General features: G+C 42.3%; 12 protein-coding genes and 1 long non-coding RNA gene across 41 annotated transcripts in view; 8 read left to right on the forward strand and 5 right to left on the reverse strand.

The window, feature by feature from the left end:
- Positions 1–30,526: 30,526 nt before the first annotated feature.
- FRMD5 (FERM domain containing 5) lies at positions 30,527–75,150 on the forward strand. The gene is made up of 13 exons (XM_047864254.1): positions 30,527–30,601; positions 35,183–35,225; positions 35,454–35,532; positions 43,172–43,269; positions 45,728–45,851; positions 48,824–48,911; positions 58,484–58,572; positions 61,612–61,675; positions 62,270–62,361; positions 64,979–65,053; positions 65,620–65,688; positions 66,797–66,903; positions 74,555–75,150. Exons 3-13 carry the CDS (start codon positions 35,471–35,473, stop codon positions 75,130–75,132), a joined length of 1,446 nt encoding a protein of 481 aa, XP_047720210.1. The 5' UTR covers positions 30,527–30,601; positions 35,183–35,225; positions 35,454–35,470; the 3' UTR covers positions 75,133–75,150.
- Positions 75,151–81,538: 6,388 nt separating this feature from the next.
- On the reverse strand, positions 81,539–145,568 carry WDR76 (WD repeat domain 76). 8 transcript variants are annotated; one of them, XM_047861685.1, is made up of 14 exons: positions 145,478–145,568; positions 143,882–143,988; positions 142,511–142,921; positions 134,104–134,196; positions 132,148–132,203; positions 119,031–119,157; positions 117,033–117,134; positions 116,892–116,935; positions 115,687–115,840; positions 101,635–101,793; positions 91,292–91,509; positions 90,578–90,730; positions 88,895–88,948; positions 81,539–83,105 (listed from the first exon to the last, which is right to left on the reverse strand). In XM_047861685.1, exons 2-14 carry the CDS (start codon positions 143,936–143,938, stop codon positions 82,850–82,852), a joined length of 1,884 nt encoding a protein of 627 aa, XP_047717641.1. In that variant the 5' UTR covers positions 143,939–143,988; positions 145,478–145,568; the 3' UTR covers positions 81,539–82,849. The 8 variants fall into 8 exon arrangements, with proteins under 8 accessions (XP_047717641.1, XP_047717637.1, XP_047717644.1 ...); XM_047861681.1 differs by having other exon boundaries at positions 143,559–143,988; XM_047861688.1 differs by having other exon boundaries at positions 142,511–142,700; positions 143,559–143,988; positions 145,478–145,563.
- Positions 145,569–145,652: 84 nt separating this feature from the next.
- On the forward strand, positions 145,653–162,048 carry MFAP1 (microfibril associated protein 1). The gene is made up of 9 exons (XM_047861690.1): positions 145,653–145,886; positions 151,586–151,805; positions 154,030–154,159; positions 154,938–155,125; positions 155,612–155,720; positions 155,823–155,983; positions 157,285–157,444; positions 161,184–161,273; positions 161,372–162,048. Exons 1-9 carry the CDS (start codon positions 145,808–145,810, stop codon positions 161,552–161,554), a joined length of 1,320 nt encoding a protein of 439 aa, XP_047717646.1. The 5' UTR covers positions 145,653–145,807; the 3' UTR covers positions 161,555–162,048.
- Positions 162,049–163,766: 1,718 nt separating this feature from the next.
- HYPK (huntingtin interacting protein K) lies at positions 163,767–165,593 on the reverse strand. Of its 2 annotated transcripts, none has more exons than XM_047861691.1 (4): positions 164,939–165,593; positions 164,561–164,616; positions 164,228–164,295; positions 163,767–163,981 (listed from the first exon to the last, which is right to left on the reverse strand). In XM_047861691.1, exons 1-4 carry the CDS (start codon positions 165,098–165,100, stop codon positions 163,782–163,784), a joined length of 486 nt encoding a protein of 161 aa, XP_047717647.1. In that variant the 5' UTR covers positions 165,101–165,593; the 3' UTR covers positions 163,767–163,781. The 2 variants fall into 2 exon arrangements, with proteins under 2 accessions (XP_047717647.1, XP_047717648.1); XM_047861692.1 differs by lacking the exon at positions 164,228–164,295 and adding an exon at positions 164,133–164,184 and having other exon boundaries at positions 163,816–163,981; positions 164,939–165,381.
- Positions 165,594–165,711: 118 nt separating this feature from the next.
- On the forward strand, positions 165,712–170,205 carry SERINC4 (serine incorporator 4). Its single transcript, XM_047861695.1, has 12 exons — positions 165,712–165,825; positions 166,310–166,486; positions 166,653–166,831; positions 167,298–167,377; positions 167,508–167,601; positions 167,858–168,069; positions 168,249–168,344; positions 168,443–168,569; positions 168,969–169,041; positions 169,478–169,526; positions 169,673–169,826; positions 170,010–170,205. The coding sequence occupies exons 1-12, from the start codon at positions 165,712–165,714 to the stop codon at positions 170,203–170,205; spliced, it is 1,551 nt and encodes a 516-aa protein (XP_047717651.1).
- Positions 170,206–171,144: 939 nt separating this feature from the next.
- SERF2 (small EDRK-rich factor 2) lies at positions 171,145–172,935 on the reverse strand. Of its 2 annotated transcripts, none has more exons than XM_047861694.1 (3): positions 172,824–172,935; positions 172,100–172,208; positions 171,145–171,505 (listed from the first exon to the last, which is right to left on the reverse strand). In XM_047861694.1, exons 1-3 carry the CDS (start codon positions 172,828–172,830, stop codon positions 171,220–171,222), a joined length of 402 nt encoding a protein of 133 aa, XP_047717650.1. In that variant the 5' UTR covers positions 172,831–172,935; the 3' UTR covers positions 171,145–171,219. The 2 variants fall into 2 exon arrangements, with proteins under 2 accessions (XP_047717650.1, XP_047717649.1); XM_047861693.1 differs by having other exon boundaries at positions 171,145–171,482; positions 172,824–172,934.
- Positions 172,936–173,121: 186 nt separating this feature from the next.
- LOC125167245 (uncharacterized) lies at positions 173,122–186,008 on the forward strand. The gene is made up of 3 exons (XR_007152716.1): positions 173,122–173,237; positions 181,801–181,917; positions 185,969–186,008. It is a non-coding gene; the product is annotated as an uncharacterized LOC125167245 (long non-coding RNA).
- A 52-nt stretch (positions 186,009–186,060) lies between these two features.
- On the forward strand, positions 186,061–198,112 carry ELL3 (elongation factor for RNA polymerase II 3). Of its 4 annotated transcripts, none has more exons than XM_047861110.1 (12): positions 193,497–193,734; positions 194,077–194,112; positions 194,468–194,577; positions 194,691–194,892; positions 194,982–195,061; positions 195,199–195,274; positions 195,455–195,635; positions 195,718–195,760; positions 195,885–196,056; positions 196,474–196,518; positions 196,611–196,644; positions 197,663–198,112. In XM_047861110.1, coding segments are annotated over exons 1-12 (1,113 nt in total). In that variant the 5' UTR covers positions 193,497–193,602; the 3' UTR covers positions 197,665–198,112. The 4 variants fall into 4 exon arrangements, with proteins under 4 accessions (XP_047717067.1, XP_047717066.1, XP_047717065.1 ...); XM_047861109.1 differs by lacking the exon at positions 197,663–198,112 and adding an exon at positions 196,893–197,179; XM_047861111.1 differs by lacking the exons at positions 193,497–193,734; positions 197,663–198,112 and adding an exon at positions 186,061–186,090 and having other exon boundaries at positions 196,611–196,792.
- A 351-nt stretch (positions 198,113–198,463) lies between these two features.
- On the reverse strand, positions 198,464–224,200 carry PDIA3 (protein disulfide isomerase family A member 3). Its single transcript, XM_047861107.1, has 13 exons — positions 223,881–224,200; positions 218,050–218,128; positions 216,461–216,578; positions 207,849–207,956; positions 206,539–206,668; positions 203,001–203,117; positions 202,585–202,710; positions 201,793–201,975; positions 200,898–201,006; positions 199,934–200,062; positions 199,318–199,397; positions 198,943–199,000; positions 198,464–198,733 (listed from the first exon to the last, which is right to left on the reverse strand). The coding sequence occupies exons 1-13, from the start codon at positions 224,045–224,047 to the stop codon at positions 198,620–198,622; spliced, it is 1,518 nt and encodes a 505-aa protein (XP_047717063.1). The 5' UTR covers positions 224,048–224,200; the 3' UTR covers positions 198,464–198,619.
- A 179-nt stretch (positions 224,201–224,379) lies between these two features.
- CATSPER2 (cation channel sperm associated 2) lies at positions 224,380–238,849 on the forward strand. Of its 3 annotated transcripts, none has more exons than XM_047861104.1 (13): positions 224,380–224,845; positions 225,045–225,191; positions 225,695–225,868; positions 226,060–226,128; positions 231,248–231,420; positions 231,929–232,084; positions 232,362–232,486; positions 233,730–233,908; positions 234,123–234,222; positions 234,544–234,600; positions 236,798–237,036; positions 237,396–237,563; positions 238,712–238,849. In XM_047861104.1, exons 1-13 carry the CDS (start codon positions 224,599–224,601, stop codon positions 238,741–238,743), a joined length of 1,866 nt encoding a protein of 621 aa, XP_047717060.1. In that variant the 5' UTR covers positions 224,380–224,598; the 3' UTR covers positions 238,744–238,849. The 3 variants fall into 3 exon arrangements, with proteins under 3 accessions (XP_047717060.1, XP_047717061.1, XP_047717062.1); XM_047861106.1 differs by having other exon boundaries at positions 224,383–224,571; XM_047861105.1 differs by lacking the exons at positions 225,695–225,868; positions 226,060–226,128.
- Positions 238,850–256,669: 17,820 nt separating this feature from the next.
- On the forward strand, positions 256,670–272,600 carry STRC (stereocilin). The gene is made up of 29 exons (XM_047863021.1): positions 256,670–256,715; positions 257,009–257,815; positions 257,907–257,931; positions 258,683–259,937; positions 260,914–260,976; positions 261,074–261,184; positions 261,360–261,526; positions 261,714–261,900; positions 262,032–262,147; positions 262,408–262,540; positions 262,899–263,081; positions 263,365–263,403; positions 263,584–263,751; positions 263,921–263,986; positions 264,446–264,571; positions 264,875–264,933; positions 265,705–265,828; positions 265,940–266,052; positions 267,828–267,963; positions 268,378–268,574; positions 268,769–268,859; positions 269,072–269,228; positions 269,861–270,030; positions 270,634–270,789; positions 271,157–271,299; positions 271,490–271,638; positions 271,902–271,999; positions 272,095–272,242; positions 272,437–272,600. The coding sequence occupies exons 1-29, from the start codon at positions 256,670–256,672 to the stop codon at positions 272,523–272,525; spliced, it is 5,322 nt and encodes a 1,773-aa protein (XP_047718977.1). The 3' UTR covers positions 272,526–272,600.
- A 185-nt stretch (positions 272,601–272,785) lies between these two features.
- LOC125167164 (creatine kinase U-type, mitochondrial) lies at positions 272,786–278,867 on the reverse strand. 3 transcript variants are annotated; one of them, XM_047860963.1, is made up of 10 exons: positions 278,734–278,867; positions 277,580–277,864; positions 276,726–276,924; positions 276,427–276,522; positions 275,801–276,022; positions 275,580–275,665; positions 275,337–275,460; positions 273,561–273,695; positions 273,243–273,368; positions 272,786–273,030 (listed from the first exon to the last, which is right to left on the reverse strand). In XM_047860963.1, exons 2-10 carry the CDS (start codon positions 277,726–277,728, stop codon positions 272,914–272,916), a joined length of 1,254 nt encoding a protein of 417 aa, XP_047716919.1. In that variant the 5' UTR covers positions 277,729–277,864; positions 278,734–278,867; the 3' UTR covers positions 272,786–272,913. The 3 variants fall into 3 exon arrangements, with proteins under 3 accessions (XP_047716919.1, XP_047716918.1, XP_047716920.1); XM_047860962.1 differs by having other exon boundaries at positions 278,641–278,816; XM_047860964.1 differs by lacking the exons at positions 276,726–276,924; positions 277,580–277,864 and having other exon boundaries at positions 278,734–278,839.
- A 2,657-nt stretch (positions 278,868–281,524) lies between these two features.
- PPIP5K1 (diphosphoinositol pentakisphosphate kinase 1) overlaps positions 281,525–285,126 on the forward strand; it is a 44,883-nt gene continuing 41,281 nt past the window's right edge. For 12 of the 13 annotated variants that reach the window (XM_047863437.1, XM_047863442.1, XM_047863440.1 and 9 more), the window contains exon 1: positions 281,525–281,575. The gene's annotated coding sequence lies outside the window, so the exon portion shown is untranslated. Of the gene's footprint in view, positions 281,576–281,682; positions 282,840–285,126 lie in introns of those variants that run through there. The other variant, XM_047863438.1, reaches the window with a different exon arrangement.

A 285,126-nucleotide genomic window follows, 5' to 3' on the forward strand; every position in this document is an offset into this window, starting at 1 on the left:
ATGTATTAAGAAGTTGTGTGCTTAGCAAAAACAAACCTTACTCAGGTTTTATGTTTTGCTGATCTACACACAAAAAACAGCCCTTTATGCAAAGGCCTTTCAGCAATTTCTCCATAATGCCATACACACATATATATATGCATACATACATACATACAAAAATACAAATCAGATGTTCCAGTATTCACTGTAGAAACCTCATGGGATCAATAAGAAACCCCTCATAATAACTGGATCTCTACTGGCTTTCTTTTTTTGGTCCAATGCTTAGTATTTTTGGTTTGAGATGATAACTTTATTTTAAGCCTGAGAGAGCATTTGACTTCCCCTTGGCCTAATGATACTGAGCAGCTGCCAAAGCCTGTTTCATATCCACAGGAAAAGACTGTCCCTGGAGAGGGGACACATAACCATGCATGTCCCTTTCAAGATGTCTCTTTGGGTACCATGTCAGGAAATGGTTTTCCAAGAGGAGGGAAAAATCTGTGTTTGGCTTTTTGATCATGCCTCTGTGCTCAAATGAGAGATTATGTTAAAGAGTTGAGACTTTAAGAAAATACTTATTTATTTTGCATTTATGGTACACCTAAAGCTAAGGACAAATTTTGGGTTTATTTTTTAAGTAAAATGTATCAAAGGCAAATAAATGAACTCACAGTAAAATGCCACTTTTTTCTTCTAAGCTTCAGAATCAAAAGGGATGTATAATTTACAGAGGAGGATATAGGAAGGGAAGGTGTGGTCCTTTTAGCTAATAATAACTTTGATTTTCTGATAATTTACCATGCAAAATGCTTAGCGTACTATCTAGCACAAACAAGATACACAGTAAATATCTGTTAAATGAACAAATGCTAGGTATTACATATCATTTATATCATTTATCTCATTTAATCTCAAATGAAGATGCATATGTATCTTCATGATAAGCATAAAGAAACTGAAACTTAGGTTAAATATGTAGCATCACATGGCTAATAAGCATGGCAGCCAGGATTCCATACTAATCTGATTCTAGAGCCTGTACGTAACATATCACATCCACCTACACATACACAGTATCCTTGAGTTCACTATCTTTTCAGATTGTCACTTATTTCAGACTCCTTGTTGCCTGTACTATACCCTCCTTTTGAGATTTACTCAACACTATATTCATTTGATCTCATTTTAAGACACTTCCTGAACCAGACCTTGTTGTACCACCAATGATACTATTATCTTGGAAATGTCCTTCCTGTTCTTCACAGAGTAGCTGAGATTTTATCATCCCCAGCAAACCTTTCCTGAAGATTTGGGCATTTCCCTGGGGCTACAACATACCCATCTCCCTTTTTCTTCATTCATTATTTTAATATCTATTATTCCCCTCCAAATCCACTAATCCCTTATTTGCATTTAGTCAAAATTTAAGAATTATTGTTTCAGGGATGCCTAGGTGGCTCAGGTCATCATCTCACGGCTGTGAGTTCGAGCCCCACGTCGGGCTCTGTGCTGACAGCTCAGAGCCTGGAGCCTGTTTCAGATTCAGTGTCTCTCTCTCACTCTCTGCCCACCCCCATTCACATTTTGTCTCTCTCTTTCAAAAATAAATAAATATTAAAAAAAAAAAAAGAGGGGGCGCCTGGGTGGCGCAGTCGGTTAAGCGTCCGACTTCAGCCAGGTCACGATCTCGCGGTCCGTGAGTTCGAGCCCCGCGTCAGGCTCTGGGCTGATGGCTCGGAGCCTGGAGCCTGTTTCCGATTCTGTGTCTCCCTCTCTCTCTGCCCCTCCCCCGTTCATGCTCTGTCTCTCTCTGTCCCAAAAATAAATAAACGTTGGAAAAAAAAAATTTAAAAAAAAAAAAAAAAAAAAAAAAAGAGGAGCACCTGGGTGTCTCAGTCAGTTGAGTGTCTGACTTCGGCTCAAGTCATGATCTCTGGAGTTGACGAGTTCGAGCTCTGCGTCGAGCTCTGTGCTGACAGCTTGGAGCCTGGAGCCTGCTTCAGATTCTCTGTCTCCGTCTCCCTCTGCCCCTCCTCCGCTCATGCTCTGTCTCTCTCTGTCTCAAAAATAAATAAACATTAAAAATTTTTTAATAAAAGAATTATTGTTTCAGAACTAGAAGGAACCTCAGCAGTCACCTCATCCAAACTCCCAACTTGCCCAACTTTGCTCACACTATGCCCTGAGAAATGAAGGCTGTGCTTCTGCTTAGTTACTTCCATGGAGGTGGGCACTCACTATAGTCAGGAGTGCCTGGAGGAATACCAGAGAGGTGCTGTGACAGGTCCCAGCATAGATGTGGGAGGAAAATAATTCATGTCTGAGAAACAACATTTATAGAGCACTCACTATGGCAAGACATTCTTGCCAGACCTTGGGGTGAGTAAAGAGTGAGTGGAACACAGTCTCTACCCCCAAGGAACATGATCTAATGATTATTCCTTGTGGGGGAATGAGCCTATTATACAAATGTCTTTTAAAAAGACTTGAGTGGGGCACCTGGCTGGCTCAGTAGGTTAAGCATCATCCAACCTTTGGTTTCAGCTCAAGTCACGATCTCACAGTTTATGGGATCAAGCCCCATACTGGGCTCTGAGCTGACCACATGGGGCCTGCTTGAGATTCTCTCTCTCTCTCTCTCTCTCTCTCTCTCTCTCTCTCTCTCTCTCTGCCCCTCCCCCACTTGCTTGCGTGCATGCACATATGCTCTTTCTCAAAATAAATAAACATTTAAAAATAAAATTTAAAAAGACACGAATGTAGAGATGAATGTTTTGAGCCTTTAAAGGAAGGAAATTTCACAGATAAATGGAAGGAATCAGAAAGACTTTATGAAGAAAGGTTAAATGGCACCTTAGGTCTTGCAGGATAGTGTCAACAGTCTTAGTAACGGCCACAGACTGCTCCTTCTCATGTTGTTAGGGCTATTTCATCAAGCCAAGAGAAGGTGGCTGTAGCAAGTGCCAGACTCTGTAGAAAGAGATGCTACAGAAATGCCAAGAAAAATGCCACAGTTGTTGTTCCAGTATTGTAAACCAGAAAGAGACAACTCCCCTTCCCCACACACATTATCACTTATACATTTTGGGATGGCAATGGGGTAAAGAAGCAACCCCATTTATCTTTGTTGAGTCACTCTTAGGCCTGCCTTCTAATATTACTCGTCTTATTTTGGCCCCAAATTCTCACTTTGTTCTCTCACTCAGCCCCTGTATCTGGGGTAGGGAAGCATATAGGGCTAACTGAATAATTGGGGTCTGTAAATATAGCCTTTGAGTCACTGTCTCTCACGGTGCCTCGGTGAGCCTGGGGCAGCGCTGAGCACACCGATGAGCTCCCCCATCTGCTTGGAGCTTCAGCCTCCAGCAGGCCTCCATCTCCTGGGCAAGTGTACAGGCAGAGGCATCTCTGGCCCAGAAGAGCACCCTGGATCGCAGTCTATGCAGTTCTGTGCCGGTCCCCAGTGACAGCATGAGAGCAGGAAAGGGATGAGAAGTGCACAAACTGAATAGCCCTTTTCCTGATGATATTTAATTGAATCTGGGCACTGGCAAGGCTTGGCTGAGTAGCTTTCTTTCCATCATGTGCCGCTCAGCTCTGCCAAATTTCTCCTATAATGATCATTCCACCCAGGTAACACAGAACTTTTTCATAGAATGAGTGCTTGGGTAAGGATCAAGAAACCTGAGAACCGGTTTCAACGGTGCCATAAACTTCAGGAAAGGCACTTAAATCTGTCAATTACATTTTCTTGATTTATAAACTGGGAAGAATACCCATCCTGCTGGTCTCTGTGAATTTTTGTACCTGAGAAGGTAAAACCACATAATAGTTGAGAATACCCTTTGGAGGGTTAAAAATGTGCTGAGTATTATTACTAGAGTCTTACTATTAACACACCTAAGTGCAAATAATACCACCCATGAAATGTACAATGTGGAAACTTGCTAAGGAGCCTTTCTGTTTACACAGGGAGTGTAAATTGTAGCTAAGGTGTGAGTTTATTGTTGCTGTTGTTATTGGCAGGGGAGGTTGGAGATGAAATGTGAGGGAAGTGGGTGTGAAGGGAGGTATGTGAAGAGCAGAGAATAATCTACAAAGCTTAGAGAGCATGGTGGTCTCAGTCTGGAATAAAGTAACCTGCAGTGTAGTATCAGAGATTCTCCACACTGCCTTTTCCTATTGCTGTCTGACCAAGCCTTCTCATTCCTGATCATCTTATGGTTGTGGAGTAGTGACACTTGCTTCCTAATTCTGCTGGCCTTCACCACCACAGATTGAGCCTTGCCTGGGGGTTGTTGCGGGGAGGGGAGTGCAACCAGAGAGAAGCCCAGAGAGGAGTGAGGACTTGGTAATCCAATGGTCCTGTTCCCTCCTCCATACTCCACCTTGGCAGATTCTGAGGAGTTTTGCTTCCCTGGGAACACCCTGAGACTGTTTAGCAGATTCCAAGACCATCCTATGTCCTCTTGATTGAATTCCTTCATTGAACAGGCCTGTGGGCAAGTCCCTGGGCTGTGGGCTTGGATTTCACATTGGCCCTTGGGTCAGCTCTCAGCTTCCCCGTCTCGCAGTCTGAAGCACAACTGCAAGTAGAGAAGAGAGTCATTCTCAGGGCCATAGGACAAAGTCTCAGTGGAACTTTTCATGGTCCAGTCCCTGACTTCTGGGGTTCCCAATAGTAAGGGGCAGAAGCCCATATTCCTAATTTCCAGTAACTTACTAAAACCAGATATCACCTTCTTCTCAGCATCATTTTTTTTTTGTTCTCTTTATTCTGCTTTCTGCTGACCTACAGTTTTCCTCAAAGAAGGAAACAATTGTTTGACTCCACCCCCCATCCTTTCCTGATCACTACTCTACCCTGATGGATTGTCCCAGGGTTCTAGCAAAGTTGTCTTCAACCGACCAGAGGCTGACCATCCCAATTAAAGAGGACACATCTTGGAAGCTGCAGGCTCCCTTTCTTTTTGTAAAACATTTTCTTGGGAAATTGTGGGAAAAAACAGTCCTCTGCCCCTAAAGCTGTTCTGCAGTGCTGAAACCCCACTCACCCAAGCATTCCCTCTGCATGATGGCCGCACTCCCAGACTTTCCAAAATGCAGCAGTGCGCTTAAAGAGACAGTGTGCTGTGGTGTTATTGGTTTGCAATACCCTGATAAGGAGATTTCATCCCCTACTTGCTGGCAGAGTTATATAGAGTAATTACATAAGTACTGCTGTGACACTGGGTGGAATCTCATTAAAAACTGTATAAAGAACAATTGAGTTGTGGTGGAGAATATTCATTTTATTCCAGTTGAATATAATCCATATAATAGAGCATTAGCCTGAGCATAAATGCTGATGTTGCTCTGGCTTCCTGATAAAATGTATTTGGAATATGTATATAGAGTAGCATTTGCTTATGTGGGGCATGATGAAAAGTCAGTATAGGGCAGCTCCAGATTTTCCCACCTGGTGAGGAATTTGCTCTCTGTGCTGAGCAGATTGTTGTTTGATCTTACTCCTCCTGGGAGGACCACTTGGCCAGCTGGGATGGGACACTCTATGGCAGTTTGACCACATGGCAACTCAAAAACAGGCACATACACACAGACAGATGCACATACAGACTCAGCCTCAAAGAATGTGCCGCCTTAGCAGTTTAGTCTACCCCCTCCCCCCAAGATGGGAGAGGGGCTTGGCCAGGATAAAATTTGTCATGGTTTCTTGTTCCTGTATTTTCAGATAGTGGGCAAGCCCTTTTTTAGTAGAGGATGTTTTTGGTTGGTGGCATGTGAGTATCACTCACTACAACAAACAAGAGACATTCTAAATAGTCTGCTGATATAGCAGCCTAATACTCAAAAGCATTGAAAGGCATTAATACCTAATATTTTTATATCACCTTACTGTATGTGAAGTGCTTTCATACACATCATGTTGTCTGGTGTGTAGAGAATTCAGTGATCTATATTTAATTATCCCAAGCACAAACTGTTTCATTTTTGAAGTCTAAGAGCACCATGAATTATTTTGCTTATAAATATTTTTCATTGCTAAAAAATATCATGAATTATTTTACTTATAAATATTTTTCATTATTTAAAAAAGTCACATCATGGAACATTTAGAAACATGAAAAAAGCCCAGAACCTCAGCATCTTAATATACAAGTAGTCCAGTTTCTTTCCTATGCATTTTTGTACATCTAATCATCATACTACACATTTTTAAGTGATTTTCCTCTATAAATCTCTAGGTTATGCCACCTGAATTTTGTCTTTTGGCCTCATGTCATGTTTAAAGGAAAGAAATCAAGATTAATCAACCTCTGTTTATATCTCTCTTGTTCAGAGCCAGTGTCGTTTAGCCTATAATCAAAGTACCAGAAAGATGGTGAGGGGAGCATTCACTCTGTTAAGCACCCAGCTTTCCCTCTCTGGTTATGAAAGTAGCTGTGTGAGGCAGCTGGAGAGAACCATCTGAGAATCTGAAGATTGCTATTGCTGGTAAGGATGCCCCAGCTGTGCTTTGTTGTTCAAGATCTCTTCATCATCTCAGGATGCCAGGTCCCAAGCTGAGCTCACTCTGGGGACTCAGACCCATCAAATGAGAGTGCATGGCCTCTGCCTGCGTCATCTGGGAGCTGTGGGTGAAACTGTGGTTAAGAAGCTCAGTTGATGCCTCTCTTAATGAGATTCTGCCAGGAGAGGAAAGACAGTGTGCGTGTCCAAGTATGCCTGAGACAGTTGAGGGAGAGGTCATGAAACCAGCATCCCAAGGACTTGTCATCAGCTTTCACCCGATAGTAGTTCAAGCATGGGTCTTCATCTGTGCAAATGCATGTTTTGAAGGGTAAACTTCATTTCCTCCCCAGACTAGGACTTGCTCCCCTTTTTCTTGAGGAAAAAGGGAGTAGGTTTAGGATCTCATTAAAGGAAGATGTCTTATTCCCTGGTCACATTCTCCTACCTGCACCCCTCCACCCTCCTTGTTCTGCAGAAGTACGTCTAGCCCACAAGTCTTCTAGACCAGAGAATCGAATGGGTTTCTTCAGAGGGTGCACCAGCTGCTGGTAACTCAATTGGGAGAACTCAGCCCCCTGAGCTGTGGGCCTGTGTTTGTAATCAGAACCTGCCATGTAAAGGCAACCCCCAAGCCTTTCTGCACACCAAGAAGGAAGAAGGGAACATTTAGAGACAGTGAGGCATACTTGTGTTGAGCAGCTCATCCATCATGGTGACCAATACATGTTCCAAAGCCCCAGGCTCCCTGACAAGTGCCCGCCCCCACCAGCCATGGAGTCTCAGTGCAGCATACAAATGTATTCTTTCTTCTTTCATCCTTGTTGTTTTTTGTTTTTTAAGCAGAGCTCCCTGAAGTGCACTTACTCTCCAAATATGCACATGACAGAACGTGAGAGATCACTTCTGTCAGTAACGGATGCCTTGTGTGCAAGGTATTTTCTTGTGTATCATGCTATTCAATTTAGAACTAATGCATGATTAATGTGTGTTTAGACAGTCACTGCCTAATCGTGCTGCTTCACTTTTGGGACACTGGTGAGTACACAGAGCAGACTTATAGAAAATACTATTGGTCTGTGAGCAATAATCTGACACTTCCAGCGATGTACAAGGAGCGAACATTGTGAGGCTCGAGTGGTACCTGTCCAGTCCTGTGGTTTCCACTGAGCTGCATAGGATGTCTCAGTTTTCAGAGATGGATTCTAGAATCATTTGGCTAATTCAGAATCTGTGGAGCATTTGCCAGGCAAGGCTCCCTGAGTTCCAGAAAGGGAAATTGGATGTGGCCCCTACTGAAAGGTACTTAGAGTCTAGGAGGAAGTAGAATGTGTTTAGGAATAGTTCTAGGATTGGGTGGAAAGTTAGGAGTGACTTAAAATTGATTGTGAAGAGGGATGGAAAGTCCATAGTAAAGGGAGCTCACATGGATCATGAGCGTAGATGGCAGTGGATGGGACTGAGGGCAAGGCAGGGGTTAAAGAACTTGTGGTTACTTCTAGGGGTGTCACGGGCCTTGCAAGCCCTCTCTGAGTCATCTACACAGGTACCAAAGTAGTAAGCGTGGGAGTCTGTGGTGCCTCCTGTGGATGGGCCTCACTGACTTCTTTCCCTATAGGTTTTGCCTACCAGCTAGGGAAGTCCGATAGACTATTTGCTGCTGCTTTGGGTCTATATGGCTGTGAAGCAGGACAAGAGCCTCCAAAAGAAGCCCCTGAATTCTAAAATTTTATTTACAAAAATATTATTTGAATCTTATCATCTGTGGCAAATAGGAAAAGATGGCAAATAGGAAAGAGAGACTAACGTGTCTGAGACTCTGAACATTTTGGTCATTTTCATTTCATCCCGTTTGCAACCTATCATGGTCCTTAGAAGATATGCATGTGACTCACCAGGGAGTCTGAACCCTTAAAGTGGGTCATGCCTGAAAAATGGATGAGGACTTTTGCTCTGAGGGATGTTAGTGAAGGGACAGTATCAGGGCTGTCCTTTTCTGAGAATTCTTAGAACTGGTTGCATATAAATAGAGCTTAAAAAATAGGAACTTGGCTTGAAAATATCTTACATAGAGAGTATCAGTACGTTTGTGATTTATACATACTTTGAAAAAAAAATTACACTCTCTTTATGGAAACTGCTTTAGAAGTTAGGCTTATAATTGCTACATGATTCAGCCACCAAATTACTGAAACATTCCCCTCCAGGAGTATTTGACATTTAGTAGAAATTGTAATATAATGAAGTGACTATGTCAAAAATTCAAACATTTTAAATTCTTTAACTTATTCGTATTTGAATTTAGAAGAAAGTATAGCTTCAGGTAGGTTCCCACACACACACACTTACTTAAAAATAATGGTGGGTGACAGAGATGAACACTGAAGAGGGCTGAGGGCTTCTATCACAATATCCTAGAGACTTTCCAGGCAGTAGCCACATGTTAGAGAAGAATACACTTTCAGTCTCTTTTATCCTGTCAACTTGGTTATTTTTAGTTATTCTGGAAAATGCCATATGGCACAGAGATTATGTATTCAGGTTCTGTAGTTAAACTGCTTGGGTTCGATTTGCAACTCAGCCACTTACTATGTGATAATAATCTAATTACTGACCTTCCCTGTGCTTTAGTTTTCCCATCTGTTAAGTGGGCATATCAGTACCCATCTCGTAAGGCTGCTGTGAAGATTAAGAATACACGTGGAGTGTGTCACATGGTGCCTGACACAGAGGTGGCTCTCATTCAGCACTAGCTCTCTTTTCTCCTCCCCTCCCCACCCTTCTCATTTGGCATTTCCATCTATAGGAGAATTAACACAAGGATAACTTCAAAAAACCATCAGCTTGACCACATGTTCACTTTTGCTAACTGCTGGGGTGTAAGTTTTTCTGTACTGGGGGTATTAGAAATGTGGTAAGTTCTGAGTTTTCTCGTAGTTTACATGTGTTCCAGCTGCCCCTGCCTCCATAACATGGAAAATTGAATCTGTAAAAACTGAAAGTTTCCCAGGACTCTGGGCTCTCTCTCTGAAATAAGGCTCAGCCATGCTGTCTCCCTGGCCATGGCATGTCTCCCGCCTTTGCCTTTCTGAATCCCACCTGATTCAGCTTATTCCTCTGTCCCTCCTCTGGCTTCCTTCATCATTTGTTCATTTTGTCTTTCAATGCCTTCCTGTTCCTTCAAGCCTCCTTAAAATCAGGGATCATCAAAACCATCATTTTAAATCAAAATGTTTAATTTCAAATGAATTTTCTTTTGTAAATTGCTTCTTAGAAAACAACACTGAAACTCTAGGGAAGACAGTTTTCACGGTCCGTTTTTGCCTGACTCAGAGTCAGCAGCATGGAATTGAGAGGAGAGCTTCTAAATATATGGAATTTGGAACACAGTATAAATGGAAATTTTTGTGGCCACACATGATTTTTTATAATCTACCAATAGTACATTTCTTAGCTAATATTCTTCACACATCCTCTCAAATCCAAAGTAAATATCCAGCAGCCATCCTTGTGTAATCTTGCTAAAAATGAATTATTTAAGACAGTTATGCCAGGAAATTTAGATTTTAAAGGAAATCATACAATGACATAGAAGTCAGTTAAGTAGCAGTATTCATTAAATTCTGCTCAAGTGATAATTTTAAAAGCAGTCACTTCTACAGATAAGGGAAAGCAAGGGTTTTCCTCGCCTGCCGCCTTTGGACCAGTTCACCCCAAATTGACGAGGTGTTTGGGAACTTAAAAGCTTGTGCTTTTTAGCTTATCAGTGAACCAAGAGAAGTGTTTTACTGTTTGAAATGCTGTCATTCAGTGTTTTAAAGACAGGTTTTCCGTGAGACTTCCAAAGTATCCACTTTAATTAGCTCTAGTAAATAAGTTAACTAAGCCATCATTCAGAGTGTTTCCATCTTTAAAAATGAGCCAGAGGCACCTGGGTGACTCAGTCGGTTGAGCATCCGATTTTGGCTCAAGTCATGATCTTGTGGTTGATGAGTTCAAGCCCCACGTCCGGCTCTGTGCTGACAGCTCAGAGCCTGGAGCCTGCTTCGGATTCTGTGTCTCCCTCTCCTCTGCCCTTCCCCCGCTCGTGCTCTGTCTCTCTCTGTCTCAGAAATAAATAAACATTTTTTAAAAAATGAGCCAGGACCGTTTGAGGAACAGAGGAGGCCATGAGACCACCACATTGGGAACAAGGGGAAAGAAGAAAGCAAGATGAGTATAAGACCCCCTTCTGTTCCTGGTGGCCCCTGCCCCATCTAGCAGGACTCTTTAAACCTTTTCCCTCAACCACCCCTGCCCCCCAGACCTTCCCTCCTGAGCACATGACAATGCATTCTCCCCTCCCCTGCCTCTCCCCCAGGACTCCCAGACATATCTTTCATGCTTTCTATTACATTTTACATTAATACATTAGAGACATCCCAAAGGGGAATGAACAGTAGCTCTGAGCCTGAAGTTCCTCACCTGAAAAATGAAGAGGACTAGAAGTGATGTGTGTAAACAAAGCACCTGGCACATAGTTCAGACTGCCATCCTGAAACACATCCCTTCCCCTCCTTTTGTTTACACATGTATATGAATACGTAACTATGACAGGAGAAAACTATTAAATTACAACGATTTTCAGTCATGCAACACACACACATATATACACACCCCACCACACAATGAGGAAGGGAATCCTGAGGCTGAACCGACCGCTTATTCTGGCTTTGTTGCGAGAATGGAAAACTGGGTAGAGCTGCAGATTTGCAGCAGTCAGACCTTGGTACAGGGCGGGGGCTTTGGGTTGCTGCCAGAGGAAGTGAGACTTTGGAGAAGATGTTTAAAAGACAGTTTGGGGGAGGCTTTTGCTCTCTGTCATGCTGTGTAGCCCCCTCCTCCATATCCCTAAGGAATTTTCACAAAGATTGTGTTACACTCCAGTATGTATGGAGTTGATGTGGTTGTGTGTACATAAAGTTGGGTATGTTTTCTTGTATCCATGACCCCATGGTGGCCACAGAACGGGAGTGTGGCAAGCATAAAAGTCCTCAGGTTCCAGAACCCTCTTCATTCATACTGACATCCTAATTTAACTGGAGAAGATACGTTCATATATTTCTTTCTTTTTTTCTTCCTCCCTCCCTCCCTCCCTCCCTTCCTCCCTTCCTTCCTTCCTTTTTTTAGAGAGAGAGAAAGCACAAGCAGGGGAGAGGGGCAGAGGGAAAGAGAGAGAGAGAGAGAGAGAGAGAGAGAGAGAGAGAGAATGAATGAATGAATGAATGAATGAATGAATCCTAAGCAGGCTCCATGCACAGCACAAAGCCCGACATGGGGCTTGACCTGAGCTGAAATCAAGAGTTGGATGCTCAACCGAGTGAGCCACTCAGGCACCCATTCATATTTTCTTTAATTAAATTGAGACTTCCTAAGTAGTAATTTAAATCAGTACCCCTCTGCTTACAACTGACTATGATTTTGGCTTTTGTAATTTAGTACTCTTTCTAGGTCTTTGGGTTGAGGAAAAATTTCTTGTTAAAAAAAAAAAAGCCCTCAAAATTTTTAGTGAAGGAGCTTTCTGCTTCCTGTTATAGTCAAGCACTTTCTGTTGAACCAACTCTCCACTGACAACTGTAAATGCTAAACAAAGTATTAAAAACAACCACCTCATGCCACTGGAGCATGATTCAAAAGCAGGCAGGAACAGAAGGAGGGTCTGCTCTTGGTGGAAGGAAAGAGCAGTGGGTGTACTTCCCATTCTTTTATGGCTTTTAGCTTGAGGACCTGTCCCATTTGGTGTCCTGTAAGGCCATTTAAAAAGCAAAGAAACCCACAGTTTTTATCATACCCATAGAGATCACAGTTTGGGACGACCACAGGAGCTGAAAAATGAAAAGGAAAATTCCAGAAAGAAGAGAGGCAGACAAGGGAGTCCCAAATTCTATGCATAAATTCTGCCCAAATCTCTGGCTGATGCTTGACTATGCATGCATGGGACAGAGTCCAAGGATCCCAGCTAAGTCTAAAAGAATCAAGACTTCTGAGTAATCTCTTTCAGGTAACATTTCCTTTTTAAAGTGATGAAAATAAATTATTGGTTTATTGAGCATGAACTTTGGGAAAATACTTTTTTCCTAAGTATCTGAGACTTTAGGACTTGTCAACCAAGAGCCCTCAAGAGTGCCAGTCTTGGGACGCCTAGGTGGCTCAGTTGGTTAAGTGTCCAATTTCGACTCAGGTCATGATCTTATGGTTCATGGGTTCAAGCCCGATGTCGGGCTCTGTGCTAACATCTCAGAGCCTGGAGCCTGCTTCAGATCCTATGTCTCCCTCTCTCTCTGCCCCTCCCCTGTTCACGCTCTGTCTCTGTCTCCCAAAAATAAATAAAACATTAAAAAAAAAAGTGCCAGTCTTTGAGGGTATTATTTCAGAACTAGTTTGTTGAATGCCCTTTTGGTGCACAGCTGTGTGCTGGGGCAACTTAAAAATCATTGAAATTTGACTTTGAGACTGTCATTTAAAATATTTGTTGAAATCCCATAGACAGATGAAACCATAACATACATGTATATATGAAAATATAACACAAGGCCACATTCAATGCCAAAAGGACTGCCATACACAAAGTGGCACGTTGGCTCTAAGAGTTAGTTATATTAGTTTCCTAGGGCTCCTTTGACAAATAATCACAAACTTTGTGGCTTTGAAACAATGGTAACTTATTTTCCCAAATGTCTGGAGACTAGAAGTTTGAAATCATAGCACTGACAAGGCCACACTCCCTCTGAAGGCTCTAGGGAAGAATCCTTCCTGCCTCTTCCTAGCTTCTAGTGGTTATTGGCAACCCTTGTCATTTCTTGACCTGTGCCTGCATCCCGCCTGCCTCTGCCTCCATCTTCATGTGGCTTTTCCATCTGTATGTGTCTGTCTCCATGTGCCTTCTTATGAGGACACTACCCATTTGATTTAGGCCCACCCTAATCCAGGGTGGCCTCATCTTAACCAGTTACATCTACAAAAACCTTATTTCCAAGTAAAGTCACATTGTGGCGTTCTAGGCAGACATGAATTGGGCAGGGGGAGGTGGGGGTGGAGTACTATTTTACCCAGGAAACAGGTGAATAAAAAGTATTGTGAAGTATCTACAACTTCAAGTTATGGGCCTAACTAATCCTTAAATATTAAAGTACACTTTATCTTATAGAACACTTATTCATGAAAGTGAATTGTGTGTCATGATAATGGATATCTAATTACTCATGACTCATTTATATTTTCACTTTTGTATATGTTTTCATTGAAAGTAACAAAAAATTTCATTTCATTGTAAACATTTAAAATTAAGACAGCACTATGTAATCCAGTCCCTCTCCTGTCCCTTCCCCCTCCTTCCATTGTTCCAAATGAGTAAGGTTAAATGAATTTGGGGAGAATAGGGTTCTAAAGCCCTTGAAAAAAAATCTGTTTTCTAAAGCAAAGCCATTCCATTAAGCAGACCTAAATTTAGATTGTCAAAGCCCCATAGACTCTGAAAAGCAAGTTGTTAAAACTCATAATGAGTTTCAGAGTTGCTGCATTTGGAAATGTCTACATCTCAGCAGTAGCCCTTGTACCAAATTGCTCTAGAAGATAGAAGCAGTAGATGTGAGGGACTCTTGTCTTTGAGGCCATCACTAAAGATATTAGTTGAAATTCCACATTCTTGACCCTCATAAATTCTTAAATTGTAGGGGCGCCTGGGTGGCGCAGTCAGTTAAGCGTCCGACTTCAGCCAGGTCACGATCTCGCAGTCCGTGAGTTTGAGCCCCGCATCAGGCTCTGGGCTGATGGCTCAGAGCCTGGAGCCTGTTTCCGATTCTGTGTCTCCTTCTCTCTCTGCCCCTCCCCCGTTCATGCTCTGTCTCTCTCTGTCCCAAAAATAAATAAACGTTGAAAAAAAAAAATTTAAAAAAAAAAAATAAAAAAAAATAAATTCTTAAATTGTAAATTCCTAGCAACTATAATTTGTAAAAAGCATATGGACAAATCCCTTAATGACAGATCAGAGATGATTAATTTAAAATATTTCAGTCAACTCAGAAGAACCGAAGATGAGTCATCCCTCACCTCCCAAACACACACCCCTCACCCCTATACCAGAAATCCTGGCTTTTCCTAACAATATTCCTGAGTTAGAGAAAATGCAAATGAAGTATTTGAGAGTCAACTTAAAGGGAAAACATTTTGTGGCTGTCATGTTTAATTGGATGATAAATATGAGTGCCAATAGTTGTCTTAATATATTTCTTGAATACGATTCTTAGAATTGAAAAAATATTGCCTCCAAATCTGCTGATGGACTAAACCTTCAGATGTATTTCCTGTGCCTGACATTGACTCTGCTTGGTGTGAAAGCAATCACCAGTATACAAATCACCAATATATAACAGAAAGTTAGCTCTGAGTCTCAGCTGCTGGGGCAACAACAGCAGCTCCATAGTGTTTTGTGTGCGGAATTAGTTTCATTTCAGCTGGCCAGTCTGGGAAGAGGGCAGCTAGAATGGGATTTGTTAGTAGATCTACTTTACTACTTTTATTTTTCAACGTTCATTTCAGCAAGATTCATCTGTCAAGTGCCCACTATGTTTCAAGGATAAGGCATACCAAAAAATGTAAGACAAGGTCCCTGTCCCTCCCACCCTGCCTCCATGGTCTTGATCTCAGGATCATGAGTTTAAGCCCCATGTTGGGCTCTGTGCAGGGCATGAAGCCTACTTAAAAAAGAGAGAGAGAGAGACACAGAAATCTACAAGCCTCTAATATTTACACACATATGGTTTCTGTGCTTTGATAATTAAATTCAACTGTGGTACTTACAAGAAAGAAATGTATTCTGACAAACATTTTTTTAAAAGACAAGATTTGCCAAAACACTGTGCTCTAAAAATAAATCAATGTAATGACTGATCTAAGAAATCTTAATTATATCCTTAATTAACTCAGTAGTCAGAGCCTTAAAAGAATTAATGACCCATTCACCAAAGTCATCATGATAATGCTCAATTTATAAAGATAGCCTTTCAACCTGCTCTCCCAGCCTCCTTGCTGAATTGAAATTGCGGAAATTGTCATCTGTTTCTCATTCACACTCTTCTTCAAATTGGTCACTTAAACACCATTTATTCTGCTACCTCAAAATGTATTTAATCCATCACATTTTATCCTCCTTGCTGTTATCTTAGTTTGTGTGTCCATCACAGCTCATTTGGATTGCTACAGTGATTTTCCAACTAGTCTCCCTACTTCTGGTCTTAACATCTTCCAGTCCTCCTCTGCCAACATGAAATCTACTCAAGTCTTTTTCCCACTGAAAATCTTGCCACCCCTTGCCATCACTTACAGAATAAAGTCCTTGGAATGACATACACGGCCATTCAGCACCTGGCCCTTGTCTGCCTCTCCATATTGATCTCCTGCAACAGACCTCCTTGTACCAGTACAGTTAGTTGCAATTCCTGAAACACACCCTGCTCTGAACTGTTCCCTCTGTGGTATCCCACTCCTAGGCTGGCAACTTCTATGCATCCTTCAACTTCAATTTGTAAATCATTTCCTTTCTGGTAGTCTCATCCACCAGATCATCCCTGTACTTTGTACATAGCTCTGTGATGGCATATGTTATCCCATTGTAACTTGTCAGAGATGCTCCTCTACCCAAAAATAAGGTTCACCTTTAATTAATGGAAAATTGGGGCATCTGAGTGGCTCACTCGGTTAAGCAGCTGACTTTGGCTCACGGTTTGCGAGTTCAAGCCCCGTGTCCAGCTCTGTGCTGACAGCTCAGAGCCTGGAGCCTGCTTCAGATTCTGTGTCTCCCTCTCTCTCTGCCCCTCCCCCTGCTTACACTCGGTCTCTCTCTCTAAAAAATAAATAAACATTTTTTTTTAAGTTTAAAAAAATTAATGGAAAATTGAGGAAATCATCCTATCACTCTGTCTCTAGAGTCTCCCTGGTCAGGAAGAATAGGTGTAAGATGGCCTTAAAAGAATTCTTACTTCGAATGTAGGGAGGACTTAAATACACTGAGGAGGCTGCTCCAGAGCCCAGTCCATTGACTCTGCCCCTAACACGGTTTGATGTCACACACTTTTCTGAGTAAGCATCTTTGACAGATTGAAAAGAGCGCCCCAGAGAAAATATATAACACACTCTACCTAGAGAGAAAGACCCACGGGGCCAAATAAACTTGCAATGATGCATTGTTTTGCTGAAGCAGCAGCTTTTCTTTTTATGAGCCGATGATTTTCTCTGGCCTGTGTACGTCTTGCTGAAGATTAAGGATATCTGGAATGTACAAAGGAAGAACAGTTGATAATAGCCTTTGGGGTTATAGAAAGAGTGCATATGATCTCTCCTGTTACACCCGAATCCTACCTCAATTCCCCAGTCTATGGGGTTTGGGATGGTTACCAATTTCTAGGATTTAGAAGTGTTTTAATCCAAAAAAAAAATCTAAAAGAAAAAAAAATCTGGCTTTAAATGCAGCTTATTTCTTCTTCATCGTCTTCAAATATTGTTGACTGTGTTACTGTTTTCCAGTTTGTTTTGAGGATTTCCCCTTTTGTGTGCTCTCATGAAGAAGCCCAGCATCTATACTTTTTCCAATAGAAGCGGTTTTCTGATTGAAGTGAGCCAATAGTGCCCAGGTCTAAGAGATTCAAAGAATTCAGAAAAGAATGCAAGTAATGGGCTTAACTACACATTTAGATATATAGTCAGAGGATTATAAATCTAACCCAAAGCTGCATAGAACGGTAGAGTTGTAGGTTGCTTCCACAGGGACCATATTGGAAAATCAAAGGATGAGGGGTTTAGCATAATGGGAAGAGTGTGAACTGTGAGGTAAGGCAGGCCTTGGTCTGAGTCCCACATTCCAGTTGTTTGGCCTTAGATGCATCATGTAACTCTACTCAGACTTAGTTTTCTCTTTTGTAAAATGGTGTTAATAGAAACCTTCCTTAGGGAATTGTTAGCATTAGAGATAATGCTGGTAGAATGCTTTGAACGTGGTAGGCTCTTTGGAAATGGTGGTTATGATTTTGGCTTTGTGTTGAGAGTGATGTGATGGACTCTGATTTCCCACCTGGTCCCCCTAGGAGTGCTACTGACAATGGTCCACATCCAGTAATTCTGACTCAACTTGAAATAATTCTGAAGGACTACTCTAATTCCAGAGCTCCCCATAGTTCAGCCAGGTCGACATGAGGCCTGCATCACAGCTCATCTTCTTCCTCTGCATAATCCAGCCCTCCTCCACTCCTTTCTAGGGACATTGACCCCAATAGCACTTCTTAAAAATGTCCTGCATGCTAAACTTTATTCCAGAGTCTCTACTTCCTAAGGAATCTGACCTGTGACAAGTGATGGGGCAGGTATCCAATCCTGTGTTATTAATTACTCATTGGTCTAAGGTGCTGGAGCCCAAAGAAGATCCTGTGGCACCTTAGCCAGGTGTCAGGAAATATTTTTTTTTTCAACGTTTATTTATTTTTGGGACAGAGAGAGACAGAGCATGAACGGGGGAGGGGCAGAGAGAGAGGGAGACACAGAATCGGAAACAGGCTCCAGGCTCTGAGCCATCAGCCCAGAGCCCGACGCGGGGCTCGAACTCCCGGACCGCGAGATCGTGACCTGGCTGAAGTCGGACGCTTAACCGACTGCGCCACCCATGCACCCCGGAAATATTTTAGAAAGACAGGAAAACATCAGAAAAACTGTAAGGGAATGAGGAAATTCCTAGAGACATGTGGGATTTGCCATAGGAAGGCATTTGATAATTTCCAGAGGTTAAAAACACCTTAAATCTTATTCCACATGAGGCCAGAAGCACGTAAATGTTTTCCAACATCAACTCCCTAAAAAGAACTTGGCTATGACATTCACATCAATATAATTAAGCAGATGTGGTGATTAGTCTTTCCCCAGTCTTGAACTTTTAATTCCCTTCCCTTTTCCCTGGCAAGGACCCAGCTAGAGACCTTCCTGGAAGCAGACCCGTGTTTTCTTTTCTAATGACTGTGTGGAGGTGGCCTAAACAGTTATTTTGGAGCTGGACTGTACTGTAGGCACCTTTCTGGTGCCCAGTGGCATTGAGGTTGGGAGTCCCTTGGCCCACTCAGGTACAGCCCATGGAGTTAGAATCAGAAAACTAGACAGAAGGTAATATCTGGAAGGCCAATCCTGCAGAGAATTTCTAGGGTTAAGTGAGACTCTACTTTGAACAGGGACTCCATCTCCAGGAACAGTCTCACCCCAACATGGTCCTTCTCTGTTCTTTTCTACCCAGATCTCAGCAGGTACTGTGGGTTGACCCAGGAGGGAGGAGCTATCAACCTAGTCGTATCATGTAGTAGTTAACCAACAAACACTTCCTGAGGATCATATGCAAGGCACTGATCTGTGCACCATGAGCACAGATACTGGATCCCACATGTCCATCTCTCCTGGTAATGGAGAGGAATGTGGACCTGAAGATGCGAGGGGCGGTGGTAGGACAGGTCAGTGGTACAGGGAGTGAGTGCCATGAAATTAGAGGAAAGAAGATGGCTTTGTCCAGGTCACCTTTTCATGTCCTTAAACCCCATACCTCTGCAACCCTGGGAATGCTCAAGCAGTGCCTGGCCCAGGGGGAGCCCTCAATAGATATATATTGAACAGAGTGTTTGTCCTGATGGCTTGTCATCCATTGTTTGGCCTTCAAATTACAAATATTCAGCTTGCAGCAGATGTGCAAGATTTTTTCAGTAGTGACATCTCAACCGATGTTGCTGTGCAGCCCTCAGGGGACCCTTTGTCTAAGTATTGGTGGCCTGGCTGTGCAGAGGCACAGAGATGACAGGGAGGTGCCAGAGGCCTTGGAGTTGCTGCTGGGCTCAAGGATCTTGCCTCCCCTGCCCTCAGCCCTACTCTCCAGGCCAAAAAACTGCTGAAGGAGCAGTAACACTTCCAGAAGACCTACCTCCTCTGCTTGTTTTCTCCATCACACTGCAAGGCCTGGACCATGGTTCTACCTGATGCCCTGGGGTCCAGTCATCCCCCAGTGCATGTTAGCAGATACATGTCCAAGCCCAAGAATTACTTATAGACCAAAAGGCACCTGTTGCTGTTCAGCCACTAAAGTATTACATCTGGGAGAACCCTCAGGAAACTAAGTTTATGGACCCAAGGGCACTTGCCTCAAGGTCCACCCTTAGCTTTTACTTAGCCCAGGTTCAGAGGCTCTGCCTCTGAATGAACTTAGGACAGGACAGGATGAGGCTGGAAGGGAACTTTGTCAGCCCATTCCCATCTCTGCCAATCCCGATCCCTTCCTTATTGGACAGTTGAAGAGTTCATCTTACATGCAGGGCTGTGCAAATAAAATAGCCAGATGGTCACCCCTAAGGCCCTGGCATGTAGAAATTCAGGGGCCCCACTGCCACTTTGGTTGTAGTCTAGGAAACAGCAGGCTAGGAGAGGAGAGGGAGGGAGAGTCTCAGGATCCATTCTGAGAAGACTGTGCAACAGCTCTCACTGTGTGAGGCCAGAGCTGTGCACTGGATGATCTAACAGGATTTTCCCATCACTCACAGTGGAAAATAAAATGACCAGACTCATTGCAAGATAATAGTTTCACACAGTGGCCTTCACTGTCTCAGGCCTGCTTGAGGCAGTTTCTGGAATTGAATGAATTCTGTTTAGTTACTCTTTCCATTTACTGAGCAACAGCCTTGAGTTTTTTTAATTAATTAAACTAGTAATAAATGTGTTAAACCTCTACCTTCTAAAGCTATGTGATTAGCCTTTTTTGTGAAACTTTTTTTTATCCTCATTTAAGAGAAGATGGACCTGGAATGTCATTACTCTGGCCAACTGATAACAGAATCAGAGAAGTGGGGCACAATAAGGGGATGTGGGATCATTTACACAGAGGGAAACTAAGGCTCAGAGAGAGAAATGACTTGCCCAAGAATTTGCCTTTCCTTTCTCCCATCACTTCCCCCCTGCCCCAAACTCCCTGATCAATGCTGAACACAGAAGACTTGCCTCCTTGGCATGGAATAGCAACTTCAGGGCACATTTTCTATACCCCCTCATTTCCCCACCCATCATAGAGGGCCAGCTGGATCCTCTCCTGGGAGAGAGGAAGAAGGCTGGTCATGGCAGCCAAGATGCAAGTCTGACTGGGAAACCAGAGGAGCACAGGAACAGAGGGAAGGCAGCAGCATAGGTCTGGGACAGCTCCCAGCCCACCTCATAGAGACCCTAGAGGCCAGGAGGAGAAATGTTCTGAAACAGACTCCCTGCCAATGACAGTAGGAAAGGGGCTTATTCTCTGAATTAGGTTTGAGGATAACTGCCAGCTTTAATTTGCGATGATCTAGTTCATGGCAAAAGTGCAGTGAGTTTTGAGCTACTTAGCCATTGAAAGTACATGGTAATTGGTGACTTGAACTTTGTAGGCAGAATTGGGCAACTGACTGCTGTCATGAAAGGCAGAATTTGAAAACCTGGCAGGAAGGAGCTGAGTTCTGTGTAGCATTTAACTTGTAAGCCTAATGCTCTCAAGTTGCTACTGTTGGTATGTGATGCCATGAGGGCTGAATACAGGTGTGAAATGGGCTGCCAGAGCTGGGCCATGATAGAGTTCAAATATCTCCTTTTCCTCCCTCATTCCTGCAGTCTTTGCTCCCAGAGCTGCTTGGGACCAACAGGTAGGTGCTAGAGAGGGCTTGATCTTGTCCACTGATACCCAACCCACAGCCCCAAGTGGCATCACCTGGGAACATGTTAGAAATGTACATTATCAGGCTGCACTCCAGACCCATGGAACCAGCAGCTCTAGGAGAGCAGCCCAGCATTATGTTTTAACGACCCTCCGTGCAATCCTGATGCAGGCTTAGGTTTGAGAACTGCTAGTTTAGAGCATGGTATGGTTCTGAAATTGTTGTTTATTTAAAAAAAATTTTTTTTAGTATTTTATTTTTGAGAGAGACAGAGTGCGAGTGGGGGAAGGGCAGAGAGAGAGAGGGACACACAGAATCTGAAACAGGCTCCAGGCTCTGAGCTGTCAGCATAGAGACTGACGTGGGGCCTGAGCTTGGGAACGATGAGATCATGACCTAGGCCGAAGTTGGACGCTCAACCGACTGAGCCACCCAGGCGCCCCTGAATTTGTTGTTTATTAAGGAAACTCTAGTTTTACATGAGCTAGCCATCTACTTCCTACTTTGCCCCCTCATCCCCCTCTGCCATGGGGACAGCCACTGTTAGGAGAATTGAGGTTTGTTGTGTTGCTTTCCCAGCCCTCAGCACTTGTACAGTAAACCATCTCTTTGCCATCTATTTGGCCCCTGGCCCCAGCTGTCTCCTCCCCCCGAGATGCCCAGTTGTGTTGTTCCAATGAGGTTGTTTCCACTCGGTGCTGGGAAGGAAGACACTCCTAGATGCGGCTCTGTGCCATCAGTGAGACCACAGACCAAGAGTTAGGCCCTGGAACCCTACCTCAGAGTTCTCACTGCCATGATGAGGGATCTTTCAAGGGAGGCCCTGGCTGTCCTTCTCAGGAGAGGTATGAGCCTGCCCTGTCTGTCCTAGCTGGAAAAGTCAGTGGCTAGGAGTGGCTAAGTGAGCTCTGGGGAACTCGGGACTCCAATCAGAGAGCTATGGGCTCTACCTGTCCAACCCTCCCCCTTTACATGCCCACAGATGGGGCAGTCACATGAGGATTCCAAGGGGAAGAGTCTGACACAGCAGTTAGCTCCCCTAGCTTTAATGCCAGAGAGAACCAGTTAGTTTTTTGAGATAGAGGCTCTGGGTTAATTTAATGAAATATATTTTGCCAAATGTTTTCTCTTTTTGTTCTAATTAATGGCCAGGCATTAAAAGGTACAGTGGCTATTGGAATTATGTCGTATCTTATCCCCTACCTCACTCAGCTCCTCCTTCCCGAGTGTTAGGAACACATCAACAGCATGACCTAAGCTCTGCCTTTGTCTCCATGGCACTGAGTAGAAACTGCCAGGCCCCTGAGGGATTTGGGTTGATAGCATATATTTGATATTTTCTACTCTTCTTCTGACCTAGTCTTGGTAAAAGGGCCTTGGGGTATGGAGAAAATGCAAATCCATGCTTTGAGAGTCCTATGGTACAGATTTCCTAAATGGTGGCCATCCTCATAAGCTAGGGGACACTGCCCAGGTGGATGTATAGCCAGAACCCACCCGAACGTTCTCATCCAGGGAAGGCTGGCTTCTGTTGCATGAGTGCAGTGTATCATTGCTGAGGCTTTGTCACATTCAAGCCCTCTCGGCCTAAAGAAAGGAGAGGTCACAGGAAGCAGAGGAATTTGGTAGGAAAAATACACAGAGTTTTTATGTAAATTATGTCTCTTGTTTTAAGCCTCCCAATAATCCTTTGAGAGATGCAGTATTAACCTTGTTTTATAGATAAAGAAACAAAAGTTTAGACAGATTAGGGGACAGGTCTTGGTAAGGTCACAAGCTGAGAAGTGGCAGAGCAGGGCCTTGACTCCAAGCCTAGTGCTCATCCCCAGAGCCCTTCCCCTCTTTGCTCCCTTTGCCTCCATCTCAACTTCTAAGGAACATGACTGACCCATAGGATAATTGAAAAGGAGACTGCACCAAGATTCAGAAATCCTGGCCTCTTTCATTTATAGACTCCATCCAGCTCAGAATCCATCATGCTTGTTGGTACAGACAAATAAACAGTTTTCTGCTGAGAGGGAAATTGAAGGAATTGCTACAGGGTTAGGAGAATCAGTTAGATTGCTGAGCTTGCCATATTTCTCCTGACCCTGGCCACCCAGGCCACTCCCTACAACCCCAGAGATGCCCAGATTTGCCAAACAGCATGTGCATTTGCCCTTTGCAAAAGAGAGGGAGTGCGGACATAATAAATGAGTTGTTTGTTAAACTGTCTTTAGGGTTGGAAGCAACCCTTTGGGGTCTGTCTGCCCCAAAATGCTGGGCTTTCTTTACAAGTTATCTGAAGCAACGTTTTATGAGAGGCATAGTTGTACGAGGGTGTGTGTGTGTATGTAAGAGAGAAGTACAAAGTACAAAAATACAAAATACTGAGCTTTTTTCTAACAAGCCTGGCTGAGGTTTCAGTAATTCTGCAGCTGTGACATGACTAGTCCACTGAGATATTCAGCACTGGCTGGAAAAATACAACCAAAATTTATTCAATCGATAGCAAGAAACATTGATGCCTCTAAGAGTCACATTACTGTAAGAGTGGTCTCACTGTGGGAAAGGCAGATGAATCGCTTTTCTTCAGGCCCAGCTCAGAGTTTTTTTCCTTTCCAGGAACTTCACTGGGCACAAGGAACCCACAGAGACATGAGGATGCCTTGACTCATGAAGCATCATCATTGATGATGATAAGTCTAGCCCTCTTGTTAGTCCTGCACTTACAAACTGTACAACAGCAGGTTTTGAAGGTTCTGCTCAGAGGGTCTTAATTGATCTTGTTGAGTCTGGTTTGGCCATCTGTGCTGACAGAGTCATTCCCATGACATTTGCTTGCATACAGTGACCTCCATGCTCCAGACTGAATGTGTTTTCCCCACCCCGTGTGTGTGTCCTCTGCTTACCCTACCATGTGGCGATGAGTGAAGCCAGTATTCTGACCCAAGCAAGGACAGCCAACAGGGCTCCCCGAGGCACCATGCCTGGGATCTGAACCTACAGCTATCTGTTGGCATTGTAAAAATCACCCTGACTCCCTCAATTTGCATGTGGAATGTGGGGGAGGTGGTATTGAGGCAGGAAGTTTATTAAGAATGTTTATTAAGAATTAAGTGAGGTCAGTGGCTGCAGGAGTCAGGATGAGCACTTGTTCTCTCCTTTTGAACTCTGATTTCCTCCACTTGGGGTCTGGCCTCTCCCCTAGGAGCCACATGGACACATGGCTCCCCTGGCCACATGGCTCCTGACACTCCAATATGGATGCTTACTGTTTTCATGGGCCCCATCCCTCCTGGCCTAACTCCCGAGTTCTGGAGTCTGTCTCCTCTGAGAATAAGGTGCTGAAAGCATGCCCAAGTGGGGCTCACTGCTGGCTCTGCTGCATTGGGGGCAACCTGCTGCAAAGACGGTATGGCTGCATTTCTCCCTGGAATGAGCTCCTCCATCTTCTTCCAGAGTGAGCTTGGCTGCTTTTCTAGCTGCAGCCTCAGCAGATCCTGGACAGATTTTGTTGGTTTACGACTAAGGAAGAAAAGTGGGCTCCAGAGCCAGGAGCTCAGCAGGGGTTCCTTCCCTTCAAAGAAAATGTAAATTAGAGTGGAAGATGCTGAGGTTAAGAAATCTGGGGCCCTGCTGTTAGCACTTGGACCCCTTATCCTCCCTCCAGCAGAAAGCTGGACTGGGTGTAATGTGTGAACACAAGGGCAGGACTGTACCCCAGTAATTGGTTCACACTTTTTGGCTCAGTTTATTCATGCCGTGGCCCTGAGAAGATGAGCTGATGTGGCTGTTCCTTTGTGACATTAAAGTGCAGTACACATCATCTGCCCCCGAACCTGGCAGACCTTGACACACACATGCCTTCAGAGGACACTGATAAAGAAAGCAGTCTTTCTTTGGCCTACAAGAAATTTAAATATAAAGTTAAGCTAGAACAGAGGCTGCAATGCCATCCAATCCCTGCTGCCTCACCCTTCCCTGTCACTTCCCTAAAGACCAAGTGCAGCTGTTACCCACTCCTCTAGGCACCCCTTTCCTTGGCGTGGCCTCTCGACACCCCTGGGTTCTTGTGGTTTTGGACCGCATGTGCCCACTGCCTACTCCTCTCCATCTCACCTCTGCCTTCTCTACAGGCCCATGAAACCATGGCCAGCTCTTGTTTAATAGCACGTGGTCCAGGGTCTGAGTTATGATCGCTCTTGCTCTCTTCAAGACTCAAGACTCACATAGCTCATACTTAAAATCTCCCTGCCTTACAAGTAGGCCGATTCAATGAGGTGAGGCCTAATGGCGGGGGTGGGGGGTGGGGGGGCATTCTACATGTCAGCTGCTCTGATCAGGGTGCACTATGCCAGAGTCCCTGGGATTGACCACATGATGGGTTAAAATAAAGATGCTCTCAGGGTGTCTGGGTGGCTCAGTCAGTTGAGTGTCTGACTTGATTTTGACTCAGGTCATGGTTCCAGGGTTGTGGTCTCAAGCCCTGCATTGGGCTCCACTCTGAGTGTGAAGCCTGCTTGGCATTCTTTCTTTCTCTCTCTCTCTCTCTCTCTCTCTCTCTCTCTCTGCCTCTCTCTGCCCCCTCCCCTGCTCATGCTTTCTCTCTCAAATAAATTAAAAAATGAAAAAAATTTTAATAAAAAAATAAAGCTGCTCTCCTGTCCAAACTTATGGATTATGAGTCAGAAAAGGCAATTAACCTTGAATAGTTTAGGTCACTGGCCCACTGCATGCTGCCTCAGTCTCTTCCCTAAAGAATAGAGAGTAAAAGCCAGGCACTCCAGGAAAGAGCAAGAATATGAATTCTCCCAACCTCAGAGTTGCAGGATGATTCTAAGGGATTCATCAATCATTCCACACACCATTCAGAGAGCGTAAATGGGTTGCGTGTATATGCGCTATTATTTTCAAGTACTGCTAGTATTATTTTCAAATAGGTACTATTGTGGCTTACAAAATACAAATTTATTTTTTAAATGGATGCTGAGTAAGTTATTTTAACCCAATAATATCTTTGGGAAGAGAATAACCTCAGAGGTTTAGCAGGATTTGGGTGCTCTACCTCAGCTCACATGTCCTGAAGATAAATTTCCTCCGGCTTGGAGCCCTGACTTTGTGACTAAACAGTAATCACCTGTCAACGCAAGTGCCTGTTTCTCCAGCTTAATCAATGGCACAACAGTAAGCACACAATACACAGTTTAGCTTGTAGCGTCAGGGCCACTGCAGGCAAAGGGAAAAGAAGACAGAACTCACTGGACTTTGCCATCTCATCAAAAGAGAAGACTTGGCTGCCACAGAATATTCCAGAAAGCCCCAGACCTAGTGCAGGGTGATCAAAAAGAGAGCATTCTAGGAAACAGCTGGCTGGCATCTGAAAGTACAAGGCCAGAAAGTTTAAAATTCTTAAACTTGCCCCTGCCAATGGCTTATTGTAGGGAGCCCACCATGGTGGTTCAGCTGAATGTGACTCTCTACCCAAAGGCTACATCAGGCCACTCTGCCAGCCACTGGTGTGAGTGCTCCAAGAGAGGGGCAGGTTGCAACCCTTGGTGAAAGATGCCCCAGCAGTGCTCTGAGTTGATTCTGCCTTTGTGTTTCTGCTGGGAATTGAACTTCATGGAATTCTGCCATAACAAGGAACTCTGTTCCATTCCCCTAACCTCCTACCCTCCGGCCTTGGAGAAACAGCAAAGGAAGATGATTTTCTTCATTAGTCGTCATAAGAGCTTTGTAGCTCAAACCCATGCATCTATGACTGGTAAATGGGAACCTGAAAGAATTCTGACTTCATGGCCAGGAGTAGGGGTCTCACCAGATGCTGGAAAATAACAAGAGCAAGATCCTTTTCTCTGGAGATAAGGGAGGTATACTAGGATTTCTTTTTCATAATTATCTGATGAGAAAAGCTATTCTTGCCTTTTTTTTTGTTTTTTTTTCCTGTGAAGTGGAGAACTCTGAGTTTGGATCTATTGAATTTAAAGTTCTTGCCACCTAAGGTCCCTACCAGTGTATTCAAGCTGCCAACTCATAAGAACCAGTTGTTTTCATGGAAGACATGATTCTTGTTAAAAGTTCTTGTGATTTGGGGCGCCTGGGTGGTTCAATTGGTTGAGTGTCTGACTCTTGGTTTTGGCTCAGGTCATGATCCAAGGGTCGTGGGATTGAGCCCTGCATTGGGCTCTGTGCTAAGCATGGAACCCACTGGGATTCTCTCTCTCCCTCTCTCTCTCTCTCTATCTCTCTATCCCTCTGCCCCTTTCCCCCTGCTTGCACATATTCTTTCTCTCTTGTAAATAAATAAATTAATTAATAATAAATACTTTATAAAAAATATTTAAAAGTTCTTTTGATTTCTATCACACAAGCACATTTTCCCCATGGCTGCCCCAGGCCCCTGCTAATATAGTTGCTGTACAGATGGAAGTGAACTCCTTTAGCCACTAAAACTCACCTGAGCTGACCACCAGGAAGTAGCCATTTGGTGCAAAGTAAAATGTGTGGAGAAAAATAATCACAATATACCACTGTTTCTTAATATTCCATTTCAATTGCTCTGAGAGAGATAATAGTACAGGACATGCCACTTGGGATAGAGTTAAACATATTTCCTCTCCTCCCAGAAGAATTTTAGGAAAGAGTTTAAGCTCTCCCCACACTCTGGGGTGTAAATGAGGAAATCATTGGCAGCCCTTGCCCCAAAAGACTGTTGTTGATAGAGTCTTTTGAAAGACCTGGTTTGTAGCGCACCACCCAAAGATCCCAGCATGATTCATAAGTCTGCCTTGAGAGTAGCTCTTTTTGGTGAGAAATCAAAGGGTGTAAGAATCGGGGTGGCTGCCTTGGGACTGTGTTAGGAAGGAGTGCAGGGCCAGCAGAAAAGGTGGGGAGATGCCCACCTGGTACAGCCTTCCTTTGTTGAGATGTGCACTCTCTCTTCCTTCCAATCCTACAAGGATAAGCTTCTTAAGATATTTGCTGAGAGAACTGATCTCCTGCCCTACTTCTCCTGGAAAGTATAGGATGAGCCAGCGGAAGGGGAAGAGGTGAGAAGTAAACATTGCGTGGAGGTCATAAAGGTCTGCCCTTTCTTGGAGCAGTACTGGGCCCTTTGGCCTTTACACAGGTGAGATACTTTGGATCTTATAAGACGACCTTGGTTTTGGATGCAAAATGAGACACGGTCCCACCAGAGGCCACCGTCTGAGCTGAGCTGCAGAGACCCCTGGGGATAGGCCTAGAGACTGCCATCCTGCAGAGCTGCAGATATTCTGACATTTTTCCACAAGTCATTCTGCTCCCAGCTCATCCCGGATACTGAGGCATGTCCCTGAAGGAGAAGTTAAAGGTTTAGAAATGGCCTAATTTCCTCACGTTTTGTGAAAAATTTAGCCAACCCCCTACCTTCTAGTCCTTCAGTCATTAGCTTATTTAGTGAATAATTGTTGAGGACCTCGCCACCAGCTAGGTTCTGGGGGACAGCTCCTGCCTTCATGAAAATGACAGCCTAGAAAGGGAGCAGATAATAAACAAGTAAATCAATAAGATAATTACAGATTGTTGTAAGTCCCATGAAGGGAATAAACAGGATAAATGAGATGGTAACTGAGAGAGGCCCTTCTGTAGGGGAAAGACCTCTCTAGAGAAAGGACATTAGAGCTGAAACCTCAAGGAGGGAAGGAATAACCATTGGAAGAGCTGCAGTCCAGGCAGAGAGCATATGGAGACCCGGGGAAAATCCTTGGAGCATCAGGAAGAAAGGCCGTGGCCAGAGAGCAGTGAGAAGAAGGATTTGGGAGGAGTTCACAGGAGGTAAGAGCTAGGGTGTATAGGGCCTGTGGTCAGAGTTTAGGTTTTATTCTGAGAGCAATGGGAAGCCACTGACTGTGTTAAGCAAGAGTGGCAACCTGATTAAAGATCACTGTGTACTCACTGCCTTGTTGTTTGTAATAGCAGATTAGAAACAAATTCCATTGATATGGGGCCGGGTCAAATACATGTAGGTTCATCCCAGTGGTCTGCAGCAGTTAAAGACTATGAGGCAGGTCTGTATGTACTGCCAGAGAAAGATTCACAGGATACCCTAAGAAGCAAAAAAACAAGAAATAGAATACAGCATAAAATATACTGCCACTATATTTTTGAAAGTGATTTTATATATATATATATATATATATGTATATATATATACATATATATATATATGTGTGTGTGTGTGTATGTGTATATATAGATAGATATGTGTATATATATATATGTGTGTGTGTGTATATATATATATATATATATAGGCTTGCCTGTGTATAAAAGTGTAAAATCCTACATTAAGTATACACAAGGAGAGGCACCTGGGTGGCTCAGTCAGTTGAGTGTCCAACTTTGGCTCAGGTCATGATCTCATGGCTCATGGGGTGACGACCCACATCAGGCTCTGTGCTGATAGCTCACAGCCTGGAGCCTGCTTCACATTCTGTCTCTTCTTCTCTCTCTGCCACTGCTCTGCTTGCACTCTCTTTCTGTCTCTCTCTCTCTCTCTCTCTCTCTCTCTCTCAAAAATATTTTTTAAAAAGGATATACAAGGAGCTGGTAAGGAGCAACACAAGGAGTTGCTTCTGGGGAGGGAAACTGAGACACAGGGTGGACGGGAGGCCTACTCTTCACCGTGTCTCCTTTTGTATGTTTGAATATATTGGTATGCCTTTGTTACATATTCAGCAAAAAAAGGTAGCTTGTCTAAATCACAATCACTGTGCTGTGTGGAGAGAGCACATTGAGAGATGGTGGTGGCTTGACCATGAAGTTGGTAATAGGATGGAGAGAAGTGGGTGGATTCAAGATCTACTTTAGAGGCAGGGCCAGCTGGACTCTGTGTATTCCACACTGACTTTCCCTGCTCCCACTTGTTCAGGAAAGCTTTGTGCATTGAGATTGGAACTGGGCTTCCCTGACTCTCCTCTGACTTCTGTGACACCTTTGTGGAAGGAAGAGCTCTTTGGCTCCTTCTAGGTGCTAAGAGCTTCAGAACTCTAGAGACTATCTAACACATCACAATATGGAGGACATCATTACAGACACATGCCCTTTTCACATCCTCATCCAACTTGTAGATGATTTTTTTAAGTAATCTCTAGGCCCAACATAGGGCTTGAACTCTTGATCCTGAGATCAAAAATCGGATGCTCTACCAACTGAGCCAGCCAGGTGCCCCTAGATGATCTTTAATGACAATCAAAACACAGTTACACTGAAGAAGCACTATCGTTTCTCAATGGAGCTTGCTTTCTTTGCAGAGAGATGCCAAAGGCCAGTACCTGTTTGACCTTCTTTGCCACCACCTGAACCTTCTTGAGAAAGACTATTTTGGGATCCGCTTTGTGGACCCAGATAAGCAGCGGGTAAGTCAATATTCAAAGCACAAATGGAGGAGAGGATTTGTCAGTAGGCTGAGTCCTTGAACTGCCACTCATACTCATGATTTTAGCCTCAAGAGTCAGGGACCAACCGGGCCCTGCAGTTGGGTGTCATCTCTTCAGATCACCGTATTAGATATGGAAGCTCACCTAGTGTGGCCTGTTGTTTCACAGATGCTGAAATGGCAGCCCAGAGGGTTAAAGTGATTTGCCCAGTTGTCCAGTTGGAGGCAGAGCAGCTGGGCTGGGTCATGATCTTGGAGCATAGGTCACAGGCTGAGCCTCTCCTGCGTGCTTTCTAGTAAACGAGCTGAACCACCCTGTTCCAGTTAGGAAGGGTCTCACCTAAAGTGCCACGCCAATCTAGTGGGGGCAGAACAGAAAGATAAGTGAACTGACATGGGCCTTCCAACGCCTTGCAAATGCTGTAGTACTCATTCTGATGCACACAACATATGTGGCTCTATAGACACAGGGCACATTCCAGACAGATAGGAAAGCAAGTCCATTACCCCCAGGCCCCAGCCTCCCTCTCCACCTTCACCTCCCCTGACCTGTTTCCTCCAACACCATCCTCTCTTTATAGAGCCTTCACCTGTACAGTCCCCCTGCCTGGAACTTTTCTTCTCCCTGGCCTCACGCCTCCATACTCCATGCTTTTCTTCTGGCTAATTCCTCACATGTAATGTCTCAGCTTAGACTCTCACTTCTTCTTCACTTCCTCACTTCTTCCCCACTTCTTCCAGGGATTCTTCCCTAATCAACACTCCGAACGAGGGGCCATTCCTGTGTGCCCCCATGTGCCCTGTACTACCCCTGTTGTAGCATCTACACCATGCTGTGGCTGCCTGTTTGAAAACCTGTGTTCCCTGCAAAAATGTAAATCCCATGAGTGTGTGGGCTTGCTCTATATCCCATAGAACTAGCAGAGGGCCTAGAATATTCAGTAAATATTTGCCAAAGGAATGATGAGTGTGTGGGTTAATGGTTTATAATGCCAAAATTTTCCCCTCCACTCGCCCAGATGTTCCACTAGCAGAAACTTGCAGCTCCTCTAACTTCTCTTCATCAGCCCTTTCATTTCTGTGGGCATATAGTCTCCGGCACCCCCTCGAAGTGGGAAAGTATGCAGAAGCATCACCCTTTGCTATGCCCCTGCCCACCCCCTATTCATGAATCCACTGATTTTCTTCACAGTTCCAAACATGGGCTCCATCTCTGTTGTCACAAGGGCCTTGGAACCCCAGAAGACACAGCCCCCCAGCAGTACCCAGGACCTCAGATAACGAATGAATGGATCCGCCCCTCCTCATGCCAGAGTCAAGTGCTGTTTTGTTCTTTGATGCTCTGAGCCACTGTGTCTCCAGGTCACATTTAGAATTTTATACTGGACACATTAGCTTAAGGAAAGAATCCAAAGGACTGTATTCCTTTCCTTCAACAAGTCCTGCCCTCTTGACTGACATATTTTGGTCCTCCTGGCTCTGCAGAATTTTGAGCAGTGTCAAGGTCAGCCCCTCTCCATATAAAGTCTCTACTGTCTTGACCTAAATACTGTCCTTAGCTCTGGGCCATAGTATAAGACCCCAAAAGTGCCATGACACCAGGATGCTACATGTCCTCACATGCTGTACGTGTCCATTCACTATATAATAATGGGCTGTTTTTACAAGGGGTTTTCTTGTTGTTGTTTTGTTTTTGTTCTTGTTTTTGGTTTTTGGTCTGAGCTGTTTCTCCTTAAGAAGGAAAGCCGGTTACCCCAAGTTCTCTTTGTCTCCCAAAGAGAACAGCTTATGAAGAAAAGAGGACAAAGTGTACCATGTTCATTATTTTCTAGTTAGGTCAGAATGTACTTGAGACATATAAGAGAGTATATGGAGGTAAATAAAGATCAAAAGCAGGAGGAGACAGAAATATGAAGAAATGGGGGAGAGGAGAAATTAACATGTATGGAGTGGCAACTGTGTGCAGGGCTCTGCACTAGGTCTTTCAGCCGATGTTACTGGGCACCTAGTTGTATCAGGCACTGAGCTAAGAGCTTCACATATGTTCTTTAATCCTTAACACAGATGAGATGAGTATCCACAATTCAGATATCCATTCTCTGAATGAGTAAATAAAATCTTAGGTTAAGTAACTTGCCCAAAGCAGATGGCAATGCCAGTCTCCATCTCAGAGCTGTCTGATGCCAGAGTCTGTGTGGTTTCTAAGGCTCCATGCTGAATTCATCATACCTGATAGTTTCTGAAGTTGTGTGATGGCTCAGGGGTTAAGGCTTGAGAGAGTGCTTGAGAGTTGTGTGAAAATTATCATTCTAGATCTACTGACTCATGGTAGAGACAGAGCAGGTAAGCTCCCCGCTCTCTCAGGGTGTGAGGTCCTAAAATAAACCTCCTACCCTGGGGCAGCAGAACCCAAGCTCACATTCACCCCATCACTGCTTGCTCTGCATGGGTCCCCATGGGGGTCTGGGGATTCTCCTGGTCCCCCCTGGAGGAGATGCCCTCACTCCCCCTTTTCCCTATTCCTGGCTCAGGCCCAGGGCCCCAGCCTGCTTTCAGCCTCTCCTTTCAAGGTGGAGGTACCCTTTCAAGCCTCCAGAGCCTGCAGATTGTGCCACACTGTCCCAATGACCCAAATACAGATGGAAACTCCCCTCTGAACTTTCTTTTCTCTTCTCCTGACCCTTGCTCCCAGCCTCATGTTATCTATCAGTTTGCCAGTAATTCTGGGACCCAGATTTAGCCAGACTGCTACAGAAGGTAACTGTAACCATCACCATATTTTTGGAACCCTGGTTTTTCTGATTTCTCTATCAGACTGTCAAAAGCTCTTGGACAAGCTGTGAGGGCTTTCCCCTCCCTTCCCACCCCTCTCCTGTCCCCTCCTCCTGCCTCTCCTTTCTGGAGCCCTCACTGCAGTGCTGACCAAAGTCCTCCTCAGCTCTTGCCAAGAGGAATAGACTTTTTGTTATTCAGCTCCACCTGCCTTCTGCTGAGAGTGCATCTCATAGCCTTTCCTTGTAGTTTCTGTCTTCCTTTGTTTCTTTATTTTAATCTCTCAGTCAGGTGCCTGGGGGCATTCTGTTTACTGAGCCCCAGACACTTGCTGTGTTCTTCTTGCCGTACACAATTCTGATGTGCTCCGGTCAGACGGGCCTCCTCTGCCTTCATAGGCTCAGCCTGGAACCCCAGTTGTTTCCATGCAATTTCATCTCTTGCCTTTGCTTCCCTGTGAAGCCGAGCCGCGGTGGGCCTTGTAATGTGAGAAGGACCTCTTAACCACATTGAGTGGCTATAATGAGTTGCCAGCCTCGTGGGAACTCAGATCAGAGGAAGCAAGAGAGCAGAATGTCAGCCCAGATTATCCATGTGGAGCTGACGGAAGAACTGGCTCTTAGTGGGTCCATTAACTGCATGACCCACAGCCCAGCCCAGAAGGTAAGAGCTGGGAATTGCAGGAGGCCAGGATGCTGTCTGCATGGCCCTGGCTGCTTTCCTGCCAGAGGGAGGACTCTGCCAAGATGTTACACTAAATGGAAGTAGCCAGAAGAGAGGAAGATGTGGACGGGCTTCCATCGTCTGTTTGACGGCTATCCATTGAACACTATCCTAGGCATCGGTGGATGACATAGTTTTCTGCCTTCCCAGAGCTTAAGGCTAGTGGTTTTAGTCTACTTCCAGATAATCAAATCCCACTTAACAGCAGTCATAGCTCTCTGCAAACTGTCAAGTTTCCTGATTAGCATAAAAGCAACAAGCATCCATAATGCATTGTGTGAAGCATCTATGTAGAACTGGGAAATAGATACAGAATGGTCTCACTGCTTCCTTCCTGCAAATGTAAGTTCCATGGGAAAAAAATGTATTTCTACTATATCCTTCCTCTATGAAAATCCAAGGGAAATACAGTACTATCCTACACATTGGTTGTGGTTCGTTATCTTATGAGACTGAGACTTTAAACATCCCTGATGCCAAGGAATCCTGAGTATGTACGCTGTAACACAAGGGCTGGCAAGATGTTGCTCAAACAAAGATGGAGTATACACCAGCCATCCCTGCCTTCTCACCATGTATGAAATTCCACCTGTTAATACTTTCTAGAGCCATGACCAGTAGCCTCTGTCCCTACTGCCCACCCACCTCTGCCAAAAAATAGCTGGCACACAACATAAACACACACAACCCACTGAAGTCAGCATTTCCCTGTCCAAGCCAGGTGGGGTTTTGTCCCTATTACACATACGTGCATTCACTTGTGCCTACTGCTGTGCCAGAAATATGGCTCAGAGCTTTGGCACCCTGCTTTGGAAGGCAGCATTGCCGGGGAGGCCCAGAAATGGCATCTGAAGCTGGAACTCTTCCCCCTTCACAGCTGCTTCCATGGGGAACTTACTTCAGAAAACCCTATCACTCTCTACTCTCCAAGCCTACATGTCACAAGCTTTTGTGCTGCTTTCACCCTGGGCTACAATCCATCCAGTCACTGAAATTGGGTAAAACAAGTTATAGTTGACACTGCTTCTCTCATTAGTGTTTTCTTCTTCTGTGTTCTCTGTTTCAGCATTGGTTGGAGTTCACAAAGTCTGTGGTGAAGCAATTGAGATGTAAGTATTCATGAGAAGATGGGAAGCCTCACCCCTGGGGAGGGTGGGACAAAACCTCCCACTGATAGTAAGTCTTGGTGACTATCCACTGTTCTGACTGTGAGCTGGCCCTAAATATGTGAAGATCCTCTTAGGATGGTTCAGAAGGCTGTGCATCCCTGTGGGGAGGGAAGTCCAGTCGTCCTCTGGGGAGGGTGTTTCCTAATGGGCACATCTTTGTCTCTGCAGCGCAGCCTCCGTTCACCATGTGTTTCCGCGTGAAATTTTACCCTGCAGATCCTGCTGCGCTGAAAGAAGAAATAACCAGGTAAGGCTGAACTTCCCTCAGCCACTCAGACCTGTTGGGGAGGATAGGAAAGAGGCACTGAAACCTCTTAGATCCTCTATTTTGGAAGCTTCTAACTCTTATGAACAAGGAATCTTCCTAAATATAACCTTACCTCTTCTGTATTTCATTTCCACATGCTTTCTTTACTCACCCCCCTCAGTAGAACTGGAATGGAGTGAGCTTCTTTTCTTCAACAAGTGTGTATACTTCATTTTAAACTAGTCATCTACAGGGGCGCCTGGGTGGCTCAATCAGTTAAGTATCTGACTCTTGATATCAGCTCGCGTCATGATCTCACAGTTCATGGGATCGAGTCTCGCATCAGGCTCCGCACTGACAGCACAGAAACTTCTTGGGATTCTCTCTCTCCCTCTTTCTCTCTGCCCTTCCCCTGCTTGCTTGCTCTCTCTCTCTCTCTCTCTCAAAATAAATAAAAATAAACTTAAAAAAAAAAAGAAACTAGTCATCAACAAAGGGATCTGGAGTAACTATTTAATCAAAAGCATTTTTTTTCTTTTACCAAGGATGTGGCCCCCATGGATGTTTTTCAAGAGGGCAGGTTGCTTTTTTAGGGGATTGAAATAGACTCCAGTGGCCTAATGTACTTGAGAAATGCCGAAGTAGGACACTGAAAAATAAGCTGGGAAATACTGAAGATTTTAAATCCAAATGGATAAACCCCCAGTGTGCTAATGGATCAGGTCCGTGATAAACTCTTCATTGTGGGGATCATGCTCTGTGGCAGGCAGACAGCTGCATGGAATGAATCCTATCTCATCCAGCACCACTCGAGGATGAGAAAGAACTTTTGTGCCCACATTATCCTACAAGAGGGTCAATGAATAGGAGCTTCAGATCTTCACCAGGGTTTTGTGTATATGAGCCACATTCTCTCTGAAAGTCTTAGATCCAAGATCCAGGAATGCTCTGTAACGAGGATCCTTAACTTTTATATGAGAAATATCTAATTTTGACATTAGCAAAATGTTGATGTTACCTTGTAGAGATTGGGGCCTGAGGTCAAGAGGTGATGCCAGGGAATCCTAGAACTGAGGAGACAGCTCTGCCAACTCTCCCTGCAATTCCCCAAACCTTGGACACCACAGAAATTTGGATGAGGCTGTTGCCAGTTATATAGACTCTGTCCTATAAGGCCTTGCGATCTACTTCCAGATCCTGAACTGCTTGGAGGAATTCCGAAGAAAGGAAAGAGGAGGGAAGAAGGGAGGAAGAAAGAATATGGACCTATGTTCACTTCCTGTTCCGAAGAGCGTGTCCCTAGTTTTGTATCAGATAAAAAGGAGATGAAGTTTCTCTGAGAAGGAAAACGAGGAAAGGGGGAGAGAAGAGGGCAAGAAACAGGACTAAGTAATACAAAGGAAGCACAGAAGTAGGACAGAGAGGAAAAGTGGCTTCTTCACATGGACCCCAGTGGAGGGTGGGGGGAGTCTTGCAGTGGAGTTGGAAGCATGAGGAATGTTGTTTGCTTTGGATGTTTGGGGCAGTGCGTATGCACCAACTTTGAAGCACTGGGGCCAGTGAAATGTGTAGTTAGAACCAAACCTCATACTCCTTACTGGGCACAGAAACTGCAGGTTTGGGGCACCTGGGTGTCTCGGTCAGTTAAGCGTCTGACCTTTGATTTTGGCTCAGGTCATGATCTCATGGTTTGTGAGATCAAGCCCCACATTGGGCTCCGTGTTGAGCATGGAGCCTGCTTGAGATACTCTCTCTTTCCCTCTGCCCCTCTCCCCCACTTACACTCTCTCTCTAAAATAAATTTGAAAGAAAAGAAGAGGAAAGAAGGGAGGAAGGAGGGAGAGATGGAAGGAAGGAAAGGAAGGAAGGAAGGAAGGAAGGAAGGAAGGAAGGAAGGAAGGAAGGAAGGAAGAGCGAGGAAGAAAGAAAGAAAAAAAGGAAGGAGGGAAGGAATGAACGAACTGCAAGTTTTGATTGTCCACGTGGAAGTGGACGTGGCTCTACTTTGCTTCTGAAAACCAAGCTCATCCACATGACAGGAGAAATCTTGTAGTTTTAGGCAGGAGAGTAAGGGTAGAACCCCTATGAATGACAACTTAAACAGAGAGGACTTTTGGCAAAGCACTAGCCTGCCCTGCTCAGGACCCCCAGAGGATTAACCTCACTCTGAGCCTGTCCCAGCCCCTCCCCACTCCCCCTGCTCCCTGCTTTCCTGCCAAAAGAGGTGATGGTGCCAGGGCCGACCCAGAAGTCCACACTCCCGTCCACATGTCTGGACAAATTTAACACGCCTTTCTTGAGAACCCAGCACCTTGCCTCCTAACACCACACATCAGGATCGTCTGGTTTCCACCTCACTAGACCAACAGGGGGGATGACAGGGATTATTCTAACAACTCAGTGAGCTGCCAGTAAGAACACAGCAGACACATGGCTTTCTGATTTGATTAAAGGGCAAAAACACATGGTTATCTTGGCCCTTAGGAGGAGCTCTTAACACAATTTTCTAAGTCAAATGTTATTACATAATACTAATGTACAGACTCTCCTGCCCAAGAAGAAGCATAGACCTGGAAGCTCAGATCCTATTTCTGTCACTTCTTGGCTCTGTGGCCTTGGACATAAGATATTTAATCTGTCTGACCTTCAGACCCCTTATTTACAAAATGAGAAGAGTAACATCTACCACCTAGAATTGTTGGGAGAACTGACCACTACACTGGGATCTTGCACTTGGTAATACACCACCCCACCCCCCGCCCCCGCCAGCAAGGCTTACACTGAGCAGAGACTGCCAGATTGATTACATGGTCCATGCACCCCAAGGGCTCTGCATGGGACACGAGTACAATTAGTTCTGGCTTTTCTCCTTTGTTGATGTGAAAAAGGTACTTTTCTGATAATCCCTACTCCTCCTCTGCCCTTTTCCCCCACCAGCTAGAATCCTAACACTTAAGGAGCTAACTTTTGAGGATTCAGAGAGAAAGCCATCCCTGGTAATCAGTCATCCAAGTCCTCATGGTACAGCATGGGGACCAAGTCCAGGCCTCTCTCCAAGTCAGCCGACTTCAAAGGCACAGACAAAGGCACTGAAGCTCCCCTGCTTCCACATACATCTGTGCTGAGCATCCTTGACTGTTTTCCCCTTGCTCTCCACCTCACCAACCTTCCTTCCCTAGAATACATCTTTCAAGCATTGTTGGGGGTGTGAACCCCAGAATGCCTGGGCCTGATTTAGAGTCTTTGTGCCTCCTCTTCCCCAAGGCATCCTGTGGAGGCCTTGGAATTAGCCGCATCTTTCTCCTCATTCATGTCTCTGCTGATCTTGAGAAAGTGGGTACCTGCCCCAGCCTTACTAATTACCCATAATTCATTCCTGGCTTAAAGTCCTCCATGCCACCTTTCTGCCAAGCCAATTTAGCTGTCAGTGTATTTTTTCCTAGCGATATTGGTCCTAAATTTCAATGCCATCTCAGCTATTCCCATAAAGGCAGACTGAGAGGAGGGGATGAAATAGGAAGTAAAGAACTGTGCTTCAATTTATCTCTTGGACTCTTCCCAGATGATAAATTTAGTTGCCAAATCCTGATTAATCTCTTTTGTCATTTTGTAAAGTAATAAATAGATTTTCTTGTCTGAGCTAGAGACAAGGCAGAGAAAATGAGGATTAGGCACCAGATTTAGCGTTTAACAGGGACCGCAGGTGTATGAACTCTGGAAAGATCAAATAATAGAAAGAAACTGAGTGCAAATGGGGCCCCACCCTCTAAGGAAACAAAGCTGCCTGACATGTGTTTGAGCAGGTGCTCAAAAAAAAAAAAATGTTAATGGAATGAATGAATCTCTTCATGAATGGAGTTTATAGGTCATTTATTCCTTCAATGAATATCACTTGAGCCTAGCTTAGGCTAAGATGGACTGGCAAGCTTTTTCTATAAATAGTAAGTATTTTAGACATTGTGTACCATATGGTCTCTGTCATAACTACTCGGTTCTGTCTTTGCAGTGTGAACACAGCCAGAGACGATACCTAAATGAATGAGTATGGCTGCGTTCCAATAAATTTTTTTTTGTTTTTTAAATTTTTATTTGTTTTTTTTGTTTTTTAAATTTTTATTTATTTTTTGAGGGGGGGAGGGACAGAGAGAAGGGGACAGAGGATCTGAAGCAGGCTCCATGCTGACAGTAGAGAGCCTTGTGCGGGACTCGAACTCATGACCTGAGCTAAAGTCAGATGCTTAACCGACTGAGTCATCCAGGTGCCCCTAAAATTTTGCCTTATTTCATTGGAAACTCTGGTGGCAGGCCATAGTTTGCTGACCCCAGACCAAGGAATCAAAAAGAACTGGGTATAAATTCTAGGTTGTTCTTTAACTAGCTGTGTGACCAAGCAAGCAACAGTCTCTGCAGTCAGTCAGTTTCTTCATCTATGAAGCACAATAAAAACAGTAGTCACCTCAGAGTCACTGTGAGGACTGCATGAGACAGTACGTGTTCAACAGTACAGTGTGGTGGTGCCTGGCTGGCTCAGTTGGTAGAATGTATGACTCCTGATCTCAGGGTTGTAAGTTTGAGGCCCATGTTGGACGTGGAGCCTAGTTAGGACAACAAAATAAAATGAAACAAAAAAATACAGTACAATGTGTGGCTCACAACATGCACTCAGTAAATCATTATTGTTTTGTTATTGTTTTGTATGTGTCTCTCCCCACTGGAATGTAAACTCCATTAAGAGTAGGGACTCAGTTTTGTTCCCTTCTGTATTCCCAGAACCCATGACAGTGCCTGGCACAGTAAGTGCTCAGAACTGGATGGAGGGATGGAGGGATGGAGGGATGGATGGTGGCTGGGAGGGAGGGCAATTAGGTGAGCTAAGTAAAGGATGTACAAGCTCTCTAGAAGAATATTAAAAGTGAATTAAAAAATCATCTCTGACTCCAAGGAGCTTGCAGGCTAGTATGGGGGAAGAAAACATTCTAAACATGGTTAAAGAAAAGGGGTGGTAGAAAATAGAGGAGGCCAGGGAAAGAGTCTGATAAAGGAAAGTTGAGTCCAAAGAAAAAAAATCTTGGGAGAAACTCTTCAGGAGACACCACTGCTTTCCTGAAGTCAGAACTTTTAATTCTGGAAATACCTGTGGATTCGTCTCTACACTTTGATATCAGAAAGCACAGTGCCACAGCCAATACCTTGGAGAGATGTACATGTCACAGAAAGATAATTTTCCTTGGCTGTCTTTTAGGTTTTCACTTGGTCTGCCATCAGACGGTCCCAATTCACACCTCCCTCAATTTAGTACATTGTTGGCATTAAAACAAAAATGGAGGTGAGGCCAGGAAGAGATAAGTAAAGTTTACCCAAAAACGTGTCCTAAGGAACAGGCTTGTCTTAAATCTGGTCTAAAGCTGATTTCTTGTTCGGTTCCGACGAGAATTTCTCCCTGATGACATAGTTCTCTTGCCTGTATTCAGGACCCCTTTCTTGCTAACTGACAACTAACTGAATTACCACGGGGGTAGGAAAAGCACCAGGCCTTGAGTCAGGAGATCTTCCTTGACTCTGATCACTGTGTCACCTCAGAAAAGTCACTCTATATGTATAGCCTCTGTTTCCTCGCCTATGAGAGAATTAGGCTCTACAGCTCCTATTCTGAGGTTCTAAGATTGGGTAACCAAGCCAGCCTGTTCATCAGGAGCTGGGAACGCTACGTGGCCCTGGCAGGCCGATCTCCTGGCTGGAAACAAAGTGGCCCTAGTGGCGGTATCTCAGGCAACAAGAGAGACTTCCTTAGGCCCATGCATGGCAGGGGAGAATGTGCCAGGTTCTCTTGAGAATAGGTCTAAGAATGCTGTGGGTCATGTGGGATATATTTTCATGTCCAGCAACAGTGAGTCATTGGTTACCTCCTTCAGTGAATAAAACATGAAGCTTGATGAAAGCCACTGTAGCAGAAAAGGGAGGGGGGACCCCTAATACAACTCTGTACCCTGAAGCTGTTGGCCGATTCTTTCTTGGACTTAGTGACTTGCTAACAAACAGAATAAAGCAGAAGTGATAGTGTCTGAGATGAGGTCATAAAGAAGTGAATCCTCCTGTCAGGCCTATAGATGTTGGTCTTGAGTTCATTTCTTCTTGTCATCTAAAGAATGTGCTTTGGTTTTTTTTAGGATGTTGACTTGCCCCTCCTTCCCCTACCCCCTCTAATTGCTGCACCATTGTCTAACAATGTTCCTGTGGCCTTACCCTTGACCCCCCTGTAGATGTCCTACCTCCAAAACTCTGAATAAACCCCACCCAGCAGTGGAAAGCCTGTTTCCTTTCCAGCTCACTGGAGGCACCTGCCATGCACCCATTGATAAAGATGCCTGATAAAGATAATGGTTCTCAGGGTGAGGAGGAGCATGTCCCCCCTGGGTGGGAAGGGAGCAAATCAGAAGGCTTCAGCAGGGCTTTTATCAAACCCAGGAGCAAGAAGATACACACAGATTCTGATGTGCTCTCCCCCCACCCCAGGGGATGTTTTCCTCACCACCACATTGAGAATCAGTGCCCAGAGCTTTGTTGTCCGTTTCAGCTATCTCCTTTAGTCCAGTATCCCTGAATTGTAGCACAGAGAGCTGTAGAAGGAATGATATATGAACTCAGGCCCAGGGAATGATCACTGAGTGAAGGACAAAAGATTTGCTTCCATGTCCCACCAAAGGGACAGGGCCATTTAACAGTGACTAAGAGCCAACCTCAGGAGTCTTACAGTCAGTCCTGAATTTGAATCCTGACTCTGCCACTTCCCAGTTGTGTGCCCTTGAGAAAATTACTTAAGCCTCAGTTTCCTTATCTTAAAAAGGGGGGATGATACAACACTGTATGTTAACTATATTGGAATTAAATTTTTTCTAAAAGGGGGGGGGCGTGGATCATAGTACCTATTTCAAAGTATTAAGTGAGAATTAGATGAGCTATGCATGCAAAGTACATAACACCTGGCCTAGCAGATAGGAAGTGCTCAGTACACATCAGCTACTATCAGCTGTTGCTCTTGATGTCCTGCTTCTACTGAGGTGAGAGTTTTCTCTGTTTGAAGAAATGCTAGCCACAGGTTTCTATGCTTCCTTCACTGCTATTGAGCTCAGCCAATAATTGAAGGCTGTTCCACAAATGGACAGATTGGTTTGGCAAGCTGAGGCAGAACTCTTCCTTGGGCTGGTTCCTTCATGCTTCATTCCACTTCTTAAGAAGAAACATCAGCCAGAGTCCTAGGCAGGGAGAAGCCCAACTGGCCCCTCTCTGCTGACACAGGTTTCTTTTTCAGCATCGAATGGGCCAGGGCTGGCTCGTTCCAAAACCCAACACTGGGAGGGAGGACACAGTGCTTTTGCCAGGAAGCACCGTTTCTGTTTAGAGCTACCGAAGGAAACTAACAAGTTGTTTTGAATTGAATCCCAAATCAGTTCAGGGCAAAGTACTTAAAAAAGTCTTCAGGGAAATGGAAAATATGTTTGTTCTGTGGTGCCATTTTAAGTTTTTGTTTTTAAAATTCATTTAAAATTCATTTAAAAATTTCATAGGCTTATATTACATACTTATGTCTTTAAAGAAATCAGAGAAATCCTTTATAGTTCACCCTCTCTTTTCTCTCTAGGTATTTAGTCTTCCTACAGATCAAAAGGGATCTCTACCATGGCCGTCTCCTCTGTAAAACATCAGATGCTGCCTTGTTAGCAGCTTATATCCTTCAAGGTAATGACTTTTGACAGGATGAATGAACTTGCTTTCATGCTAAGTACTGATTATATTATTTCAGTCACCACAGATGACTACTTCTTGGATATAAACAGTATCTAACTTGAAGCAGAGTCTAGGTTGGATAGCTTCTTTGCCTAGCCTCCTTAGTCCCAGAAAGCTCTGACCACTCAACCCTAAACTGTGCGTAAGGTCTTCCTGCGGGCTTCTTTAGGTCATCATGACTCTGGGATTTCCTCCACCCTTGGTTGATAGAGTTACTGGGACTCTGGAGAGTCATCTGAATCAATTTTTCTAAGACTTTACATGCAAATCTCAAAGGTGTGAAGTATCTTGGAATTCTGGTTTCTCAGAGACCTTTCCATTCAGAGTGTTCAAAGTTGAAATGTTTACAAGTAACAGATATATTTCCTAACATGCTAATAATGTAGAGTTGAGTCTGTATCCAGCAGATTCCCAGACTGGCTTTTTTTTTTTTTTTTTTTTTTTGCAAAACATTGGGAAAGGTATGCACTCTTCATCTATGTGATGCCTTCTCCTTCCATGAAGTACAGGGGCTCCTGAGTGCCACTTCTAAGGCTTCCCTTAGTCCTTAGGCCTGAACTGTCCCCAGATTGTTCAGGACTACACTAAAATCATGAAGTTTCCTTCAAAGAATCTGAACTCTTAATTGGAAATCTGTGAACTCCAGGAAGCTACTTTGTAGAGAGAACCTGGAAAATGTTTGCCAAAAAAAAACTTCAGTTCATCTGTTAAGAGAAATATCATAGCTGTGTTAAGAATGTAAAAGTCAGGGGTACCTGGGTGGCTCAGTCAGTTAAGCATCCAACTTCGGTGTAGGTCATGATCTCATGGTTCGTGAGTTCAAGCCCTTTATGGGGGGATGGGTTGCTGGTGCCCAGAGCCTGGAGTCTGCTTTGGATTCTGTGTCTCACTCTCTCTCTGCCCCTCCCCTGTTCGAGCTCTGTCTCTCTCTCAAAAATAAACACACATTAAAAAAAATTGTTTTGAAAAAGAATGTAAAAGTCAACACATAGCAAGTTTGACTTCTGAGAGTCCTGTTTTTAAAAAATCACCTAACCGGCAACTCTAGAAGGTGCCTACCTAAGCTACCCAACTAGAGCTAAGCAACTCTAAATTACCCAAAGAGGCCCCTTTCATTTTTAAAGGAGAAAACCTGGTGTTAAGTGAGATTTTAAACTCTATTATTTCCTTCAGTTTTACCCTGACAACATTGAATTTTTCTTTTTCTTTTTTTCCTTTAAAAAAGTAGTTGATGTCCAATATTGATGTTTTCTACTTGGAGCTTTCTAAATAAAATCATAATAAATGACTTCATGGCTCAAGGTCACTCTGGACTGTAGGTCCAGGGAAGCTTTTAGTCTCTTGCAGAACGATAGAAATTCCCAAGTAATTTGGAAGACACAATGAGTAGCTTTGTGCACAAGTACAACATTCAGCTGTGAGAGGAGGGCACATTTTCCTCTTAATATTTATTCTCCCCTCAAGATTTCGCACAGGCCCTGGTTGTGGTTCTCACTAACGAAGGAGAAAGGACAAATACAAAGCAGCTGGCACTTCTAACATACTTTCTCCTAACATAGGCACGATGTTCCCTGTGGAGCCCTTCCTGTGCAGAGGACTGGGTTCTGATCTGCTTTGTGGAGAGCGTCATGGGCCCACCACACTACCCTATGGAAATCTCACTGATCTGAGATCCTGGCAGCTTTAGGGAAGGACTCTTTGTCTCTCTACATGGGTAGAGGAGAAACAGCACCCCATGCAGGAAGCTAGGAAATCAGCCTTAGGACCTGGTGCTCCAGAACTCAAAGACCAGTTTCAGTCTTCTACTCTTGAGGTTCTCTCAGAGGGGCGTGGCACCTGGTCAGTGGCACCCTCAATGAATATTTACTCAAATATATTCACTTGATTTGATTTGATTTGATTTTGACTGAGAGTGGAGTTCTGAGATTGGGTCATAGCTCATTCATCAATGTGTCCCTGCTAAAATCCTCAAAACTGACACTTTAGACTTCTGATCTGGCTCAGGCCCAAGAGGCTCTCTCTTCCTGATGCAGCTCGGTTTCTTGTGCTGCCACCAAGAGCTATGATCCCAGGACCTTTTCTCAAGCCTGAATAGATAAAGACCGTGATGCAAGCTTCTGCTTTTCTATTGGATGTTTACTTGTGGTGACCACAGAATACAGGCTTGGCTCTGGTATCTCTGCTTAGACTTGATATCACCCCAGGGTGCACATCTGGGAAAACAAAGGTGGGTTATGCTTCTTCCGAGGAGCATGCCCTCCATCTAACCCACAGCCACACTCAAGATCCACTGTTCTTTGGAAATGTGGTGTGTGCTTTGGCTTTTGCTCTGTGTGTTCATCTCTTGTTGCTTTACCAGTGCTGATTTACCTACCTCCACAACTGTTTTACTCTGCTTTCCTTTTGCAAGCGGAGATTGGGGATTATGACCCAGGGAAACACCCTGAAGGCTACAGCTCCAAGTTCCAGTTTTTCCCGAAACATTCAGAGAAGCTGGAAAGGAAAATTGCTGAGATTCACAAGACAGAACTCAGGTATGTGATACTCAGTTGAGGCTCAGGACACTCTGTCCCCCACAGCCTGAGCATACAAGCCCCATGCTGCATCCTGACTCCGGGATGTACCATTTTCAGCATTGCACTGACAGCACAACCCCAAGCCCTATAGAGTAGGCTGAAGCCCAAGGGCAAGAGGGACATTGTATTGTAAGGAAAACAGAGAGAGATTGGCCTCTGAAAAGTATTCACGTTACTAAGATAAATGATGAGACAGAGGAAGAAGCACAGACTGGGGAAAAGGAAAAAAAAAACATAAACAGCAGAAGAGAAAAAAGTGAGAGGAGGCATATGAAACATGGGGAAGCCTCTGCCTTCAGTCTGTGACAGTGTGATAGGTGGCTTCTGGGTCAGGGGATGGGACTGTGCAGAGCTGGCCTAGTTCATGAACACTGGGGGTGCCCTGAGAGCTCTTGGTTCAGGGGCTGTGTCTTCAGCACTGCCTCACTCAACCCCACAGCACTGCACAGAAGGAAAGGGCAGAGAAGAGGCTGGAAGCAGGGGCTTGTCCTCCTCAGATTCTTAGTTTTTTCAGAATATGCCACATTCCATAAAATAGCATTAACGTGTCCTTTCGCCCACGTGAAATAGGATTTTCTACAAAGATTGATTTAAAGAAAAAAAAAAAGGCAACAATAGAGTGTATGGGCTCTACTTTGTGTGGCATTCTGGAGCACATATACCCCAAACTGATAAACTATGAAGAAAAAGGCCATATACACTGTAGCACTGTAAAATAAAACATATTAGTACATTACAATTTTTAGAAATCTTTGTCAATGTTGGTGTAACTACCTTTCTGGGGAAGGATAATGCCGAAGTGGGGGGAAAGACATTTCTAGCGTTAATATTAAGTTTAAACTAGTTCCTACCCTGACTCCCTGAGCTCCCCCACCCCAAAACACAAAATCCTCACTTACACTCAGAATATTCTACCAACAATTATGTCCCTAAAGCCTCCTTAGCCTTTGCAAGCAGACCACCTGCCCAGAGCGTGTGGCAGGGACTGGCTCCCTCCCTCCCAGGGGAATGGAGACACCTAACAGAGGTAGAATCCTAGCAGCTCTCCATCCTTCTCCAGCCCCATCCCTCTCCCAGTACTGGTGTGTCCTTGCCAAACCTGGAGGGCTCCTCCCATCACTGTTAGGGAAACAGCGGCCCCTTGTGGTAAAGGTCAGAACAAACATCGACCTTTGAGAAGGCTCATGGTTTGTTCAAAGGAGACTTCAGGGCAGTCCTGGGACAGCCAAGAGGCGATGCCAGGAGGGTTTTAGGAGGTGTGAGAGCAGTGGGGACAGTCATCCAGAAACTTAGTAGGAGACAGGGATCCCCCAGGAAATGATGCCCACTTTGAGGGCCCCGGAGGTTTGGGCCAACTCCAGGACTGGATGGAGCCCACAAGATCTTCCAGCTTCCAGACAGGGAATGAAGAAGCTCCCTGGAAGGGGCAGTGGTTCTCAGCTGCCCCTGGTGCCCAGCGTTCTGTCTGCCTCACAAAAATTTCCCAGGCACCTTCTCTGCACCTCAGGTGCTCTGGCAGATGTAGGAATCTGCAGTCAACATAATGCCTACTTGCACGGGCTGGCTGCATCACTAGCATGTGGAAATGTGTGTTTCCTTCCTCCAACTCTAACATGAGCTCCTGGAAGGCCCAGATTGTGCAATGTATTTCTTGGTAGATTTTACACAAGCAACATGGAGACTTGCACATAAATGTGCTGATTGACACCCATCCAGAGGGACACTAGGGAGAATCTGGTCTGCACCTCCTTGTCTTCCTGCACTTACCAGTATTACTCAAGACAAATAATGAACTTAGACATGAGCAGCTCAGTCCCACCCACCAGCCATCGGAGTCACTGTTGACTTGACAAATTGCCCACCCCTCCTCACACTGAAACCTACCCAACATCTGCAGGACTGTGTCTGCTCCACCAGGGATCCAGACCCTGAGGGCAGCCAAGGAGACACTGCCACCTGTTCTGTGTGGAGCTCATGAAAGGACCTACTCATGAGGTATCTGGGAAGGGAATGATGCTAGAGACCCCTTCCTCAGATGACTGGGCACCAGAGGTGCTTTCTTCCTTTCACAGTCATCACCCCATGGACAGACAGACCGCTATTGTGGTCTGGGGAGCTCAGCACTGTCTCCTGCTGTGTCTCTTCACCCATTCCCATGTTCCCTGCTGGTAAAGGAAGAGGGTTGGGCAGCACCAGCAAGATATACAGGTCTCTGCTTTGTATTTCAGTCATAAGTCAAGACAAGAAACCCATGGCCTGCAGTCAGCCTACAAGTGTGTTTTGTTTTCCCCCGGAGTATTTAAAATTGAGAAATAGTACACAGAAATCAGTATCTCTGACTGCTCTTTGAAAAGCACATCCAGCGGTGCTCAGCCCTGCATTCCCACAGGACTAGTCTTAGAGCTGAGGAGCAGCTGCCCTCATTAGATGGGGTAGCACTTCCCAGCTTGCCATAGTGACCCCAATCCCACCACTCCCTACTGTACACCCCATGTCATTTATTATGTAGCTGGCCTCAGTCTGAGGACATCTGAGTTTCTGACCCCAGACAGGAGTCTCTGAAACTGGTACTAGAATAGGGCAGGGAGCACACACTCTATGGGAAAATTGGACTGTAAGGCTTACCCTGAGCACTTTTTTTTTTTTAATTTATTTATTTTTGAGAGGCAGAGACAGCGTGAGCAGGGGAGGGGCAGAGAGAGAGGGAGACACAGAATCAGAAGCAGGCTCCAGGCTCCAAGCTGTCAGCACAGAACCCGATGCGGGGCTCGAACCCACAAACTGTGAGATCATGACCTGAGCCGAAGTCGGACGCTTAACCGACTGAGCCACCTAGGCACCCCACCCTGAGCGCTTCTTAATGGAAAGTTTACCTCAGGAATCTAAGAGAACAGGAAACCCTGAAATCATCTCATTTCCTTTTATTCCAGTGGTCAAACACCAGCAACATCAGAGCTGAACTTTTTAAGAAAAGCACAGACATTGGAGACGTATGGAGTAGACCCTCACCCATGTAAGGTAAGACCCCTGTGGTCTGAGACCACTGACTTTGCCTCCTCCCAAGGGCAACAGGCAGGGAAGAAGCACATGCCTGCACCATCCACCTTCAGGATCTGGTTGATTGGCTCTTTTAGTGACAGATACCAGAAAAAAAAAAAAATGTATCTCCTCTTGGAAACTCCCCTGGCTTCCATGCTGCATAATTTTGTGGTGCCACATCAATGTCGGAGGGTCCCAGGCAAAGTCAATCTAAATAACAAATCCAAAGCTGAGGCCCCACTTTGGCTGCAGTGGGTAATTTGGTGGAAATGAAGAGAGAGGATGTGGAAGTCCCCCCACAGGGAATGATCAGAGGCCACTCAGCGGACTGCCCACCCTTCCCTGACCTGTAATCTAGTTTCTTTCCAAGAGCGGATTTTATTGACTGCAATAGCGTAAGTCACTGCTCGGAACTGCAGTGGAGTAGCATTTAATTCCATTATGCGCCTGGGAGGGTGAGACAGGAACCAGCCAGGGAGGCTCTGCCCAGAGGAAACCTCTGTAATTGCTCACATGTGTCTGGCATTCTGGAGAAGAGCTTAAGCAGCCACAGTCACTGTGGAGAGCAGCGGAGACACATGGCCTCTTCCTCTCTCTCTGGCTGTGTCTCCCCACTTCATCTCCACATCCCAATTGGTTTGACACTCCCGGTCTTTGCCTCAGTGTCCCCAGATTTTTGCCTCTCTTTCTAGTACTGGAGAGGCACCAGTACCACCAGATTCTGAAACTGATCTGAAGGAGCCAGTATCCCATGGGAGCAGGTGGGCATTGACCATTTCTTCCTAATAGGTGAGGGAACACTAGAAGTTTCCAAAAAAATTAAAAGAGCAGAATAGAAAGCAAGGAATCCAGTGATGTAGGGGCAGAATTGCATATCCCTTACCCTCTTGCTAAGGTGATGGTGACTTGTACTTACATAGGATTTTATGCTGAAACTTCAAATAGGAACTTTTAGAACATTCTGGCAACTTAGAAACCCTGGTCACCTTTCCCACCCCACAGAGTTCCCTATTCACCAGCACAGCCTACTACCAGATAACCCCTGTGTTCTTGAGGAGGGCCAGCACTGTCAGAAAACACATTTATGCCTGTTCGTACCAAAAAAAAAAAGAAAGAAAGAAAGATGATGCATAGTTATTTACAAATGATTTAGCAAAGCTTCCTAAATACTGCCCTTGCATGACAGATATAGTTTAACCTCCGTTAATTGCTCAGATACCATCGGTAGGGGGCCTGCATAGGACTGAAGAGGGCTTCATAGTCAGCTGACCTTGGCTCCAGCACTGATCTCTTGCTTTCTGAGGCCCTCACAGGCTTCTCTGAGCCTTGCTTTCCTCACCTGTGTGAAAGTACACAGCAGGTACTCAGTGACTGTGCTCCACGAACTGCTGAGTCACTTCAGGACCTTAAAAGCCATAGCTGCCTAGAGACAGCTATCTTTATCATAAGGTGCCAGGTCACCTCCAAACCTGCCTGGGCCCCTTTAGGCCACACAGGGCACCCACCTTTTCAGAGATGTGTCCCTGGGTGAGGCTGACATCTGACAGCAGAGTGGGCAGATAGATGGTAGACAGTGAACCTGAGTACAACTGAGCAGAGGTGGGTGGGATTCTCCACCTATGTGCCTAAGTGGGTCTGTAAGCTACAGTGGCAGCCAGCCTGGTGTCCAGCCCAAGTCCATGTGCACCCTAGGACTGTGGGGCTCCTGGCTCAGCCCCATCTGTGATGAGTTTGCCCATTATTGGACACAGAGGCTGAAGAGGCTGCAGGAAGAAACCCCTATTAATGCCAGGCACTGTGTGAGGCCCAGTCCCTCACATCATTCCATCCCCACGGCATCAACTCAAAGAAGGAAGGAGGGAACAAACATTTGTGGCATACCTTCCATGGCAGACCCCCTGGAATCCTTTCACGTTATTTTCTCATTTAATCCTGTCAGCCCTGGGAGGTGGACCTTACTCTTCCTGGCTTATAAGTAAGAAGACAAAAGCTCCAGGAGACAATTTACAAGGCCCTGAGCAGTAGAACAAGAATTTGAACTCAAGTCACTTCCCCGTTGTTATATATCTAGGAGGAACAGAAGCCCCCAGGAGACTCCCCCTGGAGAGATGGTGGGCACGATCATTGCACTGGGCTTCCAATCCCTGGTTTCCAGGCCCTATACTTCTTGCTCACCCAGAGCCAGGACCCTGCTGCAGACCCCACACAGGGTCCCTCAGCTTGTCTCTACTGAACTGCAGCTCATGCTTTCCTTAGGCCTGCTGAGCAAGGACGGTTCAGGAGCCTTTACTCTTGTCATTAAGTAGGGTTACTTTGGTGATATGCTACTAGGCACTCCCCTTAATGTTGCTACAAGGAGAGCTGAAATAAGCTGGAGCACTCAGTGTAATAAATACCGATGATTTCTATTAACAGAGAGGCAATTACTGGGCCCAGGGAATCTGGGACACACAGCCCTAGGGAGGATAGAAGAAGAGGAATCGTTTTGATAATTAAATGAGAGTAGAACAAGGCTTCAGCTGGGCTCTATTCTCCTGGACTGATTAAGAAGCTGCTGTTCTTCCTGTCCACACTGATGGTTTCTTTCTGCCCAAAGTGTCCTTGTCTGGCCCTGGGACCGGGAAGACAAGATCCCTACCGACTCTGGGTGGGACAGGCAGAGGGCTCCAGCAGCGGGCTGGCTTACAGTAATACCCAGGCTCTGAACTTGCACACGCTGTCCTGAGCTCTCTGCATCTCCCCTCAGACCCCATCTCCTCCTGACAGGAGCCCCCAGAAGACCAAGCCTGCAGCCTAGAGCAGGAGACTGGAGCAAACCCCTGGCAGCCCAGTGCTGCATTTGTTCCAGCTCTGATACCTCTCCAACCTCAGGAGCTACCATCTTGTTCCTTCCTGGAGCCCCTGGGACTGGTTGTTTGCCCTGGATCTCCTGTAGGCCCAGACTGTGGCTTCTTACCCTGTTGAGGTTTATATAGTAGCCAGACCCATCAGACACCCAGCCTGTACCCAGCCTTATCATGAGTCATGAAGGTGCCATCTACTGAGAGCCTGCAGATGCCAGGCCCTTACATATACGATCTCATTTCATCTTTATAACGATACTGCCAAGAAGATGTTCTTGTCCTCAAGATAAGAACACTGAGACTCTGAGGGACCAACTAACATGTCCAGAGTTACTGGTAAGGGCAGTACTCAGACTCGAACCCAGGGCTGTCTGAACACCTCAGTGCTGTGCTTTTTCAGTTACCATTCCTGGTCTTCCTTCTGGGGAGATGGCATTTATTTAGGAACAAAGCAGGACTCACTACCAACTCTGGTAGAAGACCTACAACACTACTGAAATCACCGTAGAAAAATTTAACGTAAGTTCACCAAGTGACTTTATGTCTGTCCTGTACAGACCAGGAGAAAATTGATTTCAGCAGGATCTAGGTTAGAGCAACCATACAAATAAAATTACAGCTTCATTCCTCTGACCTTAAATAGGATCATTAATTTCATAATCAGCCACCTAGGCTCCTCTCTAAATAAACTCCCTTCCCCATCTTGACAAGTTGCCTCTGACCTCAGAGAAACAGACGAAAGAAGGATTGGTGATGACTAACCCTCATCCCCCAGTGGGCCCCTCTTGGTTGCACTGTACAGAGAATGGTGGGCTTACTGCTGAGATGAAGAACTTGACTAAAGCCACTTACATGGCAAGTATATGCCAAGATTTCCATTTCTGATCTTTCATGGGGTGATGCCAAGGCTCTTAAAGGGCTGCCTAATTTCCATTCTATGTAGTTTCTTGGGACCATGTTTAAGTATACTAAAACTGGGTGATTTTCATGACTGATTTAACGTAAGGTTCCTAGCTATAAGCTTTCAGGGATGGGTGTAAGTGTGTGGAAGACCATGTGGAATCTTCTTCCCTGAGGTTTTTAAAATAGAGGTTTAATCTACCCATATCGAATTAGTTTAAGTCATACTCCAGAGAGGGGATTGGATGATCTCGAAAGAATGCCCTGGTTCTGACTCTGGCATACCCAGGATGTCCTCCAGGGCAGCAGTAGACAGAAGGCTGCTTCGTTGTATCCCGAGGTGGAACCCATGGGGACTGGGCAAAGGTGGCCAGATGTCCCTACTTCCCAGAACCAGTTAGTTGCTGTGATTTCCAAAAATCCTTTTCTGGGCAGAGCTATCATCTTAGGGTGAGCCTTTGATGACATCGAACTGATGCATGTCGAGTTTCATGGTGGTTTCTACTTGAACATGTGAAAGGACTCTGCAAATCCAGCCCCTCCAAGAAAAACCACTGTTGGCCATGTCTTGGCAATAAGTTATTTAGGCCATCACCCTAAAATCAGAAAGAAGCAGTATTTCTTAAAGTATGTATTATGGCCCTCGTTTGAGAAATGAGGAAATTGAGTCTCAGAGAAGTTAAGTCACAGAGTAAATAAGAAGCTAGGCTAAATTCCTAAGCCAAGAATGAAGCTCTTTCTACAAGGATGAAAAACTGAAAATGAATTTCGTACCTCACAACTGTAGAAGTGAACCAAATACTTTAGACCATTATCTGATGTACAATGGGGCTGGCAATATCTGCTGTGTGGCTGTCAAGACACAAATTTTTATTCCACCTTTCGGATCCATTAATGTTCAGTCCTGTGGGTCCTGATCTCATTGGGATGGGAAGGGAACAAAGAGGAAAGATAGCCTCCAACTTGATAACACGGAAGATCTGAGGAACAGGTTACCACTTTCTGTGTCACATCTCTCCTCGTCCTCATTTCCTTCTCTTCTTGTCATATAACTTGTCCTTTGCACACAAATCCCATGAGAATAACATGTTAGTGGAAGAAACTGGGAAGGCTCTGGAGAAGGTGTCTACGTGGCTGCCTGTTTGTGTTTTTGTGCTGGTACAGATGTGAGGCTTTTCTCTGTAATTCCAGGGCCTGCTCCTCACATGCCACAGATAAGAAGCAAACCTTCCAGCTGCCCTGGCCCCTGTAGACACACAGGTGCCCAGCTTTGCAGCAGCCCTCATCCACAACATTGCATTGGAAGCAGTTTGAAAAACTGATCTCTCCATGTGAGAGACTGGATTGGGATTGCTCAAGGTGCTATTATTACTTAACGGAATGATGTGGCATCTGATTGGGGTTTATTCTGTTTGCTCCCTGTTCTGAATCAGTCTGGTCAGGAGAGGCTTTTCCCCCTTTAATTCCAACACCTGCCTTCACCCAGAGGCCAGCCCTGAGGTGTCTGGACGGTGCAGATGGACAGTGCCAACAGACAGCCTGGCCAGTTCTTCCCAGCTTGTGGGAGGACCCTCTGTGCTATGGCCAGACAGGCCTGTCACTGGGACGACCCTCAGGAATCTGTCACAGCTTGTCTCCTTCCTCTTCTGCCCGCTTCACTTTTACCCCAAATCCCAAATGGATCACCCAAATCCCCCTTCTCCATGGACCCCCAACATTGAGTGACTTCTCTCTTTCTACCTCAACTTCCCACACCCTCATTTCCTAACTAGCAAAAATTAAATCCATCAGTGTCAGGAAAAATAGTAAAATACTACATTAAAAAAAAAAAAAGATTTTGTATTAAGTGTAACAAACTCGTATTAACAACACGACCCCTAGCATGTACTGAGTGCCTACTAAGCACAACCTAAGACGTAGATAGTGTTCTCAACCCTAATTTTACAATGAGGAATGTGAAACATGGAGAAATGAAGGGACAGGCAGTGAGGGGCCGAGCCAGAGCCTGGGTCTGCGTGGCCTGACACAGGACCCATGACGCTATGGTCACGGCACAGGTGCTCCTCTGCCCTGTTACCCACGTGGGTCAGGAGTGCAAGAAGCAGGTGGAGCCCTTCCCCTCCCTATTCCTTACCCAGTATTTCTAGCCACCCACAGTCCTCTGCTGACCTGACCCTTTCTTTCCATCCTTCCACCCATTCTTTCTAGGCCTTTCCTAGACACTGTAAGACACTGTAAATTGCCCTCCCTACCTCCACTGCACCTGTGCCTTCCTCTCCTGTTTTTGCTCACATGTGTACTCCCCTACCCCCAGCCCCTCTGGCCCACCTCCTTGTCTTACACATTCATCTGATAAATATTTCCTGGAGCCTGTCCTGTGATTATGAATAAGGCAAGGCTTCCACCCTCTCAAGTCTCTGTCTTTTTTCCTGGACTTCATTGGGTCCTGACTGCACAGTGGGCAGATGTATCCAACATAGGCAAACCTGCTGGGTTAGCATGGGTGCCCTGGCCAGGGACCATGTTTTTGTGCAGTGCTGGCACTCAGGTATTAATAACCACCACCAAGGACTGTTGACAGGCAGGAGGAAAACCAGCCCTGTGGCTTCACAGTATCTCCATTCAGGTTATTTTTAAACAGCTTTTTGCTGTTGCCCCTGGGTTGAAGGACATTGTGCTTGCAGCCAAGTGTCGGGGTCACAATAGACCCTGAGGAAAGGACAATACTAACAATACATTAAGTGGAAATGTTTGCAAAACATATACTTAATTTATTCCCTGGGCCCAGATGTTCATACCCGGAACCTGACTCTAAAGAGGTTTAAGACAAAACTGCATTTCTTCTTTGGGTCAAGGCTCATGGGGCCCTGCCCAGGCCTGCTTTTTATTCTTAGACCTGATCAGACTGAGTATGTATGCCAAGAAGCCAAAACTTGAAAGTGGGAAAAACTAGGAAAGCCTGACAGCCATAGCCCCCACTTGGATGCCTCATACTAGGTGCCTGACCCTATTGCACCATATGAGCTATGGCTCACACAAATGTCCTACATGCACGTTTGACCAACATCCTGGCATAATTTTCTGGCCACTTGAGCACATTCACACGCTGACAGAGCAGTTTCTCCCCTCAGGTCCCTATTGCAAAAAAAGTTCCTCAGAGAGAGCACAATCCATCAACCTGCTTTCTGTGCCCCATGCCAGCCTGGCCCTCATGGCACTCATTTCCTTTTTTTTTTTTTTTTTTTTTTTCTGGTTACTTTTTCATTGGTAGCTATGCAATCCTATTTCTCTCTTTTTTTTTTTTTATGAAATTTATTGACAAATTGGTTTCCATACAACACCCAGTGCTCATCCCAAAAGGTGCCCTCCTCAATACCCATCACCCACCCTCTCCTCCCTCCCACCCCCCATCAACCCTCAGTTTGTTCTCAGTTTTTAACAGTCTCTTATGCTTTGGCTCTCTCCCATTCTAACCTCTTTTTTTTTTTTTTCCTTCCCCTCCCCCATGGGTTCCTGTTAAGTTTCTCAGGATCCACATAAGAGTGAAACCATATGGTATCTGTCTTTCTCTGTATGGCTTATTTCACTTAGCATCACGGTCTCCAGTTCCATCCACGTTGCTACAAAAGGCCATATTTCATTTTTTCTCATTGCCACGTAATATTCCATTGTGTATATAAACCACAATTTCTTTATCCATTCATCAGTTGATGGACATTTAGGCTCTTTCCATAATTTGGCTATTGTTGAGAGTGCTGCTATGAACATTGGGGTACAAGTGGCCCTGTGCATCAGTGCTCCTGTATCCCTTGGATAAATTCCTAGCAGTGCTACTGCTGGGTCATAGGGTAGGTCTATTTTTAATTTTCTGAGGAACCTCCACACTGCTTTCCAGAGCGGCTGCACCAATTTGCATTCCCACCAACAGTGCAAGAGGGTTCCCGTTTCTCCACATCCTCTCCAGCATCTATAGTCTCCTGATTTGTTCATTTTGGCCACTCTGACTGGCATGAGGTGATACCTGAGTGTGGTTTTGATTTGTATTTCCCTGATAAGGAGCGACGCTGAACATCTTTTCATGTGCCTGTTGGCCATCCGGATGTCTTCTTTAGAGAAGTGTCTATTCATGTTTTCTGCCCATTTCTTCACTGGGTTATTTGTTTTTTGGGTGTGGAGTTTGGTGAGCTCTTTATAGATTTTGGATACTAGCCCTTTGTCCGATATGTCATTTGCGAATATCTTTTCCCATTCCGTTGGTTGCCTTTTAGTTTTGTTGGTTGTTTCCTTGGCTGTGCAGAAGCTTTTTATCTTCATAAGGTCCCAGTAATTCACTTTTGCTTTTAATTCCCTTGCCTTTGGGGATGTGTCGAGTAAGAGATTGCTATGGCTGAGGTCAGAGAGGTCTTTTCCTGCTTTCTCCTCTAAGGTTTTGATGGTTTCCTGTCTCACATTCAGGTCCTTTATCCATTTTGAGTTTATTTTTGTGAATGGTGTGAGAAAGTGGTCTAGTTTCAACCTTCTGCATGTTGCTGTCCAGTTCTCCCAGCACCATTTGTTAAAGAGGCTGTCTTTTTTCCATTGGATGTTCTTTCCTGCTTTGTCAAAGATGAGTTGGCCATACGTTTGTGGGTCTAGTTCTGGGGTTTCTATTCTATTCCATTGGTCTATGTGTCTGTTTTTGTGCCACATGGCACTCATTTCCTATGTGAGACAGCTTCTCCCCTCTTGGCTCAGCAGAACCTCAAGCCTGGTATTTACAAACTGAGAGTAACCAGTACAAACTGATAGTGACCAGTGGTCAGGAGGCCTCTTTGATGGTTCAGGCACCACAGGATTGACCGTGGCTATTCCCCATAGCTGCTTGCTTCATATCTTTTCTTTAGCTAAACTTTGTGAGGGAGCCCAGTGTGTAGGGCCATTGTAATAATAACCGCCATTCATTCTCTCTCTGTCTCTCAACAACTTTTTTGAGATATAACTCACATATGGTAAAACTCATCCTTTTAAAGTGTGTAATGCGGTAGTTTTAGTTTTAGTAACAGAGTTATGCAATTACCACCATGAACTTTAAAACATTTTCATCTCCCCAAAAAAGAAACCTGTATCTATTAGCTGTCGCTCCCTATGTATCTCCCCTTCCCCACAGCCCTGGCAACGAGTAATCTTTTGTCCCTGTGGATGTACCTGTTCTGTACATTTCATACACATGGAATCCTACAACATGTGATCTTTTGTGCCTGGCTTTTTTCACCTAGCCCGATGTTTTCGAGGTTCATCCACATTATAGCAGGTATCAGTACTGCATCCCTCTTGCTGCTGAGTAATATCCCACTATATGTATACACCACATTTTCACTCATTTATCAGTTGATGGACATTTAGATTGTTTCCACTTTTTGGCTGTTATGAATAATCCTACCATAAGCATTTACATCCAGGTTTCTGTGTGAATGTGTGTCTTCAGTTTTCTTGGGTACCTAGGAGTGGAACTGCTGGGCCGTATAACAACTCTTTTTAACAATTTGAAGAAGTTAACTACTTTCCGAAGTGACTGCACCATTTTACAATGTGTGAGGGCTTGCCATTCTCTTTGGATATTCACAGCAGCCTTCTAAGATTAGTTACAACTTACATTTAAGGGCACTGAGGCTTAGGGAGGGTGAGTAGCTTGCCTGTTATATCCAAGTGCTCCTCCCTCTGTGACCTACTCCCAAACATTACCCCTGTATCACTGACGAACAACTGCGTTTCTCGCCCTTTCACCTACATGCCTATGTCATCCTGATGAGAGGTCTTTCTGTGTTGCAGGATGTGTCAGGAAATGCTGCATTTCTGGCCTTCACTCCTTTTGGGTTTGTCGTTCTGCAAGGAAACAAGAGGGTCCACTTCATTAAATGGTGAGTATCTTCATTTCCAAAATGGGCTTTTTATACGTCACCAACTGGGGAGGGCTATGGTTCCCACGTCCTTTGTCTGTGATTGGGCAGTTATGGTTCTGAGCCCTCTCCAAAGCCTTGCGTCCATAATGATAACTGATCGAGGTAGTGGTCTCTGCCTAGGGATCCTGTTCTTCCAAAGGGGTGTTCCTGAGAGCCAACAGTCTCTCCAGAGAGACAAAGAGTGTGGAGGGTGATTTCTAGGTAAGATGAAAGACCTGGGGCTGCAGCCAATGTTAGGGAAGCAAAGTCCTTGGGACTGTCCCCCACTGAGGGCCATTGCATCCGCATGGGTGCTTCCTTCCTTACCCACTGGCCTAAAGAAGGAGGGGCTCACCCCTGGGGCAGATAGAAGTTATCCTGCACCCTCCGTAGGCCAAGCCCCACTTTGGGCACTGCCTGTACAAGCATGGATGCTGCTCTATCTCCCTTCTGTCCCTCTTTAGGCTGTAGGTGTCTTCAGCCTCCAGGAGTCACATCCCCACCCTTGCTCCCCTCTCCCTTCCTCCACTCCCATTTCTAGCAGCTAAGAGCCACTACCTCAGCTGAAGCTACTCTGAACTGCTTCCTCTCCACCCTGTGAGTTCAGGGTCTATTCTAAATGGATCTGGGAGCCGATGCAGCACAGACTGGCTTGTTGATGGATATTTGGCTCTCCTGGAGGCCCCTTTTCTGGACCATGCAAACATCTTTCAGCCTCATCAGAACATGCTGTATGTTGTACTAAGCCCCTGTGATTTCTGTACCTTTTCGGCCTTAGACTGCCGAGTCTAAGCTGGCCAACTCTTCCCATGGGCTTGAACAAATGGCTTACCTTACCCAACAGAGCTCGGCTGGGGAAGCTTGCTCCGGTCTTCAGTCCTTTGCCTTCTCCAGAAGAGCTGATGGGGAATCTGAGGACAAAGCTGCTTCCTGGCGAGCTCTCTACTGGGGTTTGCTGCAAGGTGTCTATCTTCTTGTGTCCTCTTGAGCTCCCCCACCAAGCTTGTGGACAAACACCACCTTTCCAACCCCATTGCTCTTGTGCATAATGGTAATTTGATCATCAACCAGAGTGCTAGTGAAACTGCCCCCCACCCCCTACTGCCAGACATGACCACCCAGGTCCCATTCCCCCAGGAAAACAGCCACTTCACAAGGCAGTTTGCTGCACTGAGTAAAAGGGTACACCCCAACCCATCTGTTTGCTAGGCCTTCTGAAGTTGGCCCACTCACTGTGCTCTCTGGGTGACAATGGTGAGGATTTGGGGTCTGCTGTCCAACAAAATACTTTTCACAAAAAGACAATGAGTAGGGTCAGGGCACCGCTCTCCCAGTGAGGAACCCTTGCTTCCTAGATATAGCTGGGTTGTCTGATGTTCCTTAGATGGCCCAGATCCTGGCCCACACTCTGACCAGGCCGCCTGTCTCATGAGGTCCCTGGTAGGAGGCATGTGTAGCTAGAAACAAGTAGGACACACCTGTTCAGGGACCTGGAGTCCCTAAAGTATCCTTCCCCATCCAGAAGCCCTGATGCTCACCTGATTCTCCCACAAACTTTTCATTCTGTGGCTTCTCTCATATCACACTTCTTCAGGAAGTCTGCTTTTCATTGTGTCTCAATTTTAAAATAATAGATGTAAAACCCAACTTCACTTCCAATAGAAACTCTCCCACTTTCCTATCTTTTTGTTGAAGCCTAGATGATCGGTGTGTTCCTTTCCATATTAATCAATTGATATTTATTGTATTCTGTATGTGTATGAGGGTGACTGATTGATTGGGAGGGAAATCAAACAAGGAAGGTATACCATGTGCTTGTATTAGCTCAGAACTGGTAGTCAGAGTTGTGAGCTCTCATACTTACTCACCCATGATTTCCAGGAAACAAGTGACCTTCCTCTGTCCCCTCAGTTTTGGCCAGTAGTAAATTGGGTATGTGGTTGTCACTACCTTTCTGCTACTTCCTAAGATATTGAGGAAATCTCCCTAGAAATTACAAAGAGGAAGAAATGAAGTGGAGACAGATAGGCCTAATCAGACCTTCTTGGGGGTCCCAGTTGGGTACAAAAATAAGGACTCCACCCCCAGTGAGATAGGAGGGCTTTCAGGCTCCAAAGGGCAGCTATGTCAGGCAAATGGAAGAGAAGTAAGGAGTGATCGATCCTAAGGCCTAGTTCTCTGGCTCTCAGGGACATCCGCCTAAGACCCCTGTCATTTTTCCTTTTTGTAAATGTAACCAAGGCTGAGAGCAGTATGTGAAGGTGAGGTCTAAGCTGTGCCATGTACAGTAACCATGTCACTTCTTCTGATTTGTGTCTGTCCCGCGGGTGACGTACCCCAGTATCCTGTTTGCCTCTTTTACTGCAGCCATTCACTGGGCTGGTGGCTTCAAGGATTTTTCTACAAAAACCCCTAAGCCCCTTTCCTGGTCAGTACGCTGCATGACTGTTCCATGTAATCTGTTCTCTCTCTTTGGTATGTTGCCCTGCCCCCCTCCCTGAGATCGTTTGACATTTGTTTGCATTAAACTGCATTTTCCATCCAGTGGCACAGTCACCTGAAAGACTCAACTCCCTCAGAACCTGGTTGCATTGTTTTTCATTATTTGCTGTATCTTGAACTTTGGCCTCATCAGCTACCTGTGGCATCTTACATTTGACAGTCCCATCCAGATAATGCACCTGCATTATGAACCAAATCCTGAAATGGCCCGGGACCTCTCAACCTAGACTTACTTCCCATACAAACATTTCCCTTTTACAGCCACTGTTGATGAGCCCGAAATCCTCCTATCACCCTATTATTATGGTGTGATTGACCAGAAAACTGTGGATTGAACTGTTTCAGCAACTGTTCTCTAAAGCCACTGCGCTGCTGTCTTGTTTCAGTTCTAATTTTGGCTAAAACTGTGTCTGTGCCTGGAGCCCCTTCCAGTCAGGGTGGGCTGTGCATCTACGAGACTTAGCTGTGAACAAGCAGCCCACGACAAGGTGACAGGTGTTCTCTTTGTGCTTGTAGGAATGAGGTGACCAAGCTGAAATTTGAAGGAAAGACTTTCTATTTATACGTAAGTCAGAAAGAGGTGAGTGGTGGCTTCTTTCTCTTCAGGGAGGGCTGGGGCACTGGGTGGTTTCTGATGGCCAGGGCTCAACCAAAGTGGCATATCCAGGTTAGAACTAAGCCACCTGAATGAGAAGCAGAGACCTGGAGCTGAGGGATGGAGAAATGGCCAGGCCCTGGAGCCCAGGACTTCCTCAGGGATGCTAGTGACACCCGGAGGTTCCATACCTCCAAGAAATGCAGACAGTGAAAGATTCTTTTGCTTCTATAGGAGCATTCCAAGGTAACAACTTTTTAAAAGGAAGTAGAAAATGCAGACGACAGGAGCACTTTCTCTGTGGAGGGCTCTCTTGGTTTTGAGTCTGTGGCAGCTGAGGCTTATTGTGATTAGATCTGCCCAGTGTGAACTTAGTCATTGAACTGAGCTCTGCCCCAGCGGGTCCTGCAGGCCTTCTCGTCCAACTGGCCAGCTGCCAGGAAGTCCCTTCCCCTATCTGAAACCTCTTCCTGAAGTCCTGGGGAGCCCTCAGACAGCCCAGGGGTCAGGGTCCTGGCCTACTTCATCCTTCGCTTCTCCACCTGCGCTCAGCTGTTTCTATGTGGGATTTTTTTGTAGGAAAAGAAAATTATTCTCACATATTTTGCTCCAACTCCAGAAGCATGCAAGCACCTTTGGAAATGTGGAATCGAGAACCAAGCCTTCTACAAGTGAGTGGACACATGTGATGGGGACTATCTTTATCAGAGCCAGAGTCATAAAAGCTACTTTTTAGAGGAATCATGGGCAGGAAAATTTGAGAAACACTGAGAAAGGAGACATAAGATGACAAGGCTGGCACTCCTTAATAAAACAGACCCCTTTCTGGATGTCTGTACTCCCAGGATGGATAGAGCTGAGGTCAAGGAATGTGTTTCAGCAGAGATACCCGAGGGATCTACTTTGTGATGTCCTTGCACAGCTCCCAGTGGCAAAGCAGCGAGGGGTCTTTTCAGGGCAAAGCTTGGGCCAAAAATAGCTCACAGGTACCTGACTTGAATCAGGTTGGCCCTGCAGAGCCATTCAGAGCCATAGAAGGCCCAGAGTACAACGCTTCATGAAGGAGCAGCAGGTGCAGCCCAGGGCAATTCCCTAAGCCTTGGGGAAACTCTGGGGCTTGCTCCCCAGTGGGTGCCCTAGTGCTGAGTTGGGGTTAATGCCGGAACTTCCCAGTGTGCCACTGCCAGAGGTAGTGCCAGTGACAGAACAAGTGCCCAGGAGCCTGAGTGGGGTAGCTGGAAGAAGGGCAAGGACTTGTCTGTTAGTGAAAAGTCAGCTTTGGGGCAAAAGCAAGAATTTTGATTATCACAGGATTTGTAAAGTATATGAGGTTTCTGTGCTATTTTCTTTGATTAAGAAAGTGGTTATAAAGGCATTAGGGAACAAATAAATAGCCCATTGAGAAACTGGGGTGATGGCAGATAATTGTTTCCCTAAAACCCTTGGTCTTGTTTTTAAAATAGAATGCAATGATTTATGATTTAATAAGCTAGATCTTAATCAGGAAAACATAAGACAAAGTTTGTGGTATATTCTGCCTCTGACAAGCCATAGTTCTCCCTCCAGTAACCTCCAGGACCCTGAAGAACTTCTCTGAGCTAGAGGGGCACCATCCTCCTCCCCAGGGAAAGGCATTGCTGCCTGCTGGCTGCTACGGGGTGTGGGCTGGCAGAACTGGGCCTCCCTCATCTAGGGCCACAGCTCCAGAGGCTGTTTCTTGGTCAGGCTTTCTGAATTGCTTAATAGTTTCTATGCATTTGATACCAGAATCAGGGATGAACTGAATGGGCAGCCTGAATTATAATCTGAGTCGGCTTCTTTCATTTAAGAAGAGGACACTCAGAAAAGGCTGCCACATGGTCAAATTTCCCTCCTGTTCAGTCCATGGCTGTCTGAGAGAAGCCAAGAAAACATGTCAGCACCATTTTTGGAGACCTTTGTTTTTCTGTTTGTGTCATGGGAACAGAACTGTGCTTCTGAACCTGTGACCAAACTCAGTTTGAGTCGTTCTGTTAACAAATCCCCACACCTAACTAGCCCTACCAAGACCCACACTGGAAACTGAGGCTGTTTTTCACATTTCTACTGATTACTTGATGTTCTCTAGTAAGTGTTAAAAGCCTCTAGCCTGGGTCAGATCCCCAATTATGCCAAGTCTTAGCAGCAGCCACTTTGGCATCACTCTGAGCACGTTTTACACACAAATCCCTGGCACTGCCTTTGGCCTAGTGCTTTGAAAGAAGCCGGGTCAGACTCAAGGACATGTTCAGGCAGGAGGGCAAGTAGGCTTACAGACTCACAGAGCCCTGAGACAGGTGCACATGGTCTCCCAGGAACTGCTATTCATGGATTTTGGGGACAACTCCCTACATACTGACTGCCTGCTCACGACAGAGGCTTCAGACCCAGATCAGTTCCTGGCTAGATCAGCACTACAGGCACCTCAGGGCATGTTGTAAGCTGAGTCAGTTGGGTTGGGAGGCCTCACTCTGGGCAGCTCTGCTCAGCTTCCTTTATCTAAGGGTGAGAGGGCCATCTGGGATCAAAGAAGTCACCTAAGAGGATATTTTACAGTGCCCATGGTCTTCCAGAGTCTCCACACCAGCTGTCCACAGCCTTGAAAGTGATATTAATAGGTATTCTGGGAGAAGAGGGATGATTCCAAGTTCAAATAAAAGATGGAACTTGTATTAAAGTTAAACTAGTTTGTCCATTTCAGGACTTCTTAGAGTCTTTACTATGCTAACCTACTTTAGGACTCTCCAAAAGGGAAATGGAATAGGGAGGGCAGCCCCTACTCTCTCCTCTGCCCACAATTACCCAGACATGGAATCATCAAATACTAGGACTGGAAGGGACTCCTGAGGTCAAGTAGTCCCAGCTCCGTCATCCTGTAGATAAAACAACTAAAACTAAGGAAGAAAAAGAAATTTGCCCAAGGTCATACTGCTAACAAGTGTCCTGGGATTTGACAGGCAGCATTCTATTATTCCCCCAGGCCATCACCTCTAACATTTATTCTCAGTCCCCCTGGCCAACCCCATGAAGCACTCTTGGGGAGCCCTCGCTCTCCTGACATGAAAATGGGTTTCAACATGACTGTCCCCAGCACTGAGGCTGTGAGCAAACCCTCAGGTCCTAAAGGAGAGTCAGAGACAAGCCAGACTGTGAAGGTCCTTTTCCTGAAGAGTTTCCTCAAGTAGCCTTTGGAAGGAGCTGGGAATGCGCTGCCTTAGCCCATGAAGCAGTTGCAGGCCATCTGTCACACTGGACTTTGCCTTGCTGCAGGCTGGAGAAGTCAAGCCAAGTCCGCACAGTGTCCAGCAGCAATTTATTCTTTAAAGGGAGCCGGTTTCGATACAGGTAAATAGTGACAGTAAGTAACTGTTATGGACCTATTTGTAGACCCCTCTCTGGAGAACAGTGGCTCAGTGGTCCTTATCCTTGAGAACAAAAGAACTGGGAACCTCCAAAAAAGCCTGAGGTTTCTATCCAATTCTCCTTGTCTCCTAACCCTTTGACTATTTCTTTCCTTCCCTGCCACAGTTTGTCTGCAGGGCTTAAAATATATATCTTCTTCTGCCCTCACAACAGCAGTGAAATAAGAACTGTACCAGTGATTCTTTTCATGTCTGTCTAAAGATTTTTTTTTTTGCAATATTTCTGGAACATGCTGGACAATGAGCAATCATTTCTAAATGAAAATGGAAGATACCAAAGACTCCAGAGATAGTTCTCTAAGCTAAGCTATCAGGACATGTAAGAACTTAACCTAGCAAGCCAGCTTTTTTCAGTGACCTAAACATTGGGAAGGACTAGGCCAAAATGGCCATTGCCCAGTCATCCAAAGTATCTGAAATCTTAGACAGGAGCCCAGTGCTGGAACACCGTCTAATCCCTTTCTGTTTGTTTTATTATACTATTTATAGTGGCCGAGTTGCAAAGGAAGTAATGGAGTCGAGTGCAAAGATCAAACGGGAGCCACCAGAAATACACAGGTAGGCTGCCAGGGACTTACCCCCAAAACGAGTTGCAGTTCAGATCTCAGAATCTCCAAAAAGGCAGCAGTTCCAGTACTATGACCACTCTGGACACAATGGCTCACAAAAGGGAAAGGAGAACACGATAGGAAAGTTCCCCATCTCAGCTAAAAGCATGGGGAACAGTCTAGGCACCTGCATGGCTCAGTCGGTTAAGTGTCCGACTTCGGCTCAGGTCACGATCTCACAGTTCGTGGAGCCTCGCATCGGGCTCTGTGCTGACAGCTCAGAGCATGGAACTTGCTTCAGATTCTGTGTCTCCCTCTCTCTCTGCCCCTGCCCTGCTCTGTCTCTCTCTCTTAAAAATAAATAAACATTAAAAGCATGGGGAACAGTCTAACCCTGGTATCCCTGAGCCTTGATGAAGAACGAGGGAGGGCACAGTACCCAGTACCACCTTCCTGGATACTTCTCTGTGTCCTCCCATATCCTAAAAGTGGCCATAGACCACGGAGGGCATGTCCAAAATGCAAGATTGCCTTGTTTCTGGAATCAACCAATTACAGAAAGCCAGGGATCACCCCACAGTCCTGTCTCACTAGGTCTAAAATAGTTTTGAGATCCTTGCTTCAGGTATAACTGTACATCTTGCATATCTCCTAAACCTAATAATATCCAGAAAGAATATTAGCCAGGACAGCTAGGGTTCATCAACCAGCTTGACCTCTGGGAATGGGAGCATTATTACTGCCTTCACACGGCACCCCTTGGAGCAGCAGTCTCTGTCAGCAGTCAGAGGAGGCTGCCATATGGGTTTTCAGGCACATTTTCAGGAGTCCTGGGGCTCTACTCCCTGACAATCCTGCCCAGAGAAGAGAGGCACCACTGCTACACTAAAGCAAGGTTCAGGTGGGTCTGGGATATGAGGAGGTGGATGAATTTGAAGCAGTGTCTCTTATGGGGATCCAGGGACTAAAGACAAAAAAAAAAAAAAGTTTTAAGATTTTTTTAAATAAACAAACTTAACAGAGCCAGGCAATTCTAGTAGCTACTCCTCAACTCTGAGTCCTGATCCCATCTGTTGTGTGCACTGAATTAACACAGTTCTCTTTTCATTTAACCTCAGAGCAGGGATGGTTCCCAGCCGCAGCTGTCCCTCCATAACCCATGGCCCAAGGCTGAGCAGTGTCCCTAGGACCCGGAGAAGAGCTGTTCACATCTCCATCATGGAAGGTGAGCAAAAGCTCTGGAGATGACCACAGGGTTCCTCCAAGTTTTGACTTGGACCCGTTCCTCTCAGGGACCTTGAAAAGAAGTGAATGCAGCAGAGACAGCAGCACTTTTCTCCAATGGACGGGAGAAGGTTTTATGTAGTGGATGGGAACACCAGCTAGGTTTCAGGTGAAGGGTAATCCCACCCAGCCCTGCTGAGCTGTAGTCCAAGAGGGGATTTAGATCTGAGAGTGTTGGGGTAGACCTCTGGGAGGCTATGTATGTTACATATGCCAGGTTCCTTGCAGTTCTGAAATTGCTTTCCATCAAGAGGCTTTTCACTTGTTTTTCAGATCAGACCAGTCTCCACAGGTTAAACAATCAAGGTGACTGAGGCAGTTAACCAAGAAATGAAAAACTCTTGGTTCTGAAGCACTCCTGTATTTGCTACCACCTTCTATTTCAGTTGTAGAAAGCTCTCCTCTTGCTATCTGAATTCTTTAATGTGATCTCATGAAATCTAACATGCCTCACCTCTCTCTACCCTTCCCTCCCTTTGGAGGAGGCTGCGGTGGGGTGGAGTGGGGTCGGGGGGAGGCGCAGGGAGACAAAGTCTGTGTATCTTCACTGAACTACATATTGCAGTAGCTAAGGCTGATACCTCTCTAGTCCCTGCGTAGTTAATATTGTTAAGAGACTCTCAGAATATTGGCCTCATTGTCACTGACTGACCTGCCCCCAGGCTGGATATAGGTATAAGTCGAGTGCTTTTACTCCCAAAGATGGATGTTTTTGTAGGATCACAGATCTCAAGCAGCAGCGAACAGCAGCAGGTTTGCTTCAAACCTATCCTGGAAGGTGGGGAAGGAAGACTTTTTGCCCTTTCTGTGGGAATGCTGATGAATGAAAATAACCACGTAGGTTAGGAAGGACATCATTCTGCTGCTCCCCTGTGAGGATCATGGGTTTGTGTTTAGGATTTTATGTGTCCCTGACTTTGCATTACCTAAATCTGGTATAGAACTACAGTCTAGGGGTTGAGAACCCTGGCTGAGAAACCACATCAAGTACCTTAATTATTTGAGTATGTTAGTTGTTCTTTTTGATTTTTGTTTTGTTCTGTTTTTAAGTTTATTTATTTACTTAGAATCTCAAACACCCTAAGCACAGAGCCCAACGTGGGACTTGAACTCCTGAACCGTGAGATCATGACCTGAGCCAAAATCAAGAGTCGGACGCTCAACTGACTGAGCCACCCAGGTGCCCCAGTTGTTCTATTTGTAAAGTAGGGATATCTTCCTTGTGTCCCCATTGAGTTGTGAGGAAGCTGATGTACATGGAAGTACTTGAAAGAGATTAAAGCACTGGGGAGCCTGGGTGGCTCAGTCGATTAAGTGTCCAATTTCAGCTCAGGTCATGATCTCGCGATCTGTGAGTTTAAGCCCCATGTCAGGCTCTGTACTGACAGCTCAGAGCCTGGAACCTGCTTTGGATTCTGTGTCTCCCTCTCTCTCATAAATAAACATTAAAATAAAAAATTTTTAATAGAGATTAAAGCATTTACTGGACAGGCAGCAAGCATAATGCAAAGAGGCCTGATCAGGAAGTAAAAGGTGAGATTCAAATCAGAGCTCACCATGTATTTTTCTGAGCCTGTTGCCCCCACCCTAGAGTGCAGTGTGGATGTGGGAGGGTGCCTTATGAACTACGAAGCATAATCACTATGCAAGATGTGAAGTTATTGAGGTCTGTCATCAGACACAGCCTCCTGGCTTTTCCTCTGGTCTTAGGTTGAGCAGGAGAATGGAGCACAGTTCTCTCTGACCCTCTTCTTGTGGGGTGTTCATCTAAGGAAAGTAGAATGAATTTCTTCTCTTTTGAGGAAACATAACTTTCTCCTCTCCTTGTGGCCCTTCTTTCCATCCATCCTGAGGTCTAAAGCCACCAGGTTCATCCCAAAGCTCCTGCAAAAAGTCAGGACAGCTGTCCTTCTAGAGAAAAGGTCACCCTCTGAAGGAAGCTGGCACTAATGCCGGTATAGGGAAGAGCCTCGTGCATTTGTTCTCCAGCATATGGAAGAATGTCCACTAAAACCCAGGTTCCCAGAAAAGGGAAGACTGAGGCTATCCATGTGGGAATACAATACGTTTGTAGTAGCCACAAAGCAGGGTTGGCAGAACAACTCAAAGGCAGGAAGCCTGTCCTCAAGCTCCCCCAAGACAAGCTATGAGGCTGCCTCAGTTCCCAGCCAGCTCTGCCTGTCTTCTCCCACTGCAGCAGCAGTAGGCTCTTCAGCATCTGAAATAGTCCTCTTTGCTTGTAAAATGCCAGGGGAGGAATGCAGCAGGAAAAGGCCACCAAAGAAGCTATTAAAGCAGAGACTTCTAGGGCCAAGGCACACCCTCACAATCTCAGCCTCCTAGAACTTCACACCTGGCAAATTATAGCACAGCAGGCTCCCACGTGCTACTCGGAGCCAAACTGCTGCTTACACCCCACGCCTGAGGCTGCCTGTGGACAAGCACAGCCTTCATCCCCAGTCATGGCCTTCAGCCTGGAACCCAGTAGATTCGGGAGGGCACAGGCAGAAGCAGCTAAGAACTGCCCCAGCAGGAATGACACTAACAGGCTCAGAGTGAGGAGAGGCAGATGGACATCTGGTTTGGGTGTGGGGAAAAGAAAATGATTTTAGCATTTAATTTACTCTATCGGTCAGGGATTATCAAGACTGGGGAAATAAAGAATGGATTATTTCCCAGAGAGTTGAGCTACACCATCTCTCAAGAGGGATTTTGCCTTTAAAGCACCCAGCAAACAAAGCTGACCCTCACTGTCCACCCAACCAGGCAGAGAAGGGCTGAGTGCAGCATGATGGGGGCCTCAGAAGAAGGGTGCTAACCAAAACTCCGAGGAAGTTATGGACATTTGAAATTGGTTCATAGTCCATCAGAGACTGTCTTTCCTATATAGTCCATATGGCACATACTACCACAGAAATGATTTGCCTTTTCCAGAGGGAAATATTTGTTTACTATCTCTAAAACAACGGGAAAATTGCAGGGGCACCTGGGTGGCTCAGTCGGTTAAGCGTCCAACTTGGGCTCAGGTCAGGATTTCACGGTTTGTGAGTTCGAGCTCCACGTCGGGCTCTGTGCTGACAGCTCGTAGCCTGGAGCCTGCTTCCGATTCTGTGTCTCCCCCTCTCCTGCTTGTGGTCTAGGTCTCTCAAAAAATAAATGTAAAAAAAATTTTTTTAATAAAAATAAAATGGGAAAATTGCAAAAACATTAATATAATGCTACAATACAAATGAAACTATGTGATTCCAATGAGCTGGGATCCTTAAGAAGATAACTGCACACTGCTTGGCCTTCCCCTCTGCCCTCAGGGATGCTGAGATACCACATGTTATTAGCACAGGATTGACCAGAGAGGATGCTCAGGTATGTTGGTTCCTCTTATCTGCTGCACCCTGAGGGTTGGCTCAGCAACAGAAGGCCCAACAGTGTACAGCCCAGCGGAGAATGGGACACACTCCGTTTCCGGCCCCAGAGCTGACACCTCACACTTCAGAGCCACCCAACCCAAAGCCAAATGTCTTTATAACTTCACATCCTGCATTTTCTGGAACTATGTGATTCTCCATACCCTGTGGGATTGTTCTTTGCCCTCTCTACACCTGACTCTGAGAAGTCTGGGCCCTTACACAGGCCTCCAGGAAACAGCCACATTGCTGGAGAAGCATTACTTTTTATGGCTCTAAGTGCTTCTGACTGAATCCAGTCCACTGATAATGTCAGCCTCTCAGAGTTGTTCGTTCCCTGAAGCTCAGCCTACTTTGTCTCCAGAGCTGACATCCTCTCTCCAGCACGGGAGGCACTGTAAAGGAGCTGCCATGCATGAGGTCAGCAAAAATCCTTTGTCCCTAGTTGTTTTTCCATCCTTTGCCTCTGTATCTCCCCTGCCTGGCTGGTTTCCTTGAAGAGATCAGCTGGTTTCCACTGAAGAAGTATCTGCTTTCCTGGGCGACCATGGGCAAGAGTCTGATTAAGATTCACACCAGAGTCCGAGTTCAGCTCCGGTTGACTAATCATTGCCTTCGGCCACTAAGTGTGCGCATACTGAGGATGGGGCCCCGGCTCCAGGGGAGGCTCCTGACCACTGTGTCCGCTGGCCCACAGGGAGCCACCTCTGGGCAAGGCAAGCAGCTGGAACATATCCAAGGTAAAAAAGAATCCTCTGTTTTGCTGTGCCATTTGCCAGATCCCACCCACCCACGGTACCCACCCCCTCCATCCCACAGTAACAGGTTTGATGAAGGGGATGGGGTGGGTGGTGACTTCTAGTGAACCTGAAGTTTTGTACAAGACTAGTCTGACATACATACAGGTGAGGTCTGTTGAGGGAACAGAAGACTAACATTTACTGAGTAATTTTGTTTGTCTAGCAGTCTACTAGAAATGCATACATTTCCATTATCTTATTTACCGAGAGCACCAACAACTTATTATAATGTGGTTTCTGATGTCCCTCTGATCTGTTCTTTCTAATATAACAGCCTTTGCCTCTCTCCTTCCCCTCCAAGCTTAGGGCTGAATAGTAGGCTAAGCTGAAATGCACTGAAGTGGCTTCAGCAGCTAAGCTGGTCATACTGTGGAAGATCTGACAGTCATAGCTGTCTTTGTGAGGGGACAGCCTCTAGAAAGGGTATGAGGATTATGTGGAATTTAAGAAACAAAACAGATGAACATATGGGAGGGGGGAAAAAAGAGAAAGAGAGGGGAAACAAACCATGAGAGACTCTTTTTTTTTTTTTTTTTTAATTTTTTTTAACGTTTTATTTATTTTTGGGACAGAGAGAGACAGAGCATGAACGGGGGAGGGGCAGAAAGAGAGGGAGACACAGAATCGGAAACAGGCTCCAGGCTCTGAGCCATCAGCCCAGAGCCTGACGCGGGGCTCGAACTCACGGACCGCGAGATCGTGACCTGGCTGAAGTTGGACGCTCAACCGACTGCGCCACCCAGGCGCCCCATGAGAGACTCTTAAAGATAGAGAACAAACTGAGGGTTGATGGGGGGATGGGCTAGATGTGTGATGGGCATTAAGGAGGGTACTTGTGATGAGCACTGGTTGTTGTATGTTAGTGATAAATCACTGAATTCTATTCCTGAAACCAATATTGCACTGTATGTTAACTAACTAGAATTTAAATAAAAATGGAAGGAAGAGAGGGAGGAGCAGAGGAGCCAACACATGTGTGATCAGGGCCTCAAGATTTGTTTTATCAGGAATTTATTAAACATTCCCAGGTTCATATTCCTCATGCTGCTTGTGCAAATGCAGGAATAAGGGGAAAAAACTGGGGGGAAAGGATCAAAGGAGCATCAAGAGCACTGGAACAAGGGGCTGGCTCTTAACTTCACATTATTTCACAACAGTTTCTTGGGCAACTGGGACCTAAATCTAAAGTAGGTGTAAGATGTTGACTTAATTCATCCAGGCCCAGAATCCAACTACATGATCATTAGCACCAGGAAATAGAAAGAGGCTTGGAGTCCATCCTTACCTTTGCCATCACCAACCAACCACATGACTTCAGGCAAGCTCTGTAACCTCTTGCTTTCATTACTTCATGGAAAGATAAAATGAAAGCACTTAAAAAAGTTTAAAATAGTATACAAATGTAAGATTTTAGCACAAGGGGGTAAAAAATAAAACCAGGACCATGAGGAGCTTCTGAAAGCAGAAGCTGAAAGCTGTGGCAAATATACTTACTGATGGTGACGTGATGGGGAGACTAGGTGGCTAGCAGGGGGCTGCTGTTCCTGCCCCAACCCACCCCACATTTGTCACCAATCCCAGGATTTGTTCCTCTGGAGAATCCTTAACTGTGTTGATGGGCTCCAGCAGGCTGAGCAGGCAGACTGCCTGGGAGCAAATGGCTACTAAAGAGACCCAAACACAACTCACTACTTCTGAAAGGTTACTGCCACCTTTTAAGAGAGACCTTTGGGCGGGGAGTGGGGGAGGGCAGCGGCGCCTGGGTGGGTCAGTTGGTTAAGCATTTGACTCTTGATTTTGGCTCAGTTCATGATCTCACGGTTTGTGAGACCAAGCGCCACATAGGTCTCTGGGCTGACAGTGCAGAGATTCTCTCTCTACCTCTCTCTCTGCCCCTCCTCTGCTTGTGCTCTCTCTCTAAATCAACATTCAAAAAGTGAGAGAGAGACCCTTGGGCTTATGAAGCTAGCCCTAATCAACCCTTATTTGGTCAAACCTTTACATAGCTGGGAATCTGATCTAGTCTGCAGCAATTCAGGGTCAATTTCAGAGCAACAGAAGGGAACTGGCTTCTCTTACCATAGGCCACAAAGGCAGGGAGAGTCAGAGCCACTCTGGCACCCCAAAGATAGCCAGGAATGAAAATGCAGACACTGAACCTGAAACAAGAAGCCATTTCCTCAAGAGCATTGTGATGTGGGCCATACTCGGTGACTCCAGGCCCACATCTTCTAGCCTCCATGGCTACTATTTAGTTGAGGGAGTAACCACCTCCTGTTTTCTGCTACCAGAGACTGAGCACTGTAAAGAGAGATATGTTCCATCTGAAAAAGTAGAGAGATAATGGGTAGTTTTAGGGGGTCGGAGAAGACTTTCTCCTGACCATTGTAAGAGAATTTCCACCCTGACCCAACAAGATGTTCTCAGAGACCACTCTGCAGTTTGGAGTGTGTAAAGATGGGGATGTTTCAGCCTACAGTAGACCCAGCTCATTCTAAAGTAAAAAAAAGGAGCCACTAGCCAAGGGCTATTCCCCTTCTCCATCAGAAAACACTTAGGAAGAGGGGTGCCTGGGTGGCCCAGTTGGCTAAGTATCTGACTATTGACTTCGGCTCAGGTCACATCTCTAGGTCAAGAGATCAAGCCCAGAATTGGGCTCTGTGCTGAGTGTGGAGCCTGCTTGGGATTCTCTCTGTCCCTCTCTCTCTGCCCTCCCCTGCTCATGCATGCACATGTGTATGTGCACATGCACACTCTCTCTCAAAAATAAACATTTAAAAAAAAAAAACCACTTAGGAAGAGCAGATAGGGTTTTAATGTCCCCTAAGATTAGGACAGCCAGAAGTGGGAGGCTGAAGAGACAGAGCACAACTGCAGAAATCCAAAAGATGACCTCATGAACTCAAGGAGCTGCATGCTGGGTTGTTAGAAGGGCACTCAGCTCCAGAATCAGTATTTCATGAGCCCTAGTGAAGGAAAACAGTCTTTTCCTCCCCATTCCTGCCTCTTAAGACCCTCAGCCCAAGAGGGAGACTTGAGCTCCCTGAAATGTGGCCCCAGCTCTGAATCAGGGATGGTATGCAATTCAGAATGTCTTTCAATTGACGTCAAAAGCAGGAAAGGCAGAATCTTTGACAAATCTTGCCAAAACCCTACGTAAAAAGAAAAAAACCTCCAACCATGGCCCCTCTGATGTCTGCTGCTTCTCTTATCCTCTTCCTGATACATCAGAACAGCATGCAGCAGCCACTGTCACGTGAAGTGTACAGGGGGGCTTCCTTCCAAGATTTTAGTTACCATATAAAACAGAATGGGTGCTGCCTCCACCAGACAGCAAAGTGTGCACAGGGACCCAGAAAGCCTTCTCACGTTCCTTTTGCATTTCCAGGCCTCGAGTCCCTCCGGGACAGTGCCCATTCCACGCCAGTGCGTTCCTCCTCCCATGGGGACACCTTCCTGCCTCATGTGAGAAGCAGCCGGGCAGATAGCAATGAGCGAGTCGCCGTGATTGCAGACGAAGCCTACAGTCCTGCAGACAGTGTGCTGCCCACCCCTGTGGCTGAGCACAGCCTGGAGCTGATGTTGCTTTCCCGGCAGATCAATGGGGCCACCTGCAGCATCGAAGAAGAGAAGGAGTCTGAAGCCAGCACTCCAACAGCTACAGAGGTGGAGGCCCTTGGGGGAGAGCTGAGGGCCCTGTGTCAGGGGCACGGCAGGCCAGAGGAGGAACAGGTGAATAAGTTTGTTTTAAGTGTCCTCCGTTTGCTCCTTGTGACCATGGGACTCCTCTTTGTTTTGCTCCTCCTCCTGATCATCCTTACCGAGTCTGACCTTGACATTGCCTTTTTCCGCGATATCCGCCAGACCCCCGAGTTTGAACAATTCCACTATCAATACTTTTGTCCCCTCAGGCGATGGTTTGCCTGCAAAATCCGCTCAGTGGTGAGCCTGCTCATTGACACCTGAGAAGGCATGACTCCTCCCAATAACTAGCCAGGTGGACCAAGGAGCCCGGCTACCCATTCCCAGCAATGGGACCCATCGCGGAACCATCGGCACATGTACCAAGTCCTCCTCTCATGACTCAAAGTCCACAGCCTAGGAGGGTCATTTCCCAGAAGAAAAAGAGGATAGGCTCATGCCCTATCTAAACAAACTGGGAAAACTCATTTCCTTCAGAGGTTCTTTCAAGAAAGGCTCAGCGACTCTGTTTCTCATCTTCCCGATTTGCAGGATAATTTTTGGTTTTGAATTTTGATTTTTCATAGATGTGTATTATTTTGAAAGTATCAAATAAAAATAATTTATTTTACTATTACGGATTATCGCAGTAGTGTCACCTAGCAGATGGGACACTAGTTGAAGACTAGAGAGCTGTCGTCTTCTGTATTGTGCGGGAGCTTTCCTACTGGGCTCCAGTAGGCTCATCAGTGCAGCCTCAGCAGCACAGGCCAGGGGTCTGGACAATGGGAACTATCTGTAGGTTTTCCTGCCAGACGAGATTTGAAAAAAGTAAACATCCATGTAGAATGATTAAATGGAAAGTTGCTTCTTATGATGGTCTGAGTTGGATTTTCTTTTCCTTTTGTTTTTTTCAAATCTGAGCAGAGTGGGCATCTGAAGGGACCACCGCTACCGCAGCAGCAGCAGCAGGGGTGGGGTAAGTCTGTCCCCTTAGACTAGAGATCCTAGTGGGCATCGCCATGAGTTTTATATAATGAACTTAGACTTCTGTGATTTTTTTTTTTCCTGAAGAACCTCAAGATTTTTATAGTGCTTCAGAGACATTAGTTGAATTCAGTGGTGCCTGAGATAAGACTGTCAGAAATGTCGGACAAAGTGTAGTTAACAGAAACGAGAACTTAGGTACCTAAGAAACTGTTGAGATTCAGAGAGCAGTACCTATTTTGTACCCCCCCCCAAAAAAAAACTATTTCAATTTATATTTTAACAAGATGTTATTTTCTTATCAATTCATATTTTGTTTTTACTTTATGGATTAAGAAAATAGAGCCTGATGAACTAAATGATGCAAGAAAGAAACTAATCTTGAGAATGAAAAGCTTCAGAAAAGAGAATTCCAAGATCAACAAAGAGCCTTGGAAGGGACCAAGAAAAGGATTTCTTTAAATAGGCATACTAAAAGATGCCTACAAAAGAAAGAAAGCGAACGTGGCAGAAACCAACAATTAGATGTAGAAATACTGCCCCCTAGGGTCATCCTCTGCATCAGGAAAATAAGAGTTGTAGGAAAGTATTTGCCATTCTTCCTGAGGGAAGCTGTGGAAGCATGCAAAGCATAGCATGTGAAGGCTGAGTGTGGGGTCCAAGGCCCAAGCTCTGCAACTCTTAACAACCACTCACATACAAGATCTCGTTTTCATCTCAGGGAGAGATTTCTAAGTCATCTGGGGCCTGAGGACTTATTTAAGGATAGTCTGTAGACATATTCCTGGGACCCACACAATAGTGGAGTGGCTGCTAACATCACGTGATGTTGGGCAGCCCCAAATGCAGAACAGGATGAGTCGAAGATTTGCTCTCCCCTAATTTTTCCCCTGAAATAGCAGAATCATGTCCATGTACAGAGTATAACAGACATGGAATTGACAGGGGGTGCAGGGTGGGGGGAGTGGATTGTACAATTCTAAATGCCCTTTCATCTAGACCAGGGGTTGGCAAACTTCTTCTGTAAAGTGTCAGATAGTACATATTTTTTTTATTTTGGTTTTGTGGGCCATACTCTGTGGCAACTACTCAACTCTGCCATCATAGCACAAAAACAGCCATAGGTAATACATAAACAAGGAAACATGGCTGTGTTCTATAACAGTTTATTTTTAAAAAGACAGCTGAATTTGGACCACAGGCCATAATTTGCCAACCCCAATCTAGACAATAAAACTGCTCCTTACCAGTATGTTAGCAGAAAGGGGGTCGGCTCTGCTCCCATTCCTGACTTGCTAAAGGCCCAGGACCATTTCCCAGTGGAGGCACTGGGGTTGCTTGTTTAAAGGGTGCTTGAACAACCAACCAGCAAAGAGGTAACTGATGCCAAGATGAGCAAGATCAAGTGTTTAAATGCTAAAACTCCACCAGAAGCTAAGAATGGAAGAGGAATGTCTGATCATTTCCATACCAGCGACAATTAGGGCAGAATTACAAACATCTATTTACCAAGTGACAAGACAAACTGAAGGAGATCCTAGTAAAACTTAGGGATCACTTAGAACCAACTATCCACTGCCACTTGTCATCTACACAGGAAGGCTTTATTTAGCACAGGACTGAAGTGAAAAGTAGACTCAGAGATGAAAAGGCTGTCAGGAGATAGGGGGCTGGTTTTAACCTGGATATCTACTGTCTTATGCAACATAGCAGATTACCTTTTAGTGTAGTGTTCCTACCTCAGTCTGTAGAATATGGTGTTTCTATGCAGTGAGTGATAACCTTGACAGTGACCTTTCATATTCACATTAAAGAGAGATACAATATTCCATTTCCTGGTATGTTACTTGTGTCTAGAGTTCTAACAGTACAATAGTCCATACCACTTCCAACAGCTGGATTTTGCTCTCTGAACAGAAACTTTTGGGTTATTTTTTTCCAGGGCTTACCCCAGAAAATACAGATAGTAAAATTTCCTTCAATTTGCTTTTCAAGTAGCGCTTGAATAACAAACCTCCTTTGTTGGTGACTAGTCTTTTTGGTATCTCCCCATCGTTAAACATTGTTCAGATTTTTAACCTGGTTTTACTGTGTTCCACTATGTCTCCCATTTTCTCTCAAAATTAGTTTGATCTCATTGTAGAAAAAAACAATGGATTCCATAGCTTCATCCATCAGAGGAAATAAAACTCTTACTAAAGAATAGTGTACTGCATCTTTAAGCAGTAGAAGGTAAACTACCTGCAAATGTGAATTTCTTAGTTTCATTAAAAAGTATAGTTGTAAACCTTTCGTGTGCCAAAAATTCTAAGTTATACTTTCCTTCAAAGCAATGTACTTTTTTCTACATATGCAGTATGTAGTTAGCATAAAATCATTGGTGCCATGAAAATTATTTTTAAACTTAAATAAATATTTAAATATCATTGAAGAGTGGACTCTTTTTTAACCTACAACTGGTCTCCCTTTTTCCTCCTTAAAGTTACCAACACAGAGATAAAAGGATACCAGGGGGATTTATACAGCTGACTGCTGTTCATGACTAGAATCATTTAAAAAAGTCATTTTATTGGGGCACCTGGTTGCCTCAGTCAAGCATCCAACTCTTAATTTTGGCTCAGGCCATGATCTCATAGTCATGAGGTTGGGCTCCACACTGGGCATGGAGCCTACTTAATATTCTCTCTCTCAAAAAAAAATAGTAATAATAGTCATTTTGCTTATATCCATCTATCATCCTTGACCTTTCCCCCAAAATAAATACTACTAAAAATGTGGAAGCTGTAATAATAGAATGATTTTAGAGATGAATTGGACCTCATTTTTCTGTTGAGGAAAACCAAGGAGTGATTTTCCTAAGGCTACATAGAGCCAAAAGTAGAACCAAGATGGTTCAGGGTGCCTGGCTGGCTCGATAAGTAGAGCATGAGATCTTGAGGTTGTGAGTTTGAGCCCTACACTGAGTGTAGAAATTACTCAAGAAAATAAAATCTTAGGGGCAGCTGGGTGGCTCAATCAGTTAAGCATCAACTCTTGATTTCAACTCAGGTAATGGTCTCACAGTCTGTGGGATGGAGCCCTGCATCTGGCTCCACACTGACGGTGCTGAGCCTGCTTAAGATTCTCTCTCCCTGCCCTTCCCCTCCTCTCTCAAAATAAAAGTTTTCTTATAAACAAGAACCTAGATGGTCCAGCTTCTAAACCAGTGTTCTCACTCAAGCCTGGAACAAGAACAGAAAACATTTCCTATGAAGGGAATAGAATGGTGTCACTGCTACAGTAACCTGATAATTACAACTTACAAAATATATTCCTATAACATTATCTCACCTGATTATATAACCATCACTCTGGCTACAAAACTGGTAATGGTCTTTTAAATTCCATGAGGATGAAAAGTGAAACTTGGGTCCACTGTGCTAGTTTCTTACCTCATCTTCCTGTTTTCAATTCTATCTGCCCTTTAATGCTCCATTCTGCTACCAGATCATCTTCCTAAAGCACCAATCATGTAACCCACCTCGAAATTTTCAGAGGTTCCTATCACCTATAAAATGATTATCTAATATCCTGTCCCTAGTGGAGTTTTGTTTTTGTTTCTAATGACAAAGTCTTTGCTTAAAGTGATCTGCAAAGTAAAAAGCCTAAGAAACAGGGGTGCCTGGGTGGCTCAGTAAGTTGAGTGTCCAGCTCTTGATTTCAGTTCAGGTCATGATGCCAGGGTCGTAGGATTCAGCGCAGAGTGTGGAGCCTACTTAAGAGTCTCTCTCCCTCTGCCATTCTCCCCCACCATTTTCTAAAAAAGAAAAAAGAAAGCTCTCTAAAAACAAAAAAGAAAAGCCTAAGAACCACTGGATGTGAGTGGTGATTTCCCATGATCCTACAGTTTTTTTAACATTTATTTAACATTTGTTTATTATTTTCCCCCAGTGCAAGATGGGGAGAGGCAGAGAAAGTGGACACAGAATCCAAAGCAGACTCCCGGCTCTGTGCTGTCAGCACACGGCCCAACATGGGGTTCAAACTCATGGACCGTGAGATCATGACCTGAGCCGAAGTTGGACGCTTAAGCCACCCAGGTGCCCCCATGATCCTACAGCTTTAAGGCAGCCACTCTTCTATGGATACTTAATGAGGACCCCCTATGTACAGACCCTTTCAGGGCTCTAGCACCCACTCCCTCTGCTTAGGGTTCCTCAACCATCAGCAGGCCCCTCTACAAGAGAATACACTCCTGGTTTTAGCACATGAACAGGCTTCCTCTACACACCCCTACAACTTGCTGATGGAGTAGAATCAAACAGGCAAAAGATACTTTTAAAACACTTCCTCTTGCACTGCTTTCATTTTAGGAAGAGGTACCTTAAAATGTTTTACTCCTGCCTCTGTGCTAAATGTTATCTTCCTCACAAAATTTCACCTTTTCATTTGAAAATCCAAAAACACTTATAACCAAATGAACCAAAATATGGGTTTATGCTGTCCTGGAACTAAAACTCCTTACTGGCCATCAATACCATACTAAAAAGGAAAAACCAAAAAAAGTACTAAATCAGAAGGGACAGCCTAGCAAAAGGACACCTAAGTTTTTGGAACCTGAAGTTAAAGGGCATATATTGCTTCCTCTTGGGTTGATACAGAAGATACCTGTGTCTGCCCTCCTCCCTCCCCATGTACTATAACTGACTGAAAGGATTTAAATCTTTGTGTACACAGCCCCAAGCTCCCTGCTTTCCTGGAGAACTGCCTTTGCAAAGTCATCTCTGTGGAAAGGAAACTCAAAGGCATGAATACCAAAACAGGACTTAAGGAACTAAGATTTATTAATTCCTAATCATTTTTAAGTCTCTCCGAGTTTGACCAAGTCCCTGTCCGCCTGAGAATCGTCTCCTTCCTCCTTAAGGGCATAAAAGGATGGGCATCTCAAAGAAAATGACTCAAGAGGAATACAGAGCTTATGTGCTTAAGAGATATCATAAAGCCCAACTTAAAAAAAGAGAGAAAGCAATCATAACATACGAATAATTACAGAAGCCATAAAGCTTTAAGCAAGTCTCTGGGAGAAGTACCTTTCACAACAGATTACAGTTTAAGGATGTCCTAAGGGAGACAGTTTTCCTTTATGTGCTTTGTAGATTTAAACAATTACTCCATTATAGAGCTTATCACTGAGAAACAAGTCCCCACTCACTCTCCTTCCTTCCTGCATTGCATCAAGAAGACAGAACTCTATTAACTGGAATTAGATATAAATACTACAGTTTATGAAGCTAAAATGGCAAAAGAAACCACAAAAGTGACAAACATCAAGAATTTGCTAACATTTATTGCAGAAACCGGGCAATTACCACCAAGGATTCAAAGCTTAAATGATGGTACTAATTTCAATGAGAGTATTTTTCAGTATCTTTAAAAAAGAGCACTTTTCACAAAAGTAGCCACATTCTGGGACCTGTGAAATGAAGTGGTGTAGAAAAGGGAAAGGGAAAAAAAGAAAAGAAAAGAAAAGGGAAAGGAGCCTACAGGCTTCATTTATTATCTCCAGGGCAGTTTAATAGAAGTCAACCTCACTTAGCTTTCCCTTCCATTTCATAAATGAATATTTCCATTTCACTTACCAATTTCTATAATCCTCTCATCAAGAAAACAATTCTTATTACTTATAACCTATTTAATAAACTAGGCCTCAATAATTACAGAGAAGGAAATTATACATGTGACTTTATTTCTGTGATACACAATTTGAGAAGACATTTCCTCTTAGAATTCAAACATATTGCCAAAAACTATAATAGTCCTTCAGTAGTAGTTTGTCACTGAAGAGCAACAAGGTAAATATCTAGCAAAAAGGTAATATCTTACAGTAATGTCAGTCACTGATTTTGTAGCTACCCTTCCAACAACAAACACTTTCAAATTGCCCTAACTTCTGGAAAAAAAAATTTATGACAAAAAATGCCAAAAGTTGTTTTTCATAACATTTCCTCCAAATATGAATTAGGAATGAAGGTATTCACTTAAGAAGATAATGAATCTCCTCTGGAGAGTTTAAAGACAGGGATAGGTAAGTGTATCTGAGACGTTCTAAGGCAGGAGCTTTCACTTCTTAAACCATGACCTACAGCAGTACCACAATAATAAAGACATATATTTTATATCAGAATATACATGTGCATATATACGTACAAATATGCACACATATATAACTAAGTTTCACAAAACAACCCTTACTCTATGTTTCCTATTCTTTACTATTTCTTTCCTTTTCCTTTTTTTAAACTCTGGTCATGGCTAAACTGATTTCATGTGAATAGCTATAAACCACATTGTGGAAAACACTGGTCTGAAGGCAATCTCACCCTGGCTTACAAGGGTCAGGCAGATCCAAACCTTGTTCCTAGAAGACCTAGAATTCCTCAGCCATGTCTCAAGAGCCATCTAGAGGAGATCAAAGGGTCAGCACACACAGACCCAGGCCCTGCCCAAGTCAACTAAGGCTTCTCAACAATTATCTTGGGATTTCACATAACATTGAATTTAAACGCAGGGGGAAAAAGAGCTCTCTATTTAAAAAAATTAAAAGTTTGAAAATCACTAAGTTGGGATCTCTTCCAGTATATGAGTCTAGAAATAAATATTCACTCCAAACTATAAAATAAACCACAAATCCAAATGTCACTATCAAAACCCGTATCATTAAACCACAAAAACTTTTAATAATAACCAAAGCTTTGTAATTTATAATGCTAGAATTTCTCAATATACTGCCTGATTAAAGTGCTGAAGCAATCATAGCCTCCCCTCAAATTCCCTCCCCAACCTACAGAAACAACTTAAAAGCCTTCTCCCTTACTAAAAGTACATTCTGCTCACAGTTCTTACTAATAAAGCAATTTTATATTTGCTAAGAAGAATATATGAACAAGTAAACAGACCAAGGCACATGAATTACTAGGCTACTTAGACAATGATTTGAACAAATTGGTGTTGCTAAACCAAACACTCAGCAACTTTCTTAATTCATAAAAACATGTATCTTCCCACTGGAATTGCCTCCAGCCAAAATATACCGAGTTGGGTGCATAGCATTGATGGAACACACAGAGACAAGGCATTCTCCACCAAAAAAAGAATGCACCTGCTTTCCTGTCTCATGGAAGATTTCCACCCGTCGTGGATGAGCCATGCTGCCAACTATGACACAGTCTTCTTGTTTAGGGTCCCACACAGCCTGGAACCTGGTCAGCCACCGCCCAGTGATGGTGTTGTGCCTAGTGAAAAAAGCAAGTTTTTTAAAGGTAGTAAGTGTTAAATAACTGAAGGCAGCAATCGGCAGACAGTAAACATGGCAATGCTCCTAAATGCTGGTTTTCTCTGCCAAGCTTCTCATTAAGTTACTGAGTTACCATCAGCCTAATCTCATCCTTCATATAAAACTGAATACTAGGGGTGCCTGGGTGGCTCAGTCAGTTAAGTGTCTGACTCTTGATTTCGGCTCAGGTCATGATCTCACAGTGCAGAGCCCGTTTGGGATTCATTCTCTCTCTCTCTCTCCCCCTCCCCTGCTCACTCTCTCTCTCTCTCTCTCTCAAAATAAACAAACTTAAAAAACCTGAAAATTAGTCCCTTCATGGTTGTTCCTTTCTTGGGATGCCTGGGTGGCTCAGTAAGTTAAGCATCCAACTCTTGATATCGGCTCAGGTCATGATCTCGCAGTCTTGAGATGGAGCCCGGCTGCACTAGGCATGGAGCCTGCTTAAGATTCCCCCTCCCCCTCTCCCTCTGCCCCTCCCCTGCTCACACATGCATGTACTCTCTCTCTCTTTCAAAAAAAAAAAAAAAATGAAAATCAGGACAGAGATGATGTCTTCTGTACTTCTCAATCTCCAGTGCCAAGTACAGTGGTTTGTACTCAGTGGATGGTTACTGTCTGTTAAAACAGCACCTTTTGGGGGCACCTGGGTGGCTCATTTGGTTGAGCAACCAACTCTTGATTTCAGCTCAAGTCATGATCCCAGGGTTGTAGGATCAAGCCCTGCTCAGCATGAAGCCTGCTTAAGAGTCTCTCTCTCTTTCTCTCTCTCTCTCTCTCTCTCTCTCTCTCTCTCTCTCTCCCTCCCTCCCTCTCTCTCTCCCTCTGCCCCTCTCCCCAACTCGTGCAATCTCCCTCTAAAGTTAAAAAAAAAAAAAAATAGCACATTTTTTGTTCACTATTTCCTAGCTCAATAGAATCCTCACCCTTCCTTTTTTTAAACATACAAATAGAAGAAGCCCTAGAAATAAGAAATATACAATCCAGGTTATTGCCATTTTAATAGAATCTATAATCCCGTATTTGTATTCCCCTGATAACCAAACCCTGAGATCATTTTATATTCCATAAACTTTTAAGTAAAAATACATTTGGGGCTCAAAGAAGAAGTCACAAGAGAAATTAGAAAATATCTGACAATGGAGCACCTGGGTGGCTCAGTCAGTTAAGTGTCAGACTTGGGCTCAGATCATGATCTCATAGTTAATGAGTTCAAGCCCCGTGTCAGACTGTGTCCTAACAGCTCAGAGCTTGGAGCCTGCTTCAGATTCTGTGTCTCCCTCTCTGCCCCTCCCGAACTCATGCTTGCTCTCTCTCAAAAATAAATAAATATTGAAAAAATTTTAAAAAGAAAGAAAATATCTGACAAATTAAAAATTAAACACAACATACCAAAATTTATGGGATGCTACAAAAGCAATACTAAGAGGGAAATTTATAGCAGTAAACACTAAAGTCTCAAAATCAACACACTCTAGTTCCTCAAGGATCTAGAAAAAGAAGAACAAACTCAACCAAAAGTTAGAAGAAGGAAGGAAACAATAAAGATTAAAGCAGAGCTAAAAGTCAGGTCATGATCTCACAGTTCATGAGTTCAGGCCCCACAATCAGGCTCTGTGCTGACATCTCAGAGCCTGGAGCCTGCTTTGGATTCTATGTCTCTCTCTCTCTCTCTCTCTGCCCTTTCTCTGCTCGTGCTCTGTCCCTCTGTGTCTCTCAAAAATAAACATTAAAAAAGAAAAATTTAAAACAGAGCTAAATGAAATGGAGAATAGAAAAACAATAGAAAAAAAACAAACAATAGAAAAAAAAAAAACTAAGTTGGTGTTTTGAGCAGATCAACAAAATTGACAAGCCCTCACCTAGATTAGGAAAAAAAAGTGAAAAAAAAGAATAAAAGATAAAATGCAAGTAACTGAAATCAGATATGAAAGCAAGGACATTAAAACTTATGTCACAAAAATAAAAAGGATTACAAGAGAACAGTATGAACAATTATATGCCAACATATTGGTTAACCCAAAAGAAATGGCATTTCCTCATGGACCGAACCATGAGGAAACAAAATCTAAGCCTATAACTAACTACTAAGGGGATTAAAACAGCAATCGAAAACCTTCCAATAAAGAAAAGCCCAGGACCAGATGGCTTTGCTGGAGAATTCTACCCAACATTTAAAGAATAAACACCAATGTTCATCAAATTCTTCCCAACAATTAAGGGGGAACTTCCAAATTTCTTTGAAACCAGCACTATTCTGATACCAAAACCAGAAAAGGAGTCTGCAAAAGAATAAAATGACAGACTAACATCCCTGATGAATACTGATGCAAAAACCCTCAACAAAATACTAACAAATTGAATTCAGTAGTGCATTAAAAGGATTATACAGTATGATCAAGCTGGATGTGTATCTGGAATGCAAAGATGTTTCAACATACAAAACTCAAATGATTTAATATACCACATTAACAGAATGAAGGACAAAAACCATGAGATCATCTCGATGCAGAAAGATCGTTCGACAAAATCAATACCCTTTCATGATAAAAACATTCAATGAACTAGGAACACAAGGAACTATCTAAATATATTAAAGGCCATATACAAAAAGCCCACAGCTAACATCATACTCAATGGTGAAAGATTGAAAGCTTTTCCTCAAAGATCAGGGAAAAGGCAAGGATGCCCACTCTTGGCATTTCTATCCAACACAGTCCCGAAGTATGTTTCTTACCAACATAAATCTGGTAGGACTAGAAACACTAATCTAAATGCCAGGTGTTCACAACTGTACAGGTAGCTAGATCCTACCTGTGAGACATCACCATTACACCAACAAGCATTTGATAAGGGGGACATTCTGAACACTCACATGATGATCAATTAGACAAGAAAAAGAAATAAAAGGCACCCAAACTGGAAATGAAGAAGTATAATTATCTGTTTGCATGACACAACTCCACACTCACATAAAATTCAATTCTAAGACTCCACACTCACATAAAAAACTGTTAAACTAAAACAATTTCAGCACCGTTGCAGGATACAAAAATAAATGTACAAAAATCAGTTGCATTTCTACACATTAACAATGAACAATCTGGACAGGAAATTAAAACAATCCCATTTACAAAAAAGAATAAAATACATAGGAATAAATTTAACCAAAGAAGTGAAAGATTTGTACACTGAAAACTACATAACATTACAAAAAAAATCAAAGAAGATACAAATAAATAGACATCATGTCCATAAATTGGAAGATTTAATATTGTTGAAATGTTCATAACTATTCAAACTGATCTATAAATTTAATGTAATACCTATCAAAATCCCAATGGCATTTTGTACAGAAATAGAAAAACAATCTTAAAATTGATATGTAAGCTCTAAGAACCACAAATGGCCAAAATAATCTTTAAAAAAAAGATTTTTTTTTTAAGTTGGGGGCCTCACACTTCCTGATTTCAAAATATACCACAAAGCAACAGTAATTAAGACAGAGTGGTACTGGCATAAAGACATACAGTCCAATGTAACAGAGAGCCCAGAAATAAACTCTCATGTATATGGTCAAATGACCTTCCATAAGGGTGCCAAGACCACACAATAGGGAAAGGGCAGTGTCTTCAACAAATGGTGCCAGAAAAACTGGATATCCACATACAAAAGAACAAAGTTAGACAGTAATCTTACACCATATACAAAAATAACTCAAAATGGATTAAAGACTTAAACATAAGACCTGAAACAAAACTCCTAGAAGAAAACATAGTGAAAAAACTTCAGGACATTGGATTTGGCAATGATTTCTTGGATATGACACCAAAAGCAAAACAGACAAATAGGACTATATTAATCTCAAAAATTCTGTGCACCAAAGGAAACAATCAACAGAATGAAAGGCAACCTACAAAATAGTGTAACTCCTACAACTCAAACTAGGGGTGCCCAGGTGGCTCAGTCAGTTGAGCATCTGACTTCAGCTCAGGTCAGGATCTTAGTTTGTGGGTTTGAGCCCTGTGTTGGGCTCTGTGCTGACAGGTCAGAGCCTGGAGCCTGCTTTGGATTCTGTGTCTCCCCCCTCTCTCTGCCCCTCCCCTGTTTGCGCTCTGTCCCTTTCTCTCTCTCTTTCCCAAAATAATAAATAAAAAACATTTTTTAAAAATTGAAAGCAAAAATGACCCATTTCAAAAATGGGCAAGACTTGAATAGACAGTTCTACAAAGAAAATATATAAATGGCCAAAAGCATATGAAAAGATGTTCAATATCACTAACCATCAGAGGAATGCAAATCAAAACCACAGTGAGATATTACCTCACACCCATTTAGATAATCACTAACAAAAGAGCAGAAAACAAGTGAGGGGCACCTGGGTGGCTCAGTGGGTTAAGTGTCTGACTCTTGACTTCAGCTAAGGTCATGATCTTATGGGTTCTTGAGTTCGAGTCCTGCATCGGGCTCTGTGCTCATGGTGCAGAGCCTGCTTAGGATTCTGTCTCTCCACTCTCTGCCTCTCTGCGTGTGTGTGTCTCTCTCTCTCTCAAAATAAATAAATAAATAAACTTAAAAAAAAAAAAAAAGAAGAAGAGAAAAGTGATGAATATACAGAGAAATTAGAACCCTGGTGTACTGCTGGTAGTATCAGAAAGTAAAATGTATAGCCCTTACAGAAAAACAATATGGAAGTTCCTCAAAAATTAAAAAACTCCTCCTTCTGGGCTATATACCCAAAATAATTCAAAGGACCTTGAAGAGATATTTGCACACCCATGTTCACTGTAGCATTTACAATAGCCAAAAGGTAGAAACAACCCAAATGCCCTTCAACAGATAAACGGGATAAAGAAAATGTGGATTACACATACAATGAAATATTATGCAGCCTTAAAAAATGAGACCCTGTCACATGCTAGAACATAAGAGAACACTGAGGACATGATGTCAAGTGAAATATGCTAGTCAAAGAATGACAAGTACCGTGATTCTACTCATATAAAGTATCTAAAGTAGTTATAAGTACTCATCAAGTGTCAAGTAGAAAGGTGGTTGCCAAGGTCTGGAAGGGAGGGAGAAGGAAGAATCAAGGTTTAATGGGCATAAAGTTTGAAAAAGGAAATGAAGAGGGACAATTTATGAGAAAGGAAACAAACACACTTAAATGTAGCTTCCACAGACTATAAAATGCATGAAGCAACAGTCAACATATTGCATACCCTATTCCCAACTCCATAAATACTCACAAAGAGAGACATCTAGGAAGAAGGCATTGACGCAAGTTGGATATAAAATACTGTACATACATTAAAAGTAGCAGATGCAAAAAAAAGAAAGAAAGTAACCAAAGAAAGTAAGTGGGAAGGTGGGGAAACCATGTAAGCTCACAACAAACAGGTATAAACAAAGAGAGCTTCAGCTGGACTCACAGTAGGTAAGTAGTTACAATCTTCTTTAATAAGATACCATAAATAATTCAAGTTGAATACAGTCATCCACCTTAACCAAACAGAACCACCCAGCTGTAGAGAACAGCTACTGACTAAGAGACTGAACCTCTTTAAAAATAGAGAACCTGGAAGCAAGAACACTTCTAAACAGGATAGGAACCAGCAACCTAGGACACTTAATGTAATACAAAAATCAGACTTATTACATCTCTTTGATAATCAGATGTCTAATATATGCACTCTAAATAGCTGATAGCAATCCAGGGTCTACATTATTCAGCATATGGAAACCTACCTGATGGTAGTGAGCAGAGGAATCTGAGAGGATATACAGCTGCTGTCAAAGATTCTGCAAAATAAAGATCAAGAATAAAGTAACACCCTTTTTACTGTTTCTTAAAAATTTTCTGAAACATCAGTGTATTTAACAAGCTTTTCATTGGTTCATGATATGAAATATGATTGCTATTTTAAAATATATAGGATCAGGCTTTAACAAAAATTACAAGAAATATTATAAAATTCAGTGCTTTATAGTTTAGTGTAGAAATAATTTATTTAAATGCTATTACCCCAAATGTAAAATGCACATTATAAAGTGATAATCTGGTGAAATCTATCAGAAATCACAATATAGATCATATATAAAGGGATATGGTCTGAAAATGTACAAATAACCTAAAAACGCATGCACATATCAAGAGCAATTCCCCCATGAGACTCATTAGTGAGGGACTAAACAATGTCATTTTCAGATGCTGGCAAGACTATGACTGACCAGCAACCAAGGGGAGAAGTTCTTGTGGGATAACTCAAAGAGTCCAGAAGCCTCTACCAGGTAGAGAAAGAAACTACCCACATCACACCACCTCCCCTTTCTTTATGCACCTAGCTATTCCAGTGCAGTTTCTTGACACTAGAGCTTATTGCCTACTTAGATGACCAGAAAGGTGAATCATTAACAGCTAATGTAAACTCTACAGTGCAAATGAACAGAAATGGGAAAAATAGGTAGCTTCTGAGACAAAGAAAACTGTATGGGTGGAAAAGAGACAATGGGCTGCCACTGCCTGGTGACTAAATCTTTTAATGCACCCACCTGGGTAATGCTCACAGACTTTACTAGAAACTAACTGGGTATTTGTCACAAACCGAAAACCATGCTCTTCCCAACAGAAGAGTCTAACGGAAATTAGGTGCCTTTCTAGAGCTGGGCCCACAATATATATTCAACAGATACATTCAACAGATACTGTCTATCCACCAGTCATATATTTCCATTCAGTGTCCTACTATTCAACCAATGAATTCCAGAATCACTTAAGGTAAAAACTCTCATAAAATAATAAATGCTCACAATGCTAAGCAAAACCACGAATTACAGAAGAGAACAAAATCATTTCCTTTGTGGTTGTATTAACATTCTTCACATCTTTTTTATTGGCACTATATTTTAATTTTTGTTCAACTGGTTTACATTTCATTTTTAAAGCCATTTTAGGAAGTACCAAAAAGCTAAAACCATAAAACTGTAACCAGTAGTTTGTACAGAAGCCCAATTTTTGCTATCTTTTCTGCCTGCCTACAACTTCCACTAAGCATTTCACATGTAAGGCAGACCCCACTATCCCCAACATAAGAGTTTGTCCCTATGCTAAAATTATCTTTCTTCCAACATATCACCGCCTGGTTTTATTGGGAATTCTGGGATTGCTCAGGGCTCAAAGGAAAGCCTGACATCTACTTCCTGAAGTAGCTATAGACCTTTCCTGCTGATCTCAAGGAAATTTCCAGACCCAAAAACTTTTGAAAAGCCATTAAATATAGGTTATTGATCTGGCTAGGAACAGAGAAATGGCTACAAAACAATAATACTAGCAATTTAATAGGGAGCAGTAGTAAAGCTACCTGTTTACTGACACAGTAGCTACAGACTCTTTAGATTCCTTAACAACACATTTCTATCTCCCCAATTTACCTCAGCTTACAATCAGCACATGTGGTCACTACTCTGTTACCAGTAAGAGGTGAAAAATATGCAGAAGCGATGCTCTTTGTGTGTTCAGTCAAAGAAATCAAAGGCTGGCTTCCCCTGGGATTCAGGTGCCTTGCATCATAAATATGAGTATCCCTGTAAGGGGAGAATAATTCTCAGTTTTAGTGAGCTCTCGAATAGTGCTGAGCATTAATTAGACACTCAAATACTTATTACACTGAAGAACAATTAAGACAGAACATTCTAATCTGTAATAATTTTACAAACATTGTGTAGACAAAAAATGAAATATTAGAAAAATTCCAAAACTGTAGCATATATATGAAACCAGTAGGTATAGAGAGACAAGATTCTACTTGGTTTTCCAATCTGAGAAAAAAAAATGAACACAGACCAACAAGTTCTATGTCACATACAGGTTTTTTTATAAGTTTTCTTCTCAAGAGACTAGAATTAAATGCATGTGATGCCACGGAAAACAAAAATGTGTTCTGGTTTAATATTTTCACTATTTATTAAATCCAAAAGAATCTCTCTTTTAAAAAAAATCACATTCAATAAAACCTCATTGGTGTAGAAATCAAAATTATTTGACCATATGGGGTATCACAAAAGTTGGAGGTCTTTGACATCCAAACTAAAGCAATATTCCTAATTTTAAAAGGCCTGAATCACAAAACTTTATGAAGAACATACCTCAATCCTGCAGTGATAAAATACTGTCTATGCACTGGGTGGACATGAACAGTTCTTATTTTTCTCAGAGAAGAATTGATAAGCTTCTCATAAGAAGTTCCAGGTGTCCGTCTATCCACCAGCGATATATTTCCATTCCAGTGTCCTACTATTAAAGTGGAAGCATCTTCTCCCAAGAAGTCAAAGGAGGAAAAGCTACTTCTTTCATCTCTACATACCTAAGGATATAATTAACAACTTATACAACACTCTCCTTTTTAAAGAAAACAGATGCATAAATTCTTTGGTAAAAATCTATGAAACACTTTACCTAATAATCTCATTTATTCTTCCATCATCCCACAGAAAGCACCAGGCAGAATGATCATCCCTTTTTACAGAGATGGAAACAAAGGCACTGATCAGCTGTGAGACTCCCCTCAATCAAATGGCCCATCTACCCATGTCAGGGTTACATGCCAAATCTCTTAAATCCAACAAACCTCAGTTGCAGATCTACCCTGTGACACTTACTAGGAAATGAACTAAATATGAATTCTACCCAATTCAAATACCTTAATATATCAAGGAATTTTGCCACCTAAGTCCAAAAAAATATAGCCAAATGTTCATCACCTACTCTTGGTAGAAGTGTAAATAAATACATAGCAAATTTCTGACAACCAATCAGAGTACACCTATCAAACTATTTAATGCTTGTACTCTCTGACCCAAAAATTTATCTAAGATATATATAAAGTTGCCTACTGCAAGACTGCCTATAATAGCAATAAGAAGCAACCTAGGGGCACCTGAGTGGCTCAGTGGGTTAAGTGTCTGACTTCAGCTCAGGTCATGATCTCACAGTTCATGGGTTTGAGCCCCACATTGGGCTCTGTGCTGGCAGCGCAGAGCCTGGAGCCTGCTATGTGCTCTGTGTCTCCCTCTCTCTCTCTGCCACTCATGCTGTCTCTCTCAAAAAAATATAAATATTTTTTTAATTAAAAAAAAATTTGTTAAAGAAGCAACCTAAATGTCCACCAAAAGAGGCCTCGTTTAATAAATGATGGTACATCACTACTTTGAAATACCATGAAATGCTAAAGAGAATGAGGTAGATTTGTACTATAATCTCTCCATACCAGTAAGTGAAAAGAGCAAGTTGCAAAAAAAGTATGTATACAGTACGATTCCATTAGTACAAAATTACATGGTTGTAAGTATATGTGTACTTTCTTGAAGCATACCCAAGAACTACAAGGCTTACTTCTGCAGAGTGGAAATGGGGAAAAAGCAGATTTCCTTTGCACACCCTATTTACTGTAAATATGTTATCATAAGCATATATTAATGTTATGATTTTTAATCACTTATAATCCACAGTACTATTACTTTGGGCTCAGATCTCACACACATAAAAAATAAAAAATAACAGTTGTAGAATGTGTCAGACACAAGTAAGAGAATAACCACAATTTGCAACATTGAATCACTAATTGCTGTTATTTAGTTTTAACGTACTATTATAAACTGAGATTAACAAATTAATTAACTGAAATCATCATAACCCCCATACACCCAAAAAGCCCAATATACACAAATGAAACCTGAAGTATTCAGTCAGTATGTTAAAAATGGTTAAGTGCAGGGGCTTAAGTGCAGTGAAGTCAGACAGACCCAAGTGAAAACTCTAGCACTACCATTTATGTTCCTGAGCAAGCTAATAAACCTCTTTACCTCAGTTTTCTCAACTGTTAAGTGAGGATAACATTATTTCATAGAGTGTTATAAGGCTTAATAATATATATAAAGCACTCTCAGATAAATGTCTAACACAAGGTAACTATTCAATCAGAAGTAACAGGAGCACATTACTTATGCATGCAACTTCATGGATGAATCTTCAAAGTATTATACCAGCTGAAAGAAGTCAGACATAAAAAGCTACATACCATATGATTCGATTCCATTTACTTGACATTCTGGAGCAAAGTTATAGGGACAGTAATCACATCAGAGGTTGTCAGGGGCTGTGGGAAGGGGGAGGAGACTGACTACAAAGGGTCATAAGGTAATTTTTTCAGGTGATAGAAATTTTCTCTATATTGATTTTGGTTGTGTTACACGGGTGTACACAATTTGCCAAAGCTCGTAGAACCATACACTTAAAGGGATAAATTCTACTACATATAACTTATCTCAATAAACCAGACTTAAAAAAAAAATATATATATATATATAAAATATATAATATATATAATATATATGTATTATAAATATTATATATATATATATATATATATATATATATATATATATATATATATGGGAGGGTCTGGGTGGCTCAGTGGTTAAGAGTCCAACTCTTGATCTTGGCTCAGGTCATGATCTCACAGTTGAGTTCAAGCCCCACATCGGGCTCTGTGCTGATAGTGTGGTGCCTGCTTGGGATTCTGTCTCTCCTCTCTACCCCTCACCTGCCTGTGCGTGCTCTGGCTCTCTCTGAGAATAAATAAACTTAAAAATATATATATACATATATAGGGGTACCTGGGTGGCTCAGTCAGTTAGGAGTCCAACTCTTGATTTCAGCTCAGGTCATGATCTCACTGTTTCATGGATTCAAGCCCTACAAATACTGGGCTCTGACCATGCAGAGCCTGCTTGAGATTCTCTCTCTCTCTCTCTCTCTCTCTCTGTCCCTCCCCTGCTCTTGTTCTGTCTCTCTCAAATAAACATATATATATAAACTTATATATATAAATAACCTTATATATAGAGAGAGATGGATATATATATATATATATATATATGGAGAAATCATATGTGTGTATAGATAGATAGATAGATAACCCAATTAAAAATTAGGCAAAGAATCCAATATTTAAAGAAATCAACATTTCTGTAAAGAACTACAAATGGCCAATAAGCAAATGAAAAGACACTGAGTATCAATCATTAGGGAAATGAGGATCAAAACCATAATGACACAGGACTTCATACTCACTAGGATGGCTATAGTAACCAACAACAAGTGTTGGCAAAGATGTGGAAAAACTGAAACACTCATATATTGTTGATAAGTATGTAAAATGGTAGAGCCAGTATGGAAAAGCTTGATAGTTTCTCAAAATGTTAAACACGGAGTTACCATATGCCCCAGCAAGTCCACTCCTAGGTATATACTCAAGAGAAATGAAAGCTTATGTTCACACAAAAGCTGTACATGAATGTTCATAATAACATTATTTTCAATAGTAAAAAATGGAAACAACACAAATGATGAAAATGTGGTATATCCATACAGTGAAATATTATTCAGCCACAAAAAGGAGTGAAGAAATGACATTCCACAACATAGATGAACCCTGAAAACATTGTTATGTAAAAGAATAAAGTCACAAAAGACTACAAATTGTATGATTCCATTTATATGAAATATGTAGAATAGGCAAATCTAGAGAGATAGAAAGTAGATTGGTGGTTGTCTAGGGCTGGTGGGGGAGAGAAAATTGGGACTACCTGCTAATGGGCAAGGGGTTTCTTTCTGGGGTGATGAAATATTTTTAAATTAGACTCTGATAATGGTTTCGCAACTCTGTAAATATACTAAAAACCATTGGATTTTAACTTTAAATGGGTGAATTGTATGATACGTAAATTATATGTCAGTAAAGCTGTTTAAAAAATTAAGTAGTTATTATTGACTGATATGATATACACATACCTTTAAATTTCAAATTCCAACTTTCTTATAAGAATAAAGACAAATATAAAACAGAACATGACTTGCATAATTACATGGTTGTACCTTAATAACTAAAGTGTTATCATTAAACAATTTAAAGAAGACTTTTGACAAAAATTATCTCTTATGTAAAAGATTAAGGCATAAAATTATACCATCAATTAGTGTTTACAAAGCAACTTCAGTGATGGCCTTGTTCTCTTCGTTGTCTATTACATATAAATTGCTCTTACACTGAGGACTTCTAGAAACTTTAAAAGTCACACTTAAGATAAAGAATAAAATCCTACATCTAAATCATCCTAAGCTTCACAAAGATTAAAATCCATACCATTAAAAAAGTTTGATTTGTAAGAATTATTAAGGAAATTTGATACAGTTAAGCAAATTTGAAAGCTCACTTCAAATAGTATGATTATTGTAAGCATTAAGTAGTAGATATTTAAGTAGTAAACTAAAATGTAATCACTGGGATTACATTAACAGATTCCTCAGCCTTTGGAAGATTCTGGTGCATTGTGTCAGAAATCAAAATGATTACAAACCTCCAAGGTTTCTAGGTCATCTAGGTAGAGTGTCCCTGGGAGAATAGTGGTCCTGAGTATGAGCCCAAGATCTTCAAACTATTTTTTTTGTTTGTTTTTTAATGTTTATTTATTTTCGAGAGAAAATAGAGTGTGAGCAGGGGAGGGGCAGAGAAAGACGGTGACAGAGGATCCAAAGCAGGCTCCATGCTGACAGCAGAGAGCCCAATGTGGGGCTTGAGCTCACAAACCATGAGAACATGACTTGAGCTAAAGTTGGATCCTTAACCAACTGAGCCCCCAGAGGCCCCAATCTTTCAACTATTCTTAAATAGACTTCAACTTAATTTGACCTTGCAGGTGTTAGACTGGCTCCCCTACAATAATTACTTTAAACGTAAATGGTCTAAATCCTCCAATCAAAAGACACAGGGTAACTGAATGGATTAAAAAAAAAAAAAAAAAAAAAAAAAACAAGACCCATCTATATGCTGCCTACAAGAGATTCATTTCAGACCTAAGGACACATACAGACTAAAAGTGAAGGGATGGCAAAAGACATTCCATGCAAATGGAAAAGGGGAAAAAGAACCAGTGCAGCAATACTTCCAGCAGACAAAATAGACTTTAAAACAAAGACTGTGGGGTGCCTGGGTGGCTCAGTCAGTTGAGCATCCAACTCTAGATTTTGGCTCAGGTTGAGATCCACACTGAGTATGGAGTCTGCTTAGGATTCTCTCTTTCCCTCTCCCTCTGCCTCTCTCCCCCACTCACATGCTCTCTCTCAAAAACAAAAACAAAATATTGTTACAAGAGACAAAGAAGGGCATAATGACAAAGGGATCAATCCAACAAAAGAATGTAACAATCATAAATATCTATGTACCCAACACTGGAGCACCTAAACACATAAAGCAAATATCAGCACACATAAAAGGAGAAATGCTCAGCAATATAGTAATAGTAGGAGACTTTTTAACACCCCCACTTTACACCAATGGATAAATCATCCAGGTAGAAAATCAATAAGGAAACTGTGTCTTGGAACTGTACAATAGACCAGACTGACTTCACAGATGTACACAAAACACTTTCTCTAAAACCAACAGAATACAGATTTTTTTCAAGTACACATGCAATAGTCTCCAGGATAAATCATGTTGAGACACAAGACTCGATAAATGTAAGAAAACTGAAATATCAAGCATTTTTTCTGACAGTATGAAACTATTAATTATCAGAAAAAAAAAAAACTAGAAAGAACACAAACACATAAAAGCTAAATAACATGCTACTAAGCAATCAATGGATCAATGAAGAAATCAAATAGGAAGTAAAACACACATGGAAACAAATGAAAATGAAAAAACAATAATCCATTATCTCTGGGATACAGCAAAAGCTGTTCTAGGGAGGAAATTTATAGCACTACAGGCCTACCTTAAACAAGAAAAACCCTGAATAAACAATCTAACCTTATTCCTAAAGGAACTAGAAAAAGACGACACACAAAGCCAAAGCCTAAAGCTAGTAAAAGGAAGAAGATAAAAAAGACCAGAAGGGAAATAAATGAATATACGCTTAAAAAAACAAAAAACAAAAACAGAAAAGATCAATAAAGCCAAGAGATGGTTCTTTGAAAAGATATATAAATCTGATAAACCTTTAGCCTGACTCATCAAGAGAAAAAGGGAGGACTCAAATAAATAAAACCAGAAATAAAAAAAAAAGTAACAACAGACACCACAGAAATACAAATAATTGTAAGAGACTACAAAAAATTGTACGCCAAAATATCAGACGACTTAGAAGAAATAACTAAATTCCTAGAAACATAATTTTCCTAAACTGAATCAGGAAGAAACAGAAAACCTGAACAAACCAATTACTAGTAACAAAATTGAATTAGTAATCAAAAAACTCAACAAACAAAAGTTCAGGACCAGATGGATTTACAGATGAATTCTACCAAATATTTATTTTTTTTAATGTTTATTTATTTCTTTTGAGAGAGAGCATGCATGCACATGCACAAGTTGGGGAAGGGCAGAGAGAGAGAACCCCAAGCAGGCTATGTGCTATCAGTGCAAAGCCTGATGCAGGGCTCAATCTCACCAACCATGAGGTCATGACTTGAGCCAAAATCAAGAGACAGATATTTAACTGACTGAGCCACCAGGCACCCCTGAATTCCACCAAACATTTAAAGAAAAGTTAATACCTAGTCTCCTCAAACTGTGCTAAAACAGAAGAGGAAGGAAAGCTTCCAAATACATTCTACAAGGCCAGCAAAACCAAAGCACTACAGAAAGAAAACCGCAGGCCAATATTCCTGATGAACACAGATACAAAGAGCCCTCAACACAACAGTAGTATACCATATTAAGCAGTACATTAAAAGGATTATTTACCACAATCAAATGGGATTTATTCTGGGGATGCAAGGATGGTTCACTGTCTGCAAACCAATCAATATGATACACATTAATAAAATAAAGGATAAAAAAATCATATCATCTCAATAGATGCAGAAAAAGCATTTTATAAAATTTAACATCCATTCATGATAAAAATTCTCAACTAAGTGGGTTTAGAGGGAACATACCTCACCACAATAAAGCCTATATATAGCAAACACACACCTAATATCACCCTCAATGGTGAAAAATTGAGTTTTTTCTCTAAGATTAGAAACAAGACAAAGATGTCCACTCTCATCAGTTTTATTCAACATAGTACTTGGAAGTCCTAGCCACAACAAGCAGACAAAAAGAAATAAAAGGCATCCAAGTGGTAAGGAAACCATAAAACTGTCACTGTTTGCAGATGACATGATACTATACATAGAAAACCCTAAATACTCCACCAAAAACTACTAGAAGTACTAAATGAACTCAGGAAAGTTACAGGATGCAAAATTAATATACAGAAATCTGTTGCATTATATTACAACTAATAATAACAAAGTAGCAGAAGGAGAAATTAAGAAAATAATTCTATTTGATGCACCTGGGTGGCTTAGTCAGTTAAGTGTCCAACCCTTGATTTTGGTTCAAGGCATGATCTCACAGTTCATAAGTTCGAGCCCTGTGTCAGGCTCTGCACTGACAGTGTGGAGCCTGCATGGGATTCTCTCTCTCTCCTTGTCTCTCTGCCCCTCCCCCACCCCCAATGTCTCTCTCTCTCTCTCTCCCTCTCTCTCTCTCTCTCTCAAATAAATAAAACTGAAAAAAAAATGTTTAAAAAGAAAACAAATCCATTTATAGTTACACCAAAAAGAATACTTGGGAATAAATTTAAGCAAGGAGGTAAAAGACCTGTACTCTGAAAATTATAAAACAATGATCAAAGATATTGAAGATGACACAAACAAATGGAAAGATACACCATACTCACGGACTGAAAGAACCAATAATGTTAAAATGTACATACTAGGGGCGCCTGGGTGGCGCAGTCGGTTAAGCGTCCGACTTCAGCCAGGTCACGATCTCGCGGTCCGTGAGTTCGAGCCCCACGTCAGGCTCTGGGCTGATGGCTCAGAGCCTGGAGCCTGTTTCCGATTCTGTGTCTCCCTCTCTCTCTGCCCCTCCCCCGTTCATGCTCTGTCTCTCTGTGTCCCAAAAATAAATAAACGTTGAAAAAAAAATTAAAAAAAATAAAATAAAATAAAATGTACATACTAACCAAAGCAATTTACAGATTGAATGCAATCCCTATCAACATACCAACAGCATTTTTCACACAACTAGAACAAATAATCCTAAAATTTGTATGAAACCATAAAAGAACCTAAATAGGCAAAGCAATCTTGAGAAAGAACAGAGATGGGGGTATCACAATCCCAGATTTCAAAACATATTACAAAGCTATAATAATCAAAACAGTACGGGACTGAGACAAAAATAGATCCATGGAGCAGAATAGAGCCCAGAAACAAACCCATGCTTATATGGTCAATTAGTCTATGACAAAGGAGGCAAAAACACACAATGGGGGAAGACAGCCTCTTCAATAAACGGTGCTGGGAAAACTGGACAGCTACATGAAAAATAAGAAACTGGACCACTTTCTGACACCATACACAAAAATAAACCCTAAGTGGGGTGCCTGGCTGGCTCAATTGGTAGAGCATACTATGCTTGATCTTGGGGTTATGAGTTCAAGCCCCATATTGGCTGTAGAGCTTACTTTAAAAATTAATTAATTAAAAAGTAATAAACTCAAAATGGATTAATGACTTAAATGGGAGATCTGAAACCATACAACTAAAAGAAAACACAAGGAAGTAATCTCTTTGACATCAGACTCAGAAACATTTTTCTACATATGTCTCTTACAATGAGGGAAACAAAATAAAAAATATTAGGACTACATCAAAATAAAAAGCTTTTGTACAGCAAAGGAAATCATCAAAAAAATGAAAAGGCAACCTAACAATTGGAAAAGATATTTGCAAACAGTATACCTGATAAAGTGTTAGTGTCCAAATTATATAACAACCCCAAAACTTCCCCAAGTAATCCAATTAAAAATGGGCAGAGGACATGAACAGATACTTTTCCAATGACATGGAGATAGCCAACAGACCCATGAAAAGATGCTCAACATCACTAATTATCGGGGAAATGCAAATCAAAACCACAATGAGATATCACCTTATACCTGTTAGAATGACTACTATCAAAAATACAAGAAATAACAAGTATTGGCAAGGATATGGAGAAAAAGGAACCCTTGTGCACTGTTGGTCAGAATAAATTATATAGCCATTGTAGTAAACAGTATGCAGTTTCCTCAAAAAACTACAAATAGAAAAACCCTATGATCCAGTAATCCTACTAGTATTTACCCAAAGAAAATGAAAACACTAATTCAATGGGGTGCCTGAGTGGCTCAGCTGGTTAAGTCAGACTCTTGATTTCAGCTCAGGTCATGATCTTATGGTTCATGAAATCAAGCCCTGCGTGCTGCCAGCACAGAGCCTGCTTGGGATTCTCTCTCCTTCTCTCTCTGCCCTTCCCCAGCTCACACACAGGATGCTCTGTCTCTAAATAAATAAATAAACATTAAAAAAAATTACCACTAATTTGAAAAGATTTACATACCCTTATGTTCACTGCAGCATTATTTATAAAAGTGAAGATATGTAAGCAACCTAAATGTCCATTGATAAATGAACAAAGATGCGGTGTGTGTATATCCATACACACACACACACACACACACACACACACACACACACACACACAAATGGAATATTACTTAGCCATAAAAAAAGAATGAGATCTTGCCATTTGTGACAACATAGATGGACCTAGAGGATATTATGCTAAGTGAAATAAGTCAGACAAAGAAAGTGTATGATTTAAGTTACACAGCATCTAAAAAACAAATGAACAACAACAAAAAAAACCCAGAAGCAGACCCAGAGAACAAACTGGTGGTTGTCAGAGGGGTGGGGTGGGGATGAGAGAAAGGCAAAATAAATGAAGAGGAATGGCAGATACAGGCTTCTAGTAATGTAATGAATATGGGAATAAAAACAGATAAAATGTACAGCATAGAGAATATAGTCAATGGTATTGTAATAGCTGTGCAGGCTGACAGATGGTATCTATACTTGTGGTGAGCATAGCATAATATATACAGTTGTTGAATCACTGTTATACACCTAAAACTAATGTAATATTGTGTGTCAACTATACTTTAATCAAAAAACAATAATACAAAATAAAATATTTTTGCAAAGATTAAAAAATAATTAAGAGCAAATACTTACGTGCCTGGCTGGATCATCTAACCACTTTATCTAAATTAAATCATTTAACCCTCATGACAATCTTATTAGGTAGGTACTATTACTATCCCATTTCACAACTAAGGAAATTGAGGCACAAAGAAGTTAAAAAAACTTCCAAGGTCATACAAGTAGTAACAGATGGTCTGGGATTCAAACTTAAGCAGTGCAGTTCTAAAATTCCTACTCTGTACCACTTCACCCATTCTGATTGTTATAATAATCATTCATGTGTCATTTCATAAAGAATCCAGAATATTATCTCAAGCCAACATGTAAACACATTAACATTTACCTCTTCAAAAATAGCCCTTGAAAAATCCCCACAGCGTAATGTGCCATCATAGCTCAGTGAGAGTATGTGAGCCGGATTGGCAGGTGAGAAGTAAAGACAGCTAACTGGCTGACTGTGGGGTTGAAAAACATAAATTCCATCTTCTTCAGATTGGTGAGTCTGGAAGAGAGTTGAGGGCAGGGAGATAGACAAAAACTAGTGAAAAGTAGCAACACTTTCTGTCATTAAACTATTTATGTTTGTATTACATTCAGTCTTTTCTTAGTCTATAATTATACCCACCCTCCCATTCAAGAAGTCAGAACTAACAATGTCATATTATCACTAAATTACTTTTTTCTAATTTTTAATCCAACGATATTGTCACATTTATTTTAACCGTTTCCAGCTTTTGCAAACTACTTTTTCATAATGCAGAAGGGAAAAGAATTATAGTTTATTATGACTTTAGTTCATGAAATCTCAAGAAATGAGAAATCTACTCTTTATTTCACATTCAGCATAATTCCCTTCTACTAAAAACAGTATAACTACCATTACTACTTTGTCTCCTCGGTACGCTTCTATATATCATTCTCAGCACAATTTTCATAAGGTTATTTGGTCCTGGCACAAAGTGATAATTTTAAAAATACGTTATCCCCTAAATACACCATGAAAATGCATGTATTTCAATTCCACATTAATATTATTACTACTGGGGCTCCTGGGTAGCTCCATCAGTTGAACATCTGACTCTTGATTTCGGCTCAGGTCATGATCCCAGGGTCATGGGATCAAGCGCCACGTGGAACCCTGTGCTAAGTGTGGAGCCTGCTTAAGATTCTCTCTCTGTCTCTGTCTCTCTCTCTCCCTCTGCCCCTCTCCCTGCTTGTACTCTCTCTCTCTCTCTCTCTCTCAAAAAAAAAAAAAAGTAATATTATTACTTCTTCTAGGGATTATCCTTTTCACAGGTGGATTACCAACTACTAAATCATCACTTCTCAGATCTGGATAAATTATGTTACTATGCCACATGTCATAGTACGAACCAGAGCAACTATCCTCTCCAAATTTGGCTTAATCTGCTCTGAAATATTCAGGCATTTTTGTTTTCTTCTTTTTTTATTTTAAACTTAGACAAAGAATTTTTTAAAAGGAAAGGGAGGGAAAAAATTATAATCACATACACTCCTCCTCCTATCTAGAGTTAACCACTGTTAATATCCTCACGTATTTGTTTATAGTGTTTATTTTTAGAACAAAACTCTCCATTGTTATAAATAACAATACAGAAATGTAGAAAGACAATAACTATTAAAAATTACTGCAAACCGCTCTGGAAAGCAGTGTGGAGGTTCCTCAGAAAATTAAAAATAGACCTACCCTATGACCCAGCAATAGCACTGCTAGGAATTTATCCAAGGGACACAGGAGTATTGATGCATAGGGGCACTTGTACCCCGATGTTCATAGCAGCACTCTCAACAATAGCCAAATTATGGAAAGAGCCTAAATGTCCATCAACTGATGAATGGATAAAGAAATTGTGGTTTATATACACAATGGAGTACTACGTGGCAATGAGAAAAAATGAAATATGGCCTTTTGTAGCAACGTGGATGGAACTGGAGAGTGTGATGCTAAGTGAAATAAGCCATACAGAGAAAGACAGATACCATATGGTTTCACTCTTATGTGGATCCTGAGAAACTCAACAGAAACCCATGGAGGAGGGGAAGGAAAAAAAAAAAAAAAAGAGGTTAGAGTGGGAGACAGCCAAAGCATAAGAGACTGTTAAAAACTGAGAACAAACTGAGGGTTGATGGGGGGTGGGAGGGAGGGGAGGGTGGGTGATGGGTATTGAGGAGGGCACCTTTTGGGATGAGCACTGGGTGTTGTATGGAAACCAATTTGTCAATAAATTTCATATAAAAAAAAAATTACTGCAAATCCGGGGCACCTGGGTGGCTCAGTCGGTTAAGCGTCCGACTTCAGCTCAGGTCATGATCTCACGGTTCGTGAGTTCGAGCCCTGCATCGGGCTCTGTGCTGACAGCTCAGAGCCTGGAGCCTGCTTCGGATTCTGTGTCTCCCTCTCTCTCTGCCCCTCCCCTGTTCATGCTCTGTCTCTCTCTGTCTCAAAAATAAATAAAAAACATTAAAAAATTTTTTTAAAAATTACTGCAAATCCAAAGTTAGCTAAAATGATCATTAAAATACTAAGCTATCATTACAGATATCTCTGTATGTACTTAGACAAATAGAATGACAGAGAAGAAATTTAGAAAAAAATAAGACTATGCTATATATGCCATTTTTCATAGTATTAAATTAAACTATACTTCAAAGTAATAAAAGAAAATCAGGCTGAAGTAGTTTTTGAACTTCAAGCACAGCTGATCCTTGAACAATGGGTTAAGAGCACCAACCCACCATGCAGTTGAAAATCCCATGTATAACATGTGACTACCCAAAAACTTAACTACTAATAGCCTACTGTTGACCAAGATCCTCAATAACACAGTGAACTAACATATTTTATAGGTTATGCATATTATATGCTGTACTTTTACAATACAGTAAGCTAGAGAAAAGAAATGTTAATAAAATCATAAGGAAAAGAAAATACATTCATAGTACTACACTTTTTTTCAATCCCACAAGTTTATGTCATCTGTTTATAAAATAAATCATCTGTCAGTACCTGTCAATATTATCTTATATGATACAAAACACTATAGATATTATATACATATTACTAACATGACATCAAAAATAAAAACATAATATGAAAATGAAATTCATATTTATGTACAGGTACAACATTTCATGCATTGATAATGAAGTGGCAATATGGTTGCTTTATGGTAGCCTAGTGTAATCAATACAGTTGCTTCACAGTAGCCTAGCCTATACACTAATGGATTAATCCCTATAAAATTTTTATGAGATCCAGTATTACAGTTATATTCACAATGCAATATTGGAAATAGTTAAATTTTTTAAAAAATATCACTTACCTGTTTTAATAAGCTGATATGCAGTTGCTCCAATTACAAGAGAAAAAGGTATACTGTATGGTAATGTAACTCTTTGAAAGCAAAATTATAAAGAAGCTAACAAATTATTAATTTTATATTAAATAGTACTCACCTTATGCCTATGTAAGGATAGGCTATCAACTTCCATACAAGTCTTGCACATGATGTTCTACACAATGACTACTTAGGCAATGATGATGATAATGACACAAAAATGCTCATATATTTCTTGCTGTACAGTTCAAAGATTTTCACACAAAGAGACATGTATGTATACAACAGATAAGTTTATTAATTGTACAGTAGGATAATTATTTACTAAGTGGAAGTGGACCATCATAAAGGTCTTCATCTCATCATCTTCACGTTAAATACGCTAAGGAGGAAGAGGAGGGGCTCAGGGGTGATAGCAACAGAAGAGGTGGACGAGGTAGTAGAGGTAGAAGGGGAGACAGGAGAGGCAACACACTGAGTGTAACTTTATGGAATATATCATAACTTCTGTCTGGCTTGTTTTTTCATTTCTCTAAAAAGGTTTCTATATTGTACCAAAATTTCTTCCAACATTTGCTTTAGTTACAGTGCCCGTACCATAGAAGGGTCCACATCATAAAAGAAGTCAAAAGCAGTCTTGAACAATTAGAATGCTTCTGCCAGATTGTCTAATGTCAATTTATTTTCTAGCACTGCTTCAATATCTGGCACTGGTTCAGAAGAATTCCTCTCCATCAAGCACTCTTCTATTAATTCCTCTCATGGGGCATCTATTAGCTGTTGAATTCCTCCAAGATCCACATCCTGAAACCTTTCACACTAACCATTTTTGCCATAACCACAATCTCTGTCATCATTTCCTTGACTGTCTCTGTCATAAATCCTGTGAAGTCATGTACAACATCTGGACACAGTTTTCTCCAGCAGAAATTTATTCTTTCAGGCTTGACTGTTTTCATGGCTTTTTCTGTCACAATAGTGGCATCTTCAATGGTGTTATCATTCTTGATTTTCAGACGTTTTTTCTGCTGGGGTTCTCTTGGTGGTGTGGACAATCTTTTCTATAGAGTACCATGTGTAATGAGCCTTCAAATTCCTTAATGACCCCATGATCTAGAGGCTGAATTAGAGACAGTGTTTGGGGGCAACATTTTGATGCCTTGGGTTCTGGGTAGCCAGGGACATTGCCCAACATTGAAAGAACTTTAAAAGGCAGTACCTTACTGGCAAGGTACTTCCTGACCCCAGGGACAAAGCATCGGTGATCCAGAAATGGGCTCTTGTTTCCAGGACCTCCTGTTGTACAGCCAAAAAACTGGCTGCTGGTATTTATCTTTTCCCCTTGAGGGTGGGGATTAGCAGCTTTATAGAGAACAGCAGTCCTGATCACAATGTATTTGCACAGTAGAGTTAGCCTATTCCTTTGTGCCTTAAATCTGGTGCTCATTTCTCTTTCTTACTAATAAATGACCTTTGTGGCTTTTTTTTTTTTCCAGACTGCACTTTCCTCTGCATTAGAAACCAGTTCAGGCAGATATTCTTTCTCAGTATTTTTCTTAATGGTGTCTGGGAACTTGTCTTCAGTCTTGGATCAGCGGAAGCTACTTCTCCTGTTATTCTAACATTTTTAAAGCCAAACTTCTTTCTAAAATTATCAAACCATCCTTTGCTGGCATTAAATTCTCCAGATTTCTATCTTTCACCTTCCATTTACTTTGCTATATGATGACTTCAATTTTCCTCGAGTCATATCAGTTTACAGGTATGCATTTCTTAGAGCAATCCTACACCCACATAAAAGCTGCATCTTCAGATAAAAAGGTATTTTGCAAAAAGTACAAGGTTTTCACACTTGCTGGAATAGCTGCAGTAACAGCTTTACAATTTTTTTCTTTTTCTTTTTTTTTTTTTTTTTTTTTACAACAGTCCTTATGCTAGATTCATTTATCTTGAAATGCTGGGCAACTGCAGCTGCAGACCTCAATCTATAGTATTTATCAAGCAATTCAACTTTTTCCTGTACTCTCCTGAATATTCCCCAATTCTTGGGAGCACTTTCCAGAATCACTAGTGGTGCTTTGTAGGAGTCCTATAATGTTTTTCAAGGTGTACAGTATTGCACTAAACACAGTGAAAAATATGCAAGAACCCCAAGAGATCACTTTTTACTATGATACACAATTTACTAGAAAGATAAAATGTTCACATGTAGATGATTAGCATTTTAACTAGATACTTGCTATAATTAAACTCACAATAGCAATAGGATAGCTAGGAAATCATTATTAGAGTAGTACAGTAGTACAGCAGTTAATTTTCCGCAGTTACTATTTAATACCACATCTTTATGTTTGTTTACATTTCTCTCGACTGTGAATGGCACCACATATGGTCTGTAAGTGTTGAAGCTTTAATAAATTTTAACTTCTTATACTACATTTGTGTATATTTTATAGTAGTAAGTGATAAAATAGACTAGTATCTACATATATGTTATACATTCATGACATACCTTTTTCTTTATCTTTTCAATATTTCTAAGCTATGTGGTTCATCTGAAAGTTTTTTCAAGTTATCGCAAATCTCCAAAAAAATTTCAATATATTTGCTGAAAAAAAATCCATGTGTAAGTGGACCCACACAGTTCAAATTGTGTTAAGAGTCAAATGTATTTCTTTACAGGTGCTATTTCCTAAAAAGGACAAAGTAGAGGTGTTTGGGTGGCTCAGTCAGTTAAGCGTCTTTTTTAATTTTTTAAATATTTATTTAGAGAGATCACAAGTGGGGGAGGGGCAGAGAGAAGGAGAGACAGAATCCCAAGCAGCCTCCACAGCATCAGCGCAGAGCCCAATGCAGGGCTTTAACTCACCAACAGTGAGATCATGACCTGGGCTGAGATTAAGAGTCAGACATTTAACCAACTGTGCCACCTAGGCACCCCAAGCATCCAGCTCTTTGATTTTGACTCAAGTCATGAGATTAAGTCCCATGTGGGTCTCCATGCTGGGTGTGGAGCCCACTTGAGATTCTCTCTTTCCCACTCTCTAGCCCTCACTTTCTTTTTTTTTTTTTTTTTAAGAGGTGGGGGAGTATAAAACATGAAGCTGGAGTAGTCATTATGCTTTCTTATTTTTTCAACTATGTCTCAATTTTAGATATTTTCTATTGATTGAGAGCATTATTTTCATCCCTTCTCCAATCTCCCCTGTCTCCATGTCTATATTATATACTATTATTTTTATTTTGTCCAGGTTGATAACATTTATATCCAGTTCTATAAACATAATTTGTATAGCTGTTTAAGATTAGTTCTGCATTTAAATGGATTCAATGCTCATCACCAATTCTTTTGTGAAACTTCTCTGTTCCTGAATTTTTAATCCTGATTTACTCTTAATTGGCTAAGACTTACTGTGAAGTGGTTTTTTTTCCAGATGAACTCCCAGGTCTTGAATTTCTTGAGTTTTTTCACATGTGAGAATACCTACCAGCTGCCTTTAATTAGAACAATTATCTTGGGCTGCTAAGTATTCCAGGCCACACTTCCTTCCCTCAGAACCTTGTAGACATTACATGAAATGTTGCTGTAGAAAACAGAAAAGCTAGACTTCTCCCCTTGAATATAATTTTTCTGCCTAAAGAATTCTTTACCCTCTATGTTCCAAGTTTTCCTAAAACATGGTATAACATTCAATCTGCCAACTCAATTCTCTTTTCAGAAGAATTCTCTTTGGGGCCGCCTGGGTGGCTCAGTTGGTTCAGCATCCAACTTCCGCTCGGGTCACGATCTCACAGCTTGTGAGTTCGAGCCCTGCATGGGGCTCTGTGGTGACAGCTCAGAGCCTGGAGCCTGCTTCAGATTCTGTGCCTCCCTCTCTCTCTGCCCCAACCCACTCACTTTCTATCTCTGTCTCTCTCAAAAACAATAAACATTTAAAAAAATTTAAAAAAGAAGAATTCTCTTTGAATATATTTGCTGTTTCACTGTTGGGTCATCTTTGATGGTCTTCCCTTACCACTGGCTTGTCTGTGATTACCTCAAGTCTTTAATGTCTACAATTTTCAATGATGTCTATTCTGTTCCTTGCTTTTGTCTAATTTATTAGTTTCACTGATCTTCAGTTTGTTTCCTTAGTTCTGCAATATCCTTTTCCATCTCATTCTGCTGTTTTATCATCTTATCTTTAAGTATTATTTTACCAAATAATATTGTTATTAACTTGCTCCATAGCAGCACTGTCCAAAAAGAGCTTTCTAATAAGATAACAAAAATGTTATATGTATGCACTATCAACATAGTATCCACTAGCCATGTATGGCTATTAGGCACTTGAAACAAGCCTAGTGTAACTGAAGAACTGAATTTTCTATTTTAATGGATTTAAATGTAAATAGTCTCTTAGGACCTGTAGCTACTATACAAAACAGTACAGTTCCACAATTTAGAGAAACTGAAGAGAATTTTCTTTCTTGCATTGAGTTATGTTTTTCTTCTAGACCTGTCTTTGCATGCTAGGTTCTTTTGTTGTTTTTGCAGTAGTGTTTGTCTAGTTGTCATATCATTTCTTTTCATTTTCATCATGCTTGAATTGCTCTCTCCATGTTAGATGCTCTGATATAACATATTGACTCTTCCTCCCAGTATCTGATCAGTTCATTTTTTCCGCAGAAAAAGACAGGCTTTTCTGTAGCCAAGAGGAAGACAGAGGTGGATAGTTGGTTTCAGCTGAAAGAATATGCAATATTTGTTGGAATTCCTAGACTGTAATAGACTTTTGTCCATTATTCTATATATGATTTAGGGGCTCCTGGGTGGCTCAGTCAGTTAAGCATCCAACTCTTGGTTTCAGCTCACCTCATCATCTCCCAGTTCATGGGTTTGAAGCCCCATGTCAGGCTCTGCGTGGACAGCTGCAGAGCCTGCTTGGGATTCTCTGCCTCCTTCTCTCTGCCCCTCCCCTACTGTCTATCTCTCCCTCTAAAAAATGAATAAATAAGTATTAATAAGGGGGTGCCTGGGTGGCTCAGTCAGTTAAGTATCTGACTGTTAGTTTTAGCTCAGGTCATGATCTCATGGTTCATGAGTTTGAGCCCTGCATCAGGCTCTATGCCGGCAGTGCAGAGCCTGCTTTGGATTCTTTCTCCCTCTCTGTCTGCCCCTCTCTCTCTCCCTCTCTCTCTCTTTCAAATAAATACTTAAAAACAATTTTTTTAACATTTATAAGGATTTATACCACCTACCTGGCAGATTTAGTAGTAGCTTATACTACTCCCACAGACCAAGAAAATTTCCTTCATAGAGAATTAGTCCTACTTTTAACAAACTTGCCCTGTTTTCTCCCCTTTCCCCTCAGCAGCCATGTCCCTATTTCTCACTCAAAGGAGGAAAACTCTAAATACCCACTTAATGTGTTCTCTCTAGTTTTGACAACATAGGTGAAAATCATCAGGGTTTGGTCAGTTACCAATATGGATTTTGGCTGTTAAGGCAAGGTAGAAACTAAATCATGCTGTGCCCCACCCCCAGCTGAGCTACAGAATTTCTGTCCTTGGTGGCTAGTTTTTGAAGTGCACAGCATAAGTTATACTTCTTCCTTATTGCTGTAAGATTTTTTTAAAACTGATTTGACTGCTTTTTGCTCATTCTTTGGGAAATTCCAATTGCCCATTTTAATCTGAATATACCAGGTTAAAAGTGCTTTTAGGGGTGCCTGACTGGATCAGTCAACAGAGCACACAACTCTTAGTTTCAGGGTTGTGACTTCGAGCCCCATGCTGAGTATGGAGATTACTTAAAAATAAAATATTAAAAAAAAAGAGTGCTTCGGGGTGCCTGAGTGGCTCAGTCGGTTAAGCGTCCGACTTCGGCTCAGGTCACGATCTCGCGGTCCGTGAGTTCGAGCCCCGCGTCAGGCTCTGGGCTGATGGCTCAGAGCCTGGAGCCTGCTTCCGATTCTGTGTCTTCCTCTCTCTCTGCCCCTCCCCCGTTCATGCTCTGTCTCTCTCTGTCCCAAAAATAAATAAACGTTAAAAAAAATTAAAAAAAAAAAAAAAGAGTGCTTCTAACTACTTTAAACCTAATTGAATACAGGACCAGCTTGTTTTGAGCCTAGAAATGACTATCTGTGTACACTGAATTGGAATAGGAAAATTGGAAGTACAAATACCAATTCAGACCAGTATGGTAATTCTAAAACAGGACATGGGGCCCTGGCCCAACATAATGGCAGTAAGGATGGAAAGGGGCAAAAGCATTAAAGGACTTTATTAGACACAAGGAACGAGTGAGAACCCAGCTTAAAACTCTTCAATGGCTTCCTATTGCTTTTAGGATAAAAACCAAAATTCTTGGGGTGCCTGGGTGGATCAGTCAGTTAAGCATCCGACTCTTAAATTTGACTCAGGTCATGATCTCATGGTTCATGAGTTCATAGGATCAAGTCCTGTCTGAGGCTCTGTGCTGACAGTGTAGAGCCTGACTGGGATTCTCTCTCTCTCAAAACAAGTAAATAAACTTAAAAAAAATCTTATTCAAAGATAGAGATAGAGATAGAGATAGAGATAGAGATAGAGATAGAGATAGAGATAGAGATATCTGGTCTCCACCCACCTCCACAGCTTCATTCTATTCCACTCATCCCTTGTGTCTATTCCTTTGCTGTCTATGCTCCAGCTACACAAGCAATTTTTCAGGTCTTTAAAAGTATCAGATAGGCCTCCTCCTGCTGCAGGTCCTTGACATGCTGTTCCCTTGTCTGAAATATTCTTTCCCTTTTCTTTACTTGGTCTATTGCTACTTAGCTTTCAAATCTCATCTCAATTCTCAGTTCCTCAGGGAAGGTTTCTTTCCCTGATCCTCCACATTAGGCCAGCCCCCTGTCATTAACACTACTTTCCTTCAGTCCATTAAACACACTATATAATTCATTCCACTTATCAAATATGTAATTACATACTTGGCCATTATTCATTAATGCTGCATTTGCCACTAAATTCTAAACTGTAAGAGGGCAGAGACAATTTTTGCTCACAAATATCTAATATCTGGGGAATCATTAGAATATTACTCAGCACAAAATAATAAATGTGGAAACAATGAATAAATGGGTGAATGGGTAACTGAATAAACGGTAACAACTTTTGATTCTAGATGCAACTAGGAATCTGAAAGAAAGTTAAGAGGAAAAACAGGGGGTGTCAAGGCAATTCAATGGGGAAAGGATAGTCTTTTCAATAAATGACAACTGGATATTCATATCCAAAAAAGTAAACTTGGGCCCTTACCTCACACCATATATAAAAAATAACTCAAATATTATCTCACGCCAGTCAGAGTGGCTAAAATGAGCAAATCAGGAGACTAGAGATGCTAGAGAGAATGTGGAGAAACGGGAACCCTTTTGCACTGTTGGGAATGCAAACTGGTGCAACCACTCTGGAAAACAGTGTGGAGGTTCCTCAAAAAATCAAAAATAGATCTACCCTATGACCCAGCAATAGCACTGCTAGGAATTTACCCAAGGGATATAGGAGTGCTGATGCACAGGGGCACTTGTACCCCAATGTTTACAGCAGCACTTTCAACAATAGCCAAATTACAGAAAGAGCCTAAATGTCCATCAACTGATGAATGGATAAAGAAGTTGTGGTTTATATATACAATGGAATACTACTTGGCAATGAGGAAGAATGAAATATGGCCTTTTGTAGCAACGTGGATGGAACTGGAGAGTGTTATGCTAAGTGAAATAAGTCATACAGACAAAGACAGATACCATATGTTTTCACTCTTATGTGGATCCTGAGAAACTTAACAGAAGACCATGGGGGAGGGGAAGGGGAAAAAAAGAGTTACAGAGAGGGAAGGAGGAAAACCATGAGAGACTCTTAAAAAGTGAGAATAAACTGAGGGTTGATGGGGGGTGGGAGGGAGGGGACAGTGGGTGATGGGCATTGAGGAGGGCACCTGTTGGGATGAGCTGGGTGTTGTATGGAAACCAATTTGACAATAAATTTCATATTTTAAAAAAAAGAACTCAAGACGAATCACCAAACTAAATGTGAAAGCACATACTATAAAATTTTTAGAAAAAAACAGGAAAAACTCTTTAAGGCTTGAAGCTAGAGAAAGATTTCTTAAATATGACACCAAAAGCACAATCCATTTAAAATTTTTCGTAAACTGGATATCATCTTTTGCACTTCAAAAGACAGCATAAAGGAAATGAAGAAAAGCCAAAAACTACCAGAAATATTTGCAAAACACATCTGATAAAGAATTTGTATCTAGGATTTACAAACTCATAATTCAATAAGACAAACAACCTAATAAAACATTAATAAAAGGGACACCTGGGTGGCTCAGTCGGTTAAGTGTCCACTTCAGCTCAGGTCATGATCTCATGGTTCGTGGATTCAAGCCCCAAGTCAGGCTTTGTGCTGACAGCTCAGAGCCTAGAGCTTGCTTTGGATTCTCTCTCTCTCTCTCTCTCTCTCTCTCTCTCTCTCTCTGCACCTCTCCCCCGCTCACACTCTGTCTCTGTCTCTCTCTCAAAAATAAACATTAAAAAAAATTTTTTAATTGATAAAAGATTTGAATAGCCATTTTATCAAAGATATCCAAACGGCATGAAAAGAGGCTCAACATTAGTCATTAGTCATATGCATCAAAACCACAATGAGATACCACTTCACACCCACCAGAAAGGCTATAATCAAAATGACATAAAATAATAAACATTGCTGAGCATGGGGGGAAATTGGAACCCTCATATTGCTGGTGGGAATATAAAATGATACAATCGTTTGGAAAGAAGTTTGGTAGTTCCTCAAAATGTTAACTAGTTGCCATATGACCCAGAACTCTGTCCCTGGATATCTACCCAAGAGAAATTAAAACACATTTCCAAACAAAAATGTGTACACAAATGTTTATACTAGCATTATTCAGAATAGCCAAAAAGTGGAAACAACCCAAATGTCTATCAAGTGATAAAATGAATCAACAAAATGTGGTATAGTCAAACAATGGAGTATTGTTCAACAATTAAAAAAGAATGAAATACTGATACATACCAAAACATAAATGAACCTTGAAAACATTACGCTAAGAGAAAGAAATCAACATAAAAGACCACATATTGTATGATTCTATTTATATGATATGTCCAAAAAGGTCAAATTTAAGAAGATGTCCCTGGGTATAAGGGTAATTAACTGGGGGATTAAATGTAATTAGCCAATAGGAATCTTCTAGGAATGACAAAAATGTTTTAAGGCTGGAGGGTGAAGTTACACAACTCACTAAACCTATTAAAAATCACTGGGTTGGGGCACCTGGGTGGCTCCATTGGTTAAGCATGACTTTGGCTCTGGTCATGATCTCACAGTTCGTGGGTTCAAACCCTACAGCAGGCTCTGTGCTGACAGCTCAGAGCCTGGAGCCTGCTTCGGATTCTGTATCTCCCTCTTTCTCTGCTCTTCCCCTGCTTGTGCCCTGTCTCCCACTCTCTAAAAAATATCTATTAAAACAATTTTTTTTAAATCATTAAGTTGTACTTTGAAATATGTGAATTTTGTAATATCTAAATTACACTTTGATAAAGTTAATTTTTTAAAAAAATTAGAGAGTTGGGGCATGAGCACAGGGCAGCAAAAGTACTAGGTTTTAGACTTGCTCAAGCTGTTAATGTGACACAGCCAAAGATGTGGGAAATTTAGAAAGTTGTTAAGGATACCAGACTATACGGGGCACCTGTGTGGCTCAGTCGGTTAAGTGTCTGACTTCAGCTCAGGTCATGATCTCACGGCTTGTAGGTTCAAGCCCCACAATGGGCTCTGTGCTGATAGACCAGAGTCTGGAGCCTGCTTCAGATTCTGTGTCTCCCTCTCTCTCTGCCCCTCCCTCGCTCTCTCTCTCTCTCTCTCTCAAAAATAAACATTAAAAAAAAAAAAAAAAAAAAAAGGATACCGGACTATAGAGACATAGTAATACAGATTTTGAAGTCACCAGGAAAGACATGACAAAGGGACTTTTCTACATATCTTCAACTCTGTACAGATTGATCTACCCTGAAAAGATCTTCACTTGACTATACTAATTCTCTATTTTTCCTTTTCAAAGTTCTTCTACCAATGGTATTTATCCACTGTTTTCATTTCTTCCACTACCCCATTATTTTTTATTCTCTCAAAGTCTGTGTTCCTTACCTCTTTTTTGAAGCTACTCTCTCAACTCACTAATGGTACCCCATTTTCAAAACCAATGGCCTTTTCTCTGCTTTCATTCTTTTTAACTTCTCTACAAGAAGCCCTGTCAAACTCCAATCCTTAAAACTCATCTCTTAGCTTGTACAACTTTATACTATTCTTAGTCCTCTTCCCACTTCTCTTCTATTTCATTTACCAGATACTTTTACCTCCTACCCTCACTCACACCTTATCAAAATAAGGAAGAACCTTTTCTCCCAAAACAAGAGAGAACTTGGTTTTTATTTCTCTCTTCTTCTCACAAAATCTGTTAAGAAACAGGTCTTTGTTCTACTTTCCCAATTAAAAAATAAATTCAGAGAACGTTAACTTGGCTTTTCTCAATTTTGTAACTATCAAAAGCAATTCATGCAGAATTATACGTACAATGAGTGGAATTCAGTATCTGTTTGTGACTCATAAAAAAATGAATGGGATCATCCTAAGCATATCCCTGAAAAGATACTTTTTCCCACTTGGAAACTGTATTTTAAACATAAGTATAAAACTAAGAACTTTGTATGATTTTTTCATATATACATTTAAAGTTGTAACAGAGTTTCCTGGCAGTTAATTTATGTCCCAGTTACTAATGATATTCAAACTAAAAATTTTAAAGTTCTAGAAAGCCAACTAAAATTTCCCCAGATTTCTAATGTCTGGAATCACAAAGCACAAAACTATAAATCTCAAGTAACATCTACAAACACATGGCTCTAGGCTATTCTCCTGTAGACTATTTGTTTCAGTCAAACTTTATTGTCTTCAAAAAATTAGTAATAACTTACCAAATCCCAAAGTCCAACTTGCCCAGATTTGGCCCCAGCTGCCACCAAAGTTCTAATTTCTGATGGGTGGAGAGCCACAGAGAGTATTGGGCCTTTGGTAACTTTATGAACAGTATCTTCATTAATGACCATGCCATTTAAATTGGCTTTATAGCTGAGAAAACAAATAAATTTTAGAAGTACAGCCAATCAATAGTGAAAATAACTAAAACATAACTCAAAAAAAAAGAAAAGAAAAAAGACACAGTAAATAAATAGTTAACCTCCTAGTAACCAAGGAAATCAAATTAAAAAATGGGATACTATTCTTCACTTATAAAAGGTAGCAGGCTGCAGTCAAACATATACATTCATTAATAGTGCTAGTGGCAGAGTAATTCCACATAAAATTTTCAGAAGAAAAAAAAAGATTTCAGAAAACAATTCAGCAATGTATGTCCATAATATTTGACTCAGTAATCTCACTTCTGGAATCTACCCTAAAGAACTAACACACTATCACATTTAAACACAAACACATATATAACTAAATACACAACTAAACACATAAAACTAAATTGAAAATAATTCCAGGGGCACCTGGGTGGCTCAGTCGATTAAGCATCCAATTATTGCTTTCGGCTCAGGTCATGATCTCACTATTTATGAGACTGAGCCCTACATCAGGCTCTGCACTGGCAGTGCAGAGCCTGCTTGGGATTGTCTCTCTCCGTCTATCTCTATATTTATTAAATAAATTTTAAATAAAAAGAAAAAAAAAGAATTCTAAATATCAGGAGAGGAAGAAGAGGTTAAGTAAATGCCACCTACTAAAAAATATGCAATTAGTCAATAAATTTAAAGACTTTAATAAATGTAACTATGTTAAAGAAAAAGCAGAATATAAATGTGTATATACATTAGAACATAATAAACTAAAAATGTATGTGTATTCATTCATTTATTGAACAATGAGTGAATACATATTAAGTGCCAGGCACCATTTTGGTTACTGAAACAAAATCCCTGCACTCATGAAGCTTATATCATAATGGTATTACATATGGCAATACCTGAAAGGAAACATACAAAAACAACAGTTGTTAGGTGGAAATATTATGGGTATTTTTTCCACCTCATTTTCAAAACCTCCTGTAATGGTATATAGTCTGTATAACTTAAAGATTTCAGAAAATATAAAACAAAGACAAGGCATTTCAACTCACTTTTTAATGCTAGATAACTCCTTCTCAGTGTTCTTAATACTTGTCTGCAACAATGAAAGAGACCAAAGTACTAAGTTAATATGTAAACTGAAATTTCCTTAACAGATAATTCTCAAAGCTATAAGCCCTCCCAAGTGATACCTTGCTCACTTCTGCCCAAGTCTGTAGGAATCCTTTAAACAGGTCGTTGTCATCATCTCGATTTTCAGGAGTCATTTCTAAAGGCCCAGGAGGTAACAAAGGCTGTTTGAAAAAATAAGAAAATCAAGAATAAAATGAGAAATAAAAAGGTTGATTGACTCTTTCTCTGCCCTGGAATGTTTTTCACTACTTTACTTTTGATACCAACAACATAGGTGACACATCAACAGTATTCAAAAATAATGTTCAATGAATGATTGCCAGGTATCCTGTAAGCTAATAATATATATTATCCCATTTAATACTCACAATAATCTAGTGAATGAGATACCACATTTTAAAGAAATTATAATGAAACTTAGAGAAGTTACCTTGTCCAAAGTTACACTGCCAAAAGAGGAGTTGACAGGAATTGGTTCAGAACAGTTCAATTTGTTACTCAGTTATTATTCTATGCCAGTGGGTTTTTTTAAGTTTATTTATTTATTTTTGAAAGAGAGAGAGAACGTGCACACTCAAGCGTGCCCGTGAGGGGAGGTCCAGAGAGAGAGAGAGAATCCCAAGCAGGCACTGCGCTGTCAGTGCAGAGCCCAATTCAGGGCTCAATCCTACAAACCATGAGATCATGACCTGAACTGAAACCAAGAGTTGGACCCTCAACCAACAGAGCCACCCAGGCACCCTGCCAGTGTTTTTTTATTTTTTTATTTTTATTTATTTTTTTTTTTTAATTTTTTTTTTAACATTTATTTATTTTTGAGACAGAGAGAGAGCATGAACAGGGGAGGGTCAGAGAAAGAGGGAGACACAGAATCTGAAACAGGCTCCAGGCTCTGAGCTGCCAGCACAGAGCCCGACACGGGGCTCGAACCCACGGACCGTGAGATCATGACCTGAGCCGAAGTCGGATGCTTAACCAACTGAGCCACCCAAGCACCCCTGCCAGTGTTTTTTTAAATCCTAGGTTGTAACCCATGGATGGTGAAATCATTTCAATATGTTAAAACAAACAATGTTTTCACGAACGACAAAAGAATAGAGTCAAAAAGACAAAATATACATCACATGCAGTAAGTTTAAGTATCATTTCACAAAAGTTCTGCTTTAGCTGTGTGGAATGAGTTCAATGTAAATACATTTATCATGAGTGAAACTTCAGGAAAATTGGAAAGCTACTCTTCCCAAGTATCTTAATTTGCAATTAGCTCCCAAAGCACCAGTCTAATTAGTGCTATCTTCCAATTTAGAATTAAGCACTTAGATATAAAGTATTAAAAACCATAGGTGTTCTTGAATAAAAAACATAATTATAATCTGATTTAGACAATAAACTTCGTAAATAAAACTCTACTCACTAAAAGTACAAAGTTATACCACAGCAAAGGGCTATCACTATTATAACATATTATTTATTATTAATAACATTAATACTACCATTTATTGATTACTTACTAAGCCCTTAACACAACAGAAGAAACTTTACAGATACTATTTCACTTAACCCCCTCAACACCCCTTTGAAGTTTCTATACTATTACCACTTTAAATATGGGGAAATGGGCTCAGAAAGGTTAAGTAATTTATCCACAATTCCACTGCAGGTAAGCTTGCAGAAATATAGAATCCAAACTAGTTTGTATGACTTTGAAATCTTAATCATTAAACTATAAACATCAGTAGTAAATTAATGAAGCACGGGGGCACCTGGTTGGTTAAGTATCTGACTCTTGATTTAGGCTCAGGTCATGATCTCACGGTTCATGAGATCCAGCCCCACATCAGGCTCTGCACAGACAGCTCTGACAGTGAAAGTAGGCTTGGGATTCTCTCTCTCTGCCTCCCTCCCACTCACACTCTCTCTCTCCCTCTCAAAATAAATAAACATTTTTTAAATTAAGTAAAAATTGAACCTAAGTTAATGACTTTTTAATCTAGTTTCAAACACTTCAAATTTTTCACTATTTTATTGAGTAACATATTGTTTTTGCACTTTCTTACATTTTCATCTGCTATTAATGTCGGCTGGGTTGGGGTTGCTGGTAATGACACTCCTGAAGGATCTACTTTTAGTAATCTCATTGACCTTCTACATCCAGTCCCATTTTCTCTCTTCTTAGGCATTTTTCTAAGGGAATGGGGAAAAAACTCAAGTTATAAAACAGTTACATGTACTCACTAATATTAAGGAGGTAACTTTTAGGAATGTATGTCACAGATACACTCACACATTACAAGGATGTATGCCATGACTACAATGACTTTAACTGGGCACTTATGACTTTTCATGCTTTTAAATAAAATCATAGATGTTCATCATGAGGAGGTGAGAGGTGTTAAAATAAATTATAACATACATCTCTAACAGAATAATATGCAACCATAAGAAAATTGAAATAGTTCTTTGCATGATGATACGACATGAACTCTTAAGATGTAAGAAACAAAAACAAGGTCCACTACATGTTGAATATGCTTCAACATATTTGTTTTTTTAGAAAAAGGTTGGGGCGCCTGGGTGGCGCAGTCGGTTAAGCGTCCGACTTCAGCCAGGTCACGATCTCGCGGTCCGTGAGTTCGAGCCCCGCATCAGGCTCTGGGCTGATGGCTCAGAGCCTGGAGCCTGTTTCCGATTCTGTGTCTCCCTCTCTCTCTGCCCCTCCCCCGTTCATGCTCTGTCTCTCTCTGTCCCAAAAATAAATAAACGTTGAAAAAAAAAATTAAAAAAAAAAAAGAAAAAGGTTATGTACACACATACATTTTTACATGCTAAGATTATCTATGGAAGAATATACATGAAACTATTAATAGTGGTTTCTTCTAGGGAGAAGGCCAGAAGAACTAAGGTCTAAAATGGAAAAGAGATTTAAATGTTTCATTGCATTTCCATCCAAACAGTTTACTTTTTAAAATCATATAAATACACTGCTTTTTTATGCACTATTTTTTCATTTTAAAAAAGTAGTTCAGAACTTCCAGTTTCAAGTTCCACATATAAGGAGCTTGAAAGTCATCATTCTGTCTTTTCAAGTAAAAATCTGAACAGATTAAAAAATCAACAACTCTTCTAGGTTCCTTACAAGGCAAGGACACAGTACAAACTGCTGACCTCAATACTGGAGAGAGAGAAATACAAGGAGTCATGGCTTACTGGAATGGAAAGTCAAGAACAGAAACCACAATGGGAACCAGTACAAAGGTAGGAAAACCTGAACTGTAATTACCCAATTGATGGGGGCTCAGTGTGGACAAAAACCTGCACATGAGTCTTTATAGAAGCTTTATTCAGAACAGTCAAAACTGGGAAGCAGCCAAGATGTTCTCCACTAATTGAACAAATAAACTACAACACATCCAGACAATGGAATATTATTCAGCACAAAAAAAGAAATGAACTATCAAGCCATGCAAAGACATGGAGGAAAACTAATTGCATAATACTAAGAGAAAGAAGTCAATTTGAAAGGCTACATACTGTATGATCCCAAATACACCACATTCTGTTAAAGGCAAAACTACAGAGACAAAAAGATACGTAACTGCCACATTTGAGGGTGGTAAGGTAATGAAGAAAGAGAACACAGGTAGTAAAAATACTCTATATATTGGGGCACCTGTGTGACTCAGTCAGTTAAGCATCTGACTTTGGCTCAGGTCATGATCTTGCAGTTCGTGAGTTTGAACTTGCATATCTTGCATATCATGATCTTGCTTGGGATTCTCTCTCTCTGCCCCTTCCCCACTTGCATGACTCTCTCCTTCTCTCAGAATGAATGGATAAACTTTAAAAGATATGTATGTGGGGCGCCTGGGTGGCGCAGTCGGTTAAGCGTCCGGCTTCAGCTAGGTCACGATCTCGCGGTCCGTGAGTTCAAGCCCCGCATCAGGCTCTGGGCTAATGGCTCAGAGCCTGGAGCCTGTTTCCGATTCTGTGTCTCCCTCTCTCTCTGCCCCTCCCCCGTTCATGCTCTGTCTCTCTCTGTCCCAAAAATAAATAAAAAACGTTTAAAAAAAATTTTTTTAATTAAAAAAATAAAAAAAATAAAAGATGTATGTGTGTGTGTGTGTATTATAAAGATGGATATGTCGTTATACATTTGTACAAACCTATACAATGTACAAAACCATGAGTGAATTGTAAGACAAACAATGGACTTTAGTTAATTATAATGTATCAGTGTAGATTCATCCTTGGTAACAAATGTACCACTCTGCTGAATGATGTTGATAATGGGAGAGTTTATGCATGTGTGGGAGCAGAAGAATATATGGGCAATCTTTGTACCTTTCTCTCAATTTTACTGTGAAGCAATTCTTTAAAAATTCAGTCTTAAAAAATACCTTCAAGGGAGACCACCCCCACTATTTTGAGAGATTTACATCCAGGAGCTTGACTAGGTCTTCAGTAAATATGAGAAAAATCTCTTCATGCTTCCCAGAGGGGGAAGGGAAAAAGAACTACTCTGAAATACTCCTGCCCTTAGGAGAACAAGTTAACCAGAGCCTAACCTGCTAGAGTATTATCAGAGTCTACCCTGAGAGAAAGGAAATACCCAACTCCTGCCCACTTTTAGCATCCTCTCCCAACCAAAGTGGGGTGGGGGGAGGAAACAAACTAAAACACTTGTGAAGTTCACTGTTAAGAGATACAGGTGTGCTAAATGACTGAGACCTAATCACAGGACTATAGAATGCTTTCTCTCCCCTCTCACACATTACTAATGACCAATTTACAAACTTCCTTTTTCCTCATACATATCATGTCCAGCTATCAAGAAAAAATCACAAGGCACAATGAAAAACAACATAATTTAAAGAGATAGAGCAAGCTTCAGAACCATATATGGCAGGAATGTTGGAATTATCTGAACAGGAATTTAAAACAACTATGATTGATACACTAAGGGCTCTAACACATTTTAAAAAAAAAAAAAAATACCATGCAAGATAGGCAATGTAAGAAGAGAGATGGAAATCCTAAGAAAGAACCAAAAGAAATGCTAGACATCAAAAACGCTAAAAGAAATGAAGTGTGCCTTTGATGAGCTCATTAGTAGACAAGACATGGCTGAGGAAAGAATCTCTGAGCGTGAGGTATTTCAACAGGAACCTCCAAAACTAAAAAGCAGGGAGAAAAAATAATGAAAAAAAAAAAAAAACTGAACAGAATATCCAAGGACTATGGGATAATTACAAAAGGTGCAACATACACATAATGGGAATACCAGAAGGATAAGAAATAGAGAAAAACAGATGATATTTGAAAAAATAGTAACCGAGAATTCCCCAAATTAATGTCAGACATCAAGTAACAGATCCAGGAAGCTCAGAGTACATCAAGCAAGATAAATGCCCCCCAAAAACTACACCTAAGGAATTCATTTCCAAACTATGGAAAATCAAAGAGAAAGAAAAAATCCTGAAAGAAGCCAGAAGGAAAAAAACATCTTACCTATAGCCAAAGATAAGAACTACACCCATACTCCAGTAAACTATGCAATCAAGAGAGTAGAGTAAAATATCTTAAGTGTTGAGAGGAGCACCTGGCTATCTCAGTGGGTAGAGCATACAACTCTTGATCTTGGAGTCATGAGTTCAAGCTTCACATTGAGGGTATAAATACATTGAGCTCAAGCCCCACATTGGGTATAGAGCTTACTTTTAAAAAACTGGGGCACCTGGGTGGCTCACTCGGTTAAGTGTCTGACTCTTGATTTCAGCTCAGGTCATGATCTCATGGTTTGTGAGATTGAGCCCTGCATTGGGCTCTGCACTGACAGCACAGAGCCTACTTTGGGATTTTCTCTCCCTCTCCCTCCCTCCCCCCACCCCTCCTCCCTCTCTCTCTTTCTCAAAATAAATAAATAAATAAATAAACTTTAAAAAAAAATTAAGAGAATTTGTTGCCAGTACACATGCCTTACAAAAAAGGTTTAAAAAAGTTCTTTATAGGCACCTGGGTGGCTCAGTCAGTTAAGCATCTGACTTCGGCTCAGGTCATGATCTCACTGGTCATGAGTTGAAACCCCACGTGAGGCTCTGTGCTGACAGCTAGGACCCTAGAACCTGTTCAGGTTCAGTCTCCTTCCCTCTCTGCCCCTCCCTCATTTGCACTCTGTCTCTCTCTCTCAAATATAAAACATAAACATTAAAAAAAATTTCTTTAGAGAGAAGAAAAACAGATCCAAAAATCAGATCCACCAAAAGGAGCATCAAAGAATGAATAAGGTAAAAAAAAAATTTTATTTTTCTCATTCTTAATTAGTAACAGCTAGCTCAAAATAACAACAGCAACAATGTATTTAGTTATGTACCCTTATGTATATATCTTGTGTGTTGGTATACCAACATGTATATATACTTATGTATGCTTATACATGTGAAATGAATGACAGCAATGATACAAGGGACAAGAGGGAAGAATTAGGATTATTTTGTTATTATAAGGTGCTCATACTATACCTCACTCACACCCTGAAGTGATATACTGGGTTTTTTTTTAATTTTTTTTTTTAACATTTATTTATTTTTGAGACAGAGAGAGACAGAGCATGAACAGGGGAGGGTCAGAGAGAGAGGGAGACACAGAATCCGAAACAGGCTCCAGGCTCTGAGCAGTCAGCACAGAGCTGGATGTGGGGCTCGAACCCATGGACAGTGAGATCGTGACCTGAGCCAAAGTCGGACGCCCAACCGACTGAGCCACCCAGGCGCCCCAAGAAGTGATATACTGTTAATTGAAAATGGGTGGCTGGGGCAACTGGGTGGCTCACTCAGTTAAGGGTCCAACTCTTGATTTTGGCTCAGGTCATGATCTCACAGTTCACGAGTTCAAGCCCCAAGTCGGGCTATGCACTGTCAGTGTGGATCCTGCTTTTCATTCTCCTCTCCCTCACTCTGTCCCTCCCTCTCCCTCTCTCAGAATAAATAAACTAAAAAAAAAAATTTTTTTAATGGACTTGGGGGGTTTCGGGGTGGCTTAGTCAGTTGAGTGTCTGACTCTTGATTTCAGCTCAGGTCATGATCCCAGGGTTGTGCGATCAAGCACCCCTGTGTTAGGCTCTGTGATAAATGTGGAGCCTGCTTGGGATTTTCTTTCTCTCTCTTCCCCCCCCCCACTTTTGCCCCACTCTCTCTATATATAAAGTAAAATAAAAATTTCTAATGGAAGTGAATTAGTTGTAGATTATACTGTAAACTCCAGGGCAATCACTAACAAAAAAAAACAGTAAAAAAAATTGTAACTGATACACTAAGAAACAAGAGAAGATGGCATCATGCAAAACATTCAATTAAAACCATAAAAGGCAGAAAAATAGTGGAGACAAAAATAGGGGGAAAAAAACAAGGGCAATAAGTAGTAAACATTAACAAATATGATAGATATTAATCCAAATATATCAATACTCACTTTGAACATCAAGGTCTAAATGCACCAATTAAAAGAGACTGTCAGAGTGGATCAAACACAATACTCAAACTTATGTTGTCTATAAGAAACCCACTTTAAATATAAAGACACATAGGGGCGCCTGGGTGGCGCAGTCGGTTAAGCGTCCGACTTCAGCCAGGTCACGATCTCGCGGTCTGGGAGTTCGAGCCCCGCGTCGGGCTCTGGGCTGATGGCTCGGAGCCTGGATCCTGTTTCTGATTCTGTGTCTCCCTCTCTCTCTGCCCCTCCCCCGTTCATGCTCTGTCTCTTTCTGTCCCAAAAATAAATAAACGTTGAAAAAAAAAAAATTTTTTTTTAAAAATATAAAGACACATAAATATTAAAAGTAAAGGAATGGAGCAATCCCTATCAAAATAACACCAGCATTCTTCACAGTTAGAACAAACAATTGTAAAATTTGTATAGAACCAGAAAAGAACCCCAGGAGCACCTGGGTGGCTCAGTCTGTTGAGAGTCCGGCTTTGGCTCAGGTCATGATCTTGCGGTTTGTGAGTTCAAGGCCCACATCAGGGTCTGTGCTGACAGCTAGGCCTGGAGCTGCTTCGGATTCTGTGTTTCCCTCTCTCTGACGCTCCCCCACTCATACCTCTGCCTCTCTCTCTCAAAAATAAATAATAAAACATTTAAAAATTTTTTAATAAAAAAAGAAAAAGAAAACCAAAGCTGGAGGCATCACAATTCCAGACTTCAAGCTGTATTACAAAGCTGTAATCATCAAGACAGTATGGTACGGGCACAAAAACAGACATAGATCAATGGAACAGAACAGAAAACTCAGGGGTGCCGGGGTGGCTCAGTTCGTTGGGTGTCCAACTTCGGCTCAGGTCATGATCTCACGGTTTGTGAGTTCGAGTCCCGCACCAGGTTCTGTGCTGACAGCTCAGAGCCTGAAGCCTGCTTCGGATTCTGTGTCTCCCTGTCTCTCTGCCCCTCCCCTAATTGCACTCTGTCTGTCTCTCTATCTCTCTCATAGAAAATGAATAAAACATCAGGAAAAAAAAAAAAAAAAGGAATAAAAAACCCAGAAATGGACAAACGTATGGCCAACTAATCTTTGACAAATCAGGAAAGAATATCCAATGGAAAAAGACAGTCTCTTCAGCCAATCGTGTTGGGGAAACTGGACAGCGACAGGCAGAAGAATGAACCTGGACCACTTTCTTACACCATACACAAAAATAAACTCAAAATGGATAAAAGACCTAAACGTAAGACAGGAAGCCATCAAAATCCTGGAGGAGAAAACAAACAACAACCTCTTTGGCCTAGGCTGCAACAACTTCTTACTTGACATGTCTCCAGAGGCAAGGGAAACAAAAGCAAAAATTAACTATTGGGACCTCATCAAGATAAAAAGCTTCCAGGGGCGCCTGGGTGGCGCAGTCGGTTAAGCGTCCGACTTCAGCCAGGTCACGATCTCGCGGTCTGTGAGTTCGAGCCCCGCGTCGGGCTCTGGGCTGATGGCTCAGAGCCTGGAGCCTGTTTCCGATTCTATGTCTCCCTCTCTCTCTGCCCCTCGCCCGTTCGTGCTCTGTCTCTCTCTGTCCCCAAAATAAATAAACGTTGAAAAAAAAAATTAAAAAAAAAAAAAAAAGATAAAAAGCTTCTGCATAGCAAAGGAAAAAGTCAGCAAAACTAAAAGGCAACTGACAGAATGGGAGAATGATATATCAGATAAAGGGTTAGTATCCAAAATCTATAAAGAACCTATCAAACTCAACACCCAAAAAACAAATAATCCAGTGAAGAAATGGGCAAAAGACATGAACAGACATGTTTCCAAAGAAGACATCCAGAGGGCTAACAGATACATGAAAAGATGCTCAACATCACTCATCATCAGGGAAATACAAATCAACACCACAATGAGATACCACCTCACACCTGTCAGAATGGCTGAAATTAACAACTCAGGAACAACAGATGTTGACAAGGATGGGGAGAAAAGGGAACCCTTATGCACTGCTGGTGGGAATGCAAACTGGCACAGCCACTCTGGTAAAAAATATGGAGGTTCCTCAAAAAATTAAAAATAGAACTACCCTATGACCCAGCAATTGCACTACTAGGTATTTGTCCAAAGAATACAAAAACGCTGATTCGAAAGGGCACATGCACTCCAATGTTTACACACACAAAATACATACATAGATATGATGGGATATTACTCAGCGATCAAAAAGAATGAAATCTTACCGTCTGCAACAATGTTGGAGAACTGATGGAACTAGAGTATATTATGCTAAGCGAAATAAATCAGTCAAAGACAGGTATCATATGATTTCACTCATAAGTGGAATTTGAGAAACACAACAGATGAACATAGGGGAAGGGAAGCAAAAATAAGATAAAAACAGATATGGAGACAAACCATAATGGACTCTTAAACACAGAGAACAAACTGAGGGTTACTGGTGGGGTGTTGGTGGGGGGATAGGCTAAAAGGGCAATGGGCATTAAGGAGGGCACTTGATGTGAACACTGGGTGTTATATATATGTAAGTGATGAATTACTAAATTATATTCCTGAAATTATTACACTATATGTTAACTAACTTAGATTTAAATTTAAGAAATAAAATAAAATAAAAGTTAATGAATGGAGAAAAATATACCATGCTAACACAAATCAAAAGCAGGAGTGGCTACATTAATTTCAGAGAGAGCAGACTCCAATTTTTTTTGTTTTATGTTTATTTTTGAGAGAGAGAGTGTGCACAGAGGTCAGAGGGAGAGGGAGAAAGAGGATCTGAAGGAGGCTCTGAGCTGTTAGCGCAGAGCCTGATGGAGGGCTCGAACACATGAACCACAAGATCATGACCTAAGCCCAAGTCAGATGCTTACCCATCTGAGCCACCCGGGTACCCCCAGACAGAGAAGACTTCAAAGCAAAGAAAGTTATAAAGGGATAAAGCAAAGAAAGTTATAAAGGGATAAAGAAGGGCATTACATAATGATAAAAGGGTCAAATCTCCAAGCTAACAAACATAATGTACCTAATAACAGAGTATCAAACTATGTAACAGAACTGCAAAAAGAAATAGGTAACTTGGGGCACCTGGGTGGCTCAGTCAGTTAATCTTCTGACTCTTGGTTTTGGCTCAGATCATGATCTCACAATTTGTGAGATCAAGCCCTGCTCAGCCTCCATGCTCACAGCATGGAGTCTGCTTGGGATTCTCTCTCACCCTCTCTCTCTGCCCCTCCTTCACTTGCATGTGTGCATGCACACACTCTCTCTCTCTCTCTTTTTCAAAATAAATAAACTTAAAAAAAAAAAAAAAACCAAATAGATAATTCTACTATGTTAGCTGTTGGCAACTTCAACACTCCCCTATCAGAAATGGAGAGATCTAGCAGGCAGCCAATCAGCAAGGGCATAGTTGAACTCAACACACCATCCATCACCTAGACATAATCAACATCTATAGACTAGTTCATTCAAAAACAGAATACACATTTTTCTCAAGCTCAGATGGAACATTCACCAAGGTAGACTACATTCTAGACCATAAGACACAGCTTAACAAATTTAATAGAAATCATTTTTTAAAAAAGAAGAAAAAAATCATACATTTGCTCTCAGAATATAATGTAATTAAACTAGAAATCAGTAAGAGAAGGATACTTGGAAAATCCCAAAATACATAGAGAGTAAACACACTTCTAAATAACACATAGGTCAAAAAAGAAACCTCAAGAGAGCATAAAAAACACTTTTTACTAAATGAAAATGAAAACACCATCTAACAAAATTTGTGGGATGCAGGGAAAGCAGTGCTTAGAGGGAAATTTATAACACTGAATGTACATATTAGGAAAGAAGGTCAAAAATTCAATACTCTAAGTTTCCAACTCAAGAAACTAGAAAAAGAGTAAATTAATCTAAAGTAAGCAAAAGAAAATAATAAAAGTTGAGCATATCAATAAAATTAAAAACAGGAAATCATCGGGGGGGGGGGGGAAGTATCAACAAAACCAAAGCCAGTTCTTTCAAAAGACCAATAAAATCAATAAGCCTCTAGCAAAGTTAACTAAGAAAAAAAGTTACCAATACCAGAAATGAAAGATGTATCTCACTACAGATCCTATGGACATTAAAAAGATAATGAAGAAATAATGTGAAAAATTCTATGCCCACATATTTGATAACCTAGATGAAATGGACAATTCCTTGAAAGACACAATTGCTAAACTCACAATCTGAATTAGAAATAGATAATCGAAATTATTAAAGAATTTAAATCAATAATAACCTTCCAAAGCAGAAAGCACAATGCGGACATGGGTTCACTAATGTATTCTACCAAACATTTAAGAAAGAAATTGTACCAATTCTCTACAATTTCTTTTAGAGGATAGATGGAGAGGGACACCTGGGTGGCACAGTCAGTTAAGTGTCTGACTCACAATCTAGGTTCAGGTCATGATCTCACAGTTCATGAGTTCGAGACCCACACTGGGCTCTGTGCTGATGGAGTGGAGCCTGCTTGGTATTCTGTCTCTCCTTCTCTCTGCCCCTCCTCCCTTGTGTGCACTCTCTTGCTCAAAATAAATAAATAAAATTAAAAAAAATAGAGGACAGAAGCAGAGAGAATTTTACCTATTTCATTCTGTGAGGCCAGCATTATCCTAATACCAAAACCAAGACAATATTATAAAACAAAAAATACAGACCAATATCCCTCATGAGCAGATGCAAAACCCACAAAAAAATTAGTAAATTGAAACCAACAATGTATAAAAAGTATTCTGCACCACAACCAAATGGGATATATCCCAAGTATGCAAGACTAATTCAACACTCAAAAATCAATTAACATAATCTAATTAAAATCATTCAATGCAATCCATCACATCAACAGGCTTTTTAAAAAAGCAAAATCACATGATCCTATCAACAAATGCAGAATATGCATCTGACTAAATACAACACTAAATATAACACATTTTTTAATTAATGATAAAAAAAGCTCTCAGTAGAAGGGAACTTTCTTGATAGAGTATCTACAAAAAACCTACAGCTAATGTCATACTTAAATAGTGAGAAATGACAAGCTTTCCCACCAAGGTCAGGTACTGGCACAGATGTCCTCTTTTACCATTCCTTTTCAACACTATTTTATCCTTCCTTTTCAAAACTATGCTGGAAGTTCTAGCTAATGCAGTAAGACAAGAAAAGGAAATAAATGGAATGCAGATTTGGAAGAGAAAAATAAAACCCTATTTGTTCAAGAGTTTCAAAGTTGGGGGCACCTGGATGGCTCAGTCAGTTAAGCCATTTCGGCTCAGGTCACCATCTCACCATTCATGGGTTTGAGCCCTGTGTCAGGCTGTGTGCTAATGGTGTGGAGCCTGCTTGGGATCCTCTCTTCCTCTCTCTCTCTCTGCCCCTCCCCTGCTCATGAATGCACGCACACTCCCTCTCTCTCTCTCTCAGAATAAATAAACTTTGAAGGTAAAATTCTATAGAAAAAAGGAGTTTCCAGGTTGGTGAACACATGGATGTGCTGGGAGAGTACCACACTCTGAGAGGACATGGAAGCTTCCTGCCATTTCCCCATGCCTTGCCCTATGCAGCATTTCCTTTACCTGTCCTAAGTTATATCCTTTTATAATAAACTAATAATCTATTAAGTAAAAAAAAAAAAAAAAATACTATTTGCTACATGATAGTCTATGTGGAAAATTCTAAAAAATGAACAAAAAAACTCCTGGAACTTCATAAGTGATTATAGCAAGGTGGTAGGATACAAGGTTAATATGTAAAAGTTAATTTCTTTCCTATATACCAGCAATAAACAAATGAAATTTGAAGTTAAAAATAGACTATCATTTACATAAGTACCCATACAATGAAATACTTAGGTTTAAATCTAATAAAATAAATCAAACAAAAATATTTCCAAGACCTATATGAAGTACACTACAAAACTCTCATGAACAAAATCAAAGAACTAAATAATTTTTGTATGTTAAGTAGGCTCCACACCCAATATAGGGCTCAAACTCACAACCCTGAGATCAACAGTCATATGCTCTATCAACTGAGCCAGCCAGACACCTCTCAAAGAACTAAATAAATGGAGAGATATCCCATGAAAGACTCAATATTGTCAAAATGCCAGTTCTTTCCAACTTAATCTATAAATTCATTGCAATCTCAATCAAAATCCCAGCAAGTTAGGGGTGCCTGAGCGGTTCAGCCAGTTAAGTGTCTGACTCTTGATTTCGGTTCAGGTTGTGATCTCACGGTTCGAGGGTTAGAGCCCTAGTCAGGCTCTGTGCTGACAGCACGAAGCCTGCTTGGATTCTTTCTCTCTCCTCTCTCTGCCCCTACCCTCACCCCCCCTGCAAAATAAATTTAAAAAATTTTTTTTAATCCCGGAATGCCGGGGCGCCTGGGTAGGTCAGTCGGTTAAGCATCCGACTTCAGCTCAAGGTCATGATCTCACGGTTGGTGGGTTCATGCCCCGCGTTGGGCTCTGTGCTGACAGCTCAGAGCTTGGAGCCTGCTTCTGATTCTGTGTTTCCCTCTCTCTATGCCCCTCCCCCACTCATGCTCTGTCTCTCTCTGTCTCAAAAATAAAAATAAACATTAAAAAAAATTTTTAAAGGCAGTATGGTACTGACGAAGAATATACGAAAAAATGGAACAGAATAGGGAGTCAACTGATCTTACACAAAGGAGCAAAGGCAAGATAATGGAGCAAAAATAGTCTTTTCAACAAATGGTGCTAGAACGAATGGACAACCAAATGTAAAACAATGAATCTAGACACAACCTTTACACCCTTCACACAATTAACTCAAAATGGATTACAAATCTAATGTAAAACACAGAACTATAAAACTTGTAAAAGACAACAGGAGAAAACCTAGGTGACCCTGGGAATGGGAATGGTTTTTTAGATATAACACCAAAGACACAATCCATGAAAGAAAAAATTATAAAGTAAACTTCATTAAAATTAAAAACTTCCACTCTGCAAAAGACATCATCAAGAGAATGAGAAGACAAGCCAGAGAAAATATCTGCAAAAGACACTTCTGATAAAGGACTGTTATCCAAAATATGCAAAGAACTCTCAAATTCATCAATAAAAACAAACAACTCTATTAAAAATGGGCCAAAGAGGGGCACCTGGGTGGCTCAGTCAGTTGGGCGTCTGACTTCGGCTCAGGTCATGATCTCACAGTCTGTGAGTTCAAACCCCACAGGGGGGCCCTGTGCTGACAGCTCAGAGCCTGGAGCCTGCTTCGGATTCTGTGTCTCCCTCTCTCTCTGCCCCTCCCCCGCTCATGCTCTGTCTCTCTCACTCTCAAAAATGAATAAATGTTAAAAAAAAAAAAGGGGGGGTGCCAAAGATCATAAAATACAGCTCACCAAAGTAATATATAGATAGCAAGAAGCATATGAAAAGATGCTCTACAACATTTCATCAGGGAAAAACAAATTAAAACAACGAGATACCAATACACACCTATTAGAATAGCCAAAATCCAGAACACTGACACTACCAAATGCTTGTGAAGATGTGGAACAACAGTTTTAAGATTATAGTTTCTGATCTATTACTTATTTTACTATGGTAACTGTTTTTTCAAATTATAAATAACTCAACAATACATCAGGGTGTAGGCATTATAAACCAAATCTTTTACCTTTTGGATTCAGGAGGCTGTCTCTTTTTTATCATTTCACGGAGCCTTGCAGCTGACTGCAAAATACACAAAACACACATATAAAGATACTACCTTATAAATTATTAAGTATGCTGCTTTATTGACACTAAAGTAAAATCTATACAGGAAATAAAGTTTCTTAAGATAGGATACCTGCTCTTGGTAAGACAGGAGACAAATATACTATTAATAATAAAGGCAAGTAAATAATACTGTCTAAAGTACTGACATTCTGATACCTTAGACCAAGTTGCTAATGAATTTACATGATTAAACATTAAACATTTCACCAAATATACTACTGTAAATTAAAAAATTTAACTTCTACTATAGGCAATCCTACTTTGATATTTTCCAGAAAAGTGATGTTATGCTTCTATAAATTAAAACATAATTTCTGTTAACTAAAGTCAAAATCAGAGATACTGTGTCTAAGTTTCTGATTAATTTTCAACTTTTAATGACTAAACAATTTAGTCCCTTATTTTAAGTTACCTTCCCTTCCCTCAATTTACAAACACATACCAAATGTTTGGGAATGTGCAGTCAGAGAATTCAAATAATAATTTAATAAAGCTAACAGCTTGCTATCTTTTGGAGGAAAATGTCATAGGCCCTCCTAAAGACCCTTCTAAAGAGCTACTCTCAGGGCACCTGGGTGGCTCAGTGGGTTAAGCATCCATTTTGGCTCAGATCATGATCTCCTGGTTCAGATCATGATCTCATGGTTTGTGGGTTTGAGCTCCACATTGGGCTCTGCACTGACAGCTCAGAGCCTATAGCCTGCTTCAGATTCTGTGTCTCCCTGTCTCTCTGCCCGTCCCCACTCACACTCTGTCTCTGTGTCTCAATAAATAAATAATTGTTAAAAAAATTTTTTTTTACTAAAAAATAATAATAATAAAGAGCTATTCTCTCATACACCAAAGTTTTACCCCCAGTGTGAAGACATAATGTAAATTATACCTTTAGTCATGATGATTATAAAACATTAGCATATTATCTTGACCATTTATCCTTAAAGCTCACAGTATACTGGGGCACCTGGGAGGCTCAGTTGGTCAAGCACCTGGCTCTTGATTTCAGCTCAGGTCATGATGGCACCATTCATGGGATCAAGCCCCGTGTTGGGCTCTGTGGGATTCTCTCTCTCACCTCTCTCTCTGCCCCTCGCCTACTTGCGCCTCTTTCTCAAAATAAATAAATAAATAAATAAATAAATAAATAAATAAATAAATAAATAAAACTTAAAAAAAAAAACTCACTATACAAAGCATATTTCCACCTATTCTTAAAGCTAAAGATTTAAAAAAATAAAAATAAAAAGCTTGTCCTTTCACTCCCATACCACACATCCCTCAATTCATTCCTCCTACATCTCCCTTATCCTTTAGGTAAAGCAATCACTCAGAACATACCCTGTTCCTCTGAATCCAAGACAACCACTCATAAGACCATTATTTTATGTACCAACAACAGTGGGGCAGGGGAGAGAGCTGCCAGTAATAGTTTCCAGATGCCAATTTCAAAAACATTAAAATTTTTTTAAAAAGTCTTAAAATCAATAAAATATGGTAACCACTTCCTATTAAGTGCAAAACTTGCTCCTAATTTTACCCTCCCTTATCTGACACTATGAAACCTGATACTACCAGTATTTTATTGACCTACTGGCAAGAATGGCATCTTGCTTTTAATTAGAAATTCCAAGAGGGCCTGGGTGGCTCAGTCGGTTAAGCATCGGACTTAGGTAGGCATGAGTTTGAGCCTTGCATCAGGCTCTGTGTTGACAGCTTGGAGCCTGGAGCCTGCTTGAGATTCTGTGTCTCCCTCTTTCTCTGCCCCTCCCCTCCTCACACTCTGTCTCTCTCTTTCAAAAATAAAATAAAACATTAAAAAATTTTTGAATAAAAAAAAAAGAAATTCCACACAAACCGCAGACAACTGAAGAGAAGCAAAAAAGTTTGCATTTTCTGATATGTTCTTCAGTCTCTTCCTTTCATACGGTGACAATCCTGAAAATTCATCCTATGAAATTACACCAAAAAAATTCTGTTACTTTGCATGATCCATAGCAAAAGCACCTCACAAAACAAGGTGTTGAATTCTCAAATGTATACTTTCCTTCAAATTGTACCTGTTCTATTCATTTCATGCTATCGTACCAAATGGCACATAATCTTTGCTGCATTGGACACTGAGTGTAAGAGTTTGAATTTGGGATAATCACAAGATATCTGTATGGCTTCTCGATTAGATAACAAGTGATATATCAGAAGTCAAGTAGTGTAACTTAATAGCAAATTATTTCCTACTGGGCATTAATTGTACTATTACTCAAAGTTAACTTTTTATTAAACAAAACAAGAAAACACTCAGTAACAGAACATTTTAAATTCACTGAAAGGATTAAGAAAATTTAGAAAAAAAGAACAATAACAAATGAGATAAACACATGGGAAGAAAAGACAATAAAAAAATCAGGCTTGCAGGTCTGATATCCAACTAATAGTTATAGAGGTAAAAAAAGACGAGCAGAAAAAATGAAAGAGAAAATTATTAGAGATATAAGAAAGTTTCTCAAAACTAAAGACATGTGTTTCCAGATTAAAAGGGCCCAATGAGTATGCAGCACAACAAATGAAAAAAGATCAAAGTCTATACACATTATCACAAAATTTCTTAACACTTGAGATAAGTGAGATTTTAAAAAGTTTGAAAAAAATCACACAAGAATCAGAATGACACTAACTTCCCAATATCGAGGGGAACTGGAAGACAATAGAAAAGTGTGTTTAAAATTTTAAGGAAAAATTATTTCCAACTTACAATTCTAAATCCAATTAATCCATCAATCAAATGTACAGCATAAAGATTTTTTCAGACATGTAAACTACCTCTCATACACCTTTCCTCAGGAAGCTATTATAAGCAGCATTTCACCAAAATGGAAGAATACTCTAAAAAAAGAAAGACCCAAGACAGAATCCAGAATGCAGAAGTTCCAGTAGAGGAGAGATAAAAGAAATTCAAAGGAAAATGGTAAAAAGAAAGGCTAAAAAAGGGTTAAACTGTCCAGAATGAAGTAGAAAGATGAAGGGCCCCAGGAAATGTTTCATGAAAAAAATATATATACATATGAAGCCATTAGAATTCCTTCCTACAACTCTGATAGAGCTTGGGCTGTACCTAATAAGGAGATGAGAAGAGAAAGGAGTGGGTAGGCACATGTGCATAAGGCATAGTGTGAATGAAACAAGTCTTCATCTTCCATGTTAAGTCAACGGATAACATGGAGGGAATAAAAACTAAAACGGCTGAAAGTGCAATTTGGCTATTGGGCAGCAACAATCACAGAGAAGTATGTGGCAGAAAACTGCTGGGTGTTTTGGTTTGTTTCTGAGTATCTGTGTGTGTACATATGGAATTATCTTTGTGTGTATATGCAGTGTATACATATTTGTGTGTGCAGTGCAGTGTATACATATGTATACATGTGTGGAATTATAGGACTTAAATGTGGATGTACATTTATTACTTGGACCAAAATAAAAAATTTTCCTCATACACACAAAATAACAATGACAGCAAAGGTAAAAGGTTATGTTGTCATTGCCTTTACAACTGCTTTCAGAGAAAAACATCACCATCATCATCATCAAAGGCTTTCTAAGATTCTATTTCAAAATGCTACACACTGAAATCAAAGGAGCGCATTTAAATGATTCTACTTACCACAGAAGAAAATTTACTAAGACAAATGATCAGTTTTCTTAAGTGGTATGTGTAATTCAAACTATTCTTACCCATTACCCACCTCTCAAAAACTTACAACATGTAAGAGGAAGACCAATCAAAAAACATCAGGAAAGGGGGCACTCGAAGTAAACATATTATAGGAAAAAGAAGTTAAAAAAAACTCCACTATCTTCAGACACTTAAGATGTTACTGCATCCTGGGGCACCGGGGTGCCTCAATTGGTTAAACATCCAACTCTTGGTTTAAGCTCAAGTCATGATCTCACAGTTCGTGGGCTCGGGCCCCAGACTGGGCTCTGCAATGACAGTGCCAGAGTCTGCTTGAGATTTTCTCTCTCTCTCTGGCCCTCCCTGCTCCCTCGCTCTCTCTCAAAATAAACATTAAAAAAAAAAGTTATTGCATCCACAAAACAAGGGATGCCATGTTTAAAAAATAAAAGAAGTGGGGTGCCTAGGTGGCTTAGTCAGTTAAGTGTCCAACTTTGGCTCAGGTCATGATTTCATGGTTCATGAGTTAGAGCCCCACATCGGGCTCCATGTTGGCAGTACTGGGCCTGCTTGGGATTCTCACTCTCTCCTCTCACTCTGCCCCTCCCCCACTCACGTGCACTCCCTCTCTCTTTCAAAATAAACTTAAAAAAAAATCAGGGGTGCCTGAGTGGCTCAGTCAATCAAGTGACCAACTCTTTGTTTCAGTTCAGGTCACAACCTCACGGTTCGTGAGTTCAAGCCCCACTTTGGGCTCCAAGCTGGCAGTGCAGGGCCCACTTTGGATTCTCTCTCTCTCCTTCTCTCTCTGCCCCTCCCCTACTCATATTCTCTCTTTCTCATATTAAATAAACTTTAAAAAATTATTTAAAAAAAATAATCAAAGAAATAACTTGGATTAAAAGCTTGTGGCACCTAGTTGACTCACTTAGTTAAGCGTCTGACTTCAGTTCAGATCATGGTCTCTCAGTTCCTGAGTTCAAACCCCACATTGGGCTCCACACTAGCAGTGCAGAGCCTGCTTGTGATTCTCTCTCCCCTCTTTCTGCCCCTCCTCTGCTCATGCTTTCTCTCACTCTCAAAATAAATAAACTTAAAAAAAAATGCTTGATGCCAAAAATTCAAACAATGTATGAACCTATTCATGTACTGTTCTCAAAATGACAAAACTGTAGATATGAAGAACAAATTAGCAGTTGTCAGGGGCAAAGGAGGATGAGAGGGAGAGCTATAGGCATAACTACAAAGAAATAGCCTGGTGGGGTGCCTGGGTGGCTCAGTCAGTTGAGTGCCCGACTTTAGCTCAGGTCATGATCTCACGGTTTGTGAATTCGAGCCCCGCATCAGGCTCTGTGCTGACAGCTCAGAGCCTGGAGCCTGCTTCGGATTCTGTGCGTCCTCTCTCTGCCCCTCGCCCACATGTGCTCTATCTCTGTCTCTTAAAAATAAATAAATGTAAAAAAATTTATAAAAAAAAAAAAAGCCTGGAAACAAAAAAATAGCCTGGGGCAGCTGGCTTGCTCAGTTGGCAGAACAAGCAACTCTTGATCTCAGGGTCATGAGTTCAGGCCCTACATTGGGCCTGGACCCTACTTAAAATAAATAAATAATTTTAAAAATTAGCCTGACGGAGATTTTTGTGGAGATGGAATAGTTCTATATCTTGATTATGGTGATAGTTGTATTAACAATATGTGATAAAATGACACAGAACTATACACACACCTTGTACCAATGTGAATTTCCTAGTTTTGATAATGTGATATAGTTATATAAGATGTACACATTGGGAAAAACTGGGTGAAGTGTACATGATACCTCTCCATACTATTTCTGCAAATTGCTATGAATCTATAATCACTTGGAGATAAAAGTTTCTTGAAAATAGATGTTTCTCACAACTAACATCACACTTAATGGTGAAAGACTGAAAGCTTTTCCCCTAAAGCTCAGGATTAAGAAAATATGTCTGCTCTTGCTACTTCTATTCAACACTGTACTGGAAATTCTAGGACAAATAGGACAGGACAATTGGGAAAAAATAATAATAAAAGACATCCAGATTGAAAAGGAAAAAATAAAGCCATCTTTATTGCCAAAATATGACCTTATATATAGAAAATACTTTAAGAATTCATACAAGGGGTGCCTGGGTGGCTCAGTTGGTTAATCATCAGACTTCAGCTCAGGTCATGATCTCACAGCTCGTGAGTTCAAGCCCTGTGTCAAGCTCTCTGCTCTCATCACAGAGCCCGCTTTGGATCCTCTATCTCCCTGTCTCGCTGCCCCTCCCTCCCTCTCTCTCTTTTTCTCTCTCAAAATAAACAAATATTTAAAAAATTAATTTTTAGGGGTGCCTGGGTGGTTCAGTCAGTTAAGCATCCAACTTCAGCTCAGGTCATTGTCTCATGGTTCATGAATTCGAGCCCCACATCAGGTTCTGTGCTGACAGCTCAGAGCCTGGAGCCTGCTTTAGATTCTGTCTCTCTCTCTGACCCTGACCCGCTCCTGCTCTGTCTCTTTCTCTTAAAAATAGTAAGTGTTAGGGGCGCCTGGGTGGCGCAGTCGGTTAAGCGTCCGACTTCAGCCAGGTCACGATCTCGCGGTCCGTGAGTTCGAGCCCCGCGTCGGGCTCTGGGCTGATGGCTCAGAGCCTGGAGCCTGTTTCTGATTCTGTGTCTCCCTCTCTCTCTGCCCCTCCCCCGTTCATGCTCTGTCTCTCTCTGTCCCAAAAATAAATAAACGTTGAAAAAAAAAATTTAAAAAAAAAAAAAAAAAATAGTAAGTGTTAAAAAAAATTAATTTTTAGGAAAGACTGAACCCTAAAAACATTATGCTCAAAGAATCCAGACACAAGAAGCCATGTACCAGATGATTCCATTTACATGAAATGTCCAGAATAAGCAAATATATAGACAAAGAAAGTAGATTAGCTGTTTCCAGGGCTGGGTTAGGGAGGTGGGGAAGTTGGTAGTCACTGTTAATTGGCAGGGGTTTCTTTTCATAGTGAAAAAAATATTCTGAAACTAGACAGTGGTAATGATTGTACAGTACTGTATATATACTAAAAACCACTGAACTGTATACTTTTAAATAGTTAATTTTATGTTATGTAAAATTTATTTCAATAAAAATATATGCTTGATGATAGAAACCAGATACGTGCATAGTCTCAAACCATCTCCCTCCAAATATTTAATAATTACGAAGGGAAAAATATTGTTTCCATTAGAGAATCCTGACAGATACCACCTTAGCCAAATGATCAAGTTCAACATCACCAGTAAAATATATCAACATCACAGACACCCTAATATGATGCACTGAGGAGGGCACATTCACTTCTGTGGTATCCTTCCCCAAAAATGCAAAGCCTTAATATAATCTTGAGAAAATAGACAAACTCAAATTGAGGAACATTACATAAAATGACTATTCAGTACTCTTTAAAGGTGCCAAAGGTTATGGGGCGCCTGGGTGGCTCAGTCAGTTAAGTATCTGACTTCAGCTCAGGTCATGATCTCAAGGTTCACGAGTCAGAGCCCTGCATCAGGCTCTGTGATGACAGCTCAGCACCTAGAGCCCACCTCAGATTCTGTGTCTCCCTCTCTCGCTGCCTCTCCCCCCCCCACCCCGCTCATACTCATTCTCTCTCAAAAATAAATAAAAATCATTTAAAAAAAAGTGCCAAGGTTATGAAAGACTAAGGAACTGTCACAGACTGGAGGAGACTACAGAAACACGGCTATTAAATGCATTGTGCAATCCTAAACTGGATACTGGAACAGAAGAAGGATATTAGGGGAAAAAAACAGTGAAATCCTAATCAAGTCTGTACTTTAGTTAATATTATTCTACCAAGGTTAATTTCTTTGTTTGATAAGTGTTCTATGGTTACGTATGGTATTAACACAATAGGAAGCTATGTGAAAGACACGTATATCAGAATTCTCTGTATTATTTTTGCAACTCTTCTGTAAGCCCAAAATGTTTTCAAAACTTAAAATAAAGCTAACTGTTAAGAAATTCTCTATCAAGTTAAAACATTTAATAAAAGTGCTGAGAGATAAAATTTTCCAAGTTTCCCAGAAAACAGAATAAAATTCTAGACTTATAGGCTAATACACTTGTCTGTGCTGTGAAAAAAGCCTCCCCTCATTTGAAGAAGAAATAAGCTTGTAAATAAAATATTGTTTCTCAAGCATGGTACCACAAAACCTAGTCATTTTAACTCCAAAAAGATAACTAATGAAAAGGAAGAGAAAAGAATGAAATGTCCTATAAAAGATGTTAGATCTTTCAGTTTGTCCGAAGAAAATGTATGCTGGGCATTTATAACTCTACTTGACTAGCTTCAGTACTTACTTAGAAATGTTCTAATTTCTGACTCTATATCCTTAAATCAAATTAAAATCTCGATAGATGAATGGATAAAGATCGGGGGGCGGGGGCGTACCTGGCTGGCTTAGCCAGCAGAACATGGCACTCTTGATCTCGGGGTTATAAATTCGAGCTCTACAATGGGTGAGATTACTTAAAAAATCTTTAAATCCACGGGGCGCCTGGGTGGCGCAGTCGGTTAAGCGTCCGACTTCAGCCAGGTCACGATCTCGCGGTCTGTGAGTTCGAGCCCCGCGTCGGGCTCTGGGCTGATGGCTCGGAGCCTGGAGCCTGTTTCCGATTCTGTGTCTCCCTCTCTCTCTGCCCCTCCCCCGTTCATGCTCTGTCTCTCTCTGTCCCCCAAAAAATAAATAAACGTTGAAAAAAAAAATTTTAAAAATCTTTAAATCTTAATTTAAAAAAAAGGAAAAGAAGATGTGGTATATACATGAAATGGAGTATTATTCAGTCATAAAAAAGAATGAAATCATGGGGCACCTGGGTGGCTCAGTCAGTTAAGTGTCCGACCTCAGCTCAGGTCATGATCTCACAGTCTGTGAGTTCGAACCCCATGTTGGGCTCTGTGCTGACAGCTCACAGCCTGGAGCCTGCTTCAGATTCTGGGACTCCTTCTCTCTCTGCCCCTCCGCCTCTCACGCTCTCTCTCTCTCTCTCTCTCTCTCTCTCTCTCAAAAATAAACATTAAAAAAAAATTTTTTTTTAAAAGAATGAAATCTTGCCATTTGCAGTAACATGGATGGAGCTAGTGAGTATAATGCTAAGTGAAGTCAGTCAGAGAAAGACACATACCATATGATTTCACTCACATGCAGAATTTAAAAAATAAAACAAATAAGCACAGAAAAAAAAAGAGACAGATAAACCAAACAACAGATTCTTAACTATAAAGAACAAACAGATGGTTGCCAGAGGAGAGGTGGGTAGTGGGATAGGTAAAATAAGTGAAGGGGATTAAGAGTACACTTATGATGAGCACTGAGTAGTATACAGAATTGTTGAATCACTATATTGTACACCTGAAACTAATATAACATTGTATGGTAACTATATTGGAATTAAAATTAAAAACAAACAAAAAAAAAACTTTAAAATAAATTAAAAAATAAAAATCTACTTTAGCCTCATACACTGAGAGTCTTATAGTCAAAGAGGCCAAAGAAATAATCTAATCCATTGGTTCTCAAAATGCCAGTCTGAACCAATAGCATCTCTAGGAAACCGTGTTAGACATGCCAATTCCTTACCCCACTCCAAAACTTCTGAATCAGAAACTCTAGTGATGGAGCCCTGCAATGGAGTTTTAACAACTCTCCAGGCAATTCTGATATAGGCTAAAGGTTGAGAATCTCGGGCCTTATTGAATTCCCTCACTTAGAGGCAATTTGCTTACAATCACAAGGTGTCTTAGAAGCAGCCACGTCTAAAACTTAAGCTTTCAATCCCCAATCCAATGCACTAATGACTTAACCCTCGAGTTCCCATCAAGGTCCTAGTTCTTATCTCTGAGACAACAAAGCATAAATTGAATTCCTATTTCAAAAGAACACCACCACAATTATCCTATCTTTCTCTACCATCACTTTCTGTTCCATCAACTTTTTGACATGTGGTATGGTTTCATCTTGTCTTGCACAAAATATGTCACTTTAAATGAAGTACAACACTCCTGATAGGTAATAGAAGCCCCAAAATTAGATGCCTAATTTCTTAAACTGATTCAAACTATTATTTTAAATAGAACTAATAAGTTTTTTTTCCATGTGTCTTCTCTACTCCATCATTTTTCCCCTTGTTGTATTTAGAGGAAATACTCAGCTATATTAATCAATTAATGATAATTTTCCTGCCCTGATATCAAGGGTCACTCAAACGCCATACGTCCCACAGGCCAAGTTCTTCTGGCACATTGTGCGTAAATATGTAAAAATGAGCAAGACACCATAAAGCATGAGTAAACCCAAAAATATTTACAATAAACTGAGAGGAAGAAAAAGGGAAACAGAATGAAAATTAAGTCAATCCTCTCCTGGACAAATCAAAACCAAGAGCAAAATTAACCAAGGAAGTTATCTGTTAAGCATTTAAAAAATAAAATTTCAATTAAATATACATAGACCCTGGACTGTGTAAGCTTATCAGAACTTCAAACTGTAAAATAAGAAAAACCTGAATAAGCTAGTAATTAAATTCTTACCAGGCCTAGTGTGGTATCTTCATCACTGTCTAGATTCTGAATGCTTTCCATATCAACACTGGGAATCACTGTATCTGAAGTGCTCTTGTGTTGTCGCTTGTTACTTTCAGTACAAACATCTAAGGATGATTTTTGCAAGGTGGATTCTGTCTTGGAGGATGTGGCTTCCATCTTTGGAGTTAAAATCCTCCTGCAAGTTTTCCTTATTTCAGTCTTCTTACATTTCTTACATACAAATTCATTGTTAGAATTCTTATTCAATAGGGATTTGGGGTGCTTAAATTGGTCTGACTTATAATTACTGAGTGAAAACGGGACAAGATACACCTTAGGTGTTTTTCCTAAAACTGTAGTCTGTACTGGTCTCAGAGATACACAAGTGATGTTTTGGTTTTCTTTATATTCATTCACCTATTTGGGTCAATAAAAGAAAGCAGAGCATTAAAACCCCAGATCCTATGCCTCCTCTTACAGATCTGTGTAAAATAAATCTAATTCTTAATTCCTGATGAAAATATAAATCCAAACTGTTAGCTTGTAAGGAAACTTTTTTCCCCACCATAATCTAAATACCCAATTCATAGCCTGAATTTAATTATTATACTGGGCGCATTTCTTACCCATGAGTCTGCAGACATATAACAATATAATGACTACATTTATAACTGAGGAGACTATGGCAACTGTCAGTTTCTGAGTAACTGGAATTTCCAGAGTGAGAAGCCGGCATTAACTGCTTCAAAACCAAGTGCAGGGTCCCTGATCCCACTCTGCCCCTATTTTGGGGGTTATTGGTAAAAACCTTCCTCAACACTGAAGGTCTAGTTTCCATAGAGGAAAATCAGGGCAGGTATCCTCAATTATCTTTTGAAGCAACACCCCCGAAAAACCCATTAGTTGAGAGATGCCCCAAGGAGCAATTTTGAAAATAGTTCTGGAGTGCTAAGGTGGAAGGTGCCAAATCCTCGTGTCCTCCCAGGCCTGTGCCCGGCAATCCCTCGCGAACACTGAGGCAGGAGTACAGCCGAGAACAACAGACGTTTCTCACCTTCACCTGGAGTCGCTGTCTGGAGCCCGCCTTTTCTTCGCTGGCTGAGCGCGACCCCATCTTTTCGCGGCTTAGCAGCGGGCGTCTTCCCGCCAAGATCTCGGCGGGAGGTGCTGGGAGGGGGTAGAGGAGGAGCAGCGGGGCGGGGACGGGAGCGGGGGCGGGCCCTGGCGGGCTGCGCATACCGGCTCTGACGCCAGCTGGCCGATGGAGGGGCCTCGGCACACGGGCATTACGGTGGTCTCTATACATGTCAAGCTCACCAGCCTCAATCAAAACTCAAATTCTTTAGGGAAGCGATTGGACCGAATCCACATTTTTACCTTTGATCCCGGGATTTTTGATGCTGCTGATGCCAGTATCTTCGCTTTGAAAAACATTGGCGCTTCTGCGCCACCTTGGAAAAACCACCTTGCCTGGCAATGGGAGCCTGGAAAAGATTCAGACGCACTTATGGATAGAGAGCGGGGAAAATCGAAATCAACATGCACCCTTTTCCTGGGCTCCCTGGTTCTTTATAACCCCAACACGAGAAAATTATGCCATCGAAATCAACATGCACCCTTTTCCTGGGCTCCCTGGTTCTTTATAACCCCAACACGAGAAAATTATGCCATATGGCTACAATACTACCTTCTTCCTAGGAAGGGAAGTATTTTGATTTTTTTTCAAGAGTTGATAAACTGATTTAAATTTTACTTGATCATATGCCCACCAATTAACTAAGATCCTAATAATGACCGTATAAAGCCCAAAGGCTTGGGAAAGGTTGCGAAATCATTTTTGTATCACAAAGTAACATAAATAAGATTTTAGTGCCCTGTAATTTTTAGTTACAGCCATATTAACCCCCCCCCCCCCCCCCCGTCCCGGGTTGCCATGAGTCAAAACAATTGGTTTCCCATCAGATTTACTCTGGACAGCACGATTTTGGAGCTGTTAAATTCAAAATATAAATTTCAATGTACTCTATTTTTAAGACCCTTATCTAGCCCAAAATTACTTCCCTGGTTGGTTACCTGGGCCCTCCATTGTTCCTGGCTCCAGATTTGCCCAATTTTATTTACTCTCCCAGCCTAGACCCAATAACACAGGTGAAATAATTTGAGAACTAATCCTATTAACATTAACGTTAGGGCCTTCCATGATGTAGTTCCTGCCAAACTTTCACCACTGCTTGACTCAAAACTTACTAATAAACTTTTCATAGTTTATACTTTCATAGTTTCCTTAGTAATAAAAATTATTCATACTTTTCATAGTGTTTGATATGTACCAAAATATCTCTGAATTTCAAGACTGTACATGCTGTGCCATCTCTCCCTACCACAGCATTTATAAAATCCTTTCTATGGTGAAATGTATTCTGACTTACAATCACCCAATATTTTTTACAAACCCAGCTAGTAAATTACTATTTGTTACGATTCTGTATGCACCGTAAGAATTCCCTAACAAAACTTAAACCTTTAGACAATGCTCCATACTCCTTAGGGAGCTAAGCACGGTAAACACATCAAGTACTTTATAAATACTTATGGACTTAAATACACTGTCTAGCCAGGAATGTTTTAATGGGCGGTCTTGAGAAACTGAAAAAACTGTTAAGCCTGAAAGTACACTGTTCTGACCTCAGACATCGCTCCAGGCCCCGTGGGGGATTTTTTTTTAATGGCAATGGCCTAAATCACCACCACCTGCCCTCGCGCGACCAAAAAATATACCACCACAACTCACTCGGCTTCATCGACTGAGCTAATCAGGTGCTATTAGCAGGGCTTCTATTCTCCTTAAACTCCAATTCTGAATTGTCAACAATATGGACAAACTGCCCTTCATTATCTGCTCAACTTCTTATTGATCACTATCCCATTTTCTTCAGCTTCAAACCAACTTAAGAGGGACCCCTTAATTCGGACCTTCCTCGCCACAGGAGCTTAACAGCAAATCCCAACGGGAAGCAATTTCCCGCCAGAAGTTCCGTCCAAACACTGCGAGACTGAGGAAGCTAGAGAAACCTGTGAACATGCGCAATAACAGACTCGGCCTTCTAGTGGGAGACGCCCACAATCCCACAATCCTCTAGTCGCGTATTTCCGGTTTTTCTAACTCCGCCGTAAGTTGCATTTTTATCTGTCGCACAGCCGTGTCCAGCGCCTCTAGAAGTGGGCTTTTCTGTTCGTTGACGTTGTCGCCGTTCACTGTTTGGAATCACTGAAGTCTCGGGAGTCACCGCCACTGCCATCAACATGTCGGTCCCAAGCGCCCTCATGAAACAACCGCCCATTCAGTCTACGGCTGGGGCCGTCCCAGTTCGCAATGAGAAAGGTACTGTGCTGAGCCGTTTTCCAGTCGGATCTTACCTCTTTCCTCAGCATACTTCAAACCTACCTAGACAGACCACCCCAACCCCACCAACCCTTAATATTACCCTGCCCCGTGTTTCTTCGACTTTTCTCATCAAACTCGCCCCTAATCGCTTTGCTTAAAGGAAAAAAAAAACCTACTTTCATCTCATCTTGTTCTTATTGCCTGTCTTCTGCTCTCACAGCAAGCATCCCTCCCTTCTTTCCTTGGACTCCACGTATAAATTATACTAATATACATAGTGAATGCCTGCTTTTGCAGAGCGTCGTGCGGGATACAGCCCCTTTTTTGTTAAATATAGCCGTCTGTTTATGCTGCTTTTATAATTAACATTATTTTATGTGTCTGTCTCCCTCTACTGCATCACAAGCTCATAACGTCCTTGAGACAGGAACCAGGTCTTATTACACTTTTTATTCCTTTCAACCTACGCAGTGACTGTATTAAATTGAATACAAAGTTGTGTAAGGCAGTATTAAGAAATTCATATTGTAGATGCGAGACATGTAAAAAGAGGCACATTCTAAGCAGTGTGCAGTTTTTCACAATTGTGATTCCTGTCACATAGGTGATATAAACCAAACGATGTGGAAGGGCAGAGAAGGAATAATCTCTTCAAATTGGTGTAATCAAGGAAAGCTTCTTGAAGGAGGTAGCATATAAGTTGATCCTTAAAGGATGAATAGGATTCCAGGGCAGATAGAAGAAGGAACACTATTATCTGTTTGGGGAGTTAAACTAAAGAGTATTTTTTCAAGGAGGATTTTGGAAAATAGTATCAGCTCTTTCTTTTTTTTTTTAATTTTTTTTAATGTTTATTTTTTTGAGAGAGAGAGACTTAGTGCAAGGAGGGGAGGAGCAGAGAGTGGGAGACACAGAATCAGAAGCAGGCTCCAGGCTCTGAGCTGTCAGTACAGAGTCCGACGTGGCCTTAACCCACGGACCGTGAGATCATGACCTGAGCCAAAGTCAGGAGCTCAAGTGACTGAGCCATCCAGGCACCCCTCTTTTTTGTATTTTAAATAAACTGTACCTACCCTTGTGCAGCTTGTCTTTATTTTTTAATTCAACGTGGCTTTTGACAAGTATGCTTTGCTAAATACAGATCTAATTCATTTTAACTACTTAAGAATTCCATTGTGTAATTAGGCCAGTTTATTCCCTACTGAGGGGCAGTTAGTTGTTTTTTCTCCTGTTACAAACAGCGCTGTAGTTGTCTTTTTTTTAATTTTAATTTTTTAAATAATCTCTCACCCAACGTTGCCCTCAAACTCACGACTCCAAGATGAAGTCTCATGCTCCACTGACTGAGCCAGCTAGGCACCCCCTGTAGTTGTCATTCTTAAACGTGTCTCTTTAGTGCACTGTGTAAGAATTTCTCTAGGGTAGACTCCGAGAAGTTCATCATCAGTATAACTAGCTATTTTCTTCCTAAGTTGATTAATTTATTTTGAGAGAGGGGGAAGGGCAAAGAGATGGGGAGAAAGAAAATCTCAAACAAGCTCCGCACTGTCCGTGCAGAGCGAAACGTGGGGCTCGAACTCAGAAACCGTGAGATCACGACGTGAGTCGACTTCAAGAGTTGGACACAACCAACTGAGCCACCCAGGTGCCCCGTAACTGGCCATTTCCAGTTGCTCTCCACGTGGGTTGTAAGAGCATTAAGAGTTTGTATTTCCCCATATATTCATCAATACACTTGATTGTATCAGGTTTTTTTTTAATTTTGCCCATTCCAATGGGTATGAAATGATATCTCATTATTTTAATTTGCATTTCCCTAATTACTCACAAGGCAAGGCATCTTCATATATTTATCAGTTCTCTAGGTTTTCTCTTCTCTGAATTACTTGTTTCTGTCATTTACCTATTTTCTACTTGGTTTGTTTTTCTAAATCCCAAGTTTGTCATATCTGTTTCCCATTTTGTTTTGTTTTTTTGGCTTGTCTTTTCACTTTAATTTTGGACTTTTCTGTTTCATAGGCATTTTTAATTTTAGTGTTATCATATTTACCAACTTTATCTTTTATAGCTTGTGATGTTTGTATATTGTGTAAGAAATCCTTCCCTGTACTGAAATTATAGATATTCAAGTTATATATATTTTTTAATGTTTTTATTATTTATTTTGAGAGAGAGAGAGACAGTGCAAGCAGAGGAGGGGGAGAGAGAGAATCCTGTGATGTCACTGCAGAGCCTGACATGGGGCTTGATCCCACAAACCGAACATGAGATCATGGCCTGAGCTGAAATCAAAAGTTGGACACCCAGACGCCCCTAAAAATATTTTCTATCATCGGGGCGCGTGGGTGGCGCAGTCGGTTGGGCGTCCGACTTCAGCCAGGTCACGATCTCGCGGTCCGTGAGTTCGAGCCCCGCGTCGGGCTCTGGGCTGATGGCTCAGAGCCTGGAGCCTGTTTCCGATTCTGTGTCTCCCTCTCTCTCTGCCCCTCCGCCGTTCATGCTCTGTCTCTCTCTGTCCCAAAAATAAATAAACGTTGAAAAATTTCATCATGCTCTTTAAAAAAAAAAAAAAAAAAAAAAAAAATTTCTATCATCTAAGTGTTTGTATATACTAAATAGGATTGAATACACAATTGTGCAAGACAGACTGTAATTTAAAGAGCTTATTCAATAGGGATGTAAATGTTTAAGATAGGTTTTTCACACTTGGGTCTTAATCCATCTGGAATTTTGTGTGTGTGGTGTCAGAGATATAATTTTACTGTTTATCTTATGGTTAACCAGTTGTCCCTACTGCTCCATTGTTTGACGAGCCCATCCATTCTCCACTGCATTTTAATGTCGCTTCTGTAATATACCAAGCTCTTGTATGTAGGCTTGTCTGCTTTCTAATCTGCTCCATTGGTCTCTATGTATCCTCTGAGTCAATGACATATTGTTTCAATTACTGTAAGTTGTTTTTTTTTTTTATTACTGTAAGTTTAAATAAGCCCTGCAATCTGATACAAAAACCCTCCCCCACTTCACCATTTTTTCATTAAAACTTTATTTTTTAGATCAGTTTTAGGTTCACGTTTCCCATATATCCTCTGCCCCCACACAGGCACAGCCTTCTCCATTATCAACATCCCCTACCAAAGTGATATATTTTTGCAATTGCTGAATCTACATTGACACAGCATAATCACCAAAACCCATAGTTTACATTAAGGTTTACTCTTGGCATTGTATCTTCTATGGGTTTAGACAAACATTTAGTGACCTACATCCATTATTATGGTATTGTACACAGTATTTTCACTGCCCTAAGCATTCTCTGTGCCCTGCCTATTCATCCCTCCCCCAGCCCAACCCTTGGCAACCACTGATCTTTTTACTGTCTCCATACTTTTGCCTTTTCCAGAATGTCATGTATTTGGAATCATAGAGTATGTAGCTTTTTCAGATGGGCTTCTTTCATATAGTAATATGTGTGTAAGTTTTCCCATGTCTTATGGCTTGATAGCTCATTTCCTTTTAGTACTGAATAATATTCCATTGTGTAGACATACCATAGTTTATTCATTCACCTAGAGAGGGACATCTTGGTTCCTTCCAAGTTTTGACAATTATGAAAAAGCTTAAATAAATATCAGTGTGCAAGTTTTTGTGTGAACATTAGTTTTCAACACCTTTAGGTAAATACCAAGGAGTGCAGTTGCTGCGGCATATGGTAAGAGTATGCTTAGTTTTATAAGAAACCACCAAAGTGGCTGTGCCATTTTGCATTCCCACCAAGAATGAATGAGCATTCTTGTTCTACATCCTCACCAGCCTTTGGTGTTATCAGAGCTCTGTAGTTTGGTTATTCTAATACATGTGCAGTGGTATCTCATTGTTTTATTTGCATTCCCCTGATGACATATGATTTGAAGCAAATATGCTTATTTGCCATCTGTGTATCTTCTTTGGTGAGGTATGTTAAGGTGTTTGGCCTCACCTTGTTCTTCAGGATTCCCTTGGTTCTTTTTGACCTCCTATTTTTCCATGCAATTTTAGAATCAACCTGAGGACAACTGAATGGAATTGCCTTAAAATTACAGGTCACGCAGGGGCGCCTGGGTGGCTCAATCAGTTGAGCGTCCGACTTGGGCTCAGGTCATGATCTCATGGTTCGTGAGTTCGAGCCCCATGTCGGGCTCTGTGCTGACAGCTCAGGGCCTGGAGCCTGATTCGGATTCTGTGTCTCCCTCTCTCTCTGCTCCTCCCCTGCTCACACTCTGTCTGTCTCTCTCTCTCTCTCTCTCTCTCTCTCTCAAAAATAAAGATAAAAAAAAATTAAAATTACAGTTCGTGCATTTATTGATTAACTTGGGCACAGTTGTCATCTTCTCTCTTCCTTGAATAGGATATATTTCTCACTTATTTAGATCTTTTGGATCTTCCAATGTAATGATATATATTTCCTCTAAAAAACTTTGTAGATCATTTGTTGAATTTATTCCTTGGTATCTTATAGATTAGTTACTATTGTAAATAGTATTTATTTTAAGTTTATTTATTTACTTTGAGAGAGAGCGAGCACGTGAGTGTGCACACAAGTGGGTAGAGGCAGAAGGAGAGAGAGAATCCCAAGCAGACTCCATGCTGTCAACACAGAGCCTGACTTGAGGCTCAATTTCACAAACTGAGATATGACCTGAGCCAAAATTAAGAGTCAGACGCTTAAATGACTAAGCCACACAGGCGCCGCTGTAAATAATATGTTTAAACTTTATTTTCTACTTTATGTAGCTAATGTACAGGTACCCTTATTTTTATCCAACATTTATTAAGCATTCTCCCTGAATTCATTTTTAGCTTGCCTGTTTGTTAATCTTTTATTTTCTACATAATTTATTATAGTCTGCAAATTGTGAGTTTTTTTCCTTTTCAATCCTTACCTTTTGTCTCTTTTTCTTATTGCCCTAATTAGAACCATAATAAAATGTTGACTAGAAGGTGTGATAGGGACAATGTAGGGATGCCCACTGTTTTTTAAAGGAATGCTTCTAATTTATCATTAAGCATAATATCTGTTGTTAAGATTATGTAACTTAAAATACATAAACTTTAAATAATATGTTACAGGGCACCTGGGTGGCTCAGTCTGATTTTGGCTCAGGTCATGATCTCACAGTTCCTGAGTTTGAGCCCCACATCAGGCTCTCTGATATCAGCACAGAGCCCACTTTGAATCCTCTGTCCCCTCTCATTCTGCCCCTCCCCCACTTGCACATAGTCTCTCTCCCTCTCAAAAATAAATAGAAAATATTAAAAAAAAAAAAAAAAAAAAAAAAAAGAATGGGGCACCTGGGTGGCTCAGTTGGTTAAGCGTCCGACTTCAGCTCAGGTCATGATTTCACAGCTCGTGAGTTCAAGCCTCAGGCTCTGGGCTGACAGCTCGGAGCCTGGAGTCTGCTTCGGATTCTGGGTCTTCCTCTTTCTCTGCCCCCTCCTCCACTCATGCTCTGTCCCTCTCTGAAAAATAAAACAAATATTACAAAAAATAAAAAAGAAGAAAACACCATTAGATGAATAGATGGTTGGATAATGGCTCTCTTCTCCTGCTTCAACTCTTGTTTACCAGGAATACAGGGCTCTACCTGCAAAGGCAGAGGTTCAAGGACATTGGGAAAGAGGCTGCTGAAACATAATACATTATCTTTATCACCCAGGTGAGATTTCGATGGAGAAAGTGAAGGTAAAACGTTATGTGTCGGGTAAGAGGCCAGACTATGCCCCTATGGAGTCCTCAGATGAGGAGGATGAAGAATTTCAGTTCATCAAGAAAGCCAAAGAACAAGAAGCAGAGCCTGAGGAACAGGAGGAGGATTCATCCAGCGACCCTCGACTGCGGCGTTTGCAGAACCGTATTAGTGAAGATGTGGAAGAGAGGTAATGATTAGGGTTATGTTTCCCTGGACCTAAACCCCTACAGGTTACTTAACAAGAACAACAACAATAAGAGCTAGTACTTGAACAGTACTTACTATGTGCCAGACACTATTCAAGTAAATTTCCTAATGTAATCTACCCAATAACCTTGTAAGGTATGTACTATTATCCTAGTTTACAAATGAGGAAACTGAGGCACAAAGGGGTTAGGAAAATAACATGACCAAAGGTATATAACCAGCAAGTGGCAACCAGTAAACATGAGGTTACCTCTGGTCCAGAGGCCCAAATTAACTCACTAAGGAAATAGAAAGCACAAACCACTGGTTGGTTTGTTAAGAGGAGTCTTAAAATTTGAGAAATTGAATTAATCCACTCACTTGTTTTAAAGGCTAATGAGGGGTAATGACACTGATGAAGTAGGAAAAAAGGCCAGATGAATAAATGGTCTCATATAGGAAAGGGAGCCTCCCATTGAAGAATTTTGTATGTTGTGAGTTAATTGAGACATTACCTTACAAAGTAAACCAGATGTCTCAAACTTTCATAGTTCATATTGTCTTAGGAATTTTCTCAGAGAGCCCCCAGGCCTAAACAGTTTTGTTTATTAAGTAGTTAGATCCAAATAATTTCTAAAAATTCACATTTTAACATTTAAAGCCATTTGCAAAATACAATACACACAAAAGAAGGAACATTTTTATTTCATTCTTTTTTTTTTTTTTTTTTTTTTTTACTGTTTCAATTTTCTTTATTTTTTTATTGTTGAGAGAGATAGAGCATGAGCGGGAGAGGGGCAGAGTGGGAGACAGAGAATCCAAAGCAGGCTCCAGGCTCCAAGCTGTCAGCACAGAGCCCGACATGGGGCTCAAACTCACAAACCGTGAGAACATGACATGAGCTGAAATCGGATGCTTAACTGAGCCACACGCATGCCCCAAGTTTTTTTTTTTATTTCATTCTTACATAACCATAATCACTTATTAGTGGGGTTTGTGTGCCTTTTGGACACTGACAACTTCTCCAACTTTGGAATCAGAATGGCAGTGTCACTCTCATATCCTGTACCATATTGATCTTCTTGGAGTAGTTGCTTTTTAATACAGGAGTCCCCAGAAATCCAGTTTCACAAAGATGCAGTGTCACTGAAAAGAACCCTAGTGTGATCTAATGTTGAAACCGAACCACCTGGAGCTATAAATCAATCCCAGCACATATGTTTTTTACAGTGCCTCATGATGCCTCAGCTTACATTTAATGTTTTAATCCAACTTGACTATTTACTCTGACCCTTTGTTGTTTTGTTTTGGTTTTTTGTGGGGGTTTTTTTGAGCACTTTGAATTGCAAATGCTGTATCTGTATTGGTTTAATTATGGTTGGTTGGTTGGTTTTTGTTTAAATTCAAGTTAGTTAACATATAGTGTAGTATTGGTTTCAGGAGTAGAATTCACTGATTTATCACTTACGTACCACACTCAGTGCTCATCCCAACAAGTGCCCTCCTTAATGCTCATCACCCATTTAGCCCATCCCCCCACCCAACACCCCTCCAGCAACCCTCAGTTTGTTCTCTGTATTTAAAAGTCTCTTATGGTTTGCCTCCCTCTCTTATTTTTCCTTCTCTTCCATTATGTTCATCTGTTGTATTTCTTAAGTTAAATTACACATATGAATGAAATGATACGATATTTGTCTTTCTCTGACTGACTTATTTTACTTGACATAGTATACTCTAGTTCCTGACACTTAAAATTAGTTTCTTTTATTTGTACCTCAGTTTCCCCCTCTCAAGACTTAAGTTGTTTTTTGTTTGTTTTTCTTAATTCTTATTTTAGTTCCAGTTAGTTAACACACAGTGTTACATTAGTTTCAGGTATACAATATAGTGATTCAGCACTTCCATACATCACTCCATGTTCATCATGACAAGTGCACTCTTTAATCCCCATCACCTATTTAACCCCATACCTCCAAACTCCTCCCCTTTGGTAACCATCAGATTGTTCTCTATAATTAAGAGTCTGTTTCTTGCTTTGTATATTATTTTTTCCCTTTGCTTATTTGTGTTGTTTCTTAAATTCTGCATGAGTGAAACCATATGATATTTAAGACTTCAGTACCAATAAAAGCAAACATATCCAGGTGCTCTACGAGTAAGGAATGTGGTTGGTGCTCTTTCGTTTTTGTGATATTGGTGTTACACCTGAAGATGCTGTTTTTCAGATTGGCTCGCCATCGGAAAATAGTGGAACCTGAAGTGGTAGGAGAAAGTGACTCAGAAGTAGAAGGAGATGCGTGGCGCATGGAACGAGAAGATAGCAGTGAAGAAGAAGAGGAAGAAATTGATGATGAGGTATAAAAAAGGAAAATGGAAAATTCTTTCTAGTTCCAAGAAAAAGTTGGGGCCTATTCTTTGTTGAGGTCCCAAAGGCACAAGCTTACTGCTTTTGGCAGGATTCTGATCCAGTGTTCCCTATTGGTTGGAAATAGAGTTGAAAATAAAATAGTCCTGGGTGCCTGGGTGGCTCAGTCTTTTAAGCATCTGATTTTGGCTCTGGTCATGATCTCACAGCTTGTGAAGTCCCACACCGGGTGAGCTCAAGTCCTGCTTTGAGTGAACCCTGCTTCTCTCTCTCTCTCTCTCTCTCTCTCTCTCTCTCTCTCTTTCTTTCTCTGCTTCTCGTGGGATTCTCTCTCTTTCCCTCTCTTTCTCTCTCTGCCTCTCACTCACTTGTACCCTCTCTCTCACACACACGCACACACAAAGAAAATGGTGCTATGTTGTATTTACTAGTATCAGAATTTGTTGGGGCACCTGGGTGGCGCAGTCGGTTAAGCGTCCGACTTCAGCCAGGTCACGATCTCGCGGTCCGGGAGTTCGAGCCCCGCATCGGGCTCTGGGCTGATGGCTCAGAGCCTGGAGCCTGTTTCCGATTCTGTGTCTCCCTCTCTCTCTGCCCCTCCCCCGTTCATGCTCTGTCTCTCTCTGTCCCAAAAATAAATAAACGTTGAAAAAAAAGAAAAATTAAAAAAAAAAAAAAAGAATTTGTTAAGGTTGATGAGGGAAAAATAAAAAGCTGCCTTAGAGCACAGGTCATTGGGCTGACTGACTCGGACATACAACTTGATAGGAAATAGAGCGGCGCCGTGGCATGATGCGTCAGCGAGCACAGGAGAGAAAAAATGAAGAGATGGAAGTCATGGAGGTGGAAGATGAGGGACGTTCTGGGGAGGAGTCAGAATCAGAATCTGAGTATGAAGAGTACACAGACAGTGAAGATGAGATGGAGCCTCGCCTTAAGCCTGTCTTCATTCGAAAGTAAGTATCTCACAAACCAGGCCTGAGCTACTACTTTCCAGGTCTAAGGATAGAAGCCTCTTTTCTACCTCATGCTTTTCTGAAATGTAAGCACCAAGCAAAAGTCTTCTACCCAATTCCCTACCTGTGCAGAATGTTTGCTGAGGAATATCTTGGAGGTAGCAGAGAGCCCGAGTTGATTTTCACATCTCTCTTTCCAGTTAAAGAGCACAAAATTAAACTTGAAGAGTAAATTCCTGTTCCTTTCCTAATGGCGAGAAATCCTACTACTTACAGTCTGGCAGGTTCCTTACTATTCAGGCAGTTCTCAAAAATGAATGGAATTGTGATGCTGTAAATACCTGAGGAGACTACCTGTTTTGGCTCGTTGCAAATAATAGAGCCAGTGATTGTTGGGCTTTTTCTGATTTGGATGGGACTTGAGTTTGAGGACAAAGAGCTCCACGCTAAGGGCTTTGGGCAATTAACAGGACCTCTGTGCTGCAGGAAGGACAGAGTAACAGTTCAAGAACGTGAGGCTGAAGCATTGAAACAAAAGGAGCTGGAGCAGGAAGCAAAACGCATGGCTGAGGAGAGGCGCAAGTACACACTCAAGGTACTGGGAGTGGCTGTGAGGATTGCACACAAGGAGGAGTATGCTTAGGTTTGTCTGAGGAAAACAAGGAAGTCCAGCAGTTAAATCGTTCTCCTTACCCAGATTGTAGAAGAGGAGACCAAGAAAGAACTGGAGGAGAACAAGCGGTCCCTGGCTGCCCTAGATGCTCTCAATACTGATGATGAAAATGATGAGGAAGAATATGAGGCATGGAAAGTTCGGGAGCTAAAGAGAATCAAGAGGGACAGAGAAGATCGAGAAGCGTGAGTAATAAGATGGGCATAGAGTTTGATACCGCTAATGGGACAGATTCCTAGTAGGGTAGCTGTAAGACTCAACACCTACTGTGAGTTCCATTCTAAATAACTAAATAACTTTCTTTAGGGTTCCTGCAACTGGATGAGTTTCCCATAATTAGAAAGTGGCTTATTACAATAAAATCAGGGAAAAGAAACACTTTTCTTGGTGTTTCTCTATGATAGAGTGCCAGCCAATACTACCTGTAGTTTCATAGTAGACACACACAAGTTTATCATTTATAAAAACCCAACCCAAAATTTGGTGACTTGAAACAATTGATTATTCCTCACAGTTTTGGAGGTTGGCTAAAGAGTTCCTCTGCTGGTTTCACCTGGTCTCTCTTACACAGCTGTATCCAGCTAGAGGACTTACTGGGCTAGAAAGTCCAAAATGGCTTCATTCACGTGTCCATTAGTTAATCCTGACTACCAGCTAGAATGCCTTACTTCTTCAGTGGGCTAGATTGGCTTCCTTATGTAACAGTCTCATGGCAGTATTCCAAGAGAGTAAAGGGGGAAACTGACCTCTTTGAGGCACGCATGTCATTTCTGCAAAGGGGCATGCATAACGGTGAGGGGAAGAATTTGTGGCATTTAAGTAATCTACCACAGTCCCTGTTGTTAGAGTAGAATCATTTCTGAGCTGGATCACCCATTCTTAAACATTACTAGGAATGAGAGTAATCCCAGATTGCAAAGGGAAACCATCACTAGAAAACTCTGTCCTCAGCCTGTAGTTTGTAAGATTTTTATCCTGGATTTCAAGGGATCCATGTACCCTTTAAAATTGTATACAACATTATGTGTACATTTGTATTTTTCTGGAGGGAGGGGATCTTTGACCCCTTCTCCCAAAAAGGTTTATTTCATAGCAATCTACTTAATGATGGTTAACCCTTGGTTTGTGACATGTAAGTATATATAGGACTACTAAAGAAATACCAGTAAAATCTTAACACAAGTTAAATTTGGATTTTTTTTAAGCCAAGTAGGCTTTTTAGGGGGGGGAAATTAATAACTTTGCAAAATCAAGCAGTAATAGTATGCCTGAACCTTTAAAGGTTAGAATCAACTTTTGGAAGTTTGCAATAATGAAGACTACATCAACTTTTTATATCTTGGTCTCCTGATCTGAATTCCTAACAGGCAATGACTAGAATTGAAGAAAGTAAATAGTGCTTGAAAGGAGATGAGACTGCGTTATGTTCAGATAATTGAGTCTTTCTGAAACTGGAATGGTACTGACAGTTTTGTTTTCTTCACAGTCTTGAGAAGGAGAAAGCAGAAATTGAACGAATGCGAAACCTGACTGAGGAAGAGAGGCGAGCTGAGCTTCGGGCAAATGGCAAAGTTATTACCAACAAAGCTGTGAAGGGCAAATATAAGTTCTTACAGAAGTATTATCACCGGGGTGCCTTCTTCATGGTAAGAAATGAAAAGGGAATGGGAAGGTTGGTCTGTAGAAATAACTCCAAACCTGCGAGTTCTTTTTTCCCCTCCAAGAATAAACTGTCTTGGGATGTTACTTTCACTTGCCAATGGTCAATTTTCTCAGTTACTTTTTGCGTCTGAAGAATATAAACCCGATAGAAAAAACGATTTGGCAGCAGGATTTTAGAAGTAGCAGCAACTATTCTCTTTTGGCTCCCGCTCTCAGGAGGAAATGATGTAATAGAAGAATTGAGGAACTGAAATACCAAGATAGTGATCTAAATAGATATATCCTAGACTGTTTAGATTCCCACAACCAATTAGATATCACTGTTCATAGCCAAGTGAGAAATTTTGCTTATGCAAAAATCAGGCCCTGCAAATAGCTTTACATTAACTCATATTTGGATGCAAAAATTTAATTCACTTCATTCTGAGCTGACAGGAAATGACTTAAACCTAACTAACCAAAAAATGGTTAACCAACCATTATGTATATCAACAAGATTTTGTTCTTCATATAAAGACTAAGGCCAATAATAGAGTCTCTTAATCCTATGAAGTGATGAAGACTTCTTCCAAATTATTTAGATTATACCAGTGATAATTCCTTAATGGAGACATGTCAGAAAAAGAGAATGGGAGAACTGATTGCATTTATTAACATAATACCATGTGGTTTGTTAAATTATTTCCTGACGATAAAGGAGTTTGTATCAAAAAGCTTTTTCAGGGGTGCCTGGGTGGTTCAGTTGGTTAAGCATCTAACTTAGGCTCAGGTCATGATCTCACAGTTCGTGCGTTCGAGCCCTGCATCAGGCTCTGTGCTGACAGCTCAGAGCCTGGAGCCTGCTTCGAATTCTGTATCTGCCTTTCTCTCTCTCTCTGCTCCTCCCCCCTGCCTCCCTCTCTCTCTCTCTCTCTCTCTCTCTCTCTCTCAAAAATAAACATTAAAAAAAATTTTTTTTTAAAGTAGTTTTTTCAAATGCTGTATATCAAACCCTAAATATCCTCCATTATAGCTAAATCCCTGCCTTTCACTGTAGACAACCAATAAAATTTTCAAACTTCAGTGGAGGGTTCCTTATTCCCCTCCAAAATCAGTTTCAGTCTATTCAGCAGGAAATGTTTGCTTATTGTATAGTTTTCCAGCCCATGTAGTTGTTTTTGTGGGGTTTTTTTAAGTTTTATTTTTTTATTTATTTTTTGGGAGAGAGAGGACAAGCAAGCATGGGAGGGGCAGAGAGAATCCCAAGCAGGCTCCACAGTCAGTGCAGAGCCCAATGCAGGGCCTGAACTCATGACCGTGAAATCATGACCTGAGCTGAAATCAAGAGTCAGACACTTAACCAACTGAGCCTTCCAGGGTGCCCCGCCCATGTAAATTTCTAGATTGGAGTCTATGGAAATTATGAATTTCTCTAAGGCTGTTTTGGAAGAGCCTGTTCTCCTGGTACTTGGTGTGAAGTGGAGCCTCATCTCAGCTCTGGCACGGGAGCGGGGGCCCCGTGAACAGAGTGCTGGCAGGCCCCAGGAACAGAGTGCTCTGGCTGACACAATATAATTTGGAGCCATTATAATATATTGTATGTAGGACACTACTGTGGAGCTCTTAATATGCAGAATTTTACAGAGTATGAATGCTAACCATTTTTACGATGATGCTATTCATATAATATGTTAATACTTGCTAAACAAAATTATGAAGCATTGCTGACTAAGATACATAAGGAAAGGGTTACATGAAAGTCTTTTGGTTCACATATTCAATAAACTCTTCTTATCTGGATAAGGAGAGTGAGGAGAATGAAGTTAAAATATCTTCTGAGAGGGGCGCCTGGGTGGCCCAGTCGGTTAAGCGTCCGACTTCAGCCAGGTCACGATCTCGCAGTCCGTGAGTTCGAGCCCCGCATCAGGCTCTGGGCTGATGGCTCAGAGCCTGGAGCCTGTTTCCGATTCTGTGTCTCCCTCTCTCTCTGCCCCTCCCCGTTCATGCTCTGTCTCTCTCTGTCCCAAAAATAAATAAACGTTGGGAAAAAAAAAAAAATTTAAAAAAAAAAAATCTTCTGAGATTGAGAGACTCTCCACCCTAACAAGGAGAAAAGTAGAGCTCACAAAAACTGTCTGTCTTATCTTTAAAGCCTTATAGCTGAAGAGAAAAGAATACTCCAAAAGTGTGTATGGTTAAAGGACTCCACTCTTACACAAAGTTGTCCTTAACCAAGATGGTGCTGTTTTAATTCCTTCAGCACGTTTGTAATTTGTATCATAACATAATGGTTTTAACTAACAGATTGATGTGAAACTATTCTCTATAGTTATTTTATAGTTAATTAAATAACCTTTTGAGCATTTACTATGTAAAGGGCACTACTGGTTTTTTTTGTTTTGTTTTGAGGTAGACTTCATGCCCAACATAGGGCTTGAACTCACGACCCTGAGATAAGAACTGAGCCAGCCAGGCACCTTAAGAGCACTACTGTTTAACACTGCTAGAGGATATGTAATTCGTGCCCCTCAGATGGCTTACAACCTAAAAATGGGGCTAAGGCAAATATATACTGTACTATAACAAAAGGACAAGCGAAAATACTGTGGGACTTCTGAAGAGGGAGAGGTTTTATTTTGTAGATGGAAAAGAGTAAAGGAGGTGACATTTAAGATGTGTAAACTTTCTGACTTGTATAGTAGGAAGACATTCCAGGTGAATGGACTAGGAGGGGAGGCAAAAAGTATCATCTATAAAGGGAAGTTGCAAGGAGAGGTAGATTAAAGCTATATAGTATTTGGCCTTGACTATTATAGAGTTGTGCATATTTAACAAAACAGAGAACCACTGAAAGTTTGTGACTGTGGCAAATGTATGAGAGTGTTTTAGGAAAAAATCTAGTCGCAGTGTGTAAGATTGATTCCAAGAAAACACTATACCCCAGATAATGGGAACTTATAGGAAGTGGTGGGGCACCTGGGTGGCTCAGTCAGGTGAGTGTCTGACTGATTTCAGGGTCATGAGATGGGAGTCCCACATTGGGTTCCGTGCTGAGCGTGGAGCCCACTTGAGATTCTCTCTCCCTCTCTCTGTCCCTGCCTCCCCCCACTCTCTTGCTCACTCTCTCTAAAAAATGGGTGATGGGCATTAAGGAGGGCATTTGCTGGGATGAGTGCTGGATGTTATATGTAAGTAATGAATCACTAAAATCTACTCCTGAAATCATTATTACATTATATGTTAACTAACTTGGATTCAAATTAAAAAAAAAAAAATTGGCAACTCATTGTGCACAAAGATTACTCAAATTTTTAATTTGGGTAATTAAGAAAATGTTGTTCCTACTAATGGAAGAAGCTAGAAAGAGATTGGTTTGGAAAGGTTAGGGAAATGAATTTCACTTTAGATGTGAGTCTGAAGTCCCATCTGAATATCCAAGGTAAGATATATAATGGGCAGCAGAAAATTCAGGAGCAGACATTAGGAGCCTGTAGAGGCTTCTACAGAGTCGGAGTTATGACTGAATGAACATATTGAGTTCAGAGAATATAGCCAACCTTCAGGAAATGTTTACATTTAGGAAAGAAAAAGACAACACAAAGGGAAAAAGAAGTATCATCTCAACTAGATGTAAGCTCTTGAAGAATAGGTTCAGTACCTTCTTTGTATCCCTTGTGGCTTAATAAATTTGTGATTTGAATATATGGGAAATAACCACAAGATTAATAAGATTCTTTTCTACAGGATGAGGATGAAGAAGTATACAAGAGAGATTTCAGTGCACCTACTCTGGAGGATCATTTCAACAAAACCATTCTTCCCAAAGTCATGCAGGTAATGGGGTACCTTAAGAACAAGCAAGAGAGAAGTAATGTATTGAGGGCTGGGACATGATATTTGGTGGTATAAGTCATCATCTATCCTTCTTTCAGGTCAAGAACTTCGGGCGCTCTGGTCGCACCAAATACACCCACCTTGTGGATCAGGACACCACCTCTTTTGACTCAGCATGGGGCCAAGAGAGTGCCCAGAACACAAAGTTCTTTAAACAAAAGGCAGCTGGGGTACGAGATGTATTTGAACGGCCATCTGCCAAGAAGCGGAAAACTACTTAGAGTTCAACTATTTATTCTTCCGGCTGTGGAACACAAGGGGACATCTTAGCATCTGGTCCTTGATTTGATGTTACTGTTATTTACATGGCCCCTATATCCAGCCTATTGGACATACTGCCATACTTGTGACACTAGGTAACCCAGTCTTTGAAGGTGCTTTGTGAGGTTTGGACTCATGCTGAGAAACCCACAGAAAAGCACTATCCAGGTAGGATTAGAGGCTCCCCACTTAAAACCATTTCTGAGAAATCTTAGGTTTCATCACATCTCTGCCTTCCTTCCCAAATTCACTTGGGACTATTCCAGGTTTCTTTTTCCAGCCTCTTAGCTTGGGTTAGAAACATGGGCATGTAAGTTGACAATGCTACCTTATAGGAAATCTAATCTCACAGATAGCTGTTTTGAGTTTTTGGTTGGAGTCAGTTTTTCTAAGTGAACATATTTTTTGATCCATTTATGTGTGTGTGTCAAGAAATAAAAGAATCATACACGAAGGTTTTTTATGATACTGGAAATAAAATGTGCAGGCTAACAAGAATCTACCTATTAAGTAAAATAAAAGCAGAGAATTGTTGGGCTGAGTGTTTTACGTTTTGATCATCACCTTTGCTCTCAGAAACAAACTCAGATGCTAGATAGGCTATATTCTAAGTGGCACCCAGATTTACTCCATGAGCAGAAATATGTATGGTTCTCCTTGCTCTCTAAACTACAGCTGTATTTAGAACAAAAGTTGACGCATGAAATGAGGAAGCTAAGTACTTACCAGTATCTTCTCCATGCCCAGCTTCTATATCAAGGATGGCACAGTGCTCTCCCAGTTGCAATGTAATGACATCATGCTACACTTAATTTCAGTGATTTTCCACTTAATATTTACTACATAACCACCCTGCACATGGCAGAGCACTAGGAGTCAGGAGTTGTAAGGAATGACATTTAATCAGTGGGAAGGCTATTTCTCAATTACATAAAAAAATGAGAAGGCCAACGTCTTTTTACAATCTTTTAAAATGCCCCACTGGGAGAAACACTCAAATTTCTAAATGTCCTAAAATAAAAATAAAGAGTATAAATTACTATGAGGTAATAAACCCATAAAGATGAGTATAGGTCACTTGTGTGGGTGCCAGAGAGGGATACAACCTAAGAGTTACCCTAGACCCAAAATGAGAATAGCCATTGAAAGTTTATTTTGAGAGAGTGCGCCCCCGTGCACACACATGAGCAGAGGAGAGGGAGAAGAGGAGAGAAAGAATCCCAAGCAGGCTCTTTGCTGTGTGCGTGAAGCCGATGGGGCTCAATCTCACAAACCATGAGATCATGACCTGAAGCAAAATCAAGAATCAGCAACCAGGTACCCCAAGGCACCACAAGACATTGACATTCTTTTAAGAACATGTTTATAGCTATTTGAGTGTCTACTCTGAGGCAGACACTAAGCTTTTTATATTCACCAACTCATAGGTTCTAAATCTATTCAGGGGCGCCTGGGTGGCTCGGTCGGTAAAGTGGCTGACTTCGGCTCAGGTCATGATCTCACAGTTTGTGAGTTTGAGCCCTGTGTCAGGCTCTGCTCACAGCTCAAGCCTGGAGCCTGCTTTGGAATCTGTATTCTCCTTTCTATCTGCCTCTCCCCAGCTCATGTTTTCAAAAGTGAATAAACATTTAAAAAAAATTTTAAACTCTATCAGGTATGTATCATTTTACAGTTGAAGCAGCTCAGCAAGTGAAATGGTCTTCGCTCCAGGATAGAAAATGGAATGTAAGGTAGTGTTAACAGTGGCTCAGAATTCAAATAATAACTTCATAAAGTCTTTCATAAATTAATTCTGTATAAGATCTAAGCTTTGATATCTTCTATTGCACTTACCATGTTTCTACCTCAGTATTTTTCTTAATTCAGTGGCTTATGAACAAGACTAGTGGCTTACATCTATATACAGTGGCTCCTTAGCAAGTACTGCTCTTTGAGTTATTCGTAAACCACCGTAGAGACCATGCCACGGGCTTCAGCAATTTTGCTGAGACTCCAAATATACCTTGAATACTGTTTAGCTAGTTAGATGAGTTGAGTTTGGCCTGCCACCTAGCATCTGCATGTGAACATGAGGTCATGAGGTATTTTTCTATACTGATCCTTCATATAATTTCATGAAATCCTGGGGGAATGAGGAGAGTTGCTTAAATTCAGTTATATTCCAACATGTAAATTTGCTACAATAAATTACAGTATGATACATATAGCACTTGATCCAAGATAATTGCAAAATAAGAATAAGTCTTTATTGAAATAAAATAATCCAGTGAGTGGGTCTGAGAAAGCAAAGATCAGTTGGTTAAGGCAATAAGAGCCTCTACCACATTGCCCATGTGTTCCCTCAAGCTCCGTTCTGCTGCTGCTCGTGAGATCTCCATCTCTGTCATCTGCAGGAAAAGGATCAATGATGTTACCCAAGCCTCTTCTGGAGTATTAAAATGCCACCAAGACTTGCTGACTCTACTTGTTTCAGTAAACAACCCCAATTACGCAATGTAAACTCCTCTGCCCATACACTAGTTAAGCATTACTACTCACTATCAGCTCCAGATCTTCCTTCTTAATGGTGACTTTGGCCAGTTCCTTCTCCCTGCAAATATTCATGTACATTAATCCTCATTCTCTAAACTCACCAGTCTTCACCATCCCAGGAAGGATCATTCCCAGCTGTGCCTTCCAAATAAATGACTTCTGACAAACACTGTTGAGTGAAAACACAAAATGACTTCCACTCCCTCACCTAACACGCCCTTCCCCTCCTGTCTGGAATCTAGGAGAGGCAGCAGGGACTGTCAGGAGGCCTTTCCTTCCAACCAACACGAGAGTAAGGCTGTAAACCTTATATATGCAGGAACTGGTGACAGAGTTGAAGAACAGTACAAGGTATAAAGGCTTAACGATGCCTTTATTTTTGTATGGGGGAAAGAGACGGACTGGTAGGGCTGGCTGCACGTACGTAAACTTACCGCTCCTGTTTGGCTTTCTGCTCCCGGGATCTTCTGTCTCCAATCACGGACATCGCCTATGGGGGGAAAAATATCTGGTTACTGCTCTGCTACCCACAATTGCTAACAATCTAAAAAGCCAGTAATAAGCGGGTCAGGGGGTCCATTCGCGATGACGAGTGTATCAGGAAGCAAGGCCTAGGTTTAATTCAATTCTGTCCACCTTAAACCCAATCTTCGTCAAGCTCCTTTTGCAAGCGGAGGGCTCTAATGACGGTTTCCCTTTTGCCTTCTCTCGCCAACTAGATGGTTCCCCGTCTTGGGAGCGAGGGTCACAGTTACAACCTAAGAGGCCCCTCCGCTCTCAGCCCACCCAGACACGCTCACGGCCAACCTCACCGTCTCCAGATTGGAACTCTGGATCTCCTTCTCCTCCGCGTAGTCAGTGACTCGCTCCAAGTCCGCCGCACCGCTGTCATGCTTCCGTGGCTTCTCCGGAGGCCGCTCTGGGCCGCTGGTTTCAGTCTCCAACTCCAGCTCCACATCCCCCTCGGTAGCCATACTGATCCCACCGTGCTGCCGCAAAGGCCCCGCCCCACCTCACGAAGACTTCCGGTAACTGCCCCGAAACTTCCGCCCGGAGAGGACGAGGCGGGGCTGGCTTCGGGCCACACCTTCATTAATGTTTTGGATTCTAGAAGCTTCAGCCAGGAGAACAGGTCGTCTCTAGGACTTCCTTCCAGTGTTCTAGTATTGTTTTCTCCAAGGCCCTCTCCCACACCTAGCCCATCACCACTCCAGGACTTCCCGACAGACATCCTTCTCTTCACCTAGATTCTACCCCCCTCACCAACACCACCGCCCCCCTGCCCCACCCAAGTAATTCTGTCCAACCAGGATGGATACGCTCTAATCCTAAACCAATTAAGAATGCTAATCCACCAGAGGCCAGATTTGCAAACTGCTCCCTAATCTGGGGAGAACAGCCTGAGTGGCCCAAAGGCCAGGGAGAGAAGTAGCTTCAGAGAGACATTTGCATTTACCACATCCTGGAGGTCGGTGTTCTTTTCCTTATGTCCCTCCCCATTCTACCTTAAACTGGGTGACCACCCCTATGAGGACAAAAGAAAACTGCTTTCTCATCTACCTTCCATCTGGTGGACCTGGGTCTAATGCCTGGGACCAGAATGGTGGGTGCAAAGGCGGTCACAGGCCCTAACACCTCCCTTCGCCGGACACAACGCACTGGAGTCAGCAGTGTCATGGTGAATCCTCCCTTCTATCAGGTGAGAGCGTACCTTGGAAGAGAGGCTCGGAAGGTCCCTAGAGCAAGAACTATCTGAAAAAAATGGAAGGGAACAGTGGCTGAAGCTGGGGAGGAAAACCCACAGGAGCCAATAAAGATGATAGGCCTTCCTTTACCCTCTGAGGCCTTTCCCTTTGCCCAGAGACTACTACCTATCCCTTCCACTTCCCAGTACCAGATCTATAGGTCTACAGAAAGGTGAGAGGCCAGGTGTGACTTAGGCTTTTAGGAAGGTCTGCTCAAGCCTGCATCAGCTCTTATGATGAAAGCTCTACTTGATGTCAGTGGAAGGCAATCCTAAATAGCTTGAAACGATTCTGAGAATTCCTGAGTAAAAGGAGAGAAGAAAAGGGAAAGGGAAATTTTGGAATTCAGCCTCTTGGGTTAACCTAATGCATACATTAATGTAAGCCTTTCCTCAGCAAATCTCCACCTTTCTGCCCTACATCTGCTCTGCCCCTCAGGTGTCTTGCTGTGGGCCTGCTCCCTGTACCTGCTGCTGCCATTCTAGATGGCCCCTTGTCACAGAGTCTACTTGTAGCCGCCTGATCTACATCCTCCTTCATGTGGGGGCCTCAGCAGTCTGCTGCCTTCTGCTGTCAAGGACAGTAGTGGAAAGGGTCTGGGGGAAGGCACATGGTGTAAGTGGGAGGGATCAGTTTGCAACATGAGAAAAAGGGAGAAACCATGGACAAAAGATTCAGATTGGGGGTAGGGGACAAGTCAATGTATACACCCATGAGAAGTAGGTACCTCTCTGTGTATGATGACGGGCCCTGACATTTCTCACATGGACTCTCCCTGCAGATCCAGATGCCATCAGGGTTGTGTGCCCATCTGTTCGGCCACTCTCACTGCCCAGTGCTCAGTGGTTCTGGGGCTGTGTACCGAGTTTGTGCGGGAACTGCCACCTTCCACCTGCTGCAGGCTGTGCTGCTAGTCCAGCTCCACTCCCCTACCAGCCTGCGGGCACAACTACACAATAGGTTTGTGTATATACACTTTGGGTGGGGTGAGGATGGGGAGGGAAGTAGACATAAGCTGAGTAAAGGAAATTTCAAGATGAAGTAATAGCAGTGTGAAAAATCCAAAAACAGATTTAAGTCTCTACTTCCGCCATACTTACTGTGTGACCATGAGCCACATACTTACCCTTCCTCCTTGAGTTTCTAGTTTCTAAAATGGAGATAACAATGGGGTTATTATAGGCAGACCCTTTATCAACTGTGAAACATTGTCCAGACATTATTTAGGTATAAGAGTTAGAATTTGGAATAGGCTGCGATGGACCAGTTTCTAGGCCCTCTCACATGGGACTGCTTCCTCCTTTCCTATACTTAGTTGTCTCTTCTCTCCTCTTTCCTATAGTTTTGGTTTCTCCTTTGCCTTCCTCCATAGGCACTGTTCACTCTCCTTTGCCTTTTCTTGAGTCTTGTTTTGTCTCCTAACCAGCTTCTGGTTCCTCAAACTGCTGTTCCTGCTAGGTCTCTGTGCTATTGCCTTCTGCATCCCTGATGAGCATCTCTTCCCAGGTACCTTCCATCTCATATCCTAATTAGCAGGAGTAACCTGATAGTTTTTCTAAGAGAAAGAGAGGGTAGGAAGAAAACCAGAAGTAATGATATGAACAGCTACATTTTCCCACTGGTGCCCCACTTGTAGCCTGGCATTACATTGGCATCTGTGGAGGCTTCACATTCATCCTGCTGCAGTTGGTGCTTATCACAGCCTTTGCCCATTCCTGGAACAAAAACTGGTAAGGAGCACCTCTAACCCCAAAGGTTCTTCTTGGGAAGGTTGTCTGACATTACTAGCCTCAGTGGGTTAGGCAAAGGGCATGACAGGTCAGTGGTCCCATTAACTTCCCACTGAGCATTACCAAAAAGCTCAGAAATGTGATGACTCTGTGGGCTAGGTAGGATGAGTAATGACACCAGTGTTCCAGGAGAGGAGGAATAGTAATGGGTAAAAAGAAGTGGAGCCCCAAACCACTGCCCACATCCTACCCTTAGGCAGACAGGTGCAGCCCAAGACTGCCGCTGGTTCCTGGCTGTACTGCTGGCCACCCTGGGATTCTACAGCATTGCCGGTGTGGCAACTGTGCTCCTGTTCCACCACTACACACATCCAGCTGGCTGCCTGCTCAACAAGATGCTGCTTAGTCTACACCTCTGTTTCTGTGGCCTCCTCTCCTTTCTCTCCATCGCTCCCTGCATCCGCCTCAGTGGGTACATGCCTTGCAACATTACAAATCTGGAAGGCCTTTAGCATAGAAATATTCATTAGCCTCCCTAATCTTAGTCAATTGTCTACTTCCTCCAAAGGGTGGGGCTATAGTGTAGATGGGGGCAGAGTGGAAATTACTACCCTGTAAACTAAAGCAATTATCTCCATTCTCCGCAGAGCAACCGCGTTCTGGCCTTCTACAGGCCTCTATCATCAGCTGCTATATCATGTACCTTACCTTCTCTGCACTGTCCAGCCGTCCTCCAGAGAGTGGTAAGGACCAGACCTGGACTCTCCATGCTAAAATCTTTTGTTCCTGCCAAATACTTAGTTCTTTGTTCTTACCACCTTTCTTCTGTTGCTCTTCTCAGTTATCTTTGAAGGACAGAACCACACTCTGTGCCTGCCTGGCCTGAGTAAAATGGAATCGCAAACACCATATACATCGCTGGCAGTGCTGAGTGCTGGCATCATGTATACTTGTGTGCTTTTTGCTTGGTGCGTAAAAGTATCAAGGGGAGAGGTATGAGAGAAGGGAGGATATCCAGGACAGAGAAGGATGGTCAGGAGACTGTCTGGGATCATGGTTTATTTGAACTTGAAAGCAAGACAAGAGTGAGGAAAGTTCCCCATAAACAGAAACAGTTTCTAAGAATAGCACTTGTCAGATGATCTGTATGAGATGAAGGGGGCAGGGAGAATGACTTGAGAATTAAAAATACGTACAAAGATTTTTAGGGCCCTCACATGACGAGATTTATAAATCTTTATGGTGAACGGGCTCTGGGAATACAATACCCTCCTGAGAATTACCAACATGGACGAGCTAGCAATACAGTCTCAGGCAACTCTTGCTATTTGACTGGACCTGCTTGAGAACTGTCTCTTCTTTCTCAGCAATGAGGCTTCCTACCTGGCTGAGGTATTTGGGCCCTTGTGGATCATCAAGGTTTACAGCTATGAGTTCCAGGTGAGGATGGAGAGCTCAATATCCCCAATGCCCTTCCCCCCTCACACACAAAGACAAACACACACACACACCCTACCAGCCTCTACCCAGAATACTCAGATTCTAGCTGCTATTACCTTTTATTGAGTACCCACAATGTGCTAGGCACTGTGCTAGATACTTTACATTCATAATCTCTTTTAATTTAATCCTCACAACAACCCTGTGAGGTAGGTATTTGCTCCATTTTACAAATGGAGAAATTGAGGCACAAAAGGTTAAACATCTTACCAAAGTTTTCATAGCCAGTTATATGCTGGAGCTAGAATTTGAACCCAGATGTGCCTCCACTTTGTATACCAGCCTATCTTTTCAGAGAAGGGGGAGTTTTCTATATTAATACCCTCACATTCTTTCTTAAAAGTCATTCCAAAACATGCTGCCTTTTGTTTTACAGAAGCCCTCACTCTGTTTCTGCTGCCCTGAAACAGTGAAACCAGAGGAAGGTGAGTGTCCATAAGAATGTCCATTAGAAAATGTAGATTCCTGCAGAGTGCCAAAGAGCCCTGGAGCGCCTTCACAAAAGAAACTGGGGGAGGAGGGAAGAAGTGTTTCAGTGGCACTGCTCCCAGCAGCCCTTCCCTCTCTCCAGGGCAGAGGGGTGGGGCTACCAGGCCAACTGACCAAGAGACCTCTCCAGCTCCTCCAGTGCAAGCCCAGCATTTCTCCTACAGCTATTCTGCCTTCCATTTTGTCTTCTTCCTTGCATCACTCTATGTCATGGTTACCCTTACCAACTGGTTCAGGTAGGATGGAAGTCGGCCTGGGCTATACTTCTGAAAAGCTATTTTAGGAAGAGCAACTTAAGGCCAGTCCTAAGGGTTCTCTGGAAACAAACATGGGTCTGCCATCATCTTTGGTGGGGAGGTAGGACAGGTCTAAAAGCTAAGGTCCTACATATTCTCTAACCAGAGACTTTGGTTCCACAGCTATGAGGGAGCAGAACTGGAAAAGACCTTCACCACGGGTAGCTGGGCTACCTTCTGGGTCAAGGTTGCCTCATGCTGGGCCTGTGTACTCCTCTATCTTGGGCTGCTCCTGGCACCACTCTGTTGGTCCCCCACCCAGGACCTCCAGTCACCTACTTTCAGGCGACAATGCCATCGCATCAGTACTGCAAGATAACAAATATTCAGCTAGGTACTGTTAACAAACTGGGGTTCCCTTGAGGTTGTACTCCTAGTTTTGACTGAGGAACTGTCCAGCGCAGCAGATACCTCAAGGACATAATGGGCAGTTATCTCCCTTTAGACTGAAGTCAGTACTATGTCTGAATACGAGAAAGTGGCCATACATACTCTAAATGCCATGGCAGAGTATATGACTCACTGGAGCTACTGTTACATCTTTACCCCAGCTCAAGAACCTAACTCCCAAGTTAGCAGCTCAGGAACCACTGCTGATCCCAGCAGACAGTGTGGCACCAGCCCTTTCCTGGCTCTCAGCATGGAGATGGGGGCAGGGAAAGACCAAGGACTGAAGACTTACTTGGCTCTGCCCTTGGAGATAAAAAGGAAAATAAGCAAGCCCTGGGCCCAGGGAGATAAGCAGCCCAGAACACAGAAAGAAAGGAACAAAGACCACCCTAGGTTTTAATCCTGATCTTGAGGTCAAAGGAAGCAGGAAGACAAAAACCACCCTCAATCCTTGAAGAATGACAGAACAGAAGAGAATGTGAATACTAGAGAGCAGCAGGATTTGGGAGCCAACTATCAAGCAGGCGAACAAAATGAGGAAGAATGAGAAAGAGGGGCATAAACTTAGGTCTTGAAGCCTCCTTCCTTCTTAGACCCTCAACTCCATCCTTGGGATGGTGTTCAAGGTCTGGGTGGGAACAAAAATCACAGAAAAGAAGTTCCTACGGTTCTTAGAGGATTCCTCTACCACATACCTGGAGTACTTGTCTGTTTGTTGTAGTATAATAAAGAATTTTTCTGTGATATTTCACTTAGTCTACGTATCTAAAACCTTTTAGAGTCTAAAGTTCTCTCCCCTTTTGGTGGGAAAGGGCAGCCATTCCTCCATCCCCATCCCCCCAAATCCCCAGTCAAACCAGGCGCTCAAGAAATTACAAAGCTACTTTTAATACTTTGGGGTGAGCCCCACAGGAATAAAAAACACTGGGAAGGGGTAACCCCCTCACCCCCAGGAGTGGCCCAGGGGGAGAGAGGCTACCTGAGGGGAAGGAAGCACAAAAGGGACCCGCTGCAGACTCAGGGCAAAGGGAATGCCATCGGTGCTGGGACCTGTGAGCACTACAGGAGAAAACGCGAGCGTGGTGGGACTGGCTCCAGGCACACAGGCGAAGGGCAAGAGGGTTGGACACGAAGCCACAAAGCTACTTGGGTTCCTCCTTCTTCTCGTTTGCCTTTTTCTGCTTCTGCTGCATGATCTCCGAGTCCCTAGGGGTAGAGATGATGGGGCACTGGGAGGTACCAGAGGGCAAAAAGGACAAGATGCAGGGGGATGAAGGGCACAAAGGATAAGATGGAAGTGGATGGGACAAAATTCAGCGTGTGCCTGCTGTATTCCCACCCTAGGAGAACAAGAGGAAGAGAGCTGAGGCTTAAAAGGCAATCAGTCTCTATCTGGCTGTTGCCTAAGGGGTCAGAAGTCTGGCCACACAGGCCCAAAGCTATTCTTTGCTGAGTACCACACCCAGCAACACCAGTGAGAAGGTTGGGAGAAGGGAGGAGAAACTCAACACCAAAGAGGGCCATAAGTACCGTGCTGTCATAACCACTACCGCATTTGAAATGTGAAGCTCCCTGCCCTTGCCCTTAAGGTCAGACTGGGGGGCACTCAGACATCAACCGAGGGCAGGCACCCGCCCCAGTCCCTTCCTGTCAGGCTGTGCTAACAATTTGGAGGGTGGGGAGGAAATAAAACCCTAGAGGAAGCAATGCACTCTGCCCCTCACTAGTTCAGATGTAAGCCCTGAGGTAGCTCTCTTTCCTGGTACAACCCTTGGTCTAGCCCAGGTCTCACCCGTTCCCTCCCCTCCCCTCCCTGGGGCTACCTCTGCTTGCGGGCGGCAGCAGAAAGCCCGTCATCTCGGCGCTTTCCCTTAACCGAGTCGCTCTGCTTTTTCATATTCTTCTGGCGGGCGAGCTCGCGCTGGTTACCGCCTAAAGAAAGAAGGTAAAAGGTGAGACGCGGGGGGCCTTTATGGCCACACACCGGCGACCCTCTTCCCTCACCAGGACACCAGCAGGGTCCCACCCTCATTCCCCAGCCCCGACACCGACCCATTTCGGGGCCTAGGCTGCTAAGTGGGGCGGGGAATGGGGGGGGGGGGGCACTGGTGGCAAGGTGCCACGGGGCAGGTCAAATCGGGAGGTGGAAGGACGGCTCCGAGGAGTCCGCTCAAGGCGTGTTTCGAGTTTCGGGCGGCACCGGGGTCCAGGCTGCTAGTGTGTGGACAGTTTGGATCTCTGTGGGGGATGGGCTGCAATCTGGGGGGGCTCTGGGCCTATCACAGGGGCGCAGGGCTTTTCCCCACACCACGGGAGGTCGCGGAAGGCCTCTGCTTGACTGGGGCGAGAGGAGGGGGAGGGGGTTCTCAAGAAGTGGCGGTGGGCAAAAGGCCGATTTCCGGGCTCCGTGTGAGGGTCGCAAAAGAGCCCTGCCAGAAGAAGACCTCGCTGGGGAAGCCAAGAGGAGGTCAATGCCAAGATTCGGCAGTAGTGTTTAGGGTGGACGGGGAGAAAGGGGCGAGAGAGAGAGAGGGCCTCGGTGCTCACGGGTCATGGCGACGGCAGCGGCTCCGGCCTGCCTCCTTTGCGTCCCCTCGTTCTGTCCGACGTTGCAGGCCCCGCCCCCTTCTCCAAGCGTAACGAAGTCGTCCTTTCCTCCCCGCCCCTTCGAGCCCGGGCTCGGCCTCCCATTGGGCAAGGAGAAACACGTGGGGTTGCGGGCCACGCTCCAGCCCGGGCGGATGTGGGGCGGGGGTTCACAGGTCGAATGCGCTGCGTGGGGCGGGGCTTCCTGAGCGAGGCGTTGGGTCGGGCGGGGAGAAAGTAGGCCGGGTCACGTGGACAGGATGGGGGTGGAGGGGTGCGGCTGGCGATGTGGCGTTCCCGCGGGCTCGAGCACGTGACTTGGCAGAGTGACCTCATGCGGAAACGGTTTGGGACGCCGGCAAACTCGCCAGAAGGGTACGGTAGGGGACAGAGGCCGGGTGTTCTTGGGGGCCGAAATGGTTTAGTCTGTTTTGTATTACCAGAACTTTGGGACTAAATTTCGCCCTGTTAGGATTTATCCCCACCAACCACGTATTTAGACATGAATTGTTCACCTATAAGGTAAAATCAGGTAGAAACATAAGTTTCAGAAACCCCCTTCCAGCCACGTTGTACCCTCACCGCAAATCCCTCCAAGAGAAATTAGCAACCACATCCCGTGTGTCCTAAAACTTTAGTCCTATTCGTTTCCCACAAAAATATCAAATGTGAAGATGCAATAGCTTGGAAATGTTGGAGGACCCCCAAATCACAGACTATGGAGTAGGATCAGGGACTAAGATTGGGAAATGCACAGACTGTGTCCATTTCTCCCTCCGGATGTTTCCCCACTATACTACCTGCACCAGCCACATCTGGTTTGTAAGAGGCAATTGAATAGAGCAGGAAGCTTAGGTTTCCCATTAAATTCACTCTCCTTCCCAACTCCATTAATCTGTCTACAAGACTCCCCAACAGCCCTGAGGAATTCATTGGATAAAGAAATGATTAAGAAATACCACAGGAAAGGAATGTTTGTAAATTTTATTATTTGATTCTCTCCAGTTGGTGCCCATAGCAGAACCAAGTTAAGGCTGGAACTTCCAACTAGCTCCTCTTCCCCAGCACCCCCCCCCAACATAGACCTGATGGGAAGGCAATAAACCTCAGTCAATGCCATCTTCATGATTTTTGCCATACCAAAGTATCACTTGAACTACTATTACTTAAGATTGTATCAATCTTAAAGGATATAAGTCAAATTTCATATTCCTTTAGTAAATTTAAAATCAGTTTAACCTGACCACTAATGGAGAGTAACTATAAAAGTCAATACAATGAAAACGAAATGTATTCTCAAATTCTACCAAAGTAAAATCATTGTCAAAGATAGAGTGTGGCCTACCCGCTCTTTTTTTGTTAGTTTACTTATTTTGAGAGAGAGGGAGAGAACCCCAAGCAGGGCCCGTGCTGTGAGCACAGAGCCCAGTGTGGGGCTCAAACCCACAAACTTTGAGGTCATGACCTAAGCTGAAATCAAGAGTTGGGCCCACAACCAACTGAGCCACCCAGGAGCCCCTGCCCTCTCTTTCTTAAAAAAGAGAAATTAACAAGTTTTTGGAGAGGTAACAAAGACTTTGAAACTGAAGCTTTCTCTTGATACAATCAGAGGACTAAATATACTTTTTATATTTTCAGGGGTGCGTGGGTAACTCAATTAAGCATCGGACTTTTTTAAAAACAATTTTTTAATGTTTATTTTACGTTTTGAGAGAGAGCATGGGTGAACTAGCGCGGGGGGTGGGGGGGGCGGGGCAGGCGGGCCAGAGAGAGAGGGAGACAGAGAATCCCAAGTAAAAGTCGGACACTTAACCGACTGAGCCACCCAGGCACCCCAAGTGTTGTTGGACTCTTGATCTCAGCTCAAGTCTTGATCTCAGGGTCAGGATTTCAAGTCCTATGTTGAGCTCTGCACTGGGCATGGAGCCTACTTAAAAGAAAAAAAACTATATATATAGTTTTTATATTTTTAATATTTAATGCTATGTTTCTATACTACCCCAAATTACTTCTCAGACCGCAAGTAGCATATTATCCCACCCTTTGGTACATACTAAATGTACTCGATCAACATTGATGGCATATGTAACATACAAATCATATAAATCCTGACTCTGCTACTTACTGGATTTGATTTTAGACATTTATGCTTCATAATTCCTTTCTGTGAAAGGAATTCCTTTCCATGCTCCAATTCCTTTCTGTGAAAAATGGGGATAATCTCTACCCCTTAGTGTTGTAAAAGAGATTAATGTAGATATAAAGGGTTTGGCTCCTTATAGGCATTCAGTTAATGTCTCTTCCATCTCCCTTCTTCAAGTCCTAAAACTTTCTCTCCTTTAAATTCCTCTAACCTTTCTGTGGTACCCAGTCTCTGAAATGGCTGCTAATGACCCTCTCTCCTGGTATTTATATCTTTGTGTAGTCCTCTCCCACACTGAATCAGGGTTGGTCTCTGCGACCAATATGGCAGAAGCAATGGTATGTCACTTCTGATGCTAAATCATAAATGATCATTGTGGCTTCCACTTTCTTTCTCTTGGATCACTGGCTCTGGGGGAAGCCAGCTACCATTTCACGAGAGGCTTGTGTGGTGGAGAACTGAAGCTGCTGGCCAACAGCCAAGGGGGAGGAAAGATACCTCCATTTAAACTCCTCACAGAGGGGCACCTGGGTGGCGCAGTCGGTTAAGCGTCCGACTTCAGCCAGGTCACGATCTCGCGGTCTGTGAGTTCGAGCCCCGCGTCAGGCTCTGGGCTGATGGCTCAGAGCCTGGAGCCTGTTTCCGATTCTGTGTCTCCCTCTCTCTCTGCCCGTCCCCCGTTCATGCTCTGTCTCTCTCTGTCCCAAAAAAAATAAATAAACGTTGAAAAAAAAAAAAACTCATCACAGAGTTGAGAGGGAATAAATTAGACAGAATGAGGACCTATAGCTCTGAAACAGAGAAGGAGCTAAGGCAAGGTTTAGGGACCCCAGATATAAAGTGGGAAGATGAGGAAACTGACTGAAAGGCTGGAGACATCACCTACACAGCTACAACAGCAGTTTGAGCACAGTTCATAAGCAGAATTTGGGCTATCTGGCTTCCCAGCCTCAGGTTCCCAATGGAGCCAAGCCACTTGGGTCCCCTTGCGTGTAAAGAGACCATAGAAACAGCCCCATGGGGAAAACTGAGCCACACTCTGAGTTAAAGAGTGTAGGCTGAGGAAGCAAGTTCTCTTTGGCACCTGCTACCTCCTTATCAACTCCAGCAACTCAGGTGATTGAGAGAGTAGAACAACCCTATATCCAGTCTCCTCTTATCAACTCACCCTACCCTTTCCCCATGCCCAAGGGTCTATTTCCAGTCCTTTCAGAGCCTAGACTGGGTTGCCACACATCCAATCTAATTTTTCCAGGAGTTGCCCCCAAAATTTACTCTCTCTTTCAACACATATTCATTGTGTTATGCACCAACTATGTGCAAACTATTGTATTAGTCATTAGGTATACAGTGATAAAAAAAAAAGAAACATATACCTCTATACTCATGGAACATACAAACAGGAAACAGCATCTGTTTATACACACACACGTATATATGTATATATATCACATATATGCAAATTGTGATAACTGCTTTGAAAGAAAAAAAACACTCTATGCAAGGATGATATTCAAAATACTTAACAGGGTACACAGCATAAGCACTTACCCATCAAAATCTCAATGTAATCTAAATGAAGACTATCTGTAAATAGTTCTACCTGTCCTGGTAAGAAATCATAGAACTGCTATTCCTGTAAAGGGAGTGTACCCATAGACCCTGTAGACCTTAACTTTGATTAGGGAAGTGAAGCTAGTGATATTTGAGCTGAGGAAAAAAGATACGGAGTCAGCCAGGCCAAGGGAAGAGAGGCAGAACATATCAGGAGAGGAGACAGCAGGTGTGAAGACCCTAAGGCCCTGCTCCCTCAGGCTAGCCCAGCAAGAGCCACAAGGTTAGGTAATAGGTAAGTCACTAAAGTCTAGTGAGCAGGGTGGTGTGAAACTAGTTCAGGAAATAAGTAGGGCGATGGCATGATCTGAATTACTGTTAATACCACTACCAGCTAACACTAAGTGAGTGATTATTAAGTACATTAAGTGTACTTTTCTTTTTTGAGCCTCACAATAACCCTTTGAGATGTTATCCCCTTTCTACTGATTAAGAAACCTTGGCACAAGCAGGTTAAATAACTTTCCCAAGGAAACTCTGATCATAAAGATCGAGGTTGAGCATCTAACCTAGCCTGTGCCCTTCATCAGCAGGATATAAATTTTGAAGAGATCACTCTATGGGAGGAAAAAGAATTAGAGCAGGTAAATGGAAATGGAGAGACCAGTCAGAAGGCTTCCATAGACGTCTGTAATGCTAGGCTTTATTTGGTAACAGATAACTGAAATGCAGTTGATATCAAATTTTAGCAAAAGGGGGAATTTATTGGATTACATAACCAAACTGGGGAAAGGGGTAAGGTGTGGCTGACTATAAGAGAAACTAAAACCAGTAACAGGGAATGCCTCCATGTCTCTTATCTCTGTTTTATCTTCTCAGACCCATATCCTTTGACAGGACAGGAAATGGCCACCCATGGTACCTGCCCTCACATCTCACAGCTTGCCTAAGAGAGAAGGTCTTTAGTTTTTAAAGTCCCAGGATAGAGCTCTGATGGACCAGGTGTCCCTTGTGGTAGGGAGGTACATGTGGGGCAGGGTATAATGAGAGCAGCCCCACCAGAAACAAATCATTAGTATGGGGAAAGAACAGATTTATCAAAGGAAGGGTGTTTGTTCCCCCTAAAAGGAAAATGCTAGACAAAACAAAAGATGTCCATTACATGAAGGAAGAGAAGATAGCTACTTGAGCTGAAATGCTGGCATCAGAAATGGCAAAGTGTGCAGCTTCAAAATGTATTTTGGAGACTCAGTGAGAGAGAAAGATACTGTTTACTCCTGAATTCATTCAGTTATTCATCACATATTAAGTGTACATCTATTATGTGCCAGAAACTTCTAGGCACTTAGTATATGGTTATTAACAAAACAGACTTGGTCTCTGATCTCATGAAATTAACACTTTATTAGAGAAGATTGACAATTCACAAGTAAAAATTTATATAAAATTACAACTTGTGTTAAGTGCTAAAAGAGAAAAAAAGGTTCAAGGATGAAATTTAAAGGGAGAGATCCAATTCTGTGGTGACATTTAAACTGAGGCCTGGAGCCAGTTGTAGGAAAAATAGAAGAGGGCTTCAGCAGTGTGGTTGAATCCCTAACATTTTTTACATCCCTCCTTTCTCAAGGAAAAGCAGTGAAGCTTTAGGAAATTTCCCCCTCCTCCCTATATTCCAAGAGCAGTCCAGAATGGCTACTTCAAAGTAAACTCATCCCTTTTAGTATTGATTGGCTTAAGAACCCAGACCAAGCCACTGTTTGCATAGTATTCACCCAGTGACTGTTATTTGTTCAGGAGTTAGCATGTGACCTAATTTGGGCTGATCAGCCCAAAGGGAAGGGCTTTTTTTTGTTCTATTGTGAGGGGAAGGACAGTGTACTGTCTAACTGACTTGAACTGAAGAAGCACAGATCCCCTACTGCTCCTCGTATGTAAGACCTTGAAGGGCCAGCCTTAGGTTGGAACAAAGTGAATGGTAGAAGGAATCTTGGTTTTTGATGATGTCCTTGGTTGGCTTGATATGTCAACTGTAACATCTGTTTTACCTCTGAGCTTCTTGCTATGGGGAACCACCATATTTTTTCGTATAAGCTGTGTTAAGTCAGATTTCTGTTACTTCAACCACATACATGTTAATCAATACACAAACAACAGAAACAGCATATGCTTAGGCCCTGAGGTGGGGAAAAGTTTGGATAATTAGCTGAAGATAAGAAGTCACATAATGACATGATCCAATCAGATTCTTAAAGTGCAATCAGCCCTGACCATGCATACCAAGTTTCCAGTCAGCTTTCTAGTGCCTTTCTTGTAGAGATGAGTGGATATACAAGGATCATCAAGGATTGGAGAAAACATTCAATATAAAAACAGGACAAGACAAAACAGAAAATAAGGTCTCAGAGGATACAGAAACAATTGTATGTACAAAAGACAATGGGAAGGGAACTTGAATTAGTATCCTTTTTAAAAAAAAATTTTTTTTTTAATGTTTATTTATTTTTTGAGACAGAGACAGAGCATGAGCGGGGGAGGGTCAGAGAGAGAGGGAGACACAGAATCCGAAACAGAGTCCAGGCTCTGAGCTGTCAGCACAGAGCCTGACATGGGGCTCGAACCCACAGACCGCGAGATCATGACCTAAGCAGAAGTCAGAAGCTCAACCGACTGAGCCACCCAGATGCCCCTGAATTAGTATCCTTAAAGATGAAGAGAATATTGAACAAAAACGGGGGCTATAAAAAACATTCAGAGAAAAATAAAGAGCTTTTAGACATTAAAAATATGATAGCTGAGATTAAAAAAATAGAAGAGTTGGGGGCGCCTGGGTGGCTCAGTTGGTTGAGCGTCCAACTTTGGCTCAGGTCATGCTCTCACGGTTTGTGGGTTCGAGCCCCGCATCCGGCTCTGTGCTGACAGCTCAGAGCCTGGAGCCTGTTTCAAATTCTTTGTCTCCCTCTTTCTCTGCCCCTCCCCCACTCGTGCTCTGTCTCCCTCTGTCTCAAAACTAAATAAACATTTAAAAAATTTAAAAAAAAATAGAAGAGTTGGAAGGTAAAAGTTGCAAAAATTCTAGAAATTTGGACAAAGGTGCCTGGGTCGTTCAGTTAAGCATCCAACTTTGGCTCAAGTCACGATCTCACGGTTTGTGGGTTCGAGCCCCCCATTGGGCTCCATGCTGACAGCGTGGAGCCTGCTTCAGATTCTGTGTCTCCCTCTCTCTCTCTCTTCCCCTCCCCCCACTCATGCTCTGTCTGTCTCTCTCCCTCAAAAATAAATAAACATTAAAAAAATTGTTTTAGCAAAAGTAAAAGGTAACCAACAGAATGGGAGAAGATATTTGCAAATGACATATCAGATAAAGGGTTAGTATCCAAAATCTATAAAGAACTTATCAAACTCAACACCCAAAACACAAATAATCCAGTGAAGAAATGGGCAAAAGACAGGAATAGACACTTCTCCAAAGAAGACATCCAGATGGCCAACCAACACATGAAAAAATGCTCAACATCACTCATCATCAGAGAAATACAAATCAAAACCACAATGAGATACAACCTTACACCTGTCAGAATGGCTAACATTAACAACTCAGACAACAACAGATTTGGCGAGGATGTGGAGAAATAGGATCTCTTTTGCATTGTTGGTGGGAATGCAAACTGGTGCAGCTACTCTGGAAAACAGTATGGAGGTTCCTCAAAAAACTAAAAATAGAACTACCCTACGACCCAGCAATTGCACTACTAGGCATTTATCCACGGAATTCAGGTGTGCTGTTTCAAAGGGACACATGCACCCTCATGTTTATAGTGTCACTATCAACAATAGCCAAAGAATGGAAGGAGCCCAAATGTCCATCGATGGATGAATGGATAAAGAAAATGTGGTATATATATATATACAATGGCATATAACTCGGCAACTAAAAAGAATGAAATCTTGCCTTTTGGAACTATGTGGATGGAACTGGAGGATGTTACGCTAAGTGAAATTAGAGAAAGACAAAAGTCATATGACTTCACTCATATGAGGACTTTGAGAGACAAAACAGATGAACATAAGGGAAGGGAAACAAAAATAATATAAAAACAGGGAGGGGGACAAAACAGAAGAGACTCATAAGTGGAGAACAAACTGAGGGTTACTGCAGGGTTTGTGGGAGGGAGGATGGGCTAAATGGGTAAGGGGCACTAAGGAATCTACTCCTGAAATCATTGTTGCACTATATGTTAACTAATTTGGATGTAAATTCAAAAAAAAATTTAAATAAAAAAAAGTTTTTTTAAGTTACCTTCATTTTTAAAAATTCTTTTTTCTTTTTGCTGCTCTGTCTGGGTGAGTTCTATTGCTTTGCATTTTAGCTCATTGACCCAACCTTCAGCTTTATCCAGTCTGCTCTGAACCCCTCTAGTGTATTTTTTAGTTCAATCATAGTACTCTTCAGCCCTGTAACTTCTGTTTGGAACTTTTTTTTAATCTTTTTTTTCTGGTTTTATTGAGATGTAGTTGACATATCCAAATCTTTCCTTCTTTCTATTTATTTTATTTTTTATAAATTTTTTAACATTTATTTATTATTGAGAGACAGAGCATGAGCATGCGAGGGATAGAGAGAGGGGGAGACACAGAATCTGAAGCAGGTTCCAGGCTCTGAGCTAGCATGAGCATGCGAGGGATAGAGAGAGGGGGAGACACAGAATCTGAACCAGGTTCCAGGCTCTGAGCTAGCATGAGCATGCGAGGGATAGAGAGAGGGGGAGACACAGAATCTGAACCAGGTTCCAGGCTCTGAGCTGTCAGCACAGAGCCCGAGGAGGGACTCAAACTCACAAACCGCGAGATCATGAGCTGAGCCAAAGTCGGACGCTTTACCGACTGAGCCACCCAGGCGCCCCTCTTCTTCTTTTTAAAGTAAGCTCTGTGCCCAATATGGGGCTCAAACTTATGACTTTGAGATCAAGAGTTGTATGCTCTACTGACTGAGCCAGCCAAACATCCATATTTGGAACTTTCTTATATTTTCTGTCTCTTCGTTGAGAACCTCTGTGTGGATAAACTGTGTTTATCCATTCTTCCCCCAAGTTCAGTGAGCATCTTTATGGCCACTACTTAACACTCTTTCTCAGGTCGATTGCTTATCTCGGTTTCATTAATGTCTTTTTCTAATGTTTTGTTTTGTTCTTTCATTTGGAACATATTCCTGTCTCATTTTGACTGTTTGTTTCTCTGTATTAGGCAAATCACCTATCTCTCCCAGTCTTGAAGGAATAGCCTTGTGTAGGAGATGTCATGTGGAACCCAGAAGCATAATCCCCTCTGACCACCAGAATGATGTGTATCTGCAGCATGCAGGTAGATGGGGCTGGTGCCCTGCTGTGATGCACAGTTGTCTGTGGCATGGGGTGGGCAGGATTGACATCTGGCTTGACCATGATGCACAGCTGCACTGGGTGTGCACGAGTGATCCCGTGTGATTTTTTTTAAACTAAAAAGATGTTTTAACTGTGGAAAAATATATATAACTGAATTTAACATCTTCACTATCTGTAAGTGTACAGTTTGGTAGTGTTAAGTACATTTACATTGCTATGCACCCAAACTCCAGCACTCTTCTTTTTTCTTTTTAATTTTTTTAATGTTTATTTATTTTTGAGAGAGAGAGAGAGCGAGAGAGAGAGACAGAGCATGAGCAGGGGAAGGGCAGAGAGAGGGAGACACAGAATCCAGGCTCTGAGCTGTCAGCACAGAGCCCAACGCGGGGCTCGAACCCACAAACTGCAAGATCATGACCTGAGCCAAAGTCAGACATTTAACTGACTGAGCCACCCGGGTGCCCCAGAACTCTTTTCATCTTGCAAAACTGAAACTCTGTACTTATTGAACAACTCCCCATTTTTCCCTCCTTCTAGTCACTTGTAACCACCTTTTCTGTTTTTATCAATTTGACTACTCTAGATACCTCATAAGTGGAATCATACATATGCATCTTTTTTGTGAGTGACTTATTTCACTTAGAATAATGTCCTCAAGGTTTATCTATGTTGTAGCATGTGTCAGGATTTCTTTCCTTTTTTTTTTTTTTTTAATGTTTACTTATTTTTGACAGAGAAAGAGAGTGGTGAGAGCCAGGAAGGGGCAGAGAGAGAGGGAGACAGAGAGAGCTGACAGCACAGAGCCCAAACTCACAAACTGTGAGATCATGACCTGAGCTGAAATCAGACGTTTAACTGACTGAGCCACCCAGGTGCCCCAAGAATTTCTTTCCTTTTTAAGGCTGAATAAGATTCTATTTTATGTATATACCACATTTTCCTTGTCTGTTCATCTGTCAGTGGACACTTTGGTTGCTTCTACCTTTTGGCTATTGTGAATTAATGCTGTTATGAAAATGAGTGTACAATATCATGGGTGTATTTTCTAAAATGTACTTAAAAATATTATTCTTAGAAGCCATTTTTAGTCTTTACTAGACTTCCATCGCACATAAGAATCCCAGTGAGTGGTCTGACTCAGCTCAGCTGTGTCTAGAGCCTGTGTTTTTTCCACACTCATAAAGTCATGCCACATCAGCAGCCCATACTCTTGTACATCAGGAGTTTCTGCATTAAGGTATATGGAAGAGGGGGAAGAAGACATTTTCCAAATGTGCATGTAGCTCTGTTTCTATAGTCATTGTTTTAGTTTTCATCCTTCCTTACCCCCCATTCTTCTCATTACCACATGCTTTGGACTTGGGGATCCTGTTCAATGGACACAGGTATATTTCTCTCCTTCTTACCGGTTTTCTGGGCCTACAGCCCTCTGACTCTGGACTGTCACTCTGCACTGAGAGGACTCACTTTACTGAGAATCATATGTTCTCCCAGGGTACAGACATTGCTGTATGGAGGGTATACTTTAATAGATGACCCCAGCACAAGACCTTGAAACCTTTGTTTGAGTCTAACAAGAGGAGGGCCATACATATTTTCCAGCAGGGTAGCAAGAAGTAATCTAGACTATATATTAGCTCTTTGCCTTTGAACTTCTGCCCAAAGTGCTGAGGGAGAACTGGAAAGGCAACACTTGAAGGGAATAGATAAATTGATTGCTACAGTAGAGATGGTTGACAGGACTGTGGAGTAGTTGAGAGTTTCAGTAAGCAAGGAGTAGGCTAGAAGAAGTGGGAAGCAGAGAAGAAAATTGGAATTGGAAGGTGTTGTAGACTATCAGAGAAACTTTCTTATCCTCCCAGTGTCTCTCAAAGTAGAGAAGAAATAGAATTTACATATGAATAAAGCAAATGCAACTCAGCTGAACCAAGAGAGAAACAGAGGTATCTGGAGGAGGTGCTGTTCTGAGAACCTGGCTTTATAAGATGTTCATAGAGGTAGGTCGGACAGAGAGGATGTGTTCTGTGGAGGCAAGAAGCCATTAAGGAGCACCAGTGTTTGGGAATGAGACATTATCACCCAAACCAGGAGAAGCTCAAGGTGAAAGTGAAAAGTACCTCAGCTCCCCTCCTCAGGCATTTCCTCTCCATATTTAGTGGCTTTTCCAGAATGGAGACCTCAATTGGTCCTGGGTCTCCCAGAAGTTAGAACCAACTTCCAATGCCAAGCTACCTTCCCTATGGGGATAACTTTAGCAAAGCTCTTTATGGATTCTTCTCCTTTCCTATGTATCCTAGTCTATGGATATGCTTCTGAAGGTTCTTCTTTTTTTCTTTCCTGTCAACACTTCTCTCAATCCAGACTTATTGCTCACTGGGAGGGGACATAGGTGGGGGAGATGCCCTTCTGACAGTTAGTGACATGTAAATGAAGAGTTCCAAAGAGATCAGTACCTAGACTCCTTCTCTCTCCTCCTAGGCTATTTCATTTGAAACCATGGTTGGGCTTTTTTTTAACATAGTATTTATTTGTTTTTATGGAAGTTATACATGAACATGCAAGTTCTATACAAGACATAATGAAGAATAGAACTGTTATCCCACTCATTTTCCGGCAGCTTAAAGGAGATTACAACTCATTTAGCTGTTTCTTCTGTCATTTGTTGCTTTTTCTAAATATCATGCCATTTCTGGATTTTTAACTTTCCAATATTAGCCGCTGACTTCTATTTAATATTTATTTATTTATTTATTTATTTATTTATTTATTTATTTATTTATTGAGAGTGTGGGGCACAAGTGAATGAGGAACAGAGAGAGAGAGGAAGAGAGGGAAAAAGAAGTAGGGATCACCCGAAGCAGGGTTTGTGCTCACCCAATGAGAGATTCTAGCTCACCTGATGTAGGGCTTGAGCTCACCAGATATAGGACTCAAACTCAAAAACTGTGAGATCACCACATGAGCCAAAGTCAGATATTTAACTGACTGAGCCACCCAGGCGTCCCCTGATGTCTATTTTAAAAATGAAGACTTAACTCTCTCATCCTTTGCATAAATATGCATGTAAACTTTCTCTATTCTCCTAATGTAGTGTTATTTTAGTTAGGTCAAAATTGAATGTTTACATTTTATGAGTAAATTTTATTTACAGGCTGTTAAAGTATACTGTATATTTACAGTATAAAGTATACTGTATATTTACAGTATACTGTTAACATTTCCTTTCTTGTGTGCTTCCCCTCAAAATTAATAATCTGTTTATATTTTTACTTGTTATGTACTTATTATCAATTCTCATACTGTCTTCTAGAAGTAGAAATCTCTCAATATATTTAAAAACAATCAGATAATTTATCAGTTTCCATTTTTTTTCTTATATATATGCCTTCAGAGCCTTTCATTGCTCTCTAAGCTGTTGCAAAGAAATCTTCCTGGAATCTCCCTTCACCAACAGTCTGAAGATTCCCTTCACTTATCTCTGTTGGATATTCTTTTCCTGGATCCTATGACTTTTTTTCTTGGTTTACTCCTCATTTTGGTAGAGTATGTCTTCAGTATCTTGCTGAAAAGGGTGCATGGTATATAAGTATTTTTAGACTCTGTCTTTATTCTAGTCTTATACTTAGTTGATAGCTTGGCTGGGTAAAAAAATCTATGTTGTTATTTTTCTTTAAATATTTGCTAACACTGCTCCATTGTCTTCTGGCTTCCAGTGTTTCTGCTGACAAGTCTGAGATCAATCTTATTCTTCATCCTTTCTGTGTGATCTATGTTGTGTCTTAGAAGTCTTTAGGATTTTCTTTTTAACTCTAGTGTTCCAATATTTGGTGGTGTAGATCTGTTCTTATTCTTTGTACTGGGCATTCAGTGAGTCCCCTTCATTTTTGTTTTACTTCTCATTCTGAAACGTATAATTCAGATGTTGGACCTCCCAAATAGATTCTCTAATTTTATTTTTTTCCTCTCCTATTCTACCGCTAGTCCTTTTGTCCAATTATTATTATTTTTTTTAATGTTTATTCCTTTTTCAGAGAGAGAGCATGAGCAGGGGAGGGGCAGAGAGAGAGCAGGATACAGAATCTGAAGCAGAATCCAGGCCCTGAGCTGTCAGCAGGGTGTGCAACTGAGCCACCCAGGTGCCCCCAAAATGAAGGTAAGTTAAGGAAATTTTCAGACAACATCAAGCAGAATGACATTTGCATAATAGGAGTCCCAGAAGAAGAAGAGAAAGAGAAAAAGCCTATAAACTTATTTGAAAAGATAATCGCTGAAAATTTACCTAATCTGGTGAAGGAAACAGACATACAAGTCCAGGAAACCCAGAGAGTCCCAACAAATATAAACCCAGAGATATCTACACCAAGATATATTATAATTAAAATGGCAAAAGTTAAACAGAGAATCGTAAAAACAGCAAGAGGAAAACAACTTATTACATACAAAGGAAACTCCATAAAGCTATCAGCAGATTTTTCAGCAGAAACTTCACAAGACAGAAGAGAATGGCATGGCATATTCAAAATACTACAAGGATAAAACTTCCAACCAACAATTCTCTACCTATTAGATTAAGAGTTTTCCAGTAAGCAAAAGCTAAAGGGATACATCACCACTAAACTGGTCTTACAAGAAATGTTAAAGAGACTTCTTGAACTGAAAAGAAATGGCACTAATCAATAATTAGACAATATGCAAAAGTAAAAATCCCTGGAAAAGGTAGATATATAGTAAAAGTAGTGGATCAATCACTTATAAAGCAAGTATGATGTTAAAAAGACAAAAACAATAAATTTAAAACTATATTACTTAGTTAAGAGATGCATAAAATAAAAAGATGTAAAATGTGACATCAAAAATATAAAATGTGGGGTGAGGGGACAAAGAAAATGTAGTTTGGAAATGTGTTCAAAATTAAAGTAGATGAATCGATAAAAAAACAAAATCCAAGTGTATGCTGTCTACAAGAGACTCACTTCAGAAGTAAGGATATAGACTGAAAATGAAGATATGGAGAAAGATGTCCCATGTAAATGGAAGTGGGGAAAAAAAATAAAGCCAGGGTAGCAATACTCATAGCAGACAAAATAGACCTTAAAACAAAGACTGCAATTATAGACAAAGAAAGACATTACATAATGATAAAGGTGTCAATCCAACAAGAAGAGATACATTTATAAATGTATATGTATCCAACATAGAAGAACCAAGATATATAAAGCAAATATTAATGGACCTAAAGGGAAAAATTGACAGTAATACAATAACATAAGGGACTTTACAACCCCACTTACATCAATGGATAGATTATCCAAGCAGAAAATTAATAAGAAAACCTTGGCCCTAAGCAACACACTAGACCAGTTGGATTTAATAGATAGACACACAACATTCCATCCAAAAGCACAGAATACACATTCTTAAGTGAACATGGAACAATCTACAGGATAGATCACGTTAGGCCACAAAATTCAAGAAGACTGAAATCCTATCAAGCATCTTCTCTGACTACAAGAGTATGAAATTAGAAATCAATTACCAGGAGGAAACTGGAAAAACCATTAAAATGTGGAGATTAAACAACATGCTAATGAACAACCAATGGGTCATTAACAAAATCAAAGAAGAAATTAAAAAATACCTAGAGACAAATGAAAACAAATACAACACGTCAAAATTTGGGGGGTGCAGCAAAACTATTCTAAGAGGGAAGATCATAGCAATACAGGTATACTTCAAGAAATAAGAAAAATACCAAATAAACAATTTAACTTTATACCTAAAGGAGAGAGAAAAAGAATAAAGGAAGCCCAATGTCAGTAGAAGGAAGGAAATATTGAAGATCAGGGTGGAAGTAAAGACTAAAAAAAGATGAAGAAAGAAAAGATCAATGAAACTAAGAGCTCTGAAAAGATAAATATAGTTGACAAATCTTTAGCTAGGCTAATGGAGAAAAAAGAGCTCTAATAAAATTAAAGAGGGTTGCCTGAGTGGCTCAATCTGTTAGGCATCTGACTCTTGATTTCAGCTTGAGTTGTGATCTCACGATTCATGGGTTCAAGCCCCACATCAGGCTCTGCACTGACAGCGTGGAGATTGCTTGGGATTCTCTCTCTCCCTCTGTCTCTACCCCTCTTGCTCACACTCTCTCTCAGTGCATCGGGGCTCTGCATTGACAGTGCGGGACCTGTTTGGAATTCTCTCTCTTTCCCTCTCTCTGCCCCCCCCCCACTCACATGTGGGCTCTCTCTCTCTCTCAAAATAAATAAACTTAAAAACTTTAAAACAAATAAATAAAAATTTAAAAATCAGAAATTAAAGAGAGGTTACAACCGACAAAACACAGAGGATCACATGAACAACTATATGCCAGCAAATGGAACAACAGAAAAAATGGATAAATTCCTAGAATATACATTCTTCCTAAACTGATCCATGAAGAAATAGGAAATCTGAATAGACTGATTACTAATAAAGAGATTGTATCAGTAATCAAAAACCTCCCAACAAATAAAAAAAGTCCAGGACCAGATGGCTTCATTGGTGAATTCTACCAAACAAGAAAAATTTAATACCTATCCTTCTCAGCCTCCTCCAAAGAAATCAAAGAGGAGGGAACATTTCCAAACATTTTATGAGGGAAGCATTACCTTGATACCAAAATCAGACAAGCACCCCCCCACACACACACACACATTAGAGGCCAATATCATTGGTGAACACAGATATAAAAATTCTCAACAAATTTTAGCAAACTGAATTCAACAATAGATTAAAAGGATCATATACCATGATCAAGTGGAATTTATTCCAGGGATGCAAAGATAGTTCAACATCCACAAATCAATCAACATGATATATCACATTAACAAAATGAAGGATAAAAATCATATGATCATCTCAATAGGTGCAGAAAAGTCATTTGAAAAATCCAGCATCCATTTATAATAACCCTCCACAAAGACAGTTTAGAGGGAATGTATGTAAACATAATAAAGGTCATAAATGACAAGTCAACAGTTAATATGTTGGAAAGCTGAAAGCTTTTCCTCTAAGAACAGGAACAAGGCAAGGATGTACACTCTTGCCACTTTTATTCAACATAGTATTGGAAGTCCTAGACACAGTAATTAGGCAAGAACAAGAAATAAAAGGCATCCAAATGAGAAAGGAAGTAGTAAAACTATCATTACTTATAGATGACATGAGTCATATATAAAATACCCAAAAGATTCCACCAATAAAGTGTTAGGATAAATGACTTAAGTAACAGGATACAAAATCAACAAGCAAAAATCCATAGTGTTTCTATATACTAACAGTGAATTATCAGAAAGAAATTAAGAAAACAGTCCCATTTACAATTGCATCAAAAATAATAAAATAGGGGTCCCTGGGTGGCTCAACTGGCTCAGTCAGTTAAGTGTCTGACTTCAGGTCAGGTCATGATCTTGTGGTTTGTGGGTTCCAGCCCCGCATCAGGCTCTGTGCTGACAGCTCAGATCCTGGAGCCTACTTTGGATTCTGTGTGTGTCTCTCTCTCTGCCCCTGCCCCACTCGCGCTCTGCCTCTCTCTCAAATAAAACATTTTTTTTAATCTTAAAAAAAAGAAAAAAATATAGGCACAAAATTTAACCAATAAGATGAAAGACCTGTGCATTGAAAACTATAAGACATTCATGAAAAAAATTGAAAAAGACAAATAAATGGAAAGATACTCTATGCTCGGCTCATGGATTGGAAGAATTATGTTAAAATGTCCATACTACCCAAAGCAATCTACAGATTCAATCCAATCCCTATCAGAATTCCCATGGCATTTTTCACAGAACAGTTTTAGAAATAATTCTAAAATGTGTATAGAACAACAAAAGATCCCAAACAGCCAACGCAATGTTGAGAAAGAGAACAAAGTGGAGGTATCAGCTCTCTGATTTCAAACTACAAAGCTATGGTTATCAAAAACACAGACACACAGAGCAATGGAACAAAATTGAGAGCCCACAGTTAAACCCACATATGGATGATTAATGCATGACAAAGGAGCCAAGAACATACAATGGAGAAAGGATTGTCTTTTCAATATATGGTATTGGAAAAACTGGATCACTATCTTACACCATACACAAAAACTAACTCAAAATGGATTAAAGACTTGAATGTTATACCTGAAACCATAAAATTCCTAGAAGAAAACATAGGCAGTAAGCTCCCCAACTTTGGTCTTCAGTAGGCCAGACTTCAAAGGCAAGGGGAACCAAAGCAAAAATAAAAAGGATTACTTTACAATGCTTCTGCACATTGAAAGAAAACATCATCAAAATGAAAAGGCAACCAATTGAGTGGGAGACGATTTTTGAAAATCATAGACCAGGGATTAATATCCAAAATATATAAAGAACCCAAACAACTCAAAAAACACAACAACAATAAGAACCAAACAACTTAAAATAGGTAGAGGATATGAATAGACACTTAGTATATCTACAGATATGTGCAGCCATCACCTCTGTCGGTTTTAGAACATTCATCACAGAGGTCAATTCTTTTTTTTTTTTTTAAGATTTAAAAAAAATTTTTAAGTTTATTTATTTTTGAAAGAAAGAGGGAGAGAGCACAAACTGGGAAGGGGCAGAGAGGAGAGACAGAATCCCAAGCAGGCTCCACACCGTCAGCACATAGCCCAATGTGGGGCTTGAACTCACACAGCATGAGATCAGACCTAGGCTGAGAAGCTCATCGGAAGCTCAATGGCCTGCACCACCCAGGTGCCCCTCACAGTGGTCAATTCTTAATCTTCATTTTACTTGGCCTATCAATAGCTTTTGACATAGTTGACCAATCCCTGTCTTCTTGACACATTTTTTCACTTGGCTTTCAGGACATCACACTCTTGGTGTTTCTCCTTCCTCACTGGTCATCTCCTTTCATTTGGTTTTGCTTTTCTTCCCCCATGACTTCCTTCTAGAGATTGCAGTGCTCCAGGGTGTAATCTTTTAAACTCTTTATTATCCTCCTGGGTGATCTCATCTAGTTTCATGGCTTTAAATACCATCTATATATTTAGTACTATCAAGTTTACATCTCTATCCCAGACATCTTTCACCATCTCTAAGTTTGTGTATGTAACTGTCTGCTCCACATCCCCATGTGGATTGTAATAGATAACTCAACATGTTCAAAACTAACCCTGTTACACCTGCAGTCTTCCCTACCTCAGCTGATGACAATTTGATCCTTCTAGTTGTTCTGGCCAAACATCTTAGAGTCACCCTTGATGCCATTTCTCTCTCACATACCATATTCAATCCGTTACCAAATTCTGTCGGCTGTATACATTCAGAACCCTATCCCTTCTCCCACCTCCTCTCCTACCCCCTGGTGTGAGCTGTCACCATTTCTAGCTTGAATTACTGCAGCAGCCTCCTAACAGGTCATATTGCTTTTAATCCTTGTCCCTCTACAGTCTAGTCTTAATACAGCAACTACAGTGATCCTTTGAAAATAGAGGTGACGTCTTGTTACTCCTCTGCTCAAAACCTTGCAGTGACTCCCCAGAGTAAAATCCAAAGTTCTTATAGTAGTCCACAAGGCCCTCCAGGACCTGATCTGCCCTTGCTCCTTACCTTCTTGATTTCACTTCTTTACTCTCACCCTTACTTTAATGCAGTTACATAGGTCTCAACTTTTCCTCAAACACTCCAGGCACACTTCTCACTCATTTACAGAGTTTGCACTGGCCAGTCCCTCTGACTAGAAAGCATTTCCTCCAACTGTATGGTTTGGGGATTTGGTTTGGCCAATCCCCTCACCTCCTTTAGGGCAATGTTCCAATTTCATCTTCTCCCTAAGGCTATCTCTTATCACCTTACTTAATATACAGTCAACCCTCTCCACCCCTCTTGACTTCCTCCTCCTCTACTTCCAAACCCACTTACCTTGCTCTATGTTTTCTTTTATCTATAGCACCTTTTAACATACAGTGTTATTTCTTATGTTTATTTCTTAGCTTTGTCTATAGTGCCTTCTTCCCCTCTGGAATAAGTTCTCCAAAGCAAGAAATCCATTCATTGATGTATCCAAGGATATAGTACAATGTCTGGTACAGTAATTATGTGTTGAATGAGTGAATGAAAAATGTGGGTGATAGTACCTACTCTAAAATTATTTTAGGGATTAAATTAAATGCAAAGATCTTGACACACAATGGACATCCAGCATGTTAGATTGCTACCTCCCTTCTCCCCCAAATATCTTTCCCACTTGCCTCCTCTTATAGCACTGTTCCTTCCCTCTTCTCTGAAAAATTTGACAATTCTGGGCTCTCCTTTGAGTTTAAATCCAGGAAAATCCAACAAAAGTCCACAGATGTCATCTGAGAAGAAAAGGAACACTGGGACACCAGCTTTACCCACTGCCACACTGTTAATCAAATTAAGAAACTGTCACACAGAGAAGCAGAAAAACCCAAAGAGATGGAAAGATAAATGTTTTTGTTATTGGTGTTGGAGATTTATTACACCATTTTTTAAAATTACCTTTATTGAGGACTAATTTACATGCATTAAAATATACATATTTTAAGTGTACTGTTTGATGAGTTTTGACAAATGTATAGGTAATCTGATTTGGGATGGAGGGCATTAAGGTCACCTGGGATTATGTAGGTCCAGGGGTTTAACAGAGGGATCCTGGCCAGGAAAGAGAACATCAAGACTCTTGGAAAACATAAACAGAGACAAGTGGAGACACCAGGGCCAACCTGAAATTGTTCCTGGGGTCTCTATGCACCAGGATCTGAACCTCCAGAATGTCTCACAACTTCGTGGCACCTCTTGGCCCTCCTGAGGGAGTGGGCCAGCTGCCTTTCACACCAGTCTCACGTGTATATGCCAGGAGCGGTGACCTGTGACTGAGCCCTCCTTCTCTGCTCTGCAACTCTCCTGCCAATACCCACACTCCTCATACTCGCCTACCGGTGGGGATGGGAGGGGTCCGTTCCAGACCACGACAGCCAATTTTCACCGCTGCCAGACACCCACCGGGTCTGATTTTCTCTCCAGCCTCAGTTAGAAATCGTCTTCGAGTCCTCGGCAGCACCGCAGGCCGGAAAAAGCAAAAGTGCCGCGCCAGGTGTTGGCATCAGAAATACTCCTTTGGGTCTGCCATTCTCTGGTCCCTGGGAGCTCTTGGCCTCTGAGGTGCGATCTACTGAGCCAGCCCAGCAACCAGGTCCGCTCCCGCCTCCTCAGCTTCTGAAATATTCTAGGGTTTGCAGGTTCAGCTTCACTTAGAGACAGCAACTCCGACTTCAGGTTGGCTAGGGAAACTGAGGCGCGACTGGGGATTTTAGGTGAGGTCTAAAGTTGGCCGCAGACTTTACTCCTGTAACTGCGATAACCCCTATCGAAAGCCCAGTGTGGTGCGTGCCGACCTGAGAAACCAGTGGGCCGGTTTGCGCAGACATCTGGGGGATAGCGAAGCACCGCCCAAGCGGCTGGAAAACCTCAGGGGTGGTGCTGGCTGGAGGTGGGGCCAGGGGTGGGTCCTGGCGGAGGGCGGGGCCGACCTGGGCTACCAGGAGTGCCAGCCTAGCCCTGTACAGCAGAAGTGGTGGTAGTCGCCTTTGCCCTTGGTTCTTGTTCTGCTTGCGCTCGACCTCGCAGCCATGGAGGCACCCCAGGAGCTTCTGAGTGGGAAGCTCCAACTCTGCTTCACCCCCGCTGCCGGGACCAGCCTCCTGATGCTCAGGCTGAACGACGCGGCGTTGCGGGCGCTGCAAGAGTGTCGGCGGCAACAGGTGCGGCGGACCCCAGGGCCTCTCTCTTTCCTAGCCTCTCTTTCCTAGCCTCTTTCCTAGCCTCTCTCTTTCCTAGCCTCTCTCTCTACCTTTCCTAGCCTCTCTCCTTTCCTAGCCTCTCTCTCTACCTCTCGGGATCTCGGGCCTCAGCCGGCGACCCTGGCGAAGGGACCTGGGGTCTGGGGCGTGGCATCCGTAGGTTCTGATCTCCCCACCTCTCCAAGTGAAGCCCGAGAGGCAGGTGTCTATCCCCCCACCCCCCACCTCCACCCTGGGCACCTGACGCCGGATCCTGGGAATGCCACTTCACCTGCGCTCACCTCGCATCTGCTCTCCCCGCAGGTTCGGCCAGTGATCGCTTTCCAAGGCAACCGAGGGGTAAGTAAGGGCCTAGGTTGTGTGAAAGAGGTGGGGTGCGGGGAGAACAGAAGTAGGCTTTGGGCAGGTGCGGCCAAGGCGGGAAGGCTGACAGCAGTCACCGTCTGAGGAAGTTCCGAGAACTGAACTCCGAGTGGGGCGGAGGGGGCTGCTGGGGTTGTGGTCCCAGGAGGCTGCGGTTGAGGAGACTGTGTCGTCTCATTCTCCTGGGGGACTCAAGCCCAGCTGCACCTGGTGTACTAACGAGCCCCGTGGGACCCATCTTCAATCTTAGGGCTGGCTAAGGGAAGAATGGCAATGGAAGGAGGGGGAGGGGCTGACTTCATGGGGCTTATGGTTCTCCTTTTGCCTCTAGTATGTAAGGTTCCCAGGACCTGGCTGGTCCTGCCTCTTCTCCTTCATAGTGTCCCAGTGTGGCCAAGAGGGCCCTGGTGGCTTGGACCTTGTGTACCAACGCTTAGGCAGGTAAGGGGGAACCGGTAGCAGGTAAAAAGGGTTTGTGGAAAGTTGGGGAGGCTGATTCCAGAGGTACTTAAAAGTCCACCCTCCTGGGATTTTTTTCCACCACCCCTTTCCAGATCTGGGCCTAACCACCTCCACTGCCTGGGCCCACTCAGGGAACGCCTCACTATTTGGGCAGCCATGGATTCCATCCCTGCCCCATCTTCAGTTCAGAGACACAACCTAACTGACAGTGCCAGAGATCCTGAGAGTTGGCAGAACATAGGAGACTATTCTGAGGAAGACACAGTTTCACAGCCACAAATGGCACTAAAAGAGGTGAGGCCACAAACTGCAGGTAGCTGGAATAAGGTGGGGCACAGCCTGAAGCCCAGAGAGCCAAGTGCCCCTGCCAATTTCCCTGCCAGGTGCCAGATCCACTGGCAAGCAGCCAAAGACAGTCACTCCCAGGATCCTCAGAGGAACACATGGCACAGTGGGAAGTGAGGTACCTGGGGCAGGGTGGGACTAACCTGGGAATCTCTAGAATTGCCTTTCTTTCTAATCTCCACTCTAAATGCTTTAATAAGAGATCTAGCCCTACCTTGGCCTTCATCTCTCTCATTCCCTCTTCAAATATCCTAGAAACCAGACCCATCTTCCAAACAGAGAACCTGATCAGGCACTGCCTTCCTCAGCTAGCCAGAAACATTCGGACAAGGTGAGTTGTCCAGGGATTTTAGCAGCGGATTTTCCAAGAGATCTTTGTTCGATCAGGCTAAATTTTAAAATTAGGAGCCTTTATTCTGATGCTCCCAGAGTTCATTCTATGAAATTAATTTTCAAGAGAAGTGCAGAATACACCTCTGGTTTACTGTTTATGTGACATTTTCCCCAATAGAAGCGCCCAGCACCTGCAACCACTAGAAAACTAAAAGAAAAGAGGCTCAGAACCCTGCCTTTAGCTCCAAGTCCCCTACAAGCACTGCCCAGTGAGGACCTGCAAGAGGGAGGTTGGGAGCAAGAAGATAAAGATGAAGACATGGGCTCCAGGCTGGAACACAGTCCCTCAGTTCAAGCAGGTGAGTTAAATGAGAGAAGGGCAAAACTGCTCTAGTTGGAAAAACACCTAATCACTTTTCTGTCCTTTTGCTTCCTTCCTAGATTCTGAATCCCCAAGCCCTGAAGAAGTACCAGATTATCTCCTGTGAGTCCCCTGCTACTTCCAATTTTATCAAGCCTTGTACATAGGAGATATTAAGATAAACTTCCTGTGACCTAGAAGCTTTTAGGGGCAATGAAATTAAAGGTGACAATTCTGCTCCTGGCAGGCAATACACAGCCATCCACAGTGCAGAGCAGCAACATGCTTATGAGCAGGACTTTGAGATGGATTATACTGAATACCGCATCCTCCATGCTCGTGTTGGGGCTGCAAGCCAAAGGTTCAGAGAGCTGGGAGCAGAGATCAAGAGAGTTCAGCAAGGAACTCCAGAACATAAGGTAAGGACTGGACCCAAGCTGACTTTCTAGCCTTACTGGCCATCAACTCCCTGCTAATTTGCTCAGAAGACTGGTAACCAAAGTGGCAAGCCAAGTCTGTTTTGAGAAAAAGTAATCTCTATCATTTGATAGAATGAGATGGGAAGTTATTGCTCTCCCTTCAGAAAACTGGAGTTCTTGGGGCATCTGGGCGGCTCAGTCACTTAAGTGTCCAACTTCAGCTCAGGTCACGATCTCATAGTTTTTGGGTTTGAGTCCCTCCTCAGGCTCTGTACAGATAGTGCAGAGCCTACTTGGGATTCTCTCTCTGCCCCTCTCCCACTTTCTCTCTCAAAATAAGTAAGCTTAAAAAATGAAAAGAAAGAAAACAGTTTTTTCTCAAGGTTCAACTTGGTGCTAGCATTTTCTTTGTTTCAGGTGCTGGAAGAAAAAATAGTCCAGGAATATAAGAAGTTCAGGAAGGTAAGATAAGGTCTGGGAATGGTAGCCAGAAGGTAGAAATGGTAGATCTTTTTTTTTTTTTTTTTTTTGATGTGGATGCTTTTTCTTTGCAGCGGTATCCAGGTTACAGGGAAGAAAAGCGTCGCTGTGAGTACCTGCATCAGAAATTGTCCCACATTAAAGGTCTCATCCTGGAGTTTGAGGAAAAAAACAGGGGCAGCTGAAGCTATCAGAAGGCTCTTTACCTTCTCCCTGCTCAGTGAGATATGAAGGAACAAAGCAACTATAAACTGCAGAGTGCAATTGTCTGCTCTTCTTATTGCTGAGTCCATGGTGGCAAGTACGAGAGCTCTTCTAAGATTTCACTTTCATTGTTGTTGCATTTTACTTTTTAGGATGTGGGCACAGTGCCAAGATTCCACAACTGTGCCCAGGAGACTAGGAAGAGTAGCAGAGGCTTGGCTTCTTCATCTTTAGTTCAGCCAAGTCATTTTCAAATCCTGAGAAATGACACCATTCCCAGGACAAGATACCTTGAGAACATTAGAATTTAGCCTGGTAGCCTCCCTAAAGCAACAGTAGAGAGAACTTTTGGTAACAGAGCTAAAAGAACTTGTAATACACCTGGATATAATGGGAAAGGGCTTAGTTGTTCCCCATGTACTAAAAGTGAATTCTTTTACAAACATGGCTAAAAAATGAAAACTGATTGCTTCTGTGTCCTCTGTATAAGTTTGTATGCTTTCCTTAAACTCTTCAAGGCAATAGTTATTACCCACGACTATCTATTTGTACCATTTCTTGGGTGCTCTGAAAAATTAGATCCCCAGATCCCAGCCCAGGTCTTATGTATTAGAATCTTCAAGGTTATGGTTAGGCATCTTTCCTTTTTCAAAGCACTAAGGATGATCTTGCTATATATTTTGCTATTAAGGCTCTATCAAATCCATCTTATAATTGGCAGCTAGAGATTACAACAGGAATAAAGTTCTCTTTTTCAAACCATAGAGGTTGAGGATCATCTACAAATAGGGCTCCTATCTGGAATTATCTAGTACTAAAAACTTTAAATACAGATAGGATTTGGATTTACCCAGAAAACAAGGAAATTCATTTGAACAAAAGATCATGTCAGTCCTATCCTTTTTGTTCCCCACTGTTGCAGAAGAAAGTGGATGCTTCATTCACAACCAGGAATGATATGCCTTTCCCAGTTCCACTGGAGAAGGAAGTTAATGGGCCACACCTGGGCTGTGGGGGAGAGAGGTGCACCCAGCAGTGTCAGCAATTCCTGAAACAACTTGGATGGAACCCCAACCTGATGCCACACCCATACAGGGCATTTTTGGGCAGAGACTAGCCTTGGGAGGTATAAACATGCTCAGTTGCATGACAAGGGTAAACAGTAACCCATCCTTAGGGTATGGGCAGGGCCTGAAACAGACCCAACAAAAAAAGTCCCTCACCTGTTGTAGTCATCAGGCCAGGGGCCTGGGCAATAAACATGTAAAGACAGAAAATGACGAAAGGTAGAATGGATTTATAGGTGATGACTATGAACCTAGCTAGCTGGTCTATAGCAGCACTGACCAATATGGTAAGCCAGTAGCTCTAGGTGTGAATATTGAAATCAATGAAATTTTAAAATGTAGTTCTTAGTTACATTTCAAATGTTCAGTAACTACCTGTGTTAGACAATGAAAATTATGGAACATTGCCAAGATTCCAGAAAATTCTATTGGACAGTGCTGATCTAGAAAATCTTTGGTTCCCTATCTCCTGGAAAAAAGACAGTTTAAAGGGGGCTCATTTATTGTCACTGTTCCAAATGTACAAAAAAAATTAGAAAATAACCCCCCAACTCAATCCCCCCCACCCCCACAACATTACCCCCAACACAAATAATTTTTCCCAAAACCACAAACATCAACTGGTCCTGGTATTTCCATAAACAGTGCAGCTAAGAAACAGTTTAGAGAAAATTTAACGGGATTCAGATTATATCCATTCTGTCCTCTCTGCCCTGAGAGTAATAATCCCATATGGGTCCCAGTCCTCCCCAATGGTTTTCCCATCTCTGGTGGAAGAGTCCTTTTACAAAGTGGCATGTTTGGCTGCTGCTTTAGAGATCCTCCTGTGCCTTCTTCTTCTTCTTGGCTTTTTCTTCTTGAATTATAGGGGGGTTTGTTGCCTCTCGCTGTAGATAGCTAATAAAATCACTTAATTCACGGCCACCCTGAAAACAGAAAGATTACTCTGAAAATTTAACCTTTTAAAGAACCCTGGATTTTTTTTCCCCAATAGAAAGACTTTTGAGTTTATAAAAGCACGTTAGCAACCACATACATTGACTATGAAACTGAAGTTTCCAGTTAAGTAAAATTTAAAGAACTGAATATGTATGTGTATGTGTGTATCTGTGGGGAGATGAGACAACGCACTTACTTCGTATTTCTTTGGGTTTAGCTTCTTGTTGGCTGGAGAGAAGTAGATGGTAGGAAAACTGGGTAAAAAAAAAAAAAAGTGAACTCATTTTCAGATTCCAGAGTAAGTCCAACATATACTTCCCCAATAACTTTCTGGGAATAACTTCTCTTCATGATTTCTATTTCTGACCAGATACCACTCTCTATCAGTGCTCACAAATCTGTGGCAGTCATGTGGACCCTTGCAGCAGAACTCTAAGCCAAAAAGGCATCTGGTTCCATGTTCAAGTGCAGTGAGGGATCCACTCCCTAAACTATGCCCAATAAATGGTTTGCAAGCTTACTTTTTCCTATCAATTGCCTAGACACTTTTATTAGCTTTTAATCTACTTACCCTCTGACTTCATATGGTGAAGGCACATCATTGGCTGTAGCATCCATCTTGGCTATGATAATATTTGGGTCTTTTCTGAGCTGTTAATAAAAAAGGTTAAACCTTTAAAGTTTCTGGTGACCAAGGGACACTTAGTCAAATCAACACTTAAAATAACCTCATTTTTAAACACCTGGATAAGTTCTGCTCCAGTAGGAAGTGTAGTGACACTTTACATAATATCTAGCTTTCCAAAGGCATCCCTTTTCTCTCTTGGTTTCTACATATTAAGACTCTGTTTATAGCTACCTTCAAAATTACCTGACTTCCATAAGACATTACAAGGGAAACATAATGGATTCATACACGCCATTACCAAAATTCAGAAGCCTGGATACTTTTAACCACAATCTAGATTGAGTCTGAGGAGTGGAATATCAAAAACAGGTATCTGAGGCACTGCACAGGCTAGAGACACTAGCGGGTCAGCCAGGAGAAAATAAAGAGTAGACAGCTGAAAAAAAAAAAAAATCTACCAGGACACAGGTACTGAATTAATTAGGGTAACTAGCCAATGCTGAATTATGTGTCAACTTCCCAACTCAAAATTTATCTTCAGAATATGGTTCAGACTTACCTTCTCTCCCAGTTCTTTATACTTAGGCTCCAGATTCTTACAGTGACCACACCAAGGAGCGTAAAATTCAATCAGCACATCTTTATTTTCATCATTCACTATTTCATCAAAATTCTCTGCTACCACTACCTGGAATACACCAAAGATTCTCTAGTTGGTAAGGCAAGATGAAGAATAAAAATTCACCACATGCTGTATTTGTTTCTGCACCTAAACCCTATCAAAATGTGCTGTGTTGTCCCTGAAAATATGTCATTGAAACCCAAATAGCATCTACAGACTATATTAAAGATGTTTCTGACCATTTTCCAGAAACAAACTCATTCCCAGGTCTGTCACCTGTCAAACTTTGTTCAGTAAGTCATAGGAAATAAGTGCTACCCAACCCTTTCTTAATCTCAAAGCAACAATCTCAAAACTATTCTTAGAGGTTAGCTTGCTCTACCCTGAAGAATAACTTAGTTCTAATATAAATACTAACAAAAATTCTATGAAGCCGGCACCTGGGTGACTCAGTCGGTTAAGTGTCTGACTCTGGATATCAGCTCAGGTCATGATCTCATGGCCATGAGCCTGAGCCTCGCATTGGGCTACGTGCTCAGTGGAGCTTGGGATTCTCTCTCTCCCTTTCTCTCTCTGCCCCTTCCCCACTTGTGCACATTCTCTCTCAAAATAAATTCTATGAAGATTTTATACTCTTGCCCCTTGAGCATCATGAGCTCTGCCAATGCTTATTTTATGACTCAGGGAGAGGAGGACAAACAAAACCAAAAACGTGACAGCCAACAAGGTCTTCACTTAGACGAAGCATTTTTGGAATATGAGAAACAAGAAGAAGGGGCACCTGGATGGCTCAGTCGGTTAAGAAATGAGGAGAGTCAATTATATCTCAATAAAACTAAGATCGGGGGACAATAAGGAGAGGCAGCTGCTTAGAGCCTTGGTGAAGCTATGGGCACCTCACCTTTACTGGCCCGTCATTGCTCTCTGGGATGGGCTCAGACTTCAGATATCTCTTCAGGTTGCCATCAAAATAATCCTGCAGGAATCTTTCAAGAGCCTTGCCATCACGTCTGCAATTGAAAGACAAGGGTCAGGTTTGTTAATCTTCTACTGAGAGGATTAAAAGCAATTTTTTAGTTTCATATTCTAGCTCCAGTTTCAAGGTTAGAAACTGGAAGTTAAAAACAGGAGGACCTTATCTCTCAATATGCAGATCTACTGACTGAACAAAAAACCCTACCACCTCCTATATTTGTAGCATATTCTTTGTGAATCAGAAAGGTCAGAGATGGAAGAAAACACTGGTTTTCTGGAAAGTCGCTTCTGCAGAAGAACCAGGTCAGGTCTTTTTTGCTCTGAAAAATACCACCTATTTACAGTATCTTGTTTTACTGATTTCCTCACAAGGAAGACTTTTCTCTCCAAGTCTCAGAAAGTGAAAAGTCCTAATTTTCTGGGGTTTTAAGATATTTCCATTCCCTGAGTTCACTTTAGGCCAGTAAGTATTCAAAGAAGAAAAGACATTTTACAGGGATGAGAGGGGGTTGCAATGGTTTGAAATTACATCAATCTCAAAGAGACCATTCAATGTTCTTGATGTACTATTTTTAATGGCAAGGTAGAAACAATCATGTAAGTATTCCAAGCTGCCATCCTTTTGCTAATTTTCAGAATTTATTAAGGATTGTGATCCTTAAAGTCCCTAAAATTAACTAAGAAAAATGACAATCATACGTCTTGGGTAGAAGACCTATCTTCACATTCTAACGTTCTTCTTTATAAATTCTCAGTAGCGTAAAAGGCTTTACATTTCTTTGCAGAATCCACCCCCAAACCCACATTAACTTGTAACTCACGAGAACTCCTCCTGCATGACAAACTTCTCTCCTTTTGCAGTTCTGATAGCAACAACAGGAATATCTCCAGCAGTGCTTTCCAAGCCAAAATCAGAAAGTTCATGGCTAAAGGTTTTGCGGCTAGCTACAGCAAAGCTGAGTTTGTTTCCAGCATCTAGGAATTTCTTTGCTACCATCATCACTCTGTGGGAAATAAGACATATTTACACCAAGATTTATACCATGGTGGTAAACCACTTCTGAAATCAAGAAGCTAGAAACCAAAGACTAAATTTTACAGTCCACCAGCCCTCTGGAATCAGTCTAAACTACATTCTTGGCCACTGACACAGAATCATGGTACATTGTTAGGTCTTACTGAATTTCACTGCCAAACTGGTGGTACCAAATAGTCCATTCCCAATGAATCTTGTTATACTGTAATATAACTAAAATATTGCAGGCATAACGACTGATCTGAAAAGAAAATTTATAAGGGTAAAATGCTCTAAGAATCTTGATGGGCAAATAGGCACAATATTTTAAACAAATTCTAGATCACATTTGCATTTTTACCGGGAGGTTAGGAATCAACTATGTCACAGGCAAAGGAATACCTATGGAAGATATGCCCAACAGATTATGTAAATAGTTTATGTTATTTGTCCTTAACAGCTTCAAATGTGGTTTTCGGGAGCCAACTCCTCCCATTCTAACTGGCTGTGACATCATACACTGCAAGAGGATATTTAGAAGAAAGTGTTTACATATTAGGCAAACTTGTTTATGAAAGGGAAAAATTGTCCTTATTACCTGTTTCTCCAGTAGTTGGAACCTTTGGCATTCTTTTCATAGTCCACATCATAGTAAGCCACAAGTAAGTCCTTCCCCTGCATCAAATCTTTATTGTCTTCTGTCATGTGAGGGCAGATACCAAAACTGAAATAAATAATCCATTATCAAATCTGGCAGGTTCAGCTAGGTTATGGAATTATCACAAAGTAACTGATAGCACTTAGAAAAGCAAAAGAAAATTCAACGTAAAGAAAAGTACAGAACAATATACCCTCTAAGAGTTCTAGGTTCCACACATTACTGCTTTAATATAAACTTCAACTATTATTGTTCAATCCTTTGAATGAGGCTATTTAATCCAAAACGTGGGTCTGCTTAATAAGTGAGGTAAGCAAACTAAAATGAAGCCAAGAAATCCCAACCAAGGTACTCACATGTTTTCTTGGATAAATTTTTTAATCTTGCCACTGGTCATTTTCTGTTCTACATATGCCACAGTCTTGTCCTCAAATTTGTTCATCAGATGTGAAGGACGGAACAAGGTGATACCCCTTAAAAAGAAGGTATTAGTAGGTAGGCAGCAGGAGAACAGTCTTCAATCTTTTATTTAAAGCTCAGACCATCTACTCTTGCCGCTTTTACTGTCACCATTTAAGCACATAAGGACTCTTTTCTGGGACCACAGACTTGGCAACATGACCACAGACTTGGCTAACCACCTTAATCTCAAGTGCAATAATTGGATATAGTTTAATAAACCTTGAGTTGGAAAGTTAGGAGACTGTGGTTCTAATTCTAGCCCCACCATGATCAATGGAATCCTTTTGGGCTTCAGTTTTTCCATCAATGCAAAAAGGGATTTAAGGGGGTTAGAGTAGAGGATTAATTTCCAAACCTTTAAAAATAGTAACAGAACCCAACTTATCCCCAAATTCCAAGATGCACAATAAAGCAGAGCTTGCTCTTACTGGAAGGTAACTTGCCCTGCTTTCCCACATAGAGAATTATTTCACTACAGAAAATACCTTTAAGATTCCTTCCAGCTGAAAAATTCCAAAGATGGCTATATAATTATAAGTAATGTTTAGCTTGAGTTCATCCTGTCCTAGACTTCTCTATCCCAATAAACCAAGTTTTACCAATTTTTTTCTTGCTGGTACTATTTTGCCCCCCTACCTAAACCAGCTTTCCTCACTCCACTGAACACTTGAAACAAATTCCTTCTTTAATTTCTAAACTTGTTCAGCTAAAACTAAACCCCAATTTGGTCTGAGTCACAGGTTTATATCAAGTATCACCTTTCCCAGAAAATACCACTATTTTAACTACTAATCTCTCACCTCTAGGTTCACCGTCATTCATTCCTCCTCTCCACGCTGCACATACACCCACACAGAATTTTATCACTTGTTTTTGGCTAGGTGTCAGCACCTTTATTAGAATTTTTTTTTTTTTTTAATGTTTATTTTTGAGACAGAGAGAGAGAGAGAGACAGAGTGCAAGCAGGGTAGGGGCAGAGAGAGGGAGACACAGAATCTGAAGCAGGCTCCAAGCTGTGAGCTGTCAGCACAGAGCCCAACACAAGGCTCGAACTCACAAACCACAAGATCATGACCTGAACCGAAGTCAGATACTTAACTAACTAAGCCACCCAGGCACCCCTAGGTGTCAGCACCTTTAATTCCTTATATCCCACTCTCACTCTTCCAGTATTAACCACAGACTTTATGTTAATTAAAACACAGGCATTTTATAGCACACAGGGAAACTCCATAACAAAAGGGAACCTAATACAAACATGCTGGGCAAACAAAAATGTGAAACGGGCTAAGATTTGTTTTTTTTTTTTAGTGTAGTTACAAACTTCAGAGCAGTTATTCCCCCCAAAATAGAAATCCAACAGTTCCAAATACACTCTTTAATGATGTTATGACCTTGGTGTACACCTGATGACCTTAAGACCCCTTTCATGTAAGGTCTTCTCAGTAAGACTTCTAATCAGAAGCTGATAGGCCACTTTAAAGGCAGCCACAATAAATACATCTATGGTTAACACACTAATGGGTGAAGTGCTTAATGACCCACAGGTGGCTCCACATTCATTTACAGACCTGGTATGTCTTAATCTAGAAGTCAGTCAAGCTTACAACTTTGCATCTAGACTTTCTAGGTTCAAATCCTAGTTCTGACATTTACCTACTGTGAAGCTAGGGAAATTAACCTCTTTGAATACTTTCTCCTCTATAAAATGAGGATAATAACAGATGTGTCTCACCAGTTGTTAGGAAGATTAAGTGAGTTAACAGTAAATGGCACATAGTAAACACTACATAGTTTGTTAAATATAAATCAATAACACTAGCTCTTGGCACACCTTTCTTCTTTATATGCTCAGCCTGAGTGATATCTTCTAGTCTCATGGTTTCAGTAATTATTTACGTGTGCTTGATCCATAAATGTTTATCTCTAGTTCAGAACCTTTCCTGAATTCTAGTCTCAATCATCCAATTGTCTACTGGATCTTCACTACATGGTTGTCTCAAAAACTTCACACTCACTGTGCCAAAAGGAACTCATCATCATTCCCTTCATATTTAAATTTGTTACTATTCATCTTTCCTAGCTCGATTGATAACTATGGTTGACCCAGTCATCCAAGTTTTTAAAAACCTAGACTCACTCTAGATTTTCCTCTTTTCACACATGGCTAGGGACTAAATCCTATTGTTTATATTTTCTATACTCTCTCCTTCTTCTCCATGACCCTAATGCTGCCTTAATTTAGTCTCTTAGAGATCACACTTAGGTTAGACTCTAACTCCCCTGCCATTTCTCCCCCTTCAAACCATCATCACATGGGTTCCAGCAACTTTTCTTCTGAAATACAAAATCACATTACTCACCAGCTCAAAGCCTTTAATGGCTCTGAAATGTCTAAAAGATAAAATCAAAATTCTTTTGTGTGTACTTGGGGCACATGGGTGGCCCAGTTGGTTAAGCATTCAACTTCGGCTCAGGTCATGATCCTGCAGTTCTTGAGTTTGAGCCCCGCATCGGGCTCTGTGCTGACAGCTCAGAGCCTGGAGCCTGCTTCAGATTCTGTGTCTCCCTCTCTCTCTGCCCCTCCCCCGCTTGCATTCTGCCTCTCTCAAAAATAAAAAATAAACAGTAAAAAAAATTGTTTTTAATTCTTTTGTATGCATTTCCAAAGTCTTCTATAATTTGGTTTCTGATCTTTCACTATGACATCATTTACAAACGATACTCCAGCAGTACTACAGATCTCAACATTCCTAAATTATTTCATTACCTGGGGCCTTCACTCCTGCTGCTCTATCTGGTATAAATTTTTCTTCAAATCTAGAATAATTTTTATTCCAACTGCCAAAACTTATCTTTCAAAATATACCTCAAGAATTATGTCCTCTATGAAGTTTTTTCTTTTCCTTTTTTTAAAAGTTTATTCATTCATTCATTCATTCATTTATTTAGAGAGGGAGAAGGAGGGGTGAAAGGGAATGGGAAAGGACAGAGAGAGGGAGAGAAAGAATCCCAAGCAGTATCCACACTATCAGCGCAGAGCCCAACCCAGGGCTCAGTCTCACGAACTATGAGATCATGACCTGAGCTGAAATCAAGAGCAAGATGCTTAACCAACTGAGCCACTCAGGTTCCCCAGAAGTTTTTTCTGATACTACTCCCCACCATCAAAGAAAAAAAATCACTCCCTCTGTTCTTCCCACATGCCCTGAATATGTCTATAACACTTGACACTTGCCCACTTGACACTTACATTTTTTACATATTCACTGTCTCCCTCTACTAGATGGACCTCAAAGGCAGCAATAGTTTCTAGCAGTTGGCTTAATGCCTAGCAAGTGTTCAGTAAATCTTTTGGGCCTAAAAGTCACCAGTTCACACAATTAGTATTTGGTACAGAAATCTACAAAGATAGTCAACTCAGGCACTTACTCTCCATTATCATCATATTTGTTCACCAGAGACTCCACATTGGTGTGTGCAAATCGGTAGTTATCCCTCAAGTTGCTGGCTGCTTTTAGAAACTCAGAGTGAGCATCACTGAATAAATCCTTGAAAAAACCTGTACAAAAAGTGTCAAACACCAGGAAGAAACAGTATTGAAACATATTCAAACTTAAACATTTTTTTTCATAACCTTAATTCTATTTACAAATAAGCCAAGTGAGATAGACAAGAGGACTAGGCCTGCTTTGCCATGACTACCTAGGATATTTGACAAAATAACTTCAGAGAATTTTCCCCCTACCCCTTAAAAAATTTTTGTCCAAGGGAGTCAAGGGAGAGAATTTGTCAGAGTTCAGGTCTTATTATTATTATTTTTTAATGTTTATTTTTGAGAGAGACAGAGCACAAACAGAGGAGGGGCAGAGAAAGAGGGAGACAGAAGCCGAAGCAGGCTGCAGGCTCTGAGCTGTCAGCACAGAGCCCGATGCGGGGCTCGAACCCATGAACTGTGATATCATGACCTGAGCTGAAGTCAGATGCTCAACCGATTAAGCACCCAGGCACCCCAAAAAAACCTACCTGTTTCTTAAATGTCTGCTTATAGTTAACGCTTTGAAAATATACAGAATCAGTAATATCTAGACAGTAAGAAGTAGCTTTTAATCAAATTTAAATTATAAACCATCTTCTACTGCCAGAAAGTTAACTTTTATTATAATAAGACTGAGAGAAGCACAGTTATATGTTTAAATTCATTTTTTTAAGTCAAATGTATTACACATTAATTTAAAACAAAACAACAATCCAGATGTAGAATGTGTTTAGTTCGTTCAAGTTGTTTTAAGGATAAAATGAGATACCACAACACCTGAGAAAGCAAAGGTTGCTGTATAAATATACACAGATCCTAGCAATTTAATCTCAAGAACTAAATCCCCTACTACTGTGAAAACAGGTTTATTATTTACTAGTGTCCTCCCACCTTAAAACATTATTTTCAATCTTAACTACTCTATTGAGTTTAAATCTCAGAATTTGAGATGTTATAGAAAAAGGTGTTTTCCTATTTTGGGTGTTTAATTGAAATTAAATCTTTATTTGTAAGAACACAAAGCCACTCAAATAAAACCAATTTTTTCCACATTATAGTAATGCTGACCTAAATCTATGAGGTGTTTTTTCAAGTGCCCTTGAGGTTTCCTAAACTGTTTTAACTTTGTCGTTTACTCAGATATTAGAGGGTTTTTGAAACCGAGTTGATGATTTTGTTGTATAATCAAATATTTGCTACTTACCCACCACAGAAGCATCTTTATCACTAATGAACTTCTCAAATTCTTCCTCAGTCCTGAGAGGAACAGAAGCTGGTCCAGCCTGCTTCTTCAGGTGGCTGACAATTCCATCTTAAAAGATAAGATGAAAGATTATACCAACACAAATTTCTAATTTTTGAGAAGGCAATCATTCACATATTCAAAGTTCAAAAAGAGGGAGCCTGGCCAGACAGAGAAGCATGCGATTCTTGACCTCAGGGCTTGGGGTACCTGGGTCGCTCAGTCAGTTGAGTGTCCAACTTCAGCTCAGGTCATGATCTCACGGTTCATGAGTTTGAGCTGTCAGTGCTCACTGCTGACGTTGGGCTCGTTGGGCTCACTGCTGTCAGTGCAAAGCCCACTTCGGATTCCCTGTTCCCCTGCCACCCCTGCTTGCACTCTCTCTCTCTCAAAATAAGTAAAACATGGGGCGCCTGGGTGGCGCAGTCGGTTAAGCGTCCGACTTCAGCCAGGTCACGATCTCGCGGTCCGTGAGTTCGAGCCCCACATCGGGCTCTGGGCTGATGGCTCGGAGCCTGGAGCCTGTTTCCGATTCTGTGTCTCCCTCTCTCTCTGCCCCTCACCCGTTCATGCTCTGTCTCTCTCTGTCCCAAAAATAAAATAAAAATAAATAAATAAATAAATAAATAAGTAAAACATTCAAAAAAATAAATTAAAAAAATATTTTAATAAAAAGATAAAATCTTTTTTTTTTAATTTTTTTTTTAACGTTTATTTATTTTTGAGACAGAGAGAGACAGAGCATGAATGGGGGAGGGTCAGAGAGAGGGAGACACAGAATCTGAAACAGGCTCCAGGCTCTGAGCTGTCAGCAGAGAGCCCGACGCGGGGCTTGAACTCACGGACCGCGAGATCATGACCTGAGCTGAAGTCGGCCGCTTAACCGACTGAGCCACCCAGGCGCCCCTAAAAAGATAAAATCTTAAAAAAAAGTTCAAAAGGATACACAATGAAAAGTTTTCTTCCTTTGTCTTTAGTTACCCAGTTTCCTCCCTATAGGATGTTTCAGTTTTTTGTCTATATATTATGCATAAACAAGCAATTACATATTTTTTCTTTCTTTTCTCCCCAAATGGCAGCATATGCATAGGCTCTTTTGTATTTTCTTGTCATTTAATATAATTTAAAGATAATTTATGCCAAAATACATAAAAAGCTAGCTACCTTAGTCTTTTTTATAGCTGTGTAGAGTTTCACTGCATGGATGTACTATAATTTATTTTACTAGACACAAATGATAGACATTTGTTTCCAGTTTCTTGCTGTTATAAATGATCCTGCAATAAACAACCTTGTATTAATGTCACTTTGCACATGATTGAATAGATCTGTAGGTTAAATTCCTAGAAGCAGATTCACTGGATCAAAGAGTACATGAATTTATAATGGTTAAACTACCCCCTCAAAGAGACTGTACGTATTTATAACCCCTACCCAGGATGTATTGGATGTATTAGTGTTTTATAACAGTAAATCTAACATTGCCTTTGTCGATGTTATTCACTCTGCCTAGAACATTCTTTCCCCAGATATCCTCCTGGCTCCCTTTCTCATCTCCTTTAGGTCTTTACTCAAATGTCATCTTCTCAATGATGCTCTCCCTGATCATCCCATTGTAAACTAAAACCTATTCAACCTCCAACACTCCTAAACTCCTGTCCCTGGCTTTATATTTCTCTACAGCACCTTTTACCCATCTAATTAATACTCTGTCCTTATTATTTTCATCTATCTCTCCCCACTACAAAGTAAATTCCAAATGCATAAGGATGCTTGTCTGTTTTGCTCAGTGATATATACCTAGCTCTAGGATAACTTAGCAGTTAAGTCTGAGAAACATCCACTTTGCAAATAAAGTAAGCAAATATCTCTTATTCTCAAGTAGCAGAGTCACTTGTAGCCTTACATTTTAAAGGCAGAAAATGCAAAAAAACAAAAACAAAACAAAAACCAAGCAGAAGATGCAGTGACTTGGCTAGCCTGTGTAAGAGTTTAACTATATATAGGTGAAATTATCCCATGTATAGGATCCACCTACACCACACTTCCCTACTGAGGTGAAATGGGCTAGATAAGTAAAACAGTTTAGAAAACACAAAAAAATCGTCTTATCCCTTAAGCCTAGTTGACAGACTATTAATCTACTTTCTTCTGGGGTCCATTAAAACCATTCATAGGCTCACAATGCCCAGAGGCTAAACAGGCAGTGCTCCTCCTCCATAATATTCTACCTCTTGCACCTCCTTTCTCTTCTTCCCTTTTTTTTTCTAATTTTTTTTTCTTTTTTTTTTTTAAAACATTTATTTATTTTTGAGACAGAGAGAGACAGAGCATGAATGGGGGAGGGTCAGAGAGAGAGGGAGACACAGAATCTGAAACAGGCTCTAGGCTCTGAGCTGTCAGCACAGAGCCCAACGCGGGGCTCGAACTCACGGACCGCGAGATCATGACCCGAGCTGAAGTCGGCCGCTTAACCGACTGAGCCACCCAGGTGCCCCTTTTTTCTAATTTTTTTAATGTTTATTTATTTTCGAGAGAGACAGGGACAGAATGTGAGTGGGTTAGGGGCAGAGAGAGGGAGACACAGTATCCGAACCAGGCTCCAGGCTCTGAGCTGTCAGCACAGAGCCTGATGCGGGGATAGAACTCACGAACTGTGAGATCATGACCTGAGCCTAAGTTGGATGCTCAACCACTGAGCCACCCAGGCACCCCTCACCCCCTTTCTCTTCTAAGTACTCTCTTCTAAGTACTGAGACACTACACTGTTTAACCCTTTCAATACAAAATAGTCTGTATTTTTTCTAATGTTTTTTCCTTCTCTTTCCAGTCACGGACTTTTTTGTCCCTTTTAAATGTTTTCCTCAACTCGCATAGGAGGGGTTGCATCAAAAGATTAATTGAAATTGAATATATTTATTTAGCCTTCAAGAGGATCATTATTACTACATCATGATATAAATTATAAAGAACATTAACCTGGGGCTATGATGAGAAATGTTACTTTTCTCCTAAGAATTTAAAAATCTTTGGAAGGTAAAATGGGAGTACGGAGCAACCACATTAAGCAGGAGAGCAAAGAGCATAATTTGTAGAGGAGTACATGAACAAGTAATAAACCAAACATCTGACCTCCTAGTCAGATCCTGAGAAATTCTCAAATTTAAGAAATCTAGGTTATAGCCCAAATGAGAATAGCTGACCAGTGGCAGTCTAATTGGGTTCACTTATAACTTAGTTAGGACCTGTTCAAGTTCACAAAAACATTTCAATATTTCTAACTGCAAATTCTACCCTAAATTAAGTGAATAAAATCTGAAAGGTAGCATGGATTCTTTGTTAACACTTTTTACCTCAGGAAAAAATTTTTGTTTCCTTCTGTGCTTAGACATACCAAATTTTAAGTGTTAGATAAATGACCTCAGTTGAGGGGCGCCTGGGTGGCTCAGCTGGTTAAGCGTCTGACTTCGGCTCAGGTCATGATCTCACGGTCCGTGAGTTCGAGCCCTGTGTCAGGCTCTGTGCTGACAGCTCAGAGCCTGGAGCCTGCTTCAGATTCTGTGTCTCCCTCTCTCTCTGACCCTCCCCCATTCATGCTCTGTCTCTCTGTCTCAAAAATAAATAAACATTAAAAAAAAAAATTTAAAAAAAATGACCTCAGTTGAGCTGAAATATTTACTCATGCATTCAACAAAGAGTTACTGAGTATCTACTAGATGTGAGAAAACTTAGGTGCTGAAGACAAAGTAGTAAACAAAGGTCTCTGCTTTCCTAGAGCTTACAGTGTAAGTAAATCTCCAAGTAAGTCACCAAATAATAAATAAAATCTCCAAATAAACAATTAAAAATATAATAACTGGCACTATATAGAGAATTAAGAAGTTGATGTCTTAAGAAAATGACTGGGTGGCTACCTTAGGTCTGGTGGCCTGGGAAAGCCTCTGGGAGGTGAAATTCAAGCCAGGATCTCCATGACAAAAAGGAGCAAGCCATGCAAACATAGCAGAAGATCATTTTGGGTTGTGAACAAAACCAGCGCAAAGGTCCTAATAAGGTGAAACAATCTTGAGATGATAGGAGAGTTAGGCAGCAGCCATGTTATGTAGAGCTTTGTATATAAGTAACCATCACGCATACTGAAGAAATTCCATCTCCCTAAAATACCCAACTGAATCCCTTTTTTCTCTTAGCTTTCCATCATGAAAAGGTAAAATTTGCATGTTTATTTGATAGACAAAGACAAAACTGTCCAAAATATTTTTTCATCATCAATTATAGGCCCTATACCGGACTTCAAGCTGTATTACAAAGTTATAATCATCAAGAGAGTATGTTACTGACACAAGAACAGACACTCAGATCAATGGAACAGAACAGAGAACCCAGAAATGGACCCACAAACGTATGGCCAACTCATCTTTGACAAAGCAGGAAAGAATATCCAATGGAATAAAGACAGTCTCTTCAGCAAGCGGTGCTGGGAAAACTGGACAGCGACATGCAGAAAAATGAACGTGGACCACTGTCTTACAGCATACATAAAAATAAACTCAAAATGGATGAAAGACCTAAATGTAAGACAGGAAGCCATCAAAATCCTTGAGGAGAAAGCAGGCAAAAACCTCTTTAACCTTGGCCGCAGCAACTTCTTATTGAACAGGTCTCCGGAGGGAAACAAAAGCAAAAATGAACAATGGGACCTCATCAAAATAAAAAGCTTCTGCACAGCAAAGGAAACAATCAGAAAACTAAAAGGCAACTGACAGAATGGGAGAAGATATTTGCAAATGACCTATCAGATAAAGGGTTAGTATCCAAAATCTATAAAGAACTTACCAAATTCAACACCTAAAAAACAAATAATCCAGTGAACAAATGAGCAAAAGACATGAATGGACACTTCTCCAAAGAAAACATCCAGATGGCCAACTGACACATGAAAAAATGCTCAACATCACTCATCATCAGGGAAATACAAATCAGAACCACAACGAGACACCACCTCACACCTGTCAGAATGGCTAACATTAACAACTCAGGCAACAACAGATGTTGACGAGGATGGGGAGAAAGGGGAACCCTTTTGCACTGCTGGTGGGAATGCAAACTGGTGCAGCCACTCTGGAAAACAGTATGGAGGTTCCTCAAAAAATTAAAAATAGAACTATCCTACGACCTGGCAATTGCACTACTAGGTATTTATCTGAGGAATACAGGTATACTGTTTCAAAGGGACACATGCACCCCAATGTTTATAGCAGCACTATCAACAATAGCCAAAGTATGGAAAGAGCCCAAATGTCCATCGACAGATGAATGGATAAAGAAGATGTGGTATACTGGGACGCCTGGGTGGCTCAGTCGGTTAAGCGTCCGACTTCGGCTCAGGTCATGATCTCACGGTTTGTGAGTTTGAGCCCCGTGTCAGGCTCTGTGCTGACAGCTTGGAACCTGAAGCCTGCTTCAGATTCTGTGTCTCCTTCTCTATCTGCCCCTCCCCAACTTGTTCTCTGTCTGTGTCTCTCAAAAAATAAATAAATGTTAAAAAAAAAATTTAAAAAAAATAAAAAGATGTGGTATATATATACAATGGAGTATTACTCGGTAATCAAAAAGAATGAAATCTTGCCATTTGGAACTACCTAAGAGAAATAAGTCAGAGAAAGACAAGTATCATATGACTTCATATGAGGACTTTAAGACATAGAACAGATGAACAGAAAGGAAGAGAAGCAAAAATAATATAAAAACAGGGAGGGAGACAAAACATAAGAGACTCTTAAATATGGAGAACAGAGTGTTACTGGATGGGTTGTGGGAGTGGGGGATGGGCTAAACGGGTAAGGGGCATTAAGGAATCTACTCCTGAAATCAGTGTTGCACTATATGCTAACTTGGATGTAAATTTAAAAAATAAATTAAATAAAAATAAAAGAATATTGTAGGAACAACCATAAAAAAATAAAAAATAATAGGCTCTATAGGATCCAGTCCCTATTTGTCTTTCAAACTTCATTTGTTATCTATGCTAATTATACTCCAGCCACATGGTCTTTTCTGTCCCTTGAACACATCAAGCTCAGTTATACCTTAGGGCCTTTTTGTATACCTTAGAGTCTTCCCTCTGCTTGGAAGGCTCTGGCCCAGATCTCAAGGCTAGCTCATTCCTATCATTCATGTCTCAGCTCAAAAGTTACATCTGATAACTCTGATGATGTGGTACTCCCAAACCCAATCACTATCATATGGTTTTATTTTTCTCCTTTTAAAAAAAAAATTTAATGTTTTTTTCTAATTTTTTTTTTAACGTTTATTTATTTTTGAGACAGAGAGAGACAGAGCATGAACGGGGGAGGATCAGAGAGAGAGAGGGAGGCACAGAATCTGGAACAGGCTCCAGGCTCTGAGCTGTCAGCACAGAGCCTGACGTGGGGCTCATACTCATGAACTGCAAGATCATGACCTGAGGCGAAGTCGGACGCTTAACCAACTAAGGCACCCAGGCGCCCCAATGTTTTTTTTTAAATCTTTGATGGGGGGGAGGGGAAGCACAGGCACGTGTCAGTGGCGGAGGGGTAGAGAGAGGGGAACACAGGACCCAAAGCAGGATCTGTGTTGACAACAGAGAGCAGGATGTGGCGCTAGAATTCATGAATCATGATCATGACCTGAGCCAAAGTTGGACACTTAACCGACTGGGTCACCCAGGTGCCCCTAATTTTCCCCTTTAATGCTCTTATCACAAATTTATCTTATCCATATATATTGACATAATTTTTTCATTGTGATAAAATATACATAATAACATTTTTAATTCATTTTTTAAAATAGAGAGTATGTGTGTGAGCGGGGGAGGGCAGGAGAGGGAGATAATCTCTGCACTGAGCATGGAGCCCGACGTGGGGCTCAATACCAGGAACCTGGGCTCATGACCTGAACCAAAATCAAGAGTCAGATGCCTAACAAACTGTGCCACCCAGGTGCCCCATCTTAACCATTTTTAAGTGTACAGTTCTGTGGCATTAAGCACATTCACATCGTTGTACAACCACTCTCCAGTACTCTTGTTATCTTGCAAAAGTAAAACTCTACTCATTAAAAAAAAAAAACCTCTACATTTTCTTCACCCCAGTCCTTGAGAACTATTCTATTTTCTGTCCCTACGAATTTTACTATACTAGGAACTTCATATAAGTTGGCATGTCATGGTATTTGTCTTTCTGTGATTGGTTTATCTCACCGAGCATGTCTTCAAGGTTCATCCCTGTTACAGCACATGTCAGAACTTCATTTTCTGAGGCTGAATGATATTCCACTGTATTATATATGATTATATAATGCTTTATATTATACATGCTTTGTATATAATTATTAATAATATACCACATTTTTTAGGTTGAGTCATCCAGTGATGCCACACTTGGGTTGCTTCCACCTTTTTGCTATCATGAATAATGCAGCTCTAAACACAGGTGCACATATGTACCTTCAAGACCCTGCTCTTAATTCTTTTGGGTATATATCCAGAAGTAGAATTGTTAGATCACACAGTAATTCTATTTTTTTCAGGAATTTTCATATTGTTTTCCATAGCAGCTATAGCATTTTATATTCCTACTAACAGTACGCAATGGTTCCAATATCTTTGCATCTTCATTGACACTTGTTATTTTCTCTGTGTGTGTTTTTTTTTTAATTTTTTTTTTAATGTTTTATTTATTTTTGAGACAGAGCATGAACAGGGAGGGGCAGAGAGAGAGGGAGACACAATCCGAAGCAGGCTCCAGGCTCTGAGCTGTCAGCACAGAGCCCAATGCAGGGCTCGAACTCACGAACCGTGAGATCACGACCTGAGCCGAAGTCGAACGCTTAACCTACTGAGCCACCCAGGCGCCCCTCTGTGTGTGTGTTTTTGATAGTAGCCATCCTAACGGATGTGAAGTAGTTATCTCTATATATTTTTAAACTTGTTTGTTGCCCTTTTCTCTTCATTTCCCAGAATGTAAGCACCATTAGAGTAGGAACCTTGTCTGTTTTGTTTATCCACAAATACAGAGCACCTACTATACCTAGAATATCTGGCACCGAGGAAGTATTCAAAAAATATGTCAAATGAAAAACTGCATAGTAGACCTCCTAACTCAAGTTCAAGTATTTTCTTTTTTTTTTAATGTTTATTTTTGAGAGAGAGAGAGAGAGACAGAGACAGAGACAGTGTGTGAGTGGGGGAGGGGTAGAGAGAGATGGAGACAGAATCCGAAGCAGGCTCCAAGCTTCGAGCTGTCAGCACAGAGTCCAACGTGGGACTCGAACTCACGAACTGTGAGATCATGACTGAGCTGGAGTCAGACACTTAAGTGACTGAGCTACCCAGGCGCCCCCAAGTTCAAGTATTTCCTATATTACTTATATAATGTTAATTTAGAGAAGTCTTTTTTAGATACCAAACTGACCTCTTATGGAGGATTTTTTAAGACTGAAAGTTATGTTATATAGAAAAATATCATGTCCCCACTACAAAAAACAGAGCACTTAACAAATTCAGTTTCCAGAATATAATCCAAAATTCTTACCGGCAGTCCTGGGCCCATCATAAGCACCAGCTTCTTCACCATCTCTAAATATCTTCAGGGTTGGATATCCACTGACTCCATACTTATTACAGGTGTTCGTGTTAGCAGTACAATCAACCTAAAGATTAAAATACATGAACCATTTGTTATCCAGATGCCTGTTGCAGGCTCCTCCTATATTCCCCCAATACTAAGACTGGTCAAATCATAAAAGGATCAAGCAATTCTTCGCACACATGCCACGGAGTGTTAGATTTTAAGGGCAGACTGGTGCTGGGCTAGCTGGATCAGAACCACGTAAAGAATTCATTAAAATTTAGATTGCTGGACTTCCTACAAAATGCACAAATGACTATTTAAAATCTGACTTCGAAGTCTCTATTGTTTATAGCAGTGGTCTCGGCCTTTTTTCTGCCTTAGAGGGAGCGCCTGTCAGCTGAGCATCCGACTTCAGCTCAAGTCATGATCTTGTGATTCATGATTTCAAGCACCACATCAGGCTCACTGCTGTCAGTGCAAAGCCTGCTTCGGATCTTCTGTCCCCCTCTCTCTGCCCCTCCCCTGACTGCACTGTCTCAAAAATAGGTAATCATTAAAAAAAAAAAATACATGGGGGATAAATCACTTAAATTACTAATGGCATCTTACTTTGATAATGATGATTATCAAGGGGATGTATGGATGTACCCTTTGGGGGGAGGTGGAGTGTAATTTAATTTGGCAAATCATCTAGAGTTTTAGCAAAGGTGTCAATACTTAATATGCTAGTTTGAATATGGGCTGACCTATAACAAGACAGATCTAGTGAGGCCTATTAAGAAGAAGGAAAACAACTCCTATCTATTTAACCACTTACTCTAAAGTAGGTTATGCATTAGGCACTTTGCATATGTTATTTCATTTACTCTTCACAAGACCTGAGGTATGGTCCCAATAACATAAACTGAGGTTTAAAAGTAATGTGTCCATAGTAACACAGGCTATAGCCACACAAGACAGGAATTAAATCATGACTCAACTTTTTTCCCCCTATGGCAAATCGCCATAGAAACATCAGGATCAAAAGCAATTTCCAAAAACAGTTGTATATATGCATGAACTATTTATTTGAGACTGGCCAAGATGTGAGCTTTTACAGTGGAGCAACTATGGGTTTGCTGTAATAATGGCCAAACTCTAGAAGCATTATTTTGATTGCAAAAGCAAATACCGAGTTTATAGCTGACCAGTTAGTTACATATTTATAGCACCTTGTCATTTTCCTATTCCATTCACTGTGAATATCATAAGGTCGTTTAGGGAACTCATTTATCTAATAATTTTTCTGTAACCTTGACTACTATATCTTACTTTCTGTATTTGCCCCTTAAGTCTTATTTACCATATACTTTACTTCTTATGCCAGTAATTCCCTTAGTTTCACTACTTTTAATCTTTTAAAACCAAAATTAATACAATAGGTATGCATTTGCCCAGAAACTAGTGTTCTCTCTTCTTAGCACCTAAGAGTAAAGAAAATGAATGTTAATTTTATAAACTATTATTTAAAATAATTAATTTTCTTTAATGAAGAATCTATCTATACTCACCTTTGCTAATGGGACTATTCCTTTTAATCTGGTTGCTGCAGCTTCATACTCAGGGGCAAGCCTCTTGCAGTGTCCACACCTATATAAATATAACAACAAAAAAAACACAAAAACCCAAATTCTTAGTTTAATCCCTCAAGATTGTCAACATTTCTCTAGGAAAAATCTCAAACTATAATACTACTTTTGAACTAGTAGCTGCTTCCAAAAGCGAAAATATCACCTGAACAACATTCATTACTGATAGAGTAACCAGAGTTCTCACAAGGTAAAGGTATGATCCCTAACCTGAGTTTGACTCTGTAGGACTGGCTCAGTTCAGAGCAGCCATCTATTTTCTTCTCAATTAAAAGTATAACTGAGGGGCACCTGGGTGGCTCAGTCAGTTAAGTATCCGACTCTTTATTCTGGCTTAGGTCATGATCCCAGGGTCATGGGATTGAGCCATGCATTGGGCTCCACACTGAGCATGGAACCTGCTTGCCTGCTTAACATTCTCTCTCTCCGTCTGCCCCTCTCCCCTGCTCATGTGTGCTCTCTCTTTAAAAAAAAAAAAAAAAAGAGAGCCCTGAAAACTACAGTCAGAATTACAACCCACATTAAAGAGGGAAAGAAAGGGCTCAAGCCTTTCAAAGTAATTAATGAAGATAAAATGATGGGCAAGACATGAGCAATTCCATCCCTGGTAGTATTTCCCAAAGGAAGGTACATTTTTTTCCCCCTTGGGAAATCAGCACAGTGGTTCTTAAAAATAGAGTGATTGAAAACTTGTATATAAGGTTTCAAGTATGGTATTAACTCTTTAAGAATCACCATCAAGTACTTTTTCTCCATTCCTTCAACAGGAATCCCTTTGTCCAGAAACCCAGTTTGAGGGGGTAGCAGAATGAGGCCCAAAAGGCACTCATTTTCTATAAATAGATACTTCAGCAGCTGTTGGGGAGCCTCTTTTTCTTATCAACCAAGTTTCAACACAGCATTAGAATGACATACTTAAGATGCCAAGTCCCATTTTTACAGCTACACAATTCATCTGACTGTAAGAACTGATGAGGATAAAGCACTGTCAGAATATTTTCTCAGAGGGCCATCAGAAACACCTGCTCCTATGCCTGGGAAGTCCTAACAGTCCCTCGGGCACACTGTATATGCAACAGGGGGAGAGGGAGACATTTCTCCTCAGGGTGTAGCTAGTACCAACTATAAATCATCTCTTCAAAACCCAGTGGGCTGCACAGGCCCTTTGAGAAGGTACAGTAGTTCTGTAACCTCCCCAAAGAGAGCAAAAACAGAATTAGAAAACAGAAGGAAACGTGGAAAACACTTAACCTGATAGATTTCAGAGCCAATACTCTCAAAATTTATTTTATTAATTGATGGATAAATAACTTGGAAGCATTTTACCCCTAAAACTTGTTTAAAACATCTGACTTTGGCTCAGGTCATGAGCTCATGGTTCATGGGTTCAAGCCCTGCATTGGGCTCTGTACTGCCAGTGCTTGGGATTCTCTCTCTCCTTCTCTCGCTCTTAAAAATAAATAAACTTAAAAGAAAAAAAAGACTGTAATATTAGATGTTGCTTAGTGTCACATATTTACTAAAAGTATGATAAATGATAAACACCAAAGTTAGGATAGGGGAGTACATAAGATGGGGAAGGGATGTACCAGAGGCTTTGACTATACTGGCTTTAATTTTTAGACTGGGTGGTGAATAAATGGTATTCCCTATATTTCATACATGCATATTTTACTGTATCTGAAATTGGCATGTGCCCTGCAATCATTGTCATAATTTCAATGGTAGCATTTCCTTCTTTGTGAGACATAAAATAAAGATTCCTCTCACAATCAGTGGCATCTTAGATGTGTCTGAAATATTGTATTACTCATTACATTTTCTGTATTCCTTTTATTTATTAAAAAAAATTTTTTTAACATTTATTCATTTTTGGAGAGACAGACAGAGCATGAGCGGGAAACGGGCAGAGAGAGGGAGACACAGAATCCAAAGCAGGCTCCAGGCTCTGAGCTGTCAGCACAGAGCCCGACGCAGGGCTCGAACTCACGAACTGTGAAATCATGACCTGAGCTGAAGTCGGATGGTCAACCTACTGAGCCACCCAGGCGCTCCTCTGTATTCCTTTTATATTGCATAATTCACGTACCTGGACTGTAATGAAAATATATAAATTCTAACTAATCTAATAAAATAAACAATTTATCTGAGAAATTCAGGCTTTTGGGAACATAGTAAGAGTTCCAAGATGGGGAAAAAAATTGTTAAAGGGAGTGAGAATTGGATCTGGGCCTTTAAGGATTTAATGCTTCAGCTAGGACCTGTCCTGGGGTATTTTAGATAAGGGGAATAGTAGAGCAAAGGTAAAACTACTAGTGAAAATGATACATTAAAAATTTTTTTTTTCAACGTTTATTTATTTTTGGGACAGAGAGAGACAGAGCATGAACGGGGGAGAGGCAGAGAGAGAGGGAGACACAGAATCGGAAACAGGCTCCAGGCTCTGAGCCATCAGCCCAGAGCCTGACGCGGGGCTCGAACTCACGGACCGTGAGATCGTGACCTGGCTGAAGTCGGACGCTTAACTGACTGCGCCACCCAGGTGCCCCGAAAATGATACATTTAGAGAACTGCAAGGGTTTTTTTGTTGTTGTTAAGAGATAATGTGTTATTTGTATTAAGAATACATCAGTCAGCAATATATAGAAAGAAAGGGGGAAAGTACAGATAAGAATAAAAGCCACCTAGAAGATAATATATTTCACATGACAGACACTGAAACTTGGACCAGAGTGACAGCAATGAGAATATAAAAAAGAGAAGAGAGATTTCTGTTGAATATGCAATTATCAAGAAGGCTGAGGCAACAGATTTAGGAATAGTTTCACCTCAACCATCTGAAAACATTTGAAGAGAAAAAATAGCATGAAATAATAGACCAGACCGGTGGGTCTCAACACACAAACTCACGAACACAGATGCATATAAAAAATATCCATGGGGGTGCATTAGAAAAATTGTATGCTTGGGCCCCACCCTGGGACTCAACTGAATGATTCCTCCAGCAATCTGGGAGGAAACCAGGGGTATGGGGAGGTATGTAAGTGGCAAGGCTGCAACTGAAACCCACTGTCCTTAGTATTGGCTGCATCCATAAGGTCATCAAATGCCCCCAAGGAAGGACCTGTTTAACGAATTCCAAAGAGACTGGAGGAGACTGCCTTCTTCAAATTCACGAGGAATGGAATTCAGGTGGAGTTTGAAGGTGACCATCAAGATTAACCACTACTTCTTTCACCCAACCCTAGACAGTATTAAAACACAAACAATTCCATCACCTTCAGGGATGGTATCTAGCAGTTAATAATAAATCCCCACATATATTCACTCAGCAATCATTACTTCATTTGATAAAGGTCTCTGACAGAAAAACTGATGTAGTCCTTTCCCTGTCTGGAAGGGGTGATATTAGGTGTATTATTAGGTCCCAAGAGAAAGGCAGGAGCAACCAGTTAGTTGTTCAAGGAAAAAGTAACTTTTGAGCTAAATCTTTTTGAAAAGACCAATTTGGGGTGGGCAGGTATACCAGGAATTCCAAATAAAGGAATCGGCATGTACAAAAAAATATTCCATTTTATGCTATCCATATGGGCTTTTTCTGTATGTACTCCAGAAATGCTGTATATCAAATATCATTGAATGCTACCGTCCTAGATGGCAAGGCACAAATCTACAACATAAGTAGATGTTGAGGACTTAAAACTTCATGCTGATCAGTAAGTTTTCAGAAAACATCAATAAATTTTCAGATATTATCACATTTAAATAGTGCTATTTATTTCCCCAGAGAAATCTGGATACTCCCATTCTTACAAACTACAGACAATTAACTCCATAATGGAAATATCAGTCTATAAACTCAACCGCAAAGAAATCTTTCACTTTCACTACAAAATGAAAGTGCAAAAAATACCCAAAAACAAAGGAGATGAAAAACTTGCTCAAAATAGGTCAATTTAGTTTCAATAAGGATTCTTTAACTGTTCCTATCTAACTTGTGAGCTAGCTCTCTTGATCTGTACACAGGAATACAGCAGTCAGAAAATATTTCCAGCTGAAGTATTAATAAATAAAAAGTTGAATGTGAAGAAATAAGGACATGATCAACATGAGACTTCCTTGATTCCAAATTAGTCATTCAGAAAACTGATCCTTCCTGCCAGCATTGTGGAGGATGACCTTACCTTCTAGACCAATTAAAAGCAAACACCACAGCAGAGATCCACCCAATTTGGGGGATAGTTTAGTGCATGACAGGATATGCAGTTTTTAGGGAAGCAGATACAACAATTTAAATTAGGAAAGAATACCTTCAATCAAAAAAAAAACCAAAAACAAAATCTGCTTTAAACTAACAGTCTCATAGCCCACTATTCTGCAGTAATTCACTCTATGTTGACCCCTGTAGTCACAGAAGCACCACCCAGTTCTGATTACAACCCCATCCTGTCACTTTAAGTACAGTTACACCCCTTCAAAGTTAACCGCATGGTTAATTGATTGTGAAGAGCTGTTTCTAAGGGAGAATGTGACTTCTGGAGATGTATAAAAAGCACATATGATTTGTAATCAGTACTACCAGTTAACCACACGGATGTCCTGGACACAAAATCTGTTGCCTCTAACACATCTTTCTGGTTCAGGTGGTCTTCATTACAGGACTTTACCCTCAGCAGGTCAGCCGAGTCCTTGCTGAGTGAAGAACCAGTCAGAAGTTACACACCAACTTTGTTTTACTGACACTTTTGAATACAATTCGTTTTTAACTAATGGTATTGTGGCAGGAGGAGATAAAAAATCAAGTACTGTAATTAGTATGGATATATTGAGCCATCCCAAGTTTTAAATTAATCATGGCTCTCTGTGGGAAAGATCTGGGAGTTTAAAAACAAACGAAAACATTCCGGTCTACTTGGCCAGAAATCCTATTTGCTGTCTCTCCCTACCCCCAACTTTTTGAGTTAGTTGTATCCTAAGGAATTTACACCCTTGTTCAGTTATATCACCCTCAAGTGGACTATTTCTCCCCACAGTGGTTACGTTCTCACTGGAGTCTTTCACGGCATTTTTCAGAAATTCTAATTAAAATTAACACTTCAGACAGATTCTGATGAAATGATTCTTTTTACCTACTTTTTTTTTGGATGGGATTCTGCTGGTGCTGAGATGTGATCAGCTTAATGAAGAAAGTGTGCACCATGCGATGGGACAAAATAACTGCCTGCCTCAAGAAAGCACTTATGACCATTCTGCAGCCACTGAGTGACCTTGGCTAGAAACCAATGGCTGCGGGGCGTGGGGCAAGAAGAAAGGAAGTGCTCCGGGGGCCCAGGGCCTCTGCTCTTGGTGAAACGTTCGCTTCCAGCATAAGGCCTTGGGATGCCTCATTTGTAGGACGCAGAGCATTAACACTGACTCACCCAGAAACTGTAAAGATACCAATCTAAGCGGGGTAGGAGGTGGTTAAACCTGCAAATAGGAAGTGCCGCAAGAGCACGGAGGTAAGGATGTGGCCCTGCGTGAATGGGGCCTTCGGGTTTCCTTCCCGGATCTTGCTCCTAGGCGATCAGCACCGACTTCTCTCTCGGCAAGGCAGCGCGGCCCCCCGGGGGTGAGAAATTTGCCGGCTGCAGCGAGGCCTGCTGGAATGGTGGGAGGGCGCCGGCGCTGCGTAGGCCCAACCGTTCCCGCGCCTTCGCCCCCGGCCCAGCCCGGCTCTCCCTCCCATCCACGCCCCGGCTTAGTGGCCTCACCAAGGGGCGAAGAACTCGACGAGCATGAGGCCCGCAGAACCCGTGTCCGAGATGCGACTCTCGAAGTTGTCGTCAGTGAGTTCCAGCACGTCGGAGGCGGCGGCGAGACGGGCCGTGGCGAATAGCAGCGCCACGCCCGGGAACAGGGCTCGGCAGTGGGGGCGCATGGCGACGAGGTGAGGTTGGGGGCGGCCGGGAGGGTCGGGGCTCGGCGGGGACTGCAAAGGCCGGCCACGACCACGCACCTTCTGCTTGCGCTCGCGCGTCTGGCCCAGGCGGACCTGCAGCCGGAGGTCCCAACCCCCCAGCCCGGCTCGGGCCGCAGTGTGGCAGCCTCCGATTGGCTGCGTGGCGCCTGCGTCGGGCGGGCGGGACCAGCTGGTAACCGCCGAGTGGCCGGAGCGCGGGGCGGGGCTGAGGCGGCGGGTTCCCGGGCTGACCGGGCTGGCCGGGGGCCTGGGCTGGGGGCCGGGGTCCGGGGGCTGGGCCTGGGGTTGGGCCCGCGGCGAGCCAGACCTTAGGGAGCAAGTGGGGTAGAGTGGGGCGGGGCAGGGCCCAGCTGGAAATGGGGCGCTGCAGGGCTGGGAACCGACCCTGAGCTCGTCTTGCGTGGGGAGAGCCGAGTTCAGAGGGCGCGGGAGGCGGAGACGTGAAGTCAGGGCTGAGTGGGCGGAAAAGAGCCTGGGCTGAGGTGAGGCCCAGAAGCGGGTATTGACAGATGGAGCTGGCATCCGAGGAACACACTTGGGACGGAACACATTTTCGTAATGTCAGGCTGCTGCAACTTGTCCAATTCCTCTTGGTTTGTCTTTCGGAGGCAGCCCTGAGTCCCTCACTGCCTCACCACATTGCATTGCCTGATTACCTCAGGTCCCGGTGGTGCTCCGATTTCCTCTTTGTCCAGCCCTGGGACTCCTTCCCTGTGGCTGCTACTCTTAATGAGAAACGATGTGACACAAGTAAAGGTGCCTGGCCACTTGGTCTACCATGCAATGTCTCTATTAAGACTCTCAGCTCCTTTTGTTTAAAAAAAAACCTTGAGTCTTGGTACAATGTGTTTGACTTCTTGAGGGCAAAGAAGGTGGGAGAAGGGGAAGGAAACTTCTAATCTTTGCTGCAACTCCAATAATGAAATGACTCTTGGTTTTTCCTTTATTTTAACAGACATGGCCACCAGTCACCCAGCAGGACACGTGCAACTGCCCCGAGCTGATGCCATACGTTCACGTCTCATTGATACTTTCTCTCTCATCGAGCATCTGCAAGGCTTGAGCCAAGCTGTGCCACGACACACTATCCGAGAGATACTTGGTCAGCATTCTGTTTCTTAACTAGCATAAATTTAAAACTCCCCTTCACACCCTCAAAAGAGTAGGAAACAAGGACAATTTTAAGGATGAAAAATTCAGGGACGATTGGTTTGGTTGCTAGTTTGTAAATGATACCAAACTTGATAAATTAAGGGCTTTATAAGTAAAGCTCTTTGAACCCAGGAGATAGGACCCATGTTGCTCACTTTTAGGCCTAGGATAACTATTAGCTCTGGCTGATTTGGAAGTTTCTACCAAAGACCCTGAAAACTTTGAGGGTTGAATCTGTGTCTTTTCTCTTGGGCATTGACAGTGTTGGTCATAAGCAATGTATTAGCTCTTACTTCAAACTAATGTCAGTTGCTGTAAGAACAGCAAGGCAATCCCCTGCATTACAGGACCCGTTATGTAACCAGTATTCCTGCCCCGGTCCTACCTGCTCTCCATATCACCCAGAGACTTCTCTTTATGTTTATCCACTGTGCCCTTTATTTTCTGGTATAGATCCTTCCGGTCAGAAGAAGCTTATGTTGGGAGATCAACACCAGCTTGTGCGCTTCTCCATAAAGCCTCGACATGTAGAACGTATTACACGTGGCCGGAGACTGATGAGCAGGCTTCATGTGCGCTACAGTCAGAGGCCACCTCTTTCCTTGTGGGCTGGATGGGTCCTTGAGTGTATCCTTTCATGCCCCTCACTTTTATCCCATGCCTTTACTGTCTCTCTTGCCTCATCATCTGCCCGATGACTGACTTTCCCTTTTCCAAACTCCATTTTCTTCTCATCCTCACTGGTTCTATTCTTACCCTTATTATTTCACCTGTATAAAAAAGAATTCCACTCTGGATGTTTCCTTAAGAGAAAACAGGCCCTCTCTTCACAAACTTCATCATCTTTCTCATCTTTTTGAATACAGTCGTTCTGATGGTTGAAATAGGTGAGAACTGACATTAAATGAAAGAGGAAGTGGCTATGAGTCATTTTTCCTATAAATTGATCATTTTTCATTTCTCAATGTTACTTGAATTGTGATAAGGACACCTATATTGAGTCTCCTGGAGTATGATTTATGCAACTGTTAAGACCTGGAAACATTTGGAGGGCTTTCAAAGAGTATGGTAGATACAAAGCAAGCTAGACACTGAAGAATATAATAGAGTTACACGAAACCAAAGATGGGAAGACCAGTTATATTTCTTGTGTCAGTTTAGTTTAATATTTGTTTGAATTAGCCTTTTGTATTAGAGGTATTGGTTGGTGCCTGTCAGTAACTGATATCACATTTACATTTTTTACAAGTATGTCAAATATTAAGTACAAATAAGAAAGCTCACAAAGTGTGTAAAGTTAGACACAACTAAAATATTGGATGAGCCGAAAAATGACTTAAGAGTAATTGACTCTAAAATCAGTCCTAAATTATATGAAATGTATTAGAAGTAAAAGAACATCTGGAAAATCAGCTCATTTGATTATCACCTCAAACATATTGCTCAGAAATGAAAAGGACAGTACTTACTTCCTTGTTTCATCCTCACTGTTTTGAGGAACTTTCCCATTTAAAAATCCTTTAATGTAGGGGCACCTGGGTGGCTCAGTCGGTTGAGCATCCGACTTCAGCTCAGGTCATGATCTTGAGGTTAGTGAGTTTGAGCCCTACATCAGGCTCTATGCTGACAGCTCAGAGCCTGGAGCCTGCTTCTGATTCTGTCTCCTCTCTGTGCTCCTCTGCTGCTCATACTTTGTGTCTCTTGCTCTCTCAAAAAAAAAAAAAAAAAAATAGATATTTAAAAAAAAATTTTAAGTATTTTAATGCAATCAGGTCAAAGATATTTAAATATACAATACTTGATGTCATTGATCCACTACAGTATACTATATACTTTGAAGTATTTTATTTTCTCCCCATTGTGGTAAGGATTTTGAACTAAGTCACCCACATTTCCAATTTCTTTTACGATAACTGGCATGTATTTGCCTTGAGGGGTTAGGGATATAGTCTTAAGCCTTGGAATAAAGTAAACAGCAATAAATGTACGGGATTTCCTAGATCTAATAGACAAATCAAAATAGAATACCCCTCTAGTTGGTAAAACAACCGGATATGAAACATGATCACTGTGCCATAGGATAGGTAGGTTGCCTGAGTGGGAATTACCTGACAAGTTCAGGAAAATTGTATTAAGTACGTTCTCATGGTAGAAAAGCAGGAGGGATTTTGCAAAGGGAAAGAATTTGTGACTAACAGATTTCTTTGAACAGGCTAATTCATATGATAAACGTTAAGACTGTTTAGGCTTTAAAAAATTTTTTTCCAGATCACAGAGAATGTTGTTACAGATGGGGGAAAAAATCATAATTAACAAGCAGTTCTCTAGATGAAAGCTCCCCAATCTTTTTTGTCTTGTGATTTTGTCTCCCAGTTAGCTCTAAACTTGAAAATCTCCCTAGGACTTTTAATCATTCCATTATTTGTATGTGATGTAAAATTTTTTTTAATATGTATTTCTTATTTTTGAAATCGTGAGTGAGGGAGGGGCAGAGAGAGAGGGAGACACAGAATCTGAAACAGGCTCCAAGCTGTCAGCACAGAGCCTGACCCAGGGCTCAAACTCAAGAACCGTGAGCAAACTCACAAACCGTGAGATGACCTGAGCTGAAGTCAGACGCCTAACTGACTGAGCCACCCAGGCGCCCCTCAACTTGCTTCTTTTTATCACATGCAAATTGGGGCACCTGGGTGGCTCAGTCGGTTGGTTAAGCATCTCACTTCATCTCAGGTCATTGTCTCATGGTTCATGAGTTTGAGCCCCGTGTTTGGCTCTGTGCTGACTGCTTGGGGCCTGGAGCCTGTTTTGGATTCTGTGTCTGCCACTCTCCAGCTCATGTGCGTAAGCTCTCAAAAGTAAAAACTTAAAAAAAAAAAGGAAGTTGAAGTAAAAATAATGCTTTAGACTAGCATATTATTCAATATTGTATTTTAATGTATATTATATAATGTAAAAAATTATGTTAGCTTATTTTCATTTTTGCCATTTTATAAGTGATTCGTGCTGTTTTTAAAGTAAATGTATAATTTCTTCATAAATGAATTTTTAAAGGCCATTATATATTGTTTGGTCCTGAGTCAAATATGTTTATTTTACGTTTTATGATTTTAAATGTAATTTTTTCTTCCTTTTTAAAAATTGAGATATACTTGATGTATTTCATTATATTAATTGCATAATAATAATTATGTATTATATGTTAAGTACATGTTAAGGTGTAGGTGTAAATTTAATTACAAATTAGGGTGTAAAAATTAGAAAAAAATCTACTTTCACAGTGATATTGGTAATTCTACTTTTCATTTTAAACATCAATTTGGTTTATTTTTTTAATTTTCACATTTTGTTTCCAAATGATGAGAGGGAGAAAAGTAAGAAGATTTGACTCATTTGCAATCCGTTTTCTGAAAATAACACATTGCAAGTGTGAATAGTCTATTTCTAACAAAAAAAATTTGTGTATAATGTCATTATAATGTTTTACATTGAGTTTGAAGTTCTAGAGATATCTTGTACTATATATAAGAATAATTCTGCAAGTTTATCTCAACATGATCTTCATCAGTTTCTATAAACTGCATTCATCTGATCAAAAACTTTATATAGCATTAGTGTTCCTTGCTTCATTGTGGATATAATGAGCCAAATCTTCTTTCTTTCCTGCCCCCATCATTTTTTAAAGAAAATATATAAGGGGCCCCTGGGTGTCTCAGTTGGTTAAGCATCTGACTCGTGGTTTCAGGTCAGGTCATGATCTCATGTGTTCATGAGCTCGAGCCCCTCATTGGGCTCTTTGCTGACAGTGTGGAGCCTGCTTGGAATTTTCTCTCTTCCTCTTTCTCTGCTCCTCCCCAACTTGTGCTCTCTCTCTCTCTCTCTCTCTCTCCCCTTCTCAAAATAAGTAAACATTTTTTAAATATTTTTAATAAAACACATGATTTGTCCACAAATGAATTCATTTAGTTATTTTTAAAAATTTTTAATGTTTGTATTTATTTTTGAAAGCAAGAGAGTGAGCAGGGGTGAGGTCGAGAGAGGGGGACAGGGTGTCTGAAGCAGACTCTGTGCTGATAGCAGAGAGCCTGATGGGGGGCTAAAAGTCCCAAACCATGAGATCATGACCTGAGCCAAAGTTGAAGTTGGATGCTTAACTGACTAAGCCATATCAGTTATTTTGGCATGGGAATGAAATATATTTTACGTATTATATGTTTTTAAATTTAATATTATGGATATAACCAGACAAAAAAACAGTAGCAATTTCAAATTGTTTAAGTGTCAAAATCTACACAGCAGTTTATGTTGTTCAGAGTGACTAAGTATGTTCTTCTAATCTCCATTAACAGCCATGATATCAGTCATAGTGCATTTGGAGGCTCTTAGATTGTTCCATTTCAAAAGGAAATGTATCAAATTATTATTTAGCTTTTTTTTAAGTTTATTATTTTGAGAGGGAGAGAGCATGTGCACGCAAGTGGGGGATGGGCAGAGAGAGAAAGTGAGAGAGAGACTCCCAAGCAGTCTCCCCACTGTCATTGCAGAGCCCAATGTAGGGCTCGAACTCATGAACCATGAGATCATGACCTAGGCCAAAATCAGAGTCAGACACTTAACCAACTGAGCCACCCATGCACCTCCCAAATTATTATTTAGCTTTTAAGCCTATTTTTATTTCATTGTGTTTTTTTTTTTTCTACAGCATGGTATACATCTATTAAATACATAAAAAAAATAAAGAGGCTGAAAGATAAAGGTGATGTTGAAGTATAGCAATTAGCAAACAGGATTCTAGAGAGAAAGTATAGGATTTAATTTGCTTTGCTGAACAAAATCAGTTTTAGAGAAACATGGGAAAGTTTTAAAAGCTAACAAATATAGAACCAAAAATTTTCTTATTATAAAGTATTTTTTTTTTTTTAACGTTTTTATTTATTTTTGGGACAGAGAGAGACAGAGCATGAACGGGGTAGGGGCACAGAGAGAGGGAGACACAGAATCGGAAACAGGCTCCAGGCTCCGAGCCATCAGCCCAGAGCCTGACGCGGGGCTCGAACTCACGGACCGCGAGATCGTGACCTGGCTGAAGTCGGACGCTCAACCGACTGCGCCACCCAGGCGCCCCTATAAAGTATTTTTTAATGTTTATCTATTTTGAGAGAGAGAGTGAGTGAGTGAGTGAGTGGGGGAAAGGCAGAGAGAGAGAGAATCCCAAGCAGCCTCTGAGCTGCCAGCACAGAGCCCAATGTGGGACTTGATCTCACGAACTTCGAGATCATGACCTGAGCAGAAACCAAGAGTCAGACACTTAACCAACTGAGCCACCCAGGTGCCCCTCAAAATTTTTTTTTTATTATAACTCAGTATGTCCTATGGATCTGGCTTCTTGTTTCTACTTCCCTTACCAAGCACTTTACATATCATGGCCCTACATTTTCATTCTATTCTCAAGACCCATTGCTTCTTTGTGAAGTTTGGGACCGGGGTACCAGTACAGCAGACAGTGTTGGTGGTAGTGAAAAAAGTAATCCCTTGGTGTCTCTGTGACCCCAGAGTGGGAAGGTAGTGACTTGCAGCTGTTAGACATATCAATACCAGCAGGAGATGAGTTGTAGCTATTTTTCACGGTCAATTCTGACCTCCCCTATATTTCACAGGTTGAAAAAATACTGGTGTTAAGAAGAGAAACAAAGTGGCTCAGTTGGTTTAGTGTCCAACTTTTGATTTTGGCTCACGTCATGATCCCAGAGTCATGGGACTGAGCCCTGTGTCAGCCTCTGCACTGAATGTGGAGGTGTGGAGCCTGCTTACGATTCTCTCTCTTACCCTGCCCTTCTCCCTCACCTGCACACTCTCTCTAAAAAAAAAAAAGAAAAAAAAAAAGAAAAATGAAAAATAAAACAGCAGTGGGCACAACTGTAGTTTATAATAGTTTCTGATCTGATCATTCTATATTATTCAGCCTCCCAGTTCCTTAACCTTTATTTGTCTTTCACTCTACTCTCACAGAATTGCTTGAATCCTCAAATACCAAACTGTGGTCACTGAAGCTGAGTCTGGAGGTGGCAGCTTGGTTCATCTTGCTTATTTTCATCTTGGAGATCCTTCTTATGTGGATATCCAGCTTTTTCCTCTTCTGGAAGAATGCTTGGAATGTGTTTGACTTTGTTGTCACCATATTGGTAAGGATAGGTATCCTGAGGAATAGTGTGGTGGGTTGAGGAATAAGCCTAGGTCAATCAAAATGACAAGAAAAGTTAATTAAATCACAAGACGAATTTCATTATTTTGATTTTTTTTCTAAAACTAAAGTCAGTCATTGCAGGAGTTGTTGGTATTAGAAGCAAGACAGAATCAAACCACAACATTAACCCCAACAATAACATCTGCCTGTTACTAAGCACTTATCAAGTGCCAGGCACTGTTGTGTTTTACATGTATTTTCTCAGTTGAGTTCCACAGCAACCCAATAAGATAAACATTATATTAATCCCCTTTTTATGTTTGAGCAAATTGAAGTGCAGAGTTTAAGTAATTTAGTACAAGAAGGCTGAATAGGAAACAGTCCCCAGAAAATGCTATTCAAGGGATAATGCCCAAGGAAATATGAAGAAGATGAGATAAAGAAGGGGTAACTGTGCATGGGTGCTTTGGGGTATATTGTACTCATAATCTATGTATTTCCTACAGTCCCTGCTTCCTGAGGTTGTGGTGCTGGTAGGGGTAACAGGCCAGTCTGTGTGGCTCCAGTTGCTAAGGATATGCCGGGTGCTAAGATCTCTCAAACTCTTTGCACGATTCCGTCAAATTCGAGTCATTATTTTGGCCCTGGTGAGGGCCCTCAAGGTGATTTGAGTGTTGCAGCTAAATCAAGTGGGCAGGGTGGGTAAACATGGGAGTTTAACATAAAACAAGTCTGGGTGTGTCAGAGAAGGCAATGAAAGACCCTATGAAATACCATTGGATGAGAAAGGGCTGGGGAAAGCTGCTGTGGGCTAGAGATAACTGGGCTTGGGAGTGGAAGTGAGGGTTTTGGTGGGAGTTTGCCAGGGTGGGCTTGACTCTGCTGTAGGTAGAATCAGCCTAGTCTGGCTCAGTGCTGACTTGGGGTCATGGCCTCTAGAGTATGACCTTCCTCTTGATGTTGCTGCTCATCTTCTTCTACATTTTTGCTGTGACTGGTGTCTACTTCTTTGAGGACTACACCCGTTCAACTCGCCAGGACCTGGAGTACCACATGTTCTTCTCGTAGGCAGGACTGGGGGAATCCCGGGTGGGGGGAGAGAATTTGGGCAAGAAACTGGGAACCTAGTCCAAAGTAAGTAATACAAAAAATATAGTCTATTTTAAGAAACTGGAATAGATCATAGTAAGGAGAAGGAAAGAGACAGCAAAAGAATAGTGAGTGGTATTAGCTCTGATTTTGAGGATAGAGTGACTAGTTCCAGGTTTGCTCTGGGTTTTGAAATTTAAACATACCCTCATCAGCCATCTTTAAATAGCAGTATATTTTAGTGATTAAGCTCTGGTTTCTATGCCTCAGTTACCTCTTCTGAAAAATGAGAATAATTGTAGCACTACCTTATAGCATAAGACTGAGGGATAAAAGTAATGCATCTTTGCACTTAGAATGGATTTTAACACAATAAGTGATCAACACCTGTTACTATGACTCTCAAACATGTCACTGGTTTTACCCCAAAGTCTCAGTATGGGCATTACACATGCACACACCTATACACATTCAAAAGTAAAATCCTGACAAGATCTTTGTCTAGAGAACACCGACTGCTAGTAGAAAATCAACTGGATTTAGATGAGATAGTTATGTATTAACCGGAATCCAATCTTGCCAGCACCTCTTAGGTCTCAGGCTAATAGGTAGCTTTGTAAGAGTATTCAGTTAGGGAAGTCCTAAATATTCATCCTGTTTAGGCCCTGATATTTTCAATAAGTTGTATTATGGAGAACTAGGAAGGAAAAAAGGAAAATTTATATACCTTCCTGAGACCTTTTATGACATATTCATTATTATTAATTATTTGGGATCACGTGTTTATGTCACATATCTGTCCGTTTACCTAAGAATCACTTCATACCAGAGAACTAAATAGGAATGATGTTTGCCAAATTTTGAAGTGATCTTTTAGGTGAAGGCCATAGAACAGTGAAAAACGATGTTACAAAAGAGATATGTAGTTGGTGATTTATTCAATTTTTTAAAATTCAGCCAGTACCTATTTATTGAGCACCTACTATGTTGTAGGCACTAATGGAATAGTGAGAGATATTCTTGGATTATTCATGATAAAGGAAAACCTAATAAAACAACCCTGACTGAAGAATGATTTGCTAAAAAATTGATAGAAAAGAAGCTGAAGTCAGAGCAAACTACAAAGAAATGTTATGTTGCTTTAAGAGTAGGAAAGATACCATATCTGAGAGATTTAGATCTCTGTTCTGTCTGTACCCACAACTCCTTTTTCTTTAGGGACCTTCTGAATTCCCTGGTGACAGTATTCATCCTCTTCACCATGGACCATTGGTATGCATTGCTTCAGGATACCTGGAAGGTGCCTGAAGTCAGCCGTACCTTCAGCAGCATCTATGTCATCCTTTGGTTGTTACTTGGTTCCATTATCTTTCGAAATATCATAGTAGCCATGATGGGTAAGCACAAAAGAGGTGAAACTTGGTTGAGAGGGGTAGTTGGGAATAAATTAGGATGAAAACTAGAATTAGTAAATTATGTATAGAGAGAACCTGAGGTACCAGGAAGGCTTGGGGCCTGGAATGGATATTTCACTTGGTTTCTCCCCACCCAAGCCCTCTCCTCAGGTCTATTCACCACTGTCTCCCAACTCCTAATGGCCCTTTCGGGCAGTTACTAACTTCCAGAATATCAGGAATGAGCTGAACGAGGAGATGACACATTTGGAGGTTCAACATAAAGCTGACATATTCAAGCGGCAGATTATCCAGAGGTCTGCTTTCCCATTTTCAAACCCAAGTTTAGTTCTGAAGAGTATCCTGACCTCATTCCCTGTTTCTACTCCTTGGCTTTGACCCCATTTTTCCCTTTGTGACAGAAAATTTACCCCAGGGTTAGAATTCCTCGCCTCTAGAACATTGCCTGATTCTTTATTCACCATTGGGACTTCCCCATTCATTTTTACCTTTTTACTACAATCTGTTCTCCTCACTCAGTTTTCTTCACTTTATGATCTGAATTCTTTTCTTTTTTCCATACTATGCTCCTGCACCAGTATAATTCTCTTCACTGTTCTGTGTTTTTTGCTCTGCAGGAGACAAAACCTGTCCCCTGAGGCACTGAGGTCAAGCCTTAGCAAAATGGATGCCAGGTTAGGAGAGTTTGTGTGAACTGAGATGGACACACAAGCAGGGAGAGGGTAGAAAATCAAAGATAAAGATTGACTTTGAGAGATAATCCATTTATTCAATAACTACTTATTGTAGTGAGTTGAATGGTAGTCCCCAAAAAGAAATTCCCATGGCCTAACCCCCTGGAACCTGTGAACATGACTTTATTTGGAAAAAGGGTCTTTGCAGATGCAGTTAAGTTAAGGATCTTGAGATGTGATCATCCTGGATTATCCAGGTAGGCCCTAAATGCAGTGACAAGGGCCCTTATAAGAGACAGAAGAGAAGAGAAGGAGATGTGAAGATGGAGATGGAAATCAGAGTGATGCAACACAAGCCAAAGGAAGCCAGTGAATGCCAGGCAACTGCCAGAAGCTAGAGCAAGCAATGAGCCTTCTTCCCTAGAGCTTCCAGAGGGAGTATGGCCCTGCAGACACCTTAATTTCAGACTTCTGGCTTCCAGAATTGTGAGAGGATACATGTCTGTTATTTTAAGCTGCCAAGTTTATAGTAATTTGTTGCAGCAGCCATAGGAAACTTACACAAGTACATTCTGTGAAACAGATCTTATTCTAGACTGTGAGTGTTCAGCAGTGGACAAGAGAGCAGAAGGAGAAATAAGAAACTCATTCGTCCATTCAAGACATAATTATTGATGTAAACATTTTTTTTATTAAGTAATCTCTGAATCCAACATGTGTCTTGAACTCACAACCCCGATATCAAGAGCCATGGGCTCTACTGACTGAGCCAGCCAGGTGCCCCAAGAAATAATTATTGAATATTTATTAGGTGTTTGGGATATATCAGTGAACAAAATAGACAATAATGCCTGTTCTCATGGAGCTTACATATGAGCAGGGGGAAAGATAATAAACAATGAATATATAAAATAAGTAGACTACTATATTAAAATATAAGCATTGTGAAAAAATAAAAATAAAATTAGAATAGGTTAAGGGAGATTGGAATATAGAGTGGAGGTTGCATATGGGTTATAATTTTAAACAAGGTAGTCATGATGGCCTCATTGAAAAAGTAATGACTGAACAAAGACTTGGAGACGAGGGGATTACTGTGTGGATATCTATGGAAAGAATGTTATAGGCAGAAAGAACAGCTAGTACAAAGGCCCTAAGCCAGAAGCATTCCCAGTGTGTTTGAGAAACAGCAAAGAAACCACTGTGACCAGGGGGGATATTGATAGATTATGAGGTCAGAGAGATCACGGAGACCTGATCCTGTAGGGCTGTGAGGGCCATTGCAGGGACTTAGGCTTTGACTCTAAGTGAAATGGGGAGCAGAGCCATGACATGAAATGACATTTAAGAAGGATCATTCTGGTTGCTGTGTTGATGATGTGCTATAGGAGAACAAGGGAAGGAGCAGTGACAAGTTAGAAGGCTGTGAAGCTATCCAGGCAAGAGGTGATGATGGCTCAGACCAGAGTGCTACCAATGAGAAAAGATATATTTTTAAGGTAGAATCAACAGGATTTCTTGATGGATTGGATGGGGTATAAGAGAAGTGTTAAGAAAGACTCCAAAGTTTTGGCCAGAGCAGCCAGAAGGATGGATTAGCTGAGATGAGGAAGGCTGTGAGTGGAAGAGGTGTGATGGGCAAAGAGTTCAGTTTGGGTTGAACTTGAGATGTCTGTTAGACTTGCAAGTGATTATATGTGAGTAAAAGTTGTACATACAAGTCTGGATCAAAGAGTGAAGTCTGGACTAGAGGTTTAAATTCACATTTAGAAGACATTTAAACTCAGGAGAAGAGAGCACTAAAGGAGTGACTGTAGATGAGAAAGATAAAAAGGCCAAGAGCTGAGACCTCTCAAGAGATAGAATTGAGGGGGCAAAGCTATAGTTGTGGTGTAACAGGCATAGAACTATAGAGTGAGGAGCTAAAATGTGGCAAAATAAGGTGGGACGTGAAATGTAGAAACCTGAGTAAAATGGAGCACAGAAGCTATGTGGTGAGGGGCAGTAATAGGGATATACCACATGGAATAATTGAAGTTGGAAGTGCTTACAAGCTCAAATTTTGGGAGCAATTTGGCCTTCATTGCCTTAAATCCCACCTTTAGGGGATGGCAAGGTCCAAGGCCAGAATAATGATTCAACTTGCTGTATCTCATAAAGGTATTTAAAGCAATAAAATTTCTCCTTTCACTTATAGAGATGCCAGTCAACAAAGGGAATCTTTGGAGTTATCAACAGCTTTTGAAGAAGAGTCTAAACACAGTGCTGATGAAGAGGGTTCAAGGGCATCTGTATCGAAAACAAAAGAGTCCTTGTCAAAAATGAAAAAGTCTGCCTCCTTTTCCTCCTCCTCCTCCTCTTATTCATCTTCCTCCTCGTCTTCATCTTCCCTGAATTCCTCCTCTTTTTCTGACTCCAGATATTTAGACTCCATTGGTAAGCAGAGGGTTTCTTCCATTTGAATTCAGACTTCTCCAGAGACATGCCATTCTTAATAGGACCTCTCCCACTATATCTACTTCCCAGTTTTCTCCACCAGTCTGACTTTGTGGTCTTAATTGCTTGCTTTGTGCTTTCTTTCATTTCCCCTGTACTTCTGCTTCACTTTGGATAAGTGTGACTGTGGCTGTCTTTGCTTATTGTAAAAAGTGGTCTCTTAGGGATGTACTCTTTTCCCTCTTTGCTTCCTGTTTACTCTTTCATCCCTGCGTTTTCCCCCACACCATAGGATCTTTTAGCTCTTACCCAACTTCCACAGACCTATATTTGTTTTTAAGAACCATTCCTCCCTCCAGGTCAGTTGGACTGGGAGACTCATGTGCACCAGAATCTGCCTGGGTTAATGGAAATGGATCAGGATGATCGTGTTGTTTGGCCTAGAGATTCACTCTTCCGATATTTTGAGTTGCTAGAAAAGCTTCAGTACAACCTAGAGGAGCGTAAACGGTTGCAGGAGTTTGCAGGTATGGATTTAGGGCAGTCATGGGGACCAGGGGTTAAGTACATTGGAGTAGCATATATAACTGGGGAGAAGGAGGAGGGTGTGCACTATTTTGGCATTTCAGCCTCTGAATTTCCACCTCAGACTTAAAAAGGCAAATCCTTGGTTTGGAGTGTCACATCCTTATGTCCTTATTTCTTAGAATCCAGAGAGAATCTGAGAGCTCTGCTTCACCAGTAGGGAAAATCTAAATCCTATAAGGTCTGACAGCTTGTTTCCCAAGAGGAACATGTCTAAATGCAGTTGTTGGGTATTAGGATAAGGTGGGCTCTTGCTCGATTTGTTCAGTCCACTCCTTTTTGCAAGCATTTCTTCTCTTTGAAGGGCATGTTTCAGACCTAAGCAGTAGGGCCTCAGGCTCAAGTTGGATAGCTGTGGGGATTAGAGAGCAGAAAGCTCACAAGTACCCCACTCTCCCCAACCCCCAAAAGAGGTTTATGAATTACAGGCTTTTCCTTTCAGCTTGTTCTAGTGTCAGCCCAGGCAGAGAGAAGTATGTATGTTATTTAAACAGCAGAATTAATTTAAGCAGAAAATTGCTTGCTCAAAATTATTTTCCCTAAATTTCTCCCTTGCAATTTTACCACATAGAGATGAATTTTGAGTTAATAAATTCTCCTTCTAAAAATACAAAACTGGAAGAGTTAGGGGCCATTTTTTACCATTTGATATGGATTAGTGGTGTCTTCCTTATACCATTGAGTTGAAATCAACTCAATGTGAAAATAACAATGAGGGAAGAGGAATGGGTTTGTGGTGGGTACACAAGGGCAATAAGAGGAATTTATTACATTGGAACATGGAATTTAGAGCAGGATGTCAAAGACAGGCTTTGCCTAGTTCAAAATGTTGCCTAAGGTTAATTCTGCTCTTTCGAGTTGTCCTCAGCCCTGCCTTCCCACTTGTTCTCTTGTTCTCTGGGAAAAGGAGAAGAAGGAGCAAGGTAGCTTCTTTAATCTGGGTTAATTCATTATGGCAAAGAGTACAGACTCATAGGGCTTACTATAAGTAAAGATTAGTGAAGATTTGTGTGGGAAAAGCAGGGTCTTCAAACATTTGCATGTCCTGAATATTTTTAACTTTTCAGTCTCACAGTCTCTTTCTTTACAGTGCAGGCACTGATGAACTTTGAAGACAAATAAAGCTGACAATGGATGGCTTCGATTTCTTTGGCAAAAGTTAATGAAAGAAATAGTTGGGAATGGAGAATTCTGAGTACAAATGTCTAATAAATACTGTTGATAACTGCTTAGTGGTCTGTCTCTGAGACATTGGGGATACTGAAAGGTATAAAGGTAGGTGGGGCCGATGGTCCTTGGCTTTTTACTCGTTCCATAGCTCCCTGAATCTCATGTTTTTCCTTTTCTTTTTAAAATTAAATTTAAAAAATTATAAATGATTATTTTGAGAGCAAGAGAGACAGAGAGAGAGAGACAGAGAGAGAGAAAATACACATGCACATGGGTGCATGTGTGAGCAGGAGAGGGGCAGAGAGAGAATCCCAAGCAGGCTCCACCCTGTCAGCACAGAGTCCCACATGGGGCTTGATGTCATGAACTGGGAGATCATGACCTGAGCCAAAATCAACAGTTGGACACTTAACCAACTGAGCCACCAGGCACCTCGATCTCACTTTTTTTTTTTTTTTTTAACTTTGTCATTGCAGCCCACACCATTCCTGCAACCTTTACTTCCTGATAGAGTCCTAATTTTACCCTCTCCCTCCCTAATGTGTACAGGCCTCTGGGAGTAGAAGGGTAAAGAGATCCCAGAAGCTGTAGTGTAACTGAGAACTTTTTTTTCATTGCCTGTTCTATGAACATTGCTTCTCCTATGCAACATTAAAATTTTTTGAAATAGTTCTCTAATTTTTTTTAATGTTTATTTATTTTTGTGTGTGAGAGAGAGAGAGAGGCAGAGTGCAAGCAGGGGATGGGCAGGGAGACGGGGAGACACAGAATCTGAAGCAGGATCCAGGTTCTGAACTGTCAGCACAGAACTCAACACAGGGCTTGAACTCATGAACCATGAGATCATGACCTGAGCCGAAATAAGATGCTCAACTGACCTAGGCCACCCCCCTTTTTAAAATTTAAATCCAAGTTAGTCAACATATAGTGTAATAATAATTTCAGGAATAGAATTCAGTGATTCATCACTTACATGTGATGATTCCAGTGCTCATTCCAACAAGTGTCCTCCTTAATGCCCCTTACCTCTTTAGTCTTTCCCTGCACCCAACACCCTGCCAGCAACCCTCAGTTGGTTCTCTGTATTTAAGAGTTTCCTATGGGGGCGCCTGGGTGGCGCAGTTGGTTAAGCATCCGACTTCAGCCAGGTCACGATCTCGCGGTCCGTGAGTTTGAGCCCCACGTCAGGCTCTGGGCTGATGGCTCAGAGCCTGGAGCCTGTTTCCGATTCTGTGTCTCCCTCTCTCTCTGCCCCTCCCCCATTCATGCTCTGTCTTTCTCTGTCCCAAAAATAAATAAACGTTAAAAAAAAAAATCTTAAAAAAAAAAAGTTTCCTATGGGTTGTCTCCCTCTCTGTACTATTTTTGCTTCCCTTTCCTTATATTCATGTTTTATATCTTAAATTCCACATATGAGTGAAAACATATGATATTTGTCTTTTTCTGACTTATTTCACTTAGCATAATATCCTCTAGTTCCATCCACGTTGTTGCAAATGGCAAGATTTCATTCTTTTCGACTGCCAAGTAATATTTCATTATATATATATATATATATATATATATATATATATATATATATATACACACACACACACACACACACACACAAAATATACAGATATATATGTATGTGATCCATTCATCTGCTGATGAATATTTGGGCTCTTTCCATACTTTGGCTATGGTCAATAGTGATGCTATAAACATTGGGATGCATGTGCCCCTTTGAATCAGCATTTCTCTATCCTTTGGATAAATACCTAGTAGTCCAAGTGCTGGTTCATAGGGTAGTCTATTTTTAATTTTTTTAAAGTATTTTTAGTATTTTAAGTTTATTTATTTTGAGAGAGACAGGGTGATTGGAGGAGGGACAGAGAGAGAGGGAGACAAAGAGTCTCCCAAGCAGGCTCTGTGCCACAAGCATAGAGCCCAATGTGGGGCTTGAACCCATAAACTGTGAAGTCATGACCTGAGCCAAAACCAAGAGTTGGACACTTAACCTCCTGAGCCACCTAGGCGCCCCTCTATTTTTAATTTTTTGAGGAACCTCCATACTGTTTTCCAGAGTGGCTTTTCCACCAGAGTGGTGTTTCCCACCAGCAGTGCAAAAGGATTCCTCTTACTCCACATCCTCACCAACATCTGTTGTTGCCTGAGTTGTTAATTTTAGCCACTCTGACAGGTGTGAGGTGGTGTCTCGTTGTGATTTTGATTTGTATTTTCCTGATAATGGGTCATGTTGAGCATTTTTTCATGTGTCTAATGGCCATCTGGATGTCTTCTTTGGAGAAGTGTCTATTCATGTATTTTGCCCGTTTCTTCACTGGATTATTTGTTTTTTGGGTGTTGAGTTTGATAAGTTCTTTATAGGTTTTGTATACTAACCCTTTATTTGATACATCATTTGCAAAAATCTCCTATTCCGTTGGTTGCCTTTTAGTTTTGTTGATTGTTTCCTTTGCTGTGCAGAAGCTTTTTATCTTGATGAGGTCTCACTAATTCATTTTTGCTTTTGTTTCCCTTGCCTCTGGAGACATGTCAAGTAAGAATTTGCTGTGGCCAAGTTCAAAGAAGTTGTTGCCTATTTTCTCTAAGATTTTGATGGCTTCCTGCCTTAGGTTTATGTCTTTAATCCATTTTGAGTTTATTTTTGTGTATGGTATAAGAAAGTGGTCCAGGTTCATCCTTCTGCAGGTCACAGTCCAGTTTTCCCAGCACCATTTGCTGAAGAGACTTTCCTTTTTCTATTGGATATTCTTTCCTGCTTTGTCAAAGATTAGTTGGCCATATGTTTGTGGGTCCATTTCTGGGTTGTCTATTCTGTTCATTGATCTATGTGTCTGTTCTTGTGCCAGTACCATACTGTCTTGATGATTAAAGCTTTATAACACATCTTGAAGTCTGGAATTGTGCTGCTTCCAGCTTTGGTCTTCTTTTTAAGAAAGCAAATAGCTTTGGCTATTCGAGGTCTTTTCTGGTCCCATACAAGTTTTAGGATTGTTTGTTCTAGCTCTGTGAAGGATGATGGTGTTATTTTGATAGGGGTTGTTGCACCATTAATTTTAATCAAACATCATTTTCACCTGTTTCTGAGCCAAAAGGGGGTCCTTTTATTCCATGTCATTCTATTTCCTTGCCATTGCTCCGGGCAGTGATTCCACTCCACTAAGTGTCCCGTAGGTTTTTTTGTGTTAGAAGAGACCTCACAAGTAATTTATGTTTCATCAAAGCAGGAACACCTTTTCTTTTTTTTTTTATGTTTTATTTATTTTTGACAGAGAAAGTGTGAGCATGGGAGGGGCAGAGTGAGAGGGAGACAGAGAGAGGTTCCACATCAGGCTCTGTGCTGACAGCAGAGAGCCCATGCGGGCTCAAACTCATGAACCGTGAGATCATGACCTGAGCCAAAGTCAGACACTCAGCCACTACTAAGCCACCCAGGTGCCCCAAAGCAGGAACACTATTTAGAACATCACTGAAAGGGGGATATCCAACTGATGCTTTATGTTTCTAGTTATTGGGGATTTATTATCTAGAAGGAATCCCATGCCACTGTAGGATGACTTAAGCCTTCAGAAATGTTTGTTACTAAAAATTCTATCATTGGGGCGCCTGGGTGGCGCAGTCGGTTAAGCGTCCGACTTCAGCCAGGTCATGATCTTGCGGTCTGTGAGTTCGAGCCCCGCATCAGGCTCTGGGCTGATGGCTCAGAGCCTGGAGCCTGTTTCCGATTCTGTGTCTCCCTCTCTCTCTGCCCCTCCCCCGTTCATGCTCTGTCTCTCTCTGTCCCAAAAATAAATAAACGTTGAAAAAAAAAATTAAAAAAAAAATTCTATCATTTATTGAGTGTTTAATATGTATGAGGATATATATTTATACATAAACACTGACTTGTACACTTTAAAATGATGAATTTTATGTGGATTAGACCTCATTTTTTTAAACGTTTATTTATTTTGGAGAGAGAATGCATGAGTAAGGAGGGGCAGAGAGAGACGGGGACAGAAGATCCAAAGCGAGCTGCTGACAGCAGACAGCCCAATGCAGGCTCAAACTCACAAACCATGAGTTCATGGCCTGAGCAGAGATCAAGAGTCAGACGCTTAACTGACTGAGCCATCCAGGCACCCCATGCCCTATTTCTTATGATAGGAATTTTATTACAATATTATATATTGAAATTTATCTTTACATTTTGGGGGCACTGGGTGGCTTAATCAGTTAAGTGTCTGACTCTTGATCTCCGCTCAGGCCATGATCTCACCTGAGATTGAGTCCTGCATCAGGCTCTGCACTGAGTATGGAGCCTGCTTGAAATTCTCTTCCTTCCTCTCCCTCTGCCCCTCCCCTGCTTGCACACTCTCTCTCAAAAAACAAAATAAAAAATAAATTTAAAAAATAATAAAATAGGGGTGCCTGGGTGGCTCAGTCGGTTGAGCGTCCTACTTCAGCTCAGGTCATGATCTCACGGTCTGTGAGTTCGAGCCCCATGTTGGGCTCTGTGCTGACAGCTCAGAGCCTGGAGCCTGCTTTGGATTCTGTGTCCCCATCTCTCTCTGTCCCTGCCCCGCTCATGCTCTGTCTCTCTCTGTGTCAAAAATAAACATTAAAAAAATAACTTAAAAATAATAAAATATTTTTTTATTTAAAAAAATTTTTTAAAGAACTAGGGCATAAATATTTGGAAAGAAGAGAGGGATGGGTGAAAGAAGTGAAGAAGATTAAGAGTACACTTATCATGATGCACACTGAGTAATGTATAGAAGTTGAATCATATACTGTACACCTGAACTAATATAACACTGTATGTTTATTATACTTGAACCAAAAAACCCAAAAATATAAAGCAACAATTATAAAAAAACAAAAATATATTTGGAAAGAAAAACTAAAAACACTATTTTCAGACACCACTATATACCTAGAAACCCTAAAACTATCAACTAGAATTAGAGATAACAAAGGATTTCCATTAGGTACAAACAGAAGAGGGTTTGAGACAGAAACCTGGGAAACAGGAACATATAAGGGATAGAAGGAGGAAGAGAAGTCAGAAAGGAGCCTGGGAGGGAAGAGATGAAGAGACAGAAGGATAATCATTCCAGAGTAAAGTCCTTAGAGCCAACATAGAATTTGAAGAAAGGAATGGTGCAGTCAGATCCCAATCAGAGCATCCATTGAGCCTGGCAGTCAGAATTTAATAAGCCTAATAAAAGGGAGTAAGGAAATATTATTTAAGAAAACAGCATCTTTGTGTAGCTTTGCTCAAATTGGGTCTGAGGACCAGTAGAATTAGCTTCACCTGGTAACTTGTTGGAAGTGCAGAATCACGGGTCCCATCCTCAGCACCTATTGAATCAGGTGTTACATATGCACGTTAAAGTTTCAAAAGCACTGTTTTATAGGTATTTGATGAATGATCTCTTGGCTTTCTATAGCTTTTTCAAATGAGTGATCTATGCAGGTCACCTCATTCTTTAACTCCTTAATGAAAATGATCTGATTTCAATTCTATTGAAACAGAAGTTTATTCAACAAATATTTGTTGAATTCTATGTTCCAGACACCATTCTAGGCATTAGCATACATCAGTGAATGAACAGGACAGAAATCCTTGCTCCATCCTAACTAGTTCTTCATAAGATCACCAAATAAGAAATGATCTTTTCCATGAAGGCTGATTTTACCTCCTCCATTTTCCCCCTGAATTATCCTTCTAGCAGCCTAGAGTCATGTAATAACAACTTTTCAAAAACAAAAGCAAGCAAAACCTTTTCTGACTAAACACAAATATTCTAAGGTTGAAAAATCAAGCCCCACTGGCAATTAATCTATTACTCCTCTTCCTTCCTTCTTATCCTTGCCCTGAGTATCCCCATAGGGATACCATAGGGTACCATAGGGTACCCCGTAGGGATACCTCACTATTCATAAGGAAGAGATTAAACTCTATGCCAGGTAATGGTGAGGGTTCTTCAGGAACATTTTGGAAGTGAAATTATCACTTAGATATTATTGTGATATAACAAACTTAAAATTTTTTCATATATGGTTTGTGTTGAGCTTTTATTTTGGAACATAGTTTTCCCCCTTTGATCTCCAGTTATTACTTACATCGTCAAATATCATACTGGAATGTAAACCAATGTGTTCCCACTTGGAAGCAGAAAATTTTATATCTGTTTTATTGTAGCACAGTGTATGTAAAAGATAAGAATGAAAGAAAAATTTTATAATAACAGTATAGCTTCTACTTACTGTATTATAGTAACTTTTAATTTTTTATTTTTTTTAAATTTTAATGTTTATTTTAGAGACAGAGAGACAGAGCACAAGTGGGAGAGGGTCAGAGAGAGAGGGAGACACAGAATCTGAAGCAGACTCTAGGCTCTGAGCTGTCAGCACAGAGCTTGATGCAGGGCTCGAACCCATGAACTGTGAGATCATGACCTGAGCTGAAGTCGGACACTTAACTGACTGAGCAACCCAGGTGCCCCTAATTTTTATTTTTTTAATATTCAACATGGATTGTATGAATCTATACTATTTTTGCCTTATAATTTTTCCATATATTGTCACTGTGTCTCAAACTTAATATAAAAGTTTTAAATTTTTAAAAAACTTATACTTCCATAGACACTTCTCTAAAGAAGACATCCAGATGGCCAACAGGCACATGAAAAGATGCCCAACGTCACTCCTCATCAGGGAAATACAAATCAAAACCACAGTGAGATATCACCTCGTGCCAGTCAGAGTGGCTAAAATGAACGAATCAGGAGACTATAGATGCTGGAGAGGATGTGGAGAAATGGGAACCCTCTTGCACTTTTGGTGGGAATGCCACTCTGGAAAACAGTGTGGAGGTTCCTCAAAACATAAAAAATAGATCTACCCTATGACCCAGCAATAGCACTGCTAGGAATTTATCCAAGGGATACAGGAGTGCTGATGCACAGGGGCACCTGTACCCCAATGTTTATAGCAGCGCTTTCAACAAGAGCCAAATTATGGAAAAAGCCTAAATGGATAAAGAAGTTGTGGTTTATATATACAATGGAATACTACTTGGCAATGAGAAAGAATGAAATATGGCCTTTTGTAGCAATGTGGATGGAACTGGAGAGTGTTATGCTAAGTGAAATAAGTCATACAGAGAAAGACAGATACCATATGTTTTCACTCTTTTGTGGATCCTAAGAAACTTAACAGAAGACCATGGGGGAGGGGAAGGGGAAAAAAAAGTTAGAGAGGGAGGGAGGCAAACCATAAGAGACTCTCAAAAACTGAGAATAAACTGAGGGTTGATGGGGGGGTGGGAGGGAGGGGAAAGTGGGTGATGGGCATTGAAGAGGGCACTTGTTGGGATGAGCACTGGGTGTTGTATGGAAAGCAATTTGACAATAAATTTCATATTTAAAAAAACTTATTATACTTCCAAAGGTTTAAAACCTCAGAGAATTGGTAGGTCTCAATCCATCTCATTTCTTGAGACTTTGAGGTAGTTGGTCAGACTCCTAATGTTCAAAAAGGGGTTCATTTCTTCTTTCAACAAAAGTTTTGATGCCTTTTATGTCCCAGCCATGCTGTTCAGTTTTGAGGATAGAAAAACTGTTCAGTGTATGAATGCAAGCCTTTTTATTTATTTTTAAAAAATTTTTAATGTTTATTTATTTTTGAGAGAGACAGAGACAGAATGCAAATGGGTTAGGGCCAAAGAGATAGAGAGACACAGAATCCGAAGCAGGCTCCAGGCTCTGAGCTGTCAGCACAGAGCCCGACACGGGGCTCGAACCCACGAGCCGTGAGACCATGACCCGAGCCGAAGTTGGTTGCTCAACCGATTGAGCCACCCAGGCGCCCCTGAAAGCCTTTTTAAATACCACTTTTAGAGAGGTTTCTGTTTTTTTACCATGACAAGCAGAAATCTTCATGTTTATATTTGTATTTTTCCTATTCAGTGACTTAGGGTGGGATGAACATTTTCAACATTTTAGTTTAAAGTAATTTGAGACTCACAGAAGATATGCAAAAGTAGTTCCTATGTACCTACCACCCAGCTTTCTCTAATATTAGCATCCCACATAACCAGGATATAATGATCAAATCAATAAATTAACACTGGTAATATGCTATTAGTTTAGGTATAGGCCTTACTAGAATTTCACCAGTTTTTCCACTAATGTCCTTTTTTTCTCTTTCAGTTTCCAGACCAATATTCAACATTGCATTCAGCGTTCATATCTTCTTACTTAATCTCCTCTGGTTGTAACAGTTGCCTTAGCCTCTCCCTATCTTTCAAAACCTTGATATATTTGAGGAGTTCTGCTCAGGTATTTTGCAGAATGTCCTTCAGTTTGGGCTTATCTGATGTTTTCTCATGATTATATTGAGGTTATGCATTTTCAGAAAAATACCACTGAGTTGAAGTGCCCTTCTTAGCACATCGTATCAGGAGGAATACCATAGTGATATATGTTATAACTGGTGATGTTAACTTTGATCCCTTAGTTAAGGTGATGTCAACTAGGTTTCTCTGCTGTGAAGCTATTTTCCCCCTTTATAGTTAATAAATACTTGGAAGGAGATACTGAAAGCTTATGCAAATACCTTGGTGGTTCTTAAACTTTTCTCTACTAATTTTAACATTCATCAGTAGATCCTGTTTGTAGCAATCACTAGCAGCCATTGTTGCTTCATTCTTTACAAACTCTCACTAACTAGTTTTGTCCACTTTTATGGTTTCAACTACTATTTGTATGCTGATGACTTCCAATTCCATTTTCAATCCAGACCTCTCCTAGAAACTCCAAGAAAAATATTTAGTTGTCTATCCTCAGGAATTTCATTTGTCTATTCTTAAGTACTTCATTTCTAATATGTCCAAAACTGAATTATTACCATTCCTTCAAACCTGTTCTTCCTCTTCTAGTCCCAATAAGGGCTGCCAAGCAATTTCCCTAGATTGGGGGAGTCCTCAATGATCCCCTCCCTACTTTACTCAACTAGTTCCATGTTTTTTTCTGAAAACCTTTCACTTAAAACACTACTTCTAGGGCGCCTGGGTGGCGCAGTCGGTTAAGCGTCCGACTTCAGCCAGGTCACGATCTTGCAGTCCGTGAGTTCGAGCCCCGCGTCAGGCTCTGGGCTGATGGCTCGGAGCCTGGAGCCTGTTTCCGATTCTGTGTCTCCCTCTCTCTCTGCCCCTCCCCCGTTCATGCTCTGTCTCTCTCTGTCCCAAAAATAAATAAAAAACGTTGAAAAAAAAATTTTTTTTAAACACTACTTCTTGGGGTACCTGAGTGGCTCAGTTGGTTAAACGTCCAACTCTTGGTTTCAGCTCAGGTCATGATCTCACAGTTCATGAGTTTGAGCTCTGCATTGGGCTCTGCACTTTGGGGTTTCTCTCTCCCTGTCTCTTTGCCCTCCCTAGCTCACTCTTTCTCTCCCTCCCTCTCTCTCTCAAAAGATAAATAAATAAACATTTAAAAATCTAAAAAAAGAGAGATTCAAAAACACTGAATTAGCAAGTATTAAACCATTGCTCCTAGGGGAAGTATGGGGTTAGCCTCTGGTCACAACAGGTGGATACAAAACCTTGTTTTATGCATTGTGTTTTATGTAAGTTATTTCTGTTTGAAGACTCCTTATTTAATATATGTTGTTGATTTATTAGCAGTGACCTCTCTGTCAACAGCACTACAACTCATGCCTAAATAAAGTTTATCTAACGCATATTTTCTCTCTAAGGCACATCATAGCCTTCCTGTGCTTAGGAACACTAGAAGGAACTTTAGCACTAAGCATGAGGGCCACTTTAAATAGCAAAATCATGAACAAAAAGAACAAAAATGTTAAACTTCTGGCACTAAATAGATCATGAAAAGGACACAAATTTATATTATGAGAAGGCAATGAAATATTGCCTTGTTTAAGGCAATGTAGACAACGTAGACACCAGGTGAGTCAAATTTTTCACCACTCTGCATATGCCTGTGAGTGATTATGAAAAAACAACAAATATAGGGGCGTCTGGGTGGCTTATTTGGTTATGTGTCTGGCTCTTGATTTTGGCTCACGTCATGATTTCATGGTTGTGAGATCAAGCTCCACCCATGCTCGGTGGTGAACCTGGGTGGAGCCACCTGGGTGGCTCAATCGGTTAAGTGTCCGACTTCCGCCCAGGTCATGATTTCGAGGTTCGTGAGTTGGAGCCCCGCATCGGGCTCTGTGCTGACAGCTCAGAGCCTGGAGCCTGCTTCGGATTCTGTGTCTCCCCATCTCTTGGCCCCTCCCATGCCCATGATCTGCCTCTCTCTGTCTCTCAATAATAAATAAACGTTAAAAAAATTAAGAAAAAAAGATTCTCTATCCCTTGGGGTGCCTGGGTGTCTCAGTCAGTTAAATGTCCAACTCTTGGTTTCAGATCAAGTCATGATCTCATGGTTTGGTTTGTGGGTTCAAGCCCCACATCCGGCTCTGTGCTGACAGCATGGAGCCTACTTGGGATTCTCTCTCTCCCTCTCTCTCTGCCCCTCCCCTCCTTCTCTCTCTCAAAGTAAATATTTGAAAAAAAAGATTTTCTCTCCCTCCTTCTCTCTCTCTGCCCTTCCCCCTCTCACCTGATCACGTACTTTCTCTCAAAAGGAAGGAAGGAAGGAAGGAAGGAAGGAAGGAAGGAAGGAAGGAAAAGAAAGAAAAGAAAGAAAGAAAGAAAGAAAGAAAGAAAGAAAGAAAGAAAGAAAGAAAGAAAATACCACCAGTATTGATTTTGGGATCACAGATTTTAGTGATTTTAAATTTTAGTAGGCTAATTCACCAATAGAGAACTCATAAATAATGAGAATGATTGTAAATGTTGTGGGATAATTTGGAGCTTGAGGCTACTTGGCTTTGTGAAATTGCCATCTCAACTTGTGGTTTCTTTTCTTTGTCTTTTTTCTTTTCTTTTTTTTTTTTAATATAATTTATTGTCAAATTGGTTTACATACAACACCCAGTGCTCATCCCAACAAGTGCCCTCCTCAATGCCCCTCACCCACTTTCCCCTCTTCTCCAGCCCCCATAAACTTTCAGTTTGTCCTCTGTATTTAAGAGTCTCTTATCGTTTTCTTCCCTCCCTCTCTGTAACTGGTTTTTTTTCCCCTTCCCTTCCCCCATAGTCTTCTGTTAAGTTTCTCAAGATCCATATATGAGTGAAAGCATATGATATCTGTCTTTCTCTGACTGACTTATTTCACTTAGCATAAAAGCCTCCAGTTCCATCCAGGTTGCTGCAAATGGCTTGATTTTATTCTTTCTCATTGACAAGTAGTATTCCATTGTATATATAAACCACACCTTCTTTATCCATTCATCAGGTGATGGACATTTAGGCTCTTTCCACAATTTGGCTCTTGTTGAAAGTGCTGCTATAAACATTGGGGTACATGTGCCCCTATGCATCAGCACTCCTGTATCCCTTGGGTAAATTCCTAACTGTGCTATTGCTGGGTCATAGAGTAGTTCTATCTTTAATTTTTTGAGGAACTGCCACACTGTTTTCCAGAGAAGCTGCATTCTTTTTCTTATTTATTTATTTATTTATTTATTTATTTATTTATTTATTTATTTTGAGAGAGTGAACACAAACATGACTGGAGGGAGAGGCAGAAAGAGAGGGAGAGAGAGGATCCCAAGCAGGCTCCTCATTATGAGCCCAGAGCATGATATGGGGTCAGTCTCACAAACCTTGATATCATGACCTGAGGCAAAATTGAGTTGGACACTTAACCAACTGAGCCACTCAGGTGCCCTTTTATTCTTTTATTTTTCTTTTTTAAGTTTATTTATTTTTGAAAGAGAGAGACAGAGACAAAGAGAGAGAGCAAGTGGGGGGTGCAGAGAGAGAGGGAAACCAGGAATCCCAAGCAGGCTCCGTGCTGTTAGTGCAGAGCCAGATGCGAGCTTGAACTCATGAACTGTGAGATCATGACCTGAGCCGGAATTAAGAGTTGGATACTTAACCAACGGAGCCACCCAGGCATGCTTTTTTTCTTTTTATACTAATTTATTTTACATTTTAAAGAATAATACAATTTATTTATTTATTTATTTTTGCTTCTTGTATAAGATTTTTAAATTTTTACTTAAATCAAAATTAGTTAACATATAGTGTAATAATGATTTCAGGAGTAGAATTTAGTGATTCATCACTTACATATAATACCCAGTGTTCTCCTAACAAGTACCCTCCTTAATGACCATCACCCATTCAGCTCATCCTCCCACCCAATACCCCTCCAGCAACCCTCAGTTTGTTCTCTGTATTTAAGAGTCTCTTACGGTTTGCCTCCCTCTGTGTTTTTGTCTTATTTTTCCTTCCCTTCTCCTATGTTCCTCTGTTTTGTTTCATTTTTTTTTTTTAATTTTTTTTCAACGTTTATTTATTTTTGGGACAGAAGAGAGACAGAGCATGAACGGGGGAGGGGCAGAGAGAGAGGGAGACACAGAATCGGAAACAGGCTCCAGGCTCTGAGCCATCAGCCCAGAGCCCGACGCGGGGCTCGAACTCACGGACCGCGAGATCGTGACCTGGCTGAAGTCGGACGCTTAACCGACTGCGCCACCCAGGCGCCCCTGTTTTGTTTCTTAAATTCCACACATGAGTGAAATCATATGATATTTATCTTTCTTTGACTGACTTATTTTGCTTAGCATAATACAATGCAAATGGCAAAATTTCATTCTTTTTGACTGTCAAGTAATATTCCATTGTATGTATATGCGTGTGTAGATAGATAGATAGATATACATGGACACACACCACATCTTCTTTATCCATTTGTCAGTCAATGGACATTTGGACTCTTTCCATAATTTGGCTATTGTTGATAGTGCTGCTATAAACATTGGGGTGCATGTGCCCCTTCAAATTAGCATTTTTGTATAAATAACTAGTATATATAGGTATTTGGATAAATAGTTGGTAGTGCAATTGCTGGGTTGTAGGGTAGTTCTATTTTTAATTTTTTGAGGAACCTCCATACTGTTTTCCAGATTGGCTGCACCAGTTTGCATTCCCACCAGCAGTGCAAAAGAGATCCTCTCTCTCTGCATCCTCGCCAAATCTGTTGTTGCCTGAGTTGTTAATGTTAGCCATTCTGACAGGTGTGAGGTGGTATCTCATTGTGGTTTTGATTTGAAGGAATAATACAATTTAAAGCAAGAGTTAAAGTACAATACCTAGGTACAATTAAGTAATTCACTGAATTAAGTAATTTGACTATTCTCAATAATTGAACTTCCTGTTTCTTAGTCATACATCTGATACCCTTTTTTATTTATTCATGCAAATTAACTTTACTTATTTTACATTCTAAATCTGAAAAATTAAACACTTTTAGTCTTTCAAGTCTGATTATGTTATTTATTATTTCTGCTAACTCTCATTCATGATAGCTTGTTTTCTCACATGTTTTGTATTTTCTGATTGTGAGTTACTTGTTGTAAATTTCTCTTGTTATTCTTTGAAGTTCATGTCGTTTTTTTTAAAAGATTTTTTCTATATTTATTTTGAGGGAGGTAGGGGCAAAGAGAGAGGGATAGAGAGAATCCCAATCTGACAGCACAGAGACTCATGCAGGGTTTGAACTCACTACCCATGAGATCATGACCTGATCTGAGATCAAGAGTTGGATGCTTAACTGACTGAGCCACCCAGGCACCCCTGAAGTTCGTATTTTAAGTTGGATTCCTCCAGAATGGACTTACATTTTTTTTTCTTTCAGGTACCTAAGGACACATAGGTAGCATGAATTTGTGCCTTAAACCTGTAAGAGGACCTACTTGGTCCTTTTTTTTTTTTCTTTACAAATTTTTATTTAAATTCTTCTTAGTTAACAAATAGTGTAATATTGTTTTCAGGAGTAGAATTTAGTGATTCATCACTTACATATAACACTCAGGGTTCAACACAACAAGTACCTTCCTTAATACCCATCACCCATCTAGCCTATCCCCTGCCCACCTCCCTCCATCAACCCTCAGTTTGTTCTCTATTGTAAGGAGTCTCTTATGGTTTATTTCCCTCTCTCTATTTTCCCCCTTCCTATATGTTCATCTGCTTTGTTTCTTAAATCCCACATAAGAGTGTAATTGTGGTATTTGTCTTTCTCTGCCTGACATATTTCACTAACCATAATATACTCTAGCTCCATCCACATTGGTGTAAATAGCAAAATTTAATTCCTTTTATTTTATTTTTCAAGACAGTGTGTGTACATGCATGCAAGTGGGGGAGGGGCAGAGGCAGAGAAGGGGAGACACAGAATGTGAAACAGGCTCCAGGCTCTGAGCTGTCAGCACAGAGCCTGATGCCAGGCTCAAACCCATGAACTCCAAGATCGTGACCTGAGCTGAAGTCAGATGCTTAACTGACTGAGCCACCCAGGAACCCCAAGAGAGAGAGAATCTTAAGCAGGCTCCACACTCAGCACAAAGCCCAGTGTGGGCCCAATCTCACAACCATGAGATCATGACCTGAGCTGAAAGCAAGAGTCAGACGCTTAACGCAGAGCCACCCAGGCTCCCCAAGATTTCGTTCTTTTTGATGGCTGAATAATATTCCATTGTATATGTATACCATATCTTCTTTATCCACTCATCAGTCGATGGACATTTGGGCTCTTTACATAGTTTGGCTATTGTTGATAGTGCTGCTATAAACATTAGAGTACATGTACCCCTTTGAAACTGTACTTTTGTATCCTTTGGGTAAATACCTACTAGTACAATTGCTGAATCATAGGTTAGTTCTTTTAACTTTCTGAGGAAACTCCATGTTGTTTTCCAACATGGTTGCACCAGTTCGCATTCCCACCAACAGTATCAGCTTGTGGTTTCTAGGTTACTTCAACAGAGAAGACATTACTGGAGCATCATTCACTAGCTCTTAAATTCTTGGTCACTTACTATTCATTGGTTAGAACTAATCACTTGCCCCTACCTAGCTGAAAAAGATATGGAAAATGTGGGGATTTCTTGGATATCTAGTGAGCAATACATATTTCAGTTACAAATCAAAAAGGGAAAAAGGGAGAAAAATAATTGTAATTTACAAGGGAGGAATGTGTTCTTGTCAGAAGGAGTACCCGTCTGACAGGTTTGAGGCAGTGAGGATGTTTCAGATTTCTCAACTTCTTCAGCCCCTCCTAGGTATCTCCCTTTAAATTGCCAGATTACAGAGCATTCTGGTCATCCCACCAATCTTCTCCATTTCACTTTAGCAAGACACATGATTAATTTCTTATTCTGTACTCCTGTAATTTGTCTGTTGTTTCTGTTTTTCTCTTTCTATTTGATTACTCATGGATTGAAACTCTTCTCATTTTTGTTGGACTTTACCAAACTGCAGTTGAGCCTTGAACACCACGGGTTTGAACTGTGCGGATGCACCTACACACAGTTATTTACTTATTTTTTTTTTAGCTAAATACAGCACTGTAAATGTATTTTCTCTTCCTTATGATTTTGTTAATAATATTTTCTTTGTTCTAGCTTACCTTATTGGAAGAATACAGAATATAATACATATAATATACAACATATGCATTAATTGATGGCTTATGTTGTTGGTAAGGTTTCTAGTTAACAAAGGCTCTTAGTTAATTTTGGGGTAGTTAAGATTTTTGACTGTGCAGTGGAGGTTGGGGGTGGAGGGTGGTGCCCCTAATCACCTGCATTGTTCAAGGGTCAACTGTATAAGCAGTAACCTGCTTATATCAGATAGATTGATATATTAGCTATAAACCCTAAACACTTTACCCTTAGTTGGCACATACTCTGAAGCTTTGGTGGCAACAGGATTGCTTAACCAACTGCTTGCTCCATCATCATATGTACTGCCAAGAATTTCCTAGCCCGGGGTTGAGGGAGTACTCATTGTTTCCCTCTCTGTTTGAGTCTACTAGTTTCAAACTTGTTCTAAAGATCTTTCACTCAAGACACTACTTCTTGGTAAAAATTTCTGTATTAATTAGGACTCTTTAGTTTCAAATAAATAATTCACATTGAGCTAAATAACTCAATACTAAAGGACTCTTTAGTTTCAAATAAATAACTCGTATTGAGTCTAATAACAATAGTAGTAATATTTAGTGAAAGTTTATTTTGTAGCAGTGCCTGGCACATGATAGGTACTTACCCTGTTGGATGAATGCCACACTGTGCTAAGTACTTTAAGTGCATTATCTAATTTAATCCTCAAAATAACTCTATACTAGTATTTCTCCTTTTTATAAAAAAGAACATTGTGACACAAAATGGTTTAGAAACTGCCCAAGATGCCCAGCTAGTAAGCATTGGAGCCAGGATTTGAACCCAAGCCATCTCATTTTTTTTTTGTACACTATTAGCCAAAAAGGATAATTTATTATAAGAGGGTTGTTACAGAACCAAGGGAAGAAATTCAAATGGATTGCAGGATGGGCTGGAACCAGGAGATAGAAAACTATTGGGAATACAGGCCATACTCTTCCTTTGATTCTCCTCTCTGCTTTTCAGACTAGATGTGGTAACTGTGATAGGCAAAGGGAAAATATTGGCAAAGGGATGCAGTAGATCATTTCACTGATCCCAGCTTCTGATTTGCCTTGGAAAATCCTAGCAGTGTCCTCAACTTTGGTGGCCTGGCCAAGTCATTCCATTTTGGGGGACCTCTATTTCCTCATTTATAAAATGAGAAGTTTCTTTACCACAGGATTCCTCAGGTCTCTTCCAGTTCTAAAATTCTATGATCCTAAGTGAACTTTCTGGGGAAGAAGCTCATTAATAATAGATTTGAATGTGTGGGTTTGAGGGGATAGAATAGAGGAGGATTTTAAGGAAAGAGGGACAGAATAATAGTTTGAGTGGAGCCAGTGTTGAATTACTATTTAGAGCTGGTGTCAGGTAAAGGCCTTTGGGGATATATAAATGGAGGACAGAAAATACTTCTCACCTTGACCAGACCAGAGTATTTTTTATGGGATCTCTCTGATCTGTGAGCAGTACTCTCTTTCTCTCTTTGTATATGCATGAATACATGCACATGAGGGCATGCATGTGTGTGTCCATGTGGGAAGTAGCCCCCTTGCACAGTGATTTAATCTGGCTTATCTCTTTTCTCAGCTCAGAATTTTCTACAGAGCATTCACCTAGGCCACAGGAAGAGGACCACAGGGCAAACACAAATATTTGAATGGCCCAATGAGCAAGTTGTTCACCCATAAAATGAGAGGTTTGGTCTCTGTAACCTCTGAAGTCCTCTCCCACTCTTAGCATTTTGTGGTTCTAGGTACTGAATCAAAAGTGGCTCTCCTCTTCCTGAATGCTCTGTCATTGGACCAGACATTTGTCTTCGTTTCTCTTCTCTGTTCATACCTGGCTGCTCAGTTCCTTTCTCTGGGCCCCCTTTGTTCCTTGATTCCTTCAAATCCTACTTGCTTTTAACTCCTTTGTGCCCTCTATACTTTCTTACATTTTTCTGCAGCCCCCCTCCCTACCACATTATACCCTGGTCTCCAGGTCTCCACCTCTATTTCTGCCCACTGCTATCTGCATCCTGGCTCTTAACTGAAGTTATTTCCCTGGGCTCCTCCGAGGCCCCCCCCCCCCCCGGGATCCCCTATCACTGGTCCCTCTCACAGAAGCACACCTTTCTCCAAAGCCAAAGGATCAGGTATTCAGTGGCTCAGGTGACAAACCTGCTGTCAGGTTACAGATATTGTTCCCTGAAAGACCACACTACAGTGTCAGTGGCAACTCAGGCTGCCTGCAGTGCTCTGCCCTCACCTGGCTATTGCATACAAGGTGAGAATAACCAGAATTCACCTCTTACCAGTGCTCACCTGGAAACATGGCTCTGAGCCTCTGGGCCCTGCTGCTGCCGCTGTCCTGTGCAGGTGAGACGAACAGTGAGCAGGGCTGGGGATGAAGTGGATGGTTGCTGAAAAGAGACTTAAGAATGCAGAGATTAACCGGTTTCTATAAAAGATAAAGGAAAATGGTCAGAGACTGGAGCTAAGGGAGAAAATGAGGGTTAAGAAAGCAGGCCAAGACTTACTATAGTAAGTATTCAGTACTATTCAGTAAAGGGACTCAGCTTGCCATCCCTGTCGCCTCATCTTTAGATCCAAGCTAGGACTGGGCTCTGGGCAGGACCGAATTGGGTTCTAGGCTCTTCCCCTTTAGTGACCTCTGGTTTCTCTTCTTACAGTGATTCTGGTCCCTACTGGGATTCAGTCCCTGGACCCTGGTCTCTCCCTCCTGAAGTCATTGCTCTCCACAATGGACCAAGCTCCTCAGGGGTCCCTCAGCCGCTCACAGTTATCTGCATTCCTGGCCAACATTTCTTCTTCCTTTGGGCCTGGGAGAATGGGGGAGGGACCTGTGGGGGAGCCCCCACCTCTCCAGCCCCCTGCCCTCCGGCTCCACGACTTCCTAGTGACACTGAGAGGCAGCCCAGACTGGGAGCCAATGCTAGGTCTACTAGGGGATGTGCTGGCACTGCTGGGACAGGAGCAGACCCCCCGGGACTTCCTGGGGCACCAGGCAGGTGTGCTGGGTGGACTCGCAGAGGTGTTGCTAGGAGCCTTAGTTCCTGTGGGGCCCCCAACCCCTACCAGGCCCCCATGCACCCGTGATGGGCCCTCTGACTGTGTCCTGGTGGCTGACTGGTTGCCTTCTCTGCTGCTCTTGTTAGAGGGTACACGATGGCAGGCCCTGGTACAGGTGCAGTCCAGTATGGACCCCACAAATGCCACAGGCCTCAATGGGAGGGAGCCAGCCCCCCACTTTTTACAGGGTCTGTTGGGTTTGCTCACCCCAGTAGGGGAGCCAGGCTCTGAGGAGGCTCTTTGGGGAGGTCTGCTGCGCACAGTGGGGGCCCCCCTCTACGCTGCCTTCCAGGAGGGGCTTCTCCGTGTCACTGACTCCCTACAGGATGAGGTCTTTTCCATTCTGGGGCAACCAGAGCCTGATGCCAATGGGCAGTGCCAGGGAGGTGAGTGCTGCTGGGTTCGGGACTGGGCTGTGGCAGGACAAAGAAGGGGGGAGATTGTGGTAGTCCTCTTCCTTACTCTTTTCCCTCCTAGGCAACCTTCAACAGCTGCTTTTATGGTAAGTAACTCTCTTACCAGGGGAGGAGTTCTGAGGGAGTGGGCCTGGAAAGTTGTCAGCCTGCAGAATGGAGGAGGAGACTGATGGGAGGGCATTGTTTAGTGGTTTTCGAGCATGACTGTCTGGGTTGGTGTCCTAGCTCTGTTTACCTAGCCAAGTGACCTTGGGGTAGTTACATTCTCATTCTCATGCCTCAGTTTCCCTTCTTATAAAATATAGATAATATTAACAACCACAGAGTTCTTGAAAGGGATTGAATGGGTTGATGCTCTATGTGCAAGCCACTTAGAACTGTCTTGCACATAGTGCTTAATAATGTTACCTAATAAAGATGGGGTATGGAAAGAAAGGATAAGACTGGATTCCTCCATCTTCACTGTTTCAGTGCAATAATGTCAGAGCACTGTTAGACTTATTCAGTTGCAGGGCAGATTTCCTGATGTGAGGTCAACCAAAGGTTGTATTTAAGCTACCTAAAAGTATATGAAGAAAGGAGAAAGAAGGGAGCCAGGTGGACAGAAGGGACTCCAGCTGGGCTGCTCCTAGATGATTTTGTGCCTTGGCAGGACAGATCTCTCTCCCGCTCCCACCATCCCAGTATTTAAACCAGTAACACCTATACTCCCAGGGACCTTTTGGAAAAGCCTATGCTTGCCATCCCCCCATGCAGGGCTCTGGGCCAGGGTCAGAATGTTCAACTAGAGGAAATGTAAACTGACCAGGTGATGCCTGCTCCTCCCTCTACACCCAGGGGCATCCGGCACAACCTTTCCTGGGATGTCCAGGCGCTGGGCTTTCTGTCTGGATTGCCACCCCCACCCCCCGCCCTCCTCCACTGTCTGAGCACAGGTGTGCCTCTGCCCAGGGCTTCCCAGCTCTCAGCCCACATCAGCCCTCGCCAACAGCGAGCCATCTCTGTGGAGGCCCTCTGCGAGAACCACTCAGGTCCAGCACCACCCTACAGCATTTCCAACTTCTCCATCCACTTGCTCTGCCAGCACGCCAAGCCTGCCACCCCGCAGCCCCCTCCCAGCACCATTGCCATCTGCCAGACAGCTGTGTGGTATGCAGTCTCATGGGCACCAGGTGCCCAAGGCTGGCTACAGGCCTGCCATGACCAGTTTCCTGATCAGTTCCTGGAGGCAATATGTAGCAACCTCTCCTTTTCAGCCTTGTCTGGCCCCAATCGCCGTCTGGTAAAGCGGCTCTGTGCTGGTCTTCTCCCACCCCCCACCAGCTGTCCTGAGGGACTGCCTTCTGTTCCCCTCACCCCAGAGATCTTCTGGGGCTGCTTCTTGGAGAATGAGACCCTGTGGGCTGAGCGGCTGTGTGGAGAGGCGGGTCTGCAGGCTGTGCCCCCCAGCAATCAGGCTTGGGTTCAGCATGTGTGCCAGGGCCCTACCCCAGATGCCACTGCCTTCCCACCCTGCCACATTGGACCTTGTGGGGAACGCTGCCCAGATGGGGGCAGCTTCCTGATGATGGTCTGTGCCAATGATACCATGTATGAAGCGCTTGTGCCCTTCTGGCCTTGGCTAGCAGGCCAGTGCAGGATAAGTCGTGGGGGCAATGACACTTGCTTCCTAGAGGGGCTACTGGGCCCTCTTCTGCCCTCTCTGCCACCACTGGGACCATCCCCACTGTGTCTGGCCCCAGCCCCCTTCCTGCTTGGCATGCTATCCCAGTTGCCACGTTGTCAGTCCTCTGTACCAGCCCTTGCCCACTCCACACGCCTACACTATCTCCTGCGCCTGCTGACCTTTCTTCTGGGTCCAGGGGCTGGGGGGACTGAGGCCCAGGGGATGCTGGGTCAGGCCCTGATGCTCTCCAGTCTCCCAGACAACTGCTCCTTCTGGGATGCCTTCCGCCCAGAGGGCCGGCGCAGTGTGCTGCGGACAGTTGGGGAGTACCTGGAACAGGAGGAGCAGTGGACCCCGCTGGGCTTTGAACCCACTGCCAGCCCCAGCTCTGGTATAAACAAGATGGAGCTGCTGTCCTGCTTCAGTGTGAGTAATCTGCCAAGGTTAAAGCCCCTGGAACAGAGGGAAGGGCCTCCAAACAAATTCTTTAATACTGAGAGGTAGTAGTATAGTATAGTGGTTTAAGCACACAGCTCTGGAGTCAGACAGGCCTGAGTTCACATCTTAGTTCTGTGATCAACCTTGGACAAGTTATTTAACCTCTCTGAGCAACATTTTTTTCACTTATAAATGAGGGAGAGTAACAGTGCCACTTTTTTAGGGTACCTGTAAGGATTACATAAGATTATACATGCTGTGGGCTTATGTATATAGCATGGCACATAAACGTGCACTAAACGTTATCTCATTATTCTTTCTAACTCTTTGACTCTCCCCCTTTCTGCTCCAGAAAGGAAAGGTATCAAGTTGGAGGGATCTGACTCTGTCCCTAGAGAGTGAGAAGGCTGGCAAATATAGGAAGATAAGACAGAAATGAGAATAGTTCAGGGCAACTACAAATCAGAAGACTTGAGTTCTGGGTTCAACTATGTCACACATTAGTGTGGTAATAGCAAAATAATTTAACTCAGATTTTCTGGGCTTCTGTTTCTTCTCTGTAGAGTGAAGGGGCTAGAATATATAAATACCATAATTCATTCATTGGTTGCCCCGTTATATGTAAGGCACTTTGCTAGGTTATGTAGCATATGTAAAGATTCCTTACTCCATGTTAGGGCCCACCTTTCTCAAGTCCTGTGTCCAGTGAAATGGGATTATACAGATTCATAGTTTTGGTTTGGATCTACAAGTATTTATTGAGCCAACAATGGACCTAGCACGGAAAAGGGTACAGGAGAAGTTTGAGACATCATCCTGGTTTAATGGAGTTTAGTATCTGATGAGACACACATACTAGCTTCAGATGAAGGACAAGCATCTAGCAAGTGGACTTGGAGTGCCTGGGGAACCTTCAGGAGGACAGAGGAGACAGCTCTTGGTATCTTGTCTGTCTCCCCATCAGCCTGTGCTATGGGATCTGCTCCAGAGGGAGAAGAGTGTTTGGGCCCTGAAGATTCTAGTGCAGGTAACAGATGGAGGGGTACATGGATGGAATGGGTAACAACTGTGGCACGAGGTCTCTGCTCAGTGAGGCCATGCCCACTTTAACCTCCTACTCCCAGGCATACCTGCACATGCCACCAGAAAATCTCCAGCAGCTGGTGCTTTCAGCAGAGAGGGAGGCTGCTCAGGGCTTCCTGACGCTCATGCACCGTTCCTGGGCTCAGCTTCAGGTGGGTATAGAGGGCAGGTGGGGGAGGTGGGGAGGATGGAGGGAGACATCTGGGAATCAAGAGCACCTGGAACCTGGTGTGCAGAGGGCTTGCCCAGTGGAAGGAGAAGCTCAAAAGGAGATGGCGATAATACTGAGCATCTCTAGAGCCAGCATCCATTCCTATGCCCTCACAGGTGCCACCATCTGAGGAGGAAGCCCTGGGTCGCCTGACAGCCTTGTTGCTCCAGCAGTACCCGCGCCTCACCTCCCAGCTCTTCATTGACCTGTCACCACTCATCCCCTTCTTGGCTGTCTCTGACCTGATGCGCTTCCCACCATCCTTGTTGGCCAATGACAGTGTGTAAGGACCCCACACCACTCCTCCTGATCCTGTCAGGGTCAGCCAACCCCATCAGCCTACAGCAGCCCCTTCTTGAAATCCTCTCTGTTAAAATTAGGGAGAGTCTCCTTCTTGTCCATGACAGTAGGGCTTCAGAGTGTGAGGAGGACAACAGGGGCCAAAGGTTAATACCCACTGCTCTCCCCAGACTGGCTGCCATCCGAGATTACAGCCCAGGAATGAGGCCTGAACAGAAGGAAGCTCTTGCAAAGCGACTGCTGTCCCCTGACCTGTTTGGGGAAGTGCCCGCCTGGTCCCAGGAGCTACTGTGGGCAGTGTTGCCCCTGCTCCCCCACCTCCCTCTGGAGAACTTTCTGCAGCTCAGCCCTCACCAGGTATGACATGATTTTCTTGACTAGCCCATCTTCTCCTAGGTGGGACAGGAGTCAGTAGTATGTCTCCTGGTGAGCTTCTCCCCACAAGTGTCCCACAGTGACCCAACATGAGCTGACCCTCCTCACCTCAGATCCAGGCCCTGGAGGATAGTTGGCCAGCAGCAGGTCTTGGGCCAGGGCATGCCCGGCATGTGCTACGAAGCCTGGTGAACCAGAGTGTCCAGGACGGAGAAGAGCAGGTGCGCAGGTGAGCAGTTGTGGGATCAGTGATCAAAGCCAAATTGGGAGAGAGGCTAGTGCAGCTGCCATGGTGGGTTGGGGGCCTAGGAAGGAAGGGTCAAAAAGGTAGGCAGCGGCTGCAGGCAGTATAGGAGTCCAGGACAGAGGCCTATCTATGGTACCCATATTTCCTAGTTTAGCAGAGTGCCTACTCCATATACCTACATGATCCCTACCTTAGTGCCAGCTTCAGTGACCACATGAAGGCCAGCTTCATGCCCTTCTCAGGCTGGGGTCCCTCGCCTGTTTCCTGAGCCCTGAGGAGCTGCAGAGCCTGGTACCCTTGAGTGATCCACTGGGGCCAGTAGAACAGGGGCTGCTGGAATGTGCGGCCAACGGGACCCTCAGCCCACAAGGACGGGTGAGCCCCTTGGCACAGGCCTACAAGAGTCCAGGCTTTCCTTGGGTCTGTGTGGATGACATGCTCAGTCATCTCAACCAAGCTTGAGCACAACAGTGCCAGCCCTCCCCTGACCTCTACTATCTCTGTTCCTTATTTCGTGGTCATCCTTATCTGTTACCACCTCTTCCTGACCCAATGCCGTTTGGTCTATGACACCCCAAACATACCCTTTGACATCTTAAACCCTATCTGTTCGTGTCCCATCTTTGGTTCTAAGCCCTAGCCCAGGCCCTGGGAAATCCAGATGTGGGATTAGAGAGGAAGTTTAAGGTTCACTTGTCTTTTCTCCCCAGTCCCAAACCTTCTTTGGTTACAGGTGGCATATGAACTTCTGGGGGTATTGCGCTCATCTGGAGGAGCTGTGCTGAGCCCCCGGGAGCTGCGGGTCTGGGCCCCTCTCTTCCCTCAGCTGGGCCTCCGCTTCCTGCAGGAGCTGTCAGAGCCCCAGCTTAGAGCCATGCTTCCTGCCCTGCAGGGCACCAGTGTCACACCAGCCCAGGTGGGCCTGTCTCACTCTCTAACATCCACCTTCCAACCCCAGGAAACCCACTCAAGGGAATGACATTCAGGGATACCACAAGCTTCTCTGGAGCCTCCTTTTTCTCTGTCCCAAGGAGGACTCCCTCATCCCCCTTCTTCAGATCAAGAAGAGCCCAGAGCCAGGCTAGTCACTGGGGGTGGTATCAAGGAAACTAGAAGTTTTAAAGGGTAGGTCCTAGGGACCTGCATAAAACCTGGCTACCAGGACTTGAGAGCTGTTGTTTCATCCCATCCCACCTTAGGCTGTCTTACTGCTTGGACGGCTCCTCCCTAGGCATGATGTGAGTAGCAACAACTTCTCAATGTCCCTCAGAGGTCCCTGTCCCCCTTTCCTTGGCTCTCACATCTGCCCCTTCTTCCCTCTCAGTTCCTCAGACCTGCTGCCTTGCTGTACTGTGATTGTTGTCCTCCCAACCACCCTGCTTCTCTTCTTCAGGACTCTTGTCTCTCTTGCTCCCCAGCTGTCCCTGGAGGAACTCTGCTCCTTGCACCCTCTGCTGCCAGGCCTCAGCTCCCAGACACTCCAGGCCATCCCTAGGCGAGTTCTGGTTGGGGCCTGTTCCTGCCTGGCCCCTGAACTGTCACGCCTCTCAGCTTGCCAGACTGCAGCATTGCTGCAGACCTTTCGGGTATGAGAGTAGCAGGGAGGATGAGACATTCAGGGATGTGGGCTCTGGTTAAGAGGAGGGCATCTTCCCTGTGGCCAGGGAAGGCCTCCCATACCTCCCCACTTCCTTACACACACACACACACACACACACACACACACACACACACACACTGCTGATTCTCATGCAGGTGAAAGACGGCGTTAAAAACATAGGTACAACAGGTGCCAGTGCAGCTGTGTGTATCCCTGGTCAGGTACGTGTGGGATCTCCCAACTAAGCTCCTCTCCATGTCCCCGGGTAGTTTCATATGACTGGTGCTGCCTCCTATACTCTCCCTGCAGTGGCCCTGAGCATCCAGGTTGACTCTGTTTCCACCAAGACATTAGCAGCTCTCCCCAGTTCCAGTTACATGACAGCATGACCCACACTGTCCTATAATGTCAAAACCAGAAGGGTCTGAGAAATCTTCCAGGCCAACGAACCTGCTTTCAGATAAAGAGAGCAAAGCTCAGAGAGTCTAAGGGAGATCAGTTCATCAGGTGCCTGAATAGCAGCAATACTTGACCACATCCACCTTCATTGTGAGGGCTCTCTGGTGTGTGTTGCTATAGTGGCACATGCCATCCACCCTTTCCCTAGCTTTGGTCCCCTCCCACCCCCATGATGCCCCTCTTACCTATCATTACTCTGCTACACACATCCCCACCAGCAGCCCATCCCCACCACCTGGCCAGACTGCCTGCTTCCCCTGCTCCCACTAAAGCTGCTACAGCTGGACTCTGCGGCTCTTCTGGCTAACCGAAGGCGCTACCGGGAGCTGCCCTGGTCTGAGCAGCAGGTAATTCTCCTCACTTACTCCAGAACTATCTTCTATGTTCCACCTCTTTTACCTGTCAGCCCTAGATTGGTCACTTTATCCCCAGCATCCTTTATAATGTGACTTGCTTTGCTTTATTCCTTCTCCCTCCCCCTTATTTCTCCCCCCCTCCCCCGCCCTCCATCTCCAAGAGAGGAGTGTACATTTGGGAGAGTAGGAGGCTGGTGGATCCACAGGGTGGGGAGGGAGGGCTAGGTCCAAAGCATCTTAGGTCCTTGGGCAATATCTCTGCTGGGGGGCTGCTCCTCTTTCTTTCTCTTGTAGGCTCAGTTTCTCTGGAAGAAGATGCAGGTGCCCACCAACCTGACACTCAGGAATCTGCAGTGAGTAACTTGTGTTGAGCAGAGTTTAATTCAACTAACATTTTTTGAGACTTGCCATGTGCCAGGCCCCATATGATATGCAATGGGACATGTGAGGATGGATGATGCATAGTCCCAGTGTGTGGGCCTTCTCTTGGCTCCTCCTCCCTTTACTCTCTTGCCTTCCCATAGCACCACACCTATCCTGACTAGTTTAAGGGATTCAGAACACCTGGATTCAGGTCCCAGCCCTGAAACCTATTCATGGCCTTGAGCAAGTCATTTAATCCTCTAAGCTTCAGTTTTTTTCTTCTGTGGAACGAGAATTACACATCATAGGATGTGGTTGTGAAGATTACATGAGGTAAGGCATATAAAGTACTTAATATTGTTCCTGGCCCAGTGAAATCTCCCAATAGATATTTGCTGTTGTTAGTTTAATCCAAGGTGACCTCAGAGCTACTGGCCATGCAGCAATAAACAGGAACAAGTATCACTTTCCTTTCACCCACAGTAAAGGAATCACGGGCTTCAGAATCTAAAGATATAGCTCTACGCTCAGTTTACCACATTTTTAATAGAATAATGTTCGGAACATCCCTTGACGTCTGTGAATGTTTATTTTCCTCTCTGATAAACAGTGATGATGTTGTGGTTTTCTATGGAAAGCCATTTCTCAAACTGTAAATTACCATAAATGAATTCTGTACTTGTGTTGAGAGAATCAGTATCAAGGAGCAGACAGACCACAGCATGTGTTGAATGAGCATCTACCCACTCACACACCTACAGGGCTCTGGGCACCCTGGCAGGGGGCATGTCGTGTGAGTTTCTGCAGCAGATCAACTCAATGGCAAACTTCCTTGAAGTAGTGCACATGATCTATCAGCTGCCCACTGGAGTTCGAGGGAGTCTGGTGAGAGGGGTGCTTAAACATTAGTGGAGCAGGGAGGCAGGGATCCTGGGTACCGAATCTAGCCCCTATGCTTAGCTCTATCCTGACCTGTTTCCCCATCCTATCCTACAGAGGGCCTGTATCTGGGTGGAGCTACAGCGGAGGATGACAATGCCAGAGCCAGAGCTGGCAACCATGGGGCCAGAACTGAGTGGGCTAGACACCAGGCTACTCTTGGATTTACCGTAAGTGCTACAACTGGAGACACTGGATCCCTAGGCGTCTCAACCTGGGGTAGAAGGTCTGCCCTTAGGAAATGCCCTAAGGTGGCAGTTTTCCGTCTGGTGGTTCTCTGCCATCAGTTATAGCCCAAAGCAGAGGATTCTACTCAAAGTTGCTCTATGTTTTGACGGGCTCCCAGAACATGACCCCAACATAGGACAGCTAATGGTGGGCAACACTATGATGTGGGCTGCCAAACAATCATAGTATAACCGAGGCCACATTAATAGAGATAGAATATCTGAACTGAGTGAGTCAATGGTCCAACTCACCCTAGAAGATTATAGTCTGCTTAAGCCACCATGTTGTCAGTGTGTTCAGTGGAGTACAGAAAGAGCATGTATGAAACATGATAAATGCCTTTAAATACTCCTAAGGCTATCAAATAGAAAATAGATTAGCATGTTTCTGAATGGCTCCATTGGGCATCACAATGACCAGTGAGTAAAAATCAGATTTGAAAAATACAAGGAAAACTGATGTAGCAAATTCCCAACATCAGAGCTATTCAAGCCTGGGCCGAATGGTCTCATTGCAGGAATGTTGTAGAGCACATTTAAGTATGGATAAGGGTTGTGGGGAGAGAAAATTCATGAATGTAAGGGTCCTCTTAACACAGAGACTCTAGGAGTTTTATGAGTATCTCTCTCCCAGGCTTCCTTTCTCATTTTGCCCCCATCCCTACCCCATTGCCATCTGAACTGTAAGTTAGAGTAGGAAAAGGCTAGTATTAGTCTTCCTAGGGATGAGGTGATGGTAAAGCAGTTGATTCCATCCTTACATTTTTATAGGCCTTTCCACAGATTTTGGCTTTTGTGCTATGCAGCCTAGTTCCAGTTCCAGAATTGGCAGCCCTAGATAGAATACACTTCTGAAACCTGGACAAAAGGGCTTTTAAAAAAGCCATTGAAATCTATTTAAATTTATTGGTTCTTGGAGATAATTTAGAATCCCAAGGACCTAGATAAGTTTCTAGACCATGAGTTGGAAAACCTGAGTTCCCCATCTCTGAAAGAGGAATAAGAAAAATACCTGTCTTACCCCAAAGTTTTGTCATAAGGTTCAAATAAGAGAATACTATAAAAGGGCTTGGTAAATTGTGCACCACTATACAAATGAGAGAGGACTTTCCCACAAAAAGTAGAGGAAGGGTGACCCTGTGGAAAAAAGGACTTGGGAGTAAGATCCCACCATCTCTGTGAGCTGGTTTTCTAATCTATAACATGGGGGGGGGGGAATTTTTTTAAAGTTTATTTTTATTTGTTTTGAGAGAGAGATAGAGAGCAAGTGGGGGAGGGGAAGAGAGAGAGAGTGAGACAGAATCCCAAGCAGGCTCCACACTGTTAGCATAGAGCCTAATGAGGGGCTCGAACTCATAGACCATGAGATCATGACGTGAGCTGAATTCAAGAGTCAGATGCTTAACCAACTGAACCACCCAGGTGCCCCAAATCGGGAGAAATTTTAAAGATATTTAATATATGGGACTTTTGATTCCATTAGATAAGGTAGGGTCATTTGTCATTTCTCCTGAGGAAGACTAGAAATATGGCACTCCTTTTGTTCTCTCCTTTTAAACACTATGAAGGGAATTGCATCTGGGGCAGTTTAATATCAGATCCTGTCCAGGGCCATAGGGTTTGGTCTGATGTTACCTCTTGTCTGGGCAATGTGGCATTCTGTTATCCCTTCTCAACAGGACTCATTTCTGAATGCCCCTGTTGTCAAATTGCTATAGGGTCCGGTTGATGGATAGACTGTCCAATGAATCTATTATGTTGGTGGTGGGGCTGGTACGAGGAGCTCCAGAGCAGCTGCTGGCACTGACCCCACTCCACCGGGTGGCCCTGGCAGAGAGGGCACTACAAAACTTGGTAAGAGTCCAACCTACCAGACTCGGAACTGCTGCCTGGACAATTTTTACCTCTCAGACAATGCTCTCTATCTTCTAGGCCTAGCCCCACACTTTTGTTGCCAAAAAGGTTCTTGTCCAGAAGGCCCTAGCCCCTAGATCTATCTCTAGGTTCCATCCCAACCTATCTCTAGGTTCATATTTTTTGTCCACATTCCTTAGAGTCTAAGAAATCCCTTGGATTCCAACTCCTAGCCTTTCTGCCTGTTCCTATCTGGGCTCATTATTTAAGAAAGTAAACAATGGCAGTGAACATCGTAGGGTCTTGAGTTGGGAGCTGGAGGGAGGGAAAAATCAAAGGTTTTGGTGTATTGATCAAAGAATCTGGTCCTCTGAGTCAGAGATGCATTGTCCCAAGGCCTGATGCCCCCTCCAGGCTCCAAAGGAGACAACAGTCTCAAGGGAAGTGCTGGAGACATTGGGCCCCTTGGTTGGATTCCTGGGGATAGAGAGTACACGACGGATCCCCCTACCGATCCTGCTGGGCCAACTCAATCAGCTGCAGGGCTTCTGCCTAGGAGAGCCATTTGCCACAGAGCTGGGATGGCTCTTGTCACAGGAGCCTGCTCTTGGGTATGAACCTTCGGGAACTTCTAATTCTGATTCATCCTATACCCACCCTCTTAACCACCATCATCAGTGGCAGATCATTGAATAAATATACACAAGATCCCTTGGAGCCCTGAGTCCCCATGTCCTCTTTTCCCCTTCCTTTCCCTCACAGTTGTCTCAGCATCCCAGCCCCTGATCTTCTTCCTGTCCCCCAGGAAGCCAGAGTTGTGGAGCCAGGGTGAAGTAGAGCAAGCTGGACGCCTAGTACTCACTCTGTCTACTGAAGCTATTTCCTTGATCCCCAGGGTGAGGTGAAGGAACAAGGGAGGGAGTAAGAGCAGAGAGGGGACTGGTGAGCTGGCTTTGGGGAGCTAAGGGCAAGGAGACTGAGGGCAAGGGATGTGAAGCCTGAATCTGGGGGAAACTGCTAAAAAGAGATAGGACTTTAAAATTATAGCTGCAGCAGCTGGCCCTGACCTGCCCAGGTCTCCCCACCCTCCATCTACCATCTCACACAGGAGGCCTTGGGCCAAGAGACTCTGGAGCGGCTCCTAGAGAAGCAGCAGAGTTGGGAGCAGAGCAGAGTTGGACAGCTATGTGGAAGACCACAGCTTGCTTCCAAGAAAGCTGCCTTGGTAGCTGGGGTTGTACGGCCCACTGCAGAAGATCTCCCAGGTGAAACTACCCAAATATTCATGTCTATCAGGGTGTATAGGAAAGAGTATCCAGAAATGTAGACAGAAGTCGGGGCTCTAGGTATGCTGTGCCCTTTGAGCAGATTTGCACACTTTCTGCTCTCTGGGCTTGGGTTTTCTCATCTGTAAACCACAGTGGTTAGAGGGATAATTTTCAAGGTCTTTTCTGGTTCTAGGGTTCTATAGCTCTGGAAATTTATAACCCATTACATTATTAGCCCAGGACTTACCTTTTCCTGTTCTCTTATCCATATTAGCAGCTGACCCACTCTAAGCTTGGCTCTATGCTAGAGTATGGAGCTGTCTGCTGGGAAGATGCTTAGGATGTAGGAGGGAGATGCCAGTGAGACCTGAGTTCTGATCTAGACCTGCCATTAAATCCCTAGGCAACCCCTTCAGCCTTCCATTTATACAATGAGGGACTTATCCTCTTTAGTCACTTGTTCTAATATCCCTTGAGTCCTGTAATTCTCATACTATAGTAATCCTTTGGCCCATACTGTCTATATTACCCTATCCTCCAAAGGTTGGAGGGGTCATTCCACCTATAGATATTTCTGTGAGCATAGTTTAATTCTACACTGACCCCCTGTGCCTGCCTTCCCCCTTCAGAACCTGTGCCAAATTGTGCAGATATACGAGGGACATTCCCAGCAGCCTGGTCAGCAACCCAGATTGCAGGGATGGAGCTCTCAGACTTTGAGGACTGCCTGGAATTATTCGCAGGAGACCCAGGACTTGGGCCTGAGGAACTACGGGCAGCTATGGCCAAGGCAAAACAGGTTAGGGATGGAGGGGCCAACATGAGGAAGCTGGTTGGGTGTGGTATGAGACACAAGGGAGTGGATAGCTGGGGAAAAGTGGAGGAAATAGGAGATGAAAGAATGAGAGTGGATCCTGAGTAGGAAGTCAGAGAGGATGAATATGGAGAAAAGGAAGCTAGTGCAATGGGTAGAGGGAAGAAGGCAGTGGTTACCAAACTTTAGGGTGTATCAAAATTATCCAGGGAGCAGGTTTTTAAAATGCTGGTGCCAGGGTCCTATGCTAGACTCACTGAAGAATCTTTTTTTGGGAGAAGAATCTTCTGAGGGCTCTGGGGGATCAGCATTTCAACAGGCACTCCCAGTGAGTCTGGTGCACATAAGGTTTAGAATCCATGGACTACGATCTGCTATTCTTCTATACTGAGACTCTGGCATCTTTCAGTAACACCTTAGTCAGAACCTTAATCCAACCCTCTCATTTTACAGTTGAGGAAACTAAAGACCCAGAGAGGCAAGTGATTTGCCTAGAGTTCGCAGCTAAGGTCAGAGGCATGACTAAGACCAAGCATTCTGACTCCTAGTCCAGTGCTTTTCCACTCACATTGTTCCTCTTTCTCCTAGTTGTGGGGTCCTCCCCGGGGATTCCGTCCTGAGCAGATCCTGCAGCTAGGTCGGCTCTTAATAGGTTTAGGAGAGCGGGAACTACAGGAGCTGATCCTAGTGGACTGGGGAGTGCTGAGCACCCTGGGGCAGATAGATGGCTGGAGCTCCATCCAGGTAACACCTTCCCTTTTCCTACCTTCCAAACTTCTATCCCACAGATCTAGGCCTTTAGGTCACCTAACACCTAAAGAATTTTTTTTGTTACCCTGCTTGGCCATTCTTTCTATTAAAATAGAATACCCCCTACTTGTGGCCTTAGGAACTCTGTGATTTATTCACTTTGAGGTCTGGACACATAAAACTCCCTCCTGACTGTCTTCCCTGAGGCCTTCTCTTTTTTGGATACTCAATCTTCCTCATGGCTATTGGATCATCAGTTCTTAATAATACAAGTATATAATCTAGTAGCACTTGTCTCTTCCCCAACCATGAATTCCTTGTGATTTATCTCCTTATTCTGTGCCCTCTATCTCCATCCCAGCTCCGGGTTGTGGTCTCCAGTTTCTTGCGGCAGAGTGGCCGGCATGTGAGCCACCTGGACTTCCTTCATCTGACTGCACTGGGTTATACACTCTGTGGACTTCGGCCAGAGGAGCTACAGCATATCAGCAGTTGGGAATTTAGGTCATCTGTGGAGGGGATGTGTGGGTGGTGGTGCTCATGTAAAGGTGGACTCACTGGGGATGGAAGACTCATGGTGGAGTGGTCCCATGGAGGAAGGGACCTCACCTGAAGCCATCTATACTCCCATCTCATAACTATGGACCCTATCACTGTGGCTGAATATATTTTCTTTCTTTCCACTCTTCCACAGCCAAGCAGCTCTCTTCCTGGGCAATCTGCATCTCCAGTGTTCTGAGGAGCAACTGGAAGTTCTGGCCCAGCTCCTTGTGCTGCCCGGTGGTTTTGGTCCAGTCAGTAACTGGGGGCCTGAGATCTTCACTGAAATCGGCACAATAGCAGGTAGGAAGGCTGGGCCACTGCTGGTGCTAGCTGTTAGAGGTTGGTTTCCCTACCATGGATGGACTGGGTGGAGGACTGCTCTGGAATTCTTAAGGTGGGAGTCTGAGAAGGCATTTAGGTAAGAGGTTGGAGATGTGTTGGGAAAAGTGTATGGTCGGGTATTTGGGGAGAGGTTAGAGAAGTCTATAGTCTATAGGTTTGAAGAGAAGGGGGAAGGCCAGTATAAGACAATGTTTGGATGCCCATCCCACTTGCTTCAACAGCAGGGATCCCAGACCTGGCTCTTTCAGCACTGCTGCAGGAACAGATCCAGGGCCTTACCCCTCTTGCTATTTCTGTCATCCCTGCTCCTAAATTTGCTGTAAGTATTCAAGAACTGGGGTCTGAGGTGACCACACAGAGCCAGGGCCCAAAGGGGGCTATATTGGATGTACTAATTTCTGCTCCCACCCCCAGGTGGTGTTCAGTCCCACCCAGCTATCTAGTCTCACAAGTGTTCAGGCTGTGGCTGTCACTCCTGAACAAATGGCCTTTCTGAGTTCTGAGCAGCGACGAGCAGTTGCATGGGCCCAGCATGAGGGGAAGGACAGCCCAGAACAGCAGGGTGAGTTCCCAAATGCATGGCTTGCCCCACTAACTCCTGACCCAGAATCTGACCCCAAACTTGATGCTATCTGGTTCATAGAACCCATTCAGGGAGACCCCTGAAGCAAAGGGATCTAGGCAGACAGTTTCCATGTATCAGTGGTTCTTGGGAACAGAGTTTTGATATTCCTCCCATTCTCTGTCTCATTATAGGTCGAAGCACAGCCTGGGGCCTTCAGGACTGGTCACAACCCTCCTGGGCCATGGCATTGACCATCTGCTTCCTTGGCAACCTGCTTTGAACCTGTCTCCACAGTTAAAGAGAAAGATTGTTGGGAAAGAAACTTTAATAAAGTGCAAATGGAAATGCATTCTAATTATCCTCAGGAAGCCGATGAGGAATATGGGTAAAATGCTAATGCTTTCCACCCACCTGAGAATCAGTGTTCCTGGCATGCCATATCTGGAGTCTTCTTTCCATCATAAATAACCCCACTGCTTCTTTTCCTTTCCTGAAAGCTAGTCCCTCCTCATCCCAACCATTAGAAATAACACAGACAGCTAGAGCATAGCAAGGAGTCTTTACTAGGACAGAAGGGAGTTGGAGGGGCATCCAGGGCAAGTAGAATGGGCCACATTAGAATGGGCAGAAGTCCTGGGGATCTTGAGTCATCTCCTGAGGATGGGGAATTAATGCTTATTGTGGATGAGAGGTGGAGGGATGCGGATATCCTGGCCTCTCTCCAGACGCCGTTCACAATCAATCAAATAGTTTACTCCATCGATGACCAGCTGCACCAGCTCCACCTGAAGGACACTAATCCTTGATCTCTGCTTCCCACCCTTGAGTTTCCTTTTTGAACACTGATTTACCTTCTCTAGGAACTCATTTCCAATTGTCTCCCCACTCAACCTGAATTTCATTTCAGATTCTATTACATTCTTGGGGCCCACTCACTGTCATATCTCCACCCCCACAGACCTATACCTCTCCTCACTGTAATCCCTAAGGATCTCACCTCTGACTTGCCCAGTCGGTCCAAATTAGAGATGTCAAAGACGCTGCCTGTGGCAGCTGTGTCCACTCCACCGGTGCCACGCTTTTGGAGTCTTAAGTTCTCCAGGATCTTTGGGAAGCGGCTATCCTAGAGGAGAGAAGATAGGGATTGGGGGCCAGGCCATTAGGGGCAGAGACTGGTCCTATTTGAGACTGGTCCCTTTCCCCTGATACTCTACCCACAATGTGTCTGACTCCTTTCCAAAATGCCCATACCCTCCCATCCACACATGACCACCTTCCTTATTCATATCCCTCTCTAACCCCACAACTCATTTACTTTGCTTAGCAGGGGCAGTTTGATGTGTACTCCTGCCCGAAGTCCAGTGCCCAGGTTAGACGGACAGGTCAAGATGTATCCCAAACGCTCATTCCACATGAACTCCCAGCCACGCTCCTGGATCAGCCGTTCCACCTGAGTCCACAAAGGCTCTGTTAGTGAAAAGTCAGGGATATTTGAGCCCTCACTTAGCCAGACCTACAAGAACTCTAGAAATATGTCTAGAATGAGGAATTTGGACTGTGAAAGAATGACACTGCTGTTTGTGTGTGTGTGTGTGGGGGGGGGTTGGGTGGGGAATGGTTTGTTATTATCATGTGTACGAGGTAATTTTGATGTTGCAAGCCCATAATGGTGAGATTACAGAAAAATATCTTGTGTGTGGAAGAAGAGACACTTGAGAGAATAAGGCACTAAGGATGATCTAGGGAAATGAGTGGAGGTGGTAAACTGAACTGAGAAAGGAATGATTATTCAATGAGCTCAGCATGCATAGATTATCTTTGCTTTGCTAATGAGCCTAGAGTTTGGAAGGGTTCTTTCACACATAAAATGAGGGTGTAGGCTTTGCAACAGGAAGAGGCAAGAAAGCCTTCTGTTAGCTGTGGAAAGAGCACATGTGAGAAGGCAGAGAGAAAGGTGAAAACAGTCCAGAAGAGCCGGACTCATAGTTATGTGTATATGTGAGGGGGTGGGGAAGGGAGTGTAGGTAGAGTGTTTTGTTTCACTAGAGCTTCCTAATGATGGAAATGACTATTAGAGTTAAAGAGACAGGGGATGTGCCAGAGGATGGATGCGAAGACTACCTCATATGAGTAAAAGAGAACCCTGTTTATAGTTCAGAGAAAAAAAAAAACACGGCATAGGGGGTCATCTTACATGCTGAACAAGGGGAAACCTTTCCATCTAGAAAAATAATAGGAGCTAACACTTATTGAACATTTATTATGCACCAGGTATTTTACATACATTATCTCATTTAATCCCCAACAACCTAAAATGTAGGAAGCCGTATTATCCCAATTTTACAGATGAGAAACCTGAGGCATATCATTTGAAAAGTACTTCCCTACCCACTTACCATCAGAATATTTATCTGTTATTAGCCAAAAACAATAAAAACTTCCCAGCTAGAATCTAAAAAAAGAGAAGCTGTCTGTCTTTCCAAGTCCAAAATACAACTGTATATATGAGAACATACAATAAAAACTGGGTTTATGGGGATTTCTAACCTAGAATAGAATATGGAGTCCTAATCCATATATGATTGAGGATTCAGTACAGCCACACATTCTGGGACTTAAGCCATTCCATCTTGCATTTCCCCTAGTCTCCCTCCTGCTCTCAGCTTAAAACCTAGACATGATACTTCAGTGAGAATGACAGAATACCTTGGTTCAGAACTGGATGGTTACACTGGAATCATGAACACACCAATCTTTCACTTCCTACGTTGATCCAGGCTCAAACTTTTCCTTATCTGCACACTCCACACACCTCAGGCATTGACACACCAGCTCAATTATTCCATCTTTGTCTTATCCGACAACTACTTTATTTACTACCTTAGATTCAGGACCTTCTTTCTCTTTCTATTCTTAGGTGACCATATATCCTGGTTTTCTCTGGACAGTCCTGATATATTGTCCTGGACTGACTGATGGTGATCCCTTTTGCTATCAAAAGTATCATGGGTTGATTGATAAATTATATGGTCTAGTCCTTGGCTTTTCCTTATGTCCTCCCACCTAGTTCCCTTATACATTCTTCTCCAACCTCTTTGAGGCCTCGACAGAATCTTTCAAACACTTTCTTCATGTTGCCACCCTTCTCCATGGAGATGACCCGTGTATGATCCTCTTCATTCACCCAGATCAAGAAGCTCTTCTCATTGTTGTGCCTGAGAGCAGTAAAGACGGAAAGACAGGGATCAAGAGACAGGGCGAGAACTGGGAGAGATATAGGAATAAAAGACATTTACAGATCATGGGGGAAAAAGAGGTAAGGTAAGCCTCATACCAGATTCCACGAGCATCTGGCCAGTCTCGAGCCATTCCTGCCGCAGTCAGCAGTGGGGACACGGGCTTATCAAATAGGAAGTGGTCCTGAGGGGAGTAAAAGGACTTGAGTTAAGAATCTTCACAGTAGCTCCTGGGCCTCTATCTCATCTGACCCACCCTCCCCTCTGACTCTTCTTTCCATTTGCTTCCTCAACCCAGCTTCCTCTCAAGGCCCCTCACATCAATAAGCTGCTGCTGTTCAGCCTCTGTCATCTCACTGAGCCGATAGTAACGTCCAGCGAGGTCACCCTTCAGGCCACTCAGAGCATCCACTACAACACGTTCCACCTCTCGTCGCTCTGCCCGAGTACAGGCTGGAGGAAGGCTGAGTCCCCGGATACTTCGGCCAGTTCTGACTCTTGAGGACAATACATACCTCTCATCAAAGTAGCCAGAACGGATCTAGGGAATAAGAGAAATTAATATAACTCACAGAAACACAGGGGTGGGAACAGAGAGCCTTGGGGAAGGAGAGACCTTAAAGACTGTAAGGGTCCTCACTACATGCATTGGAAGGAGAAGTTCATTGGGCAAGTACTCCAACAGAAGAGGGCATTATGAATCCTCCCTCAAACTGCCCACTTTGGGGTACAGTCATTCTCACCCACCCTCTCCTCTCCTCTCCCTTCCATATCTGCAGCTCCTTAAGATACAATTCTTTCCCCAAAGAATCTAACCAAAGAAACCAAAACTAAAAGCTCAGCAGTATAATGACTCTGAGTCAGGAATAATTAAGGTGAAAGGATTGGAGAAACAGAATGCTATATATAAGGCAATGCAAATCAGAAGCAGAATATCTGTCCTACCTTGCTGGCATCCAGATCAGTGGTATGTTTCATTGTTCGAGGGTCATATCCATTGTGTCGCTCTTGTATCACAGGATCAAACAGCTCAGCAAATACCTGATGGGGAATTAAGAGGGAGAGGATGGTTAAGGAGAGAGAATCCCTTTCCAGGCCTTAGTTGTGGATTGATTTCACTGGGTCAGAAAACATGAGTATGGAAGGTCCAGCCTTAAGGGAAAGTGAAGGGTCTTTAGGGGGAAGGAGCTGGGATTACTGGGAAGATGAGTTGGGTCACCAGGGAAACTCTGGGGGCCCCCTACCTCATAGGTCTCCTCATCTCCAGCTACCATGCCCACAGTCTTGATGAAGGGGTGGCCGGGGTTGTCCACGCCAGTCTGGATACACTGATCTAGCGTCCAACCAGTGGGTGTGGTCTTGTCGCAGAGCCGGGCATAGACTGCTGGGGTCAGGTGACTGGCCATGCAGTTGTTGTGCTTTCGGAGGTCTGGGTACTCAGCGCTAGGGAGGGGGTACCCAGTAACCATGGAGGAGAGCACAGGGGGCCTAGACCCAGTGCAGTCAGCTGGGAGCTATCCAGTTAGCCATGTCTGCCTTTGCTCCTTGGGAGGAGGGGAGATTAGGGGGAGGCTAAACCTTACTTAGTAATCTCTTTAGGGACTTTCAGGGTCTATTCTTTCCCAACAGGTCTAGTTTCCTCTGGCTGGTGGGCACAATTTCCCCAGATTTGCTCAGTTATTTCCTACCATTAGCACAACATTAGGGATGGGGGAGGGGAAGACTAAGGAGGGGAATTCAGGAAATGGGTGGTGGGGGGGGGACAGCAGGAAACGAGATGGAGGAGAGCGAAAAGGATAGTTCCTGGTTTCTCAGTTAGGGCTTTGGGCAGAGTGGGTGCAGCCAGAACTCACAGGGCCAGAGCGGGTCTTGGGGGCGGGGACTGCGGGTTACAGGTCTCCAGAAATGCGTTAGCCTTATGGTTTTGGCTTCCATTCCCAACCCACTGTGGTCTCCAGATTGTACAGCACTCCACTCCAGAGCCTTCGTGATTATAACCCTTCTCTTTTGCCCAGGTCCTCATCTCCATCCCCATCTTCGTTCCCGTCACCACCTCCCCCCACCCCCCCCACCCCCCCTGTGCCTCAGACACTGATACCTCGGGGGATACAGTCTCCGTCGTTCACTGGCGGCCCTTATAGGTTCCGGGCGGAGCAGAAACCCAGCGGCTAGTGACCCAGCTCCAGCCAAAGCCAGGAGCCTGAGACCCGGGCGGGCGGACAGCAGACGAGAGAAGGGACCAGCCATGGCTTGAGGGTCCGGCTGTGGAATCCCGGGGTGGGAGCTGGCGCAGGGCAGGAACAGGGAGGGAGGAGGCAACCAGAAGGACTGAGGACTGGAACTGGGTGCGAGGCTGGAGCCGAAATGGGGGCCGGATTGGAAGCTGGAGCAGGAGAGGAAGACGGTAGCAACCAGACTGCAGGAGAGGCGCAATGAGGTAGCGGCTGGCTGGCGGAGGAGGGAGGTCCCAGCCGCAGTCTCCAGGGGTGGAGCTCACGCAGGCCCCGCCTTTCCGCCTGCCACCGCGCTAGGTTTGCGGGGGCAGAGTTGGGAAGCACCGCCAGGTAGATTAGGGGACCCGAGCTTCGCAACCTTTGGCCGGGGATGCCGGCCCACCTGAGTTGTGGTCGCCCAGATTTCAGCACCACGTAGAGGACAGCACCCGACGGGACCCGCAAAGCCTAACACCCTTCCCCCAAGCCTCTCGGTTTAATCGGAAACCCGATTCGTCACTATGTGTGGGTGTGAAAGGGTGACATTGCCCAACCTCTCTCTAGTTTTCGGCCTTCCCCAGCAACCTCTCCATATTCCCAGGGGAGGCGGCAGCGGGAGAAACCGTGGCATAAATACAGATAACAGAGAAAGAAATGGAGAAATCACACAGAGGCATACACTGGAAAAGACACCCGGTGGCTCAAGGTCACCTTTGCTTTAGAACCAGGAAGAGGACCAAGGTGCCCTCCGGCCACACCTGTGCTATTCTTACAAGGTTGTGGAAGGATTCCCTGAGACCAACCAGGGGAACATTAACTCTTATCCCATTTATGCTGTGTTCCCTGCTCCTGATCGGCTCCCACATAGCCCTGCTATGTCCTGCCCCCGCTTCTCATGATCCCCAACTTTTTTCACCTCCACCCTCCTCCCCATTTTCTACTTCACCTTTGATCTTTTACTTCCTCGTGTTTTATCCAGGTTCAGGACTGTTTTCTGCTCACAGGACTCCCTCTGAGTATTCTCTGCAAGCTTGCCTACCTGTTGGTTGTACTGGGTGTAGACCTGGGACTGGGCAGGGAATTGTTAGTTTCCTCTTCCTCCTCTCCCTTCTCTCCCCTCTTTGTAGTTTCCAGTTCCTGGGCTGGAGGGGAGTGTAAGGTGAAGTGAAGGGTGTGGTAAGATGACGGTGGGTAGGAACAGAACAGGCACGCACAGGTTTCCAACCACCACAAGTGTTTCCTCTCTTGGCTCCCTAATGCTGTTTATTCCAGAGTGTAAAGGGGAGTGGTGTTCAAGGCCAGGGAATCTGTACATTCCTACTGGTCTTCTGTCCTTTATCCTCCCAAGATATGTATTCAGATTTGAGAGGGTGTGTTCCCACAGCTCAAAGTGTGACTTAGGTGTGACTTGACCTTTGTCCTGGCAGTAAAGAGAATGAATGCTAGAGCCAAAATAGAGATGCGGGGGCTTCATATGGAAAGTCATTTAAGCTTGGGTACACATGGTGGTGTTAGTCCCTTCTTTGAGCCATCTTGGTGATAGTAAGATACTTGGAAATCTTATTTGAGAAAGAGAAATTCCCTTCATATTGTCCTCCAGCCCCACTGATGAGATACCATTCTACTCCTATACTCTCGTTCCCTTCATTACTCTCAGGCTTCCTTTGTGTTCCTTTTCCTCCCTTCTTCATTTGTATCCTTAGAAGCTATCCACCTCTCTTCTGTGTCCATCACTTAATTCCTTCTTCTGGCAAGAGAGCAATTATCAGAGAATTGATAGAATTCTGTACTTAGAGTCACTTTTGGAGAGATGGAAAATGTTACCTGTGTTGTGGGGGCTCATTGTCTAGGTTAAGGAGTAGTTATGAATAAGCAAATACAATTACTTGCAATGGTGTATATTTACCCAGATAAAGAAGGGAGATAATCTTCCAATGAAGGAGAGTTGTTATTTGATTGAGAGGGTGGTTACTAAGATTGAAGAGGTAGGGAACAAGAAGAGAGAATTAGAGAAGGAAAAGTAAGACAGCCTGAGAAATCACTCGTTTGGAGACTAGTTGTCCAAATTTGAGTAATAGCTCCTCGGAGAAAAGATGTGTATTTGAGTACTTTTCTTATTCCCTGTGAGTCACTGACAGCCACATAATGTATTAATGCTCATTTTATAAAATTATCCTATGGCATACAGGAAGTAATTGATGTGTATATGTATTTTATTTATTTAATGATAATAATAACCAAGACTAACATTTATAAAGCACTTTATAATTATAAGAAACTCTTGTATGTGTTATTTCATTTAATTGGATTGTTCCAATGGTTGACCAGGGACTGAGTCTACATTTTTCTGGGGGGCGTGAAGATAAGTTAATGACCTAGATGATGTTTTAATAACTTGTTTGAAGGGCTGGAGTGGTGGGGAGGACATGAGCCTGAGCACGAACTAGGGAAGTATCTATTTCCCTTAGGGACAACCCTTAGAATCATCCCTATCTCATTCAGGGTTAGTATAATGAGGCACCTGACTGAAAAAATGGTAAGCTCCTTAAGGTTGCAGAGAAGAAACAGGGCAATTGGGATTGTCTTGACTAGGGAAACCTAAGTAAGGATGAAAAGATAATAATAAAAATGGAAACATATACAAAATGCTTTCATATAACCAGTACCATATGATTAGATTTTTTTTTAATTTTTTTTCAACGTTTATTTATTTTTGGGACAGAGAGAGACAGAGCATGAACGGGGGAGGGGCAGAGAGAGAGGGAGACACAGAATCGGAAACAGGCTCCAGCCTCTGAGCCATCAGCCCAGAGCCTGACGCGGGGCTCGAACTCACGGACCGCGAGATCGTGACCTGGCTGAAGTAGGACGCTTAACCGACTGCGCCACCCAGGCGCCCCAAGATTTTTAAAACACTCTCTTACAGATGAGGGAATGGACGCTGAGGGAAGTTCAGTGACTTGCCCAAAGCTGCACAGCTATTAAAGGTAAGACCAGGACTCAAATCCAGGTTTGTCTGGTTCCAAGGCTGGAGGGGTAAAGAACAACCAGTGTGGATATGGGAATCATATTGCCCAGTGTTCCATGTACATCCATTTTCTTGTCTTCTCCATAAATAAGTCTTTGTTCTTTCCCTTAACTTTCTGATTTGTTTCTCTCTGTCTCTTTTTGTCTCCAGTCTACCTATCACTCCTCTACATCTGTTAACATTTCAACCAACATTTATTGGCTCTCTAAGTATATCATACCTCTTATGTTTTAAAAATCAAACAGAGGGGCGCCTGAGTGGCTCAGGGTGTTAAGCATCCGACTTTGGCTCAGGTCATGATCTCCCCTGTTCCTGGGTTCAAGCCTTGCGTTGGGCTCTGTGCCGACAGCTCAGAGCCTGGAGCCTGCTTCACACTCCGTGTCTCCCTCTCTCTCTCTCTCTGCCCCCCCCCCCCCCCCCCCCGCTCGCGCTCTGTCTCTATCTCTCACAAAAATAAACATTAAGAAATTTTTAAAAATAAAAAAAAATAAAAAATAAAAATCAAACAGAAAACCTGGTTTGTCTCAGGACGTGCAATGGCACAAATTGTGCCTCTTTTCTGCATCTTGCTTCTTCTCTGCTCTTCGTCTCACTGGAAAGTCTCTGTCTAGACCAAGCCTCTGGGCTGTGGCGACACAGAAATCAGAGGAAGGCGAGCATCAGGTTGCATTCCCTCCCCACAGCCACTAGGGGCCACCCTCCTCCACGCAGAAGTGCGGGCCAACGCAGCCTGACTTTGTTGCCGGTGCGCGCCTTCCGCTGATTGGTGACACCGCAGGGAAGCCGCGCTTTGATTGGGCTGCTGTCAGGTGTCGCTGCCGGCAGGTTCGGCTGCGCGAGCGCAGGGAGGCGGGTGAGCGAGGGCCGGGGGCGGTGGGGGAGTGGCTGGGGGCTGGGGGCGGTATCTGAGGGGGTGGGCTGAATAGAGTGGGCTTGCTAGGTGCTGAGGGCCATGGTTAGTACTGGCTGGGGGCGGCTTCGGGAGGAGGCCCTCGATGAGGCCTCAATGTCTGCGTAGGGAGAGTAAGGCGGAGTAGGCGGGGGAGGGCGAAGGCTGGTGGAGTCGCATCGGAGGGCAGTATTCGTGACCGGGAGCTGTGTGAGGAGACACACCGGAGACACACCGGAGGGGGTCAGCAAGAGAACAGAGGGGTGTGAGGATTTGCGGAAGAGGGAGTCCTGCGTGAGGAGCGGAGTCAGCCCGAGAGAGGGTCAGGGTGGGGAGGTCTGTGTGAGGAGGGGTGGAATGGAGTCGACTCTGGAGAGGATCAGCTGCAGGCAGGCGTTGTTACAGAGAGGAGGGTACCCTGGAGAGAGCTAATGTGAGGACGGAATTGCTCTAAGGCAGTCTTTGTGGGAGATCGTTGAGTGTTCCATATAAATTGTTACCAAGTGTGGTGACTCATTTGCGGGTTTGGAGGGCAGTTTAATGTTGGAGAATCACTGAGTGAGAGGATTACTTGGATTATTAATTGGATTCGTTAATCAGTGATGGGGGAGGGGGCAGCAGTGTCTTCAGTGGTTGGGGGAGGGTCCATGGAGAGTCATTGTTGCAAATTAGGGAAAGAAGGGAGTATGAGTGAGTTGGTAGAACAAGGGCTTCAGCCCAATTCATCCGTGTCAGAATAAGGGTCTGTGTGAAGGATTAAACGCTGCATTCAGAAAGAATTTAGGGGTCCACTGTGGAAGGTGAGAAGGAGCTAGTGTTGGTTGCCTGAGGAGTTTTACTGTGTTGAAAATATTCCTGCCTGGACTCTGTATTGATGTGTCCCCTTCACCACTAATGGTGCCCTCCATTAAGTGCATGGTGTTTAAGGAAATTAGAGGACTACTGCAAACAGCCCTAAATTCTAAGGGACCAAGAAGTTACACAGTTTACCCTCCCTTCTGCCCCACCCTCTCTTCTCACCTACTTATCTTCTCCCCTCCTCCCCTCCTCCCTTTTTTCCGTCATTTGCATTGATTCGGCCTTGGGAGTGAGATTGCTTTAGCCTAGTGTAGAGTGTGAAGTTTTCTTTTGCAACAAAGTATTGAAGGAAAGGGGGATGGGAAGAAGGGCCTGGAAAACAGGGGAATGGCTCTTGGAATACCATATTAAATCCCAGCTTCTCTCAAAGGTACATTTAAATAAATCCTGTCTTATTTCATAGCTGTTTTTGTCAGGCTTCTATTTTTGCTTTGTTAACTATAAATTTAGGCCTTTATGTATCTCTTTAGCCCCTTAAAGGATCTGTGAACAGACTCTTCTTCCCCATTCTGTTACCATCCCCTGTTACAGAGTTGTAAAAGATTTTCAGGAGAAATGACTATATACATTCAGTAGAAAATCAGGAAGGACTTAGTGGAAAAAAAGGGTGAAGGGTTAGGAATCTTAGACATGAGGGAAAGCCCCTGCTTCAGATAAAGGATAAAGGGTGCAACAAAATTCTGCCTGCTTAAACTATACAGGTCGTGGAAATTGGGTCAGGTCACTAAAAAGGGGTTCAAAGATAAAGCATATGTATAAGACCTGCAGTACACAACTGGAAATGTTAAGTCTTAAGGAGAATGTTGTGACCGGCCTGTGGAGACAAGCAGATGGTAAAGACTGGGGAGGTCAAGGTCTATACAAAGGTTAGCAGTAATTTTCTAATCAAAGCTGCAAATCCCACTGGGAATGGTAAGGGTTTAAAATAAAATACAAAATGCAATTGTTGAAGACTATTTTATAAGTCTGTTAAGATGATCCCTTTACTTAGAATGTGGTGTTCATTAGAGTCATTAGTATTTCTGAGAACTTTTGGAGAATGTGAAAAATTGCTGCTGGGTGACTCAATTTTATTTTTGGAAACAAATAGTATATGTATCCTCACAATTTGGTATTAACAAGTGTTAACCTTTTGTGTATTTGTTTCAGATTTTAAAAAAATTGAAATAAACATTACAGATAAGGTTGTAAAGTTCCACTCAAATCCTTCTCAGTTCCATTTTACCCTGTCCTCATAGGTAACCAGTATTATGAATTTGATGCTTTTCTTTTCAGTCCATATTTTTAGACCTCTACTAATTATGTATACAGTCATAAATACATGTAATATTTTTTATTTATGCAAACTGAATTGTACTGCAATGCGTGTATTTCTGCAGTTTGCATTTGGAAGCTGTCCATATTATTACAGACATCTTTTCTTTTTTTGAAAGAGTGAGCACGAGATGGGGAGGGGCAGAGACAAGGAGAGAGAACCCCAAGCAGGCTCCATGCTGTCAGCACAGAGCCCGACGTAGGGCCTAAACTCATGAATTGTGAGATCATGACCTGAGCCACATCCAAGACTCAGACGCTTAACTGACTGACTCACGCAGTTGCCCCTGATTCATTTTTTTTCTTTTTTTTTTTTTTAAATTTTTTTTTTCAACGTTTATTTATTTTTGGGACAGAGAGAGACAGAGCATGAACGGGGGATGGGCAGAGAGAGAGGGAGACACAGAATTGGAAACAGGCTCCAGGCTCTGAGCCATCAGCCCAGAGCCTGATGCGGGGCTCGAACTCCCGGACCGCGAGATCGTGACCTGGCTGAAGTCGGATGCTTAACCGACTGCGCCACCCAGGCGCCCCCTGATTCATTTTTTAAAACTGCTGGTAGTCTATCATTTGTATATTCTACCCTGTATTTATCCATTCTACTTGTGACCTCTGAGTTTTCAATTTTTCCCATTACCAACAGTGAGTTTATGAACATATTTGCACGTTATGTGGGAGAGTTTCTTTACAGCAGAGATTCTCATCCTCGGCACTACTGATATTTTGGACTGGATAATTCTTCATTGTGGGGGAACATCCTATGCATTTGAAACTATTAAGCAGCATCCTTGGCCTCTACTCATTAGACACCAATAGCACCTTCCCAGTTGTGATGACTAAAAGTGCTTCCTACCAAATGTCCCCTGGCCAGCAGAATCACAATTGGTTAAGAACCACTATTGTACATGTATATGTACCACATTGTATATGTAGAAATGGAACTGCCGGATTATTCTAATCCAAGCGTAAGTCTTAAGATATTCTCACTGATTAGGGTGCCTGGGTGGCTTGGTTGGTTGAGCACCCGACTTCGGCTCATGTCATGATCTTGCAGTTTGTGAGTTGAGCCCCGAGTTGGGCTCTGTGCTGACAGCTCAGAGCCTGGAACCTGCTTCGGTTGTCTCCCTTTCTCCCTGCTCCTCCCCCACTCATGCTCTGTCTCTCTCATTCTCAAACATAAATAAACATTTAAAAAAAATTAAAAAAAGATATTTTCACTAATTATGGCTCTAGGCAGAATTTTTTCCTACTGACACCTTGGCCTAGACCCGACTTGGGTCTGTAGTACCAGGAGATGGTAGAGAGAAAACTGAAACCTTATTTTGAGAATGGGTTGGATGCTG

The sequence above is a fragment of the Prionailurus viverrinus genome, chromosome B3 (genome assembly GCF_022837055.1).
Source record: "Prionailurus viverrinus isolate Anna chromosome B3, UM_Priviv_1.0, whole genome shotgun sequence".
Classification (NCBI taxonomy): domain Eukaryota; kingdom Metazoa; phylum Chordata; class Mammalia; order Carnivora; family Felidae; genus Prionailurus; species Prionailurus viverrinus.

Bases quoted from the DNA above. Each gene is read 5' to 3' on its own strand.
- FRMD5 (XM_047864254.1), top strand. From the start codon at position 35,471: ATGTGTTTCCGCGTGAAATTTTACCCTGCAGATCCTGCTGCGCTGAAA. The intron at 35,533-43,171 runs GTAAGGCTGAAC...TTTTCTCTCTAG, and splicing joins CTGAAAGAAGAAATAACCAG to GTATTTAGTCTTCCTACAGA. The intron at 65,054-65,619 runs GTAAATAGTGAC...TACTATTTATAG, and splicing joins GGGAGCCGGTTTCGATACAG to TGGCCGAGTTGCAAAGGAAG.
- WDR76 (XM_047861681.1), bottom strand. From the start codon at position 143,810: ATGTATAGAGACCACCGTAATGCCCGTGTGCCGAGGCCCCTCCATCGG. The intron at 119,158-132,147 runs GTAAAAGATTTG...CCATTCCCTTAG, and splicing joins CAGCCTCCTGAATCCAAAAG to AAAAATGCCTAAGAAGAGAG. The intron at 116,936-117,032 runs GTATCACTTGGG...TCATTGTTGCAG, and splicing joins CTTGGGCAGAAGTGAGCAAG to ACAAGTATTAAGAACACTGA.
- MFAP1 (XM_047861690.1), top strand. From the start codon at position 145,808: ATGTCGGTCCCAAGCGCCCTCATGAAACAACCGCCCATTCAGTCTACG. The intron at 155,984-157,284 runs GTGAGTAATAAG...TTTTCTTCACAG, and splicing joins GACAGAGAAGATCGAGAAGC to TCTTGAGAAGGAGAAAGCAG. The intron at 157,445-161,183 runs GTAAGAAATGAA...TCTTTTCTACAG, and splicing joins ACCGGGGTGCCTTCTTCATG to GATGAGGATGAAGAAGTATA.
- HYPK (XM_047861691.1), bottom strand. From the start codon at position 165,100: ATGGCTACCGAGGGGGATGTGGAGCTGGAGTTGGAGACTGAAACCAGC. The intron at 164,296-164,560 runs GTAAGTTTACGT...TTCACTCAACAG, and splicing joins CAGAAAGCCAAACAGGAGCG to TGTTTGTCAGAAGTCATTTA. The intron at 163,982-164,227 runs GTGAGTTTAGAG...CTTTTCCTGCAG, and splicing joins TCCTGGGATGGTGAAGACTG to ATGACAGAGATGGAGATCTC.
- SERINC4 (XM_047861695.1), top strand. From the start codon at position 165,712: ATGCCTGGGACCAGAATGGTGGGTGCAAAGGCGGTCACAGGCCCTAAC. The intron at 166,832-167,297 runs GTTTGTGTATAT...TCTCCTAACCAG, and splicing joins CGGGCACAACTACACAATAG to CTTCTGGTTCCTCAAACTGC. The intron at 168,070-168,248 runs GTGGGTACATGC...CATTCTCCGCAG, and splicing joins CGCTCCCTGCATCCGCCTCA to AGCAACCGCGTTCTGGCCTT.
- SERF2 (XM_047861694.1), bottom strand. The intron at 171,506-172,099 runs GTAGCCCCAGGG...GGTACCTCCCAG, and splicing joins GCTGCCGCCCGCAAGCAGAG to TGCCCCATCATCTCTACCCC.
- ELL3 (XM_047861108.1), top strand. From the start codon at position 193,603: ATGGAGGCACCCCAGGAGCTTCTGAGTGGGAAGCTCCAACTCTGCTTC. The intron at 195,636-195,717 runs GTGAGTTAAATG...CTTCCTTCCTAG, and splicing joins CAGTCCCTCAGTTCAAGCAG to ATTCTGAATCCCCAAGCCCT. The intron at 196,057-196,473 runs GTAAGGACTGGA...TCTTTGTTTCAG, and splicing joins AAGGAACTCCAGAACATAAG to GTGCTGGAAGAAAAAATAGT.
- PDIA3 (XM_047861107.1), bottom strand. From the start codon at position 224,047: ATGCGCCCCCACTGCCGAGCCCTGTTCCCGGGCGTGGCGCTGCTATTC. The intron at 201,976-202,584 runs GTAATAAGGACA...TATTTCCCACAG, and splicing joins TCCAACTACTGGAGAAACAG to AGTGATGATGGTAGCAAAGA. The intron at 201,007-201,792 runs GTGAGTTACAAG...TTTCAATTGCAG, and splicing joins GTCATGCAGGAGGAGTTCTC to ACGTGATGGCAAGGCTCTTG.
- CATSPER2 (XM_047861104.1), top strand. From the start codon at position 224,599: ATGGAGCTGGCATCCGAGGAACACACTTGGGACGGAACACATTTTCGT. The intron at 224,846-225,044 runs GTGCCTGGCCAC...TTATTTTAACAG, and splicing joins ACGATGTGACACAAGTAAAG to ACATGGCCACCAGTCACCCA. The intron at 225,192-225,694 runs GTCAGCATTCTG...TTTCTGGTATAG, and splicing joins CACTATCCGAGAGATACTTG to ATCCTTCCGGTCAGAAGAAG.
- STRC (XM_047863021.1), top strand. From the start codon at position 256,670: ATGGCTCTGAGCCTCTGGGCCCTGCTGCTGCCGCTGTCCTGTGCAG. The intron at 257,932-258,682 runs GTAAGTAACTCT...CTCTACACCCAG, and splicing joins CTTCAACAGCTGCTTTTATG to GGGCATCCGGCACAACCTTT. The intron at 272,000-272,094 runs GTAAGTATTCAA...TCCCACCCCCAG, and splicing joins TCCCTGCTCCTAAATTTGCT to GTGGTGTTCAGTCCCACCCA.
- LOC125167164 (XM_047860963.1), bottom strand. From the start codon at position 277,728: ATGGCTGGTCCCTTCTCTCGTCTGCTGTCCGCCCGCCCGGGTCTCAGG. The intron at 276,523-276,725 runs GTAGGGGGCCCC...ATTCCCCATCAG, and splicing joins GAGATGAGGAGACCTATGAG to GTATTTGCTGAGCTGTTTGA. The intron at 273,031-273,242 runs GTGAGATCCTTA...AGTGTCCTTCAG, and splicing joins ACCGACTGGGCAAGTCAGAG to GTGGAGCTGGTGCAGCTGGT.